The sequence below is a fragment of the Hippoglossus hippoglossus genome, chromosome 15, assembly GCF_009819705.1.
Source record: "Hippoglossus hippoglossus isolate fHipHip1 chromosome 15, fHipHip1.pri, whole genome shotgun sequence".
Classification (NCBI taxonomy): Eukaryota; Metazoa; Chordata; class Actinopteri; order Pleuronectiformes; family Pleuronectidae; genus Hippoglossus; species Hippoglossus hippoglossus.
Window position 1 is genome coordinate 19,360,502 of NC_047165.1, and position 243,387 is coordinate 19,603,888.

General features: G+C 42.0%; 9 protein-coding genes across 19 annotated transcripts; 4 read left to right on the plus strand and 5 right to left on the minus strand.

The window, feature by feature from the left end:
* Positions 1-1,142: 1,142 nt before the first annotated feature.
* On the minus strand, positions 1,143-29,614 carry LOC117775640 (phospholipase A2 inhibitor and Ly6/PLAUR domain-containing protein-like). The gene is made up of 6 exons (XM_034608973.1): positions 29,463-29,614; positions 28,978-29,079; positions 28,712-28,879; positions 28,469-28,585; positions 4,489-4,678; positions 1,143-1,278 (listed from the first exon to the last, which is right to left on the minus strand). The coding sequence occupies exons 1-6, from the start codon at positions 29,512-29,514 to the stop codon at positions 1,143-1,145; spliced, it is 765 nt and encodes a 254-aa protein (XP_034464864.1). The 5' UTR covers positions 29,515-29,614.
* Positions 29,615-46,593: 16,979 nt separating this feature from the next.
* On the plus strand, positions 46,594-55,557 carry LOC117775335 (intraflagellar transport protein 88 homolog). Of its 2 annotated transcripts, XM_034608407.1 has the most exons (21): positions 46,594-46,669; positions 46,860-47,085; positions 47,426-47,483; positions 47,884-47,971; positions 48,436-48,534; positions 49,037-49,139; positions 49,275-49,618; positions 49,803-49,870; positions 50,340-50,426; positions 50,887-50,986; positions 51,402-51,488; positions 51,683-51,869; positions 52,200-52,308; positions 52,473-52,623; positions 52,862-52,977; positions 53,344-53,396; positions 53,967-54,032; positions 54,141-54,238; positions 54,460-54,532; positions 54,852-54,950; positions 55,184-55,557. In XM_034608407.1, the coding sequence occupies exons 1-21, from the start codon at positions 46,652-46,654 to the stop codon at positions 55,300-55,302; spliced, it is 2,349 nt and encodes a 782-aa protein (XP_034464298.1). In that variant the 5' UTR covers positions 46,594-46,651; the 3' UTR covers positions 55,303-55,557. The 2 variants fall into 2 exon arrangements, with proteins under 2 accessions (XP_034464298.1, XP_034464296.1); XM_034608405.1 differs by having other exon boundaries at positions 54,852-55,241.
* Positions 55,558-76,013: 20,456 nt separating this feature from the next.
* opn3 (opsin 3) lies at positions 76,014-87,202 on the plus strand. Its single transcript, XM_034609321.1, has 4 exons — positions 76,014-76,332; positions 81,637-81,956; positions 85,619-85,870; positions 86,403-87,202. The coding sequence occupies exons 1-4, from the start codon at positions 76,014-76,016 to the stop codon at positions 86,673-86,675; spliced, it is 1,164 nt and encodes a 387-aa protein (XP_034465212.1). The 3' UTR covers positions 86,676-87,202.
* A 1,729-nt stretch (positions 87,203-88,931) lies between these two features.
* On the minus strand, positions 88,932-102,582 carry LOC117775832 (kynurenine 3-monooxygenase). The gene is made up of 15 exons (XM_034609320.1): positions 102,468-102,582; positions 102,183-102,252; positions 101,968-102,065; positions 101,319-101,408; positions 100,560-100,608; positions 98,513-98,600; positions 94,533-94,698; positions 94,357-94,428; positions 92,732-92,853; positions 92,098-92,245; positions 91,966-92,023; positions 91,406-91,488; positions 90,059-90,160; positions 89,910-89,969; positions 88,932-89,208 (listed from the first exon to the last, which is right to left on the minus strand). The coding sequence occupies exons 1-15, from the start codon at positions 102,528-102,530 to the stop codon at positions 89,065-89,067; spliced, it is 1,413 nt and encodes a 470-aa protein (XP_034465211.1). The 5' UTR covers positions 102,531-102,582; the 3' UTR covers positions 88,932-89,064.
* A 1,012-nt stretch (positions 102,583-103,594) lies between these two features.
* Positions 103,595-131,040, plus strand: ide (insulin-degrading enzyme). 2 transcript variants are annotated; one of them, XM_034609308.1, is made up of 25 exons: positions 103,595-103,742; positions 105,778-105,965; positions 106,710-106,917; positions 108,759-108,928; positions 109,793-109,915; positions 110,805-110,917; positions 111,026-111,188; positions 111,516-111,608; positions 111,716-111,807; positions 112,146-112,226; positions 112,668-112,771; positions 113,740-113,842; positions 113,965-114,087; positions 114,512-114,594; positions 115,468-115,612; positions 118,090-118,200; positions 118,433-118,553; positions 119,520-119,611; positions 120,532-120,643; positions 122,973-123,140; positions 123,625-123,897; positions 124,979-125,040; positions 127,051-127,123; positions 127,291-127,358; positions 128,871-131,040. In XM_034609308.1, exons 1-25 carry the CDS (start codon positions 103,657-103,659, stop codon positions 128,964-128,966), a joined length of 3,051 nt encoding a protein of 1,016 aa, XP_034465199.1. In that variant the 5' UTR covers positions 103,595-103,656; the 3' UTR covers positions 128,967-131,040. The 2 variants fall into 2 exon arrangements, with proteins under 2 accessions (XP_034465199.1, XP_034465201.1); XM_034609310.1 differs by having other exon boundaries at positions 103,599-103,742; positions 105,781-105,965; positions 128,871-129,923.
* Positions 131,041-131,890: 850 nt separating this feature from the next.
* march5 (membrane-associated ring finger (C3HC4) 5) lies at positions 131,891-157,315 on the minus strand. The gene is made up of 6 exons (XM_034609322.1): positions 156,811-157,315; positions 146,111-146,313; positions 136,219-136,349; positions 135,772-135,955; positions 134,601-134,767; positions 131,891-133,193 (listed from the first exon to the last, which is right to left on the minus strand). The coding sequence occupies exons 1-6, from the start codon at positions 156,852-156,854 to the stop codon at positions 133,077-133,079; spliced, it is 846 nt and encodes a 281-aa protein (XP_034465213.1). The 5' UTR covers positions 156,855-157,315; the 3' UTR covers positions 131,891-133,076.
* An 11-nt stretch (positions 157,316-157,326) lies between these two features.
* On the plus strand, positions 157,327-196,367 carry cpeb3 (cytoplasmic polyadenylation element binding protein 3). Of its 8 annotated transcripts, none has more exons than XM_034609315.1 (11): positions 157,327-157,453; positions 159,555-160,462; positions 168,568-168,721; positions 176,785-176,841; positions 180,359-180,382; positions 182,858-183,025; positions 184,108-184,197; positions 192,298-192,416; positions 193,051-193,165; positions 193,709-193,890; positions 196,090-196,367. In XM_034609315.1, the coding sequence occupies exons 1-11, from the start codon at positions 157,414-157,416 to the stop codon at positions 196,315-196,317; spliced, it is 2,085 nt and encodes a 694-aa protein (XP_034465206.1). In that variant the 5' UTR covers positions 157,327-157,413; the 3' UTR covers positions 196,318-196,367. The 8 variants fall into 8 exon arrangements, with proteins under 8 accessions (XP_034465206.1, XP_034465207.1, XP_034465209.1 ...); XM_034609316.1 differs by lacking the exon at positions 157,327-157,453 and adding an exon at positions 157,833-157,976; XM_034609317.1 differs by lacking the exon at positions 157,327-157,453 and adding an exon at positions 159,070-159,295.
* Positions 196,368-203,498: 7,131 nt separating this feature from the next.
* On the minus strand, positions 203,499-227,539 carry btaf1 (BTAF1 RNA polymerase II, B-TFIID transcription factor-associated). Of its 2 annotated transcripts, none has more exons than XM_034608582.1 (38): positions 227,132-227,539; positions 225,732-225,855; positions 225,385-225,499; positions 224,188-224,331; positions 223,485-223,684; positions 221,095-221,231; positions 220,717-220,846; positions 219,840-219,899; positions 219,591-219,680; positions 219,412-219,507; positions 218,591-218,767; positions 218,197-218,337; positions 217,955-218,079; positions 216,932-217,052; positions 216,679-216,783; positions 215,883-216,032; positions 215,154-215,299; positions 214,825-214,999; positions 214,494-214,688; positions 213,071-213,491; positions 212,780-212,964; positions 212,513-212,669; positions 211,421-211,530; positions 211,071-211,272; positions 210,735-210,883; positions 210,468-210,620; positions 209,830-209,951; positions 208,649-208,816; positions 208,384-208,461; positions 208,177-208,306; positions 207,919-208,060; positions 207,673-207,803; positions 207,386-207,508; positions 206,850-207,002; positions 206,455-206,666; positions 206,201-206,360; positions 205,679-205,849; positions 203,499-204,625 (listed from the first exon to the last, which is right to left on the minus strand). In XM_034608582.1, exons 1-38 carry the CDS (start codon positions 227,143-227,145, stop codon positions 204,485-204,487), a joined length of 5,553 nt encoding a protein of 1,850 aa, XP_034464473.1. In that variant the 5' UTR covers positions 227,146-227,539; the 3' UTR covers positions 203,499-204,484. The 2 variants fall into 2 exon arrangements, with proteins under 2 accessions (XP_034464473.1, XP_034464472.1); XM_034608581.1 differs by having other exon boundaries at positions 214,494-214,697.
* An 8,236-nt stretch (positions 227,540-235,775) lies between these two features.
* Positions 235,776-240,586, minus strand: ccnj (cyclin J). The gene is made up of 6 exons (XM_034609408.1): positions 240,454-240,586; positions 240,154-240,243; positions 239,005-239,215; positions 238,614-238,913; positions 237,661-237,820; positions 235,776-236,733 (listed from the first exon to the last, which is right to left on the minus strand). Exons 2-6 carry the CDS (start codon positions 240,220-240,222, stop codon positions 236,412-236,414), a joined length of 1,062 nt encoding a protein of 353 aa, XP_034465299.1. The 5' UTR covers positions 240,223-240,243; positions 240,454-240,586; the 3' UTR covers positions 235,776-236,411.
* Between the last annotated feature and the right edge of the window lie 2,801 nt (positions 240,587-243,387).

The window sequence follows — 243,387 nt, forward strand, 5'->3', positions numbered from 1 at the left end:
TAATAGTCCCTGCAAACTTCATGCCTCATTAACAATGTCAGCTCTACACACACTAACCAATGAGAACTTGTCTTAATGTGGGGAAAGAATGAGGGCAGCGGGGTGGTGCAGTCTTGTTTGCATCTTCTCCTTGTGTCCGTGTCCTGTTTCCTCAGAGTACTCCAGCTTCAACCCATGGTATAACAACATGCAATTGAAATTGAGGTAAGGTTAACTGATTACTCTAAATTGACCATGTGAGTGTGAAGAGTTACTGGTCTTGGTGTGTTGGCCCTGTGATAAGCTGGCGACCTGTCCTGGGTGTACCCCGCCTCTCACCCAGTATCAGCTGGGTTTGGCTCCAGTTCCCCCTACGACCCTTTAAGGATAAGCGGTATAGATAATGGTTTGATGGACAAAAAATTAGGTTACGCCCTGTCCCAATTCCTCTCCCTTGGCCCTACCCCTAGATATGAAGTGTCCTTCACTGGGAGTGTCCCCTTGCAAACAGAGTCACATGGCAGAGGGCTAGAAAATCTTCCCCTGGGACTAGGGACACCACTCGTTACGTCATCAGCAGTCAACCAACATTATTACAGTGACAGATGGGACAGACTGATCTACTGATCAATACATATACATTCAGAAATTTTTATTTACTCCTTTGTTTTGGGGGGGGGGGTCCTGAATACAGGAATATGGTTAAAAGGGTGTTTGAAGCGCTAGATGGCCACTAGCCCTACATCACATAAAGAAAGGGGACAACACTACCCCTTTACAGACACATGCACAATGAAGGGGTAGGGCCAAGTGGTACAGCTAAGGGGTGAATTGGGACAGGGCATTAGTTGTGGTGGTTAAGGTAAGGGTAAGGGCCAAGGGCATGTATTATGTTATTAAATGTCTGTCATGGAGTTAGTGAAACAAGTTTAGTGTGAGTATATCTACTTGTTAAGTATATCGCTGATTTTTACAAAATGTCCTTTAGCAACTCTTCTAGTTTACCTAGCAACCCAATCTCAAGTCTGACACATTGGAAAAAAATTAAGTTGAAGGGGTTTAACCTACAGTCATAAAATGAACACAACCAATGGACACTAGCAGTCCCTCATCAGAAATATATACAGGCGTCCAGACAACAGGGGTCAGCAACTATGAATGTTTCAGATGAGCTGCAGCAGAGACAACAGCAGATACGAGCTGTGGCTTGTCAGCTCAAACTTGTCCAGTGGGCTGCAGGTGGAGGAGCAGTCTATATTGATCTGCAGGCCTGCAAGCTGGGCATCAGCTGCCAACGCCCTGCAGTGCAAACACAGGTTGGCACCATGAGCATTATCTTGCACTGTTTGCTGCCTGAATCCTGAATTCATCTAAACAGACCAAACTGTCTCATGCGTCATCATGTCACATGTTGCATTCCTTCATGTTTTAGTGTAGTTCAAAAAAACACAAAGCTGTGCTACAGGGTGGTGGATTGATTGCTAAAGATAACTACCCCTTAACTCACAATGTTTTCAAGATTGTGGTCTGTGCAGAATGGGCAAAGGGGAAGGCACAATAAACAATTCTTCTCACACAGGTACAGTGTGTGTGTGTGTGTGTGTGTGTGTGTGTGTGTGTGTGTGTGTGTGTGTGTGTGTGTGTGTGTGTGTGTGTGTGTCAGTGCTTGTTACAAGTGTGAAGCAGGCAGCAACAGCAATCTGTCTCAGCAGTGCCTCACTCTACCACCTCCACTAGAGTGTGATGAAGGAGGAGGATCATGGGAAGAGAAAGGAGGGAAAGGGAGGAAAGCCAAGGTGGCAAAAGGGACGGAAGACTGAACTTCAAACTTCAAAAGGCTGAAAAAAGGAATGTAATGAATGCAGATGAAAAAAAATCACAAATTATTATTAGGCTTAGCTGACTCTTTTCTGCCGTGTCAACAGAGAGTTCCCAATGGCTGTCACCCTCAGCTCCAGTGTTGGCCTTAACATGAGCCTGATGGGCTGAGTGACAGGACTATATATTCTGTATGCTGCATGTTTCTGTGAATGACTAACTGTTAAGGCTGGTTTATAGCTGATCATTCACGTGGGATTTTTTTGGAATTAGGCGCCTAATGCGTGTGGCGTGTGCTCATTTCAACATGGATGCCCTATAGTAAAGTAGGGTTAGTGAATGAGTGGGTGATTTCAGACAGAACAGAACTACTCAAACTCAAACAAATAACCATGACACCGTGACTTTGACTGACCATATCTCCCCTGATTTAGGTCAAACAGATATGGCTCTCATATTATTTTAAAGCTCTTTATTTACTTTAAGTGTTTGCTATCCCCAGTAATATTCCCAGTTAAAGGTGAATTGTGCTCTGAATTTAGTGAGATTCTTTCTTCCTGGTGGCATCTGAAGTCAAATGTCAAATCATAGGCTCCACCAAAAGACAGAATATGCAAGATCCATAAAGAATAAGCCAGGATATCTTTTATTATACATATTAGTCCATTCACAGTGTTTTTCAGATTCTTCCTCGAAGAAAATGTTGACATATCGTGTGGATGTGCACATACCTTTAGTCATGTTATAAGCGAATCATCATAATAATACTTAGAGCCATCTTTATTTGTACAGCACTTTTCTTAACAAAGTTACAAAGTGCTTCACAAAAGGGTGAAACATTGATATGATGACTCTCTCTCTCTTCCCCCCTTTTTTTATTGGTCAACTCCTGCCCCACTGAGTCTTTTTAAGTTACTGCATCAGCTGCATGTGTTTCATTCCCCTGCCAAACATACATTTTAGTGATCTGTGAAAGGCTCTTAAAGGAGCCTGTGTAAAATATTCACATTATTCAACATTGAGTAACTGTCAGTTACACATGCATCTCAAGCCAAAACAACACATGTTAATTAATAAAACTGTGTATTACAGATACATGTTTTATCTATTAAATTTTAAAAAGGAGAATCTCATTATTTAGCTGAACACTCACTGGGATGCACCAAACAATGTCATTATCAACTTAGCAACTGGGTCACACACAGAAAACACACCTTTACTTTTTTCAGTGACTGTTGAAAAATGAAAGAATATTACACATCAAAACAAATAGAACTTGAATTTGTTAGGAGGTATTTAAAAAGGAGATGAAAACAAAACTGGTGATAAAGTTCACACCTCTAAGAATCTGCTCTTCCTGTTTTAGCGTTTCTGCATCTATATGACTGACCCAGAATAATAACAACATATAAATAAACCAACTGCCAACAGTTAATGAAAAGACTCGGAAAGTTTCCACACTAGTGGATGTTTTGGGTCCAGCAGTGGAAGAGGACGAGGGGCTAAGATAATTTATAGTTTTATCAGCGCTAATGTTGTCAATACCAAATGTTATAAGGTTTATACATTTTAAATTATTGTTTAAGTTTATCTTAGTCAAGGACAGGAAGAGGATTTTGACACATCCTGCTGCTGTGTCATAAACATTCAAATTAACATTCTCAATAACATGTATGCAAATACTGTATTTATGTCCAAATGTAGACTAGAAATGGTTTCTCTTCTAAAGCAGCTGGGAAAACTTAACCTTTGTTATTTGATGAAGCTGGTCTCGATATGATTTTATCAGAAAGAAGATTGACAGCAGAAATAACGTTAGTGTTTAGTAGTTTTAATGAATGATTACAACATATAACGCAGTAAATATTTTCTTCTTTTGTGTAATAACACACATTATCATCATTTCCATCTTTTGTGGCCTCAATCAAATGTGAAAGACCAATTTGTGTCAAATACAAAACAGTAACCACAACAAGTATTTTCCTACATTTTCACCATGAGTAAAGTCTGAAGAAAAGCAATAGATAAATAAATTAATTAATTAAGAGAATTTAAAGAAACATTGGTATTTTATTTGATTAGAATCTCGCACCTGTACTGAGTCACATTGGCATCAATATACGAGTTTAAAATAATATTAAATACTGGAAAAAATGAAGAAACATCAAATAAAGCTAGTTAATGTGACAAAATTTTTTCCTGAAGTATGACTTTCATATTTGCCAGAATTTAGTATTATAATATTTTGAAACAAGGTATTATAGTTGTACAGTTTTCAAAAAAAGTTAAATAAGATCAAATCTATAACAGTATTCAGTCCACTTCAAATATGAACACAGATTTGTGAAGAAATCCCCAGTGAGCATGTTCCCGTGAAACTATTCCACTTAAATTAAATTGAATAAAAGTTAAGTTACAGTTTTGTGTGCGTGTGTCTATATCATTGGAGCTGACTTAGCTCACTTTAACTTCACCCAGACCCTATCCCCTTTTGACTAAATAGGTATTTTATAATCTGTCCAATCAAAGATGGCAGCAAGTAACCCAAGACCAGACTTCTAAAGGTTCTCTCAGAGTCCTTCCAGTGGATTCTAAGATTCATCCATTTTTGTTCTGAAATCTAAAATAGGATGAAAATGAGGAGTCCAATCAGCAGATGCAGCATTCCCATTCTGACACAACAGGCATCACTGGCAGGGGTTGTTGTAGACGTAGCTGCCTGTGTCGAGGTTGTTGTAGATGTGGTGGCAGTAGTAGTTGTGGTTGTGGCAGCAGCAGTTGGGGCAGTGGTTGCTGTAGTTGGGGCATTGGCTGTAGTTGGGGCAGTGGCTGTTGTAGTTTGGGTAGTGGTTGTTGTTGTCGGTGCAGTAGTCGTAGTAGTCTGGGCAGTGGTTGCTGTAGTTGGGGCAGTGGTTGTTGTTGTTGTGGTTGTTGGTGTTGGGGTTGTGGTTGTTGGAGTTGTGGCTGTTGTCATTGGGGTAGTGGTTGTTGTCGTTGGGGCCGTGGTTGTTGTAGTTGGAGTAGTGGTAGTTGTCGTTTGGGTTGTGGTTGTTGCAGTGGGGGTAGTTGTTGTTGTCATTAGGGTAGTGGTTGTTGTTGTTGATGTCATGGTTGTTGTAGATGGGTTAGTAGTTGGGCTAGTGGTTGTTGTTGTTGGGGTTGTGGTTGTTGTCGTTGGGGTCGTGGTTGTTGTAGTTGGGGTAGTGGTTGTTGTCGTTGGGGTCATGGTTGTTGTAGTTGGGATAGTGGTTGTTGTAGTTAGGGTAGTGGTTGTAGTAGTTGGGGTAGTGGTTGTTGTAGTTGGGGTAGTGGTTGTTGTAGTTGGGGTAGTGGTTGTAGTAGTTGGGGTAGTGGTTGTTGTAGTTGGGGTAGTGGTAGTTGTAGTTGTAGTTGGGGTAGTGGTTGTTGTAGTTGGGGTAGTGGTTGTTGTCGTTGGGGTCGTGGTCGTTGTCATTGGGGTAGTGGTTGTTGTAGTTGGGGGAGTGGTTGTAGTTGTTGTTGTTGTTGGGGTAGTGGTTGTAGTAGTTGGGGTCGTGGTTGTTGTCGTTGGGGTAGTGGTTGTTGTAGTTGGGGTAGTGGTTGTTGTAGTTGGGGTAGTGGTAGTTGTAGTTGGGGTAGTGGTTGTTGTCGTTGGGGTCATGGTTGTTGTAGTTGGGATAGTGGTTGTTGTAGTTAGGGTAGTGGTTGTAGTAGTTGGGGTAGTGGTTGTTGTAGTTGGGGTCATGGTTGTTGTAGTTGGGATAGTGGTTGTTGTAGTTGGGGTAGTGGTTGTAGTAGTTGGGGTAGTGGTTGTTGTAGATGGGGTAGTGGTAGTTGTAGTTGTAGTTGGGGTAGTGGTTGTTGTAGTTGGGGTAGTGGTTGTTGTCGTTGGGGTCGTGGTCGTTGTCATTGGGGTAGTGGTTGTTGTAGTTGGGGGAGTGGTTGTAGTTGTTGTTGTTGTTGGGGTAGTGGTTGTAGTAGTTGGGGTCGTGGTTGTTGTCGTTGGGGTAGTGGTTGTTGTAGTTGGGGTAGTGGTAGTTGTAGTTGGGGTAGTGGTTGTTGTCGTTGGGGTCGTGGTTGTTGTCGTTGGAGTAGTGGTTGTTGTAGTTGGGGGAGTGGTTGTAGTTGTTGTTGTTGTTGGGGTAGTGGTTGTAGTAGTTGGGGTCGTGGTTGTTGTCGTTGGGGTAGTGGTTGTTGTAGTTGGCGTAGTGGTTGTTGTGGTTGGGGTAGTGGTTGTTGTAGTTGGGGTAGTGGTTGTTGTCGTTGGGGTAGTGGTCGTTGTCATTGGGGTAGTGGTTATTGTAGTTGGGTTATTGGTTGTTGTAGTTGGCGTAGTGGTTGTTGTGGTTGGGGTAGTGGTTGTTGTAGTTGGGGTAGTGGTTGTTGTAGTTGGGGTAGTGGTTGTTGTAGTTGGGGTAGTGGTTGTTGTAGTAGGGGTAGTGGTTGTTGTAGTTGGGGTAGTGGTTATTGTAGTTGGGGTAGTGGTTGTTGTCGTTGGGGTAGTTGTAGTTGGGGTAGTGGTTGTTGTAGTTGGTGTAGTGGTTGTTGTAGTTGTTGTAGTGGTTGTTGTAGTTGGGGGAGTGGTTGTAGTTGTTGTTGTTGTTGGTGTAGTGGTTGTAGTAGTTGGGGTAGTGGTTGTTGTCGTTGGCGTAGTGGTTGCTGTTGTTGGGGTCGTGGTTGTTGTCGTTGAGATACTGTTTATTGTAGTTGGGGTAGTGGTTGTTGTAGTAGGGGTAGTGGTTGTTGTAGTTGGGGTAGTGGTTGTTGTAGTTGGGGTAGTGGTTGTTGTAGTTGGGGTAGTGGTTGTTGTAGTTGGGGTAGTGGTTGTTGTCGTTGGGGTAGTTGTAGTTGGGGTAGTGGTTGTTGTAGTTGGTGTAGTGGTTGTTGTAGTTGTTGTAGTGGTTGTTGTAGTTGGGGGAGTGGTTGTAGTTGTTGTTGTTGTTGGTGTAGTGGTTGTAGTAGTTGGGGTAGTGGTTGTTGTCGTTGGCGTAGTGGTTGTTGTTGTTGGGGTCGTGGTTGTTGTCGTTGAGATACTGTTTATTGTAGTTGGGGTAGTGGTTGTTGTAGTTGGGGTCGTGGTTGTTGTCGTTGGGGTAGTGGTTGCTGTTGTTGGGGTCGTGGTTGTTGTCGTTGGGGTAGTGGTTGCTGTTGTTGGGGTAGTGGTTGTTGTAGTTGGGGGAGTGGTTGTAGTTGTTGTTGTTGTTGGGGTAGTGGTTGTAGTAGTTGGGGTCGTGGTTGTTGTCGTTGGGGTAGTGGTTGTTGTAGTTGGGATAGTGGTTGTTGTAGTTGGGGTAGTGGTAGTTTTAGTGGGGGTAGTGGTTGTTGTAGTTGGGGTCATGGTTGTTGTCGTTGGGGTAGTGGTTGCTGTTGTTGGAGTCGTGGTTGTTGTCGTTGAGATACTGTTTATTGTAGTTGGGGTAGTGGTTGTTGTAGTTGGGGTCGTGGTTGTTGTCGTTGGGGTCGTGGTTATTGTCATTGGGTTAGTGGTTGTTTTAGTTGGGGTAGTGGTTGTTGTAGTTGGGGTCGTGGTTGTTGTCGTTGGGGTCGTGGTTATTGTCATTGGGTTAGTGGTTGTTTTAGTTGGGGTAGTGGTTGTTGTAGTTGGCGTAGTGGTTGTTGTGGTTGGGGTATTGGTAGTTGTAGTTGGGGTAGTGGTTGTTGTAGTTGGGGTAGTGGTTGTTGTAGTTGGGGTAGTGGTTGTTGTAGTTGGGGTAGTGGTTGTTGTAGTTGGGGTAGTGGTTGTTGTCGTTGGGGTCGTGATTGTTGTAGTTGGGGTAGTGGTTGTTGTAGTTGGGGTCGTGGTTGTTGTCGTTGGGGTAGTGGTTGCTGTTGTTGGGGTCGTGGTTGTTGTCGTTGGGGTAGTGGTAGTTGTAGTTGGGGTAGTGGTTGTTGTCGTTGGCGTAGTGGTTATTGTCATTGGGTTAGTGGTTGTTTTAGTTGGGGTAGTGGTTGTTGTAGTTGGCGTAGTGGTTGTTGTGGTTGGGGTATTGGTAGTTGTAGTTGGGGTAGTGGTTGTTGTAGTTGGGGTAGTGGTTGTTGTAGTTGGGGTAGTGGTTGTTGTAGTTGGGGTAGTGGTTGTTGTCGTTGGGGTAGTTGTAGTTGGGGTAGTGGTTGTTGTAGTTGGTGTAGTGGTTGTTGTAGTTGTTGTAGTGGTTGTTGTAGTTGGGGGAGTGGTTGTAGTTGTTGTTGGTGTAGTGGTTGTAGTAGTTGGGGTAGTGGTTGTTGTCGTTGGGGTAGTGGTTGCTGTTGTTGGGGTCGTGGTTGTTGTCGTTGAGATACTGTTTATTGTAGTTGGGCTAGTGGTTGTTGTCGTTGGGGTCGTGGTTGTTGTCGTTGGGGTAGTGGTTGCTGTTGTTGGGGTAGTGGTTGTTGTAGTTGGGGGAGTGGTTGTAGTTGTTGTTGTTGTTGGGGTAGTGGTTGTAGTAGTTGGGGTCGTGGTTGTTGTCGTTGGGGTAGTGGTTGTTGTAGTTGGGATAGTGGTTGTTGTAGTTGGGGTAGTGGTAGTTGTAGAGGGGGTAGTGGTTGTTGTAGTGGGGTCGTGGGTTGTGTGTCGTGAGATACTGTGTTATTGTATTGGGGTAGTGGGTTGTTGTAGTTTTGGTCATGGTTGTTGTCGTTGGGGTAGTGGTTGCTGGTGTTTGGGGTCGTGGTTGTTGTCGTTGAGATACTGTTTATTGTAGTTGGGGTAGTGGTTGTTGTAGTTGGGGTCGTGGTTGTTGTTGTTGGGGTCGTGGTTATTGTCATTGGGTTAGTGGTTGTTGTAGTTGGCGTAGTGGTTGTTGTGGTTGGGGTATTGGTAGTTGTAGTTGGGGTAGTGGGTGTTGTAGTTGGGGTAGTGGTGGTTGTAGTTGGGGTAGTGGTTGTTGTAGTTGGGGTAGTGGTTGTTGTAGTTGGGGTAGTGGTTGCTGTAGTTGGGGTCGTGGTTGTTGTCTTTGGGGTAATGGTTGCTGTTGTTGGGGGTAGTGGGTTGTTGTAGTCTGGGGGAGTGGTTGTAGTTGTTGTTGTTGTTGGGGTAGTGGTTGTAGTAGTTTGGGGTCGTGGTTGTTGTCGTTGGGGTAGTGGTTGTTGTAGTTGGGATAGTGGTTGTTGTAGTTGGGGTAGTGGTAGTTTTAGTGGGGGTAGTGGTTGTTGTAGTTGGGGTCATGGTTGTTGTCGTTGGGGTAGTGGTTGCTGTTGTTGGAGTCGTGGTTGTTGTCGTTGAGATACTGTTTATTGTAGTTGGGGTAGTGGTTGTTGTAGTTGGGGTCGTGGTTGTTGTCGTTGGGGTCGTGGTTATTGTCATTGGGTTAGTGGTTGTTTTAGTTGGGGTAGTGGTTGTTGTAGTTGGCGTAGTGGTTGTTGAGGTTGGGGTATTGGTAGTTGTAGTTGGGGTAGTGGTTGTTGTAGTTGGGGTAGTGGTTGTTGTAGTTGGGGTAGTGGTTGTTGTAGTTGGGGTAGTGGTTGTTGTAGTTGGGGTAGTGGTTGTTGTCGTTGGGGTCGTGATTGTTGTAGTTGGGGTAGTGGTTGTTGTAGTTGGGGTCGTGGTTGTTGTAGTTGTTGTAGTGGTTGTTGTAGTTGGGGGAGTGGTTGTAGTTGTTGTTGTTGTTGGTGTAGTGGTTGTAGTAGTTGGGGTAGTGGTTGTTGTCGTTGGGGTAGTGGTTGCTGTTGTTGGGGTCGTGGTTGTTGTCGTTGGGGTAGTGGTTGCTGTTGTTGGGGTCGTGGTTTTTGCCGTTGGGGTAGTGGTTGCTGTTGTTGGGGTAGTGGTTGTTGTAGTTGGGGGAGTGGTTGTAGTTGTTGTTGTTGTTGGGGTAGTGGTTGTAGTAGTTGGGGTCGTGGTTGTTGTCGTTGGGGTAGTGGTTGTTGTAGTTGGGATAGTGGTTGTTGTAGTTGGGGTAGTGGTAGTTTTAGTGGGGGTAGTGGTTGTTGTAGTTGGGGTCGTGGTTGTTGTCGTTGAGATACTGTTTATTGTAGTTGGGGTAGTGGTTGTTGTAGTTGTGGTCATGGTTGTTGTCGTTGGGGTAGTGGTTGCTGTTGTTGGGGTCGTGGTTGTTGTCGTTGAGATACTGTTTATTGTAGTTGGGGTAGTGGTTGTTGTAGTTGGGGTCGTGGTTGTTGTTGTTGGGGTCGTGGTTATTGTCATTGGGTTAGTGGTTGTTTTAGTTGGGGTAGTGGTTGTTGTAGTTGGCGTAGTGGTTGTTGTGGTTGGGGTATTGGTAGTTGTAGTTGGGGTAGTGGTTGTTGTAGTTGGGGTAGTGGTTGTTGTAGTTGGGGTAGTGGTTGTTGTAGTTGGGGTAGTGGTTGTTGTAGTTGGGGTAGTGGTTGTTGTCGTTGGCGTAGTGGTTGCTGTTGTTGGGGTCGTGGTTGTTGTCGTTGACATACTGTTTATTGTAGTTGGGGTAGTGGTTGTTGTAGTTGGCGTAGTGGTTGTTGTAGTTGGGGTAGTGGTTGTTGTCGTTGGTGTAGTGGTTGTTGTAGTTGGGGTCGTGGTTGTTGTCGTTGGGGTAGTGGTAGTTGTAGTTGGGGTAGTGGTTGTTGTCGTTGGCGTAGTGGTTGTTGTCATTGGGGTAGTGGTTGTTTTAGTTGGGGTAGTGGTTGTTGTAGTTGGCGTAGTGGTTGTTGTGGTTGGGGTATTGGTAGTTGTAGTTGGGGTAGTGGTTGTTGTCGTTGGGGTAGTGGTTGTTGTAGTTGGGGTAGTGGTTGTTGTCGTTAGGGTCGTGGTTGTTGTAGTTGGGGTAGTGGTTGTTGTAGTTGGCGTAGTGGTTGTTGTTGTTGAGATAGTGTTTATTGTAGTTGGGGTAGTGGTTGTTGTAGTTGGGGTCATGGTTGTTGTCGTTGGGGTAGTGGTTGCTGTTGTTGGGGTCGTGGTTGTTTTAGTTGGGGTAGTGGTTGTTGTAGTTGGCGTAGTGGTTGTTGTGGTTGGGGTATTGGTAGTTGTAGTTGGGGTAGTGGTTGTTGTAGTTGGGGTAGTGGTTGTTGTAGTTGGGGTAGTGGTTGTTGTAGTTGGGGTAGTGGTTGTTGTAGTTGGGGTAGTGGTTGTTGTCGTTGGCGTAGTGGTTGCTGTTGTTGGGGTCGTGGTTGTTGTCGTTGACATACTGTTTATTGTAGTTGGGGTAGTGGTTGTTGTAGTTGGCGTAGTGGTTGTTGTAGTTGGGGTAGTGGTTGTTGTCGTTGGTGTAGTGGTTGTTGTAGTTGGGGTCGTGGTTGTTGTCGTTGGAGTAGTGGTAGTTGTAGTTGGGGTAGTGGTTGTTGTCGTTGGCGTAGTGGTTGTTGTCATTGGGGTAGTGGTTGTTTTAGTTGGGGTAGTGGTTGTTGTAGTTGGCGTAGTGGTTGTTGTGGTTGGGGTATTGGTAGTTGTAGTTGGGGTAGTGGTTGTTGTCGTTGGGGTAGTGGTTGTTGTAGTTGGGGTAGTGGTTGTTGTCGTTAGGGTCGTGGTTGTTGTAGTTGGGGTAGTGGTTGTTGTAGTTTGCGTAGTGGTTGTTGTTGTTGAGATAGTGTTTATTGTAGTTGGGGTAGTGGTTGTTGTAGTTGGGGTGGTGGTTGTTGTCGTTGGGGTAGTGGTTGCTGTTGTTGGGGTCGTGGTTGTTGTCGTTGAGATACTGTTTATTGTAGTTGGGGTCGTGGTTGTTGTCGTTGGGGTCGTGGTTGTTGTAGTTGGGGTAGTGGTTGTTGTAGTTGGGGTAGTGGTTGTTGTCATTGGAGTAGTGGTTGTTGTAGTTGGGGTAGTGGTTGTTGTAGTTGGCGTAGTGGTTGTTGTAGTTGGGGTAGTGGTTGTTGTCGTTGGTGTAGTGGTTGTTGTAGTTGGGGTCGTGGTTGTTGTCGTTGGGGTAGTGGTAGTTGTAGTTGGGGTAGTGGTTGTTGTCATTGGGGTAGTGGTTGTTTTAGTTGGGGTAGTGGTTGTTGTAGTTGGGGTCGTGGTTGTTGTCGTTGGGGTCGTGGTTGTTGTAGTTGGGGTAGTGGTTGTTGTAGTTGGGGTAGTGGTTGTTGTCATTGGAGTAGTGGTTGTTGTAGTTGGGGTAGTGGTTGTTGTAGTTGGGGTAGTGGTTGTTGTCGTTGGGGTAGTGGTTGTTGTAGTTGGGGTCGTGGTTGTTGTCGTTGAGATAGTGTTTATTGTAGTTGGGGTAGTGGTTGTTGTAGTTGGGGTAGTGGTTGTTGTCGTGGTTGTTGTAGTTGGGGGAGTGGTTGTAGTTGTTGTTGGGGTAGTGGTTGTAGTAGTTGGGGTATTGGTTGTTGTCGTTGGGGTAGTGGTAGTTGTCATTGGGGTAGTGGTTGTTTTAGTTGGGGTAGTGGTTGTTGTAGTTGGGGTATTGGTAGTTGTAGTTGGGGTAGTGGTTGTTGTCGTTGGGGTAGTGGTTGTTGTAGTTGGGGTAGTGGTTGTTGTCGTTAGGGACGTGGTTGTTGTAGTTGGGGTAGTGGTTGTTGTAGTTGGAGTAGTGGTTGTTGTAGTTGGGGTAGTGGTTGTTGTAGTTGGGGTAGTGGTTGTTGTCGTTGGGGTAGTGGTTGTTGTAGTTGGGGTCGTGGTTGTTGTCGTTGAGATAGTGTTTATTGTAGTTGGGGTAGTGGTTGTTGTAGTTGGGGTAGTGGTTGTTGTCGTGGTTGTTGTAGTTGGGGGAGTGGTTGTAGTTGTTGTTGGGGTAGTGGTTGTAGTAGTTGGGGTAGTGGTTGTTGTCGTTGGCGTAGTGGTTGTTGTCATTGAGGTAGTGGTTGTTTTAGTTGGGGTAGTGGTTGTTGTAGTTGGGGTATTGGTAGTTGTAGTTGGGGTAGTGGTTGTTGTCGTTGGGGTAGTGGTTGTTGTAGTTGGGGTAGTGGTTGTTGTCGTTAGGGACGTGGTTGTTGTAGTTGGGGTAGTGGTTGTTGTAGTTGGCGTAGTGGTTGTTGTTGTTGAGATAGTGTTTATTGTAGTTGGGGTAGTGGTTGTTGTAGTTGGGGTCGTGGTTGTTGTCGTTGGGGTAGTGGTTGCTGTTGTTGGGGTCGTGGTTGTTGTCGTTGAGATACTGTTTATTGTAGTTGGGGTAGTGGTTGTTGTAGTTGGGGTCGTGGTTGTTGTCGTTGGGGTCGTGGTTGTTGTAGTTGGGGTAGTGGTTGTTGTAGTTGGGGTAGTGGTTGTTGTCATTGGAGTAGTGGTTGTTGTAGTTGGGGTAGTGGTTGTTGTAGTTGGCGTAGTGGTTGTTGTAGTTGGGGTAGTGGTTGTTGTCGTTGGTGTAGTGGTTGTTGTAGTTGGGGTCGTGGTTGTTGTCGTTGGGGTAGTGGTAGTTGTCGTTGGGGTAGTGGTAGTTGTAGTTGGGGTAGTGGTTGTTGTCGTTGGCGTAGTGGTTGTTGTCATTGGGGTAGTGGTTGTTTTAGTTGGGGTAGTGGTTGTTGTAGTTGGGGTCGTGGTTGTTGTCGTTGGGGTAGTGGTTGCTGTTGTTGGGGTCGTGGTTGTTGTCGTTGAGATACTGTTTATTGTAGTTGGGGTAGTGGTTGTTGTAGTTGGGGTCGTGGTTGTTGTCGTTGGGGTCGTGGTTGTTGTAGTTGGGGTAGTGGTTGTTGTAGTTGGGGTAGTGGTTGTTGTAGTTGGGGTAGTGGTTGTTGTAGTTGGGGTAGTGGTTGTTGTCGTTGGGGTAGTGGTTGTTGTAGTTGGGGTAGTGGTTGTTGTCGTTGGGGTAGTGGTTGTTGTAGTTGGGGTATTGGTAGTTGTAGTTGGGGTAGTGGTTGTTGTAGTTGGCGTAGTGGTTGTTGTTGTTGAGATAGTGTTTATTGTAGTTGGGGTAGTGGTTGTTGTAGTTGGGGTCGTGGTTGTTGTCGTTGGGGTAGTGGTTGCTGTTGTTGGGGTCGTGGTTGTTGTCGTTGAGATACTGTTTATTGTAGTTGGGGTAGTGGTTGTTGTAGTTGGGGTCGTGGTTGTTGTCGTTGGGGTCGTGGTTGTTGTAGTTGGGGTAGTGGTTGTTGTAGTTGGGGTAGTGGTTGTTGTCATTGGAGTAGTGGTTGTTGTAGTTGGGGTAGTGGTTGTTGTAGTTGGCGTAGTGGTTGTTGTAGTTGGGGTAGTGGTTGTTGTCGTTGGTGTAGTGGTTGTTGTAGTTGGGGTCGTGGTTGTTGTCGTTGGGGTAGTGGTAGTTGTCGTTGGGGTAGTGGTAGTTGTAGTTGGGGTAGTGGTTGTTGTCGTTGGCGTAGTGGTTGTTGTCATTGGGGTAGTGGTTGTTTTAGTTGGGGTAGTGGTTGTTGTAGTTGGGGTCGTGGTTGTTGTCGTTGGGGTAGTGGTTGCTGTTGTTGGGGTCGTGGTTGTTGTCGTTGAGATACTGTTTATTGTAGTTGGGGTAGTGGTTGTTGTAGTTGGGGTCGTGGTTGTTGTCGTTGGGGTCGTGGTTGTTGTAGTTGGGGTAGTGGTTGTTGTAGTTGGGGTAGTGGTTGTTGTAGTTGGGGTAGTGGTTGTTGTAGTTGGGGTAGTGGTTGTTGTCGTTGGGGTAGTGGTTGTTGTAGTTGGGGTAGTGGTTGTTGTCGTTGGGGTAGTGGTTGTTGTAGTTGGGGTATTGGTAGTTGTAGTTGGGGTAGTGGTTGTTGTCGTTGGGGTAGTGGTTGTTGTAGTTGGGGTAGTGGTTGTTGTCGTTAGGGACGTGGTTGTTGTAGTTGGGGTAGTGGTTGTTGTAGTTGGCGTAGTGGTTGTTGTTGTTGAGATAGTGTTTATTGTAGTTGGGGTAGTGGTTGTTGTAGTTGGGGTCGTGGTTGTTGTCGTTGGGGTAGTGGTTGCTGTTGTTGGGGTCGTGGTTGTTGTCGTTGAGATACTGTTTATTGTAGTTGGGGTAGTGGTTGTTGTAGTTGGGGTCGTGGTTGTTGTCGTTGGGGTCGTGGTTGTTGTAGTTGGGGTAGTGGTTGTTGTAGTTGGGGTAGTGGTTGTTGTCATTGGAGTAGTGGTTGTTGTAGTTGGGGTAGTGGTTGTTGTAGTTGGCGTAGTGGTTGTTGTAGTTGGGGTAGTGGTTGTTGTCGTTGGTGTAGTGGTTGTTGTAGTTGGGGTCGTGGTTGTTGTCGTTGGGGTAGTGGTAGTTGTAGTTGGGGTAGTGGTTGTTGTCGTTGGCGTAGTGGTTGTTGTCATTGGGGTAGTGGTTGTTTTAGTTGGGGTAGTGGTTGTTGTAGTTGGGGTCGTGGTTGTTGTCGTTGGGGTAGTGGTTGCTGTTGTTGGGGTCGTGGTTGTTGTCGTTGAGATACTGTTTATTGTAGTTGGGGTAGTGGTTGTTGTAGTTGGGGTCGTGGTTGTTGTCGTTGGGGTCGTGGTTGTTGTAGTTGGGGTAGTGGTTGTTGTAGTTGGGGTAGTGGTTGTTGTAGTTGGGGTAGTGGTTGTTGTAGTTGGGGTAGTGGTTGTTGTCGTTGGGGTAGTGGTTGTTGTAGTTGGGGTAGTGGTTGTTGTCGTTGGGTTAGTGGTTGTTGTAGTTGGGGTAGTGGTTGTTGTCGTTGGGGTAGTGGTTGTTGTAGTTGGGGTCGTGGTTGTTGTCGTTGAGATAGTGTTTATTGTAGTTGGGGTAGTGGTTGTTGTAGTTGGGGTAGTGGTTGTTGTCGTGGTTGTTGTAGTTGGGGGAGTGGTTGTAGTTGTTGTTGGGGTAGTGGTTGTAGTAGTTGGGGTAGTGGTTGTTGTCGTTGGCGTAGTGGTTGCTGTTGTTGGGGTTGTGGTTGTTGTCGTTGAGATACTGTTTATTGTAGTTAGGGTAGTGGTTGTTGTAGTTGGGGTCGTGGTTGTTGTCGTTGGGGTAGTGGTTGTTGTCGTTGAGATACTGTTTATTGTAGTTGGGGTAGTGGTTGTTGTAGTTGGGGGAGTGTTTGTAGTTGTTGTTGTTGTTGGGGTAGTGATTGTTGTAGTTGGGGTAGTGGTTGTAGTAGTTGGGGTAGTGGTTGTTGTCGTTGGCGTAGTGGTTGCTGTTGTTGGGGTCGTGGTTGTTGTCGTTGAGATACTGTTTATTGTAGTTGGGGTAGTGGTTGTTGTAGTAGGGGTAGTGGTTGTTGTAGTTGGGGTAGTGGTTGTTGTAGTTGGGGTAGTGGTTGTTGTAGTTGGGGTAGTGGTTGTTGTAGTTGGGGTAGTGGTTGTTGTCATTGGGGTAGTTGTAGTTGGGGTAGTGGTTGTTGTAGTTGGTGTAGTGGTTGTTGTAGTTGTTGTAGTGGTTGTTGTAGTTGGGGGAGTGGTAGTTGTAGTTGGGGTAGTGGTTGTTGTCGTTGGCGTAGTGGTTGTTGTCATTGGGGTAGTGGTTGTTTTAGTTGGGGTAGTGGTTGTTGTAGTTGGCGTAGTGGTTGTTGTGGTTGGGGTATTGGTAGTTGTAGTTGGGGTAGTGGTTGTTGTCGTTGGGGTAGTGGTTGTTGTAGTTGGGGTAGTGGTTGTTGTCGTTAGGGTCGTGGTTGCTGTTGTTGGGGTCGTGGTTGTTGTCGTTGAGATACTGTTTATTGTAGTTGGGGTCGTGGTTGTTGTCGTTGGGGTCGTGGTTGTTGAAGTTGGGGTAGTGGTTGTTGTAGTTGGGGTAGTGGTTGTTGTCATTGGAGTAGTGGTTGTTGTAGTTGGGGTAGTGGTTGTTGTAGTTGGCGTAGTGGTTGTTGTAGTTGGGGTAGTGGTTGTTGTCGTTGGTGTAGTGGTTGTTGTAGTTGGGGTCGTGGTTGTTGTCGTTGGGGTAGTGGTAGTTGTAGTTGGGGTAGTGGTTGTTGTCGTTGGCGTAGTGGTTGTTGTCATTGGGGTAGTGGTTGTTTTAGTTGGGGTAGTGGTTGTTGTAGTTGGGGTCGTGGTTGTTGTCGTTGGGGTCGTGGTTGTTGTAGTTGGGGTAGTGGTTGTTGTAGTTGGGGTAGTGGTTGTTGTCATTGGAGTAGTGGTTGTTGTAGTTGGGGTAGTGGTTGTTGTAGTTGGGGTAGTGGTTGTTGTCGTTGGGGTAGTGGTTGTTGTAGTTGGGGTCGTGGTTGTTGTCGTTGAGATAGTGTTTATTGTAGTTGGGGTAGTGGTTGTTGTAGTTGGGGTAGTGGTTGTTGTCGTGGTTGTTGTAGTTGGGGGAGTGGTTGTAGTTGTTGTTGGGGTAGTGGTTGTAGTAGTTGGGGTAGTGGTTGTTGTCGTTGGGGTAGTGGTAGTTGTAGTTGGGGTAGTGGTTTTTGTCGTTGGCGTAGTGGTTGTTGTCATTGGGGTAGTGGTTGTTTTAGTTGGGGTAGTGGTTGTTGTAGTTGGGGTATTGGTAGTTGTAGTTGGGGTAGTGGTTGTTGTCGTTGGGGTAGTGGTTGTTGTAGTTGGGGTAGTGGTTGTTGTCGTTAGGGTCGTGGTTGTTGTAGTTGGGGTAGTGGTTGTTGTAGTTGGCGTAGTGGTTGTTGTTGTTGAGATAGTGTTTATTGTAGTTGGGGTAGTGGTTGTTGTAGTTGGGGTCGTGGTTGTTGTCGTTGGGGTAGTGGTTGCTGTTGTTGGGGTCGTGGTTGTTGTCGTTGAGATACTGTTTATTGTAGTTGGGGTAGTGGTTGTTGTAGTTGGGGTCGTGGTTGTTGTCGTTGGGGTCGTGGTTGTTGTAGTTGGGGTAGTGGTTGTTGTAGTTGGGGTAGTGGTTGTTGTCATTGGAGTAGTGGTTGTTGTAGTTGGGGTAGTGGTTGTTGTAGTTGGCGTAGTGGTTGTTGTAGTTGGGGTAGTGGTTGTTGTCGTTGGTGTAGTGGTTGTTGTAGTTGGGGTCGTGGTTGTTGTCGTTGGGGTAGTGGTAGTTGTAGTTGGGGTAGTGGTTGTTGTCGTTGGCGTAGTGGTTGTTGTCATTGGGGTAGTGGTTGTTTTAGTTGGGGTAGTGGTTGTTGTAGTTGGGGTCGTGGTTGTTGTCGTTGGGGTAGTGGTTGCTGTTGTTGGGGTCGTGGTTGTTGTCGTTGAGATACTGTTTATTGTAGTTGGGGTAGTGGTTGTTGTAGTTGGGGTCGTGGTTGTTGTCGTTGGGGTCGTGGTTGTTGTAGTTGGGGTAGTGGTTGTTGTAGTTGGGGTAGTGGTTGTTGTAGTTGGGGTAGTGGTTGTTGTAGTTGGGGTAGTGGTTGTTGTCGTTGGGGTAGTGGTTGTTGTAGTTGGGGTAGTGGTTGTTGTCGTTGGGGTAGTGGTTGTTGTAGTTGGGGTAGTGGTTGTTGTCGTTGGGGTAGTGGTTGTTGTAGTTGGGGTCGTGGTTGTTGTCGTTGAGATAGTGTTTATTGTAGTTGGGGTAGTGGTTGTTGTAGTTGGGGTAGTGGTTGTTGTCGTGGTTGTTGTAGTTGGGGGAGTGGTTGTAGTTGTTGTTGGGGTAGTGGTTGTAGTAGTTGGGGTAGTGGTTGTTGTCGTTGGCGTAGTGGTTGCTGTTGTTGGGGTTGTGGTTGTTGTCGTTGAGATACTGTTTATTGTAGTTAGGGTAGTGGTTGTTGTAGTTGGGGTCGTGGTTGTTGTCGTTGGGGTAGTGGTTGTTGTCGTTGAGATACTGTTTATTGTAGTTGGGGTAGTGGTTGTTGTAGTTGGGGGAGTGTTTGTAGTTGTTGTTGTTGTTGGGGTAGTGATTGTTGTAGTTGGGGTAGTGGTTGTAGTAGTTGGGGTAGTGGTTGTTGTCGTTGGCGTAGTGGTTGCTGTTGTTGGGGTCGTGGTTGTTGTCGTTGAGATACTGTTTATTGTAGTTGGGGTAGTGGTTGTTGTAGTAGGGGTAGTGGTTGTTGTAGTTGGGGTAGTGGTTGTTGTAGTTGGGGTAGTGGTTGTTGTAGTTGGGGTAGTGGTTGTTGTAGTTGGGGTAGTGGTTGTTGTCGTTGGGGTAGTTGTAGTTGGGGTAGTGGTTGTTGTAGTTGGTGTAGTGGTTGTTGTAGTTGTTGTAGTGGTTGTTGTAGTTGGGGGAGTGGTTGTAGTTGTTGTTGGTGTAGTGGTTGTAGTAGTTGGGGTAGTGGTTGTTGTCGTTGGGGTAGTGGTTGCTGTTGTTGGGGTCGTGGTTGTTGTCGTTGAGATACTGTTTATTGTAGTTGGGCTAGTGGTTGTTGTCGTTGGGGTCGTGGTTGTTGTCGTTGGGGTAGTGGTTGCTGTTGTTGGGGTAGTGGTTGTTGTAGTTGGGGGAGTGGTTGTAGTTGTTGTTGGGGTAGTGGTTGTAGTAGTTGGGGTAGTGGTTGTTGTCGTTGGCGTAGTGGTTGCTGTTGTTGGGGTTGTGGTTGTTGTCGTTGAGATACTGTTTATTGTAGTTAGGGTCGTGGTTGTTGTAGTTGGGGTCGTGGTTGTTGTCGTTGGGGTAGTGGTTGTTGTCGTTGAGATACTGTTTATTGTAGTTGGGGTAGTGGTTGTTGTAGTTGGGGGAGTGTTTGTAGTTGTTGTTGTTGTTGGGGTAGTGATTGTTGTAGTTGGGGTAGTGGTTGTAGTAGTTGGGGTAGTGGTTGTTGTCGTTGGCGTAGTGGTTGCTGTTGTTGGGGTCGTGGTTGTTGTCGTTGAGATACTGTTTATTGTAGTTGGGGTAGTGGTTGTTGTAGTAGGGGTAGTGGTTGTTGTAGTTGGGGTAGTGGTTGTTGTAGTTGGGGTAGTGGTTGTTGTAGTTGGGGTAGTGGTTGTTGTCGTTGGGGTAGTTGTAGTTGGGGTAGTGGTTGTTGTAGTTGGTGTAGTGGTTGTTGTAGTTGTTGTAGTGGTTGTTGTAGTTGGGGGAGTGGTTGTAGTTGTTGTTGTTGTTGGTGTAGTGGTTGTAGTAGTTGGGGTAGTGGTTGTTGTCGTTGGCGTAGTGGTTGCTGTTGTTGGGGTCGTGGTTGTTGTCGTTGAGATACTGTTTATTGTAGTTGGGGTAGTGGTTGTTGTAGTTGGGGTCGTGGTTGTTGTCGTTGGGGTAGTGGTTGCTGTTGTTGGGGTCGTGGTTGTTGTCGTTGGGGTAGTGGTTGCTGTTGTTGGGGTAGTGGTTGTTGTAGTTGGGGGAGTGGTTGTAGTTGTTGTTGTTGTTGGGGTAGTGGTTGTAGTAGTTGGGGTCGTGGTTGTTGTCGTTGGGGTAGTGGTTGTTGTAGTTGGGATAGTGGTTGTTGTAGTTGGGGTAGTGGTAGTTTTAGTGGGGGTAGTGGTTGTTGTAGTTGGGGTCATGGTTGTTGTCGTTGGGGTAGTGGTTGCTGTTGTTGGAGTCGTGGTTGTTGTCGTTGAGATACTGTTTATTGTAGTTGGGGTAGTGGTTGTTGTAGTTGGGGTCGTGGTTGTTGTCGTTGGGGTCGTGGTTATTGTCATTGGGTTAGTGGTTGTTTTAGTTGGAGTAGTGGTTGTTGTAGTTGGCGTAGTGGTTGTTGTGGTTGGGGTATTGGTAGTTGTAGTTGGGGTAGTGGTTGTTGTAGTTGGGGTAGTGGTTGTTGTAGTTGGGGTAGTGGTTGTTGTCGTTGGGGTAGTGGTTGTTGTAGTTGGGGTAGTGGTTGTTGTCGTTGGGGTCGTGATTGTTGTAGTTGGGGTAGTGGTTGTTGTAGTTGGGGTCGTGGTTGTTGTCGTTGGGGTAGTGGTTGCTGTTGTTGGGGTCGTGGTTGTTGTCGTTGGGGTAGTGGTAGTTGTAGTTGGGGTAGTGGTTGTTGTCGTTGGCGTAGTGGTTATTGTCATTGGGTTAGTGGTTGTTTTAGTTGGGGTAGTGGTTGTTGTAGTTGGCGTAGTGGTTGTTGTGGTTGGGGTATTGGTAGTTGTAGTTGGGGTAGTGGTTGTTGTAGTTGGGGTAGTGGTTGTTGTAGTTGGGGTAGTGGTTGTTGTAGTTGGGGTAGTGGTTGTTGTCGTTGGGGTAGTTGTAGTTGGGGTAGTGGTTGTTGTAGTTGGTGTAGTGGTTGTTGTAGTTGTTGTAGTGGTTGTTGTCGTTGGGGTCGTGGTTGTTGTCGTTGGGGTAGTGGTTGCTGTTGTTGGGGTAGTGGTTGTTGTAGTTGGGGGAGTGGTTGTAGTTGTTGTTGTTGTTGGGGTAGTGGTTGTAGTAGTTGGGGTCGTGGTTGTTGTCGTTGGGGTAGTGGTTGTTGTAGTTGGGATAGTGGTTGTTGTAGTTGGGGTAGTGGTAGTTTTAGTGGGGGTAGTGGTTGTTGTAGTTGGGGTCGTGGTTGTTGTCGTTGAGATACTGTTTATTGTAGTTGGGGTAGTGGTTGTTGTAGTTTTGGTCATGGTTGTTGTCGTTGGGGTAGTGGTTGCTGTTGTTGGGGTCGTGGTTGTTGTCGTTGAGATACTGTTTATTGTAGTTGGGGTAGTGGTTGTTGTAGTTGGGGTCGTGGTTGTTGTTGTTGGGGTCGTGGTTATTGTCATTGGGTTAGTGGTTGTTTTAGTTGGGGTAGTGGTTGTTGTAGTTGGCGTAGTGGTTGTTGTGGTTGGGGTATTGGTAGTTGTAGTTGGGGTAGTGGTTGTTGTAGTTGGGGTAGTGGTTGTTGTAGTTGGGGTAGTGGTTGTTGTAGTTGGGGTAGTGGTTGTTGTAGTTGGGGTAGTGGTTGCTGTTGTTGGGGTCGTGGTTGTTGTCGTTGGGGTAGTGGTTGCTGTTGTTGGGGTAGTGGTTGTTGTAGTTGGGGGAGTGGTTGTAGTTGTTGTTGTTGTTGGGGTAGTGGTTGTAGTAGTTGGGGTCGTGGTTGTTGTCGTTGGGGTAGTGGTTGTTGTAGTTGGGATAGTGGTTGTTGTAGTTGGGGTAGTGGTAGTTTTAGTGGGGGTAGTGGTTGTTGTAGTTGGGGTCATGGTTGTTGTCGTTGGGGTAGTGGTTGCTGTTGTTGGAGTCGTGGTTGTTGTCGTTGAGATACTGTTTATTGTAGTTGGGGTAGTGGTTGTTGTAGTTGGGGTCGTGGTTGTTGTCGTTGGGGTCGTGGTTATTGTCATTGGGTTAGTGGTTGTTTTAGTTGGGGTAGTGGTTGTTGTAGTTGGCGTAGTGGTTGTTGTGGTTGGGGTATTGGTAGTTGTAGTTGGGGTAGTGGTTGTTGTAGTTGGGGTAGTGGTTGTTGTAGTTGGGGTAGTGGTTGTTGTAGTTGGGGTAGTGGTTGTTGTAGTTGGGGTAGTGGTGGTTGTCGTTGGGGTCGTGATTGTTGTAGTTGGGGTAGTGGTTGTTGTAGTTGGGGTCGTGGTTGTTGTCGTTGGGGTAGTGGTAGTTGTAGTTGGGGTAGTGGTTGTTGTTGTTGGCGTAGTGGTTATTGTCATTGGGTTAGTGGTTGTTTTAGTTGGGGTAGTGGTTGTTGTAGTTGGCGTAGTGGTTGTTGTGGTTGGGGTATTGGTAGTTGTAGTTGGGGTAGTGGTTGTTGTAGTTGGGGTAGTGGTTGTTGTAGTTGGGGTAGTGGTTGTTGTAGTTGGGGTAGTGGTTGTTGTCGTTCGGGTAGTTGTAGTTGGGGTAGTGGTTGTTGTAGTTGGTGTAGTGGTTGTTGTAGTTGTTGTAGTGGTTGTTGTAGTTGGGGGAGTGGTTGTAGTTGTTGTTGTTGTTGGTGTAGTGGTTGTAGTAGTTGGGGTAGTGGTTGTTGTCGTTGGGGTAGTGGTTGCTGTTGTTGGGGTCGTGGTTGTTGTCGTTGAGATACTGTTTATTGTAGTTGGGGTAGTGGTTGTTGTCGTTGGGGTTGTGGTTGTTGTCGTTGGGGTAGTGGTTGCTGTTGTTGGGGTAGTGGTTGTTTTAGTTGGGGTAGTGGTTGTTGTAGTTGGGGTCGTGGTTGTTGTCGTTGGGGTAGTGGTTGCTGTTGTTGGGGTCGTGGTTGTTGTCGTTGAGATACTGTTTATTGTAGTTGGGGTAGTGGTTGTTGTAGTTGGGGTCGTGGTTGTTGTCGTTGGGGTCGTGGTTGTTGTAGTTGGGGTAGTGGTTGTTGTAGTTGGGGTAGTGGTTGTTGTAGTTGGGGTAGTGGTTGTTGTAGTTGGGGTAGTGGTTGTTGTCGTTGGGGTAGTGGTTGTTGTAGTTGGGGTAGTGGTTGTTGTCGTTGGGGTAGTGGTTGTTGTAGTTGGGGTAGTGGTTGTTGTCGTTGGGGTAGTGGTTGTTGTAGTTGGGGTCGTGGTTGTTGTCGTTGAGATAGTGTTTATTGTAGTTGGGGTAGTGGTTGTTGTAGTTGGGGTAGTGGTTGTTGTCGTGGTTGTTGTAGTTGGGGGAGTGGTTGTAGTTGTTGTTGGGGTAGTGGTTGTAGTAGTTGGGGTAGTGGTTGTTGTCGTTGGCGTAGTGGTTGCTGTTGTTGGGGTTGTGGTTGTTGTCGTTGAGATACTGTTTATTGTAGTTAGGGTAGTGGTTGTTGTAGTTGGGGTCGTGGTTGTTGTCGTTGGGGTAGTGGTTGTTGTCGTTGAGATACTGTTTATTGTAGTTGGGGTAGTGGTTGTTGTAGTTGGGGGAGTGTTTGTAGTTGTTGTTGTTGTTGGGGTAGTGATTGTTGTAGTTGGGGTAGTGGTTGTTGTAGTTGGCGTAGTGGTTGCTGTTGTTGGGGTCGTGGTTGTTGTCGTTGAGATACATTTTATTGTAGTTGGGGTAGTGGTTGTTGTAGTTGGGGTCGTGGTTGTTGTCGTTGGGGTAGTGGTTGTTGTAGTTGGGGTAGTGGTTGTTGTAGTTGGGGTAGTGGTAGTTGTAGTGGGGGTAGTGGTTGTTGTAGTTGGGGTAGTGGTTGTTGTCGTTGGGGTAGTGGTTGTTGTAGTTGGGGTAGTGGTTGTTGTAGTTGGGGTAGTGGTTGTTGTCGTTGGGGTAGTGGTTGTTGTCGTTAGGGTAGTGGTTGCTGTTGTTGGGGTCGTTGTTGTTGTAATTGGGGTCGTGGTTGTTGTAGTTGGGGTAGTTGTTGTTGGGGTAGTGCTTGTTGTAGTTGGGGTAGTGGTTGTTGTCGTTGGCGTAGTGGTTGCTGTTGTTGGGGTTGTGGTTGTTGTCGTTGAGATACTGTTTATTGTTGTTAGGGTAGTGGTTATTGTAGTTGGGGTCGTGGTTGTTGTCGTTGGGGTAGTGGTTGTTGTCGTTGAGATACTGTTTATTGTAGTTGGGGTAGTGGTTGTTGTAGTTGGGGGAGTGTTTGTAGTTGTTGTTGTTGTTGGGGTAGGGATTGTTGTAGTTGGGGTAGTGGTTGTTGTAGTTGGCGTAGTGGTTGCTGTTGTTGGGGTCGTGGTTGTTGTCGTTGAGATACTGTTTATTGTAGTTGGGGTAGTGGTTGCTGTTGTTGGGGTCGTGGTTGTTGTCGTTGAGATACTGTTTATTGTAGTTGGGGTAGTGGTTGTTGTAGTTGGGGTCGTGGTTGTTGTCGTTGGGGTAGTGGTTGTTGTAGTTGGGGTAGTGGTTGTTGTAGTTGGGGTAGTGGTAGTTGTAGTGGGGGTAGTGGTTGTTGTAGTTGGGGTAGTGGTTGTTGTCGTTGGAGTAGTGGTTGTTGTAGTTGGGGTAGTGGTTGTTGTAGTTGGGGTAGTGGTTGTTGTAGTTGGGGTAGTGGTTGTTGTAGTTGGGGTAGTGGTAGTTGTAGTGGGGGTAGTGGTTGTTGTAGTTGGGGTAGTGGTTGTTGTAGTTGGGGTAGTGGTTGTTGTAGTTGGGGTAGTGGTTGTTGTAGTTGGGGTAGTGGTTGTTGTCGTTGGGGTAGTGGTTGTTGTCGTTAGGGTAGTGGTTGCTGTTGTTGGGGTCGTTGTTGTTGTAATTGGGGTCGTGGTTGTTGTAGTTGGGGTAGTTGTTGTTGGGGTAGTGCTTGTTGTAGTTGGGGTAGTGGTTGTTGTCGTGGTTGTTGTAGTTGGGGGAGTGGTTGTAGTTGTTGTTGGGGTAGTGGTTGTAGTAGTTGGGGTAGTGGTTGTTGTCGTTGGCGTAGTGGTTGCTGTTGTTGGGGTTGTGGTTGTTGTCGTTGAGATACTGTTTATTGTTGTTAGGGTAGTGGTTATTGTAGTTGGGGTCGTGGTTGTTGTCGTTGGGGTAGTGGTTGTTGTCGTTGAGATAATGTTTATTGTAGTTGGGGTAGTGGTTGTTGTAGTTGGGGGAGTGTTTGTAGTTGTTGTTGTTGTTGGGGTAGGGATTGTTGTAGTTGGGGTAGTGGTTGTTGTAGTTGGCGTAGTGGTTGCTGTTGTTGGGGTCGTGGTTGTTGTCGTTGAGATACTGTTTATTGTAGTTGGGGTAGTGGTTGTTGTAGTTGGGGTCGTGGTTGTTGTCGTTGGGGTAGTGGTTGTTGTAGTTGGGGTAGTGGTTGTTGTAGTTGGGGTAGTGGTAGTTGTAGTGGGGGTAGTGGTTGTTGTAGTTGGGGTAGTGGTTGTTGTAGTTGGCGTAGTGGTTGTTGTGGTTGGGGTAGTGGTTGCTGTTGTTGGGGTCGTGGTTGTTGTCGTTGAGATACTGTTTATTGTAGTTGGGGTAGTGGTTGTTGTAGTTGGGGTCGTGGTTGTTGTCGTTGGGGTCGTGGTTGTTGTAGTTGGGGTAGTGGTTGTTGTAGTTGGGGTTGTGGTTGTTGTCGTTGGAGTAGTGGTTGTTGTAGTTGGGGTAGTGGTTGTTGTAGTTGGGGTAGTGGTTGTTGTAGTTGGCATAGTGGTTGTTGTAGTTGGGGTAGTGGTTGTTGTCGTTGGTATAGTGGTTGTTGTAGTAGGGGTCGTGGTTGTTGTCGTTGGGGTAGTGGTAGTTGTAGTTGGGGTAGTGGTTGTTGTCGTTGGCGTAGTGGTTGTTGTCGTTAGGGTAGTGGTTGCTGTTGTTGGGGTCGTTGTTGTTGTAATTGGGGTCGTGGTTGTTGTAGTTGGGGTAGTTGTTGTTGGGGTAGTGCTTGTTGTAGTTGGGGTAGTGGTTGTTGTCGTGGTTGTTGTAGTTGGGGGAGTGGTTGTAGTTGTTGTTGTTGTTGGGGTAGTGGTTGTAGTAGTTGGGGTAGTGGTTGTTGTCGTTGGCGTAGTGGTTGCTGTTGTTGGGGTTGTGTTTTTTGTCGTTGAGGTACTGTTTATTGTAGTTAGGGTAGTGGTTGTTGTAGTTGGGGTCGTGGTTGTTGTCGTTGGGGTAGTGGTTGTTGTCGTTGAGATACTGTTTATTGTAGTTGGGGTAGTGGTTGTTGTAGTTGGGGGAGTGTTTGTAGTTGTTGTTGTAGTTGGGGTAGTGGTTGTTGTAGTTGGCGTAGTGGTTGCTGTTGTTGGGGTCGTGGTTGTTGTCGTTGAGATACTGTTTATTGTAGTTGGGGTAGTGGTTGTTGTAGTTGGGGTCGTGGTTGTTGTCGTTGGGGTCGTGGTTGTTGTAGTTGGGGTAGTGGTTGTTGTCGTTGGAGTAGTGGTTGTTGTAGTTGGGGTAGTGGTTGTTGTAGTTGGGGTAGTGGTTGTTGTAGTTGGCATAGTGGTTGTTGTAGTTGGGGTCGTGGTTGTTGTTGTTGGGGTAGTGGTTGTTGTAGTTGGGGTAGTGGTTGTTGTAGTTGGCATAGTGGTAGTTGTAGTTGGGGTAGTGGTTGTTGTAGTTGGGGTAGTGGTTGTTTTAGTTGGGGTAGTGGTTGTTGTAGTTGGCGTAGTGGTTGTTGTGGTTGGGGTATTGGTAGTTGTAGTTGGGGTAGTGGTTGTTGTAGTTGGGGTAGTGGTTGTTGTAGTTGGCGTAGTGGTTGTTGTGGTTGGGGTATTGGTAGTTGTAGTTGGGGTAGTGGTTGTTGTAGTTGGGGTAGTGGTTGTTGAAGTTGGGGTAGTGGTTGTTGTAGTTGGGGTGGTGGTTGTTGTAGTTGGGGTAGTGGTTGTTGTCGTTGGGGTAGTGGTTGTTGTAGTTGGGGTAGTGGTTGTTGTCGTTGGGGTAGTGGTTGTTGTCGTTGGGATAGTGGTTGTTGTAGTTGGGGTAGTGGTTGTTGTAGTTGGGGTCGTGGTTGTTGTCGTTGAGATAGTGTTTATTGTAGTTGGGGTAGTGGTTGTTGTAGTTGGGGTCGTGGTTGTTGTCGTTGAGATACTATTTATTGTACTTGGGGTAGTGGTTGTTGTAGTTGGGGTCGTGGTTGTTGTCGTTGGGGTAGTGGTTGTTGTAGTTGGGGTAGTGGTTGTTGTAGTTGGCGTAGTGGTTGTTGTGGTTGGGGTATTGGTAGTTGTAGTTGGGGTAGTGGTTGTTGTAGTTGGGGTAGTGGTTGTTGTATTTGGGGTAGTGGTTGTTGTCGTTGGCGTAGTGGTTGTTGTCGTTGGGGTAGTGGTTGCTGTTGTTGGGGTCGTGGTTGCTGTCGTTGAGATACTGTTTATTGTAGTTGGGGTAGTTGTTGTTGTAGTTGGGGTCGTGGTTGTTGTAGTTGGGGTAGTGGTTGTTGTCGTTGGCGTAGTGGTTGTTGTCGTTGGGGTAGTGGTTGCTGTTGTTGGGGTCGTGGTTGTTGTCGTTGAGATACTGTTTATTGTAGTTGGGGTAGTGGTTGTTGTCGTTGGCGTAGTGGTTGTTGTCGTTGGGGTAGTGGTTGCTGTTGTTGGGGTCGTGGTTGTTGTCATTGAGATACTGTTTATTGTAGTTGGGGTAGTGGTTGTTGTAGTTGGGGTCGTGGTTGTTGTCGTTGGGGTAGTGGTTGTTGTTGGGGTAGTGGTTGTTGTCGTTGGCGTAGTGGTTGTTGTAGTTGGGGTAGTGGTTGTTGTAGTTGGGGTAGTGGTTGTTGTCGTTGGCGTAGTGGTTGTTGTCGTTGGGGTAGTGGTTGTTGTCGTTGGCGTAGTGGTTGTTGTAGTTGGGGTAGTGGTTGTTGACGTTGGCGTAGTGGTTGTTGTCGTTGGGGTAGTGGTTGTTGTTGGGGTAGTGGTTGTCGTTGTTGCAGTGAGCGTGTTACACAAACTAGTGTCACAACAGGCTGGTCCACTGATATTGGTCAAAGAATTTGACATGAAAGGCAGTGTCCTCAGGCTGGTAGCAGCTGCGCACATATGTAAAGATGCACAGCCAAAGATGGGAAAAGTGCCGCTCTCATTTGTCACTAAAGATGAAACACAATCGTAGGTTTGTTAGTAGGATAATTTCCTTTTGATGACAGTAGTTTAACATTATTTGTTGCCATGGTTACAGTGGTGCAGTATTTTAACATCGCACCTTATTACTGACATGTACACGTGTACTTCAGGACCTAGTGACATCACTGATTTCACTGTTTTATGTTCTCACGTATGCAACAGAGAATATGTGTGATCAAATCCAACCACACCCTTCAACTATACTGGTTGTTTTCAGAGGTGATACAGGCCTGAAACTTTCAACCAGCACAATTTAAAGTCCACAATTTAAACATACGTTCACGTCAGTAAAAATGTTGAACTAAATCTAACTCAATTAATGAGTTTGCTCAATGTTTATTGTTGTGCAGTATTTATCTCATGTTTTCAAAGCTGTTAATATTTCTTAGTTCAATGATTATCAAAACAAAGAATTGTTCATTTTAGTCATTTTGGAATCAAAGAAACTCTCAAAATGAGCAAAAATGTTTCGACCTTGTCAAATGTTGGAGTTTTCTGCTTTTCTCTGTCTTAGTAAATAAAACATTTTTTAGTTGTGGACAAAGCAAGAGACTTTTATAATCACGTTGAGTTCCAGGAAATCGTGATGGAAAATAACAAACAGATTAACTGAGAAATAATCAATAGTTTGGTCAACGGGTCAAGATGGAACTAATTTGAACTACTTTATCTGCTGTGTGCTCTTTAAATCTAAAACATTATGATGATCTTTAGATCATGAGAAAGTAAACATTTCATAAAAAGAGATAAGGCAGTAAAAAGTAAGTTTTTAATCTTTGAATCCATGTTATGGATCATAAATACAGAGTAACACAGATGATACAGATTTAATTAAAGTGCTTTAAATGTTTATTACATGAGTAAATACATGTATATCTTAACTCTTCACTCTTGGTATATGGTATGGTATATGTTAAAAATACTAGTAAAAAGGTAGTAGAATAGGTTTGAAGTAATCTTGGTTTAAATGCAGTATATAAGAAGAAGACTTACGACTGGCTTGAAAGCAGCGATCCTCTGTTCCCTTACATTGTAATGAAAGGCTGCAATCAGAGGTGAAGGGGCTACAAATGTGACACTTTAGACTGTTATCTGCTGGAGCCGCAGGGTCTGAAACAGACAAAAAATAATTGTATTTATTAGAGGAAGAGAGAAGATGGAAGTGTTGTGGATTAAAAATAGAACATGTCAGAAGAAGGATGCAGATTAATGAGATAGTCATCTACATCTACTTACAAGGCAGAGTGACGGAGTTGCAGCTGTCTGTGCTGCAGCATGTAGCACTTGCAAGTGAACTCAAATCACCCAAGTTAACTGAAAATGTCTGAGAGCCTGTGGATGGACACAGGGAGGGGGGGGCACAGGCCTTGTAGATTTGCTGTCCAGGAGTCCCAATTACAACGGCTGCAGAGTCAAAGTGCAGTTTGTTAATGGTGATGGAAAGCACACGTCACTTTGCAGTACATGTATTTCACTGGAAAGTAACTTGTACAGAAGTTTACCTTGAATGGAAGCTGTGATACACATCGTCTCTGTTACACATGTAACTGCTGCTGTGGTTGAACAGTTAGGATTTGTGCAAGTTTCACACACAAGTGCTTCACCTGCAATGTGGAGAAAAATAGTCCGTGATATGATGATCTGATCTAAGTTGTGGTTCATAAAGGCTCAAAAATCTTCTTACTGTTCAAAAGGAGTTTCAGACATATGGGTTGTAATTTAAATATAAATAGACACTACATACATGACTCTAAATTATTTCATCTGTTTCCTACCTGTTTAGTCTGTTTCTTGTACTGCTGTACTGTAGCTTATGAATTTCTCCTCTGAGGATCAATAGAGCCTCCTTATATTTTCAAGGATATTAAATTACTTCTTTTAAGTGGAACAAACAGCTGGTGAATATTATTGTGAAAGTATTTAAAAGTAGATTTAAAAGAGGTTCTGTTATAGCTGCTGAATTGGTATGATAGAGATAATTAGTTACCTGTGCTGGAGAGCACCCAGATGAGAGTCAGAGAAAGAAGCAGCTTCATCATGATGAACAGGTAAGTTCAGCAGATTCCTTATACGACCTCTCATCAACACGGAGGCACTTTATATACTCTACAGGTGTTGAACGCCTGTATGACTGATACATGTCTGAATATCTCAGGGATTGGGCGTTTTTCCATTTATACAGCATGATCATTCCAACTGTCAGTCTCTCTTTTGTCACACAGGAAAACATGTCAACACACATCAACACACCCATTTTAACTTTGACAGGATTAACCTCTTTTGGGTTGTGCACCAAAAACAAAAAGCATAAAACACAGACCTACATTTCCCTCAGGATCATTTGAGTATCTAGACATCAATATAGACTGGTAGACGTTCATCTGTCACCAACTGATTTCCTTACGTCTCTATGTTCATTTGTATGGAAATAGTTTAACAGCAGGACAAACAATAACCTGCAAAAAGCTCAGCTTCTGCTAACTTGATCAAAACTACACAACCAAATTAAAGAACTTGAATGTAAATGTAGTGTTTTACTTAAATGATGTGCCATGTTTCAGTACATGTCCATCCTGTCTGTCCTCAGAATCAGCATCTGCCCGGACTTTGTCTGTACAGTATTTTCCTCTCCTTTTGGAAAAGTACTCTTTGAATTATTTTCTATCATATGTTGCTTTTAGACCTGCACTGAAGTCCACACATTTTCCTGAAAATGTCCAGAGGGGCTGTGAGGACACAAATGTCTGAGTCAGTTTCTCTGGACATTTTCTGGAACTTTTCTTGCCAGTTAAATGTCTGGAAAATGTCAGAGTGAGTCCATGTGAGAGTACAGCAGGAAAATGTCACAGTGAGCGAGTGGACGTGTTGGTGAGGTTTCTAACACGTGACGGACGTGAAACTGGAATAATACAAATATCTCATGGATATTTATACCACATGTCTGACCTCCTGCCGCTCCACCCAGCATCCCCCCCTCGCCTGAAAGCTGTGGAGATTTCCTTCTTGTTGACATTGTTTTTGCCTTGGTCACACTATTTCTGTGTCGGAACACATCATGGAGTGTAATTACAGGGAAAGCAATGATGCATTTCATACTTTATCACTTCTGACAAGGTGCTTATGTTTTTGTCAGCATTTTTTTTTTTTGTTTGTTTGTTTGTCTGTCACTCAGCAGAAAAACATTAAATGTGTCACGTGTTCCATAGTTTTACTGCTACAGCTTTTAGTTAAAATGTTCTAGCCAGGTGTAGCCTATTGACTCTGAAACCGGGCAGGACCTGAACACGAATATTATTCAAAACATTTCATCTGAAATGGGTGGGTGCCGTCACGCTCAGGTTGAGTATCCACAGATGCTCAGCCGAGGGTAAAAATCTGACATCAAACTATTTTTTTTACTTCTCTTATGCAACCGTCTCCTGATACAGCTTTCACTGAACATTTTTATGTTCAAAATATAACGTCGAGCTTTCAACTTATGAAGACATGGCATTCATCAATATAAGAAAACAGATGCAAACAATTCTGCCGTTTACGAACACGCCGTGAATCTGACATATCGGACCGTTTTCTTAGAAAAGATTTAAAGAACAAAGTTACAAAAAATCGTAAGAAAATATTGGTGAATGAGGCCCAATGAGATTTGAGAGTTATTGGCAATAATGGACGACGGCGAGATTCTCAAACAAGTTGCGGGTTGGAAAGTGACTGATGGAATTTTTACATCATGTCCGGCCTCCTGCTGGTTCACCCGTCATCCACCCCTAAAACACAGTATATGTCACATATGAACATTCATGAACGCTTTGAGAAAGAAAATGTTTTGAGAAGAGAATTAAAAAAAAAAAAAAAGCAGAGCTCCATTCACAGATCAAAGTGAACGCCAAGGTACGTAGGGGATTCACCCACATCTGCAAACTAGTCCGGGTGCGATTGCTAAGACAGAACCGGTATTGTCAGTGTAGAGTGATGGAGCGGGGAAAATTAGGTATTGCAATAACGCCACCTGGGGAATTCCACCTCCAGGAAATAACCAAACCCTATTGTTTGCAACTGCACAGGTTCGTAGATATCACTTGTAGAAAAGAAACAACTTTTATTCAACTCGATAAATGCATAATTCAACAAAAAGCAAAATGAAACAACAACCACCAGAACACAAATTATCATATGAAATTAAACACTTAGACAAGGGAAAAGGACCGGGCTGGGACTTACCACGGCGACAAAAACCAAAGGAAAAAGGGAAGGATTAATAAACTAACCACCCGCAAATAAACAAAACGGGTCGTGAAGAAAACGCCACCACCAGGGATTGGGTCGCCGTCTCAGGTCCGCAGCACCTGTCCAACAATAAAAATATAATTAAAACATGTCACAAGTGTTAATCAATGCTGGTGAAAATGAACAAAACATTAAAAACAAAATGTACAAAATGATTATTACGTCAACTCAGGTAACAAAAAATGGGATTAGAACAATATCAATAGAAGTCAGGCGTCCCTCTGAGGTGGTCACTCCAAGCTTCTAATCAAATGAGCATAGAGAGCCACAGTGAAAGAGGGAGAGAGACAGAGAACACTTCCATAAAAGCCAGAACAGTTCCTTAACAGCCAGAACAGCAGGGCAGTCAGAAGCCTGGTGGCCAATGACGGCCGACAAAGGACCATGAACAAATTTAGTAAATAAAATGACTAATACACAATTTCGGGAATATTGGGACCATACGTACCACCTTGTCCAGCCAAAGCACAGCCACACAGTGACCCGGAGGGTGAGAGTCTCCACGGCCGTAACTGAAACAGGCTGTAGCGCAACAGGCACAACAATCATCAGCTGGGATAACATAGTCCAGAGAGATAGGCAGACAAGGCTACCTACCTAGCAGACCCGCATCTGTGCCCAGAAGGTCCCTGGCAGAGCAATCCCACTCCAGTGGTCAGCCGCACTACAACGAGTAGGGCATGTGTCACCGATATGCACACAATGGCCATGAATGACAAGGCGATGGCAGAGCGCATTACCTTTGTATAGGGTATGTCCGAGCGGTGCGCTGGCTGCCGCGCCAAACACCAGCTCCGCCACGGCAACAAATCGACTTCGTCCATGCCAAACAAAAGACTCCGCCACAGGAAACGAGCGGAAACGGAAGGAGGGAGAGCTATGCACGGCCGCTTCCTTAAATATGGGGGCGCACGACGTCTCCTAGCAACCAGCATGCCATGAAAGCAGGCACAGCACCACGCAGTGGCAGGGAGGGAGTGCACCTCCGGCTACATCAGCATCGGGCCGCAACCTCCCCAGTAAAGAGGATAGAGCTAATCTATTATCATCATCATCATCAGACCAATAGTTGTCACATCTCATGGGAAGAATGAACACATCATTTCCAGTTACAGTACAAAGTCTCATGTCTGTAGCTCCTTTCAGCTAACAGCAACTCCAGCAAAGGAATAAAATGGCAGATAAAGGTTAATAGGTTAAACCCGAGCACCGGCCAATATGGTGCATCAGATTTTGGTCCATACCCCCAGAACATGTGCACCAAGCTTAGTGGGATTCTGTCCTCCAGGTGCACACAAACACAAACACAGTTGACATGTGTGACATTGTTTTGGCCTTGGTCACACTATTTCTGTGTCGGAACACGTCATGGAGTGTAATTACAGGGAAAGCAATGATGCATTTCATACTTTATCACTTCCAACAAGGTGCTTATGTTTTTGTCTGCATTTGTTTTTTTTGTTTGTTTGTCTGTGTGTTACCCAGCAGAAAAACATTAAATGTGTCACATGTTCCATAGTTTTACTGCTACAGATTTTTGTTAAAATGTTATAGCCAAGTGTAGCCTATTGACTCTGAAACCGAGCAGGACCTGAACCCGAATATTATTCATCTGAACTTGGCTCGGCCGATGGGTGCCGTCACGCTCAGGTCGAGTATCAGCAGATGCTCAGCTGAGGGTAAAATCTGACATCAAACTATTTTTTTTACTTCTCTTATGTAACCGTCTCCTGATACAGCTTTCACTGAACGTGGAACTGTATTCCATGTATCATTGTTTGTGGTATTTTATATTCAAAATATAACGTCTTTTTTTAGAGTTTGAGTCCGGTGCAGCGCTGTCTTTAGATTTCTGTTCCATCATTTAAATGTTCTTTTCAGTTTCTGTGTTGTTTGTGTGTGCACTGCAGTCTCATGCCCTTTTGTGGGCATTGACGTGGGCAGTTACCTATGCTAATTGGGAAAAACAGACACTGCGCTTTCAACTTATGAAGACATGGCATTCATCAATATAAGAAAACAGATGCAAACAATTCTGCCGTTTAAGAACACGTCGTGAATCTGACGTATCGGACCGTTTTCTTAGCAAAGCTTTAAAGAACAAAGTTACAAAAAATCTTAAGAAAATATTGGTGAATGAGGCCCAATGAGATTTGTCAATTATTGGCAATAATGGACGACGGCGAGATTCTCAAACAAGTTGCGGGATGGAAAGTGACCGTGTCCGGCCTCCTGCTGGTTCACCTGTCATCCACCCTTCCCCGGAATGTTATGTCAGAACAATATGACAGAACTTAAATAGGTAGAGCTTAAGTTCAGTGACAACACAGAGTCGACACTCATAACACAACCACAAGTGCTGCTGACTGGGAGTGATGTGAATTTAGGGACACTGGTATGAGTGAATGAATCATTCCCTGGTCATGAAATCATCACACATTAAGGCTGCATTGTCACAGATGTTAATCACAGTTGTGCTCATTTGAAATTTAAGGTGACTCACGTTGCAATCAAGGGAAATATGGGTAACGAAGTTTGAACTTTAAGTGGTGACTCGATGCAGTGAGCAGGTGGATCCAAATGCAGGAGCGAGGCAGATCCAATCAAAAAACAGAATTCATTGAAAAATGAATAAAATAAGGTTGCAGACACAGCAGGAAACAAACTACAACAAAGCAGGACCAGGAATATACAGCCGACGACGCAGGCAGAGAGGCAGACGACTCGACAAAAACTGAAGTGAGGGGTTGACTTGAATACAAAGAGAACCAATGACAAACTTGCAACAGGTGGCACATGACAAGCAGGTGAAACTAATCAAGGCAGGACAAAAACAGAAGTGACACATGAGGGAGGCTGTGTCGGAAATCACTCTCTAATCACTTTATAGTGAGTTCACCATTTAGTAGCAGTGTCCGAATGTTTAATGAAACTTTATATTCCCTATGCACTCATGGTTTCCCATAATGCACCATGAAAAATAGTGAGTAGTCAATAACCGAGCAATATGTACCATCATGCATTGTGCTTGCAGCAGAGAGGCGAGGGGAGAGAGGGAGGAATGAACAGCCGGACCTGTCTTATAAATGTAACTAAGAGCAGCTCATCACAGCACAAACTGTGGGAAACAAGTTTATTTCTAGAGTTAAAGATGATCATTCAATGGTTTTTACCTTAAAGTATTTATCCTAAGTGTAAAATATACATCTGAAATGTATTGTGGGGTTTTCTGATGAGCTAACTATATAGTGCTCTATATAGAAGACCCTTTATAGTAAAGTACGGTTAGTGAACAAGTGAGTGATTTCAGACAGAACAGAACTACTCAAACTCAAACAAATGACACCGTGACTTTGACTGACCATATCTCCCCTGATTTAGGTCAAACAGATATGGCTCTCATATTATTTTAAAGCTCTTTCTTTACATTAACTGTTTGCTATCCCCAGTAATATTCCCAGTTAAAGGTGAATTGTGCTCTGAATTTAGTGAGATTCTTTCTTCCTGGTGGCGTCTGAAGTCAAATGTCAAATCATAGGCTCCACCAAAAGACAGAATATGCAAGATCCATAAAGAATAAACCAGGATATCTTTTATTATACGTATTAGTCTATTCACAATGTGTTTCAGATTCTTCTTTATTCTTCCTCTAAGAAAATGTTGACATATCGTGTGGATGTGCACATACCTTTAGTCATGTTATAAGCGAATCATCATAATAATACTTAGAGCCATCTTTATTTGTACAGCACTTTTCTTAACAAAGTTACAAAGTGCTTCACAAAAGGGTGAAACATTGATATGATGACTCTCTCTCTCTTCCTTCCTTTTTTTATTGGTCAACTCCTGCCCCACTGAGTCTTTTTAAGTTACTGCATCAGCTGCATGTGTTTCATTCCCCTGCCAAACATACATTTTAGTGATCTGTGAAAGGCTCTTAAAGGAGCCTGTGTAAAATATTCACATTATTCAACATTGAGTAACTGTCAGTTACACATGCATCTCAAGCCAAAACAACACATGTTAATTAATAAAACTGTCTATTACAGATACATGCTTTATCTATTAAATTTTAAAAAGGAGAATCTCATTATTTAGCTGAACACTCACTGGGATGCACCAAACAATGTCATCATCAACTTAGCAACTGGGTCACACACAGAAAACACACCTTTACTTTTTTCAGTGACTGTTGAATATGAAAGAATATTACACATCAAAACAAATAGAACTTGAATTTGTTAGGAGGTATTTAAAAAGGAGATGGAAACTAAACTGGTGATAAAGTTCACACCTCTAAGAATCTGCTCTTCCTGTTTTAGCGTCTCTGCATCTATATGACTGACCCAGAATAATAACAACATATAAATAAACCAACTGCCAACAGTTAATGGAAAGACTCGGAAAGTTTCCACACTAGTGGATGTTTTGGGTCCAGCAGTGGAGGAGGAGGATGACGAGGGAGTTAGATAATTTATAGTTTTATCAGTGCTAATGTTGTCAATACCAGAATGTTTTATTGGTTTATCTTACACAAGTACAGGAAGAGGATTGTGACACATCCTGCTGCTGTGTCATAAACATTAAAATTAACATCCACAATAACATGTACATAAAATAAAAATATTTTTTTATCAGAAAGAAGATTGACAGCAGAAATAACATTGTTGTTTAGTAGTTTTAATGAATGATTACAACATATAATGCAGTAAATATTTTCCTATTTTGTGTAATAACACACATTTATCATCATTTCCATCTTTTGTGGCCTCAATCTAATGTGAAAGCCCAATTTGTGTCAAATACAAAACAGTAACCACAACAAGTATTTTCCTACATTTTCACCATGAGTAAAGTCTGAAGAAAAGCAATAAATTAATTAATTAATTAATTAAGAGAATTAAAAGAAACATTGGTATTTTATTTGATTAGAATCTCGCACCTGTACTGAGTCACATTGGCATTAACATATGATTGTAAAATAATATTAAATACTGGAAAAAATGAAGAAAAACTTCCACTTGAAGCTTGAAATAAAGCTGTTAGAAAATGTTAAATAGATAATGTGATGACAGTTTTTCCTGAAGTGTGACTTTCATTTATGCCAGAATTTTGTATTATAATATTTTTAAACAAGGTATTATAGTTCTACAGTTTTCAAAAAACATAAAATAAGATCAAATGTATAACAGTATTCAGTCCACTTCAAATATAAACACAGATTTGTGAAGAAATCCCCAGTGAGCATGTTCCCGTGAAACTATTTATGTTTCACTTAAATTAAGGCTAATAAATTGAATAAAAGTTTTGTACGTGTCATTGGAGCTGACTTTAACTTCACCCAGACCCTATCCCCTTTTGACTAAATAGGTATTTTATAATCTGTGTTACTACCAATCAAAGATGGCAGCAAGTAAACCAAAGACCAGACTTCTAAAGGTTCTCTCAGAGTCCTTCCAGTGGATTCAAAGGTTCAACCATTTTTGTTCTGAACTCTAAAATAGGATGAAAATGAAGAGTCCAATCAGCAGATGCAGCATTCCCATTCTGACACAACAGGCATCACTGGCAGTGGTTGTTGTAGATGTAGCTGCCTGTGTCGAGGTTGTTGTAGATGTAGCTGCCTGTGTCGAGGTTGTTGTAGATGTAGCTGCCTGTGTCGAGGTTGTTGTAGATGTAGCTGCCTGTGTCGAGGTTGTTGTAGATGTGGTGGCAGTAGTAGTTGTGGTTGAGGAAGAAGTTAGGTTAAAAACACATCTCTTCCGACTACACCTTGATTAAGAAGACGATGGTCAAATAAACATGGTCAACTCTGATGTTGAAAAGAAAAAGAAAGAAAGTTAGTTGCACTTATATATTACACTTGCATGTAGCACTTCGTAGTTGGGCTTAAATGATTCATGCTGTTCTGGGTTTGTACCCTCATGGTTGAATGCACTTATTTTAATTCACTTTGGATAAAAGCATCAACTAAATGATATGTGTTGCCCCGGGTCAATTCCCCAGAGCTAAGAGGGTATATAATAAGAACAATAATAATGTAATGCAGTAGCCACACTATAGAGCAGTGGTCACCAACCCTTTCGAGCCCAAGATCACTTTTTAAATTCCAAACGTGAGCCGAGATTTACCACCCTGATATCTTCCAAAAAAACAGTGTGAAAAACAGACAACCGACACACAGCTGATCTAGCGCGACGACAGCCAGTGAGTCCAGAGAGTTTGGGGATCGACAGTGAAGACTGAGAGATCGACCTGTAGATCGCGATCGACGGGTTGGCGACCACTGCCCTAGAGGGAAGACTGGCCGAGCAGGTTCACCTTTACAAGCGTCTCCACAACTCGTCCTGCAGAGACCACAGAAAGAGGATGGATTTTGTCTGGAAGGACACGAGAGATCGATTTGTTAAAGAGTGGAGACCCAGGGGGAAACAAAGCGGTACCGCAGATTCTGGTGGAGCAGAAAATGCACAAATTAAATGTTTATTATTGTTGCCATGTAGCCTGGTTCCCTTTATATCTTTCTTTATCTTTAGTTATCCTCAGACTTCCTTTCTTAGTATGTCCACTAGCAGTTTGGATCATATTAAAATGCCCAATGCATTCACCATCAACGGATTTGTGCATGCTCAGAGTTTATGCACCATCTGTGGAGGCCAACACGAGTATAGAAAAGTTACGCCTAAACAAACTTACTCAAATTGTTTCTCTTGCTTTGCTCTTTCTGTCAGTGCATATTCAGATGGATACAATTTGTGAGGCTTGAATGTAGCAGCAGCAGTAGCAACACTATTGTTCTCCTCAGGTTACACTAAGACAGTGTATGTTTTGCAGCCAGCCATCAGGAAAATGAATGCATTCCAATCGATAGCCTGTCTGCACAACAACCCCTCAGAGAGGAGACAGGAAAGGCAGACTCTCATCGACATTACGAAAGAAATTAACATCAGACAGCAAACAATGCTCAGTCAAATGGCAAACCATGGATTATCTTGCATAAATGAAATTATGTTCATGTTATTAATGTTAATGTTGAATCAGTGAAGCCACATGCTGACTGAGTTACATACTGACAATGAATGGAAGACTGTAATTATTATCTTTCCTTTAATTCCCTGATTCAGACATTGAGATGTGAGTTCAGAAACTTGCAACCATTGCAACTATGCTGAAGCTTACACAAAGCTTTTAGGAATAAATACTATAGTCATGTTTATATAATGGAATAGTATGGCAATATGATACAATGCTCCTAAACTCAGGGGCCTGAACTATATTCTGTGTGATTTACCTTAATGTATGAAAAAAGTGTCCTGTTGTTTCCTTGATTATTTAGTCTTTCAATGTATTTTTAAAGGCCTAAACATACTCAAAACTCACAAAACTTTGCACACACATCCAGTCAGTGACATGAAGCATCACGTTAGTTCATGCAGGACACAGAGTCATGGGCTCAGCTGTCAGCTACTGATAGGTTTATGGTTGCTCGTCAGTCACTAAACAATCACAGCCCATTCTCTCACCAAAGCGGCCTATTTAAATACGACCTCCTCCTCACTGATCCCTGCTCAGCTACACTGCCACTCATGCTCTGCAAAATGGAGCCATCCGCGCCAAGCATAACTGTATTCCCATTTGCACAATAAATGGTTAAGTCATGACGAAGTGTTTCTGAAATATTATATATTTTATGGCTCTCAAGTATGAGAAATGGCTCAATAGCGCCGCCTAACAGTTTAATAAATCAAAGCCCCCTGCTTTAACTGAACTGTAGATGTGTTAAACTTGGGAGGCACGTCTATTAGGCGTAGACTTACAGGAGACATTTTACTTTTTACTGTTCTTCCTTTCGTGTGTTAAAGTAAAACACTGCTCCTGAAAAACATTTTCAATCCAATACTTCATCATTATTTTGACATCTGCATGATCCATTCACACAACAGAACCATAAAAGTACAATTAGTATATATCGATTACATGAAATACAATTTTTAAAATCTTTTTAGTTTCAAAGTCTTCCACCAAATCTGCTTATTTTCACCCACTTCCTCCTATAACCCCCCCTCCTGTGTGGCTCCTCTGAACTGTACAGCAGATGGACTCAACATTTCAGTAGTTCCAGTTCACTGTTGATGGCATTTCCCTGTTAACCTTCCTATGGAACTGAATGTGCTACCTCATTGGTCCAGGGTGGCCGATACTGACTGTTTGGTGTAAAGCAATTATGCACTTGGCGAATTGGGGTTTTGTAGGTAAAAATCCCCAGTAGATTTTTGTACTTTCAGTTCTCTTTCAGAGATAGGCCGGGGAATGGAGTTTTCAAAGTGACCAATCAAAGGAAGGGAACATCAGCCACTATCTTCTTCTCTGAAACTTTTAAAGAAGCCAAAGCCAGTGGCAAAGGGAGTCATTCTCTCCCAATTAAAACACTGAAGTCACTGTAACACCTCATTAGCTGTTCTGGCGTGCTATATAGGCCAGAACGGGTATATATATATATATCCGTTATATATAGTCCTGTTTGTGAAGATATTTTGTGTCTAATGAGTGACTCATCCAGACTTTCAATATCCAATTTGGGGTCAAATTGGTTCAGGCACAACTGATGCCAAGATAAGATAAGATATAAATGAATTGATCCCACAACGGGGAAATTCACTTCAGCAGCAGACAAGTCTGAATGAGGAAGACAATAGAATAGAAATAAAAATGGCAATAGAATAAAAATTTTAAAAAACTGAATATGTACATAATATACACCTTAAACTGCAAAAATATTGTCTTGAAATGTACATGACTAAAGTACAGTGGTACAGGATGAATGTACAAGCATGTAAAACTGCATTTGTGCATTAGTATAAGGAGATATTGAGATAGATAGGTGATATTGTATACAAAAACAATATGAGGTTAAAATGCTATATTTACAGTATATAGTAAAAAATTATATATGTATATCCACAAACAAATAAAACATTAGATCAGGGGTCTTCAACGTTTTTCAGGCCAAGGACCCCCAAACTGATGGAGAGATAGAGAAGGGACCCCCTACTATATATATTGTATAAAATTGTGTTTTATATTAAACTGGGCCTAGTGCCATGTATAAACATAGCTACCCTGTTATTGTGCATTCAATACTAAGCTATTCAAATATTACACAGGTTCATATATTCATGTTTCATTCATGTGCAAGGTACAGGGTGGCCGTGCCACTGCCATTTATAAACATACATCTTGCATACAACACTGAGCTATTCAAATGGCCTCTTTTATGCTGTTTTATGCTGTTTTATGCTGTTGTAGCAGTGACTCCAAATGATATGTGGCATTTTGTAATTGTATCGGCTTTTGTAATGGCTCATAGATTTGACCTATAAAACAGAGACAGGTACAAGGGAATACTACCTCATCTATTATTGATTAAAGCATGAATATAGCATAGTTGTGTCTAAACTTTAAATTATACCTTTCCTGAATAGAAATATCAAGTATTTAGGCAAGGGAGGTATAAAAAAAAAAGTCTATCTTTATCATGTATAACAGAAAGAGTGTTGAAACGATCATCAATAATGAAATATTTGAATAGAACCAGGGCAGCTTAATTTTGAGCAATGTTGCCATAGAAACCAAGGAGGAAGAGGGTGAGAGTTTGGAGCTGCCATGGAGACACCCACCAATGGCTACGAAAGCAATTAAGGAAAAATACCCCCAGAGTCGGCAAGAGTGGGGGCAGAAGACGACTCACTAATGGACCACATGGCTAATGATCCTGGAGTGGAAATGACAAAGAGGAAGGCAAGCGCAATACAAGAAGCTAACACAACAGAATCTGACAAGAAGCTCCAGATGTGTCCCTGTGACTGGGGGAAAATAACATTGGCAAAGTGCTTGATCGAAAGAAAGCAGGGATATCTCATTGATCAGTACTTTCTAAGCAGTCAATCAAGTCAGTCGAGTGAAGTCCAGCGAACCCAAAGTTTGCAGGACATCAGCCCCCCTGTATCTGAGGAAGTCAACTCAAGCACAGAGGTAGTAGCAGAAGACGGTATAGAGCCCCCTCAGCCAGGATAACCAAAAAGGGAGAAGAAGCCTTTACTAACCTTAAAGCTTCAGAAAAAGCAAAATGGCCATCAATGCAAACCTAAGAGGTATCCTTGACAAGATAAAGGGCACAGTTGGGACAAAGCTTGAGAGGATTGGTAGTATCATCTACAACTACGGAGCAGAACATTTTGGAGTGACACAGAAAGGTTAACACCAACCCAGTCCAGAAGGCAGTTGGAAATAGAACGCTTGGTACAAGAGAGGAGGCAGCTTAAAAAGCAGTGGAAGAAAGCCTCAGAAGAGCAGAAGGGGGGAATTAACATACTGCAGGAGAACATCAAGAGCTGACTGACAACCTTAAGGCGAGCGAGCACCTAAGAAAAGCTTGGAAAAGAAAGAGCAAGAACTTGTTTCTTTAAAGACCCCTTCGAGTTCGTGAAATCTCTCACCACCACAAAGAATGGAGGAACCCTGAGGACTTCGAAGCAGGACTTGGAGGAGCACCTGGAAAGAACACACTCTGATCCAAATGATATGATAGCTATTCCATCTGATATCCCACCCATTAAGCAGCCAGAACACCAAATTGATGTGAGCCATCCGAAATGGAAACAAGTGGAGAACACAGTGAGGCAGGCCAGAGCGTCATCAGCTCCAGGCCCGAACGGTGTCCCGTATAGTGTATATAAGAATGCTCCTGATGTTCTACGCTTTTTGTGGAAATGAATGAGAGTTGCATGGGTAAGGCAAATTATAGCCAAAGCTTGGCGCAAAGCTGGAGGAGTACGGATACCAAAAGAGGAGGAATCCTCAAACATCAGACAATTTCGGTCAATCAGTCTCCTCAGTGTAGAAGGAATGATCTTCTTTAGTGTCATAGCCCAAAGGCTGACGAGCCATCTGGTGATAAACAAGCTGGTGGATACAGTCCAAAAAGCTGGAATATCAAGGTGTGACACAGGGTAATGTGTTCCGGATTCATACTCTCTCACCTCAGTTAGTCAGCCACACCAAACAATTAACAGTTATCAGTTTTTTCATTTAGAATCTGTTTACTTGCTTTTAACTCACATTGTTTAGAAGAATGCACACATTGTGCCCGTTTTATGCTGGTGATAACAGATTATGCTGCAAAGTACCGAGAAGTTTTTCCTTTGAAATCTATAAAGGCAAACTCAGTTGCTTTCTGTTTGGTGCAGTTTTTTTCCAGAGTAGGCTTTCCACATGAAATATTGACTGATCAGGGAACTAATTTTATGTCCACTCTGTTGAAACAGGTGTGTTAGTTACTTGGTATCAGGAGCCTGAGGACCAGTATCATCCCCAAACTGATGGACTGACGGAGCGCTGTAATCAGACCCTGAAGGAGATGCTTCGAAGTTTGTGAACACCAGCGTTACAGATTTAGATCAGTGGCTGCCATACCTCCTCTTTGCCTACAGAGAAGTACCCCAAGCCTCGACTGGTTTCTCTCCGTTTGAACTTTTGTACGAGCATGAAGTACGAGGGCCTCTCTCACTGCTGAGAGAGATTGGGGAGGGAGACAGGTGGGGGGGGTTGTATCTTTTAACATTGTGTCCAATCACACAGACTACCTCTCTCACTGTTCCAGTGAGAGTCCTGAAGGGGGGGAGTGTGTGATGGCCACGGCCACACAGGGTAATCTCTTCCAAATTCACAGTCTCTCACCTAATTAGTTTGCTACACAGAGGTTCATTTAATTTGTAGTCACAAGCTGCCACACCAAACAATTAACATCAGATTGTTTTTTTAGAATCTGTTTATTTGCTGTTAACCTAACAGGCAAAAGCCTGTACCCTAAAGCACTGACCCTAATGAACTGACCTGAACCCTAAAGAACCGACCTGAACACTAAAGAACTGATCTGAACCCTAAAGAACTGACCTGTACCCTAAAGAACTGACCTGTACCCTAAAGAACTGACCTGTACCCTAAATAACTGACCTGTACCGTAAAACACTGACCTGTACCTTAAAGAACTGACCTGAACCCTAAAGAACTGAGCTGTACCCTAAAGCACTGACCTGAACCCTAAAGCACTGACCATAAAGAACTGACCTGAACCCTGAAGCACTGACCTGTACCCTAAAGAACTGACCTGAACCCTAAAGAACTGAGCTGTACCCTAAAGCACTGACCTGAACCCTAAAGCACTGACCATAAAGAACTGACTTGTACCCTAAATAACTGAGCTGTACCCTAAAGCACTGACCTGAACCCTAAAGCACTGACCATAAAGAACTGACTTGTACCCTAAAGAACTGAGCTGTACCCTAAAGAACTGACCTAGACCCTAAAGAACTGACCTGAACCCTAAAGAGCTGAGCTGTACCCTAAAGCACTGACCTGAACCCTAAAGCACTGACCATAAAGAACTGACCTGAACCCTGAAGCACTGACCTGTACCCTAAAGAACTGACCTGAACCCTAAAGAACTGAGCTGTACCCTAAAGCACTGACCTGAACCCTAAAGCACTGACCATAAAGAACTGACCTGTACCCTAAAGAACTGACCTGAACCCTGAAGCACTGACCTGAACCCTAAAGAACTGACCTGAACCCTAAATCACTGACCCTATCTATGTCTTTGTATATGCACTAATTGGTGAATAAAGGTTAAAAAAATGATAAATATGACACTTCTATTGGTGGCAAGTCTCTCAACGTTTGCTGATTTTAACCCTCAGGGACACTTCGCTGATCCTCCCACCACTGCAGAGGTGGGAGGATTTAAATTGATTCTGAATAGCAATCAAGCCCTGTAACATTTGCTGTGGTAATTACTGTGAAAGAAGTAATCCTTCCTTCAGAAACTAAGACTCAATCTGAAACGACACAGCAGTGTGAGGTGAATATCTAAAATGAGAATTTGGAGGGATTATTGTCAATGTCATTATATCAACACACAGGAACATAAACTGAGCAAGGACACTTTAAAGTCAAAAGGGCCGTTTTGTTTTGAGGAATTAATGCATTTCCAAGGACAAAGACAAAGTCCTGGCCCTTTCATCACCCCATGATCACTGCTATCACATTCGACATCTATGTTTAACATAGCTGTGCTGCATGCATCAGTAATTTCCTGCACAAACTGCTATTCTTTGTCTGAACTGCTGGGAAATCATTAAGTAGAAAAGTAGATGTACATTCCAGCCCTGGACTCACAGCAAGATGCTAAGAGAGTGACATTTAACTCCACCAATGCTATACCACCTTATTTTAGATGTCGTTGTAGTAAGTATCTTCCACCTTGCGCACATGTTTTAATCAACATAGCTAGTATTTCTACACATCAACTCTATTGCTGTCTAGGTGCAAAACTAAAGTGATTATGTGTTGATCTCTGATAAACTTGGGTGACCTACAATATAAATCGCACCTGATTGTTGATGGAGGGTATGTTATCCACACAGCGGCTAATGACTCTAGCTTCATTTTACTTCACAGAGTTTCACTAGGGATGAATAAAAGACTCTTAAACAATAACATAGCATTTAGTGGTGAAAGTGATAATGTTTCACCTTTTTTCAGGTCCATCAAACTGGACTGATTTTAAGATTAATGTAAATAAAGCTTTCTGGTCATCCACCAGGAGTTTTTAAACCTTAAAAAAGGTGGACTGACAAAAAACCTTTAAAAAAAACATGACAGAGAACCTGTGGTAGCCTTCAGTTGTCATAAAGACTCAAAAGGTTTTTATTTTGTCAAGTTTGGACTAAAAAACATGGCAGCCTCCATAGAGAGGACCCGCTCCAGATGTAAATATAAAGTATTTTAATATAAAGGGCCTGTTTTAGGGTAAATCAAACAATAATTAACTTTTAGATGATTACACACAAGGGATAACATCACTAGGGTTATTTTATATTCAATTTCTGCCAATAGTTCCCTTGCACCTAAATCTTTGACACGACCTTTACTAGAAGTAACAGTGGAAGTACCTCTTTGTGTACATGCATTATCTCCTGTGACATCACATGTCTTTGATCTTGTCAGTGTGACATTCCTTTGATATTTGAATTTAATTCCAAGAGCACTCTTGGAATTAATTACTCAAATATTTCAGCAGCTTATGATTCGCAACACATTTTCATCTTCAACAAAGCATTTCAGCATGTATGTATTCACATGACATTTTTTGTCAGGAAATTCATTTTCTAGTCATACTTGGTATCGCCTCTTCACACGCCTTTCATGAATTGACAGGCAGATAAACTCTATCCCAAATTTAAGTAGTAGTAAAAACTTGCACTAGGGTAAAATTTAAAAATAACAAACAATACCAGCACATAAGTACGATGTTGCTAACTATATCATGCACTGCTTTACTGAAAGCTATTAAAAACATTTGGCCACGTGAACACCATGTGTATTTTTATTTGCTAATAAGCTATTCGAATGTCTCTGATCTACAAAAATTTGCATATTAATGAATGAATTACAAACCCAAATTTGATACTTTTTTACGTACCAACAATGCTTTCAAATGCCTGAATGTTTGGATGATGTCCAATAAAAAAAGGCACAAGCTTTCCCTGGCCTCTGACATGGAGAACTGCCCAGTCGTGGACACAGACACATGTGCCTTAAATGATTGCTACACAAATCCACACGTAGAGGATACTAAAAGACAAAAATAATTAATAATTAATAAATTAATTGACTAGTAAGCAGTACATTTGCAATTTTTCAAGAAGGCAATTGCCAGATCATCAAAACTATTATTGATTGCATGACTAAACATGACTAAATCCTTCTCACATACCTTATGCTTATTGTTTTATCAGGTCTCACAACCATAAGCACAATTCAGTGGCCGGACCCATGACTGGAGCTGTGAAGGTAAGAGGCATTGACTCAAGTGTGCTTTTAAGGTCTAATATGCATCAGTTTGTGAACTGATGCATATTAGACCTAAAAATAACTTGTTCAATGTGCATAAAGTTTTGATTTAGCGAACAGTTTTGCAAACTTTTTTATCATATTAATGTATTCATTTAAAACACACTAACAACCTCATGTATTGTGACAGAGTGGAGCCGACCGGCTAATCTCTGCCTCCCAGCCAATGACACCCTCTCGGCCAATGAATGCCTCCCGGCCAATGACCCCCTCTCGGCCAATGAATGCCTCCTGGCCAATGACCCCCTCTCGGCCAATGACTGCCTCCCGGCCAATTAGTGCTTACCGGCAAATGAGTACCTACCGGCCAATGACTGCCGTTAGTGGTGCAAGTTACACCTCCTCAATAAGTTGTGGTGAGTTCTACAAAGTCATAAGCAAATGTTGTTTTTTACAGTTTTTGTTTTTGACTCATTCTCTCTACATATATGTTTATTATATGATTATTATGTGATCTTGTATTAGCTTGTGATTCAGGGGCTGTTCATGTGAGTGTGTCTGCATTGTGGAAGTTATTCTACAACAGAAACGGATACAGAGAAAAATTGTCAGTGTGGTTCTCAGAGTAATTAGTGGGTTATTACTTTATTTGTTAATTTCCTCTACCCACTGATTTCCCTCTGTCCAATAGTATTTATCATCTATTAAAGACTGTGCTGTCTGACTTTGTATTCATTTTGGATCTTGCATTTTTAGATTCAACTAATGACCCTTCTGACAAGAACCCTTCTCTTGAAGCAGAGGATGAGGACATGTGAGTTGAACTTTCCAACGTTCTTTGAAGAATATCACTGTATCACCCAAACCCAGCAATTTCTCCTTTGCAGTGTGTAACTGTAATGTTTATAAGAACGGTGTAGAATTTTCAAGTTCAGTATAATTGATATTTAAAGAAAAATGTTATAGCAGTGGTAACATTTTACATTTAAGTTACAATTAATGTATATATATATATATATATATATATATATATATATATATATACAGTAATAAATATACCATATTCATGAATTGTGAATTAAAAAAGCCCAGACATTTATTTATGTATCTGCCCTGATATACTGTGCATGTCACTGTCTTTTGAAGAAGGAGAATTCGTTGTGCTTTCCAGCAACATTATCACACGTTGTATTTCTGTGTCTGCCGTCTTCCAGGTCCGAAATGCACAAGATCCTGGAGGAGGAAGTCAATGAATTGATCAAAGAGAGCTGGATAGCACAGAGCAAGGGAGACTTAAAATTGGTCAGATTCTTTACTACTTACTCTACTACTATAAATTTCAATACTGTAGGAAAGCTTTCTGCTCATCCAACAGACGTTTAAAACCTTAAAAAAGGTTGCCGGCCAAAAAGGCTCAAAGGTTCAGTGGGTAGAATTGAGTGACATCTAGTAGTGAAGTTGCATGTTGCATCAGAACACCCCTCACCTCACCCTCCTCTTCCAAACATGAAGAAGAACCTGTGGTAGCCTTCACTTCACAGGTCTTTAGTTTGTCCAGTCTGAGCTACTGTAAAAAACATGGCATTCCTTTAACCTAAATCTTACACACTGGACCTTTAAGTATATTTCCAATGCTTCAGTGCAGATGAACAGTATTTTTCAGCCAAAGGACAAAGTTAACTGACTTGGTATTGTTCAGTTTGGACACGGATGTTGGTGTCTCTTCTTATGACCTGTGCATGTGTTCGTGTGTTGTGATTCTACAGGCTCTTGAGAAAGCCATAGAGGCAGTGAGGAATGAGCGAGCATTGGTGAAACAGAGGGAAAAGTCTGGGTACAGAATCAATGTCGATCTTTCCTTCACTGTAAGTAAGGCTGCTGTACCTCATTGGCTGCTGTAGTGCCTTTAGGTGATATGATGGAGTTTTACTTCCTATAGGACTACTCTAAAATGATATGCCTAAAAGCTTAAATACTATCTTGGGTAACCCTCTTAAAATCTGGTGTTTAGTTGTCACGTAAGGAAAGGACAATACCTGCCTTTTTCCAGCACCTCTCATGTACAAATGCACCCAGGAAGGCAAATTACATTATTTACAGCTATTGTATGTGGCAGGGGGAATTCTCCTTCATTTTGTTCTTTAGACGTGATATCAAATGTAACTTTTATGATCAGTTTTCCCTGTAAATACATCAATTTTCTTCAGAAGACAGTGGCAAATCTGATTTCATTTCTCATTTTATTTAATTAATTTGTGATTATTTTCATGTTAGAGGAAGAGACAGTAAATTAAATATATGTCAGGGTTTTAGTTTTTTTAATTAATTGACTCATTACAGTAAATATAATATTTCCATCATTACCAGGTTTTGTTTAATCTTGCAAACCAGTTTGAGAACAACAAGATGTACCCAGAGGCCCTGAGCACCTATCGGGTTATGGTAAAGAACAGGAACTGCAATTATACTGGTAAGCAGACTGCTATCATAAACCTGTGAGTGCATCCACCATCAGTAGTTGAAATAACCCCAGATACTTGTATACTGCTTTTTATATCAGTCGTACTAGATTTTCCTTAAAACTTTGTCTGTGATGTTCCTCCAGGCCTACTGAGACTCAGCATGGCTAACATATATGTAAGACAAAAGAACTATCCCAAAGCCATCAAGCTCTACTGCAAGGCACTGGATCGGACCCCCAACTGTCACAAGAAGAGGAGGATGAAGATCAAGCAGAATATTGGCGTGGTCTTTGTTCACATGCACCAGTACCCAGATGCCATCTGCTGTTTTGAAGAGGTCATGAGAGAGAGCCCCAACGTCACGGTGGGCTACAACCTCGTCCTGTGCTACTATGCCATTGGTGACAAGATGATGAGGAATGGGTTTGAGATGCTACTTTTGGCCCCTCTGGGCACTGATGATGAGGCCAAGCACTTCCCGTCTGAGGTGCGTAACAGGAAGATATGTGTACTCAAAGCAAATTAAATTAGACAGCACACCAGGAATAAGAAATTAAAGTTGATTGCTGATTTTCAAGAATTACTCCTGTCTTTTGTTGGTCACTACAGACGATACACAAAATACGGTGCTAAACGTCTTAAATCAAACCTTGTACTGTCGACTTTTCCAGGGTGACACCTGTCCAAACGCGACCATCGAGTCCATGAACGACGAGCTTCACCAGACGAAGGAGGCACAGTAAGAACACAATGCCTGCAACACTTAAATTTAAAGGTTCAGTATGTAGAATTGAGGGACATCTAGTGATGAAGTAGCATGTTGCAGTTGAATACCCCTCACCTCATTATCCCCTTCCAAACATGAAAGAGAACCTGTGGTACTCTTCAGTTGTGATAAAAACTCAAAAGGTGTTTAGTTTGTCCAGTTTGGGCTACTGTAAAAAACATGGCGGCCTCTGTAGAGAGGACCTGCTCCTGATGTAAATATAAAGTATTTAAATATAAAGGCTCCATTCTAGGGTAAAGAAAACAACAATTCGTACAATTTAGATGAAACACAGTTGTGATAACATTACTAAGATTATTTTATATGAAATATCTGCCAGTAGATCCCTTTCACCTAAATCTTACACACTGAACATTTAATTTATGTTTTTATTTTACCCTTAATTTCCTCAATTCGTGTCCTTTCCTCTTTCCCTACATAGAGAAAAACAGGCAGAAAAGTACATTGTGACCGCTGCCAAGCTCATCGCTCCGGCTATGGAGACTTCTGCTGCAGCTGGACTTGACTGGTTGGTGACTATTGTGCTTTTGTTTCACATCTCACTGTTAATAGCAGATGACATACAGTGTATACAACTGAACTCAAGTGAAATCAGCAGTTTCTAAATCGAACTTCTCGATTTTGGTGCTGAAAATCAAACCTGGATATCGCTCGATGTTTCCTTTTGGTGCAATTCTACTTAACCAGGCTTCATATTGGCATCAATTCTCCATGCAGCTGTGTCCCTGTGCAAGCAAAAGTGAAAACAATAGTTACTGCTGGTCACCAGTGTAAAGTTTTGATTTGTGCACTGTTGAAGGAGCATGTAGCAAGTTTTTCAAGCAGGAACCGAAATAATTTGTTACAATTGGGCATTTTTCTCACTTTTTTCTCTCTGCTTAGGAGAGTTGGATTATTCCTGTAACATTTTTTGTATAAAAAAAACACCTAATAATCATACTGTGTTGGTTGCTTTCTTTTGTTTTTAGGTGCATGAACATGGTGAAGAATTCTCAGCATTCTGAGCTCGCCAGTGACCTGGAGTTTGCTAAAGCCATCGCCCAACTTAAACAGAAGGATTTCAAACCGGTGAGTGTATTGTTATCATTTATTATGCAAGTCTTCTCTAATACATGTTGGAAATAACCATGTCAAAATAGGTGCATATTATCAAAATTAATAATATAGTTTGTTGGATTTATGATGATTTTGGATCATCTTGTTTTCCAGAATATATATTATAATTCCACATTAGTCAAAGTTTGCTGATAGGAATAATATAAATTTAACAAATCAATTTCATAATTCGACGAGCATGTGGAAAATGTATGTTTTTTGAAATTCAAAGTTAATAAAAACTTGGGTTATAATGTTTGGAAGTATGCTGCATGCTGGGAAAACAGGCTTTAACCATAGTCAGTATAATAATATAGTAATAAACTAGACAAAAGCCAGGGTCAAATGTTTTACTAATGTTGTTTTTTTTGTATATATATCTGATCAGGCATTTGAAATCCTGAATAAATTTCATTTGAAGGACAGCAGAGTGAAGGGCAACACAGCCAACAACCTCTCTTTTCGTCACTTCCTGGTAAGACTCTTCAATGACTAAACATCACAAACATAAAGAAAGAGGCATGTTTGGAGATTATTGCCTATTGCATTAGGTCAAATCGATTTTCTACAAAATTATTCAAGTGAATTTTATTTAAGAATTGCAGCCTACACTCTCTGTGCCAAGCTAGTACCAGTAAATGATTCCCTCTGATCTTTAACTTCTTACAGGACAAGAACTATGACCAGGCGGAGGAATACGCTCATCTCGCCTTGAAGGCTGATCCCCACAACCCAGCAGCACTCATCAACAAGGGCAACGCAGTGTTCGGCAAACAGGACTATGAGAGGGCTGTGGAGTGCTACAAAGAGGCACTGACGAATCATTCCGCCTGCACAGAGGCCCTCTACAACCTTGGTAACACATCCATTTATGATATAGTAGTGGTACAAGGGGTGATTTATTGTAGTGTAAATGTGCAGTAGTTGTGGAATTTATAGCTGAAAATTGTTTATTGTGGCTGAAGACTACAGCAGTGAAACAGTGAATTTGATGGCTGCACAAAAACAATGAGTTGAACATCACTGTGAAGCTTTTCATTCCAGAGAGGAGCTTTTACATTGACACATTATCATCAGACTTTCTTTTGACTCATCATTATGATAAAAAATATTAACAGCAGCTGATTTAAAGTCGCCCTTGAGCAAATGTTAATCAACAACTTTCATCTCCCTCTTCTTGTACCAGGTCTGTGCTATAAGAAGCTGACTTGTCCGGAGGAGGCTCTGCACTGCTTCCTGGATCTCCACTCCATTCTGAGGAACGACAACCAAGTCATATATCAGCTGGTCAAACTGTATCCTACTCATAAGAAGTGTTTGTGGATGTGCTTGTGTTATGAGGTGTAGCTTCTTCAGTCAGTTATACCTCAGTGGTTGTTGCCTCATTCAGGAATTCAAACCTGCGCCTCGCCCTATCGCCATAGGTGCATCTCTTGGTCCTTGACTCTCTGCGTCTCAGATTTGAGCTTCTGGGGGATAACCACCAGGCGATAGAATGGTTGATGCACATCATCAGTTCAACTCCCACCGACCCAAGTGCACTGGCCAAGCTGGGGCAGCTGCATGATGCAACAGGAGACAAGTTGCAGGCTTACCAGTACTACTACGAGGTACAAGGTTTATGACCAAGTGTTTTTCTGAATTAACATTTCAGCTCTGGTTACATGAAACCTCGTCCACTACAGAAATCTACCGACCTGTAACCTGGACATTCCTATGGGTAGACACCTGGCACCAATGGGTGGATGCTCAGTTATGGGCCAGGAGCCTCTGTAGTCGAATAGGCGTTGAAATAACACAGACACACATGGAAGTGCTCTAATATTTTTGTATTATGTTGCTGTTTAGTCCTTTAAGCTCTACCCTTGCAGCGTGGAAGTGATTGAGTGGCTTGCGGGATATTACATACAGACTCAGTCCTGTGGGAAGGCCATCAAATCCTTTGAGAGAGCTGCAGTCCTGCAGTAAGTAACCAGTATTTACTTAACTTTTGAAGACAAGAGCATAAACCAAATATATCAATGTAAAATGTATGATAATTTCAGCATCATCACCATAATGCCAACTTATCTGAGAGTATTTTTTGGTCACAGGATTTCTTCTGTCGTCTTTAATTGTTCTTGTTTGAATTCTTGTGTAGAAATGTTCTCTCATCAACCACACTAGAGGAAGACATCTTTTTTTACTCGAGCAAAGAAGACAGATTATCTGCTGCTTTTGCCTCTCAGCTCATTTCAGAATTGGATAATAATTTAATTTCAACCAAATAAAAAAAACGTTTGCCGTGTGTGTTCGTACTCAGCGGATGTCTTTCTGTTTTGTTTTCTCAGACCGACGCTGGTGAAATGGCGGCTCTTGGTGGCAGCCTGCTACAGGAGAAATGGTGAGAATGATTTTAAAGAATGAGATCTAACTGCATAATCTCTGCCTGTTTGCTACTGAAAACCTCATCATTTAAAACCAAACTCCTACATATTATAATCTAGGTCCAGTGTGCAAGATTTAGGGGAAAGGGATCTTTGGCAGAAAGTGAATATAAAATAATCCTAGATGATCATTTAAATTGTACAAATTGTTGTTTTCTTTACCCTAGAATGGGCTCTTTATATTTAATATATATATACGGAATATATATATATATATATATATATATATATATATCGGGAGCGGGTCCTGTCTATGGAGGCCGCCATGTTTTTTATAGTAGCCCAAACTGGACAAAGTAAAAACCTTTTGAGTTCTTATGACACCTGAAGACTACCACGGGTTCTCTTTCATGTTTGGAATGGTAGAATGAGATCAGGGGTATTCAGCTGCAACATGCAACTTCTCCACTAGATGTCACTCAATTCTACACACTGAACCTTTAAGTAGTCTTCACAGATTATGATGAAGAGCCACCCTTTCTTAGCTCAACATATCAGTAATGTGTCTGTTTTTGCTTTTTTTAAAGGAGACTACCAGAAAGCTTTGGAAAAATACAAACACATCCACTGCCTGTTTCCAGAGGATATAGAATGTAAGTAATCCTGTTTGTTACAGAACTTTTAACCGAACAAAAAAAAAAACACACAATCGACTGATCAGAGTGTGGAGAAGATAGCAATATGTTAATGTCTGTGTTCAGGTCTGCGTTTCTTGGTGAATCTGTGCATGGATATGGGACTAAAGGAAGTCAACAACTACAAGGGCAAGTTGGAGAAGGCGATGAGGATCAGTGAACAGGTACAGTATAGATATGATATACAGCACATCTCATGACTGTCGCAACTTTACAGTTTACTTAAGGTAAGCAGAGTCATTGTTTTCAAGTTGTCATGTAAAGAATCGTCTGTTTTGCAGTTGTGACCCTGATAGGGTTTCACCCTGTAGCTAAATTATTCAAGCTTTTACGCTGTTTTTGTTCAGATAATACGTAATCAAATCCTCTTTGTCTCTTTCTGCAGAGGCTGAATTCAGGACGAAGGCTCAGTGTCCATGGCTGGAGAGAAAGCACAGAGGGCAGTGTTGCCAGTGCTGGTGAGTTGGTCACTATAAAGCACAAGATTCCTCCTGTTGCAGAAACATATAGTCCAAAACACCCAGCACCTGTTTCCACACTTTGAATGGTTTTTGGACCTGTAATATTTTAGAGTGCAAAGCAAAATATAACAAACATGTTAAAAACACTTTCTTTGCTTTATGTGCACTGTCACACTATGCAAGAGATAGAAAAAACTGTATTTTGAAGGTCAAAGACATCTAACAGCCCTGCACATGTCATATGTGCTACATAATATACGTGTACATAAATTAGTCGATCACCAATTGTGTGTGTGTGTGTGTGTGTTTTGCGCAGACTTCAGCAATAGCATCAAACAACATAACCGGAGATCCATGATAAGGTTGATCACTACCTCCGACGAGCCCTACGAGGCCAACGCCCCAAATGAACTGGGTGAGGAAAACTTTCTCTTCATCTTCACCACTTACCTATCTGAAATCAATGAAATGTTTAAAGCTGTGCTGCTTCCCTTTCCCTTGAGCCATTTGTGTTCTTGGGGTTCCAGGACAACGCTGGAAAATGTGTAGAAGCCAAAAATGCTCTTAATCACTAAGAATGATTGTTAACAGGTTATAGAGCCCAGTGCATTTCATAATGATTAACACTTATCTTGCTGTCATGTGTAGATGCGTTCTATGTGGATCCACTGGGGCCTCAGATGGCGAGACCAAAGACAGGAGGGCACATGCTCAAGGAGGTTGTCGGCTTCAATGATGTAGTGCTGGGAGAAAACTTCCTGCCGTAATCATAATAAAAAAAGGAATAAACTTTATTTCTATAGGTTTGAAGGTGTTTTACATGTGAATACAGAACAAAACATGGCAAAACAAAAATGGAGAAGATGACACAAAAGTAAATACAACAACTAGCAAGTGATGGTTTGAAGATCTTGGATTACAGCTTGGAGCACAGGGAGTTTGTTGCTCTCTAATATAACTTGGGGCCAGACTGTGATGGGCTTTAAAAGTTATTAAAATAATCTTTAAATCAATCCTAAATTTAACTGGCAGTCAATGGAATGAAGCAAGGATTGGAGGGATATGAGTTCTACGCTTGGTGTTGGTTAAAATGTGACGTTCAGAATTTTAGCTGAAGCCTGGGCACTGAGGATTCAAAGTGACATGATTTAATATGCTTATTGACATGAGCTTCAAAATTTAGTTGTGAATTAAATGTGATACAGAGGCAACTTGCTGTGGATACATTGCCAGTGGACCAATAAACAGTTGTAGTTTGCCTGCCAAGTGATTAGGGCCAAAGATTTCTATTTCAGTCTTTTCTGAGTTTAGCTGCAGAAAGTTAAAAGACATCCATTTTTCTATTGCCGTGACACATTTAATTCCTTAGATGACATTATTGTTTCAAAGAAAAGTAAACTTGCGCATCTCCTTCGTAGCAGTGATAGGAGGCTCCATTTGTTTTCCTATTGGAAGCATGTTACGGGAAAACTAAATTGTACCGTCGGTGCGGCTGATGATATAATATGATTACCAATAGACACTCTGTTTCTTTCTATTATAAATCTCTACCTGTCAAATATGACTGAAACCATTGAATTGCAGTGAGTTAATCTATTGAGAAGGATGTTATGATCAGCAGTGTCAAAAGCTGCACTGAGATCGAGCAGCAGTCAAATTGAGCAGTCACCAGTGTCAGAACTCATCAGTGAATCATTTGCAACCATTGACATTTGGGAGTTAAGAAATAATCTCGAAGATGAACACATGAGACACAGTATCGATGAGCTCAGGAAAAGAAATTTGCTGAAAATGGAGCTCAGGACAGGAAGGATAATAATATGTCTGTGCAGCAACCATGGAAAATGTGCAATATTAGTCCTAATGTTACTTTTTGTTTGAAGAAGGATAAAAACATTTCACCATTTGATAAGGCTGACAGGACAGGGGAGAGGGTTGATACGTTTAGGAATTTTGATTGTGTTGGTTACTTGAATTCAGGTTAGAGTAATTTATTTTTACTTATTTGTTTGTGATAGAGATTAAAAGGGTCCTATGCTTACATATGCAAATAGTAAACTTGCAATTTTAGTTTTTTTCAATTTTCGATCTGCTCTTCTGCAGCTTTTTTATAACTACATAAAACTGTTGTGTGGAGGTTTTACAAGTGACTTACCGTAGATCTGAGTAGAATTAGAGCAATGACATCCAAGGTAGATTGGTAGAGATTGTTAAACTTGTTGACTAAATCATTGGGATGAGATGTACCAGATAGAGCATGATGTATGATTTTGAAGAACTATTTTCATGGTCCTGAGACTCGGGTGTGTTCCAATAGTCACATTTTGCTTAGGAAGGTTATCTGAGTGAAATGATCTGAAAGTATTTCAGTGGCCACCGTAATAAGAGTCATTCAAATTTTCTAAATGATAAGGAAGGGAGCTTAACTTATGTCCTTTAGCATAGGAAACGCTGGACCATCCTTTGTGAAAGGGAAAGAGAAAATGTCTTCCCACAATTTAGTGATTGTCTGAGCTCCTGATTTTTGTTCTAGTTTTCCTTTCTTTGATGCTGTGTCTCTAGCTCTGGTATTAACATGCATCTTGAGTGATCTGATCACAAGTGAACAGCTCTACATTTGTCAGTACACACCTGGCCTTGGAATGCGAATTTTAATCAGATCTCCTCTCCACACGGAACGCAAATACACACGTACGTGTTGACAAATACCTCATGATGTTGTTTGTATGATAGAGGGGTTTGTGTGAGTCGTTGAGTCAGACAACGTATGTCTACACACAGGAGGACTTAATTAACATCGGACTGCAAAGCAGCTCAGCCGTTACAAGCGACTTCCGTGGGACATAATGAGAGCACCGGAGTCTTGTGTGTCCTTTGCCTTCCCTGGCAGACAACTCCAGCTCCCGCTGCTTTCCCAGAACTACAATATACTGAGGGACTCCTCCCATCCAGCGCACCACCTGTTTGACCTCTTGACCTCTGGCTGCTGATGAATGATTGTGTATGGTGTTTGATGTTGTTTTTTAATTTTAAATGCACTAAACTTGAGGAGCACTGTTGTGTCCTGTATAATGACAATAGAGCTTTCCATCTTCTATCTATCAATGCACTGCACACAGCTGTATAATGCAACAAGATCTTACTCTTTTGAACTATCCATTTATCCCTCCATTACATATACCGCTTATCCTTTGAGGGTCACCGGGGGGGAGCTGGAGTCAATCCAACTGACATTGGGAGGTAAAGTACACTGTAGCCAGTATACAGTTTGTTTCGATGATGTGCGGATGTTTTTGAAGGATTATAGAACTCCTCTGGTTCTTTAAGGGTAAAGTAATTGCCCACCACTCTGCTGAAATGTCACCGACAGCCAGCAACAGCCTTTCAATAGCTGCAATCACATGGATCAAAGAGTTCCCACCTGGAAAACTACCACAGTGGGAGTAGGTTCAGGAGAGCCAACAACAAAACACCATCTGATTTGAACGATTTTCATTAGTTGAGTTGAAAAAGGCTTTGCTTAAAGATAACAAACGTTACACACGTGTGTTTGTGTGAATGACTTCACAGTCACAATGGACCCGCCTGCAATTAAGAAACACACAAACCCTCGGCGCAAACATCAAAGAAGCATCCAAACCTCCTCCTTAAGGGTCTTAGTCCTCACAGATGTGCCGAAGACGAGACCAGATTCCTCATCAGCAAACCGATTTCTAATCAGGTTGGAAGACTTCAAAACAAGGCTCTGACTCAGCCCTGCCCCTCAAAGACAACAAGTGATGCATTAAAGATGAGTGGAGCTGATCGTTTTCTACCTGCCTCCGTCCTCCGCTTCTCGTTTCCAGACCCATTGAAAGCTCCACAGTCAGCCCTTAGACCCAGCTATTTGCTTCATTCATAAGATTCCTGGGAGGGGACGATTGAAATACCCTCCCGCGCCTTTGTTTGCCTCTGATTTACAGCGTTATGTAACCAGGACCACAAAGACAAACATGATCAAAATAAACACCACACAGCTGCAGACTGTTGCTGAATTGATCTGTGGTTAACTCGCTGCTCATTACATATCTAGAGCCATGCTGGAATGTGATGAAAGTGTGAGGACCCGCACATTGTTGATGAAGTGAGTATAAGAGATGTGTCTTATACAAGGAAAAGTGGCACAAGAAAACACAAACAAAAGTTGTTTTGACAAATATCACATTCAGGATAAAACCAACTCCAAACTGGAGAGCCACAATAAGGAACTCAGATCTCATCATCTACCTACTAATTCCACAAACATCCGTTGCTCATGTTTTCTTCTCTGCCTGGAATAAACTACAGCAGTGGTCGGCAACTGGGTGAAACCACGGGTCAAAATCGACACTGGATCATTTAGATAATTTGATTATTATAATTTCACCATATAGGACTGACACAGCCATGGCAACCAAATTCACAACATCACCTCCATTTTAATAAGTAGTCTATGAAGTAAAACCAAAAGTTACTGTCATGCTTTTTATGAAGGGGAATAAAAGAGGTTTGAGAAAGGTTGTGAAATTGGGTCTGAAGATGTGTTGCTTGCTTAACAAACTTCTCAAATAGCCAACATGCAATGGATGAAAAAATAACACCGGTTTAGGCAATCATAAACACTAAAAGATATAAAATATATAAGCCACACATGAACACTAATGAAGCAAATTCATTTCCATTTGATTAAAAAAATTACTTTAAAATCTTCAGCGCAGGTAAACCAGGTAGGATGAACACAAAGTTTTCTAACTTCACTCTGCACCATAGACTCTGCACACAACGTTAAGCACACAAACAATAAAAAGTGACAGTATATTGTAGAACTGTTTGAGGAGGACTCACTAATGACGAGGAATTATTCTGAAGTAGCTCCGGAGCACTAACATGTGGCGGCAGCTGATCGTGAATAATGATTACAACTATATTGCTTAGATATAAAATATGCCAACTCACATATACTTCTGTTATTGGCAATACTGTTATCATTACAATCGTCATTACTTCTCCATTATCTCTTTCACACATTTTCTTTTGCATGAATACAAAAACAATAATACACCACTCCGTTTATGTTATTATGATATAATAATGTTATATAATATAGCTATTTGGTTGACGTGCTCAGCTACATCTTTTGTACTTCGTGGGAGAGAAGGTTTCTACATTTTTTGGTTAAGGGCAGACAATGTAGCACATTGGCTGTCTTTTTTAAAGCAAGTGATGAAGTACTTTTGTTTGAAAAGTAATTGTTGAAACACAATCTCCACTGACCTCAGTCCACCTTAAACCTGGACAGGACAGAGCTGCAGGTCTGCTGTCACCGTGAGGAGATTAGCTTAGACAGCGATGGGGACACAGTGAGGATCAAGTGGCCTCTGAACTGTCACCATCCTCTCAACATGTTATTGGGTTTCACCCCCACCTGTCTATACGTTTTCAGGCTGTGCAGGGGTCTGCTGAACGGGGAAGGAAGTCTGAAGCACGAGTTCTTTTCATCATCTGTCATCAGGGGCCAGGCGGTCATATCAAATGGCCGACTGGTGCCCATCCTATCTGTTAGTGGGGACTTTAATGTATTGGGTCAACAGCAACAGAGACCTCCCCATTCTGTCGTTCATTTTTGCTGTAGGGCTACATTTGCTCATTTTGCATAATTTTCCCCCTGCAACAAACTTCTGAAAACCATTGGTCAAAACTTGTTGTCTTTCAAACAGTAAGTTTGAAAGTTGCTCCCTAAAATTAAAAGATTCCAATCATCAGATGGTGGTGATGGTGATTATTTATGCTTATGTTTAATTTATTTAATACATCTCAGTCCACAGAAGTAGCTGCAGAGTGAGTGCTCCTCACTTTCACACAGCACTCCATAGTAAAATCAGTCAGGTATATCAAGTAGTCGGCTTTGTGAGGCATTACATTACATTACATTACATTTCAGCTGCCAAGAAGAAGAAAGGCCTTCTACGGTCGGGCTCTGATATAATGTTTTCTTCTGCCTTCTGCTTAGAGGTGGTGAATTTACAGCGTACAGCAACAACAACATATTCTCTTCCTTTTGTGTGACATCTAATATTTGTTTGCTACTACTGCAGTGTACATTTTATACCTGCTTGTTTGGAATGTTCTGTTCTCTTGTCCTGTGTTGATGCTCCAGAGCTCCATTAGTGAGTCCTCCTAAAACAGTTCTACAATATACTGTCACTTTTTATTGTTTGTGTGCTGGACTTTGTGTGCAGAGCTTTTGATAAACTGTCTATGGTGCAGATGGGAAGTTAGAAACTTTGTGTTCATCCTACCTGTTTTATCTGCAATCAAGATTTTATAGTCAACGTTTTCATTAAATGAAACTGAATTTGCTTTATTACAGTTGCATACATTTGTGTGGTTTATATATAAGTTTGAATGACTTACTTACTGGTGTTATTTTTCATAGATGGTCTATCAAGCAATGGATATAGGACCCAAGTTCAAAACCTTTCAAAATAAAAGCACTGGAATTCAGCTGGATATAAAGCATTGCCGCAAACAAACGTCCCTACTGACTGCTACAGAGCGCTGGTCGCCTGTTAAACAATTTATTTTTATATTCAATGTATCACATGTCTAACTCGCACCAAATTCAACACTGCACTTTGCTGGTCCACTAGAAATACAAATCACAAGTGTGAAACCAGTTGCAAGGTTCGGGAGAGAAGCGTTCCACATTCAGACCGACAGACAAACAGAAATGTTAGGTACATATAATTGTAAGTGAACATCCTTGCCACCCCAAATGCCCAATCAAACCATGCTAAAAAATTTGGCAGTTCAATAAATCATTGCTTGATTTATTGAACTGAACTTGATGATTGGTACATAAAAAATGTACCAATCATCAAATATTTATGTTGAACAGCCACATCTAATTCAACTCACAAAGTCTTAGTCAGGTACATTCCTGATAATTGAATGGCATCAATCAGCAAACAGTCCACAGTCTCAGTATAACCTCAGGTACGTCATATCAAATCTTATACATTCTAATATTGAATATAGAACATTAACGTCAAACATCAATAGAAGAAGTGATATATTCTATGAAAAGCAACTTATGTGACTTTTAAAACAGCAGAGCATGATTTCCACTTTCACTATGATTTCCAATTGTCGGCTTGATTTCCCCCTGGATTCCAAGTTAAAAAGAAAATACAGGATTATTATACTGTCTGACATTGAAGTACACTAATCCTGGATTTTGTTGTCCCAGGACTCTGCTCTCTCTCATCTTGTCTGCTGTGACCTTTTGTCTTCAATGCATTCTCAATGCAGTGCTCTCCTTCTGGAAACTGCTGTCAAATAAGCACTGAAATACCATTTGATGTCTGCTAGCAGAAGCTGAATTTTATGCATTCTGCAATTTGAGTAAAACATGTTAATAGTCAATAGAAGTTGAATAAAAGATAACAGATCTGTGTATTGGACTACAGAATGTTGTGCACTTGAACAACTTCTGAAGATATCATGACTTGGATGACTGAGTCTCTTCAGAGAGGGTATGGGAATTTAAAACAGAACAGCACGAGGAAAACTAAGGATGTTAAACTGAGAGTGGGTAGCACAGACACTGCATGAAAAGGAGGCAGGGATAACTGAACTAAAGTGTGACACATCAGGGCAGGCGTAGACAATCATGAAGGAGGGAATCCAGACAATGACAGGAAGTAAATAAGAGAGGAAAGAAGCTTCAACATAAAATGAGTATATAATAAACTCAAAGTGCAAACAAAGATATAAATCCGAACACCAAACACAATGCCAAAGAACACAATGAGTCCAGCAAAAATAAATTACAGTCCACAAAAACTTCCAAAGTGTCAAAGGCTCATGACAAGGGCAGAATCATGACAATAACAAGTCATTTGCTTTTTCAGTAATTCATAATGTCATTACTTTTTTGAAATAACACAAAAGAACTACTTCAAATAAATTGCTGCCAACAAAATGAGCAGCCTACCACTCCAGCCATAATGTAATTAATTGACTGTGGTGCTCAGCTTCATGACACCACTTCCCCAGATGCCATCATTTCAGACTATGATTGATATAGGGTTTAATTAAATGAAAATCTTCAGCAGAAATCTTATATAACAGGGATCCAGTGAATAACATCAATTTGGCAGCTACAGCACGTGGTAATTAAGAGAGACTATATGCCCACTCACTTGTCTATAAGTAGTGTAGGGTTCTCAAGTAAATGGGAAAGTGGTCCCAGACCTTTGGACCTCACTGTACAGAAACAGGCAACAGATCAGACAATGACCTTTTAATGAGTTCGCACTTAACTAAGAAAAGGAATTTTCTTTTCTCTCTAACATAAGAACATTTGTACGTACTACACATGACCTTCATCTTTGTCTGTGAGAGCAGCGAGTCGTTTGAGTTGACAAAAAATAGAACAAAGTACCTGACCCCTGAGGAAGATTAAAACCAAGGTGGCATTTGGGAGAATGTGTCAATCAAGGGGAAAGCTTGTGTGTTTGTCCTTGGACAGAAGTGTAGTCTCCTCAGCCTAATGTGTCTTGTCACACAACCAGCATCAGCAGAGGCCAAAGCTGGAGCACAAAGAACAGGACAGGCAGCAGAAAATGTCAGAGCAAAACCTCTAAAATCGTTTCAATGATAGACTCAAGGGTCATTTAGTGACAACTGCCAACCTACGGTGACGTACAACACAGATACACACAGACAATCCATCTATCGAGCTAGCCTGACTAATGGTTAAGCTATACCTACTAAGCTGGTAGGAAGGTAGCCTGACTGTTTAAAAACATTTAAAACAATAATTCAGCTTTACTTAATTTTACTTGATGAGATATTTGTTTCATGGGAATATAATTGAACCTGTAAGAGCAAAAGAGCTTTTTTATTGTTTTATCATCCTCCATATACAACTACAACTTGTTTATTAAAGTAGTGACGGCTACACCAACAGGGGCGGTTAAAGGGATAGTTCACCGAAAAATGAAAATTCACTCATTGTCTACTCACCACTATGCCAATGGAAGTGAAGTGTTTGAGTCCACAAAACACTTTTGGAGTTTTGGGGGTTAACAATCCAAGTGACCAAGTCTTAATAAAGAAAAAAAAAAAAACATACAGTACAATGCCTCCATATTGCTCCTGTGGTGTCATCCAAGTGTCCAGAAGCCCGACATTCAAATTCGATTCATAACAAGGTACTTTACACCATGTTTTTAGCCTAATGTCCGCTGTGATCCTCCCCCGGAGCTGCATACATGGTAGCATTTCGCTAGTTCCGATCGCTGCATAGCTGCAGTTACTGCTGAGTATCGCTGATGTTGTGACATGCCCCTTTGGCTAGAGCATAGAGGCGCAAGCATGTGCGGTGTGTGCGTGTGTGATATCCCATACTTCATGTGTTGTACCAAGTGAATCGATTGAAAGGGAAAAAACTATTTCAAGGGGAATATTATGGTCTTCAACCTGAGAGCAGTTTTTATCAGTCCACACTTCAAACTTTTTTGTTGTTGTTTTAACCACACAACAATATCCATAGCTTTCTAAAACATACTTTTTATAATGTTTCCTCCTAAATGTAAAGTGTCTGCAGCAATGTTTACGAAGTTTGAGCAGGGTAAAACTCATAGTTGAAAGTTATTCAGATGGACTGACAGTTATTCACTTAGATATTTATTAAGCACATCAATTGTGAAATAGCAATAAATTGGTTTTAATTGGCCACAATTTCTCAGGGGATGAGCCTCTTCTGGTTTGAATTTGCTCATTATAATAATGTGCATACATGTGCCTATGTGTGTTGGGGGACATCAGCGTAATTAATGTGATGAAGAGGACCACCAGTTGTTTATGAATCAGTATTTCTCACTGTGACAGCAGAGGACATTGAAGATGACGCAGACGTTTGCTTGCAGTGCATGTTTCAGAGGGAGCTGGGGGACATCATCGGCAGAGCAGTTATTTATAAAATGGTGGCCAGTGCAAATAAGTTAGTTTGAGATCAATACAAACACTGTTATTCTTATGGCAGAGTTAGAAAGCAGCACTAGACTGGCATGCAATGACCCAGCGAGGTGAGGAGAGAGACTGATCATGTTAGTCAGAAAATGGACAGGAAGGGTCACACTGGGTGACAGCCTGATGCATGCTTTCATATCTTTAAACCACTAAAAGCACACATAAAACTACATCTATGACACTTTTGCATTTCAGCCAGCACTGGTACATCGGTCATCGGAGGAGGTGTGTGTTGCACGCTGTACTGACTTCAAACTTTTAGCACTAACTCCAGAGATGTCAGGCACATCAGAGAGAGAGGGGAGAAAACACATTTCCGTGGAGGGAGGAAAGTTGGTTCTCAAAAGAGAGTTCATCTGAAGAGAGAGACATGCACAAAAGCGAGAGATGTAGGTCAAGAGTCTGAAAAATGCGTGTGTGGGAGAAAGATTTCACCAGAAAGATCAATTCATCTCAAGGCCACTGAAAACACAATTCAAATATGTAGAAAATTGATTGGTGAAAGTTGTGTGCGTGTACACAGATTCTGTATCAGTTCCATTAACATTTATAAGCAAACCTCGAGCAGTGTAGGAATTTGAGTGTATAGATCGGAACAAAGAACAATCTGTCCTGGTTTAGCTTTTAACACAATTCAACAACAAGATGCATAAATCTGTGTGTATGTGTGTTGTATATACATACATATATACATATGCACTTGTCTGTGTGTAGTGTACAAGCCTGTTAACAGTATGACTAGAGCAGCTATAAAATTTGGTAAATCTAACAATCCAATCAATATTGTTCATGTTGTTAAGCCATTGTTTCACATGCGGTGAAGACTGGTGATGAAATCATACCATGCATATAGACGGTATATAAAGGTGGCAGCTTACCAAATCCTCTTGATCGCCCCCTGGTGGCTGGCTGTTAGAGAATGGGACATGGGCTAAACTAAAAAGGAAAGTAAGTAAAGTACATTTTCGCAAAGATGGTTTCTGTCATTTTAGGTGGTTCTTATCACACTGTTAATTTTCCCCATTAAGTCTGGTTTCACTTAGTTATTTGATGCTATAAAAAACGAGATGAAAGGATTGACAGCTGACACTGACTCATGAATGGCCGAGCGTGTGTATCGGCGAGACCTTGATTGCACGGCTCCACTCCACGGTCACTACTGCGCAGACTCTGGCTCCAAATCACGACAACAGCACAAGATGGAAGCTCCTGTATCCAGGGTAATTTTGACTTCATTTGACAACAGAAGGAAATGAAGATGGGAAAACAACACATTTAATTCCCTCACCCTTAGCTACTGGCTAATGTTGTCTGCATGTGTTCTGGCCAAGTAGTGTAGTGTTCATTTAATAAAACCAAAACAATAGCTAAAAGAGGCTAAATAGTCCAAAAAGCTGGAGGCATATTTGTGCATAATGATGAAATAATTGGGTGGGTTCCTTGTTGTAGTACTTATCATATACTCATTATGGCTTGTGTTAATATACATTTTTAGATTATTGCATATCTGCATCCTTCTTCCAGCTCCTCACAGGCTGGGAAACACTGGATGTGAAACCAGACACCAGCCCGACAATTCAACCTTCATGACATCATGGATCCATGACTCCTCTGCGGAGAGAAGCCACCAGAGGTGGAAAATAAAAGCATCCAAGAATACCTCCACTGCTCCTCTGTGGCTCCCAGAGCAAAATACCCTGAGCATCAGTGATAACCTTTTTATGTCTCTCACTATGGTATGTTATACTCATAGCTGCTAAATACATACACGCACACATCAATTTTATCCCATTACTGCGAGAGCAAGATATGGTGTAGTGTAATGAATTATTCATAAATCAGTAAAGACAACATGAAGGTTAGTGTGTTTATCTGGTGTCTGTTCCTTTGAATCTCTTTAAAAGATTATTTCTTGAATTCAGCTGACATCACAGCTTGCCATAATAAAGTAGCTTTTTGTGGAGGCAGAATTGGGCCGGCAATCTGTGACTCGCATGTGAGCAGAGTTTAATTCTGCCTGCCCTTGTGCCTGCTCATGGAGTTTGTCTCGTGACACATTAAAAACAAAGTGATTAAACTAGATCGGAGAGAAATTCCTGGCAATGTCTTATACCGCAGTCTAACAGTGTAGATATGCAAATTATTTGCACAAGCCAATGTTTATCTGTTCTTCAGAAGTGTGGAAACAAAGACACCTCCTGCAACATCTTTATCTAATCTTATATATCGTACAATCTTGGATGTTTCTTTTACATGTGAAAGGCAAAGACACTGCATAACAGAAACATTCACATTTTTAATTAGAAGAGCTCATCTGGCAAATTCTCAAAGACACTCTGCGGTGTCAGGGAAGAGGAATGATGAAAACGACTGATCATTGAAGGCCAAGTGTGAAAATAACAATAACAGATGCTAGAAATGTTCTTTAAAATGTGTAAAATAACTATTTAGCTTGATTAAATTCAACATCTATAATCCAGCTGCAATCTAAAAAGATACACAAGCATTTTAGCTGTGACAACAAATAGATTAAAATTCCAGGTTAACAGATGTTAAAAGCTAAAAGCATTTTTCTTTTTTTTTTTAATCATGCACAGCTGCAATACAGCAACATCACCCCCTGTCCTCAACTTCCAAATTCACATTCTCCTCTCTGTTAATCCCTCTGAGAAGGTTGGGATGATATGACACAGCCACTTGAGAGAAGCAGATTTTCAGCACGTGCATTATTTCCACTAAATATTTCTCAACTGCTACAGTGATGAATGTGTTCAGGGTCTGTCAAGGACTTGTGCAGTAGCTCATCAGGATCATATAGCAAGTCTTGCCGGGGTTATTATCAGGACAATTTGATGAGTAATGCCAGAGACATGTTGGTGAATGAAATCAATGCAAAGAAAACTGAACTAGTTTTGTGTAAGTAAACTTAAATAAAAGGTATGATTTGGGGAAATTCATGCATGTCCTCTTCTCCTGCTCCTCCCTTACTAAGAGTTAGATTATTATCTAAGAGTTACATCATTTGTGATTAAATTTTGATTGGGGAAGAGCTGGCTTTCTCTATGACCAGAGAAAATCCACAGAATTGCTCCTTAACTCTTGGCAAGAAAGAGAATAAGCGTCAGATGTTGATTTATTTATTTAAACCCCCCCCCCCCTCTCCTCTGCTTGTCTGTGTATCAAAAGCTGCACTGATCTCTTTTGACGGAATGAATATGATTCACTCTCTTGTTCTGGCTTTCTTCTTGTACTTGTACATTTGAGATCATGAGTGTGGTTTTAATTTCCAACATAAATAAACCATGACTAATACTGCCTTTCCAGCAAATTGAGAAAATCAAAAAGGCCACATGTTAACAGCTTAATGTTTGTCTGCATGCATAACCCCGGTTCTGATTGAATGGGCTAATAAAGCCTGGATATCACCTCTTTTCTGAAGCTGTTCACAAGAGACAGGAAGCTGCAAAGATATAATGTCATTGAATTATGCGTGGACATGTGAGTGGTGCTGGCGGAGCGGGTACAGAGCTCGGTCATGTCTGAAGTGCTGATGGTTCTGACAGTGAAAAGCCACTTAAAAATCCATCATGGAGCAAGTTCACAGCAGAGTGAGTGTATTTCTATAGTAATTGCTTCTCGGGGGGGCACAGCAGTGGATGCCTGTGTATACCCAAGCAGCTTTGCTAAAGCGTGAAGGCTCATATGCTCTGAGATTACCCTTAATAACTCGTAAAATAAATAAATAAAAAGAGAGGCCGACAAACAGTTGGGAGGAGAGAGAAAGATGGACAGATTATTTGATTGGAAGATTGACCTTGTTGCAGAAACTCTGAACAGAGATTTAAAAAAGATAGGTGGAAATCCAAAAGAAAGCATCTGTCTTTTAGTATTTATCGAGATTATCCAGACCTGGATTCGAAGGGTCTCTTGATAGTTAAGCCTGTTACATTTTTTACATCTACAGCACATAATGAAATAGATTTTCTTAAGGTCATTCAAATGCCATTATGCTATCTATTAAATGGATTTCAATATTTATGTTGGAAGCGTTGCTGGTCTGAACAATTGCTCCATGCGTCACTTGTGATTCAACTGTTTCCCATTATTATTAAGGCTCGAGCAACAAATGGTGATCTTTTGTTTTTGTCTTTCGACACATTTTGAAATATACTAGATAACTCTTGAACAAAACTTTACAGATACTTCAGGTCATGCAAGAACTTATGTATTTTATGGGTCTCATGCTTGGGCATAGCACAATTGCTAAATACAATTGCACCCCCTAAAAGTTTAAAAAATATAACTCTTACTCGTGCTTTAACTTTGCCCTAGATGTATGAAATTTGGGGTGCACGTATATTAGACTCTGAATAAAGTTGCAGTATTTTACTTATTCACTGCATCCTGCAGTACTTCATGTGTATGTAACTGTATTAGTCAGAACTACTCTGATATTGTTCATATCTTTGTCTCTCTCTGCCTTTTCATTTGTAACTCCAGTTGAAATGTCACCCAGCATATTGAGCTACTTTCATATCTTCACTGAATTACAGACATTTTTATGAAATTTTCTGGAGAGGCACAGGATGTGAGAACACAAATGTATCTTGCTCCTGACATTTTCCACAACATTTTTCTGCCAACCCCCCCACCTACATGCAGGCTGCACCAAAGTTGAACTCTAAGTGCAGCTCTTTCTCTATCATACGCGCACATCCGTCAGTGTCCCAAGGAGACTTTGACACATGGAAGGGGGAAGACTGGGATTGAACGAGCCGCTCTATTTCCTGAGCCACAGCCTGCGATACATTTGTGCATGTGTGACCCGGGCGCTAAAACTCGCAAAGTCACAGGGAGCGAGTGGCTATGTGGATGATGTTTCTAACACAGGATGGAGTCAAAAGGGGAAAAAAAGATGAGAAATATCCCAGGATGAAAAAAGAGGTGTCATACATTTAGAGGGCTCAGACGAAGATGTCAACTCGAAAAGATTCAAGAGCTTGTATCGATGTGATGTAAACAAAAACACCAGATTTGTATATTATCTCCTGCCTCCTGCATGCTCTTTTCAGGCATCATCCCTCGCCTGAATGTTCCGGACATTCTCCTGTCGGTGTGAACACATCTGACCAGAACAGTCTTCTGCTGCGTTCTTTATATATGAGGAGCAAACTCCAGAAAAGTTCATGTCTGAAAACAGCTTTTGTTCTCCATTTACAAAGCCTTACTATTTTATAAAGTAGAAATATGTCCACCCCCTTCATGTCCAAAGGAACAATCTGCTCCTTCATGCACAAGGTACGAGGGCCCTTCACTGCTTCTTGCAGCTTTAATTGCACTTAAAAAATAATGTGATATCTTCATTTTTTTTATATTTAAAGCAAATTAACCAAAGACCTCAGTGCCCTTTTTTTATTCCTTTGGGCAAAGGAAAACATGTTATTTTTGTGTCAGACTAAAGCATAAATCCTGGTAACTAAAACAAGTTGAGTGTTAAGCTTAATTGAAACCTTTAGTGAAATACCCTCAAACCATGAAGGTGATTCATTGGATGAACTGCAGCACGTAACAAAACAATCTTCGAGTCAGTTTGTCATTCGAGTCTTCAACGTACACTCTCACCTCTTGTGTTGTTCAGGAGGTAGCTGCTATTCTGTATCAACCTGAGGGCACGGAGAAATGAGGTCAGACACAAAGCTTCACAGCAGGAATTCAACGTTTCAACGTGGTGACATTTCTCTGTGGACGAATCGACCAAAGGACAGCACCTCAAAATGTCACAGTGGGTAGAAACCGGAGGTTCTCAAACTTTCTCTGGCATCATGACCCCCGACTCCACTGACGCACACACCTTCAAAAGCCACAAAATATTACAGACAACCTTGTACTTCTATCTTAGTGAGGACACCAATTGCCATCCTGCATTCCCTAACCTTTACCATAACAACATGTCTAACCCCAACTCTTACCCTAACCCTGACCTAAACCTAATTGTAACACTAAAAGTAAGCAAGTAACCTTCAAACAGCCCAATGTAATGTCCTCACTCCACAAGATATCTGTACAAGTACAAACAAACACGACAAGATTTATCAATCGCAGGGGAAGTTACAAATGAAGAAATATTGAAAAAAAGGTCACTACAATAGCATCATCAAATTCTTGTTTGTTGTGCTGTGTTGTGTTGGTTGTTGTCATTTGGTCTGATAATTTGGAATTGACTGGACCAATGCTCCCCATGTTTAAGCTCCGTGCACTCATGACCCCAGGATCATAGACGTGGACTTTTTGCTTTTGGTGCCTCCCCCTCTGTTGTTCTCACACTCTCCTTTTATCCTTTCCAATTAAAAGAAAAAGAAAAGGTTTCCCACTGTAATAAAAACAGCTGTATCTTCTGAGGAGACTGAGGTTTTTGGGGTACAGGGGGCCTTTTGATTGATCCTTTGTTGAATATGTTTAATGATTTATTTAAAAAGGGAGTTCTATGTCATAGAGGGAGGCTAATATCTCCTTAATCTTAAAGAAGATTAAACAACCTGGGAATTGTGCGTCCTAGAGGCCAATTTCTTTATTAATTGTGGATCTTAAGCTCCTCTCAAAATTCTTGCTACAAGACTAGAAGGTTTACTTCTATTTCTTAGACATGAGGACCAAACTGGTTTTTATTAAAGGCCGCAAAAATATGCGCAGGTTATTAAACACAGTTCGTTTTTTTCACCAACAATCAATAGATGATCTGGTCATTTCAGTAGATGCAGAAAAGGCATTCTACCAAGACGAATGGCAGTATTTGTTCCACACATTGTATCAATTTGGTTAAGGTGAACAGTTGACTAGATGGGTTAAGCTGCTATATAATAATCCACTTGCCGCAGTGCTTACTAATGGCTTGCGTTCTCCCAACAGGTACAAGGCACAGATGAGCCCTCACCCCCCTACTTTTTGCACTGGCTATAGAGCCTCTAGCTGAGGTAATTAGGACAAACCCAGACATACATGGCCCAACCACAGCACACAAACAACACAAGATATCCCTTTATGTGGATGACGTCTTAATCTTGTTAACCAGGCCCGAGGTATGCACACCCACTCTTATTGAGACCATAAGCAAGTCTAATGCCTTTTCAGGTTACAATGTAAAATCCAGCAAATCTGAAGTAATGCCTTTCGACAGTTTAATAAAAAAAAAACTCAAACTCCATCTCTCTTTCCTTTTAAATGGTCTCCTACAGGTTTTGTTTATTTAGGAATATGTATAGCTCCTGATTTTGATCGAATGTATAAAATGAATTTCCCTCCCCTACTTCAACGCATTAAATTGGATTTGGAGAGGCGGAATACCCTTCTTATTCCCTGGCTGGGCTTTGTTGCTCTATTAAAAAAAAAGGTCTCCCACCTTCAGAGGGTGGTCTTGACCTTTTGGACATTCAAAAATATCAGCTTAGTGCCCACCTACGCCTTATAGCTGACTGGGTGCATAAAGAGCCTACATCTTTATGGCTTGATATTGAGAGCTCCATGTCCAAAGTTCCTTTAACGCACCTATTATTTCTTCAATAGCTTAAATTTAAAAATGTTGTTGTAACAAACCCAATAAACACTATTAAAGTGTGGCGGGCTATAAAAAGAATAGAGGGTCCATCTCAGATCACCTCTGTCTTCACCCAAATATGTTATTAAATAACAGATATTGGTTTCCGGGTCATGAGTGCTAAAGGCATCTCTAATCTGTATGATTTACTTGAGTAACTTTAATGACTTTAAGTCTATTAATCAAAAAATGTCATATCCCAAACCAAGATTTGTCTGTTATTAACAGATAAGAGATCTTGTTTGGAGGGACACAAAACTACTATCTAATCAAAGTCAATCAGGCACAGAGAGACAGCTTTTCCTATTGCAGGAGGACAACTCTGTGCTCATAGGTTTGGTAATGCAGGCACCTTGTGATTAAGGCAAACTTCGGAAAAGGAGCTTAATATAAATATTTCAGATGATCAAAGAGATGATGCGTGGGAGAGCGCAAGGACCTTAAGTGTCTGTAATAGAATAAAAGCAATCCAATTTAAAAGGGCCCATATTCCTCCCTCGCAGCCCCACAAATTTGATGCTGACTCCTCCCCCCTATAAGTGGAAAATAGAGTGGAAAATAGAGACAACAAATTGTCTGTGGTCCTGTGGGAAAATCCAGAGGTTCTGGTATGTTATAGGGCAAGAAATTAATACTATTCTAGCCATTAATCTTAAAAGTGTTACTTGGGACAGTTTGGGGCTTCCTGTCTGATAAGTATGGAGGTAATCTCTATAAAATGTTATCATTTAGTGCAAGAAAACGTACACTACCGTTCAAAAGTTTGGGGTCACTTAGAAATGTCCTTATTTTTCAAAGAAAAGCACTGTTTTTTTCAATGAAGATAACATTAAATTAATCAGAAATACACTCTATACATTGTTAATGTGGTAAATGACTATTCTAGGTGGAAACGTCTGGTTTTTAATGAAATGTCTACATAGGTGTATAGAGGCCCATTTCCAGCAACTATCACTCCAGTGTTCTAATGGTACATTGTGTTTGCTAATCGCCTTAGAAGACTAATGGATGATTAGACAACCCTTGAAAACCCTTGTGCAATTATGTTAGCACAGCTGAAAACTGTTTTGCTGGTGAGAGAAGCTATAAAACTGGCCTTCCTTTGAGCTAGTTGAGTATCTGGAGCATCACATTTGTGGGTTCGATTATACTCTCAAAATGGCCAGAAAAAGAGAACTTTCATGTCAAACTCGCCAGTCTATTCTTGTTCTTAGAAATGAAGGCTATTCCATGCGAGAAATTGCGAAGAAACTGAAAGATTGCAGACCTTGGAAGACAGAGGAAGATTGGAAAAAAGTGTTATGGACAGACAAATCAAAGTTTGAGGTGTTTGGATCACACAGAAGAACATTTGTGAGACGCAGAACAGGTGAAAAGATGCTGGAAGAGTGCCTGACGCCATCTGTCAAGCATGGTGGAGGTAATGTGATGGTCTGGGGCTGCTTTGGTGCTGGTAAAGTGGGAGATTTGTACAAGGTAAAAGGGATTTTAAATAAGGAAGGCTATCACTCCATTTTGCAACGCCATGCCATACCCTGTGGACAGCGCTTGATTGGAGCCAATTTCCTCCTACAACAGGACAATGACCCAAAGCACACCTCCAAATTATGCAAGAACTATTTAGGGAAGAAGCAGGCAGCTGGTATGCTGTCTGTAATGGAGTGGCCAGCGCAGTCACCAGATCTCAACCCCATTGAGCTGTTGTGGGAGCAGCTTGACCGTATGGTACGCAAGAAGTGCCCATCAAGCCAATCCAACTTGTGGGAGGTGCTTCAGGAAGCGTGGGGTGAAATTTCTACAGATTACCTCAACAAATGAACAGCTAGAATGCCAAAGGTCTGCAATGCTGTAATTGCTGCAAATGGAGCATTCTTTGACGAAAGCAAAGTTTGAAGAATAAAATTAATATTTCAAATAAAAATCATTATTTCTAACCTTGTCAATGTCTTGACTATATTTTCTATTCATTTTGCAACTCATGTGATAAATAAAAGTGTGAGTTTTCATGGAAAACACGAAATTGTCTGGGTGACCCCAACAGACAAAGCTACAACTCTATCACAATGTCACAAGGTCCTACTTGAATATGTCTTGTTAGATTACCTAACATGTCTACTACATTCTAAAGACTATGTTTTTCACCTTCATGTCCTATATTGGATCGGATTTTCTCCATTCCATTATTTAGTAGTATGAATTATTATTGTCACTTTTTATTCTATTAATGATATTTTTTTTCTTATTAATTCAATATTTTTGTATTGTGTTTTTCTTTTAAGTTTGGTTGTCATACATTATGTAACGCCTGAGTCTCTTTCTTGTCTAAATGTTTGTGTCAGTGGGCCGAGCTTTTTCTGTTCTGTTCTGTTTTGTCTTGTTTGTCTGGAGGGGAGTCCAGCCCTGATACTGCTGTGTTGTTTGTTTTAAAGAAAATCAATAAATAGTTAAAAATCAATAAATAGGCCAGCTCGGCCCTGGGATACCCCCTTGACCATGTAGAGGTGCATGGGAAAGAGGAAAATGGTGGCGAAGCTGTCATCTCTGATGGAAAACCATCACAGCACTGAGCAGCTCCTTCAGCGACAGACTGCATCTGAAGTAGAGGTATCAGAGGTCGTTCCCTCTTGCAGCAGTAAGATTCTACAACCAGTTCTGCTCCCAGTAGACCATCACCATATCTCATTCAAGTTTTCAACTGGTTTAACTGGGCAATAAACCTTTTCTATCCACTCAATTTAAATACACTGTTTTACCATTTATATTTTGTTTACATTGTGCACATTACTTTTTTATAGTTCCCTATATTGTATTGTGTTACAGATTGATTACCTTTACTGAGTGTTTATTTCACTTTTCCCTTTTTGCTGCTGTAATGTGGTAAATTTAGTGGCACCAACACTGGGCTATTTTATCTTATAGATCACAAGTGTTCTCTTTCTCAAACATAGCCAGGAGCACAATGAGAGTCATCTGTAGAGTTCCAGTTGGTTGCTCTTGTCTAAATAAACTATGACACCTGGTAAAACACACACCCATCTGTGACAGGACACTGGTGTTTTGTCAGTCGTGCCTGTATAGAACTTGATTCTTGTTTGTGTATTTATAAAAGTAAAATCATTGATGCATTTGAGCATTATCATTTTATTAGAGTTTAACCTGCCACCTCAACATTCACAGGTCTTATAGCTTATTTGTACTGAACACTAAGAAGAAGAAGAAGAAGAAGAAGAAGAACATACCAGAGTAACACATTATAAAAACATTAAACATTATATGCAAACATTTTTAAAGTGTGAAATAACCTTAAAATATGTGCAGTCTATGTTCAGAGATGTAAACAAGATAAAACATGACGGTGTTGATGATTGAATTGAATTCTGTATCAATTCGCTCACTGTTAGTCACAGTAAAATTAGTCGTCGACATTAGTTTCAAAATAAAATACAAAATAATCAACCAGAAAAAGAATGCAATACAGCATAATTTTGAATTTTCTATAGCAGAGGGAACTTTGCAGAAGTTATTCCATATGCTTCCTCTATGCATACTACTTTTAAAATCTAAATACAAACGCACTAAAAAACCTGTGTTTGTCATCAAAGATGTGGGAGGAAAAGAAAAGAGTTTACTTTGAAAGCGCACCCGGAAGTGTGTCGTTGATTCCCTGTGTGTGTGGACAGCGGTACATTGACCCATTTTCTACCAACTGCGCGTGGAATGGATGAGCGGCGCGTGGAGCGCGTGGAGCCCGCACTCCTCTCGGTGTGCGGGACACGCGCCGACACACTGCGCGCACCGCGATGCTGGGACCAGAGTTGGTGAGTTCACGCAATGAATCCCGCCAACGAGACCAGAGCCGAGAGAAGTGCGGAGCGCCTCCTGTTCGCCGTGGGCACCTACAAACTTCTGGCTGTCACCATCGGGACCATCGGGCTGCTCGGCTTCTGTAACAACGCGGTCGTCATCGTGCTCTTCTGCAAATTCAAGCGGCTCCGCACGCCCACCAACCTGCTGCTGGTCAACATCAGCCTGAGCGACTTTCTGGTGTCCGTCATCGGGATCAACTTCACGTTTGTTTCGTGCGTCAAAGGCGGATGGGTCTGGAGCCATGCGACGTGCGTGTGGGACGGTTTCAGCAACAGCCTGTTCGGTGAGAGAGAGAGAGAATCAGAATCTGTTTAGAAGCTGTTTACTCACACCAGCCTGCTGTGTCACATTAATCATCAACTTTTTTTTTTTTTTTGTATTCATCCAAAAGTAATTCATTAAAGTGTTTGCCCTCTCTGACCTGCCGTGGTTCTGTCTCCTGGTGTTACTGAGCCGATGAACACATGCAGCCTAATGTGGTTCTGTAAACAGCAGAGAGGCGCTCATCCTCTACTTGACTTTTCCACTACGCAGGAGAGAATGGTGCCCCGAGTGGAAATGGATTTTTCTGTGATAAGTGTTTAAATTCACATGTCAGTCCGATTTGATTTGCGTGTAGCCCACATTCACAAATCACTATTTGCCTCGCGGGGCTTAACAAGGTGCGACATCCTCTGCCCTTGTGGCGACACATTTTCTGTTTGCTCGTATTGTGAGCACTTCCTTGCAGAATATAAAGAGATGTCGAATTAAAACAGTTTGCACACCCTCTATAGTTTGCCTCATGGTGAGCTGCAGTGAAATGGGACCTTTTAAAGAGCTTTCCATCCTGTTGTTTATGTTCCTATCAGCCACTACAGAATGCTTTTTTTATAAATAATTAAGAGGAGCGTTTTCCGTATGTCCATTGCATCCACAGCTTCCTCTTGACTGGAACATTGTCCTTTTATTATCAGCCTAACTGTGCCTGGCAGTGACGTGTGATGAGCACTGACTGGGGGTTGCTGGGCAGGTCCCACCCTGCAGGAATTGCAGCTAAGGAGGATGGATTTGTGGGATAATTAGCTCATTAGTGCCAACCTGCAAGTCTTCAGCTGCTTTATCAGCAAAATAATCACAGAGCTGAAGTGGAGGGCTCACTCCTGATTGATCCTTATCTGCCACCTCTCCGTCCTTTAATTGACATTGTGTTTCTTTTGCCCTCGATCTAAGGAACACGTGTACCTGCCTCGGTCATGCGGCGCCACAGTCTCCAGGCGGCAGTGATTTTGTTGATGTGGTTTGCATTGCAAATAGGTCATGCAAATGAGACTGACGAATCAATCCATGCAAAGCTGTTTCAGCGCGTTTATAGTTAATATGTCGATTCAGAAGCGAATATCCTGTCATCAGTTATACGAATCGTCCACAGTAAACGAAGGGCACGGTCACACGCGAGCGAATATCGCTGGCCAAAGTTCACCAAAGTTCAACTCCACGTGAAGCCACGCTGCAATTTGCCTCGCCACAGGAAGCACATGTTTGATTCGCTCGCACAGATTGGAAGTGAACTGCTGCACTCGTGCTGGTGTGACCTTGCCCTCAGAGGGGGATTTAACACCTTCCAGAGTGCGGATTTTGTGTCTCTGTGTGTACATTGAAATCAGATCATTTGGGAAACAATGACCCGGCAGCTTAACTCCGTGCATGCACGCTGTCGTTTGTGTGTATCTGCACTTTGGGCCATGTGCCAGAAAGCCCTTGCTCTTGGATAAGGTGAGGGAACAGATGTGAAATATCTATAATTAAAGATATGAGTGAAAAAATGATGAGATACGGTTGTTTTGGTTTTGAAGTTACGACCACCAAAGGCAAATAAGCTGATTGAGCATGCTCACAGTGATGTTCTCTGATATTTGATGGATTGTTGAACTTATTGCCACCGACTGGCCCCACATGCTTGTTGTTTTGTAGTCCTTTCTGTGTTCTCGTCTTGGTAGACATATTTTGCAAAAACAAGGTTGTGTGGAGAGAGATTTTTTTTAATGGGAAGCGGAAAATATCTGTTAAAAGAAAATGTCCTCAATATTTTAGACATGGCTATAGAGGGACTTGCTTTCTCATTTGGGTGACATTGCACAGAAAGGATGTGGCGTCCGGCTGCTTTGGCCCACACTCAGATGGGTAACAGACAGCTGATGCAGATGACGGACATTTTCAGCTACAGTGACACATCCTGTCCTTCCCTTGTCATTTACAGTGCAGTTTTGCAACGAACAAAAAATGTAACGTATTCTACATCACACACATGATTTGGTAGAAGCATCACAGGTTGCTGGTAAAACGAGGATAATATATGTCTTCCTGCTGACTCAGGTTTGTAATATAAAAGTGTACAAAAAATAAATCGCACAGCTGTAACCCTGACACAACATCATTTCTGTGCCTTATCATACCCACTGGAGGCTGGTCAGTGTGACCTACACACACACACACAGGCTACTGGGCTGGAGCGATAAGCCCTGGCAGCTCCATCCTTCCTACTGAAACCCTATCTGGGCAGCTGTGGCTCAAGCTGAGTGCTTCATGTGAATCATCCCCCTGTTTTGTGTGTAGGGGTGGGCGATATAGCCTCAAAATGGTATCACGATATTTCAAGGATTTTTTTACGAAAACGATATCTCTGACGATATGGACACAAAATACAGAACGTTTTATCGGTGATTGCAGCTTGTAGGCAGCAGCATTCATCAGTGCAAACAAAATGAAGGGCATTTTCCATCAGCTGGACCATCTTTTGTCTTTCTGTGACCATTATGTGCTGAGGTAGTCCTATTTCCACTTGAGCATCCCTGAGTGCCCGTTGTCCTCTTCCAGCGGTTAGCAAGGCAGCCACAATCTTCTCTCTCTCTCTCTCTCTCACTCGCACTCGCACTCTCGCACTCTCACTCTCACTCTCAAACACACTAGGGTGACCAGATTATATTTTTAGTAGATCAGATTGTCATAAAGCTATAGGTGCTTACAAACCCATTTTATGATAGCACAGATTCAGGTTTAAAACAGGTTGAATCAACAATGAATTATATATGATCATCTAATCCGGGCAATAGACAAATGAAAGCACATCAATAACACTTATTATTGCCCATAGCAATATCCCATGAAAATAATTGTTTTGGGACTGCCTGCTATTATGAATAGGCATGGGAGTGGGGGTTATAATAGAGAGGATTAGGATTTTTGGATTTGTTCTTACTTGATTTTTTTAATGGTAAATGAAGCTTACAAATAGCAATGTGCAGACGACGGCCAAAGAATGACAGTCTGGTCGTTATTGAGAGCAATGGCTTTGACAACATTGGCCACGTTGTCTGTTGTTAAGAAACTTCCTTAAACCACTCGCAATATTTTCACCCGTGTGATCCTTGGAAAAGAGACTTGTCTCAAGGCAGGACTTGTGCAGCTTCCAGTCGTTGTCGATGTAGTGCACGGTCAGGCTTGATATATGGTATTGTGGTTCGGCTCGACCACAGATCCATGGTTGAGGCAAAAAACTCCACCGACGATAGTGTAGTTGCTTGTTTGTCGCGTCATGCTTCATACATTGCAGGCAAGGATATGTAAACGCATCAGTACTTTACATCCACTGTTTGCTCTTCCTGTCATATCAAGAAGCAACTAGCGAGAGCAACTAGCGAGAGCAACTAGCGGGTGCTCCTCGGTTGAGTCATTTGTTTACTTTTGGGCCGCACATTATCAGCTGCTCGTGTCTCCTCCTCGCGTGCCTTAAAGGTTCAGTGTGTAAGATTTAGTGACATTTAGTGGTGAAGTTACATGTTGCAGCTAAAAAACCTCACTTCACCCTCCCCTTCCAAACATGAAAGAGAACCTGTGGCAGCCTTCAGTTGTCATAAAAACGCAAAAGATGTTTAGTTTGTTCAGTCTGGGCTACTGTAAAAACATGGCGGCCTCCGTAGAGAGGACCCGATGTTATTTAGAGTATTTCAATATAAAGGGCACATTCTAGGGTAAAGAAAACAACAATTTGTACAATTTAGATGAAACACACTGGGGAAAACATATAGCAATATTTTGGATTCTATTTCTGCCAGTAGATCCCTTTCACCTAAATCTTACACACTGTACCTTTTAACAGCCTGGTTGTTCTCGACGGTGTGTTTTCGCTTCAAGTGGTGACACAAGTTTGTTGTGTCTCCACCTTTAGCCGTAACCGTTTTCTTTCATATTTTGCACTTTGTCGAAGGTCTGGCCTCTTGTAGCCAAACCACTTCCACACTATTGAAGAAGCAGTTTCTTTTAAGGTACTAAATCATCATCGGAGGCTGATACACTGCTCTCGCTCTCAGACATGTTTGGGCTTCTGATGTTGTTGTGCGCTCTAAGGAACGTAAATGCGCCATACGTCATTGCGTCGCTATACCATTAATATCGCGATATGACACATTTTTATCACGTAAAAATGCTACACAGCCCTAGTTGTTTTTTTTTTTTCTTCAAAGTTGTATGTCCATTTACCGACACTGTTGTCGTGTTCTCATGTAAATAAAGGGATTAATAACCTGCAGAGTTGAAAGGGTACTGGAGTATGTAATTGTGTGTGTGTGTGTGTGTGTGTGTGTGTGTGTGTGTGTGTGTGTGTGTGTGTGTGTGTGTGTGTGTGTGTGTGTGTGTGTGTGTGTGTGTGTGTGTGTGTGTGTGTGTGAGAGAGATGTTTATTGACAATAAAGATGCAGAATCAATTTTAGACGCTGCACCATGACTCTGGCTTGCTGATATGCTCTTCAGCTTACATGCTATGTGAAATGCTGAGAACAAAATGATGCACAGGATGAACAAGAGCTGCAATATTGGAATATATGTACTTGTACATATATACTTTTTGCAGCATTTGAAGCAAACCATGTAACTTTGAGTAGAAAACCCAGGCTGTACAATGTAGACTCAGGTCCTTGAGGTGTGTGTGTGTGTGTGTGTGTGTGTGTGTGTGTGTGTGTGTGTGTGTGTGTGTGTGTGTGTGTGTGTGTGTGTGTGTGTGTGTGTGTGTGTGTGTGTGTGTGTGTGTGTGTGTGTGTGTGTGTGTGTGTGTGTGTGTGTGTGTGTGTGTGAGATGTTTATTGACAATAAAGATGCAGAATCAATTTTAGACGCTGCACCATGACTCTGGCTTGCTGATATGCTCTTCAGCTTACATGCTATGTGAAATGCTGAGAACAAAATGATGCACAGGATGAACAAGAGCTGCAATATTGGAATATATGTACTTGTACATATATACTTTTTGCAGCATTTGAAGCAAACCATGTAACTTTGAGTAGAAAACCCAGGCTGTACAATGTAGACTCAGGTCCTTGAGGAGTGTGTGTGTGTGTGTGTGTGGGGGGGGAGTTAAGAGTCTCTTTTGAGTTTTCAAGCTTTCAACACAAAAATGCTTGAAAATGATGTTCAGTACCAATATGTTTAGAATGCTGTTAAATGGATCCGGATGAGATTCATTCAGTCTTAAGAGATGCTGAGTAGCCACTGACCCAGATCCTGCAGCGATCGCTCTGCATTACTCAGCGTGGATGTCTCTCTCCCTCCACAGGAATTGTTTCCATCATGACTCTGGCGGCCCTGGCCTATGAGCGCTACATCCGGGTGGTCCACGCGCAGGTGGTGGACTTCCCCTGGGCGTGGCGGGCCATCGCCCACATCTGGCTGTACTCCCTGGCCTGGACGGGGGCTCCTCTTCTGGGGTGGAACCGCTACACTCTGGAGATCCACCAGCTGGGCTGTTCTCTGGACTGGGCATCAAAGGACCCGAATGACGCCTCCTTCATCCTCTTGTTCCTCCTGGCCTGTTTCTTTGTGCCTGTGGGCATCATGATCTACTGCTACGGCAACATCCTCTATACAGTGCAAATGGTAAGACACGCAGATGTTCTCTTGACTGTTTGGTTCTCAATCTATAGATTAAAATCCGGTAAGAAAAATTAAACATGAGTTTGCTAGTCTGCTACCTTTTATAGCTGCTTTTTGTTATCGATGAAAATTTTTAAAAAGCTATAGTAGCAGCCCTAATAATAACGTAGCTAGTGATCATTTAAATTATTGATTAAAAAGCTCAAAGTGACATCATCAAATGTCTTCTTTTGCCCAACCAACAGTCAGAAAACCCAAAGATCTTCAGTTTACTTGTAATGTAAAATCAGCAAATTTTCAAGCATCAGGATCAAAAATGTATCAATTACACAATAGATGCTGATTCAATTTATCAACTAGTCATTGCAGCTTTTTTCCCCCACTATTATATGTCAGTGTGACATGTATCAATGCATCAATGTTTTTACTCTTCAACAACTTCAAGATCTTATGTAATTGACATTTCTACAGTTCTCATCTCTTAATCTTCAAATAACTGTTCAACTGATTCAAAGCGACTGCAGTTTGAGTGACACTTTGAAACCTTTAATATTGAACGTATCGCCGGCCCAATTCTCATCATGTTCAACACTATGGTAGGGTACCGAAATTAGGAGTCCGTCAGGCATCACTTCCTACACAGGCGATACTAATCGGACCGAATCACAGATCTGCCTCATTTTGGTGCATTATGAACTGCAATAGTCGCCCTGCTAACAGGCAACATAAATCACTGCACGATACTGGTTAATATTACACTTAACTTTGGTGGCAGCATGTAATGTTGACCTTCTGTTAGCTAGTAGCTACCTCAAACTTGAGTTGACACGACAACAAAATGCCTGAAGCTGCACAGTCAAAATGCTGATTCTGACACGTGGACCTGCAGCAGATGCTTAAAAACAAGTCCATGTAAAGGGAGGAACATGACAAAACTTAATGAAGGATACATTTGAAATCACAGGGATGTTTATTGTGTGACTGCTTGTGACAAGCACATCAGATATCAGACAGAAAGAAATGTCATTTCCATTTCACAGCTTCCACCTCAACAGACTTGCAGGTCAAGTTATCATAAAACTTTGAGGAACATTTCAACTCTTTTCAGCACTTTTCACTTCAACTCCATTCAGGTTGCAAACAAACTGCCGACCTCTTCTAAAACTAATTCAGCAAATTAACTATTTCAAATGTTACAGCCTTGATTTCTCGGAGCACAGGCACACACATTCTCTTCATTAAATGTCTCCTTTTCTAAATACAGATGTGAAATTCAGTTTTAAATGTGTGCTACAAATTAAGATCTACGTGCTGTTATTACTTGTACTTGTACAGACTATTTTTTCATTTTTTAATGAAAAGAAACTGTTTGACCTTCTGCAGCCACGTGCTGCCTTTCACTCCTCTTTCATTATAGACTATTATTGTATATGTGTCTGTGGCTATAGTGCTTGTTCTGTGTGGTGCAAATCATTGGAAAGCTCATTGTTCCCTGTCCCTTTACTGAGCCACAGAGGGGTCAGTCATAGGATAAAGGGCAGGTGATCCTGCTGTGAGGTAACATTTGTGTTGCAAATATACCATAGAAGTGTCTGTGATAGAAATGAGTGAATCTGTTTGTACGATCAAGCAGATGGTCACTGAAGTGATAGAACAGGAAAGTATGTAAGCAGACATGTAAATGAGGAACACACTAATCGAATGAAGTCTCTGTCTGCATCACAACTTGCTGCAGCTGCTATCTTTACGTCCTCAAGTGTTCACAACCTTGTATGAGCTGCTACTTCCTCACAGCCCCGAGCCCGAGCGCCACAATACACTCAGCCCCCGAGCCCGAGCGCCACAATACACTCAGCCCCTCCGCAAATGCCCAGCACACATCAGAGGCCTGGTAGGACTCATCGCATGTCACAGCATTTTGGGAATTGCAATGAAAAACCTTCAAAGAGACGTACGCTGAACCCTACAGAGTATTTTTGGCTTGATACCCAAAAAAAGAAGACGTCAGAAAAAGGGAAACAATATTAACATGGAAATGGATCATCAGAAATGTAGAACATGAATAAAAAACAGAACTTGTGAATTCATGAATACATTTGAAAGCTTGCAGGGATTCAGTCAGCTGCTGTCGACTGTCCTGAGGGAGTCTGTAATGTAGCCATATGCTTTATCATCATCTCTTCATCTGAAGGGTATAATCCACAGTGTCAGTCACCCACTCAGACTATCGCAATGTTATTTCCATGAGCTGTCAGCTATTGCTGAGCTTTTGGGAATAAAGCTGCACGATGCTGCACTTATAAACATTTGTTTGGTTTTAAATAGACATATTCGCACTGGTAGGTGTCTCTGTGTTTTGCTAAAGCTGCTTTCATTAATGATTCAACCGAATATTATGTAACTTTTGAAATAAAAGCTTTCTCCTTCTTACAAATATAATTCATGAGCAATAAAAGGCACTCATTCATTACATTCAGGTTTTGCTGAAAGAGTCTTACCATAGATAAACAAAGCTTCTCCACTTCTTCCCACTATTAAAATATGAAGCCAAAATATCCTGGATATGAATTCTGTCATCTTGACCAATTGGAGCCAGAGTCTGCGCAGTAGCGATCAAGTGTATATACATGCTCAACCAATCTTGAGTCTCAGTTGTCAATCTCAGTTGTCAATCATGATGTTTCAGCCTGTTTTTATATTATCAAGTAACATTACGACCAAACTTACCTGAAAAATGATTTACAAAGTTACAAACTTATTTTAAATGACAAACCATCTTTAAAAAATTGACATGTACTTCGATCTTTTTTGTTTGGTCCACATCCCACCCACTGACATGAAGGAGGTAGGATTTATGACCCATACTGCAGCAAGCCACCAGGTGGCGATTGAGAAACTTTGGGTTCATTTATTTGGGAGCAGTCATGTCGTCCATCTTTTAATACAGTTCAGGTTCTGCATCCTTTGGAGGACGTGGTCTACCCGGCCCACACACCACAAAGGCCAAGCTGAAATAAGATGGTCTGGTCTAAAGAGGCTTTCCATGATCACCGTCACCAGCAAGTCCCACCCTTATTGCTGTTGCTTAGCAACAGAGCTCTAGCTGGACACATCAAGACATTTTTAATGCCCCATGTTTTTTTTTAAATGTGACTGGGAATTGTTCAGTCTAGTCGAAGCCTGATACTCAAGCATCGGACGTCTTGTCCATTGCCAGCGCCATTACCTTTCTTATCCTGGGATAGGTTGAGACAGTAAGTATCCACCCTTTGTTTCTCTGGGATAGAGGGATGAATTTGTTGGTCGAAGCAGGGTTTCAAATGAGACAGCCTAGTCACACCACTGTGACCCAATTGGTCTTCAAATGCAGCCTCCAAGGGATGCAGCCCCTGACTTGAGACGCAGCTTATTGTTCGGGTATGACCAGTATCTTGGTGGCTAATGTTGGCTAACTATTAATACATAGGCCTAATGGCATCAGATAAAGGTATTTATTCGTATTTTCATCCCTGTGATCTTCACAATACATGTCCATTTTCCTACAAATCCAGAATGCCCAGTTTAACTACAGACTTTGATCCAAACCAGCAACAATGTGGTAATCTGTAATTGTTTGGCCAAAGTCTCCCTCATGGTGGCATCTCACTTTCACCTGTTTCTCGTAGCTGCGCTCCATCCAGGACCTCCAGACGGTTCAGATCATCAAGATCCTGCGGTACGAGAAGAAGGTCGCCGTCATGTTTCTCCTGATGATCTCCTGCTTCCTGGTGTGTTGGACACCCTACGCTGCTGTGTCCATGATGGAGGCCTTTGGCAGGAAGAGCATGGTCTCTCCCACACTGGCCATCATCCCCTCGTTCTTTGCTAAGTCCAGCACTGCCTACAATCCCCTCATCTATGTGTTCATGAGCAGAAAGGTTTGTAGTCATAAAGTTTTCTAATAGTTTGTGTTTGCAGGAAGGAACATTCAATTCTATGAAAAATCTGTACCTCTCCAGCACTTATATCTTGCTCTATGTGGCGGTGAAGTCAGTGGTCCATGTTTTGCTGCAATCTGGAAAACATATGTTTCATTGGCGAGTTGTGACTGTCTGCTTCCTGTCGGTTAAGTACATTTTTTTCCCACCTCCTGTGGCCACTGCTGAATTTGGAATTGAATATGGACAAATAGAACAAATCAAGAGCATCTCAAAAAGGGTTGATGGTTTGTTCTCTTGTGCTGCTTCAGTTTGACATTCGAGTAAAGAAAAACTTCTACACACAATAAATTAATTCTGCATACTTAAATATACAGAATGCATTTATTGTGTGTAGAAGTGAAATTGCTGGCATCCTGATATGTTGCATGTTTGATGGGAAAATGATTGAGGAAAGGGTGATATTTCATCCCCTTGTTAAATACCATGCTTTTATCTTTCCGCTCTGCTCCTCTTCCTCCTCCTCTCACAGTTCCGCCGCTGTTTGCTGCAGTTGCTCTGCTCGCGCTTCTCTTGGCTGCAGCGCAGCCTCAAAGAGCGCCCCCTGGCTCCGGTCGAGCGTCCCATCCGGCCAATCGTTGTGTCCCGCGCTTGCAGGAGCAGAGACCGACCCAAAAAGAGGGTGACCTTCAACTCCTCCTCCATCGTCTTCATCATCACCAGCAATGACTTTCAGCACCTTGACGTGCCCTCCAAGTCTGGAGGATCCTCCCAAGAGAACATCATTCAAGTGAGACCACTGTGATCCACAAGGACCGGACTTTTGACCCCACCACTCAGTATGCCTTAGGATGTCTCATGCAATTCCAAGCCAAAATAACCCTGTCTGACCTCCTTTCTATATCTATACACAGTTACAGACTTGTTACCAGTTAACTGTAAATATCCAACTGTCAGGCCGAAAACTCAACCAATTTCCCGACAGTCTAAGCAGGTAGTATGAAAGTGTCCAACATCATCAAACATCATCAGCTGTGGTGACATTAGTACATAATGTTGTAGTCAACAATGATGTTTCCCTTTAGAAAAAGAACCACAGCTCTTTGTTAAATATACCATGCAGTGTAGATGACAACTGTGGGACTGTGTTGAGCTGCCAGCTGAGTTATGGACCTGTGCTTGGATCAACACGTGATAGTAGATTGTTTTAGTTGGTACCCAACTGCAAGTGTGTAAAATGGGAAATAAGCCTTAGCCCCTTAGCCATATACCATATTACAAAAACTGACTTTACTATGTATGGATTCAATAAAGAGATCATATTTTAGGCTATCGAGCTTGTGTGCCTTATGTTATTAAAGCGTCCTGTGTGATGAGTCGCTGTGAGATGACATTTGGTAGACGATATGTATGAATATATTTGTTTGAGGACTAAAGCAGAGTAATCAGATAAGAGGATGTGAGCCTTGGACCTTGTACGCTCTAGTGAGACGCTCCTTTCATAACCTCCTGGGCTGTCGGCTATGAATAGACTTGATGAATAGATTTCCATTTCTGATAATGCAGTGAGGATGGGTGTGAATTTGTTTTGAATGTACGGTTTCTTTTATAGTATAGTTTGGCATTATGGGAAACATGCTTATTCACCTTGTCGCTAAGAGTGAGATGTGAAGATTGATTTGATTCTCATCTGCATTTTAAATATGAAGCTAATGAAGAGAAACATTTAGCGCAGTTAAGCATAAAGACTGGAAATGGGCCTTGCTAAAGGTTAATAATAATAATAATAAAATAATAGCATTGCATGAAATTGTAATTAACCTCTGCAAAAACCTGAGGGTAATAACAAGTTTTACAATAATGTGTCTGCACCATGCCAACAAATATGACACCGTGAAATCTCGCTGTCAAGCCACAATTTTTGGTTTTTACATCAATAAAAAATTATATAATGAAGTAAAATGTTAATTGATTAGCCGAAGAGTTGACCCATGATAAACTATTTCAGACATTATTTGAATGAAAACAATGAAATTAGAGTGAAAATAATGCGACCGCGTGAGAGGGGTTACTCATAGTGATGAATGCAGAAATAATTTTGACAAGAATATGCAGCTCCCCTCCAACTTCATTTTTGTGGGGTTTTATAGGGCGTTTTCAGCTCAGGTTTCCTCAAGAGTTTGTTAGTTAACAGGACACACTTGCAAGTACGTGCTCAAGTGCAGCTGAAACTAGAGGTTTGACTCTCTCTGTGGACAATGAACTCCACAGCACATGTCAAATAGCCCAGCACACAACTATACAATGTGGCAAAGGAGCAAAACACCAAGTGACCCTTTATGTTAGGAGAAGTGTAAATAAAACAGACAAATTAGAATATGGTGGGCCGCAACAATCTAGATAATAAATGGGAAACACTGCTTTGACATTGCAAGATAGGGCATTAGCCTCAGCGGAGGTAATGTATGTTCTCGCAGAACACCGTCCTCGCATTTGTCTGTGTAGCTGACAAATGCTACAAACCCAAAGTTAGATTAGAGCTAATATTCATATATTTTCCTCAAGACCTAAAACAGAGCTAAAACTGTGAATATTGGATTTGTCATGTGGTGAAAAACACACTTTGACTGAATGCTAATGTAGCTTTGTAACTTTTACATTTGTAAATAAGTAACTGCTAAAAGGTGTGATATTTGCCCAAAAGGCTGTAATTTTACGTTGTTTAGTTAAGATGTTTTGAAAAATAGAACAAGAGGATGAAAGAAAACTTAAAAAAAACAAGACTGTTTATGTGCTGGAACATTTATTTGCAATTCTTTTAAAAGCATTAATATAAACTCATAAATGTAGCATATATCCTGCCTGTGACCCTGAGTTTAACACTTAACTGTTTTCACATTAAAGGTTGTGCCAATAATGAAAATAATCAAATGTAAAGACTGAAAAGATCAACGGTTGGACTCCCTTCATTCAAACCATTATAAGTTAAATGCTGTTAATCTCTTGTAAAATAATATAATCAATCATTATGACAATTTACCACAATCATGATTACAGGAAATTAATTTGCCCAGCCGAGCCTTCATTTTGAAAAAGAAGACTCAATCACACTCTAATTAAAATGTAAGACCCCCTCGGTTTCTCCTTGTGTTAATCAGTCCAGTCTTAACACTTGTCTGTCAGATCAGAGTATGTCAGGTCCTGAGGGCCACAACCTTGTTCCACAGTTTCTCAGCGGGGATGATGAGCTTGTTGATATCGGGAGGATTTTTAATGAGCAGGTAGGAGCCTCCCAAAACAGCCCCTGTAGCACTGAACAGCAGGCCCCGGTTTATCACCTGTGAAATCAATTTAAAAGAAATCTTTTCAGTGTTATGCACACAAACACATTTCTTTCCTCAAACCTTTGGCCTTGTGAATGAATCCCATTGCAGATGCATGAAAGCACATCATGACTGAAATCATTTACACTGTGTCCTTGGTAACACTGGTATTCAAGTCCCACTCATAGAAAGGAAATTATATGTTGCTATAAATTCATATGAAGGTTCTGTAAGAAAAAGGCATCATTGTTCTATCTCTACATTCTAGTTAATTACTTCCGAGGTAACCTATAGAACCTTTTACCATTTTGAGAGAAGGAAATGATATAAAGCTATAGTTGGGTATTTAAACTTATACGAGAACATTTGGAAAATTGAAAGCTTAATGCTAATGTCAGTATGCTCACATTCTTACATGTTCATATTCACAGGTCACATCCGACATTCCAGCAAAGTGCCAACTACCGAGTGGCTCATACAGCCAAGTGGGAGAAATCAGACATTTTTTCTTGGTGGAGCAGAACTGTTTTTGTGGCAGAATAAATCGAGTGGATTTTCCCCAGTCAGAGCTTCATCCACCTTTCATGCTCGCTGCTGATAATACGGCGACTTCAAAAGAGTCCCAAATTACAGTACTAAGCTCTTCAAAGATATGAAACATCCCCACAAAAAATTAAGTGTATGCATGAGGGAAGATGACACAATAGTGCCCTTACTTTGTCCTGCCAATGCCAGCGCTCCACAGCTTTGTGGTATCTTGTCCTAGTGAAGGTGACCTGCAGACAGTGAAGGACAGAGAATGGTTTAGATCTTGTGGTAGACAAAGCGACGTGTCTGGGAATATTTAGTTTATTAGGATTCTCACCATTGTGTAAAGTGGAATGATTGTCTTTGGCATGAGGAAGTGGAGGAAGTCATCAACATGTTTTCTGAACAGGAACCATGTGGAGTTCACATGTGCTCGCATCTACAAAACAAAACAGTGCATGTGTTAGTGAAGTTGAACCAGCTGTGATACAATGCCATAAAATACATCTTACTGCTGTATCAGAGAGGCCACATGGTTTCCTCTGCTCTCTTGGGTCTAGATGCAATAACGGAGGATTAAGTTAACACAAAGGGCTGCGGCCAGGTTTAAGATCTGTGAGAATAACAACAGTGCTGAGACCAATTACTGTGCACACATTTTAATGTGCAGATGGTTGGTTAGCTGTCCAGCTGTCAGGTGTAAATATCCACTGATAATTGGAGTCAGTACGAGATGACCCCTCTTGTGACAATTAATGGCTTTTCTCCACACCTCATATGCAAATGGTACTTCAATTATAAGTGGAGAATACCTTTGAAAATCATTAAATTTGAAAAAATATATAATTTGGGTGTTATCAATTGAAGTGTTTTTTTAAAGTTTTTCAGTTTAAATGCCAAGAAAGTTCAAAATTACACTTAAATATCAAAAACAATTTTTAAGTGTGATTATATTTGATCTTTCAGGCACTTTAGTTTCCCAGGTCCACAATCACCCAATAATTAACAATCAAGCAGAATTGGTTAGCAACATGGCAGCACAAAGTGGCCACTTTAGCTCCTTTTTGGTCTCAACCCACTGCTAAGAAAAACATCTGGCTCTTTAGCTACTTAATGCTAAACTACATTCAGCAACTACACTTTGTGTGTCCACTATTTGTTGAGCAGAAGGGGTACAGTGGGTCTTAATTTGTTAAAAACATCTTCCTGCTGCGGCTTCCTGCTGCGGCTTCCTGCTGCGGCTGAACCAAACCAGTAAAGTCAGGGTATGGAAAACAAATAGCAGCAGGAAAGAGAACATTGCTCAATGCCAAGATTCACACAGAGATGTAGAGTAATCGTTAATAATAATGATAGTAATGATTAGAATAATAGTAATTGTAGCGGCAGGTGTTGAGCAAGAACATGGGGGCAAAGGGAGGCTTGCAATCAAACTCCAGACTCTACAGCTCTGCAGGTAGAAAACCCGCAGAGAGCAAAAGGAGGTGAGAAGGAGAGAACAGGGGATAAGAAAGAACTGGAATGAGAAAGAGAGAAAGGGAGAGCAAGGCACACAGCCTGGGCGCTCATATGCTTGAGGGAGCAAACAAACCCAGTTTGTTTGGTTTTAAGTTTGGATTTTGAGGCCTCAACAGAGTCAGACAGATGGAGGTTAAATGAATCATATTAAATAAATATGCATTACCTCAATGTAGTTGTACATGGCCAGGTCTGCAATTGCATGGTCGTCTGGAACTCGCACTCTAGTATACTCAGGCAGTACAGCACCTGCGCAGATACACAAAGGAAAACATCAAGAATTACCCCCCAATCCTCAGAGTCTCTGTTTATCTTTTTCATTTGAAATTCCCCATCCCCAAAGTCAGAGTTCAATTTGATTCTGCATTTACAGGTTCTCTGTAGAAAGACAAAGCCATGAAGGGAACTGTCACGGATGTTGTTTGACATTTACATTAGTCATTAGCGCTAAATGAGCTTCATGCCCCCTGTGCCAGACAGTAGCTAGCAGCTTTGAGATTAATCTACTTTCTGTTTTAGAGGACTTCTTGCCACCACCGTTGCCTATGACTATGATTTTAACCACTGATTCGGACAGTGATGGAAATGAGGTTTTGATGTAAACACAGTACAATATAATTTTTTTTGCATATATTTGGTATTTAACAAAAGATAACAACGGGAATAAAACTGGGAAAATGTACAGTATTTTAATTTCACAGGGCCTTTGAATTAAAAAATACTTACTGAAATCCTCATTGAACTGATCCATTACTTCGTCAAACACAATGCAGTCCTCAAAGCCCTATGAGGCAGGAATGAAATGAATAAGTCTTCATTTGATTCTTTTCTTCTCTTCAGTTGAGTTGAGTTACTTACAGCGTTCATCCCCTGCCCATAGAAAGGCACCACTGCGTGGGCTGCATCGCCCATAAGGACACATTTGTCTCCAATGTGATACGGCGAACACTTTACAGACACCATGGCCAGCGCAGGCAAACGGAAATAATCCCTCTTGAGAGCATCACTGCGAAGCACAAGTAGAAACAAAACAATTACAAACTTACTTTGAGCACTTTACTTTGACAGTTGCATTTTGAACTGAACTGACTTTTTGTTTACTACAAAAGCGTTTGTCACATCTGAATAAGCTGTAACAACCATGCTTTGTCTGCTCTGATTAATTTAAACAGCCAAACGGAAGAAGGAACGCAAGCATTCAATTGTTAACGCCTGAGCACTTCAAATAAAGTCTACCCAAAGAGTGAGTGAGTGAATGAAGGAGAGCCTGCAGCGTTTCTGCAGCTCGTGCCTCTGCTATCTGACCGCCACCATCAACATACAGTTCACCTCTAATTAAAAACTTCACTGCACAAAGCCATGTTGCTGCAAGTCTGCAATTTCACACTTCACGGATTGTGGCGCTGGATGTGACTGGAGTAGCTGGGGAATGAAAATGTTGCTGAAATAGCTTGGCAGGTTGGATGAAGAGATAAAGGCAGGGGGCACTTACAGTCCTATTAGTGGTATGGTGTCAGAGAAGTACTTCTGGAAAAACTCAATGACTTCATCTCCTGTGGTGATCTTCTCAAAGTCATCAAAGGGCATGAAGAGGGTACAGGTGAATGTCTTGTCCTAAGTTGGAAAAAAAAAGATCATAATAAATAATGTGTTGTGCAGCGATATTGGCTCTCCAAGCTTTTGTGGCATACTTAAATAGAGTCGTTTTTATTTACACAAAGACATAACACCTATAAAGCCCTAATACATTAGACTACACTATATGTTTCACTGCCTCACGAGACATTAACAACGTGTACAACTTTTATAGAATAATGGTGTCATAAAAAGTTATAGGGTAATGTAGATAAATTTGCTAAATTTGAGAATTGTCTTTATGGTCATTTGTGGTCATTGTCCCCCCCCAAAAAAGACTTGAGTTGTGAGCCTAGATGAAGATGGATGATGTGTCTTAAAATGAAAGAAGCCATCTTTCAATTTTTTACATTTATTTCAGGTGTTTGGGGTATGTCCCATTCATTGACATGGAGGAGGCCGGATTTATGACCCATACTGCAGCCAGCCACTAGGAGGCAACCAAGATAATATGGCTCCACATTTGGGGAACTGTCATGTGGTGCATTTTTTTTTATACAGCCTTTGAGCTGTACCAGGCATAATGACGTTTTGAGTAAAAGTCCTGCATTCAATGTTGTACTTAAGCAAAAGTACATAAGTATTAGCATCTAATTTAAATTGCAAAAAAGTTACAGCTAGAGTGAGTGTGTTTTCCGTTGTGAGTAATTTATAGAGATTAATTCTTCCAAGGTCAAGAATGAACACTCACGAATAAAGAAGCATCCCTGCGTACACACTGCTTCCCATTAATATGCAGTATATTCCATTATTTCGGCATTTGAATGCAGAATGAAATTGCTTTCAAGGATCTGCAAAATCCAATCCCCACCCAGTGCATGTGATGGATGAAAGTTCACTGAGTTTGTAGGTGTGTCATTATCAGCCCATCTGAGCAGGTGCCATCCATCAAAATCCAGAAGTCCTCCCCAAGGACCTTTTAGCACTTCCTCTGTTACCATGGTGTCCACAGCAGCAAGGTGCTTCTGTCTGTCAGTACTGGGAACTAGGGCATTGAGTGACAGTGTGAATGCTCCTCAAACTCAGCTGCCTTAACCTGGTCTCAGAGAAGAGTGTGAACGCTGCTGTGCTGAGTCGGCCAGGCATGACAAATCATTGAGGGATTAAGAGGGACATGAGAGACAGAGAGAAGTCAGATGGGGGGGACACGACTGCTGTGTTAAATCTAGGTTAAACCTCCGGAGCTGAAACATTTCACAGACCACGATTTGTGATGATTAAGCCTCTACTGGCTATGAAGTGCCTTTAAATGAGGCTAATTAACTGTATGAGGACATCCCAGAGGTCGATCCTGCTCTGTGTTTTTGAACTGATTGTAATGCTTGCGTGTGTCCGAACAAGATAGTGGTTGACAAAGTACGTGACGTAGTAACCTCACGAAACAAACATGCGTCTTTGCTCCATTTCCTTGAATAGTTAGGGAAAACAGTACAGCTACAAAAATAAAACAGGAGAGAGAGGAAAAACAAAATTTACACTCACCAAGTTGGGCAGAGCTATCATCATGAATGTGTTCCGTGGCCAGATGTGCAGATAATTGGGCTTCATGGCAAACTAGGGGAGGAAAGTGGGTCTAAGAAACATTTGTGTGCTACAAGCAGCATCTCCCTCACCTCCAGTAAACAACACAAAGAGACGCTGTACAGAGGAGCACTGACCTCTCCATCGATGGGAGGCATTGTGAGCTCCATGTAGCCATGGGGGATGTACGTCTGGCTGTAGTTGCAGCGGCTGCGACGCAGGAACTGCTTGCGGATGGCAGAGAAAGCTCCATCGCAGCCCACAATCAGGTCTGCCTTGATCTGGTCCTTGGATCCATCTGATCTGGAGACCATACCAGCAACATGAACATTTCACTTTAATTTACTCTGCACTTTCAACATGTATTTGAATATGGTAAACGATCTGTTTTTATATAGAGCTTTTTTCGTCTTGATGACCACTCAAAGGGCTTCACAGTACAGTTTTGCCAATCACCCATTCACACACATATTCAGACACATTCATACAGTGCATTTTCACAGCCGTCACAACCCAACAAATTTGGAGTTTAGTATCTTGCCCAGGGACACTTTGGTACACAGAATGGGGGAAGACGGAGATTGAACCACCAACCCTCTGGTTAGTGGAAGACCCTTTCTGGCCCCTGAGCCATAGCTGCCACAAATGTAAGTGAAATACCTCAAGACTTTTAAGTTAATTTAAAAGCTAATTATATTCATGCTCAGCCTGGGGATCCAGGATATTAAAAAAATCCCACACATAATAAATTATTTGAAGAGAAAAGGCAATATTTCAGTCACAGATCTTTATTATATTTCTTAGCACCAACGTCCCTGCACCTGCAACCCAGGCTGACACTGAGGTGTGTACATCATCTTCCTCATTAATGCATTTAAATATATTAAGTGCTGCTCTGGGTTTGATTCAGACACAGAAGTAATGCAGAGTGAACGCTTTGTGTTTGAGCATCTCTTTCTCACACTTGGCTACTTGAGAAAAACAGAAAACTTCTCTTCCTCAGCTGGGGTTCACTTATAGCTGCTGCTTACTTTTCTTCTACAGTGGGAAATTAGGCCACTGACGTTTTGGATTCTCATGTCTTACTGTTTTTACTCTTATTTCGAAACAATTTTATTACCCACACATATGTTTAATATCTTTTTCACATGAAGATTAAAAAAAGTTAAATCTAAAAAGAAATTGGTAAAATGTTAATGGTCACTTTAACACTACAGCTGCATCATTGAATGATATTGGAATTTTTCATTCATAGTCATTTCACTCTGAGCCATGTTGGCGATAATGATTGTACCTCTAAATCTCTATGGCAACAATAAAAGCACTATATTGCTTGGTGCATTTGCTGACTGTGTTGAAGAGCTCATTCAGGCTGGAGACATTAGTATTCCCAACATCTCCACATGCAGTCTGATGTGCCACATGAACATAGTTTCTGTCATGGTGCCTGGAGTTACATGGGAATTAAATATTGGCACTGATATCTTACACTGTTCCTGGCTCAGTACACATTAATGACCCGAGTGGAAATGCTGGTGCATCTGTTCAACTCAATATTAAGTACATCTGAATATTTTCTTGGAACCCGATCATTGTATCTAATGATCCTTGCAGACTTCATAAGGCTGTTTGGTGTTGGCAGATTGCTTAAAACTCAATTCCAATTATTTAGATGTCCACAAGCAACGTTGCGGAGTGTAATTCTTTGAATTACTCCAGACCCCAAACATTAGTCTAAGTTATCATTTATTTATGAAGTTGTGCAAAAGTCCTGGTCTCCAAGGTGGAGCAGGTTATTACATTAAGCATTGTACACCACTTAAGTCTGAACTGGGTCCCTGAACATTTGACTTTTTGTAATTACAAAAAGGATTTGTCATGCTGTCGGCTCTGTGAGGCTCATCTTGAGGGGGGGCCTCAATGTGTTTACTAATTCGAAATTCTTCACACAAAACTAAAAATGGCAATCTGCCACCAGAAGAAAACTGTGCAGATTGCCTTGGTCTTTGCCGTTTATCCATTAAGGACAGTGGATGTTTAGGTTTTGTGGCAATCCATCAAAGTCATGAGATATTTCAGCCTGGACCATAAACTGTATGTAAAGATGGATGGAATGATGAAAAAGTGAAGCCAAAGCGTCTTGATTGCCCCCTGGTGGCTAGCTGCAGTATAGGTCATAGACACTGCCACCTCCATATCCAACAAATTGCCCCTCGGGAATAATAAAGATTTGTGGTCTTGACTTGTTAGTGGATGGGACATGGACCAAACTAAAAAGGTCAAAGATCATTTCAAGTAATTTGTTCTCATTGAGGGTTTCATTTTCTGCTAAGTTTGGTTTCAATTAGTTATTTGATGCTGTAAAAATTGAGTGAATCATCATGATTGACAGCTTAGATTGACTCAGCACAGACATTGGCACCAAATCGCATCATTGGCGCTAGATGGTGGCATTCGTGTCAGGGATATTACGGCTTCATTTCTGGATAGTGTAAGGAAGTTTCCAACTTTTTATGCAGTCTATTCCTCGTCTGGACTAAAGTGGTGGCTCTACCAACCAACATAGTGTTGAGGAATTTTTGACCATCCTCACACATTACTGTATATGCCAGTATATATTATGTATATTGTATGTTATATTATATCTGTACAGGAGAATAGTGCCTGTCTAATTCCACAGATTATCCCTTCTCTCTCTAAGCAGTACCCAAGGTCAGGTTACAGATAAAGGACCAACCAACAGTACATTGTAGTGTCTACGCTCAGGGACATTCATATCTAACTACATGTCAAGCCCAAATTTAAGATTGACATACATGTACATCTTATTATCTTATAGCCTCTGCATAACCTACGTTCCAATTCATAGTGTGTAGACTCCACAGTGAATGATAATTTAAGCAAAAAACAATTCATAGTGATCACAATGGTGGTAAATGTTATTTTGACTATTTGAGTAGATTGTGAATTCAGTGTTTTACAGTGCAATGACTAGCTTCATACATCGTATGAAAATTAAAACATGCATAGCGACCAACACATTTGTAGATGGATAAAGTATATCTGACAATTTCTTCTTTCCTAAATACAATGCTTTCTTTCTGCGCACATGCCTGAATCATTTGAAAATGATTTCACACTGTGTCTGCCCACCACTGTACAACAGTTCTGAACCTAAATATAGCATGTGTCACAAAATTAATCTGATATTTCAAATTGTGATATTCTCAGCCTTCATTAAAATGTTATTAGATTTAAATCAATAAGGTACAATTATAGCCCAGATGAGGGAGAAAGGAGGTCTATTTCGTGCTGATGGCTATCTCAGAACATTTCCTGGTTACTATGGAAAGAAGCTGATGATCGCGGCAGCATCTCCGTGAACATTTAATTACACAAGCTAGGGAGAACAAATATGAGCCGTCACATTTCAACTACAGGGGAGGGGGAAGGATGTGCCCGCGATGTGTAAGGTTCTCGCTGGGGTGACATTTGGATTCGAGGCACACTCGCACCAACCCTGATTAAATTAAAGTGCATTAAAGTGTTCACTGCATCGAAAACAGCACAGTGACTCATTCCGAACCACATTTTTACCCACGCAGGTACAGCTTGGACCACCGGGCATGAGAAATAAATAAATAAATCGAAGTGACATCATGCAGGTCAAATGGATTTTTACGCCTTTTGGATAAGGCTGGATTCAATTAAAACATGGCAATAAAATGAAATGGAGTTTGTGCTCCTGCATATTGTGCTAATAATTCACTACACTGATTCACTAATTCCCAAGACTAAAAAGACCTGGACGTGTTTCAGTTATTGGGTTGTATATTGTGCGGCACATTCTTCTCAAGGACGATCGCACAAGGCTTCAAAGGCTACTTTTTTTTTTTTATCAGCAACCGGGCCTCTTGCAGTTAACATATACAAGGACATGTGTGTTTACATGGAGGAACACCTGATCAATAAAGTCAAAACAAAGAATCCAAATGAGTGGATCATTCGCTTGGATTACCCTCCTCATATATTATGTACACGTGTGTGTGTGTGTCTGTGAGTGTGTGCGGGGCTGCGAGTGCAAGGGTGCACACATTTAAGATCGGTAACTATTTACCTGACAAAGGTCATTAGCCCTGTTTCAGCGCTCCAGTCCTGCAGTTTGTGATCGAAGTTCAGCTTTGTGTTTGGATACGTCTCGGCCTCTGTGGGAGTAAAATGTTACAAAAGGAGCTTATATCACAAATGATATAACACAAGAAGTTTAATATGACAGGACAAATATATAGGAGACTTTCCCATTTCTAATAAAATGTCATTGTGACACAGGCTGTCAGCAAACAACTAAATCAGCCCCCCCACCGAAGGGGAATGAACACATGCTGATGAGCACAACTCAGAGTGCCTGGTTTTGGGAAACTGATGTTCAGCCTGTCACACATAATCTCTTTATCTCAGTGTTCAATCCACAAGGCTGGATTGTCCTTGATAAGAGCGACAGCTTTACAATCAGCCTCTCTGTCAGCACACTCAGACAATCTAATTAAAGACAGACCCATGCTGTCACACATTGTCTCCAAGCATATACAGAGGCACTTCATTAAATATTAGGCAAAATCTCTTTTAGTATCAGCAGATGTCAACTAAATTGGCTTAGATGTGAAACAATGGGACGATGAAGAATACGCTGGGTTCAACATGGGGTTGACTGTCAGCCATCGGCGTTGGGCCAACCTTAATCCCTTTACCCTGAAAAGACGACTGCATCCTAGTGGCCTGGCATGAGGCTAACGCACAGGGACGATCAGTTATAGAGGATTAGACTCAGCTCACTACAAGAGATAGTTTTGGAGAAGTGTGGGGGGGCTATGTGTTTTAACTTAGAGCTTAGTGCAGAGCTCATGAATTAAGAATGAATTGAGAATTCAGACACAGCACTTGATTGAGGCTCTCAGGGATCATGTGTTCATTTACTGTATGATATGCTGTTTGTAAAGAGGGAACACTTTTAAGTGATGTAACTTATGAAAGTTACTCCTCTTCAAACAAAAAGTTGGATTTATAAGCAATAAATTGCAATTTTGCCAACTTCAGTGCACAAAGACAGTTAACTGCTACAGTCTTAGTTGGTCTGGTTGAGCCAAGAGCTAATGTCAGCTTCTTTTAGCCACTGTTAGCTAATGGGAGCTACTACATCACTCACTCACTTTGGACACTTATGTATCCTTACTGAGATGTGAACCTTCGCAGAACTGAAACTGAAAACAGTACCTGCTGTGGACACTTTTTTTTGTATCCCGTTGTGTTTTGAGGAAATTGATAATTTCGGTCACATCCTATGATTCTTCTCCTCTTGTGCTTCACACTATGTTCAAACATTTAACATTATCCCACAACTTGTGGCCGCAGCAGCAGAATACAGTGATACTCACATAGTGTTACTTTAATAATCCCTAAAATAGTAAATCCATTAAATCATTGGGCAAATTTTGACAGGACTTTAAGTTGGGTTTCTTGTATCTCTGGTAGTTTGCATGCTGTTTGGAAATTGTTATGCCAGATATTCTATGAATGAAACATATGAAAATCGGAAGTAAACCTTTTTTTGCCCCAGTCAGGGTAAAATTGTAGGCTGAATAAGAGGAATCTTCTCAATAACTTACAACTGGGTTTTTCATACGATATAATATATAATTTATTGATATTATTAATTGTATTTTCAGTCCTGTTGAAAGGCAGTGACATTACAAGATGTGCATTGAATCTCTCTCATTCAGTCCGTACACATTTCACCTTGTGCTGCTGCGGCCGTTGTGTAAACCTGATGGCATTCAACTCATTCTTGGAGTGTGCTGACAGTGTTATGGAAATGTTACTCAGTGCGACCTGGTAACATCGTAACATTTACAGCCTGTTTATTGTGGCTCAGGTGCTTATTCACACATGTGACCGACATGTTAAATGGCCATCAGGTTAACATACAGGGGTGCGTGCCTGGGAGGGACCATGAGTCAGTTTAGTGTTTGTTCTTTTTAAAAAATAGATAATTTAAACTGCTTTTCCAGTTTGGCTTCAATTTGGTTATTTCATCACACATTCTGTGATATTGCATAATAACCCATGGCAATGTTGACCGAATTCTAAATCGCTATTAATATTCGTACCTGTTAGCAGCTGTTTGTTCAAGTTGGCCCGGTCTACTGACAGGATGTACTGAAAGGAGAACAATCAATTAAAGTGCAGCTCTGTGAGTCCTTCATCTTCACACTGTTAATTTAAAATGAGAACAGGAAGCCTCTTGGATTCATGCTCTCTGCTTACTGTCTCCCCAAGTACTCAGTTTGTCTTGTATATTTTTATTCTATTTAATCATGTAAATCCGTGTTTGACTAATCTCTACGAAACTGGGGCAGTGTAATGCAAAACAAGTATTTGCAGATAAACTAATCATACAGATAACAGAAACACATTTATTAATGTGACAAACCTTAATTTAGTCGGACTTCTACTGTAATGTCACCGTGACGAAGTTGGAACTTGCACTGATCATCATTCTGTGAATTCCTGAGTCATTTTACATCTCTGTGTGTTCATGCATACTGTGTCTGTCTGTTACTGTGTGCTTACAAACATGCCCTTGTTGTTTCATATGAAGTCAAGTATATAGTCAATATTTCATTTACAGAGTGACTCAGTCGACGTGATGCAATTATTAGAGTATGTTTCCTTACAACCACACAGTACATTATGCAGTAGAATATCTCTTACATTATTAAACAGTGGAGATGCTGACAATGTACCAGTCTTACTGTTATACCACATTCTTACTGCTGACTACCTGGGTATTATAGTGTTTAATACAAAACAGAGACTTTTAAAAATTTGATCAAATGTTTTCTTACGTTACACCAATAGCAGCTTACCTGGCCTTTCTTGCCATAAGGGATCGGGGACTGTTTCCCACTCGGTGAGTGGATCATTCTTGCATGCATGGGAATTCCTTGTGAGATAATCTGAGGAAAAACAAATAACCACAGAAGATCAAAATTGACATTTATTACCCTTTAGAATTAATAAGTCTGTATAAGTTCATAATTTGCATTGACTCTTTTTTTTAAGGATTTGGATAAATCATAAGTGGAAAGAAATGATATTGTGTCAAGGACAGTCCAGATAGTACTCAGTATCTATCTCTGAGAGTATATAAACTCCTAAACCTTTAAAACCTTGTTTTCTCAGGCTGAAAAGTCACTTAAGTGTAAGAAAGAGGGTCTGATGCAGAGTTCTCAGGCGTGCATAACATGCTCAGTGCAGCAAATGTGGCCCAACAAAAAGAGACTGCTGACCTTAAATTCCAGAGGGAAAAGAAGAATTGTGAACTGCAAGATGAAAAACCGGGTGAACAGATTTCCACCCGTCTGCCCTGATTCAGTACATCAATGTTGGGTGTGAGAGGACTTACATGTAACAGGAATATTGGATGACCTACATTATTATATGATACCAACCTGAGAGAACCTCTTACCTCATATGCACTTTACTTTACCGTACTTAACTATCCAATGAGCTCACCTTCTCCTCCATCCCAACATGTTTCAGTGCTTGTCGGCCTCTGTGAGACAAAGCCAGGTTGATGCTTCTCCCCTTCACAACTTTGGCTTGGCGGATATCTGACCAAAAGCACACAAGACGTCTTAGAAGAATGTTTTAGTTATGAAGCTGTGTGGATGCATTATGAGACAGGGTTGATGTGTGAGTTACTTAGAGAGGAAACTGAAGAGCTTTACCTTCCCTGGTTTCAAAGACTTCCACTTCAAAGCCTCTTTTGGCAAAGAAGCAGGCGTTCAGTGCTCCAACCTGAAGGGGTGAAGAGGAATGTGGACAATCCTGTGAATTTGACACTGCCACACATAAATAATGATCTGCTAACTATTTAATAAGTCTCACTTTCCCCTCCCATTTAAGAGGAACTGTCCCTTTCATAAGAGGACACTAGCCTTAGTAAATGTCAAACTAAAGAAATCAAAAGTCAAGATCTGCAGCTTGATAATTCACTTTAATCTTTGTCTTACCAAACCACCTCCCACCACTGCTACAACTTTCTTCTTGGCTGGTCCCTCGGCTGATTTCTCCATTGTACCTGTGGTCTCTCTGGTGGTCTGACCGACTCTCTTCTCAACTCAGAGTGATTTACACAACTTGTGTGTGTGTGGTCTGTTTAAAGAGGAGGAGCAGGAGGAGACAGGCACTCTCGAAATCAGTTCCCCTTTAAAAGTAAACAGGAGACTGATAACAGCGTCTCAAAACACACTCTGGGGTCAGAAAAAGCCTGAAGGAGTCATACTACCAACTTAATCAATGAGCAGATCTCAGAGTTGTGGTCTCAGAGAACAACATTTCTGTTGGACGTTAAAACTGCATGAAGAAAAACACGCTGTTAACAGACAAAGGCTTTTGTCGCCATCTAGTGGTTGTAAGATGACACTGCACACTCACAACGGATGCAGCGGGCATAGTAACAAAAAAAAGATAGTTTTAATTCATATAATTTATACCAGTTCATATAATTTACATCTTTGTTTATCTGGTTGCCTTTAAAACAAAGAAGAAACAGATCCTTCTCTTCTTATTTTTAAACAAATGTCAGAATCGATCCATTAAAGTAAAAAGCTGAAAACAGATGGTTTACAATGAATTCACAAACAACACAAGAGTACAAAATCCTGGTACTACATTCCTTATTTGTCTTAAAAGTGGAAAAAATTAAAAGTGAAACTAAAATCACGACATTAAGAGCACAATAAAAATAACTAAATAAGCGTTTGACAATTAAAACAAAATAAATAATATTAGTTTTAAAACGTGTTCGTCCGACTCATTACTTCATATCTCTACAGATGATTGATCATTTAGTTATTTATTCCACTGTTGGATTGGATCCAGGCTCTGACCGGACCTGACGCACTGAATGTAAAACTATAATCCACGCGCAGCCTAAACAATCGATATCAGAATCAATGACACGACGCGATTTTCCGAAAAAGCTTTCGCGATCTGCGAAATGTCAGTCAATTAAAATGTCCGTATGTGTATAGTTAAAATAATTCGTAGACTTTGTCGTGATTGTACGTATCAGTGGCTTAATTTATCGGAGAATCAATGGACCCATAGTTGGATCACGTTCCGCTCCGCGTTCGATTGGCTGGGTCTATTCTAAAATGGCGCTTGAGAGCGCAGGTTTGTTTTCCATGGGTGTAAAGTATGTTTAAGTGCATTAACAGGACAGCCCAGTGTTCGAGATACCTCCAGTCAGCAGGCACCGGTTTCTGTCTCAATCAAGGTTTTAGGTGAGTGTTGTCAGACAAAGGCCGAAACTCTTTGATTAAAAACAACAGAATTATTTTCCACGACACGCAGATGGTTAGCTAGCATCCGAGCTCACGTTAGGAACTTGGGCTGTTAAAGCCGGTTTGTTGACCGGCTAGCATCACTGGTTAGCTTTGTTAGCTAAAATGCTTTAGCGTGCGGAATACCTATATAACTGGACGAGTAATAGTTTACTTTACAACAGAGTGTGTTTGTATGTTAGCATCAAGCTAAACAAGCCAATCCCGCTGCCACCGTGACGCACGTTATCTTCCCTTTTATCTTTTTTGAGAAATGAAGCTAACGCTAGTGGGATTAATGTCGCCTGGCTAGCGAGCTACCACCGCTAATCTCCACTGTGCTCGATGAGAAGCACCAATATGCGTCCTTCTAATTCACTTTATAACAGGGAATTGAGGATTGTACGCATTTTTGGCGAAAATGTTCTACAAACCTTGTCAGACTATACTATGTTCTACATGTGAGTCGTGCCTCTAAGTAAATATACAAACTGTATAAAAAGGTTATTTAGCTGTATTTCTGAAACCGTTACTCACAAGTGCGTCGTATTTTCAGCTGTAAATAAATGACAATTGTATTCCTTTACAAAATGGGCTAATCAAACATTAAACAGCATAATCTCTCACAGTGATGTTACCGGCTGCATGTCGCCGTAAACCTCACTTCTGACCTGAAGGTAGTGTCTCCCCAACACTCAGTTGGCTTTTTATTAGGTACACCTAGTTAAAACTAATGCACTTTAATTCTGCTGTTCTATAATACGGTAAATCCTGCCTTCACGCAATGAGGGAGTCGTTTGTGGTGTTGTTAAACCGTATTTGCATAATTCACAAAGCTGTTAGTGATATTCAGTCCACACACTGATTTTTTTTTTTGGGGCACTAATAGATTTAATTAAACACTCTATTGCACAATTCATCCTCAGTGTAGTCTTTCATAATAAAGTCCTATGGTCTCCTGTAAAAGTAATTTTATGGGATGGCCTAACATGAGTATGAGTCCAAGTCCAACTTAATCTTTTATGGCAAGAAGTTCAAAGCTTAAATTATTTTTTTTATTAAATTTTTCTTTTTTTAAATAAAACCTCTAGGATTTATCTTTAATATGTAAAATCAGGTGTCTGATCTTTAAAAGATATCGCCAGCACATAAAGCTTGACGAGTGGCACCAGGTTTGTTTCGAGCAGTCTGCTGAGAGCCACTTAAACAATGGGATCAGGGAAGCAGCTGTCAGAAAACCTCAATATGAAATTGGTTATTTTTCAAAAAGCTGGAGAGGGATATAAAATGTTTCGAACAATTCAGGGCACGCAACTGCGAAGACCATGATGTGAGGCAAGATTGTGTAGTCTGATGAGACCAAAGAAGTTATTTGGTTGTAAACTGCACAGGTACATGTGGTGAGAGAGATATCATTTCCAAAGTCAAACCCAGTGGAGGCTCACACAGGTTTTGGGGGGGGTGTTTGTCTTCATTTGGCACTTGAGCTGTGCATAAAGTGTTAGGAAGAATGAATGCAGGCCAGTATCAACAGATATTCAAAGTAAAGCCCCCTGTCGTCAATCAGAAAATGGCAGAGCATCAGTCAACAAGGAAATGGTCCAGAGCACAAAGCAAAGTCAACTCAGGAACGGTTTAAAAAGAATGAAGTGAATGTTTTTTCCATGCCCTTCCCTGTCTCCTGATTTGAAGACGGACATTCTTCATGAAGTTAGGATTTTTAGTAGCAGTGCTGTGTCCAACAGCATTCATTTTAGCTGGGTGATCCTAGTAAACTGCTGAATGACTGATATACAAGATACACAGTATTTTTCTTGAAGGTTTCAGAAATATACTCAGATGTCACTTGTAATTATTTGGACCCAAAGCAGGGTGCATCTGCAGTTTCCCTCAGCTCTAATATCTGCTTTGGCCATCATGTTAGGTTTGATCACAGTAAGGACATAAAACAGGAACATGGCTATCTGCATTAATCTTTTGACTGTTTCCTCCACAGCAGGCTGGTGTCATCCTTGCCACTCAGAATGACCGACCCGGCTGTGCAGAGGGTGGTTAGAGACATAATTCGCTCTCCAGAGGACAAGCGGGTTTACAGGGCCCTGGAGTTTACCAATGGCCTGAAGGCCATGCTCATCAGTGACCCAACCACAGATAAATCCTCAGCTGCTTTGGATGTCCACATAGGTGAGGTATTGTCTTGCCAGCCAGTGGCTTTCGTCCCCATGGGGACCTGTATTACACCGTTTTAGGGCATAGAAGTGGAATACAATGTGACTATTTTGCCCCATAGGCTATTGTGATCATCCACTTTATATACAAATTCCTTCAAAGAAATTTACTTAACAGATAATCACATGTACAGAGTAACACCAATGCTGCTCATATTCTTTTCTGTGCTTTGACCTCTGCTGCCCATTGTTCCTGTTGCTCTGAATGACCATGTAAACAAATTATCACCTACCTGGTGTCTCATTTAGAGTTAAAACAACTAACTTGCGAAAGCTATGTTATGATTTAACATGTAACTCTCCTCAGATTCAGCCATAGTAGGTTGAAAGGAGCGAGTGATGATTCAATTCTTAACACTTAAAGCTAAAATGTGTTTGTGGACAGAAGTTTCATAGTTGAAGAGGTACTGATAATGAGGCCAGAGTATGCCAGGTATTTTGACTAGTACATCTTTCAGAGTAGTAACTTGCATACACTTAATTATTTAAGTCTCATGTTTAAGAATACAAAGATTGCTGAAATGACACTTATAACCACTATTGTTGTACACCCTGAATCTTTTTCTGCTCTTTGCTTTCTTCCCCACTCTGGCTGACCAACTCGTCAATCTCTGACACGTATCTGTTAACATTAATGAGCAAATAGATGTAGCGTGATTGATTTAAATTTTTTTTGTGACCATTTCTCTTGAATTCACAGGTTCATTATCGGACCCAGGGAATATCTCGGGCCTGGCACACTTCTGTGAGCACATGCTGTTCCTGGGAACAGAGAAGTATCCCAAGGAGAATGAATACAGCCAGTTCCTCAGCGAGCATGCAGGCAGCTCCAATGCCTTTACTAGTGGAGAGCATACCAACTATTACTTTGATGTGTCCCATGAGCACCTGCAAGGCGCACTAGATAGGTACGTTCCTGTTATTTTAATGGGATTGATTTTTCGTGGTCCTTCCTTTTTAAATGTAAGCCTTAATTAGCAAACCTGAAAGTAACTTCTAGACAGCTGATCAGTCTCACTCCACTTGCATAGAGGAGGCCTTTGTTCAATTAAAGTACATGACATCAGTTTGTTCAAGTCCGGCTTGGGGAACCTGTCAAGGGCCATTTCAATTTTTATAATATCGTCCGAGGTCTATACTAAATAATTGAACTTACATCACACTAACCTCTCTGATGAGATGACTGGAACTGCTCTTTTACGAGGGGTTTGATTTCAGATGATAGTGGTGATGAGACCAGAGAGAGTTTTACTTTGTCTGGTTTTATCAACTCTGTCCACTCTACTCAAAGTCTTACAAAACTATTTTTTTCCTCTGCCAAGACAGTTATGTTTTCAGCCCTGTGTGTGTTTGCTCTTGGTTTGTATGTTTTTAAGCAAGATTACACAAAAACTACTGAAAGGATTTCCACAAAACTGAGTTTGGGTTAGGCAACAAAACTATTTGGTTAGCTTGCCTTTCTGCCAGAAGAGTTTGACCTGTGCTACATGTGCGTTCAGTTCACCCTGACCAAGAGTTTTTTACGTGTCTGGGTTCCCCTTTTTTGTATTTATAAATTTCGTTATGGGCCGGTTTAAACTCTTTCAGGGAGCACACATGGCTCTGATGCAGGATGTCCCACACACCCGTTCTAAGTGGTTGTATCAGTATACGATTCTTCCCATGGGAGCCCTGGTGTTAATTCAAGAGCGCTGCCAGGTCATTGTCTGTCTGTCTTTGGTTACCAGACCCAGTTTCATTATGCTAAATTTTGTAACCATCAGCACTAGTTCCTACCCCCCGCCAACTAGAAAACTCAGGCACAGGGTGAGACTGATGTCCCCGGCCTTGCTGGGGGGGCTCTGCTCACGTGTCAGCTGTGGTAAGAGGACAGTCAGGTGGTGTCAGAATTGAACCTATAGGGATAAGCTTACCTACTTATAAATGAATGATAGTCTAGCAAGCACCTGTGTCTGTAGCACAGACTAATTGTTCCTCTGTGCCAGTGAATTGTGAAGGCCATCTGGATGCTAGTGTGGTGGGAAAGAACAGTACAGAGTGTGCTGAAATATTGATGATTGTCCCTCTTTGAAAATAGAAGAGCAATATGTCTGAAAGAATAATTTGTGTCATCTACTGGTTGAATTATTTTAACCATACCTACTATTATAATCACAGTGACTCTAGACATTTAATACTTTAAAATAAAAAGGCCTCTGGATTTTTAGACCCGTTATGTTAGTCTTAAGAGTTTTTGAGGATGCAACCCCAACCCGATACTAATATCAAACACCTAAAGTATAGTTCACGTTTCAGAACAACATTCATGATGTGATTGTTATGTGAGGACTCTTAACAGATTTAAGCATCCAGCTGTGACGGGTACATTTTAGTTCAATCGAACAAGGATTTTAGTCCGGACTTTGAACAATATGCCATCTGTTGCTTTCTGTGGTGTGGCTTTAAAAACATTCAAATTGTCTGTGTTCGTATCACTTATAATTTACATGGCAGTTGCTCACACTTAATGTTCATGCAAATGTTTTTACATCTTTTTCTGTTTCTTAAAATTGTACTGTGCGCACGCACACACACACACATGTATACACAGATGACCTTCATTTATCCCTGAATAGCATTAGGCTACAAATTGCACATCTTTTATTGTTGAAAGTTACAAAGCCCTGGCTCTTTCATTGCAAATGTAAATGGTGATTCTACATACTGTAATGTGTTATGTTGAATTAGTTGTCATTTTTAATCTGTGTAGGTTTGCCCAGTTCTTCCTGTGTCCACTGTTTGATGAGAGCTGTAAGGACAGAGAGGTGAATGCTGTGGACTCGGAGCACGAGAAGAACCTAATGAATGATGCCTGGAGGCTGTTTCAGCTGGAGAAGGCCACTGGCAACCCTAACCACCCCTTCAGTAAATTTGGAACAGGTAGAAACTCCATTACCACCATTGCTCGTTACATTAATCACTATTGCGGTATAGTAAGTCATCATGTCTGCCTGTGTCAGTCTCTCTCTGTGGCAACACACCGAACACAATTGAGAACGATAAGTATTTAAACACTAATAAAATACTAAAGCGGTGTAATATATATATATATATATATGGAAGTCCTATTAATACCTGAGATTAATCTGCATTTCCCACCAAATTCATTAATTATGGCGGTAATGGGTGTGCACGTGCACACGCATGAAGGTCACTCTCACATGTAACAGATTCTGAGTGACAGGCTAAACGGTTAAAGATTATGTCTCACGTGACAAAGAACTGCATCACACTTTATTTGAATATGCAAAAAAACAAGGACATGATTTTCTAAAGCTATATGGGCAATACATTTATTGATCAGTAAAATGTTCAGTTGACATTGAACTGTTGCAGGAAAGCTTCTCGTATCATGAAGGGAGCTAACTATATATAACTGAATAGCCGGATTAGAGTAGCATTGGCGCGGAGCAGCTCCATGCTCAAAATAGCCACCTGATGGCAGTCTTGAATTATATCGTCTTTATTCCAGTTGAAAATAGAGGAGGAACAGACAGGCGCTCCTAACTGACCAACATAATCTTCTCCAGATTGATTCCTATTCATGGTCTCAAAAAGTTTCAACCAATGGCACTTGGCTTTCCTCAGAGGTACAAAATTTGTAATTGAACTATGAAGAATAATGCAGTTGCAAAGTTTCAAAGATAGATTATTACATTTGTTCTTTGTCATGAAGTAGTGGCATTTAAAAATCAAAACAAAACATATACTAACACTTTGATATATCCCTTATTTCTCCTACAGGTAACAAGTTGACCCTTGAGACCAGACCATCTAAAGAAGGGATCGACATCCGTCAGGAGCTCCTGCAGTTTCACTCCACGTATTACTCCTCTAACCTCATGGGATTGTGTGTGTTAGGGAGAGGTAAGAGTTCATGACTCATAAGTAACATTTAAATTTAGCAAAAACATCACTTGGCTTTAACGGCACTCAAGACAGCAAAGGGAAACAAACAATACATGTCAAATATGACTTGGTGCGTTGGGCAAGAACCATAGAATTTTACATTTTTTTTAATTAAAAGTTTAAAACTCTTGAAGCCATTTTGGTTGTTTATTCTTGGTATCATTACCAAAAACAAATGAGACAATCGTTATGACAAAGAAGCTTCTACTTAATTCTGGTTGTATAATTTCTTAAAGGTTTGTCCATATGCTCTATACCCTACAGCTTATCGTACTGCATCTTTACCGCCTGTTTAGCTTTGCTGAACATTTTGGGATGATATATTAATTTCCTCATCTCTCTCTCCTCCCTCTAGCCTTTCACGCTTTGTACTCGTAGTAATCCCTTATCATCGTGAAAACCTCTGCTTCCTTTGTGGTAGAAGTACAACACCCTCTTCCTGTTAAGACATTTACAAACACTACTGATGTAACATAGCCTAAAAGAAAGGTTAACAGCTGAAATGTTTCACAAATAAGGGTTTCAATAGCTTTCTAATTACACCATTAAATATGATCAGCCTATGTAAGGATGCATCAATCAATATCATCAATTTTATTTTCTTATCAGCTTCTGTGCATCATTTATTGTTAAAAATAAATTGCAGTGAAACTGATGTGAGCTTCCTGGAAATGATTAATAATGATGAAACGGCTTTAGTAGATTTTTATTTAAGTAGACTAGTGCATTCAAAGTCAAATCTTCTGTTAAACTGGATCATCTTTGCACTCATAACCTACTTATTGTATTTTAACTTAATCTAAGATAAATGTAAAATTAAGTTTTTGTCCTTCTTGGTTACCTACAGAATCATTAGATGATTTGACCTCCATGGTGGTGAAGCTGTTTGGAGAAGTGGAAAACAAGAACGTGCCTGTGCCAGAATTCCCCGAGCATCCCTTCCAGGAAGAACACCTCAGAGTGAGTTGCTTAACTTATCCCCCCAGGATTTATTCAACTTTATACCACAGAAGTTATGATGTAATTTCCCAAGCAACTTGATTTAATGTTCTTTGTGTTCTGTCATAGCAATTCTACAATGTGGTGCCTATCAAAGACATCCGGAACCTTTATGTGACCTTCCCCATCCCGGACCTACAGAAGTACTACAAGTCTAACCCTGGACATTATCTAGGACATCTGATTGGCCATGAAGGACCTGGAAGTTTGTTGTCTGAGCTCAAATCTAAAGGTAAGATGTTAGGTAAAGCCGCCAGATAGTGACAGACATGTTTGGAGCATTTAGGGATTGTGATAGGTAGAAAGTTATCTATTTAAAATGAAGAATAGAAAATGGAATTAAAAACAAAAATGAGAAAATGACGTAATAAGATAAAGTCATTACCCACCAAAGCAGACTTTTCTAATTCAGAATCCAGAAAATTTTTAGATATTGAAAATATACTATCAAGCTTATGAAGAGATTTTAATTTTCACCATATAATGAAAAGAATCTACTCATGAATTAATGAAAATAATTATCATGCAAATTGTGATCAATTTGATTTATGATTTTTAGGCTGGGTGAACACGCTTGTCGGAGGGCAAAAAGAAGGAGCCAGAGGATTCATGTTCTTTATCATCAATGTGGACTTGACTGAAGAGGGCCTTTGTAAGTAACACACCTGACTCTACATGTTTGTAAATGTTTTCTTGCACATGGTTGTGATTAATGCCGCTATGCGTTGGTAAAGAACATTAATCTGTGTGTTGATGCAGTGCACGTTGAGGACATCATCTTCCACATGTTCCAATACGTCCAGAAGCTGCGTACGGAGGGGCCTCAGGAGTGGGTGTTTGATGAGTGCAAGGTAATGAATGTTCTCTACCCAGCGACAACATTTCAGGTGGAGGGGCACGGCAAACTTGACCCACTTAGTTCTGGTTAGTGGAGACACTAATAAAGCAGCAGAGACGCTGACAGCTGAGATTGATGGATTCAAACCTGTCAGTTACATTCATCATCTTCTCTGCCGTGTCACTCTATGCCATATCAAATGAAGCTGCATCGAATACATTTTCTATACTGCAGTGTAAAATCTTTCTGTGCAGTTCTTTCCGTTGAGAATCTGCTTAGACATTTATGTCGTGTATAACCGTGTCGTGACTTTGCCTGTTTCAGCCTCCATATCTGTCTCTTTCTCTGTAGGATTTAAACAAAGTGGCCTTCAGGTTCAAGGACAAGGAGCGACCCCGAGGTTACACTTCCAAAGTGGCTGGTTTACTACATGTAGGTCCCCTCTCCATCTGTAAACCCTGTTTCCATGGCAACACAATGCAGCTCATTGCGTCTGTACCTGCTGTCGTCATTAGGCTGCGTGCTCCTCATGTTGACTACATTGAGAGAATGACGATTTTGCAGAGTCACAGTCAGAATTAGTCTAAGCTTTTATTTAAATTTTTTATTTCACAGTTTCTGCAGATTGTCTCATCAAGGCTCATTTCCTATTTTTACCAACGAATTTTCTTTCACCGTCAGTTGCAAAATTTAATGAAACCTATAACTAAAATGATAGATTGATTCTCACCTCCAGTGGCAGTTGAATCATTAGAATATTTTAGACTTAAAGAAAGTAAGAATTGATTTCTCTGTCGTTGCCTCAAATTTGTTACTATTTATCTCCTCACCTCTAGCTATACAGTGCTATCAACTGTCGGCTCTGTGTTTCAGTACTACCCCCTTGAAGAGGTTCTAGCAGCAGAGTACCTTTTGGAGGATTTCAGACCAGATCTGATCCAGATGGTGCTGGATAAGCTGAGACCAGAACATGTCAGGTCAGTTTGAGAACATCAGTCTCTGGTCATGTTCAGAACCACTGAGGGACTCTCTGTCAATATATAAGAATACAATGTATTTTTGTTTCTTTCTTTCTTTCTTTCTTTCTTTGTTTCTTTCTTTCTTTCTTTTTATATATATATATTACTGTGCAGCTTCTAGCTCTCAATGATGTCTCCAGCACAAGATGGCTGATATATTTTGGCTTCATTTTTTGTAGTGGGAGCAAGTACAGACACGTCATCCATCTTTGTGTACAGTCATTGCACAGATCACAACCCACACAGAGGAAGAGTGACGTCCTTTTCTGTAGCTGTTGGCTGCGATATCAAGCTTTTAAAATGTATTTATAGATGTAGCCTTTAACTGTATATCATTTTATGGGATGTCATGCAAAGTGCAGATGTGTGACGAGTCTATTCTTTAATGCTCACCATGGAGGAGATTGCATGCACTCAGTGACTGACACTGATAGTTTGCATGCCAGTCTCTTCCTTTGCTGAAGTGGCTGTTTAACCTTGGGGATTCACCAGCGCTGCTTAAAATTCATTAGATTCCCTTCAGTGCCAGTTTCTCTCAGGCAGCTGGAAGTGAAGTTATAGCAAGTTTGATTGCATCATCACGCTTGCATTGAGTCATCAGTTTGTTTAATAAGTAGTTATCTACTGTTGCTATTTTGTTATTGTATAAATGTTTTAGGTACCAGTGAAGCACAAACTCCAAATTCAGCACACTGAGGGCTCCAGTCGTAAATATAGGAATTCTAAACGTGGCTCGTCAGTTTGAGGCAAACGTGTGTTAGTGGATCTTCACTTCCTCAAACATGATTCAAAAAGAACACTAATAGCAAACCACTTTCATCTCATACTCTGGAGTTGTGGCATACAAACAGTATCTAATAGGCTCGGTAAGAGATGTATTTGTGTCATGAAATGTGACATGGTTTCCTTTCTTTTTTATTTTCCAGGGTTGCAGTGGTGTCAAAGTCTTTTGAAGGTCAAACAGACAAGACAGAAGAATGGTATGGCACACAGTACAAACAGGAGGCCATCACTGAAGAGACCATCAAGGTGATCAATGAAGTCATTGTGGAGAAAATACCTGGAGTCTGTTCTTCTGATTTGGTGTGGGTGTATGACTGCTGTGTAAGTCCTGGGAGACGCTGCTTGCTCAATGTTTCCCTGTCTTTCAGAAATGGGAAAATGCGGACCTCAACGGCAAGTTCAAATTACCCATGAAAAATGAGTTCATCCCAACCAACTTCGAGATCTACCCTCTTGAGAAAGACTCTCCATCAGTACCCACTTTAATCAAGGCAAGAATTTTCAAAGCTGCTCTCATCAAAGTATTGTCACTTTCATTACCTTAAGACAAAGTCTCTGCTGCACTGATATAGTTACAAATCTCTTACACTTTCATATGGTAATAATATTTTTGCCTTGTGATCAAGTAAAACTGTTGTTTTCAATAGTTTTACTTGAAGAACAGCACACATATTCCATTTTGTGAAAGAAAGACAAGATAAGAGCTGCTGTCTTTTTCTATTATTACTCACATACCATATTTGTAATCTGTTAATATCAAAGTAACATGATGTCCACAGTCTGATTGTGATGTTTAGCTGAAGTGAGCTTTTGCTGGCATCTCCATGGACCCCCGTGCAAATGACTATCTTTTTACAGAGTGAATGTTAAATGAATCTAAAAATGATAACTGCCTGCGTGTGGTCTTTCTTTCAGGACACTGCCATGAGCAAGGTGTGGTTCAAACAGGATGACAAATTCTTCCTACCCAAGGCTTGTCTGAACTTTGAGTTCTTCAGGTGAGTGATAACTATGAACCTGTGTAACTCACCTGGCACCAAGTTCTATGTCCATGCAAATCACGTTTAGTTTGGTAATACTAAACATTTTCCAACCTTTTTAAGTAATGAGCCCCAAAAAACCTCACTGTTCACAAAACTATCAACACGTGTGTAGGTGCTTGGGTTAAAAAGTCTCACAAATAGAAACAAAATTTGATTGCTTTAAAGGAGCTGAAGGAAGTGTTGGTTTTATGTTATCAGCAGTTGAACTTTATAACTCCAGTAGCATATTAAATAAGACCACATCTGCAAAGATCCAGCCTCTTAGATCAAGACAGGAACAGGAAAGTAGGAGTAAAGCAAATATTCAGACAATCTCAAAGTTACTCAGTTACACTTAGTTAATGCAGGTATAAATGCTAATATCACTACAGGATTTCCCTCTAGAAGATGAATAGTTTTGCACCAACTGTTCAATTTTCATATAATTAACTTGGAGCTCCCTAACACAATCTTACTTTGGAGGTTTCCTCCACTGTTCATATGTCTGTATTTCGGCAAACGATTACAACTGAAATTCTGCCAAACCCTTCTGGGTGGGACTCTAGCTACACAGTATTAGTCCATTAGACTGTAATTAGTGGGTTTATACCTGTCTGTTTACCCCATATCTGTAATTAGTTGCCAAAACAAATCTTCAAAGCATTGTGCAAACTGTACTAACATACTGTAGCATTACACCCTAAAGAACTGCAGCTAATTGTTTGTTCATTTGAAAACTCATGTACTGTACTTGTGTTATCTTCAGCTCTTACCATGAGAGAATGAAGAGACTAGTATCTCTATGCTCTGTTTCTGTGCTTTGTTTAACCACTGCCGTTTCCTCTACAGCCCGTTTGCATATGTGGACCCATTGCATTGTAACATGGCATATTTATACCTGGAGCTCCTCAAGGACTCCCTCAACGAGTATGCATATGCAGCCGAGCTAGCTGGTTTGAACTATGACCTCCAAAATACCGTCTATGGGATGTATGTAAGTATTCAGAAAGGCCTTCCCAGTGCCCACACACCGCATCCCAGACCTAACGTCCCCTACTCTCATCACCTCAGACTGAGCTGCTGTGGCTCAGCCAGGCCACAGGTCATTTGAAGCCATTTACCTGGTCAGATTGGAAGGTTTCTCTTCACAATCAGATGAATGGAAATACAGTTTCAGAAAACCACTTATTCGTATTATCAAAGTCATTGTCAATTTGAGACATGTGGTAACTCCCACCTATGTAGCTTAAGAAAAATGCAAATAATTTACAAAGCCTTCTGACCTAGACCTGGTTGGTCTCAATGAAGGCTCTGTTCAGTCTCCATCTTGTTTTTCATTCCTCATTATTCCCATCTCACCCATCTTCCATGAAACCCTCGACAACTGAGGAGGTGTTTATTCTCTCACATTTTCGGGTTATTAGAGGTAATTGCATACTTGCAGTTGCCACCAGGCAGTATTTAAATATGGTGATTTATTTTGTAATTGGGTGTGCGAGTCATCTCTAGAGGAGTTTGTGCCTGTCAGGACAGACAGCTGGTCACAAGGCTGCATATACATACTCTTATTATCATTCTTCTTATACTTGTTTTTTTTTTTTTCCTCTGGTTGGCAACCCCTCATTCCCAACATTTTATCTGTTCTTTTTTCCCTCCCATTAGTCGCTACCTATACACAGATCCCCTGCACTGCAACATGACCTACTTGTTACTCAGGTTACTGAAGGATGATTTAAAAGAGTATACATATGCAGCCCGCCTGGCCGGGCTGGTGTATGGCGTAGCCTCAGGGATGAATGCCATCCTCGTAAGTAAGCTGTTTGAATTTTGGAGGGAAGTGGGGCACCAGTGAATGGTTCGTTCTGCGGCTGCTACAAAGTGGAACTGGCTTGGTGGTCTGCGCTCTATTTGAACATGTGAAGTGCTGTGTGTCGTTTGTGCAACCTGAGAGATTTACTGGAATCTGTGCTTGCTGCTGTGTTCTCTCCAACTTATTATTTTACTGTAGGATAGATAATGCAGCCCTCTGGAAATGTCATAGGCTCTTACATTTGCATTCACCCAAAGGGATTTAATATATTTTTTATTACCTTGACAACTCAAATTAATTGTCAGAAGACTTTCATTTCTAACATGAGCCTTTATGAAATTAATTTATTTGAGATTATTTGAAGTACTGGCTTTTTATTTTATAGCCTTAAAAATAATAAACATTTTATACAGACTGTCAGTATACACTGAACTCTAGTGGGTTCAGCTGATATTACGGATTCACTTCCGAAATTCGTTCAGGGTAATGTGTTCAGGTCACAAAGGATAAAGTCAAATGATGCAGATGCAGATATTTTCAGTAACATTTCTGCTGATGCAAGTGCAGAAAAGACGATGGAAGTGAATCTGTATCCAGGAGGTTCGGTGGACATAGTTAGCAGCGATGCTTACGTAGGTTTATGAGTACAGCTTTGTGCCTGTGTGTCAGGGATTTAGTGTTGCATAGCAAAGTAGCAACCTACTCACGAATGACTGATTTGCGGTGGTGGTGCTTTTGTTTTTTCTAACTTCTAACTAACACTCTTTTGTTATATGACCCAGTAACCTGCATTTTTTTTTTTAGCTACTTCTCCCAGTAAATTCTCTGATTGTGTTGTGCCCTTCCGCACTGTTCTTCAACACACTGTAGCTGTGTGATTGTGTGTGGCTGATTTGAGTCAGCAGTATCGGTGTAGCTGGCTGACCTCTCTTCAAGGTTAATGAGGTTAGGAGAGATTACTTTTAACAGGTGTCACCTCGGGGACTTAGCGAGGAATGGGGTGAGTCTGAGAGGGAGCATTGCCATGTAGCTGCAGGTTTTTGCTGAATCATGGAAGGGCCATAAGGTTTGAATTACATTGCAAAGTGGAGGCTTTAAATAACCTTCACTGTTCTCAATTTTTAAGATATACATTTGCATAGGAAAACAACATCATCATCTACTACTTAGGCATGTTCTGTCTTCCTGAGAGATGACAGTGAAATATGTTACCAGAGATGATGAAGTGATCCTTCCTAATATAAATCAATCTTCTTATACAGATATTTAATCATTCTGTGACATTTTATGGTTGTTAATGCACAAACACGCCATAATATACAATAAGTATGTTAAAGACTTTCACACATTGAATTGAAGTGGAATGTCTGTATTTATTAACCGTACTGGTGCTTTATTGGGGCTTTACCTTCACCTTCTTTAAATATGAACTGTAGTGAAGTTGACTCATTGAAAGCTGGGGAGAGATGGGATTTTCTCGACAATCATTTGTTCTGCCAGAAATCAGAGCACTTACCCACACATTATAAATGGATCCCTCAAAACTTAAAATAAACAAATAAAGCTCCAGTTTGCTCTGTCACACACTGATCACTTTATCTAGCATCATCTTATCTCTGTTTGATAACGTACCGTGTGTCCTCTGTCAATGTCTGCTGCAGCTGTCTGTTAAAGGTTACAGTGACAAACAGCACATCCTACTGAAGAAGATCATTGAGAAAATGGCCACCTTCGAGATAGACGAGAGGCGCTTTGACATCATCAAAGAAGCGGTAAGGTCTGACTGCAACGCCATCATCATCGAAGTTTTTGATGACTCATGGTTGAGGGAAAAATCTCTTTCAACAGTTCACTGAACATCTTTTGAATTTGTATTTTTCCTTCCAACACAAGAGCAGTGATGTAGCATTAGAAGTACTTTTGACTCTTTCAGTCCCTGATGTTAAACTGTCTTGACCGTCTCTCTCTCTCTCTCTCTCTCTCTCTCTCTCTCTCTCCCTGCAGTACATGAGGTCTTTGAATAACTTCAGAGCCGAGCAGCCTCACCAGCACGCCATGTACTACCTCCGCCTACTAATGACTGAGGTTGCTTGGACCAAAGATGAGCTCAGAGAGGCTCTGGATGGTGAGACACTGTTCTTAATCTCTCTCTTTCTCTCTTTACTTTCATCTTTAAATCCCAGTCCTTATTCCTTCTATCTCATTTTTCACTTTGTGCTCATTAGCACCTTTTCTACTATGGGCCAAACTGAAATTTGCATAGTTAATCCCTTTAGTGAGGATTGAACTGAACAAATGAAGATTGGCCTATATAGCTGGTTAGTAGAATGAGTTTATTAGTGAATAGGTAGTAAGAAGGAGTGAGGATAAAGTTTGAGGTGTTAGGTGTACAGTCTTTCACTCCTCCTCCTCCTCCTCCTCCTCCTCCTTCTTTGAATCCTCATTTGAATGCTGAGGCTGATTTCCAGCAGATGCCTCCCTGGCTGCAGTCCTTCCTCTTTGCAGTGCCAGTGTGAAACCTGAAGGGAGGATTATGTTTTTACAACAGAGCTTACACACCCTATCCCTGGATTCACACAAGACTCTATTAACCTGCAGGGTCAAGGCCTGAAGCCTCAGCAACACGGCCTCCAATTACCACAGCTTGTTCTCTTGTCAGTGTCCGCACACACACACGTCCTCTGTCTGGGATCTTTGAAACAGTTTCTCTTGCTTTTGTGTGTTGGTGCTGCTATGGACAAACAATAAATTCTATAAATCGAGTGTCTGTGTGTGTGTATCCGTGTTGTAGCTCATCCTTGTGAATGTAGGTCAGACATTACTTGACTTCAGATTGGCCAGCCCACATTGAGACGGACTGGATTTTCGTGCATTTGTGTAACTAAATGCTTTGGGTGTGTGTTGTTCCAGGTTTGCATGACAATCTATCACGTGACCCTGTTTATGTCTGTGACAGAGATGCTGTACAGTGAAATTGCCAAACAGCATTTATTCACCTTTTTATTTACTGATTCAGTGTTTATAGCAGCTTGTGAAATCGCTCTTTGATTAATTGCTGTTTGTGTGTGTGTGTGTGTGATCTGTTTTCCAGATGTAACGCTCCCACGCCTCAAGGCCTTCATACCTCAGCTCTTGTCACGGCTACATATTGAAACCCTTCTCCATGGCAACATCACCAAGGAGGTTTGTCTGGAGTTACCTTTTTAGCGGCAGCTGAGGGAACTTGAATTTTGTCACACTTTTTCTGTCTGTTTTTCTATCTAAAGCTCGGTAGAAGTTCGTTGAAGCAGCATGACAATGTATTTTTATTATTTTTTTAAAAGTCCAGTCAGAGCTCAGACCTGAAGTCATTTAAGATGCTGTGGAAAGAGTTCAGAGCCGTTTACATCACATATCTTCAAAATATGACTCGGCTGAAGTAGTTCTGTAGGATAATTGGCTTCAAACACCTGATAAACAGCTCTGAGCCACAGGTGCTTTCGATTTTGCTCAGGAAAAGCCCCATAACTTGCTATGCTAAAAAGTTGAATACTTTTCAGTGTCCACACTGAGGTCTGGGATTAACCCAACTAAGCAGTGCCTTGTTTTTAGAAATGTACAATGCTGTGGTCTCGTTCAAACAGATTTGTTTCATGCTCTGAGCACAGCAAATATAATTACATTCACTGCCTTTGTGTTATGGTACCTGTAGAAGCCTCAGTAGACGATGGATCACAATTCCTGCTAATGAAACAAACCATCTGCTTAGAAAGTTAATGAAGGGGGAACATATCCAGTGAATATCAATCTAACCTCACTGAACATTAGGTGTTGGTAGAGCACAGTGTAATGCCCACATGTACCATCAATTTGCTTTACAAGGGGGAAAGGTTCAATGTCAAGCAAACTTAATTCTGGTCATGTAGAGCTCAGAGATTATTGCAACCTGTCGGTGAATGCTGGAAGCAATTAAGGATAATGTACATAGTAAATCTAACTAAAATAGGAGCCAGCTTAAGGGAAACCGTGCACAGTAATTCAATTGTAAAACTTTTTTTGTACGATTTATCTTGAAAATACTGTTTGAGTTTTTGTGGGCTGAAGTGTATTTTCTATCTCCCCAGTCTGCTCTTGGCATGATGCAAATGTTGGAGGACAAGCTCATTGAGCACGCTCACACGAAGCCCCTCCTCCCGAGCCAACTGATTCGCTACAGAGAGTTGCAGGTTCCAGACGGTAGGTACTCCTCCACGCTCCACACGCCACTCTTATTCATCAGCAGCCAGTCATGCCTGTCTCCATGGCGACTACGCAGAAGGGTTCTTACCCAGTGCCCCTGCCCTCGTCATCTGTGACGCCTTCTTGTGTTTGTTAAGACTTGATTAAATTCAATACCCCTCTTTCCCCCCAGAGGAACGTAACTGAGTAGAAATGAACGTCATTGGGCAAAGTACGTACACAGCCTCCTCTCCGCAGTACAGAGATGACCGCAGACATGCAAAGCCAAGCACCTGTGCGGCCTGTCTGATTACATTAGGAAACTTGAGTGATGTGGAGAGGAAAACCAGAGCTGTGCAGGGCCACCCGGAGACATCCTGTGTTTCACCGAGGGATTTTCCAGGTTTGGCTCCAGGCTGCCAGTCAGACACAGAGCAGGGGTACAAGAGAAGGACGTAAAGGATGTAAACACAAAATTGGCTTAAGAAATGACTGACTGGCTGGTTGTCCAAAAAACACATTACTCTCAGAGCTGAAAGCTTTGGAGCAGAAAGTTCAAATAAACCTGTAGGCGTTTATACAGGGATCTCTGTGAGAGCACAACGTGATCTTAAATTAATCATTTGACTTTTTAATACAAGGACTAACGGCCAATCTGGCTGAGTGTGCAGCATCTGATGGCTGCATCGCTGATTTACCTTAGCAAAGACTCAACAACCTGGCATATCTTTTTAAATGGTCAGACAATGAATGATTGGGTACTTGACACAGTTCGTGCTACAGTGTGCCTCTTATTGTTGCAGTAGGGTTTCATGGTTGTTGTTGATGCCACACTGACAGTGTGACACTTTGCTTTTGTGCTTTGATTAATCAAAGTTGTCATCTATTCCTTATTATGTTTTCTAAGTGAACTTAAGTACGAAGTTGGTAGAAGAATGCGAGGGGAGTTTTTAAAGTCTGTGCACACACGACGCTTCCTGAGTGCAGAGCCGCAGTGCTCAGTCAGCATGTGCATAAAGCTACCTGCATTACCCAGCCTTAACTTCTCTTTCATTCAAAGTGAGCTTGATCACACTGGACTCAAACAAACTGAAGCAGAGCGTAAAATAAGCTGGTTTTCCCCATGGATGAATGGAGGGCTCCTCAGCAAGCATATTTCAAGTACAGATAAAAGGCTGGAGGAGGCCAATTTGGAGCCACTCAGCAAAAAAAGCACAATGTTGGTATTCAGCAGAACATCTCCGCCTTTCTGGAGAGTGTCACCACTGTCCTCCGTCTGAACCTTTACTGTTTTACACTCAATCAGTGCCTCAAGCAAAGGGCCCAGGCATGGCTGGCTGTGTATCTACAACAGAAACAGCTCATCACTTGTGCAAGGTATTTTACTCAGACTTAATGATTTAGTTATTTTCGACTCTCGATTTGGCAAAGGGGAATGGATTGTATCGATGTGTGTATCTGAGCTGGTGAAATACATTTGCATTCTTATCTCAGATGATGGATCACTGTGGATTTTGGTTTCTACTTGAGCTCACCGACTGCATTACATGTTAAGTGTAGTTGTCAACATATTGCACCAGGGTGCAGTCATGTTTGAAAGAGTTCTTTGAACATTTACAGGCTTTATAATCTAAATTAAATCTACACACACAAAGCAGAAATAAATTAAAGTGCTTATGTTATCTTATTCTGTCTTCCATTACCTCCTCCATTATCTGGTTTATGTTAAACTGAGCGGCACAAGAGAGGGGAGGGTTTTTTAAATTATGAATGCATTTAGATTTAAATGACTTGAAACTTTTCTTAACTACCTCAGTGACTGTGTCAAATGCACATAGACATAAAAAATGCATGGATACTCTTTCAGTTGTGTTACTTTCTTTAGTCTTGAGACAATTATTAAAAAGTGAGCTGTGTTTTTCATAAGATGAGAATATCAGGATAACAGTTGATGCTCCCATGAACAAATTTTACCTCCCAGGAAAGGGGGCACTGGCCTTTCTTCTGACAGAGACACCGCACATGTACCGGCACTGAAAGGTCACCTGACAGGTCATGTTACTGAGTCAGATTAGATGGTGCCTGTGCCCGAAACGTTACCTTCAGCATCAACTGGTGTGCGGACATTCTTGTCTTTTGATTTTCGTAACTTCTGTCCAGCACCCAGTGTTCATCAAGTTTCGATGTGCTGTTTTTTTTTTTTCTATACTTTGTGAATGTTTGGTGCCCACCTCAGGAGCCCTGCTTTTTTTTTTCTGCTTCAGTAATTCGTTTCTAAGTGAATGTGTTTGCATTTTATGATTGATGATACTGAAAGAGACGACACCCTTTCTTCTGTTCCTCTCAGGTGGCTGGTACGTTTATCAGCAGAGGAACGAGGTGCACAACAATTGTGGCATTGAGATTTACTACCAGACAGACATGCAGTCGACCCACGACAACATGCAGCTGGAGCTGTTCTGTCAGATCATCTCCGAGCCCTGCTTCAACACACTGAGAACCAAAGAACAGCTGGGTGAGCCAGAAATATCATGTCCAACATTTCGTTTATAGCATTTTCCAACCTGCATTTCAAGTCGCGCAGATACAAGAAAAACTGCTTGGACTAAGTGAATTTGGGCATTTTTCTTAGAAGATGATTTTAATCTGCATTTAGAAATCAGATACAGCTCTACATAGAACAGGGACTGTGTAAGTGAAGTTTCTAAAGTGCTGATGATTGGATGAGTGGATTGTGGCTCAGAACCACATTTCCTTGGCAGCTGTTCTATAATAATAGTCGCAGACCTAATGTGATTATCAAGATAAATAGAAATAAGTGAGGTCCACACTTCTTCCTGTAAAATGCTTTAATCTAAACACGTATAAGGTTCATGTCTGTTAGTGGTTGTGAAATCCATAGTTTGGAACAAAACGACCTTTTGAGCAGTTTTCTTTGCACAAACCAAATCGTCTTCCTGCTGAGCTTTTACATATCTTCTTTGTCTCCACCCCCACAGGATACATCGTGTTCAGTGGGCCCCGGCGGGCGAACGGCGTTCAAGGGCTGCGCTTTATCATCCAGTCGGAGAAAGCGCCCCATTACCTAGAGAGCCGCGTGGAGGCTTTCCTCTGCACCATGGAGAAGGCTGTGGAGGAGATGAACGATGAAGCCTTCCAGAAACACATCCAGGCCCTGGCCATCCGCCGCCTGGACAAGCCCAAGAAACTGTCCGCTGAGTGCGCCAAGTACTGGGGCGAGATCATCTCTCAGCAGTATAATTTTGACAGAGGTGAGGTCCTCGTCATGTCTCTGCTCACTGTAGCTGTGTATGGTTCAGGCCAAACGCACCATTTTTCAAAAACCCTCTCCGGATCTACCAGCTGTTCTGAAGCGCTTGTGTTGCATACAAAGCCAGACGTACTGTAAGTTCTGTGGTTCTCAGTATTTCGGTCAGTCCCAGAGGTGAGCCCGATGTTGCTTAGAGCTGTGCAAATTTGCATCGATTTAAAGCCCGTAATAATCTGCTGCCGTAGCACACCTCTCTGTTGCAGCGCTCTCCTGAGTGCAGTAATGGATTGTAATGGGCCTGAATCACGAGTAATCTGCCTAAAGCCCTGAGTGATGGCAACACTGAAAGGCTGCCAAGGGAGTGGTGGTGATTACTGATACTAGGAGCGGCGGCGGCGGAGGAGGGGCGGCTGGCGCTCAACGCCAAGGGCACAGAAAAACATACAGCACACATCACTCAGGGGCAACAGACGTTTATTAGATTTTTTTATTTAGAGACGGAGTCTTCTCTGTGAATTTCCTTCCTTGTGCAGCTCAGAACTCGGAGACAATATAACAAATAAAGTCAAACAATAAACTAAATATATAATGAAAAATTAACTTGACAACCTCCTGATATCAGAGCTTTTCATAAGCAACTGAATCTGAACAGCAATTTGAAGTGAGTGTTTTAGTCACATTATTTTGCAGCAATAACAGCTTTGACCTAAAATAGAACTGCTTTTACTTTTAAGAACTTGAATGTTGAATGTTAAAATAGCAGTTTGACTAGGATTTATTTGTCTATATATCCATTTTATTAATGTTATTTGTCCACTTATTTCCTACCTTATCTGTTATTAATTTACTTAAACCTTGTCACCATGTGCTGTTATGCAACGAAGGGTGGGATGGGATTATAGAAGGGCCTTGGTTGATTGAATCTTATGACACAACAACAACAAACAGTACTCATTTAAAATGAACACATTATGTGTTAAAATAGACCTCATGTGGAGTCCAGGCTGTTTCCTCTGGTTGAGCAGTGACGTGTCTAGAACTGATTTATGTTGACACTTTATGTTTCCCTTGTCGTGTTGCAGATAACATTGAAGTGGCGTATCTGAAGACTTTGACAAAAGAAAACATCATGGAGTTCTACAGAGTAAGTAGTTCAACCCTCTGTCACATGATGGATCTTCCTTTGAAGACACGTCCCTGTCCTCTACTTGTCTTCACACTCAGTCCCCTCCTGAACTTGTGTACTGGGTATTGTACTCAGACTTAATGATTTTCAAATTTTCGACTCACTCAATGTTGCAAACAGGAATGGGTTCTATCGATGTGTGTATCTGTTGCATGAATGTTGCTCTTATGCGCAACAGATTCCGAGTGACAGGTACACAGATTAACGAGTGAAAGACAAGTTCTCATGTGAGTCTTGACTGTCCAGTGAACACGTGGAGAATTGTGCTGCAGGTAGAGCTTCATGCTGCTTTACACTGGAATAAAACATCAAGTTAGAATTTGGTTCATTTGGAAACTGTGACCTCGGTGGCGGTATGTACAGACCACTGTTCTAATTTTAGAATCATTTTTACCAAAAAAAAAATCGTATATACCAACACCAGCATGTCAGGGGCAGCTCAGACTCTTCAGAGACTTGATGATTAAGGTGTTAGCTGAGAATCAGTCTATTTTAAACCTGTTAAATATCATTAATCCTTATTCTCACTTGTTGTGACGAGTTGACAGTAAAAACCTGAAACAACACACAAATCTGAGTTTGAGAGTTTTAGCTTATTTAAAATGGAAATACCAACATTAATTTGAAGGGAATGCAGATAAATGGCTCCCTGGGTGCAGTTGTTCCCCAGAGCGCCACCATTTTATTTGAGCCTTAAATTATGATGCTCGTTTGACCTAAATCGTGGGACCTTGTGGGCGTGGTTAACACTGTACCGACTGCAGAGGTGCTATTAGGAGGCAGCTACATGAATTACAACAATAACCCAACGTTTAATGACGTGATCATGAAATGTTTCACAGGTCTATCAATCCTTCCACACACTGATGAGACGCTTTATTTAACCCTCTGATCAGTTTCTTTATAACAGAGAAACAGAGATCGAAGTATCAGTTGTTACAAAGTGTTTCTGTAGCTTCTTTTCAGATGAAACTGATATTGGACCCATTTGTCCAGTCATGCTTTACCTCCCTGCTGCACATGATCAGCGTTGTATTGATCAGCTGTACTGTCTGAATGCTATCTCTCATATCACTGTTACACAGCACTGACTGCATGATGGGTACATTTCTGATAACAGCAGTATTGGTCTAGTGTGTGTGTGTCCCCAGGCACACATCGTTTTACTGGACTCAGTCTGCCCCCCCAGCTTTCATCTCCCTCCCTGGTTCTATTCATAGCCGTGGAGGTGACACTGACACGGGGCGCTCACAGCGTATCAGCCCCCATAATGACAGCCTGCCTGTTTCAAGGAGGATAAAGGGCCAAAGACGTGCGGCCGCTGAAAGAATTGGCATTATCTCAGCCCCGCAGAAACCATTCCAGGCCCCATGCAGAATAAACCTAATGCATTTCTAATGTCATATCGGCTGCAATCACTTTTTCCCTCAGTTTTTTGGTCAGCAGAGCCGACGCTGTGTGACTGCAGATGAGCCAAATCGTCACTCTAATATAATCCTACATCCAGAGACAGTGATGAGGCCCGACTGCGGAGCTGAATCTCCACGGGACTGTCACAACTCATCCCAGACTGGGGGAGAAAAACACGGCCATGTTGGCCACACTTTACCAGAGTTTTGAACACACGGGTTCAGGCAGCGACTAACACCGCTTTTACACCAAAATTAGTGGGTATACGCCAGTTTATTAAACACAGGTCAACATGTTAAAAAGGAAATCGACTCCTATCCCATTGCCAGCAGAGGAGTAAGCCTATTTTTTTTCCTTTCTGGTGCGTCATGTTCAACGTCACAAACACTTTCACCTCCTGGTCTTGCCAGTAGAAAAGGGGCTTTAGTCTTTAACGAATGACTTCAACTCAGATGTGTGGTTCTAGTAATGATGCAGTCGTCATAAAAGCGAAGCCGTTCCAATGTTTTCCCGTCTCCTGCCACTCATCAACTCACCCGTCTGTCTGTGTCTCTGCAGGAACGACTGACTGTCGAAGCCCCGAAGAGACACAAGGTGTCTGTGCACGTCCTGTCCAGAGAGATGGACTCCTGTGAGTGTCTGTAGACGTGTTGGTCACATTGGCTTCAGGCAGCGTCAGGTTTACCTTTACGTCACCCTTACTGTGTGTGTGTGTGTGTGTGTGTGTGTGTGTGTGTGTGTGTGTGTGTGTGTGTGTGTGTGTGTGTGTGTGTGTGTGTGTGTGTGTGTGTTCACCAGGTCCCGTTGTGGGAGAGTTCCCGGCTCAGAATGATGTCAACCTTGCTCCTGCTCCTTCTCTGCCACAGGTAACAGTCATGTTCTGTGTTTGTGCTCCGTCAAGCCTTCCTAACTAATGTGACACGACATCAGTGAACTGCACACAGCGCGTCCAGGTTTATTAAACACTAACTGCTTTGTACAAGAGGAAAGAAACTAGATCCTTTAAAGAGCTAGTCCTGCTGCGTGTGGACAGAAGTTTGTGTAGAGATATAATGTGATAATGCCAGTCATCGTACAAAGACCCTGTGTTTTTAGCAATAGTCTATTTGTCAAATCACCTGAAAAGACCTAAACTAACGATGTATGGATTCCATTAACACTTATAACCTGTGTATCTAACCCTGATTTATCCTGTGTATCGTATTCCTCTGTCCATTTGTCAGTTCCTTCATGAAGTCTCACTGTGATACTGAGTGACATGTTTCATCATTACCATGAACTCACTATTTATTTAGACTCAGTCCCACATCCACACCCTGAACAGCATTAGATCACACGATATGTTTAAATGTGCAGGTAAATGTTTCTGAACTGCACCACGTCCTCCTGTTTGAGTAAAGTTAGTTAAAATCCAAGTTTTTTTTAAAATATTAAAATCTATATTTACTGTACGACCTGAAGGTTTATGTCGTCAAGAGCAACCGGCTGCTCTCAGGGATGTTTTCACACTGTAAAGTATGAACCAAGCTTCATGTCTTAGTTGTTAAATGTGATCCAGATAGTTTTGGTTTCACATTGTAGTTTCAGGTGCGAACAAAAGACTTTGGTACGACATATGTTTGTCCTGTGGTCATCACCTTCCGGAGCTGTGTCTACCTACACTTGACACTGATTGGTTCGTAGAGCGACATGCTCTGACTTCGGCGTATTGTCAGTTGGGCGTGTAACAGTCTGGAAACAGGAAAATGAATGAACCATTTCATGTGGTTAATTTCATTGCCACTATAGTATAACTATGGTGTCACTACTAGCATCACCAACTAAAGGTATAATACTCGAGACTAGCACAATATATAATCAGAGGTGAAGACCCCAGGCAATCCTGCACGCTGCTTCTTTTTCTTCACTATCCACAAAGTGTTTTCACTCTGCAAGCGAACAGAGCCGTTGTTTAATTTGTTGCAGCTTCTGACCACCTGTGCTGGTCGGACTATATTCTGCTTCGTTGATCCGAGGCACGTTTCACACCCGTCACTTTGGCTGGGACGAAACTGAAAAGTCTAAAGGTCTGAACCAAAGTAGGCAGCTGTGAACGCGTCTTATTCTTTAAACTGGTCCCGTGTCTCTGGTCAGTTCTGCAGAAGAGAAACTGCGTCTAAACTCAGAAAACTTCCACTTTTAGAAGAAGTGATTGATGCTGAGTGGAAAAAGAAACCAAACAACAATGTCTGCAGCTGCTGTAACAGACTGAAGCAAACTCACTGGTCCTCCCAAGTTAGAAAGTACTCATCGTAGTTGCCATAGAAACAATGTGCATACAGCTCTTAGAGTGAAGTGTGGAGGCGTGTCAGTCTGACCTGCTGTTTGTTTGTTCACAGCCCACGTTGGTTGAGAACATGACGGAGTTCAAGAGGAGCCTCCCTCTGTTCCCGCTCGTCAAACCTCACATCAACTTCATGGCTGCTAAGCTGTGAGCGAGGCCTGCAGGTGGACACGCAGACGGGGCGGCGGCGGGGAGGGAGCCTGCTCTGTTCATCACACCCCCGCTCCTTCCCATCAGGAAGACTTTAATCTGACTGAGCCTGCATGAGTGTGTGTGTGTGTGTGTGTGTGTGTGTGTGTGTGTGTGTTTGGCTGGGTGCATGTGAGTGCGTGTGTGTGTGTGTGTGTTTGGCTGGGTGCATGTGAGTGCGTGTGTGTGGCAGGCCGGAACCACTACAAGAAAAACAAACGCTTGTATTTGAATCACAAATAGCCGTGGTCGTCGACGTAGCTGCGATTAGAATTCACGCCAGACTCACCACACGTTCAAGCCTCTGAAAGGAGCCACAACACTCACGCGCATCACGACACTGTGTAGGTTGTCGTAGAGGAAATAGAAACAAGCTAAAAAAAAAGACGAGGGGCCAGATCCCTTTTTTTAAAGAATGTGTACTGCAGAAGCTTCACACTAGGAGGTGTTTTTATTTGAATAATAATTTGAGACGTGCTGCTTTGAGAATGGATAGCGGTGGTATTGTGATTATGTGCAGGTGGACGACAGTAGCTCCATGAAGGTCTTTTCTCTTTTTATGTTTGCCATGTAACCCTCGGAGGCTCCAGGTCACTCCTGGAAAAACGTTATCTCAAAAGACGCACTCGGTTGAATGGAACATTTTGTTCAACCCGAAGAATGTTTGCCTTATAATTCTGCTTTTAATTCTTATATTTGACATTTCTTTGTTTGGAAACTGGTAAAATGTTGGGAACCTTTGAGGAGCTGTTTTTAATTTCACAGAGAATCATACCTGTAAAAAAATAGTTTTTATTTTGTATTGCATTTTCCAGTAGTGTGTTATCCAGACATCTCAGGGTACCTCCATGCTGTTTGTTTTTCTTTCTCATTGAATTTTATTAGTGAAGAATTAAAATATAAAACACTTTTATCAGTCTGTCATCTACGTTCGTGCTTTTGTTCACTTCACTAAAGCTGCTCTCAGACGTGCACTGAACCCTGCGGACGTTCTCCGTAAGAACCGATGTGAGAACGCAGCAGGAGATCCTCCACAGGATTCACGAGCGAGAGGGGTGTTGATGACATTTGTAACAAGCGTCAGACACAAAACTGAAGGAAAACAAATATCTCAGGATGAAAAGTGGAGCCACAGATGAAGGGCGGAGACCCGGTGTCTGTGCTGTAAAAGAAAAACACGTGAGATCCGCAGCAGAATGATTATCTGCCTGCTTGACCACCCCTCACCTCAACACCCTGGAGATGTCTTGTTGACATTCTCCTCAGCTTATGTCTGAAAACAGCTTAAATGTGATCAAATCCTGATTAGTTATTGTTTTGTAAAGTTAAAAGCTGCTGCAGAAATGAAGTGCACTATTATTACTTTTTTCATTTTCTCCTCCATTCTGTTTTGCTCTGGGGGAAATGATTCTCACACTGTCTGCAGGTGAGACTTTGTGCAGCTTGTGCCTTTCCGGGGGGGGGGGCATCACTCACTGTCTGTGGCTGCACTGAGCTGCTCCTGGTCTGATCCAGAGCAGAGTCCTGGACCATCTGTCATCCCACACCCACCCACCCAATATTGCTGGACTGTGTCCTGGCTCTTAACATAGATTAATACAAAATAAAAAAAGGAAAGCAGCAGCTCGCCTTCTTCTCTGAAAAGAAACGTGTTGATGTCTACAGGGAGTAGGAGAAAAGCTCTGGTGTGAATATATGCACTTCTCTCTCTCTCAAAGCAATAAACCTTGATGATGTTGGACAGTGTGAGGCAGAGTGAGACGTGGCCGCAGCTCGATGGAGACGACTGTCCGCTCTGAGCGGTCGGCGTTGTGTGCACAGCGATGTCAGTGGCGTGTTCTCAGGTGCTAACCAGCTCTGCCGTGTAGAAGACACAAGCTGCCGACTAACGGCCCCCAAAAGAAAAAAGTTCCCTCCCTGGTGAACCTGCTCTCAGGTCTGGTTCATGGCTCACACAGTCAGAGATTTATGAGGGTGGAACGTTTTACCTTCATGTTTATGCTGTTAAGCTTCTTCAGTATTTTACTACATCACATCAAAACATTTCCTTTTCCTTTACTAATGAGATTCCCCCTCATCACAAACTGCTACTCTGTTAAAAGGCACTATTTTCTTGTCCGAAGACAACCAGCAGCAGCAGGTGGAGCATCCCTCTCAGGCTGCAGCTTGGTAGAGTGGTTTCCATGCAGTGTTCAGACTGGCACCATTAACATATCAGGCTTGGACGGGCCACGCACTGTTTACCTTGTGAAGTACCTAGTGACTGGTTTACATTTAGTTCATCTCAAGGTTTCTCTTTACAATTTCTCTGGCGACACTGGACTGTGATTGGCTGATTGGGTTCATGGGCCGATGACGACGCGAGTGTTGACGTTTTGAGTTTTGTTTCCTTGTCTCGTGTGTTTCTAATTAATAAACAATTAAACGCAAGCAGTTTTGTTTCTGTTACACAAACACGACTCAGCATTTGGAAAAATACATTTATTCACAGAACTGAAACCATTGAACTCTAGTCAGAAGCAACAAACACAGTTCACACTTATTTTGGCAGAGTGGAGACTGAACGGTGAATGTACAGGGGTGGTGGGGGGAGAACATCTGTAAAACAGGCACAGTTCACATGTGCAGGTTAAATTATTCCGCGTAGGACGCCACAGACCACAGGTTGTCACGTGTCCTCAGTGGCAGAAAGCAGCACAATAAATCAAAGTGATCACATTACACTCCCGATGATCTACACAAACATGTCTCAGCTCACTGGAGATCAAATGACTGAACTCCACTTGTACTTGAGTCCAGATCTTGTTCACCAGTACATCTCTGCTGTTGGTGTGATCCAGTTTGAATGGTGTCTCCGTTTACACTGGTACCAGAGATGACATTTCCATAGGTGATTTTTCATCTCCATGGTTGAAGCAGAAATTAAAAAACCAAAAATATCTGCATGGCTTCACGCCACTAGAGGAAATATGGCTCGTCATTTGTGTGAACTGACCCTTTAAAGACCGTCCAAAGTGTCAGCTGCTTCCATGACTCATTTCAAAACTGCCACTCGTGTCTGAGCTGAGCTGCAGCTCACGCTGACGCAGCCCGATGGTCACATGACGGAGGAACAATAAAGAAAAGAAAAGGATTTTGTGAAATAAAACCCAGAGGGGGGGGGGGGAAACTGTTCAAGTTCCCGAGTTCTTTCAGCGAAGTGTCACATCTCAAACGTGCTGCGAAAAAGATCGTCCATGGACGTCCACGCAGCCGGAGGAGGTGGTGTCATGGCAACAGGCTGCGCACCTGCACCACTGTGGTGATGACCGAGATTTAAACAACCACAGAAGAGCTTCTTTTTTTGGAAAGTGGAGATAAAGCAACAGACGTGAACACTTCCGGGGTACGAGGAGGAAGCAAATAAATAAAAGGCTGTGCTCTAACTTCTGCTCGGTGGTCAGTGGGTTTTCGTACCGTCAGATGAAACCTCGACACGCCCCCCCCCCGGCTGCATTAACGCACTGCATCATGTTTGCACATTTGTTTCCTCTTTAATACATTCCAAACACTCAACATATTCCTCTGTCGTTATAAATCCTCCAACATTGGCAAAGGGGACTTTTCAAATCTGCAAAATAAACATTATAAAACAGTCATTTATTAATGTTATAAAACTTTATAATTACACATGCCCCACATATCTGATGTCCTTTAAAATACACTTATGTTTACAATAGGTGTTAGTTTATGTGACACATCCACCCGGCACCGGTTCTTAGAGAGGAGATGTGTGTGTGTGCGTCAGTCTGATCCGTCTTCACCTCACGAATACGTCGGAAGGTTCAAACTGAAGCGGCGATACTTGGGATCCTTGTGTCGAATGTTGGCGGCTCCAGAAAGGGTGAGAGGGTTCGAGGAGCAGGTAAGTGCGGGCGACACTGATCCTGAGTCTGACGGGTTCATTTCCTCCTCCGCCCCCTGACCCCTAAAGGCAGAGGTGTGTGTACTGTACTGTAGGTGTGTGTGTGTACTGTAGGTGTGTGTGTGTATGTGTGGTTCATCCGGTCTTCCTCCCTCTGTTGCCTCCTCCTCAGGCCTCCTCCTGCTCGGGGAAGTTGAGGATCTTGCGGTGAGCTTGCCTCAGGTACTGCTGCTGTTTGAAGTACACCTTAAACGCTCCCTTGATGGCCACGAAGGCGATTCCTCCCTGTAGAGTAAAGATCATTTTTTAAAAAAGCGTTCAAAGATGCGTTCTGCTTAAAACATTAAAGCCTCCTCAGATCCTTTACTTCGGCCTCGTCGACACTTCTGCAGATATTTTCCTCTCTCCGTCTACTCAACCTTCGTTTTACTAAAAATTCAGTCTACATCAATGATCCGTCAGATGCCAGAGAAGAACTTCGTGAGCATGCTCAGTGAGCTCGTAACTTCCAAACCAAAACAATACTCATCACTTTTTACTTCTGTTTCTGCTCATAGTTATTTGACATGTTTCATCGCCTTATCCAAGATCTCTCTGAAACACGGCCCAAAGTGCTGATACACACGAAGTAAGCTGTGATGTCATCGCTTCCCAAACACTGTGTTACACGTACACACAGACAGTGGAAGTAGTTTGTAAGAAACTGTTTTAACTCATAGGACCCTTCTAACATTAAATATATATATTTATATATATGACAGAAAAGAAAGTCCATGTTATTTCACTCATTCTACAGCAGATTGTTTCCACTCAGGGTCACATTAGCATGTTATTTTAATAAATAACATGCTAATGTGACCCTGAGTGGATAATTTTTTCTGATGAATTGCTATTTTGTACAGGTAAGTAAAGCTGTTAAGATAAATGTGGAGTAAGTGATCTGACAGTACATTATGTGGGGTGAATATGTAAAGTAAGAGAACATTTAAACATGCCAGAAACTGAACTGATCTACAAGGAGGTTACAACGTTCTGACTTTGTTCAATGTGTGGTTTAAGGTTTTTTCTATTTTTGAGTTGAATAAATGTTCATTTGAAATTGTTTTTAATAGTATGTCTTTTCAAAATGGCAAATAAATAAACAGGTTGAAAATTGTACCTGTGCAGTACCTCAGTAAATCTTAAGTGTCAAACATGTGATTAACATCTCTGCTGTCATTTAAAAAAATGTAAAAACTCAAACCACTTCGGTTGAGAAGTTTTTATTACTTGACTATACAGATCAGTTTATGACTTGATTCTAAAAAGAGTCTTGCAGCTGAAGCCAACAAGTCGACTCGTCGTGTTTCCTGCACATGTGACACTTTATCATGACGGAGCATCGGGCCAGCAGCAGCATGTGCGTCAGTGTATGAGGACACAGTGTTCAGTGGTGTCAGTGCAGCCTGGATCACATGAGCCACTCGGGTTACCGCTCTGTCCTCACCACCAGGTGAGTGTCGAGGTGGGGCCGAATGTGTGGCACAGTTAACACGAGGTAAAGTGGAATCCTTCATTCACAAACACTGTGACTGCTGTTACTTTAAGCAGACTTGACTGGATTTAAGGTGAATCTGAACTAATCATGCCTCGCTCCACCACTGTGCGACAGGCTGGCTGTAATAATATCAGTGTAATGTGTTGTGTACCCACCAGGATGGTCCTCTGTAGGTTGGAGTTGACACTGCTGAACATGAGCTTCCCCACGATGGTGGCGATGGTGGGGAAGACCAGGGCGCCGCACAGGATCCGTGTGGCCGACACGTGGTCGGCCAGGGGGCTGGCCTCTGCCGGGATCCGAGGAACTGGACAGCCAATCCCTGTGGAAACACAGAATCGACAGCAGCAGTGAGGCAGTTGAAAAAAACAAACTAATTATTGTTGTCATGTGTGTTTACAATAATTATGAAGCCTCTTTATCCATCACATGGCTTTCTATATGACTGACTCTTGTACAAATCATAACAACATCCACAAAGCTTCAGTGCATGAAGTTTATTAAATCCATTCATGATATTGTGATAAAGACGACCAGGGCTGTACAGTGCGACACCTGTACGTCACACGTGTCTGTGCGATGAACAAATTTACTGCTGTAGCACCTGTGTAATACAGTTGTTCGCCTGTTTGAAACCCAGCCACTTGTACTCTGATGTGAGGGTTTGTGTACTTGCTTGTGTGCGAGTTGAACTGATGATGCATTGCTGTTCTACTTGGTAGTTGTCGTCTGTCATGCAGGTAAACGCATGTGCCTGTCTGCGTTGAGTTCACACAAACACCAAATCCCACAATCCAAACCGAACAATCCCTTGTGTTCTCAGTGGGTTGAGCAGCTCGCTCAGACAGAGGCATAACAACTTGGTAATTCACTTTAATGAAGGACGATAGAGCGGTATTTTCACATCGTGAATCAAACCCCCAACAAACAAGCCCGCAAGATGATACACGCATACACGTCTCTCTATAATTAACCCATTGACATAATACATTCTCTAGCCCCTGACTATAACCATCCAAACTAAATGCCTAACCCCAACCCAAACCTAATTCCAACCCTAAACCTAAAACCAAGTCTTAACCCTCAAATGGTGACGATGGTAGAGGATGGTATTGAACCAACACACAAACACCTACACCTCAAATCTCGCTGCTTGAATTGATTTCACACTGAGAACATCTGAATTCTAAATAGCCAACATTCAAAGCAAAGAGCTCAAGCATAAACAACACAAACAGACTGAGATGGTATGTATAACATTTTTTTAACATAGGGTTAAAAAGAAGAGACAAGTTTCCTGGATCCAACTTGAGTGTGTGTCCTGACCTGGGAAGATGCTGTTGAGGATCTGCAGTTTGTTGGAGTACTTCCTCCACAGACGCAGCACGTAGTCCTCCCAGCGGATCATCTTGCCGAGGATCAGCATGACGGGGATGGTGGGCAGGCCGATGAGCAGGAACAAAGGGTCGGCCCGCTCCATAACATCCAGGCCCTCCTTATGTCCGACCACCTGGACGGCAGAGAGAACAGTGTGAACGGAAAACTACAGGGAACGAGTGAAAGTGCTAGACTTTTCTTTGAATAACAGGAAGAAAGGAGGAACACAAAAAGGCCACAATGACTTTACAATGTATCTAAACACATGCCCATTATTTGCAGAAATACTTTTGAGAATACTATGATTCCATTTGCATCCTACAGGTACAGTCAAATCACAACAGTGAAAAAATCAATAATGAACCAAAACCTCTGAGGAGGGATCACTGGTCTGACCTGCATGACGGTGACAGCTCCATATGTGACGGCAGTCCAGTAGATGGAGCCCACCATGATGCCGGCTGCCGCAAAGGGTCCGGCCTTAGAGATGAGCCGGTCGGCCAGGTCCAGCACGTAGACCACTGGACCTAAAGGAAGAGAAATCACTGAGGTAAGAACACGTACAACTTGTATTTCAGAGTTCTTCTCATCAGTGTGTGGGAGAATTTAACTTTGACAGTTACATGGCTAACCTGGGGCTCCTTCCTGAACAAATACAGAGCTGCAACTAACTAGTATTACCTCCTCTGTGTGTGTCTGTTAACGCAGGATTACACAAACACTACTGGACATGAAACTTGGTGGAAGGATGCGGTATGGGTCAGGGAAGAACCCATTACATTTTGGTGTGGAGCCTGATCAGGGGGCAGATCCAGAAACATTGTGAGATGTGTTTTATCACAGATTTCTCAGAGAAAAATTCATGGATCTTGATGAAATCATTAGGCTTGTTGAGGTGACTGATATTTATGAGTGTGTGCAATTTGGTGCAAATACAAATAAAAATCCAGATCTAGTGAATTTCAATGTGGTTTCATAATGGGCTGTGGGGCCTTGGTGGAGGCATGTGCTCTACTGAGTGACATTTTAATTGAGATTATTTATTGAAATCTGCATTTGATTATTTTCCCGATCAATCTTAAAAAAGTCAGAAAACGGTGAGGTTCTGTCCGACCAATAGCCCAAAACCCAAAGATTATCAATTTTACTATCTTAGACGACAAACACTTGAGACATAAAGACTTCATTTAATCTGCATTGATAAAAAAGCAGTTTAGCTAACCTAAACCACTCTTTATTTCAGATTAAAAGTCAATTTATTGTCAAGGTGACGGATGTCGTGACTCGTTTACAATCAGCTTTGCAGTTTTGTTGCAGTATCATAAAGATAGCTTTACTTATTGCCCTTTTACAATAGCACGTTCATTGGCCTCGATTAGCCATCATCTGTACTCTCCAGTCACGTCTTCTCGGGTCCTCTCGGCTATTCCACATAACGGGACCTGACCCAGACCCGATTGACTGTAAAAACATGGATCTGAACCCGTAACTGTAAGGGATGAGCAGTCGTCTTTCTGATATTGATTAATTACATTTTTTCACTCCGTTTAAAAAAATATTATCTGGGGGAACAGCGGTGCTCAAAAAACATTTGAATTTAAGTGACACAGGATCATAATGTCACTTACAAATGTTTAAATATCTTTAACTGAGTGAACGTCTCACCATACTTATGCAACCCTCATGAATAAATACAGATTTATAAATGGGAGCAAATATTTCCTGAAAGACTTGAGGCCCGTGTGCGTGATGATATTGCAGCCAGGTGTGAGGCGCTGTGGGAAACACACAGACTGGACAATCAGCTAATGAGTGTTTGTACAGCAGGGGTCATGAGACTCCTGCTGCTAAATCAACCACTTGAACAGGAAATGCATCCAAACTCAACACATATCGCTCATCCATCGACAAACAGAGAGAGAACAGCCTTGTTTCTTCATGTGACCTGCTCTTTATGGAAAAGTGATGCAGGAAATAAAGCAGCACTGTGGAGTTTCCTTTTCTGTCGACAGGTTGAATTACCTTGTTTTAAAATAATAAAGGAACTGAAGACAAGGAAGCAAATCCAGTTGTATTCCAGTAAGACAAAAAAAACAAAAAACAGTTTCTTCCTGAAGGCTTTACCAACATTTGAAGCATGTCAGGTATGGTGCACACCTTATGTTGTATTGACAGACAGGGAGGAGTCTCTCAGGCGAGTTCCATCCAGATTAAAAATAGCTGGGGCTGATTCTCCACATGCATGTAATAGGGATTAATCTGCAATTCAAACTCGCCTTGAGCAAAAAAAGATGGCTGGAGAAAATTCTCTGCTGCATACTCGTCTCTGCCATTCCAGGCTGACTCGAGGGAAATCATGCAATATTTACAGCAAGACAACCTGATTTCCTCACTCAGACAAACCCATCTACATCCTAGTAATAACCCGCCCAGGAGTCAGTGGGAGGAGAGCGGGGTGGGGATTCTACCAGAGGGAGCCGGCACAGGATGAGTTGGGCTGGAGCTCAGCTGCAGGATGGAACAGTCTGTGTCTAAAGGGCCTGAAAACCTAATTTCAGCTCCACCTTCTTGTCCTACATATTTACACAAACTGCTCTGCCAATGTAGAGTCTTGGGTATTTCACATGGGAGATTTCTGTAACTGACTGATCACGAAGCCCCTTAGTTACCGTTTATATACCTGTCAAGCTTTCCATTACTTTCCATTCTCTCATGGCACATGTGCTGTTTACAGTGATAACACTGGCAGCTGTGCTAAAATACATGTAGTTTTATGAACATTAAGTCCTACATTTCAGTGCAAACAAACTGAAACCCGAATTATTTTGTGAATTAAAATGACGACTGTCAGTAGCAGATGTTATTAGCTGAAGCTAGCAAGCTATCTAAGCTAACATGAGTTCAGTGAGATGGGTAAAAAGCAGTCTCTGGCTGATTTTGATATTAGATTATGTTATGTATCATAAGGAAACATGTTAAAATCCTGTTTTGGCTACTTTAAGTTAAATTTGTTGTTCATGTTCAAACAGTATGTCTGACTTTTCACAATACAAGAGGCTAAAGGCTTTGAAAACGTAGGACTAATCAATGAGTAAATGTAACTTTACTTTGTATAACTAGTTCGGCTGGAGTTGTGTAAACTCTAACACAGAGCTGCTAATGTAATGTTAAACAGTGGATGAGCTGCTTATTAACAGGACTTTTATTCGGAACATGTAATCCTATAAACTAATTTGGTTACTTAATGAGATACTTATTGGCCTTTTGGGTAACGAAGGTACAACAGTATGTTTGTTAGCCTTATTTATAAGTAGTTAATACATACAGACAAATCTGAACAGATTTGAAGCCAGGTTTTCAGGTGCTTTGCAATAACATTTGAGAACCAAAACAAACATTCAACAGGATTCAGTGTCAAGATATTTATAAATACATGACTAAGTGGACACTTTAAAGTCATCCACTGGAGTGCTTTTATTTTGAAACGGTAGGCTACAGGAAGTGTTGTAAACATTTATGTTTGTGACATATTCGACAGATAAGAATTGAAAGTGTCCTGAAAGATCATTTTCTCTGGATATTCAGCTCTGAACCACGCAAGGAACGTGAAAAAAAAAACAGCGTGACCTCGAATCTCTAGAAGAACAGCATGACTTTTGCGGCTGAACTGCAGCAAGTGTGCCAGCTCTTATCTGTTAACATAGGCGCGGAAATGAAAAGCAGGTCTTTCTGCAGCCGTCCTGCAGCTGGTGTGCCCCGGGTGTAATAAAGCTGTGAAGTGGCATTAAAACAATGCTGAGTCACTGGTCATTGCAAAAGCAGGACTTGGTTCAAGAACACTTTCTCCTAAGGGCATGTCAGCAGTGGACTGGTATATAATTATCCTATTCATTGAAGCTACAAGGCCGGAGATCAACCTCGTCGTACAGAAAATGATCACATAGAGTTGAGAATGTTTAAAGCGTCCTGACAGGAGGGATAATGACGGAGGTGCCGAGCCATCTCCAAGTCACTGTGTCCAGTAAATGATTGCCTTAACAACTCAGCAGGTACAAGTTCATAAGCCTGCGTAGGAAACCGAAGCGGTGAGAACAGACTAACATCTACGGCTGTAACATTAGCCTACACATCAAGTGTAAAAAGAGCAGCAGATTTCCAAAATAATTCTGAGGCTCTGTGGGATTGGGGTTTGTACAGTTTGAACATAAGACAGACTTTATTAGGCTGTTTGTACAGCCGGGCCACCGTCAGGCTGTTACCCATAAGTACCTGCCACAAGTTGTATACAATCCAGCCACTGTTAGCTGCACAGCTATTTCTACAGCTGAGTACATTCGGTCAATAAAAGCTACAAGTTTAGGGCTCAGCTCTGTGCAGTATTTTAAGCAGCTCATGCTAAAGGGCGCTCTCTTTTAGACGGCTGCGCCCCAGCCCACTTGTGGAGGAAGGTACCCAAAGCAAGCAAGAAGCATTTGGCACTTTTAAAGCTACTTAACTCACAACGGAAATATCACACTTTTAGTTCTAAAGCTGTCATAAACACAGTGGCTCTCTTTTGACTACTGCCAACCTTCTGATGTCTTCTAGAGCTCAGTTCCACTGCACCTACATTTACCGACCACATTGATCCTGCAATGCTCGAGCGCATTAATATAGCATATTTTGATGACAATGTTGGAATCTCTACCACTGGCTCCCGGCCTAAGCATTACGACATCGCAGCTGGAGAGAACTGGGTCGCCCTTAATGGCCACTGGCAAGTCAAGAGAGCTGAGCAATTCATTTCAGCTACTGGCAGCAGATTCTATAATTAAGATAATTAAACAGGAGGGAGGGGGGAAAGCAAAGGAGAAAGGGGAAAAGTGCAACCGCAGTTCTTCAGTAGTAGGCACGCAGGCTGGCACGCTGTTCCAGTTGGCTTGTTTACTCTTTCTAGATAGAGGGTCCGTAAAGACAGAGCAGCAAGGACACACCGTCCTCAGAGTTACATTGGCAGCCAAATTAGCATGAGAGGCTGGCTTTGGCTCTGCAGCAGGTGTTGGTGGGAATACAGCCAGAACAGAATATACCCTACTCTTTGTGAGCTGCGATATTGCAAGTTTTTGCCCAAAGTCATCAGTCAGTGAAAACAATCAAAACCTAGGTTAATGGAAAGAGTGATCTGTGGCTCCAAATCTACCCCCTATCTAATCTGGTGGCGGGCAGGGGTCCCAGCCTGGGAGCAAAACGTGAGAAATGCCTGTCAGGCCTGTAGAAATGAGCTGGCCACAGCAGCTACCCTGAGAAAATAACTACAGTGGCAGCTTCCCAACACGGCTCTCTGTCTTTACCTGTCCACAGCTTCACCACCATCACCCCAAATTGAAAGCTATCATCAAAGTGTTGTCGCTAAACTGTGAAATTGCTGTTATTCTGAGGGCTGACTAAAGCTGCTGCAAAATACCACAGCATGTGAAGCCAAGACAGAAAAATTACAGTATATATATACGAAAGGGAAATACATGTTTTTGCTTTGAAATAAAGATGGAACAACATCAAACTGACTGAGGAGCAGGCAAATCATAAATATAATATAAAAGGTATCGCTGGTGTCTGTATGGCCATAATAAAAGGAGGCACGGCTGGAATAAAAAAAAGGAACACTGCAGCAATGATGCAGCAAAACAGACAATGCTGTACTCCTGCTCACTTTGAAGCCCACTAATGCCAAGTGTATCCTGCAGCGAGAGACGAAACTCCTCAGATGGTACAAACATAATCTCAGCTAAAACGTAGAGAAACTTACTCTTCTGTATCTTTAAAAAAAGGATCAAATTATTTAACAAGTATAAAACAGGATACTAATAGTCATACACTGTAAGTGCCATTTGTTTAACCACTGTATACCAATGTGGTTAAATGAGTTTCATAATCATCCGAAAGTGGCTAAATCTATCTATATGGGAGTCCAAGTAACAAACCCAAAAACTTAGCAAATACATTTTGACCTCTAATATCTTGCAGCACCATAAAATACTAAATTAGCCATTCAGCCTGCAACGTTTGCACGGCGTGCGCCGCAGGAAAGGATCACATCTTGGGGTACATCCTGTTTATAATCCAGAGGCGTAACTGTTACCGAGCAGAGTTCTAATGAAGTGTGAATGTGATGTTAAAGTCACTGGAGGAAACACTGGAGGACAGCTGTGATTTCCTACATTCATCAGCAGAGCGGCGGCGTCACTCCACTCATCTCCTCTCGGCCTTTGATGAGCTCCGTCGGCTCTTCCCGTGACCCACTTTCACTCCCACTCCACCTCTCTCCCAGACATATTCAGCATCCCCGCACAGCTCCCTCACCATCTCTGTCTGGCACTTGCTAATGGGATTAGGGAGAAAAGGGAGAAAAGACACTTTTCCCCTGTGGTGGAGGAGCCTCTCAGGTAAACTCAACTGGCTCTGTGCATATAACGAACCACCGCTTCACTACCTGCCCAAACACATTAACTGACATTCAGCTGTTTGGAGGAAAATTTACTTTTCTGTCAGAACATTGTGGTTAAAATTACTTGACTAAAAGTGTTGTTTTTTACTAAAAAATAGAATGATTTATTTTACCTGCCACAGCTAAAGTAGTGGGTTGGAAATTTTAATTCACACCATAGCTCAGTACTTCCATTTCTACACAATCTACGCTCCTTCCATCCATTGAGAGAAAGTGGAAACCAGTGGCAAAAAAGGTTAACACTGGCAATTGTCTCTGTAATCCATCTCTCCTCCAGAGCTGCTCTACCATCAAAATTTCAGCCTGAATAAACAAATTTAAATTTAGGACTTTTTAAGTCCACAATGAATAAAGACCTATGTCAAGTGGGACAGATATGAAGGAATATCGCAGCCTCAGAATTACATACACTTCCACATAATTGAAGATAAGGTGAAGTAGCCTCGCAGAGAACAACCTTGGAAATGCAACATTATCTCGCAAATTACAGGCAGAGACAGTGGGTATACAGTCTTTAGCACAGGCAATCCAAGCGATAAAATCTAACCAGGGTGCTTGTAGACTGAGTTATCAGTTCAACATTTGAAGTGCAGTGTTAATACAGCGTGCTAATATCTGTATCATTGGCAAAGAACTACATCACGCAGACATTAAACTTTTTTTAAATATTTATCTTAAAAAACGAATTATAAAGTTTAACAGAATGAAGGTTCACATAAAAAAGACCTACCTAAACGTATTTAAGATTTAGTGTGTAATATTTTAACAGACTTTTTAAGGCTTAAAATTCAGATTGTTAAATTATAAAATACTTTTTAAAGCCATGCTGAACAATTTAATTTACATGCTGTAAATAACACACTGACTCCCAGATTGCTCCGAGCTCTACCAGACACGCTACTCTCACTTTAAACTTTTCTCTTCAACAGATGTACAGTTAGATGTGCAGCGTCCTCCCACACATCCTCACACTCTGTCACGTAAACATGACTAAATAAAAAGGTAACACAAGCCTCTGTTTGCTTATATAAAAGTCTAAATAAATGATGAGTGATCGTGGCTGAAGCCCACTGCATTATTCTCAAAGCACCTCATCACTCAGAGGTTCAATCACAGTAAAGAGGAAGTTCCTTTTCAAAATAAACCACTGGACAATCCATCAAAATACTCTAGTGCAATTGGCCAGACCACTTGAGCAGTCGCACATATGAACACAAACTTTGGCGTGGGCATCAGGAGCTGATGTGCCACAGGAACTTCTTTTAACTGTCTGTTGTGAAAAATTTGAGCTGGCCAAGAATAACTAACCTCAAAGGTATCGTGATGATGTGTCACATAGAGAAAACACTGAGGCTCAATCATGACTTAAAAAACTGCTGCGTTAAACAGAGACTCCATTCATAATGTGTCTCGAAGCAAAAGCTTGTGTATGAGAAGAACATTAGTTAAGACAAACATGTTTGTACATCCCCTGTCAGATGAGTCAGATGAGTTCTCTTTGATAGTGTATTGTGACGACACAGTACACAGGAAGCTCATTCCAGTCACTCAAGCATGATGTTTCTGACTTAGAGGAACCATTAACAAAACGCGCGAGTGTTTTTTTTCCAGAGTTTTTGTGTTGGTAGACATGCCAGATACCCAAATTAATGTGTAGAAGCACTAACAAAGTGGAATTTTCATGATATGTCCCCTTTAAGTAATGCAAATATATTTCTAATTTGTGAGCCAATAAATGTGATTTTAATAACGTGTCAATAATGACTTGGCACATTTGAAGGGGGCCTGGGCAGTTCTACTGGATATTGTGTTTTTCTGCATCTAATGGTTGATACAGCACTAATTAACATCCCTACTGGGACCTGAGAGCCAATCAACATGACCTTAAAACACAAAAAGAAAAGAGCCAGACAGACACATTTACAAATACTCAGCAACTGGCCAAGTGCCAGGGATCAGCCCTCAGAGAGAGATACAGACATACACAGGGCTATTTACTGAGGAGGAGGAAGTGCCTAAAGAAGCTGAGCTACCTTCTGCTTATGGCACCAGCGTGAGTGACAGTGCAGCCTTGGTCACTATAAATAAACATGAGCATGTTTACCAGCCAGGCCTGGACTCCTGCACACTAACATTGTCTTAAGGCCAGCTACTGTCTCAAATTGCAACTTCTTTTTATTTGAGGTTGAAACACCAGTGGCCCAGTGGCTGATGGGTAACTATTCACCTTAAATATGTAAAAGTCTTCATATTTCACAGTAAAATTGCACCAACAGGATTAAACCAACATTATTCTTTCTGTTTTTATATTAGAGCCCAACTGATATATCGGATGGCAGAAAATATTAGCCGATATGAACCTTTCACAGATATATCTTATCTTTTTGTTCAACGATATACTCTTACATGAAAACTTTTATTTTACAAAAAAACAATGAAGACAATTTACGTTTAAAAACAAATATTTTCTTAATTCAGGTTCTAACTACTACTTAGGAATCATTGCTATTATTCAAAAATATATTTATCAGCCTATATGTGTATCAGGAATTTTTCCCTAATATCAGTATCGACCCCCAAAAATGTCAATGCGAAATCCATGTCACAAAGTTTGAGGACAAGATGCGGTCTTAGAGAGATATGAAGGGATTTGAGGCACAGAAACTGAAAAGTGAGCAGTATCTGGCCACATAAGCGTGGCAGTGTGTGGTGTATTTTCATTAGATGAGTCATAGCTGGTGTTTGGGAACAACTGATGCCCTCGTCACTCTGACGCGTTCGGATAATTGAGGCAGCCGCTTCTCTAAACTGCTGCTAATCAATCAGCCAGGAGCTGGGCTGTGTAACAAGTGGGTACCCTTCTGTTCCTCGACAGGCTGGAAGGAAATATTTACCCAGATCACCACAGAACCTATGCTGACTCCACAGTAAACAAACATGCACTCAGGCAAGACAAACTGAATATCTCTCAGAGCTCCGGGTACAGTTACAGGCAGCAGCTATTAAGAGGGCCCACAAGAGGAGCTTCAGCTGTTTACTTACATGAAAATTTGCTCAAAACTGCTGCTTCGATGTTGACAGCTGGCGGAAAATGAGGAGTCATTACATTTTGACAGTGCAGTAAATTAAAATACAAAGATTACAAAATGTTGGGGGTCGGGTCAAGTCAGTGGGGGTTGATTACATGTACTCTTTAATGTAGCTTTAATGTAGAACAACTATAGACGCAAGTGGCTAGTGATCCCAGTCCCAAAGCACGCACGCAGGATGATCTCATGTGGTCTAGCATGATTAACTAACACAGAAACGATACAAATTCACTCACTTTGAGCCATGCTTGCTCCTTATAGCTCATTCTATGAATATTTCTCGAATGTTTGCTATTATGAGTAGACATTCTTCAAAAATATAAATACGTATAAGCACCTGCCAGTGTGACTGTCACTGGAGGATATGAGCGGAGTCCATGTTGTAAATATAACGAAAAGAACAGAAATGTAAATGTGAAATAATGGCTGATCAAAAAAAGGGGGCTTCTTTTTTTTTTTTTTTAACTAAATGACGAATCATGACAAGGAGATGGATTACTTGCGACGAAACTGGAGGTGAATTTTACCCTCCAAATTTAAACTGATAGTTTTTTAATCTACACTGATCTACTACACTGCCTCTCTAAAATGTAATTGATAGAAATCTGTCATACCCACAGAGAACTTTAATCCCTCTTCAAGGTCATCCTGTTATTTCTAAGTCGACTACTTATCTCCCCATCCCCAGTTTTATCCCTTGTGAGATGCAACCCACCCAGTTTGGGAAAGACGATGAGGTATTCTGCGTTGCACTGTGGGCAGGTCACGCGTGCCGTGCTGTTGCCACGCTGCTTTTCGTCCACCCAGCGCTGCAGGCAGGCCTGGTGAACCCACTTGGTGGAGCCGCGGCAGTGACAGGGACGCACCCACTCTGCTGTGCGGTCGTCTTCATCTGTGGCGAAGCACACCCAGCAGCTCCTAAAAACAAACACACATGAAGACGGTAAAACACATACTGCGAACACACACGGATTATTACGGATAAGGTTGTAGGTTCATAATTGAACCTGACATCACTTTCACAATTATTTCCCTAATGTGTGAACCAACACAAATAGAGTATAGCTATGATACACCTGATAACAACATGTACTATGGCTATATACACACTAATACATTTTCATTTTGAGAAGGCGTTTTAAAAACAAATGCCCTCCATCCAAACAAGCATTATAGCTCGTGATGTGTGGTAGATAGAAATCAAGAAGAAAGTAATCTTTTAATGTCCCCTTTGAGTGGAAATCGCACAGTCATCAGCACATAGTCACTTCAAACATGAATCAAAGGTCTGGTATTAGATCAGATTTATTCAGACTTCTAACTGAGAAAAGTAATAAAAAGTCATAACTTTTTGAGAACAACAAGAGAGGCCGTGATCAAAGTCTCTCAAACGACCTGAAGGCTAATTGGCCTAGATTGTGTGTGCGCGCGCACGCACACACCCCCCCGGCTGAGTTACTCCCTTTTCACATTGCTTTTAAAACTCAAGCTATAAGACCTTTATTACACCTGTTAAATATTTTGTTTACTTATGTACTTACATTAACCGAAATAGTTCCAACAATGTTCAAACCCTGAGAAATACCCATTGTATTCAAAGTAACATGACGTTTCATTTTGGTCGCCTTATGATTGCGTCATTTCTAAATTCATTATGCGATCCCTGTGAGTGTGAACACAACATTACAACAGAGGTTGGATGTTAAGGGACAGCAGAGGGGGAAATTAACGGAGGAGACACACAGTAGGACTGGACGATATGGCCTTAAAACAAATATCGCAATATTTTTAGGCTATATCGCAATACACAATATACTGTATATCTCGATATTTTGAAATCTCCTCTAAATCACTGCACAAATGTTAAATTCATAAAAGTCCACAGGAAGTCGCTAAGCTTGCGGACGTTAGCATGGTCCCTGAATGCACCTCGTCGGAAGATATCAGCGGACATTTAGGCCTAAAACAGTGTAAATGACCTCGTTTCGAGACGAATAGAAATGTTGGGGTTTGCCTTCTGATCATTGAACAGCTGTGAATCACAGAGAACACTACATTTTCACTGTTTGTTTCTACTGTTCTTCAAAAAAGTCACTGAGCTGTGAGTGAACAGTGAGTGAGGGCGGAGCCCCAGGGCCTGTGTGTGTGTAAGTGTCCACCCACACCCACCCAAAAATACGCATGCACGCAGGAGAGTTTTGTGGATGGGCGGGGGAGTGAGCTGTCTGCTGTGAGAGGGGCATAAGAAGAGAGCGAGAGAAGCGAAACTCAAAGAGAATTTCATGCTGACGGCTTAAAACAATTACATGACAATTTATAAATCGATGTTCGCGACATAGTCATTTTATACATCGCACGTGGTATAAGCTGTGAAACATCAAGTATGGTCGATATATCACCCACCCCTAACACACAGTCTTCCTTTTTTGGTGGCACTCAGACAAATGCTTTGTTCTGGCCTCATGTCAAAGCATATCAACAGTCTCCTCTCCTCCCACATTATATCTGCCAACACTATACAGTATTTGCTCTACCACTTACAAAAAGGTATTAGGCAGGAGGAGTTCACTTCCTCCAATTTATGTGTCCTCCCTTAGAAGACAAGTCATTCACGTATTTAGCCTGTTTGCTGCCATCTTCCAATTAACTGGACTCCTTCTGCTAACAATATACCAGACAACCCTCCTCTGTGAGTTTGGAAGGTAATTAGATATGCAAGTTCCCTGACCTTCAACAGAAACATCTCCAACTGTGACATTATATTGCTTTTCCATAATTAATCAGTCGAGTGCGACTGGCTGGAAGGTTCACCCTGTGTCTCACTGCATGTGGCCAATTCAAGAATGTAGACAGTTACATTCTTGTTTTAGCTGCTATATTTCAATCAAAATAGGCGGAGGTGAGATATGAATAATCGATTTTAACGCCAGACCATGACTACAGCAGCAAAGCTCCCAAGCCTTTACTAGAGAGTTCTGTTAGTTCTAATAAAAAACTGGGAGCAAATACAATTTTATGAGAAATTAGAAAAATCATAAAGATTTTCCTTTAAACCACGTTCACAGATCTTCTGGTTCAGAAGCTGACTGCTTAATTCGACCCAGACTATACGAATGGGACATTTACAATCTCATTGTATATATATGAACAACTGGCATTTCACTGGATTAAGGAAACAATGATAAGTGAACCCACACCTCCCCAAAGCCCAAGGCAAAAATTCAATAAGGAAAGAGACTGTAATAGAGACATTTGTTTTTTCTCTCAGGCTTTGATTATGTACATAGTGGGTATTCATAAGAATAAGAATTGTTTTACTAAAATCAGTTTTTTAAAAGCCTGGTAGACTATTCACAGAGTCCAGGTTACAGGAAACATCACCTTCACCATTAATACACACTGCACAAAGAGATTTGTTCTATGATGAAATCTACAGTGTTAATCATTTCAACACACGTATAACTTACCCTAACCCTAACCCTATGCCTGGAATGGCGGAAACCGGCAGTGTTTTTAGTACCATATTAGAGATGTTAAAAATAACTAACTGTTGTATGAAGTATAGTTCTAAATAGCTAAATATATTTAATTCATTCCCAAAATTATCCACAGCCTCTCAATTGTGATCATTCAGCCAGTTTAGTGATTAATCAATCATCTGTTTCATTCTTGATTTGCCCTGAAATCTAACAGAAAGACATCAGCGTGTCTGCATGTCTAATATATTGCCCACAGGTCTCTAAAGAGACGGTTTAAATTTAGTTCTACTGCTCTTTACCAATTACTTTGAATCATGGCCATAGCATTTGTCAGTGAGGGGAAACATGCCACCAAAATGCCTCTTATGAGGAAAAAAATTGAAATCACCTGAACACTTTTTAGAGAGAAGCTGATGAGTTTTATAGTCACTTCTATGTACAAAGTCTATGAGCCCACCTTTAGCAGCTCTTCAACAGTGGCTTCAATATTTATTCAGCAACTGACTCTCCATAGTACACCGTGTACATTTCAACCCTACTGCTCCCACAGCTGAATAATAGATCTCAAATCTGTGGCCTTCTGTCATCATAGTGCTGAGGTCTAGGTTGTTACTGCGGCCACAGGGGAGTAGAGGGGGGTCCTCTGTGAAAGACCGTGGATGGCTAACTTGGATAATTTGCTCAGGTTGCTGCCTACTTGCCATGGAAGATTTTCCAATACTCTGCTGATACTGAATAAAACATGGCGACGCAGGAGGGGAGCATTCGGGTCGAGGCGCTCAAGTAACATTGCCGGCTGAAAGGCCAGGGCCGGCACACATGGCAAATCTGAGTTTGACGGAAACACTGAGCCTCTATTCACACTTCTGTCTTCTGTCCTCACAAAACTCGCTCTGTAACTGCTCACCTCTTTGCATCTGACAGGTATATGAGCCTGCAATTTACTCCAAGCTGTTTGACACTACATCTAACACTTTTTGCACTGCAAAGCTGGCAAAGGCTGATAAGATAAAAAATATACATCTTGTGGCCATTTCCAATGATGCCCGATGGGGCTTAACATCCCAAAAGACAGCACAAAGATGACAACTGAGGCAGCTATGCAAAGTCTGGATGAGTAGTTGGGTTGAACACTGTCAGATGTCTCAAGAGGAGTGCGACAGCGGAGAACAAAACCCAATGCTCCCTTAGATTCACTGGCTCCTATTCCTGTAACCCAGCCCCACAGCATGACAGTATCCAATACAACAGCACCGAAATGCTATCCACTGTGAGAAACCTTAATCTCTAGCTTGATGTCGCCTCAACCCTGTTTAGCAGAACACTTGGGCAGATAAGCCTACTCTGCACATGTACAAAATGGTCTCCTGCATATAGAGAATGCCTGCAATTTGACACAGATGTGGATTGTAAATCTATACATTTAAAACAATAGACACAATGATGACACAAACTTATCAGGCACTGTGAACATTTCTGTTTGTGATTCAAGTGCTCACAACAAATGTTTGCATTAACTCTATTCCAATTGCCAGTAAAGGAGTTTGCCTTTCTGTTTTTTTCCCCAGTGCATCATGTTCAACGTCACAAAAGCACTGACAACTGAAGTGTCCCTCACTGCACTGTCCGCCTAATTAGCACATTGACCCAGGTGTCAAATTTCTATCGCTGTCTGAGCCAAAGCCGATAAAAACACAAGTCTACTGCAGAATCATTTGACTCTGGGGTGAATCCCGAATGAATCCATTGCAGACAAAAGCCAAATGTTAGCAGGTGTTTTTTGATCAGGGGAAAAAGAGCTCAATACGGGCTGACATCCTTTCAATGTCTAGGGTAAAGGACACTAGTTTTCCGGTTCCTCCATGACAATCATGCAACTGGTTTCTGGTTACAACTCTACAAACCACTCATCAATGATGAATAATTAGTATGACTGATTACCATTATCAAGGGCAAACTCTGTGTAAAAAGATATACAGTAGCTGGCAGTACCAGCACCGCAGTAGACACACTGGTGCGGGGACACACACACACACACTGACGAAAGCCACACAGTTCAGCGAGGTAGCCGACACGGAACACTGGGTAGTGTGTCCTGGGCATAACAAGGTCTGGAAAGGCTCCATCAAAATGTCCTCCAAGAACAGATGATGGCAACTTGCCTGAGTTTCACTGAAGCAAGGTGACGTGCTGTCTCAACCACTTATTTACATGTTCAACAGGCAAAATTAAGTGTGGCTTTGCAGTTTCCACAATGAGGTTTAATACATCTAATGCGAACCAACTGCTTTGAAACTTCAAGGGCATGCAAACAGCAGTGTGCATTATCCTTTTTGTTTTCACAGATATTCTGAAAAACCTTCAAGCTTCCAGGATGAAAAGAATGTGCAGCAGTAAAGGGCTGTAGATCTTTCCTGCAAAGCTGGGCCAACATCACTTGGACCACTTCAGCTGTGAATGAGATTTTGGCAATCAAAGAAAGTGCAGAACTGTATCATAAAGTCACACAGACACAGGAGGGGGGGGTCTGATGGTGGTCTGTGAAGGAATACAGGATGACTGACACTGTACAAAGAGGAGTGGGACCGCAGAGCTACTTTCTCATCATCTCACAGGTCAGGCTCACGTTCTTTAAGAGGTGCATAAGCCACCCACAAAGGTGGCATTTACTCAGCAGAGGTCATGTGACTGTGGGAAAACTGGAGGGTCCTCAGCACAAAGGTAGGTCACAGGGGCACCAGATTCAGAACAGGAATTCCAGCTTCTAAAATGACCAGATTTTAATCAACACAGTCTTGTGTGTACATTGTATTACAGTATATTATATCATAGTATATTGTAGTTTGTGACATTTAAAAAATGACAGCCCATTTAAGGTATTGTAATAAACTAAACATTCAGGTTTTAAGTTGTTTGTTGCTCACTGACAGGTAAGTAATGTATTTTCACTCAGTTGACTAACACAGGAGCCTCCCATTTCTATTAGAGCATTAGGCAACTTTATCACAAATTTGAGTACTTCTGAAATCTACAGTACAGGAGTGCAGGAAAAGGAGACTGCTCCACGAGCGGCTGGCATCCATAGTTAGGAAGACTATGACAAGTGGTGGATGGAAATTGATTAATCCCAAACTTTTATCACTTGATTCTTAGGCCCTCATTTCAGATTCATATGTAGGGTGTGTCTGAAATATGGTGATTTTGTAGTGTTGCCTGTATATGTCCATAGTATAAGGATCGGTGTAGGGTCAAAGAGCCATGAAAGGGTTTGAGATACAACCCTGTTTGAAACCAACAGTATAACAGGATGTCATTCAGTTTAGTGTTTGTGGTTTAAATGACTCAAGCCTGCTAGCTACCACACCTATGAGGTTTCCAATAACAGCTGGTGCTCTAGACTTATCTCTTTACTCTAAACTAATGGGGTGGTATTTAAAAAAAATCTACCAGTTACATAAATCTAATTTCACTCAGCTACAAACAAGAAATAAGTAGAGTATTGTGTAACATAACAGTAATGAAATCCCTTAAAAGGGATAGTTCATCCAAAAATTCACTCATTATCTACTCAGCACTATGCCGATGGGTGAAGTGTTTGAGTCCACAAAACACTTCTGGAGTCTCGGGGGTAAACTTTATTGGATCAGAATCCAATACAATTGAAGTCAATGGTGAGTCTTTCTTCAGACGTAATAAAAAAAATAAAAAAAACATAACATGCCTCCATACTGCTCCTGTAACATGCCTCCATACTGCTCCTGTAACATGCCTCATCCAAGTGTCCTGAAGCCCCAAAGTTCAATTTAAACTCGAAACGAGGTCATTAACATCGTGTTTTAAGCTTAAAATTCTGCTGATATCTTCCGACGAGGTGCATTCAGGGACTGTCAGAAATGCTAACGTCGGCTAGCTTAGCCACTTCTGTTGGACTTTTAAGCTTAAAAATGGTGGAAATTACCTTGTTTTGAGTTGAATATGAATGTCGTTGGCTTCTGTACACTTGGATGACACCACACGAGCAGTATGGAGGCATGTTGGGTTTTTGTTTTACTACGTCTGAAGATAGGTCACTAATCAGTTACACTGCTTACCCCTGGAAACTCCATAAGTGTTTTGTGGACTCAAACACTTCACCCACCCCACCCCATCGGCATAGGGGTGAGTAGATAATGAGTGAATTTTCATTTCTGGGTGAACTATCCCTTTAAGAAATGAAAAAGACTACATGTAAAAATGCAGGCTTATCTCGTTATTAGAACATATTATGATAATTATTCAGCCAACTTTAAAGCCCCTACAAGGAATTTTTAACTGGAACGGCCTTATTTTAATATTGCTGCCTCTTAATGACCTAAAACAACAAATGACACAAGTGGGAAGAAAATTGTCTTCTTCAATGAACTATTCTCAATGTCTGTCGCAGAGGCAGATTACCCGCGAAGTCAGAGCAACGATTTACGGAAGTCAGGCTGGAAAGGCCTATGTTTAGATGGAGGGAGAAGAAAAAAAAGCAGGGGAAGCGAGCCAGGCTACGCGCTAGGCTAAACGCAAACTCGTACAGACCAGCACTCCCGAGTCTGTTGCTGGCCAACTCCAGGTCTCTTACAAACAGGATGAAAGAGATCAGAAAGAGAATTACTGCTCATTGTGTGATTGTCATCACAGAGACCTGGCTGAACAACAACATTGAAGTAGCTGTCTGCTCGGTTTACAGAGCGGACTGAACGAGGAGCGAAGGAGGGTGGGATGTTCCATTTGCCCACAATAAGAGGAGGGAGAGTATGCATTTGTCGTACCTGTATAAATGTAAGCGATACTCAATGGTTATGTGAAATCAGTTCTAATATTGATAGATGATTGCCTTGACTGACATATTGTCAGTACTGTACTGTCAGTACATTAGCTGAGTACTTAACTGTCATATTTTATAAATTTAATTTTTTATATGAATATGTTGAGTATTTTGATCGTTGAACCCCCGTGTCGCGCTTTGGTACATGCGCCGAGGAATTGCTCTCTCAATTTGCATGTGGACCAGAGGCAGTGTTTTCTTGGTGTGTGTCCTGAGCTCGCTACATGTGTCTTTTTTCACCCCTTCCAAAACAAATGCACATGCTGTCTGGAGTGAGGTTTTTAAGACAGGCAAGAGTGGAAACACTACAGCTGTTGTCCACAGAGGCGCCAAAATCAACGACAAGTAAAAGTTCCTTGTTAAGTGGCTTCACAAGGGAATTAAATATCTTTGCATCAAACACTCAGGATACAGGAGAAATGGCACTGCTAAATTTGAACCTTTTACTACAAAAGAAATCTAAGTCAATTTTGAAAAGTGGTGACAGATTTTACTTTCATTATCGGAACAATTTTGCATAATAAAATTGACAGTAGCTGACTCCTCAATTTAACTATATTACTATGATGCTGCCATTAAAGCTACAGACTTTTGTCCATCAGTATTAGTTTTAATGCATTCACACATGTACAGCACATATTTACAAATTCATACAAGCAACAGGGTTCGTGATCTGGACATCAAAAGCAGACCAGAAAAGAATAAAAGGAGGATGTTGTGTGAGAGCCAATAAAAAAGGTCAGTCTGGATTGAAATGTGTATCCTACATCTATCTGTGAAACACTGCATTGCAGGGGCAGCTGGCTGCTTGTGGCAAGCCAGATAAGAGCCCGTGGAGCCTTATGTTTGTCAGTGATAGTGGCTGGGTACACAACCATGGGCAAGGGGACATGACATACATCTTCCTGCTATCAGCTCCTCAAACACTGTCCGGGTTATTGCCTCTGCCACACAACCACAGCACGCAGCTCAAGCACATTTCCCAAGCCTCACATGCCCTTCCTTTCTTTCTGCTCCCCTACAATGTGCTTAGGAAATGATTTCAAAGTGCAAACTTCAATATTGACAGAAAGTGCTGTGTCAAATTCCTACAAATACCTGTTAGTACAGGCTGCACAAGCTATCAAATGCCGGTGACTATTCTGAGGGAAACGGTACACCAAAATGCTTGGATCTAACGCTGCAGCATCTGCTCATGACCACTTAAACAGAAGATGGAAAATTCTGGTCACACATGTGCCATGACAAGCAGCAAGCGTGGCGTTACCCCTCTGTTTTATTGCTGCATAGAGAATAAAAGTGGGTAGAAATTAGCATGGTAACTCGTGAAAACATTTTCTATGTCCGAGTTCAAAACAAGATATCTAGCAAACCTTTCAAGTACATCGGATCAGTGTGACGTTCAATTCTATTACATGAAGTCACATACTTATCACTGAGGTGAGCTAACCTTTGAGTTCAAGTGTGCATCACTATTTCTTCATTGAGCAGTCTGAACGAAGATTTGCATCACAAGCTGAAAAAATGACACTGGAAACGTTCACAGCATGAACTGATGCTCCTGCTACAACAACACAGGACGCCAAGCATAGGCAGAATAAGCATGTGCTGAATGTGAATTCAACTCAATACCTAGAGAGGCTTGTTGCTGGCTATCACAAATAAAAACACAGCAACCGCCCAAACATGAATTTGAAGCTGCAGTCTGTGGATTTTATCCCAAGTCAGACCGTCAAAGTGACAAGCTACAGCTATACGCAAGGTTCAGGACTTTGTACAGCTCCAGGGGACCTGCAGAGTTGCTGACTGTGTGCACTGACATCCCTGTCAAAGTGTACTGAGGGTAGGATTGTATGTCTTTATAGCTCAAAATAATTCTCCACACTTCAAAATCAATTTCCCCTCAATGACACCATGAAACTGTTAATCCTGTGGTTCCACGTTGTGCCAAGCAAAGCTTCAGTCGGCCCAGAGTGTTGTGAGACTTTTGATGTCAGAAGACTTGTTTGAGCTTTTTCTGTTTGCTGTAAAGCTTACCAATGCAACACTTTCCAGTGGCTTCAAAGGGAACACGTGTGTACAGGCCTTGATTAGCTGTGACATTTTAGCAGTGAGAAGAAAATCGAAATATGGTTGATTAAGTGTCAACCCCAAAATTGGGTTGGTCATTTGTCATACACTTCCCCAATGCCAACCTTGCCTTGGACACAGTTTAATTTCTTCTTCTGTTTATTTGTCTTGCATTTTCTTCCTTCCTGATGCATGTGACTTGTACATCTTCTTCAAGTCAATTCCCATGATGCTTTTTGTGATGAGGAAGTTTTCAACAGCAATTTAAACCCACAATGCACAATTAGCAGTCTGTTGCTGGTTTTTATTCCTCATTTACAAGTTAGCTAGTGACGGATGCTGATATCTGCTAGTACTCCATCTCTCATAAAACTCTTCCTAACAGTGTCAGCATGCTCACTCATGCTTGACTCTCAGTATAAGCTGAATATGACTTTCTCCTTTAGGTCAACCTGGGTTCTACATAATTCAGACAACTTAACATGTAACTGAAGGGTTAAGATTTGGCTTTCTATGAATGAGTGTGTTTCAATAGTCCATACCCAGGGGAAAGAAAGTAAACTTGTCAGGGAAACAGTATTCAGTGTCTTTTTAAAAAAGACAAAGACAGGTTACTCTTTCAGAGCCACAATGATTGTTAGCAATGAACGTGACAATTTAAGAAATCTAACTGAGCACAGTCATTTCCTCGTCTAAAGATCAATAGTTAACATGAGAGAGGTTGTGGTAGAAGTGCAGCTGGGATGGATACGTTCATAGTGATAGTGAACATTAACGTTACTTAGTGCGGTGTTTATTGTAGGTCAGCGGTTGTAGAGGACGTCCTGTGTCGACAGTGCAGACACACTGACAGAGTTTGAAGTCAGCGTTTGGAATAAAATGCTGAAGTCAATACGTTTCTTGACATTTTGAGGCGAAATGTTTCACTTTCCCTCCCCCTCTGCCAACAGTTGTAAATTGACTGAAAAAGCTACGTAGCATCCATTAGCATGTTTGCCTTCAATTTGAACTCACCTGTCCAAATTCTGCTGCATGACCACTGCGCCCTGTTCCGTCATTGTAGTGGAGAGGCGAGGAAACACTCAAATGTCGTCGTCTCGGTGGAGGAGATTCACTACGCTACAAGTAAAACATACAAAAATGTCACCCCAGTTACTTTTGCTGCAGCAGAGGTTGGCGTTCAACCCCTTGCTAGCTAGCTAGCCGAGGAACTAGCTAGCTACATAGGCCTTTGTGTTGACACGACGCGTCAGCTGCAAACGAGAAGCTTATTTAGCCTAAAACTACAGCTTCGCGGTCATGGCGGGCTAAAGTTAAAGCCTGTGTGTGCTGCCGGTGCACTCCTTCGCGTAAAAAACCCTCTTCCAGTCCGCTACGGCCTTGGTTGTCACTGCTACCATCGCATTGGCGTTGACCGTTCGCCTGGTCGTCTCTGAGGTAACTGTGCGTCAGTGCGTCATCACAACAACGACGGCGCGGCGCTCCCCTGGCATGGGAAATGTAGTCCAGCGGTGCCTCCCTCCCTCTGATGGCCACAAACACCAACTTAATGTCCTGCTTCCACTCCTAACAGATGGAGGAGAGGGGGGACCAGGGTTTATTGGACATACAGACATCATGAAGATGCACATATGGCTACAGAACACTTTTAATGATGGTAAGACGTTTTAATCAGGTTAAACTGCTATATGCTCCAAACACACACCCTGATTGGCTTTGCTTGAGTGTTAAAGCTGTTTTTGTATAACCTATAATACAACTTGCTTGTCTGCAAATACATATATGTAAGGTATACACTCTATATGTGCAGAAGAGAGTGAGAGAGAGGAGGTGTTACTTTCAACCAACACTATTTGTATTGCTGCTATATTCCGTTACGTCCCCTTTGGCTCGTCTATATATAACCTACAGGCCTGCACATATAGATATATATATATATACCACGATATATATTCTTGACTCAGTCAAGCTGTGCGTTTGTTGTCCAGCCGCTGCAGCGCGAGAAACTACAACTCCCGACAGCCTCCTCGGCATCATCCATGCGCCGCAGTCAATCAGCTGTTGAGGCAACTGCTGACTACCTCGGCACAAGGGTGGCTCGTTTGTCACATCCAAACCCGGGCGAGGCAAACACTGAAATAACTTTATTCACAGAGTCTCAGAAAGGGTGAACGATAAAGGTAATTCAAACTCCACGTCAGGCAGAGGGGCGACAATGCAGTGTGTGTGTTTGTGTGTGTGTGCATGCTGTTTGTCGTGGTTTGTGTGCCGGGGGACACATATGGATTAAAGGGGGGTGTTTCTAGCCAAAAGACAGCTCCATGAAATGTGACCGGGCGCCTCGATCAGAGCGACAAGCGGCCGTGCGAAGGGCCGGGGTCTGCGGTGAGGTGAGCCGCTGCCTGGAGCCGCTTTGATGACCTTGGAAGCGCAGCTCTGGGAGGAGAAAACGCGGATTAACTGGTTGGGTGTGTGTGTGTGTGTGTGTCTGTGCAATGCAGTCTATTGCGATTACCCTGAAAGTACAACTCGTGCCCCTGCCATCACGCTGATGAAACGATCCTGCATGTCATCTGGCACTGTTATTCCCACAGTCTGCAGACAGGCCTCGGTTGTAAAGGCAGTTTAGCTCCCCTGCAGCCAGGTTCTGACTAAACAGTCCGGGGAGCCTTACCTATGTTATTATAGCTTTTAATTTCACATAATTATAACCTTGGATGTCTGATCTGACTCTGTGCCACAGCCTATGATTGTGCCTCGTATGCGCTCCTTACAACCTCACTGTTGTGTGTCTGTATTTACGTTTTAGATGGTCCCGATCTCTGCTATGTCATGTTGATGATTTGGCAACTTTTGTCTCTTTGATCGCATTATGTGTGCCTGGTAATTTTGCTTTTGCAGGACTCTCTGATAGGCAAAGTGAAGGATGATTTTGCATGGACGCTTCTCTAACTTTGAATAGAGGACACTGAGTGATGTTCCCTTTTAGTTGTGATATAACGTTGCCCTTTAAATGCAAGTTGCATCAATGTGAGTGCCAACCCTTGGTTGTGTCAATGCGGATCTCAGGCTGTGCCCCTCTGTGCGCTATAATTAGATCTCTTGCTTTATTATTCCTGTATGGTCTGTTCGGTAAATCAACTGTATAAACTACCGTCTTGTCACTGTGCCGACTGACATGTTTATTCTAAGTATAATGAGGGATATTTGCGGTATAATAAAGTGGACCTGGTGCGTCATTCTCCGCTGCGTAAAAACGGCCAAGTGCGCATTTTTGAAAGTCATTTTTATTTTTCAAACACAAACTGCGTATACTTGTGTGAGAGTGCGTGGGTCAAGGTAGACCTGGGTTTTAACCTTGCTGAAGGACAGCTGTATTTACTGACGTATGTAAATGAGAGTAGGGGAGGTCCTTGGGCGAAGAACACACTGAATCAGTTTCACATTGCAGCTCCGGAGTTCCTGCGTGGAAGGAAAAAGCGAGACGTGGCGAAATCTGGTGAATATCTGCAGCCTGCGTGTGTAATTTGTGAATCATTCAGCTGTAGTCTCGGGAAGTGTGTCCTTCTTTTCCCACCCTCCTCTTGTCGGCTAAATGGGTGATCACGCATTCGCCTTGCAGCTGCCTGGTCCCTCTAACATCATATCCCTGTCGGAGTTGTCCCAGTTCATCAGATGCTACAGCAGCAGCCCCGCGCACGATCTGCTCAATAACAACCACAGTAATAACTCCTCGTCTCTGTTTCCCCCCGTTTCAGCTCAGCAAACCATGCAGGATGATTTACTGATGGACAAAAACAAAGCCCAGCCTCACCATCAGCAAGATCCGACGCAAGTAGACCCTCCTCCCTCCACCCCGACCCCGTCATCGGAGCCCACTTCTTCTTCATCGGAGTCGGAGAGCCCGTCGACCGGGTGCAACCAAGCGGCTTCAGCGCTGAGCGTCAGCAGCAGGGACAAAGTGCCGATGGAGTCGCCGATCCTGCCCGGGTTGAGCTTCCACCAGCAGCCGCAGGAGACCGGCGGGCCCCTCTCCTCCCCGTCCTCCTCGTTCGGGAGCACTTGGTCCACGGGAACCACAAACGCCGTGGACGATAGCTTTTTCCAGGGAATACCGTCGGTGAACGGCACGATGCTTTTCCAGAACTTCCCCCACCATGTCAACCCGGTGTTCGGGGGTAATTTCTCCCCGCAGATCGGCCTGGCTCCGCAGTCCCAACAGCATCAGCAGCAAGCCCCGCAGCAGCAGCAGCAGCAGCCCCAGCAGCCCCAGCAGAGGAGGTCTCCTGTCAGCCCCAGCCAAGGCCCGTTCCCCCAGAGAAACGCTTATCAGACGGTCATGAATAACAGCAAGGGGTCGTCCTCTCCTGCCTCGTCGTCCGCTTGGAATAATCACCAAAACGCCGCCTGGAGCACGGCCTCCAACCCCTGGAGCGGGCTGCAGGCGGGCAGGGACCCGCGCAGAGCGGTGGGCGTCGGGGTAGGGGTCGGCGTCGGAGTCGGGGTGCCATCACCTATGAACCCCATCTCCCCCATGAAAAAGCCCTACTCCAGCAACGTTATAGCACCCCCCAAATTCCCAAGACCCGGTCCCCTCACCCCCAAGCCCTGGATGGAGGACAGCGCCTTCAGGACTGACAACAGCAACAACATACTGCCTTTCCAGGTAAATCCATGCCCAGTAAGAGCAGGCCAGGGCCTTGCTCTGTTCCCTCAGCCTGTGTTTAAACTGCTGACCACTGTGACATGTTGTCCGTCTTTCACTGGTGGTCTTCTTATATAGGACGATGTTGTCGTATATAAATGTATTCTGTATAAATTAAGATCAACCATCAGCGTTTGAGCTAAATCTAACACCTAAGGTCACCCTGAGCTCGTCAGTACATGGATTCCTTATGGATCCATGAGATTTGTATTATATTTCTGTTATATTCAATTGGCATTTTATCCTTGTTGACACAGTGTCGGTCTTTTTATTTTCACAGCTGGGTTTTTCCACATACATTCTGCCATATAGGACGCAGTCAGCTTCAAAGCTGATCGAGGTGATTCAGCATTTTAAAAAAAAACCCTATTTAAATATTCCAGACACACAAGGCTGGGACTTGTGTGGCTGAGATGAATCGACAAATGACCCTTGGGCTTTGCCGGTAGCTGTCAACATCTTCATATGACGTGTATGGTGACAGAGTGTGCTGTGGAGGTCAATCCGGCTGCATGGGATGACACAGCGAGTCTTTGCTCGTATAAACCGGTGATCGTGGCTGTATTTCCCGCATCCAAACACGCGCACACTTCAGTCAGTGGTATAAAAGTGTCGCCGTGCACGGATTATCGCACGAAATAGTTAAGTTTCCTCCGCCTGTTCACTCTCCGTGGGATTTAAAGGGAACATGACGCATTCAGGTGCTCCTCGTAACTCTTAATGTCAAGACTGTCGAGACCGGTGTCATATGCACACTTCGTCACCAGGTCGCCTACATGATCACGAATCGTTTCTTGTTCTCACTTACACAAGTTAGTATGAACAACACAGTTAATAAGGCAGAGAGAGAGAGAGAGCTGCAGAAAGAGAGTGCTGCACCTCTAAAAGGAGAAACCATGTATTAGTCATCGGGCTTCTAAGTCTGCAGGCTGTAGACTACATGGTAATTAAGACTGAGTATTGAAGGTCACATTTAGGCTCATTATCAAATCAGACATGTAAAAATTGTCTTATAATAACAACACTAGTAATCATTACAGTAATAACAATGAATCATGATTATATGCATGTTAATTATGCGTTATAACGCGGTGCTCGTGCTCTCTCCGGTGTATCTCGTAGATAATTCTTTTTTTTTTTTATGTCGCTTTTTAACGTCCTAGTTTTGCATTTGCGATATCCGACAGACTGCGAAAGCAACATCCGCTGTCACATTTGATTGGCTTGGTACGCGGAAGTGGGCGGTGCAACAATCCGTGAAGGAGCGCAAGTGCATCCCGGTAGGTGAAGGGAAGGTGTAACACACATTTCAGAGACAACATAAATAAATATATATATATATTATACTTTTACAGTGATTTTCTACAAAAATATAAACATTATACAAGTGCTGACATAGATAGATGTTTGTGTTCCTGCTGTTAGGAAGCATTTACACATTTACTCTGGGTCAAAACCTGCGAATAGGTCATGAATTTACTTATCTCATACTCATGTTCTGAAGAAAAACGAACAAAACAGTGTAACACGCTGTACAGCAAAAATATTTATCTTTGTAGGTCCATAGTACAGCATGTGTCAACATTTGAGCATCCTAACTATGAGGAAAGGGCCTTGATTGAATACAGACACTTTCAGTAGGTCAAATAAAATGTGTAGTCTGATATTAACTGGGTACTTACATGTATGAATGTGCTTAAGTTCAACATAACAGATCTGTCGTCACCAGCATTATAATGTTTCCCCGACTGACAGTACGCTGACATGAACAGTCCCATTATGACTGTATGCTTTTTCACATGACTAGTTGTGTGTTTCCCCCTATACCCAACTATGCGGCCTGATAAATAAGCTAGCCGACTGCAACCCCTGAAGTCACTGCTTTCTTAAAAAGGAGCACTTGTTCACGCGATCAAAGGCGAGGACTCGGGAGACAGAGCACAAGCCAAAAAGTTAACCTGTTACTGCAGAGAGGACTGCATGTGCAGAGGAAGCACGGCCTGGCACAGAGTGAAATTCCAAGCGGCATGAAATGTATAGCCTTTTGTGGAGATAATGATTGTGTGTGTGTGTTGGGGGGGGGGCCTTTATTACTCAGTTTCCTCTGTCGAGAGCCTCGGTGTATCCGTGTTTTCTTGACTTGGCCAGCTTACAGCCCCAGTTATCACCAGGAGAAAAGGTCAAGGGGCCACATGTGTGTTGAGAGTGGTCTGTTTACTGACATAGAACTCTGGGAAATAGCAGATTTTATCATGCAGGAATATGGGGACAACTGGGGGTAAAGATTAGGGCTGCAGCTGAGGATTATTCCCACAATTGTATTCATCTGCACACTACCTAGTCAACTAACCTTTGGGCTGTGAAACATCAGAAAAATCTCAAAAACGTGGCGTCCTCAGATCTATAACTTTGTCTGAATAATTCCAAATGTAGTTTACAAGCTGCAAAATGTTGGCATTTTTTTTCACTATTGTTTTTACTTAAATTGACTATCAAATTTGTTTTTTCTGTAAGTGGACTAATCAATTAATTGCTTCAGCTCCAGGCGAAATGTTTGAAGTGTTGAACCCATCTCAAATTAACCCCATTAACCTCATTAATTAAATAATGTAGCTAGGGTGGTTTTCTTAGACTTGTAGACCCCCTCCAGAGCCACAGAGGACATTATACAATGACTAGCAGAGCCTAACCTTTATGTGGAAATTGAAGTGGTGCTCTAAGATCAGCCATTATGCCTTTTAGAAATACATAGTACTTGTAATACTTGCCTACATTTGGATTCATTTTCAGCTAATGAGCAATAATTAAACAGAGTGTGTGTTTTTTTTTTTTTTTTAAAAGAGCTCATGGGTGTAAAACCGGCTCCAGCTCACACATAGCTGCCTAACAGTTCCACCCATAATTGGTGAAGGGTTATCACCAGGATGCAAGGTCATGGTGCCACATGTCAACCGGCCTGTTTACTGAAGTGAAACTCAGAGGCAAATTGCTGATCAGAGCAGCAGGCAGGGTGCACACACACGCACACACAAACAGGTCCTGCGGTGTCATGTGGACAGCTGGTGACAGGTGTAGTTGTTGTCATTCTGTAGATCTTCCTCAGTATTCCTCTGATGCCGCAGAAGAAATGCAGGCTGAAATGTAATGTGCCGCGTGCTCCGATATGTGCTCGTACTCGCCTGCTGCTGGCTGCCGCTTAAAGGCCAAGGAATGTGCGGAATGCAACTTAACATGTCAGTGTGAGGCTTAAGACGCAAAGTCACATGAGCTGCTCAGGAGATACCCTGATTTGAAACGATGGCAGTGGCGATTATGTCGTGGTCGTCTCTTTCCACAGTCACTTCGTATCAGATGAAGAAGTGAGGGGTGAGTCTGGGCAGACTGACAGGTTGAGTCTCCCAGTCAAATGATGGTCATGCAAAGCAGCAGGAGTTTCGACAGGTTTGAGGGTGTTACCAGTCGGGTTTGCATTAGGAATTTTTTGTGGTTTAGCTTGTTTGTTGTGTAGGTTTTTGCCTTATTTCCCACCTACACTGCCTCTCTGGTTGCCAAGGTATTTGTCTCATCTGTAGCTTTCTCACAACCCAGATTTAATTTAAAAGGGCTCTCTAATTTATGTTTGGATTTTTGTCAAACATTACGATATTTGTTCCTTTTTCAATTGCAAATTGCAATTTTTTTGGATTTTGTACTTTCAGTAAGACGAATAAAGTAATGGGTAAGGTTTACATTTCCTTGGAAGAACATTTATATTAACTATAGTTCACTAGTTCACATTTTCTAGACTATACAGCAAATCAATTTATAAAAGATCGAAATAGTCTTAGCAATAATGAAAATTATAATTTGATGCGTCCCTACTCGGAACAGATTCTTGAATTCTTCAGGTGCATAACTAAAGTGAATAATACCTAAATCCCAAGGTTGTATATCCTGGGCGGCATTTCGCAGATTCAAACAGGATTTGTGGGAACAAAATTTATTAAGAGTCAGTGTAATATGTAGCTTAAATATCATCCTGGATATGACCTGTATCCCTCAGGGTTTGTCATTGGTTTCTCCAACACCCTTTTCCCACTGGTTGATTGATTGTGTGGCCGTGAAGGTGCATATTTATGTCCAACATAAAAGTAATTCACTACTGCTCGTAATTTTTATGGTTTGAAAAGAGAAACAAAAACAACCACTGACAACAACTTCTTGTGAAACTGGCCGACTCTACCAAGCAGACTTTATTCATTAAAACCAGGTTCTCAGCCATATCTTAAGTGCTCTGTCTGCTTTTTTTTATATCAGGGTCTCCCTCATAAACCTGCTCTTATATCTTGTTAATGGGTCATGTGGAAAGATGAGCTCCAGTGTAGTCGGGACAGGTCAACTTGAACCCGAATTCCACATGTTGGAATCTGTGATGTGTTAAACAGTGAAATCTGTTTTGGGAATTTGTTTTATCTCTTTAGGTCATTTCACTACAGCGGTCTCCCCGACCCCCAGCCGTCACTGTGATCATCCACATGTGTCGGAGGGGAAGGGAGGGGGAGGAAACTGAAAGCTCAGCGTTTTAAGTGTTCACCGTTTGTACCAAGTGGGCAGATTTTTATCTACGTGGTGCTGTCGGCTCCAGAGTTGGGGGGAATAACACTTTTGAATGCTCAGCCGAATGGGCAACAATAGCTGTGGCGTGCAAACAGTGTGGCCCCGGCTCGGCCAGCGGACACAGGACACAGCTGCCAAGGCTGCAGCCTCCAGCTCCAGCTCCGGCTCGGCGTGCTCCCCACCCTTTTACCTTTGGCACACATGTCATTCTTATAAATTCATTCACGCCCAGTGGGTGACTTTACACGTCATCAGCAGTGAGCGCTCTCACCTTGAGGTGTGTGATGCAGCATTATTGACTGTCCAGTCCTGCACTGGAGAGGGTCGATCTGCTCCATGGGATGCAGATATGAGTTTGGAGCGGTTTCGTAAATCACGAGGGGGGAAAATACTGATGACAGTGTTACTGCTGCAGCACAAGCAGAAGTTTAATGTCCCGTAACGGCCACAGTACGCAACTTCACATTAACTCTGAGTACACTTTCAAAACAACTGCATCAGGTGGAACTGAGCTCCTGTCAGAGGCACAAACTGGGTGTAGGCGTCACTGAAGTGTTTTCATAGCTTCTTTAACATAGCACTTTTCTAGTCTTGATGACCACTCAAAGTTGTATTAAATGCTTTCAAGTTTAGCAGTTTTACCCATTCATCCATTGGGAGACTGGGATCCAACCGCCAACCTTCTAGTTAGTGGATGACCCGTTCTATCTCCTGAGCCACAGCCACCCTTTACATAATCTTCATTATTCTTTAATGAAGTAGCTCGATATTAATAAAAATGTATTCAAATTTAGATAAAACGTTTGTTCGTGTATGGCTGAACTTTCTTTAGGCATATTTATATTTACTACTGTTTATATTACATTTTCATATTTGCTTACACTTCATCATAAGGTTTTGGAAAAAGTATACATAATTGTATAATATCTTTGCTGCCAATAACTCGGATATTAACCTGTGAAATACACGGCAGATTTGAAAAGGATTTATTCTACTGATAAAAATTCTTTCTGTTGCTGAATTGCTGCAACTAATTTTTCGTTGTTTCCCTCATCTGCATCCACTGCTGCGATTTCACATGTTCACTAATATTCACAAAACTTAACCACAGTGACTTGGACTTTCCACACTGCTAATGTGACACAAAGGGAAACCTTCCACACAACCACAAAACAAATACACATACGCCATACACACACACACACAGTAATATAACCATTTATCGGCACAACAAATACTGTTACTAGGAGAGGTAGCACCCAGCAGCAAAGTAGACCTCCCTCTCTACGCCTCATAATGCAAAGTTTTTTTTCAAAGTCTTCGTTATCTTTTCTGACCATGGCGGTAGAAATATAACGTCCAGAACTCAGTTACACAAAGTGAACCTTTCCGAACATTCCAAGCGATTGTTACAGGTCAAGCTAAGTGGTGACCTGTGAGTCTTTTCAAGCTACACATCCTGAACACTGCCAATATAACTGCATATCTCACATTAACTACTCAGGCTGGGCGTCTAATTAAGCAGATGGTGTACTCCACTGTATCACTGACTGTTGGGAATACGACCAAACCTCGTGAAAACATTGCACCTCTGCAAGGTCGTAATTATGGGATTACAAATCTGTTTGTGAAAAACAAATAGAAATTGTGCTGGAAATATTTTGAAAAATTAATACTAGAATTTTAAGCATATAGGCCCAAAACAGTAACACTCTTAAGTAGTCTCATTTGTTTGTGTACATTTGTGCAAGCAAAGCAGACATCTGTGCTTTATTATTTCTCGAGTCATCACAGATTATTTAGCTGAAGTTTAAGACCCATAACTTAAGAATTAATGGAAAGTTAGTGTGTTGCTCACTCAAACAATTGGGGGTTGCCATTGTTGAGTCATGTGCCATCTTCACGGAGATACAATTAAACTTGTGCAACTTTGTCTTGTGCATTTATTTTGTCAAACTATATTTAAATTGTCATCAGTCTGAAAAGCTGTTTATGTAATGTCAATAATAGGGAAGGGATTTTTCTTTTTCCCTTGAGACATTTCATTCTTCTACATTTGCGACCACAGTTTTCTGGGCCCAAAGTGCAGCAAGCTCAATGTGTGTAAATTAACACACACGTGACGAGGTGACCTTGATGATTCCGAGATGGTTTTAAGCTGTTCATCACAGAAGCTCCACAACTGCAAAACAAATGTAGAGGAAACACTGTAATTATTCTACATTTACGTGTGCATCTCAAATTCTCTTGGCCCCAGTATTGTCGAGTTACCAGCATAAAACACAAAGATATACATTTTGCTATCATAGAAAACTACATAACAGTAAATAATCCTCTTTGAGGAGCTAAAACTCCCCCTGTTACCTCCGCTCACTGATATTCTATAGACTTGACAGTAAAAAATCCTCTGTAAGTTATATAAATCATGACAGATGAGATTCCTGAGGGCTGAATCCAGTCTGTTCTTTAACTGTAGCGTTTTGACATGTAAAGGTTTAAGGGGCCTGGGAAAGAATTCAGGTCTGACACATGACAGAGCTGTTTTTACTAGTGTTCTGCCCTTGAGCAAGGTAACCAACAAACCAGAATTTCAACAGACTAAGCTAAATGTTCAAGCTCATGTAATCTTTTTTTAACATTTTAACAATAATAGTTTGTCATGCACACTAATATCAGTCAATGTTCTTGTTCTATTCTACATAATGTACTGTATATTTATTATAAATATACATTGGTGATGCTGTGTGCATTACTGTGTGTTCACATGCTCCTGGGAAGGTCCCATTTCCCGAGCTGTGAAGTCATTGTTCTGACTTCGGTGTGTTCATGTGCTTAGAAGTCGGAATGTGAAAAGAATGTGTTTTATTCGAGCGTTTAAACACCCATTATTTACATACACACAAAAGAGCAAAAAAAAAAAAAAAGGATCAGGTGTGACAGGCATATAAATCGTTTAAAACAATTTGCCACTGACAAAAGTGTCAAATTTCACAAATTCATATGAAAAATGTTGTTTATTGCTTTTTAAAGTGTAATGGTCAGCAACTCGTGTACCAAAAGTTTTGCCAACTGTCTGAGTTGTCCCGACTTCAGATGCCATTCATGTGAATTCTCCCATTCTGAGATTTATTCCAACACATGAATGCATAATAATGACTGATGGGTGTAGCACAATGTAGCATGTCACAGCCACAAAAGTACAAAAAAAGTATTCATATAGGTCAGAATCACAAATTTGCCTCAAGGGGCTTTACAATCTCTACAGCATACCACACCCTCAGCATAGCACCCCTCTTCCCCCGGACAATAGAAAATAAATAATGGAACAAACCTCAGGAAGAGCAACTGAGGAGGGGTCCCTGTCCAAGTGCGACAGGCAATAGATGCTGTGTGTACAGAATCCTGATTGTCCATACGATGTCCTTCCCTGACTCTAACCCTAACCCTCTTCCTGTTTTTCTGTGTTGCAGGACCGGAATCGGCCCTTTGATGCTTTTAGCTTGCACTCTTTGGAGAATTCCTTAATGGATATGATAAGAACTGACCATGACAAAGGTAAACCACACCCTGCCGGTGGCCCACCAATGACTATCGCTGATATTATATGGAGGAATCATTTTGCAGGTTAGGAATATTCATACGTCCATGCTTACAGTATTTTTTGTTTTTGTTTGTTTTTTTTTTGCTTCATGGGCATATATATCATCATTTGGGTTTGTTTGGTTTTTTTCTCTATTTGCCAATCTACCAATCAATCCCATATGGATCAACCTCTGAAATGAGTAATTAACATTATGAGCCTTACCTGCAAAATCTTGCTGTTTGTGTGTGTGTTTGTGTGTGTGTGTGAGAGTGTGTGCGCAGCATGCACTCGTGGTCTTCTTTTGCCTTTTCTTTTTCTTCGCCTGTTGACTTTCTGCCGGTTTGAAACACTGAATCAAGTGATCAGTGTCACATGACCTGTGCTTTTGTTGACTGACCGTATTGTGAGCAGAATCATGCGCCGATCAATGTATTTGTGGTTCATATTGTTATTTTTCCGAAGTGACAGGTTTACCATGGCGCAGAGTTCGTACATCGTAGTGTAGTGGAGTTTTACTTTGTGTGTCATTGTGTGGCTTAGGCGTGCCACGACTGAGTTAAAGCCTGAAGATCAGAGCAGTAACAACAATCTCTTACCAACCTTTTAAGGTCATCCAATGTATGTCAGGCCTTCTAAGCCAATATTTTTTTAGCGGAGGTCACGTGTCCATTGTAAAAACTCCTGTCTCCCAGATTGGGCCCTGTCAGGTCGGGTGTAGGTTTTTCATGCTCCCCCATCCATCTTAACAATGGAAAGATTTGTGGGAGGGGTATATAATGAGCAGAGCATATCGCTTTCTCGTGCCTAGAGTCTGTTTTCCCAATCTTGTCCTGAGAGAGCATTGTTACAGTAAAATGGCCCAACTTTACTGGAAAGGTGTTGTAATGTCCTGCAGGCTTTCCCTTTGATTGTTTATCAAAGCAAAGCAGAGACAGAGGAGATACATGGAAAGGAGCAGGAGAGTGATACATAAACATGGGCGTGCATTCCTGCATCTCTCTCTCTGCTTGTTTACCTCTCTCGTCGTCATGCAGACATTGTGGGGCTGCAGTGTAAGCTACTGTACCAACCACAGAGCAGCTCCACCCTACATGCATACCTACTGACTGTCTGAGAGGAGCCCTGTGCTTCAGCCAGGTCCAGCGCCTGCTGAAGAATCAACAGCAAGAAGCTGAATGTGCTTTTTCTTTTTAATTGAGCATAATTTTTTTGTTGCACCTGGGGTTTGCTGTCTGAACTAATCTCTATAAAGAAATTCTGCATGTAAATATTCAGAATCAGTACGCAAAGGACAAGATTCCTTTCGGTGTCTGTTTCTAGTTTAACCAATCATGTTTGAGAAGGCTTTGGTTGCCTGCAGGCAAACAGTCCGCGCGTAGACAGCTAAAGAAGCGGAACACATTGAACAAAATGCATTGGCTATCAGCTTTTGATTGTTTTTGCATCAATATGCAGATTTCTGTTAATAGAGATTAGCCAAAATGTTGTCTAGACCTAAAACACCTACCTATCACTGTTTGTTGCTGTGTTTTGTGTGTAGAAGCGTTTGATTTGTGTGATAAAAGAAACTAGTCTGTAAATGGAGGACAGAGTCTTGGCCTGGATATCCATTGTCTACACCGGAAGCCCCAAAATATCAGCTGTTGCCCCTGATTGACTATAGCCAATGGGCTCCGTGACTGTGTCTGACCCAGCCCCGACAATATAAAAAAATGTCCCAGACCTTCATGGTTTAGTTAGGTTCAGGTTTCGGTCATTTGTTTAGAAATTTCTCTCCCCAACTATTTTCGGTATCCATGTCTGTCATTAGTACTAATGTGTTAATGTAATAGAGTGTAGCGAATGTGTTGACAAGCAAAATGTTGCAGAAATGTAACTTTGGCATCAGCAGTTTAGTCAGGTCAAATTATAAAGGCACAGCCGACTGAATTCAAATTTATTTAGACCTGATTCAATACTCCTGTGTTCATGTTTTTCCTGTCAGAAGATGGGAGGAGGTGTTTCAGCTCCACCAATGTAAGTTCCAGTTGACTAGCTGTTGCAGTCAAAGAATGCTTACATTAACATTAACCTGATTAAGACAATAGTCTGATTGCGACACTGTCACATAAACAGCATTTCCAGAATAACCTGAATAACGTAACACATTCGGGAATAAGCAATAATTGAATTAAGTACATGTATGGAAGTTACCAACTGCTATACTTCATAATCAGACTAGGCTCTGTCATATATACACTAGAATATGAATTGGATACTATATTAGCAACTTATAAGAACATAATCAAAATAATGTCGTATTCAGAGTAAATTGGAATATTGCTGTCCATGTAAATGTTGTCAGTTTCACTGAAGCTTGTAGCTTTAATCTTGAATAAAACTTACCACAAGAATTACCAAACAAATCAGTTATGTGGCTGGCTGCAGATTTAGAGACTTGGAGCAGGGTTAGGCGTTGGCTGTAGTCCCTGTCCCCCTAATGCTGCGGCAGGGCTTGGTTTACTTATTTTCCCCATCCGAGTTGTGTCTGAAGCCAACTACCCTTTCTGTAAGTTTGGTGTCTGACTTTGAAGAGACTACATCTGACAAACACAAGTCAAAAGTGTTCAACCCAGTAGACCCAGTTTTGCATCCCCATTTGAATGTGTCCCACCCACATCCATCCCATCACAGACATTTCTGGCATACTTCTCATTGTGACCAGAATAGTTGTTTTTCCTGGTGTGTGTGTGTGTGTGTGTGTGTGTGTGTGTGTGTGTGTGTGTGTGTGTGTGTGTGTGTGTGTGTGTGTGTGTGTGTGTGTGTGTGTGTGTGTGTGTGTGTGTGTGTGTGTGTGTGTGTGTGTGTGTGTGTGTGTGTACTCGTTTTGTTACCTCTTTAAGACTTTTTCCAGCATATACAGTTACCTTGTCAGGACCAGTAGGACTCACGAGGCCCAAAGCTTGGTCATAATGGGATAAAACGACATTTCTGAGGTCCTGATTAAGGTTAGAGGTCAGAGGGGAGTTGTGGTTAGTTTAAGGTTATTAATAAGGTTTTGGTTAGGATGTCCATGTGCATGAGAATTGGAGCGTCTTCTCAAGAGTGTGTGAGGTGACCCCACCCACACACTTTTTTTTCAGTGCCTTTGTCTGGACAACAGGCGACTTCAATGTGTGTGTGTGTGTGTCTGTTTGTGTGTTTTCTCTGAAAGAGAAATACTGCTTTTGAGATCCTCTCAAACTTTTTAAGAGCTCTTTACTCCTTGGCGAGGGGAGACGGGGCCGCAGGGATGTCTAAACAATCTCCGTTTCTGCACACACTGGTCTGTGTAAGGTGTCTGAACTGGGTCAGCTGAGCTCACGTGTGGAGAGAGCGAGGCACCCCCACACTAACACACACATAAGAGATTCTCCCCTCGGCCTGGAAAAACCCCACCAGTTCGACAACAGCCACCATCACTGCTGCTGCAAAGAGTATTGTCACACACGCACAAATTGTTTCTGACATATAAATCAACTGTGACATTCCATGCTAAACACTCTCACCTCACACACTTGTTTCAGGCTGTCACTCATTGTTGACCATGACAAAGATGACACAACAGATATGAAGCCACACACACACACACACACACACACACACACACACACACACACACACACACACACACACACACACACACACACACACACACACATACACACAGAGAGAGAGAGAGATGCTCATAAGTGTCCCTGTGACTCCTGCATGTGAATCCCACTCCGCCCACCGTGTCTCTCTGAAAACACACATGCACATCAGCTGGTCTGACTCACATGACCTTACTCATGCGTCAGTTACAATTTGCATTGTGTCTTTGTGTGTGAGCATTTACAGAACTGAACTTCAGAATGTTTAATGTGACTTAAGTCCTAAAGAAGAGCTGCCACGTGATTCTCTGTTTGGCCAAGAGAAACCGAGAGAAAGGGCTAGTTTGGCTCCGTCTGAAAGTCATAGAAAGTCTCCTGGCTTTTGCTTTATATGTAGCGTGCAGACAGGAGACTGCTTTCAATCTTTTAATGTAACTCTCAACAAGAAAGTGAATGAGTATATTTACCTAAAATGTCATATTGTTCTCTGTTTAAGATTATACGTTTTAACAAAATGAGGACATGTATATTATATCTGAACTTTATCTGAATCAATATTAAATCATCTTACAAAAGCTCTGCCTGAAGAGCCTGCAAAAAGAGCCTAAAAATTGCTCTAAATATTTAAACAATTTCTTAAAATCACGAGCCGACTGAATGATGAACAAACTTTTTCAGTACAGTGCCTCCACCTGTCATTTGTTTTTGAACAATGCTAACCATTTACGCTTTACACAAGCAGTTAACATTGATTTTGTTGTGTTTGGTTGTCTCCTATTATGTGTTGGTTAATAGTCAGTATGAAGTATAATATTGTTGTAAATGATAGTAGGGGCCAGCTTTAACTGCGTGGTCAGTAGTGGAGGGGGAGGGCAAACACTGGCACTGTTTGACTTTGTGTGTTTGTTGACAGGAGCAGTGGTCAGTGGATAAGAGTTGACCCACAAGGGTTTTTATCAGGAGGAAAACAAGAGTTGCATGCGCAGAACAGGTCAGATGAGTAACACAGTGATTAGTCAAGGTGCTGCGATGAATCGAAGGCTTGGGTGTATAACTTTTCCTGAGAGTTTTGCACATATGCAGCCCGGACTTTGCTCTCTCTGCCTCTACCTTAGGTAAAGTTGTGGTTTAAAGGTCGTCGGGAAGGCTTTTAGATAAAGTTTTAGCTAAAAACTTGAAAAGTACACCAACACCACGTCATCCTCAAACGATCTCATTGGTTTAGAAGAAGAAGTGTATGTGAACTTTTGTCTTTAGGTTCAGAGAGGGGTCATGCAGCTTACCTCGAGGTTAAAGGTCAGTATTTGGTTAGGCTGACGTTTGGCTGGCAAGTTGGACTTAACCCCTTCACTTTTCAAACCATGTAGCAAACAACACTTGAGATTATCTCCACCGCAGAGGGATGCCCCCTGTACTTTAAACAGCTGGTAATGACTGCATAGAGATAAGATGATGTGTTTGTAGGTTGTGTTAAAGGTTAAATAGCACCTTCTTTACAATAAACTACACTTTCAGTGTGTCGGAGTGTTGTGTTTTGTTATGGTGGAAAATCCATGACTCCTGCAAGCATGACTGTGCTAATCCAGTCCAGGCAACAAAACAAGTCCAGGCTTGTTTGTCTATTAAAAACTTGTTTTGTGCGGATCTCACAAACCATGAAAGTGTTACTATCACTGCCAAGTTGTGCATCAGGCTTTACTGGATTGGAAAATCCTCCATTATTGTATGAAAAGTTACTTAATAGTTTTATAATTACTGCTTTTATGAAACGTTAAATGGCAGTTGGAGGTTGTGGGGTTTTGCTTCCAGATATATTAACTTAACTGTTATGTGCTATGCCTTGATTGCTAAAGGAACCTTTGCCCTGTCGTAATCATCTCGCCAAGGGTTGTTGGGTTCAGCACCAGCTGGTATGAAGTGTAGGAAGTGGGGCATTCTTGCAGAGAGACACACTAAACACTGGGTATTCTCACAGAAGCATGAGAATACCCAGTCTCAATCTTTCCATCTGTTGAACGTGTGCAGAACACGTGCACATCGCTGGGTATTGTCATGACTCTTACCCCTCTCTGCTAATGTTGTCTTGGTAATTAAAGGTTTCTTTGGCAGTAGTCAGCAAAAGCGCAGCTTTTGGGCACCCTGCTGCAGCCGAGGTGTTTTTTTCCATCACCGCTGACATTTCCACACTTTGCTGTTGCTACACCCACTCCCCTCTCATAACTCTTGCTGCAGCTTTCTATTAGAGGTGTTATTGGGGGCTTAAATATGTGCTATAATGTGGACCAGAGGGAGCAAAACAGGACCAAAGCAGTTGAGAAGATCTCCAGGTGGGATCCAGTCAGAGGTGATCAGCCACGTGGAATCTAGTGAAAATGTTACCACATTGGAACTTGAGGCTCAGCATTTGTGTTGCCTTCAGTAGTTTTGACAGTCACTCCATGAAGAGCAAAGGTCAAAAACCTATATTTCCTCAGATTCCTCAAAACCTTTGCACCCTAGACAGGACCGCATGATGTGTCCACCATGATGACCATGATAAATCTGATATGGTTTATATGGTCGTTGATCAGTGCCAGTGACTCGGTTACTTCATCTGATGATGCGCTTCTCGGTTTCCTACTCTTTCCCCCTCTGCTGATAATAGACTGTTCAGTTACGTTTTCAAAAACATGATGCTATGAAGCAGTTTATCCTCAAGCCAAAAAATCATTTAGAATGCAGTATTGTTATGAATATTTTTAGCCTATCTCTTAACTGTTGTGGAAAGCAGTTGATGAAAGACATACATGTCTTGTCACTGTTCTGTTTGCAGTTTTTATTCCCAAATGCAGGGAAGGTGCTGTTGGATCCGTGCCTAAGAAATGGTATGGCTTGTTTCCCGAGTGGCTGCGCTTCTGTGCAACCATTATGGGGAGGTTGAGAATAGCTCATGCTCTCGATGAGGAAATGTCACCAGAACAGCAGTGGCAGCAGCAGCAACTCAGGGGCACCTCAGGCCCTGCCACTCAACTCCTAGGGGAAGCAGATGGCACATGCCCAGAGCTATTTTAAGGGCTCGGGAGGGCAACTGTCCCCCTCTGTCACCCAAAATGACTAATGTCGAGGAAAAGGAAATCACAGACCAGTGTTTGTTGCAACTTTTACCCTATGATCAGCGGTCATAGCTTTGATTGTGTATGTGTTTAATGGATTGTACTAGTACCCAGTGTGCAACCTTTTCTTTCTGACTACAAATGTGGTCGGTCGAGGTCAAAGTGCACAATCGGCTTTGGAGATGGAAGGGATTCTCTTTTAATGACACTTCAGTCAGTGAGACATTTGGTCTTAATCCCCTTAATTGTGTTGGCAGACTCTACCCCACATGTTTACCAATACATGACTGCTAATAAATTGTAAAAAGAATGAGACACGGGCCAACATATGCATAAGTCACACAACCCAGGTGTTCATATAAATGTGTGTACAAATGTCTGAGCTAATCACACTCCCATTTGCCCCCGAGCCCTACTGTTGTCTTGATTCTGATTGGCCGAGAGGAGTGTGGAAATCCACATCTGTGGAGCTGCAGTGCGGCCACCCCCTTGTGTCCCTGCTATCTGTCTTCTGTGGCCAAATTTTGAAACATTTGCCATGTCCTCATGATTTGCGCCATAGCAGCTTGCAACATAAAGCCTGTTGGTCTCTCAAAGTCCATGTAGCATATGGGGAAACCTATACAAGCAGTATAGCAAGAGATCCTTTACAGTCGTCTCCCCTAGCCTTTACACCCTAGTGTTAACACTAAAGTGATGCTCTGTGCAAGCGGTGCTCATTTACACTAACTGTCCAGCTTAAATGGAAGCTATAGGCCTATAGGCTGCCTGTCTCTGTGTGTTGAGTAAATAGCTACTAAAAGTGGATTTTGACAGTGACCTAATTTGAAGTGGTTAGGAGATAAAGGGTGTGCCTCTGCGGCTGCCGCTGCTAACGATGTTGACACTAAGACTACAAAATTGTGTCGTAAACCAGGTAGGATATTTATGCCTCAGCGTAGGTGTATTTTTCTTGTTGTTGTCTGTACAAGAACGATGGAGACAGAGATAACCATGACTTTTATTTAAATGTCCCACACCAGTCCTCTCCACGCGAAAGCACCCGCATATGGGTTCTTGAATCATACGCTTAATGTAGCAGAATGCACGCTGTGTTAAATTCCTACCCTTATTATTGCCTTTGTTTGTGTGTAAATGTCTGTGTATGAGCGCATATGAAACAATAAAGGAATGTGTGTTTCCACCTCGCCGTGCACATCTATTATCTGTGGTTATGTTCCCTGCCACTGTATCATGTTTTTTATTTATTCATGGCATTAAACATTTCATCATGATGGGCATTTGCTCCCTGCCGACAGTAGAATGGAAGGTTAAATGATGATCTGTCAACAGGCTGGCTTTTATCAGTGCTGTCCATGTTTTCCCTCTTTTGTAAAAATCTTGTTTTTTTTTCTTTGACAGGACGTATGGGCCTCAACTTTCATCATCCTGGAGCAGACCACATAATGCCATTGAACAGTAAGTCACATTTCACTGCAGAGACCCATCATGTTCCTAGAATTCATTGGAATTGTTTCCGTTCTGCTGATAAATGCATTGTGGCTGCGTTTTGTCCTCTGTGTTTTGAAAGAACTAAAGACTGGGAAGCATTTTGTGGCATGTTCCCATGAAAGGATATGGCCCCCCCAACTACACAACCCGATCAATATACAGTACACGGAGCACACCTGCCTACCCTTGGCTAAGGGCTGGATTCCCTGACACCATAAACCTAGGACAGTCCTCGAAGCGCTGGCAGTTGACCTGTGAATAGCTCTTCCAAAAATACCTCAACATGTAAGATTATATTCCTCCCAGTGTCCCACCAGATGGCAGATGACCAGCATTGACAGGAGACGAGTCTTTATCAGGTCTTTGTCCCGTATGCTGCTACATAGATGCCACAAGGTTTTCCAGACTTGGCTCTGCCCTGCCTGAGTGGTCAGGGATATAAGTGCTTCAGGGCTTGATTTACTCTAGTTGAGAGAGTCATGTTTGCCCTGTCCAAAACTCAGCAGATATCAAAGCTGGTTTGAATGACTGGTGTTCAAATCACTTCAGCAAACCCCTAGCTTCCTCTCTAGATATGTTCAGTTGGCATACAGGGATACAGACTGGCGAAGGCAGAGGAAGCAATTTCCTAATGTCACATCTCAACAACGCTGGTGCTTCTCATTCTGTTCTTTTCATCACTCGTATCCTCGGAGAACGTGTCTCGGATTGATGTTAAACTGTTGTGTCATGGGATTACGCTCAGGCAAGCACAGATCTGCCCAGATCTCCCAAGTCTGTCAGAACTGGCTCACACTGTTGTAGCCTCTGATGTGTGTAGACAGGGAAGCTTCGGTTTCAACTTTTAAAAGTATTTTATTCTGCTTTTCTCCCTCATTTCAACCCATTAGCTCAGAGGCTTCATGCTGTGAGAACCTGTAAGGCCTCTTCTGTCTACGGATAGCACTTGATGTGAAGAAGAGAGGGTTGAGTGTAATCAGCATAGGTCGTCTATCCAGATTTCTTAGTGATGTTCACTTGACAGCTTAGTAGAAGCGTCTGAGGCTTTGAAGCCGCTCAGAGCAGGAGACATGAAACTCCTCACGCCCAGAGGAATCACCCAGTTTTCTTGAAAACATTTTCTCTCTCGCAGACATTACACAGTTTGAAGTTGGCACTTATTCTTAACCCTCACTTTTCTCCTTCCCGCTCTCCCTCATGGTCGGTGTTTCGTCTCGTCGAGGGATCTGAAAATTTCCCAGCGAAACGGTTCCTTCATTTTGCCCTGGTTGCTAGGTGACTTTGTTTCTGCCAAGACCAGACGGTGAGAGTGCAAAGCTGCAGAGACTGCCCAGGCTTTTTTGGGGGGGATTGGAGAGCCAGATCTTTTTAATGAAAACATAGCAAGGGAGAAGAGGCTCTGAGACAATGTATTCCCTGAGAGGAGCCAGAGGGCCAAGTCACACAATGGGGGCGCTCGCAACGCAAAGGCCCATATTGCTTTTTGAGGCCACGAGTCTGCTTTGTGACTTATGAGTTTAGAGCTGCAGGAGGATCTGTTCTGTGTACTGTGTAACCCCTCCTGCTGTTTGTTGGAATTTGCTCCGTCTTAAGCCACATTTTGCCTCCTCTGCGGTTTGCATTCACTGCACAGCGAGATTCCAATTGAGCTTGTTTGTGAAAACACTTCAGAGATTAAGGAAACACTGAAACACATTTCTGAAACAATGTGTTTTTTCTCCACATAAAAGTTGAGCTTTATTGAGTGGAATAGTTTATTCTTGAACTTTGAAGAGCTAGTGTTGCAAAAAAATTTAACCAAAGTTGACTTCCTACTGGAAAATCCAGACAAACTGGAAATAATGGATCTCTTTTTTACAAATGTCATCTTAGTATCGACCTTTAGCTTCGTCCTGAGCTTAAAATTCAATCTCCTGGTTTTTCTCAGGCAATTTCATTTACATAATAGTTGAAAGGTGGTTTTATATGATCATTTTTGTCACGTGATTCTAGCTTAAGTAGTACTCAGTAGTTCTATTGGTGGAATAAAGCTAAAAGTTGACATTGAATGTAGCAAATTTTTGAGGAAAAAGACTAAACTCAATGTTAAGCTTTTTACTTGCGATTTCCAGAGCTTTTGAATGTATCTCGGTGGTGTTTCTCAATGGATGTAATTTGGTCAGTTGTAATGGAAACAGCTCAATTGTTATTACATGACCCAAGATTGTTTAATGTTGTTACAGGTGATGGGATATTGGAGAAAGACAGAGAGGCTGTTGAAAATTTTGACCTTGACGAACCCAAAAAACTGTAACTCAAACAATCTCAGCTAAAGGTCGACTTACTTACTTTCCGTTTTAATCAGATGAAGGCGTTTCCTCAGTTGTCATGGAGATTTTTAAGTTATCATATTACATCGTTAGGGATTTATATTTAAACTTTTCTGGGGCACACCCCGTGTTGATCGAAATTGCTCAGTTTCCAAGGACCTTGAGTCACGTGACAACATCTAGTCATGTATGGGAGAGGAGACGAGACCTTTGTAAAAAGCCAGTAAGTTGCCGCTGAGGACACAGGGTTAATTTTTCTCTCCAAATGAACCCCATGCACCCTGCAGTCTAAAACGTCTGAGAAAAGTGCACAGCCGACAGAATTCAAATTCCCAGTTGTTATCTTACAGTTTTTTAGATTTCGTATTAGTCAGTGCAGTGACATGAGCATTAAAAAGAAGGAAGAGATAAGACGGGAACATGTGTGAAGCTGATTAGATATAAGTGATGATCACAGTGTACTTTTGCCTTGCGGTAGATTTGGATCAGTGCAGCCCACAGACATTATAGCCGGTTCTCCACCCCACCCCCCCTCCACCCTGCATGTTATCCTCCCCGCTCAGAGCCCCGAGGCTGCCAGCAACCTCCATACTCTCCCTTTAACCTGTGGGAAGTTTCCACTTGCAGCTGGCCTGCCAAATCTGACCCTGGAGCAACTTTTTAAATATTTCACCAAGGCCATGATAATGACTAACCTGCTCTACCTCCAGTCCTGCCTGCACTCAGCTTTATGGCCTCATTTGTGAATATTCACAGAAGATTAGCACGAACGCGAGCCATCGATGGTTCATTAAGCTGAGATGACGATCTCCGGCTATGGGGCGTTGGATTATGCTGCTAAATATCTCAGCCATCTCCGTGGCTAAACCCACCCGCCCCTGCCACATCTGCTTTCGTCCGTTGCTAAGGCAGGTGCAGCAGGTTTACTGCAGGGAGGTGCAATAATCACCCTCCTCCTGTTGCCGAAGCTTAGGTGTAGCCATATGTGGTCTCACTGTTGCCTTAGAGATGTTCCTGGTTTTGGTTTATTTCCTCAAAACCCATGTCTCTGTATCTCTTTCCTGCCCCAACCCTCTCTCCCCCCCCCCCCCCCCCCCCCCTCTCTCTCTCTCTCTCTCTCTCTCTCTCCCTCCTTGTGTCTCTCTCCCTCCCTCCCCCACTATGCTGACAAGCAGCCCGGAGCTATGGCCGTAGAAGAGGTAACGTTGTGGCATTTTCTCTGGGGTTCTGCTTGCCATGCTGACAGTGTCTCTCTCCCTCCCTCTCTCTGAAGGGGGGGCCGTAGTGTGGTGTCACTCTCTGCTTTTCATCTGTGCTGTGATTGAATGAAATCATATTAATTTTGACACACTGTTTTCCATGATGTGCATTCAATCAAGATGGGGCAAGGGTCCACCAAATTTGAATCTTGTTTTGCTTGATGGTGAGAGGGAAAAAAAATCATAATGCTAAATTTCTTTTTTTCTCCGTTCTGAGTCAGTGTTCTACCTCTGATGCTAACACGACCAGTGGTGCAAATGTGGGAGGTTGTAATTCCTAAAAACACAAAGACATCTGATCTGATCGCAGTATCTGGTGCCAAATCAATACAATCCCTTTTCTTTCATTGTCAACTGCACGATTCGGAGTCTGCTGCCAAATCCAACGCTGAATCTTTGGAAATGTTGTAGCATGTTTGGTTGGAGACTTTCCAAATTTAACTTTGGGGATTTTCATGAAGGAGGACGCTGACTCAGAAGTGAATCATCATCTGGATACTGCAGGCGCTTCCAACATGGCTCATTTTTGATTTGATGTGCTGCTTTAATAATTCATTTTTTCTTCAGCGAGCGGGAAGGGCTGCCGTGTGACATTTGTACGTTTACTGTAATATCAGGCTGGGGTTATTATGTTTAGACTGTAATATGGTGGAGATGGCAAAGTGCAGGAAATATTGTCTGAATCAAAGTCCTATCAATAAAGAGTGTCCATGAGGCGCTGACAGGAACACGCAGGATTTCTTTACTATGTGAAATTTAAATTTCGTCAAAGATCAAACCCGCTTAAGTGAGGGACTTAAATGTGGTTGTAGTGAATAGAACATACATATTCTATCTGAACAAGCAACACCACAATGAAAAAACACACTAAAACCAGAGTAGCACATACCTTTGCCCGAGGCCCTTCAGTCCTCACTAAATGACACACACTTATAGATTTCAATTCCCTTAATACGCCTGATTTTTCATCCAAATCCATGAAATATTCTCTGGGAAAATGGTAAAAATGTCTCACAAATCTCACAATGTTAAAGAAAGTGACCCCATTGTTCAGATCCACACCAAAATTGAATAGGTTCTTTCATAGCCCATGTCTTACCCTTCTACCAAGTTTCATCGAAATGCACTTGCACTCAAATAGCCCCTGCTTGTTCTTAGATTTGCTCTGCTGGTGCTCAAACTCTGTGCTTGCACTCAGATAGTTTGTTGCATGAAAATACTTCCTCCGCTCCAGCTTTAGCTCTTCTTGCGCTCACGCTGCTTCTGTGAGCGTGTGAAACCTCTGCTCTTGGATTTTTTTGTGCAACAAGTCTGCCAATATTCCCCATTTGTATTAGTTGGGTACATTTGACAGATGTGTTGCACCAAAACATCCAAGAGCAGAGGTTTCACACGCTCACAGAAGCAGCGTGAGTGCAAATCCTAGCACAAGCAGGAACTATTTGAGTGCAAGCTAGGCGAGTGCAGGGTTTTGAGTGAGAGCGTCACAAAAACCTAAGATGAAATCAACAAGCCCTGCTCTCAAACTGAAAGACATTGAATAAAGATCTGAAAAAAACAACTATATTGGTGGAGGTGATAATGCTAAGACATCTGTCCAGCAGTGGAAGCCCCCCTGTGGGAAGCGTAGATGGTTTAGACTTCCACAGGCTTGATGTGTCCGACTGGGGGAGAACACCATAACCATTTTCATTACTGGCCGATCAACTGTCTCTCCATTCTCATTATGTGCTGCAGTTCAGCATGGTTCCCTCAGGTCAGGATTACTGTTAATGTAATGATGATTAGGAGCGGGAGCAAGTTCCCAAGACGGCATTTTGATGTCATGATTATAATTTGATATATGCAGCGGTCAAATGCATGTGCACACCCGCACGTTACACACAAATGTGATTGTGGAACATCTGATTCTAAAAACATGGGCTGTCCATTGTTTTAAGAAGGGTTTCCACAAGAACCTCTTTCTAATTCAGTGTTCATGGATGTCACTTTTTCTTGAATTGTTATAGAATATAATAATTTTGCTTGTGGATTTCCTGTCTTTTTAAAATTAGAAATATTTAGTTAACATTGTGGCCTTTATACCAAATCACAGAAGAATTGTATTGATAATCCATCACATTATTGTGACATATTAATAATATAATCCGATCATAGTAGTTGTAGCTTTTAACAATATCCTTATATAATGAGAGTTAGAATGGATGTTTTGAGTGTTGAGTAAAACAAAGAACGACGGTGACCTCATAATCCAACCTGATTCTGTTTCTATGATTGTTTCCAGATGTGATTAATTCACTCTTACCTCTCACACTCCTCCCTCTTCACCTTTCACTCTTACACCTCTCTGTCCTCCCCTGTCCTCCCTCCTTGTCTTCCCTGCCTCCTTCTCTTTCTCTTGTCTGCCCCTACCAGGTCGTTCTTGCCTTTTCCCCTTTGAAGATGGTTTCCTCGACGATGGCCACGGTGACCCCTCCTTGACCCCGGGCCTGAACTCGCCGACCCGCTGTCAGAACGGAGAGCGGATGGAGCGCTACTCCAGGAAGGTCTTTGTTGGAGGACTTCCACCCGACATAGATGAAGGTAAACAAAAGTGATTTACATGTCGAGGAAGGATTTCACTCCTCCACACCGCCCTGCCACAAAGTCAAACTGATACACGCTGTACTCTACGTACACAGCTGGAAGCCTCTCAGTACAGTCTTTGGCTGTTTGCCATTAACAGTTACACACACATATATATATATATATATATATATATATATATATATATATATATATATATATATATATATATATATATATATATATATATATATAAGGCTGGCTTTAGGGCACCTTGACACTCCTTGTTAAGGCTAACAAATGTATTTAGCCCCAATGAACATTTGGGTTCCCAGGCCTGGGTTTGATGTACAGTTTGGAAGTTTTACAGCAACGTTTCCAAACCAAAGAACACTTTGATAAAAGAGTGGTTGGACAAATAGGAAACATGCTTATTAGCTTTCTTGCAGAGAGTTACCAGAGCATAGTATTGTACAAAGACAGGGAAATTCCCCGTAGGAAAGAAAAAGTTAGGCACATCACCCCCTGTGAAGCCACATGTCATTTCTGTGGTTTTATGGTTTTGAATGAATTAAACAGGACGTAATGTTACAGTCAAACAGTAGTTAACAGAAAACACGAATGCAAAAGCCACAGTAGAAGGCGATAGACACATTTTTACTATACAGACGTGAGGGGTATCGATCTTTACATCAAAGTCTCAGCAAGAAACTAAATAAGAACAGGTGCGTTATAAACCTGTTATTTTTTCCTGGAGCGTGTCAGAATGTTAATATGGGATGTTTACGGTCATATGTGCCTACAGCGTTGAACAAGCTCATGTAACACGGAGTGGATGCACAGTGTGTGCCCTGAGCTGGCTGAAAAATTCATGAGTTTCCACGGCACGAGTCAGACCAGTGCAGCATGGATGTGTTTGGCCTGTGCTCCTGTTTAACGCAGTGGCTACTACTGCAGTAGGAACATGGTGAAAAATAGAAAGTGTGGCTCTAGAGTCCCTCACTTGCATATTGCATGGACAGCCATGGATGGTATCTCATCATGTCATGAACATAACACTCAAGCCCCCTTTCTTCTGTTTTCTTCCTTTTTTTTTACAGATGAAATCACCAACAGTTTCCGTCGCTACGGGCACCTGGTGGTCGACTGGCCCCACAAAGCTGAAAGCAAATCCTACTTCCCACCTAAAGGTAGGAAAGTTTCTCAGGGCATAATCTGTGTTTTCACGTGAGATCAAAGTCTACACCAATAAACATCACCTCGGGTGTGTCGCCGTCTCTGAGTTTTGCAAAGAATCATGTTTCCCAGAATCCGCGTCTCCTGCTGGGGAAGCATGAAGGTGTCTGTTTATGTGAGCAGCCCCCTGCAGACATCTCGCAGAAATGCGCATATCATGTATAATGAGTCTATATCTCGCCACCATGAGCTCTGACCCCATACGTGTTTGTTTGAATGAGTAAGTAAGGAGTGTGAAAGTTCTTCGTTTTTCTGCGTGGCCTCTCTGGTGTCATTTGTGGGCAGCTGATCAGAGTAGCACCACTCTTTTCCAACATCCCTCCCTCCGGCCCAGGAGCTGCCGTGCGTCAAATTAGGGAAGCTATTAAAGACATCCTGGAAATAACTGACATTCCATAGACGAATGGTAATACGCCGCATCTGGAGACCTGCAAAATTCTCTGCCAGCTTCTCCTCCACTCTCATTTTTCAACATCCCCCTTTTTATTTTTTTTTAGCTCGGGAGGATTATTTTGAATAGGCTTGGCTCTGCTAATATCCAAGCCGGGAGAAAAAATGCAGCATCCTTTTAGGGGAATGAATGAGCTTACGGCAGCTGGAGGACGCCGCCATGTAAGGGGAGGAGACGTGGGAATAAAGATTTGTGTAGAATTCATCTCTCGCTCTAATTTAAAACCCCCCTCTCCAAAAAGTCAAAGGGAAACCGACAAAATATCCTGTTCATATCAAAATCCATAATCAGCAAGGAATGTTGGGCAGATTCTTAGCACCTAAAGCTTCAGGGCTGAGAGCCAGTTGATGCCTACATGTGTGTGGGAACATTTTCTACTGATGCACGGACTGCGTAACGGCTGATTTACAAAAGTGGGATTCGCATCAAGAGGTCATTGGCCCCTCCTGGTGTTAAACGTTCTTCCAAGCTTGACCGAATGGAAGAGAGCTGTCACTTTCCTTCCTGCTTCACATTTAACTGCAGGCTGTGTGTGTGTGTGTGTGTGTGTGTGTGTGTGTGTGTGTGTGTGTGTGTGTGTGTGTGTGTGTGTGTGTGTGTGTGTGTGTGTGTGTGTGTGTGTGTGTGTGTGTGTGTGTGTGTGTGTGTGTGTGTGTGTGTGTGTCTGGACAGCTATGAATGTGCTTTGGTTCGGGGATGACTCATACCATGGCTCAGTCTAACTTCAGGGAGCGGGTAAGACTCATTTGGTGCATGGAAAGGACATGCATCTTAGTGAGGGAGCAGGAACGAGCTGTGTTCTTTGTCAGTGATTGACCAATGACTCAGTCGGCAGATTAAACAGGCCGATATCAGACATTTTGAGATATTCAGCATCTGATAATCAAGATATTTGTGTACATTTTTCAACCTAAAATAGGAGTTCAGATCTACTTAAGCAAACAATATTTGTGTAAAATACATTTATGTAAAATAAACGTTATTCTAAATTCAGCAATTGTGTGTCTTTCTTTTCTTAAATTATTGTATTTTAGCAAGTGCAGATAATAAAATAATAACAACAACATAATATCAACATTGTATATCAACCTCTTATTGGCCTATAAGAAATGAACATTGTTTGACAGCTGCCCTTATTTCTTATCTATTTCTTATCTCATCAAAAATTGTTTTTGTTGTAATTTTTCTGTTTCAGAATTATAATTTGATGCAAGAGATTAAAAATGTTGTCCTGAAGTCAAAGTGTTGGGAGTTTTTGCATTAATACAAGGGACTGTCTGGAAGGTATGGGAAAGGGTTTTGTGTTTTATCCCGCACCACAGTCATTTTTGTACAGTCCCTAATGCAACCCAGAATACCTTTTGCCGTCACTGTCTCCTAACACTGCTGACACATTCCACTGGGCTGTTGTAAATTTCAAGTTAGCACTTCAACCTCTTTACCAGTCAAAGCGAGCAGCTGTTTGCAGCAACCACTGCACACTGTGTTAGCAACAAGCTTGTGAACACCAAGCATTTAGTGTTAAGCATTTAGCAGCGAAGAAGCCAGATATTTTTGTTAGGAGTTGGTGGAGAACAAAACAGAGCTTCAAGGGGACGGAATATTGTCCTTTCATTTATCCTGTGTCCAGAAACACTGCTCCTAATGAATGCATCTCCTGGAGGTGTAGATGATATTTGTCACCTTTGTAAGGTGATAATGTTGTGTTTCGGATCATGGTGCAATACCTACAAGTGGCCAAATTCAGCTTTAGATTATATGAGAATTGTTCTAAACAATAAAGTATGGCTTCTGAAAGGGAAAGTGGATTTATTATGCTCTGGTCACCACATTGCTGTCACCCTCTCTCCTGTTACCCACTTACTCTGACTGTTGTGGACAACAAGAATAATAATAAGAAATGTTAGGGAGCTATTTCTGTCTGTGACTGAGTAAGGAGGAGGGGGAGGCCGTGCTGGGAGCTGGAGCCTGAGTGCTGGGAGCTATAAACTGCTACAACTGCTAATGCTCACGTCACACTGCAATAACAGTGTGTCACACTTGTTTGGAAAGGTCACAGCTGAGGTTTGCTATCGACTGATATTGATCTTCTTTTTTAAATAATATAATGGGACAAAGTGTACTGTTAAAACATTCAAAGGTCCATGTTTTCCCTCTTTTCCGTTGAATATGAATGTGGCAGCAGAGACGTGCTACAGTGGAAACAGTTACGAAACTGTGTCCGAAACTGACCCACTCATTCACTGCCCCTTACGTCACTGTATAGGGTGTAGAAATGTAGAAATGAACTTGTTTGCTGCGGGTTTGTGCTGTGATTTGCTGCTCTGCTCTTATTACATATTTTACGGCACAGATTTGTCTCATGCCGGTCATTAAAATCCAAACTACGCCATTTGAAATATTAGGAACCTTCTCTAAAACCGACTGTTTTTAAAAAGCTGGTGAATTTAAACCTGTCTCTCTTCATCCTCACAATTTTTTTTATATGACAAAGAAGTAGATTGGCCAGAGTGAGAAGGCTGAGACGTGCTGCACTCTTTGTTTTATAATTTCCCTGAACATTCGCTCAGCACTATGGCTAATTCACAATATAGTGGACTATATAGTGATTAGTGACTGCTTTTCTCAGGCCTCATTTTATCTTTTCGCCCTCTCCTTGGGATTATATCCACCGAGTGACTTCTTCAAATTGGGATGATTAGCGATGCTTGGTTTCACCCCGCCTCTACCCCATCGCGGTCTCCTCTCCAATTGCTCCAAAGCCTCAGGGTCCGCATTTGTTTATGGGAGAGCAGATGTTTGTGTCTCCCTTCCTATCCGTCCTGCCAAGCCCTCCTCTTCTTCTTCTCCTCCACCTCTGTCTCTCCTCATGGTGGAAGCTGCTGTCAGCAGTTGGTCTGTTCACATTCTGCGGCAGAGTTACAGCCCCGCTGCACATTTCTTTTTCCCTCTCTCATGGGATATATATCGTCTACATGGGGGTTTGGCTTCATCCGCGCTTTCACGGAAAACTGCCTCCAGACTTTGGGAGCAGAGCTACTGTAGGTGTGTGCGTTTTAGTGCTTTCACACATTCGCGGCAACTCTGAACTTTTCGAGACTTTAACTGTAGGAGGTGTGAACGCAAATGTCTGAAGCCGTTTGAGCGGACAGAAAATGGATTTTACCCTGGCAGCCATGTCTGGTAGCAGAACATGACTCTGTCCAAAACTTGGTTAACAACATCTACTAAGCTCATAAATTAATGTGTTATATTTCTTTTAATTTGCACAAAAACTTGACCTTTTGTTCGATAGATTATTGCCTGGCCTAGTATTTTGTGGAGATAAATCAAACCTGATTTCAGACCTTTCATACGTCAAATGCAAATCAATGTGCTTTACAGGTGATTGTAAAATGAATTAGAAATAAGTTAAACATTCGGCTTTAGAGACTAATGCATAACAAAGCTATGTTAATTGTAATGCATGACAAATATTTAAAAATATTAACATGAGAGAAATGAGTAGATGGATACCACCCATGTGTGTGAATTTAATACTAAGCTAAAGCCATGAGCCAGGTTACGTTAGTTTGGCACTAACCTTCAGCCAAGAAATAGTCCAGCTCATAAAGAAACCTCCTGGTAAAACCACAACATTTAGTTTTCCCCATTTCGGTTTGTTCAAATAAAATTTACAAGTGAGTTTACGAGTGTTAATCAGTGAGTCTTAGAGGTGCCATTGGCAGATTTTCTTACTTTTGGACAGAACAAGACTTACACCCCCACCCTTCCCTCCAGTCTTTGTAAATGTACAGACATGAGAATTGTCCTTAACCTTTCCATTAATACCTGTCTCCTATTTACCTTAAAACCTACAGCCTGATACTATTTTTAGGTCGCACGTTTGTGGTTGCGTGGAAGCACTTAGTGAGTTAATGTCTGTTTTTACAGTAATTGTCATCAGGTTGCTGTTGAGGTAACCGTTTCTCTCCCCATGAGTCAAACTGCTGGCCTCCGTCGCAGGAAAGACTTCTGTCATCGGTTTGTCTGGGCAACCTACGACGGCACTCTGCCTATCGTTGGTCTGTAAACATGGCCGTGCACGCTGGAAAATCATGCAGATGTATGTATTCTCTCCCTCCCAGGACAGTGCTGGAAGCTCAGCTGCAAAGCCCCATAAATCTCAGACACGAGCCACTGCAGGTCCGCGTTCTCCTCCCATGGCATAAGCCTCTGCAGTGCGCAAGGCAGATGGAAAAAGAGACAGATCCCCAGCAGCATTCAGACTAAATATCAGAGCGTTAATGTGGCACAGTGCCCATGAAATCTGGCACAGCCGGCTGTAATGGAGGGCTCCTGGCAAAGCTGTATTTTCATGAAAAGCTTTGCCATGTTGTAGATTGTTGATCATGAGCACACACTGTCTTGATCTCAACGTATTTACTGTAGAAATTTAGAATGACATTTGAGAGTAAAGTCCTTATCTTGTTGATACATATATATATTTTATTTTTATTTTTATATTATATAAAGCACAGACCAGTTACACATGATTTCCATAGCGCAATTTCTACGTTACATACCTCCTCCAGCATGCTGTGCCACCCCTCACCTGAACGCTCCACAGATGTCTTTGAGTTCTGTGACTGAGCAGGGAATCTCCTGCTGAATTCTTCATGTAAGGCAAACTCTGGAGAAAGCCCACACCCAATTGTCTCAGGAGTTCATGTCTGAAAATGGCTTATTGTATAAGTCTGACCTGTATAGGCTGATTAATAGTCGGACACCCCTACAGAGGTCTGCAGCATTGTAAAGTTCTTATTTTTTTCCATTAATAAAGCAGATCTTTAAAAAAATATATTTTTATGAAGTTTGCATGTTCTGCCCATGTCTGTGTGGGTTTTCTCCAGCTTCCTCTCACAGTCCAAAGACATGAAGCGTAGGTTAAGAGACTGTAAATTGTCCGTAGGTGTTAATGTGTGTGTCAATGGTTGTTTCTCTGTGTATGTTGTCCCTGTGATACGCTGGCGGTCTGTCTTAGAGTGTACCCCGTCTTCTGGGATTGGCTCCAGCCTCCCCTGCGACCCTTGGGATAAGTTTTGTAGCCAACATGTGGATGGATGGCGTTCTGAATGATGTAATGGAAGCCATCAAAACACTGTTACGCGCCCGTCAGTGTGAAATTGAGTGTGGTAGTGGTTGTTAGTCTCACTCTCCAGACCTGTTGCATCAGTTTTGTAATTTAAGCTTTATAACGTAGTTACAGTAGCAGATTTGCCTTTATACCCTCCCCTCACTCCTCCTGCTCCCTCACCCCCTCACATGTCTCTCTGTTTGTATGCTCTCCTTTGCTTCCTTTTCTCACTCCCCCTCCCACTCTTCCCATGTGTGTCTCTCTCTTCTCCCCCTCCTTCTTTTCTCCCTCTGCCTCCCTCCTGCCCTTGGTCATGGAACTCGTTGTTCCCTCTTTCAGACTGTACGAGCTGCTGGCTAGCTCTGCCTTTTCACGTTGTTTGTTTTTGTGTGTGTGTGTGTGTGTGTGTCTGTGTGTGTGTGTGTGTGTGTGTGTGTGTGTGTGTGTGTGTGTGTCAGTTTTTTTTCCTCTTAGGGGGATGTCAGTACTAAACCACATGATTTGTCCCAGTGACAAACCCTCTTTATGTAACCCAGCAACACAGAGTCTGGGGTCTTGTGTCGGGTGATGACGAGGCACGTGGACAAACACGACGAAGGCTCTGTTGGCTTTGTGTCGACCAATTACAAAAGTATAGAGATTAGTTGGTCACTTAAAGCAGCTGATTGCAATTAGTTTTTCCCATGGTGGTATATAGTTTGTCGTTACAGAAAACATTAAAGATTATTAGCCTGTCATTTCACTCTATTGGGCTCATTATAGGAACCGCTAAAAACTTTGAACTAAACAGAGCCTCTGTGGTCACTTTGCTTAACACTAGATTAATATAGTCACCTGACACTGTGGATGCTAATGTGTTGATCCAAAACCAGTAGGCTCATGTTTATTTACAGATGGGTATGACCCCCTCTTGTCCAGACAGATTGGACCAATCACAACCATTTATCTGAGATGGGGCGGGTTTGATTGATAGAGGAGAGTCACTAGAATGATCCTCAGTCACTCCGCCAACTTACATTCAATCAAGCTGCACCAACTTCCACACACTCACTAAATATGCCCGATTTTCTTATTTTAACTAAACGCGGTCGACCTGGGATCAGATCTCTCAGGGCGGATGTTAATACCAGGTCTGGACATTCACACCTGTACTCAACTGTCCACTGTCCAAGCCGTCCATGAATGGCAGGTTTGAGCAGAGCCATTGTGATGGGGGTTACGTCACATGCACCAAAACACACGTCACACGCTCTTGCACGGACAAAAGCCGTCTGTCGGGGCAGCAGCTTCGTGAGGACACACGCACCTGCCTTTTTTTCGCCTCTTGATGCTCGCTGCCTTTTCTTTCTCATCCTGCTTTTATTCCCCACCTCCGCACTCTATCCTTCTCTCCCTCTACAGCAGCATACACGTGCACCCTTCCTCCCAACATGACAGTTGAACAAATCCCTGTTGCCAATTTCACTCATGCCTTTTGTTGAAATAAGTGTGTGTGGATCTGAGGTTGTGTGTGTGCACAAGGGTGATACTGAGAGACGGCTTCTCAAGAGACACTGGAACACATGACTTTTGTAGTGTTCCCAAGAGACGCTGCAAATGGAGAGTTCAGAAGTCGGAGACTGTGTGTGTGTGCGTGTGTGAGATCATGTGCACTTGTGCATATCTACCGATCCCACTTGCTCTGCTCACACAGCAGCTCATATTCCCCTGACTCATGGGTGCCACAGGTGGTGCTGGGCTCCTGCGAACATAGTAAGAGTAATACACTAATAATTTACAACCCATTCACAGGCGACTGTGTTCACTGATCTTTATTGCTTTTTGACAGTATTGCACTTATCTCTCGGCCGTCTAAAAGTCGATTTGGGCTCTCTGCTGGTTTTTTCCTCTTTTCTCGGCGTGCAGTGCTCATTTTGATCAGCCTATAAATCACATCCCTCTTGCTCTCCGACCCTCTCGACTTTGAGTGATGGATGTAACTATTGAATTGGTTCCCTGTCTGTCCAAAAACTCCTTAATAGCTCTGACCTTGGATGAGGCCTCCGCTCTGGATGATTAATAATTCAATAGTGCAGAGTGACTTTTTTTTTTTGCCTTATACAAAAACATCACCGAACTCTCTCCATGTGACCCACCTTTCTGGGAAGATTTGCAGTGTGTCGGGCTGATCAATTTTGCATGGTTCCTTTAGGAGTGGGGGGGCACTCTTAGCCATTTAATCTGCGGCAGTGTGAGCAGGAAGGGGCCACGGGTGCAGAGCAGCTTATGGAGGCAGGCGTAGGACAGAAGAACAGGCCACAAGGACAAAGTCTGAATTACAAGGAAAAAAGGATGAGGCTTAGTCATCGTACTGTGACTTGCACAATGTGGGAACTGGAAATATAGATTAACTCTAAACTGTCATAGTCACAAGGTTGTGACTGTATAGTTTCTGTTGATGAACATCTGCTTTTTTTCTTCTAATCCGTGTCTGCTCTTCTTTTGCAGGCTATGCCTTCCTGCTGTTCCAGGAAGAGACCTCTGTTCAGGCCCTAATTGACGCCTGCATCGAGGAGGATGGCAAACTGTACCTGTGCGTGTCCAGTCCCACCATCAAAGACAAACCGGTGAGTGGCAGAGCACGACATGTAAGTTGCTTTATGTTTGGACATCTGTCCGCAAAATGTATTTCTTTTTTAGGAGCTAAACTGCTAAAATCTAATCATGAAGGCATATTTGGTGATAAAAGTACAAGACAAGTTTGCGCTTTCTTTCTATTACATTTTTTTAGGATGACTTTATATATATTCTCTAGTCTTATGAATCATTTAAAGCGATTTACCGTCCGTTCACGCACACTTTCATACAGTGCTTCTGTACGCAGCATTTTTCTATTCACACCATTCATACACTGTCAGCATAGCCGTCAGGGGCAATTTGGGGTTCAGCATCTTGTCCAAGGACACTTGGGCCACACGTTCTTCTAAATTACTGCATTTATTTCCTGGAGCGTGTCAAGGGACTTTCGGGGCCCCGGGCAAAAGACACCTGGGGGGCCCGACATCGAATCAAACCCCCCACCCCCCAAGAAACCCATGATACCAAACCTCATCGTTCCAATCTTCAAACCAATCATTTATTATCAAAATTATAGACAAAGTGCAGACTGTGTAGTTAAGTAGCTAAGTTTAAGTGTTTAGCTTTTGGCAGAAAACTAACGACATGGGCCCCTTATTTTCCTCTTATATCTTTTATATGCAGGTCCAGATCCGTCCCTGGAACCTGAGCGACAGTGACTTTGTCATGGATGGCTCCCAGCCTCTGGACCCCCGCAAGACCATCTTTGTCGGTGGAGTGCCGCGGCCCCTGCGTGCAGGTAACTGACTAATATGAATGGAATATCTTTTTCTTTTCTTTCTTTTCTTTATGAGATACCCCAAAAGCCTCTAAATTGGATTCATAACATTGACTGGCATGGAGCACAGAGGCTGGAGGCTATAAAGAAAAGTTCTCTCTGAGAGAAAGCAATCCTCTACTTGGGTTTCCAGGACGTGAGCCAAATGTTCGTCATGTTAAGAATTCATGGTGTAATGGAAGGCTCAGTCTTTCTGTTCGAGGGATAAACATCGCTGGCTTGTCTGCAATGTGACCCCCAACTAATTATACCAGCAGACTGAGACTGCTGCTCTTATGAATAGTGCAACAGGGTAGATTTTTACGTCAGTTAATAACCGTGTCAATCACAAAAGTAAAACCTTTTCTGCGTTTTTTTTTTAAGTCACTGAAGGCTTTTCTACTTGAGAACAAAAGCAAGAGCAAAACGCTCTTTAACTCACAAAAACTCCTGAGAGTGGTGAGGACTGGTTGCAGCACTCATCTTCTCTCCCCCTCTCATCTTCTCCTCCCTCGCTCTCCTCAGTGGAGCTAGCTATGATCATGGACCGGCTGTACGGCGGCGTCTGCTACGCCGGCATCGACACCGACCCGGAGCTGAAATACCCGAAGGGAGCCGGCCGTGTCGCCTTCTCCAATCAGCAGAGCTACATCGCTGCCATCAGCGCTCGCTTCGTTCAGCTGCAGCACAATGACATCGACAAAAGGGTGAGCGGGTTCACGCGCCTCATTCACAACATCCTCCCTCTGACAGAAAGCAGGGTCCCCACCACAGCTGAGGTTTCCACAGTCATTCCTATGGCATGCATCAGAGCTGAACTCTGCCCGGGCCCTCTCCCATGTATCACAGCTTTCATTATAGCAGCGTTTTGAGCCAACTGCTCGGTGCAGCCTGCAATAACAGAAGGCTGGGCCTGGCTGTGTAATCACCAGGGCTTTTGGCTGCGGGAGTCCCGACAGATGTTTCAAGTTGCAGACACATAGGGTCGGTTTAATTATAGTAGTTCCCTATACATGTATAGCCAGGGCTGTGCTGCAGCCTGGTTATTTTAGGCTCGCCGGCCAATTGCAGTGGGACAGATCGTGACCAAGAGAGACTGGTTGTCGGCCAGGAAGTCGAGCCTCTGAAGGGCGGGGCCGTCCACCACACCCCGGCTATCACCAGCTATCTTCAGCAGGGGGTTCTTTCTGGGAGTGTCTTTATTTTGACTGGAGCTGTGTGGAATATAAATAACACTTGAAGGGTGTGAAAAAAGACGTTCCTTTAAAGATGAGTCACAACAAAAACACGGAAACAGCCTTGAGAACCAGGTAACATGGCAAACAATAATCAGGTCACCTTATTGGGGTCAGCAACAAACAATATCGTCAAAGTGTCTCCTCTTTCCTGCTCCTTCCCCTTTACGTCCTCGACACAAAAACCCTTATATTAATCCACATTCACATGTACACAACAATAAAATAATCTGAACCAAACACCATGACCCCCCTTCATTTCCCCCCCCCCCATCTTTTTGTTTTTTTGTTGCCCCTTCATTTTTTACTTAATTGTTTTGTGCTGTGTCTTTGTGTTGGTCACCAAACTGCATTGCACTCTGAATAATTCATTAAAAAACTCTACATATATTTTGACAGAATTAGCACTTGGAACCGAGGAGTCAAATTGGGGCACAAGGGGACGACGTCCTTGAGAATCACTCTTTGACTTCCGAGTTGTGCTGTGGAACAAAGACGCCTTTTTCTTCTAATTCTCTCTTTCTGGCCTTTAGCATTAACAAGTTCATTAACTGCAAATGTCTCTTGATGATGGCACATGGAAGCTCATCACCTCTGCTCTGCGTCTCGTCCCCTGAATTGATATTGGTATTGATATAGTTTGTGCTCCTTCCTGTCCTCCTCCTCCTCCTCCTCCACCTCCTCCTCCACCTCCTCTGCACTTTGCACTGTAGCTGACTCCCACTGTCGGAGGATTCGATAACCTTTCATTTTGTGGCCGCTCTATAACAAGGTTAGCATCCAGCCCTGCCCACTCGTGGGCATGGAGACTGAGCTCTCATTTCTTGTCTCCTGGCTCAGTGGTCAAACTCATTTTACTGGAGGACGGGAGGGTACCTGAGGTTGTCACTACAGAGAAGGATTTACCTTGGAGAAACTTTCAGGAATTACTGTGAGACCATTGTGTGGAAATATCGTCGTTCTTTATGTCTGCGGCGTCTCGACATGCACACCTGCATAAACCTGTTTGTTTTGGGTTTTTACCTAATGGGACTGAGTAAAACAGGCTATTTAAGTTGAGGACATTAACTGAGGACATTGTAAGAACTTGGAGTTTGGGGAATGATACAGTTTGTATTTGTGTTGTTTGTGTTGGTGTGTGTTGGTCGGCTCCTGGCTTTTGTTTGCATTTTGCCGTCCAGGTGGGACGAGTGATTATTTAATTTTCTTCAGTACAAGCTAACTGTCTGTTTTGTTAAAATATTGATATTTGTTCATATTGAAGTGGGACAAATAGCGAGGTTTCTGGTCTAATTTTGTATTTTTCGATTATTATAAGCAGGTCAGCTGACGGCGTCCCTTCACAGCAGAGTGTAGGGTTTTTCCTATATGGTTTTTAAGTGGGCTGAGGTGAATTGTTACGATCTTTCCCAGAGACCCGGCAGAATTTTGCTGTTGAGGCTTTCAGGTGTCTCAAGTGTCAATCAAGCGAACCCCCTCTGAGACCCCCCCCCCGTATTTCACACCCAGATGATATTATATTATTGTATTTCGTTCGAGAAGAAAATTGATTTAGGAAGATTTTTAAGAAGAGGATTGTTTTAAGTGAGAATATAAGATGAAAATACAGTTTGTGTTGATCCGTGTTTGTGGAAGATGAGAAACTAAACTCCTCTCGCTCTCCCCCCCCAGGTGGAGGTGAAGCCTTACGTCCTGGATGACCAGATGTGCGACGAGTGCCAGGGGGCGCGCTGCGGGGGGAAGTTCGCCCCCTTCTTCTGTGCCAACGTCACCTGCCTGCAGTACTACTGTGAGTACTGCTGGGCCAGCATCCACTCGCGAGCCGGCCGAGAGTTTCACAAGCCACTGGTGAAGGAAGGGGGGGACCGCCCTCGACACGTGTCCTTCCGCTGGAGCTGAGGGGGGGTTCATGAGTCAACCCTGCCCCAGTGAACCCACACCTGACCCCCCCCTAAAAAAAAAAAAAAAAGGCCTCCTGCTATCCCACAGCCTGGGACAGTACTGCAACACCCCCTCCAACAATACACAGCCCCATCTACTCCACCCTGCTCCCCACAAACACCTCATGAAAAAAAGGATACCACCAAACACACGGGACTGTCTTCATGCCTCGCGGCTCTGAACTCATCGCCTGGTGTTCCCCTCTGATGAAACTTTGTGGGGGAAAAGAAAAGCGAAAGTCTATCAGCGTAGAATTTGCACTTTGGCACAAGATTTCACTAAACACACACACAACACACACACACACACACACACACACACACACACACACACACACACACACACACACACACACACACACACACACACACACACAGGATGGTATGTTCGACTCCTGGCTACTTTCAGTTCCCCGCTCTGTTGACTGGGTGGTGTGGTACGTCCTCTTGGACCTGCCCCCCCCCCCCCCCTTACTGAGACAGAGGTGGGACCTTACAAATATTTAAAAAAGTATATATTTTTTGTTTCATATCGATCTATACATATAAATATGAATATATAGATAATTCAAATTTTATGTAACAGGAGCATGCACTTAGTTATATGGCCCCTAGTAAAAATCATAATTACCAAAGGCAAGTGAAATTAATGCACAGAGAAAAGTAGGTGGCATAAGATGTAGCAAGATTTAACATCTATCCAGTAGTGTGGGCCCGTATCACCCAGAGTAAAATAACACGGCTATATTCGCTCTCAATTCTGACTCTGAAAATATTAATACCTCATAACGCGCAATCAGATTTTTGTTTTCAATATCTAGGTCTTTATTTTTATAATAACATTATTTTTTAGTGTTATGTAAATGTAATGCTGCAATAGCTTTGCTGCTAAATCCATGGTATAAACAGATACCATAAGTACTTTATTCAGGCGAGGGTTTAAAATAATAAACAACAGATCCAGAGAAGCACCGACGAGCCATCCCAGGGGGGGGGGGGGTGCCCCTGGACGACAGTGGCTACCTTTATGGCGGGGTCGGGGTGGGTCGCCCCTAACTGCATGTTTATTTCAATCAGGTTGCTGCATGCAATACACTTTTCAGTATCATGTCTACTATTCAATTCTGCCCATGTTTGCACAATACACTGTAGGCATACATTCGACTCGCACGAAACTGGACAGAAACTGGTCAAAGGAATCATGGGAGCTCTGCGTCGACGGTCGGGCTGACGGGCCTCACCGCGGTGCAGCCAGAGCTGATAGTTCCTGCACAAACAGGCGGTGCACACATCCAGACAGCGAGGAGGGGAAAATACTTTTAATAATCACAAATCAAATTAAATGTAGGATAACCATTTAAAACTGTCTATGATAGGTGAAGTACTTTTTTGCAGTGATTGTTGATATAATTGTGCAATTTTTTATACCGTATGTAGTTAGGTCTGAGTATGCCTAGAACTGTGATTCGCTTTAACTGTCGTTAATGTCCGACATAGAAGTCCTGTGAAACTTCATAACTAGTGTATGCACACGTGCAGTATATATGTTCTCTTGTACACACACACACACACACACACACACACACACACACACACACACACACACACACACACACACCAGGATACACAGAAGCCTCTCACACATGAACACACATACAAACACAAGGACGGCTATACGCACACAAACAGGCCTACAAACACCGAGTCTGATCTGAAGAGAAGACACAACAATGTGAGCTTAAACTGAGAACTGAGGTTTTTTTGGGTTTATTTGTTTGTTGGTTTGTTCCACCGTTGACAAAAAAAAAAGGAAATAATGCACGTTTACGTCCCACAATGCAACCAAAGAGCTTACACGTTCGACTTTTTACAGACAACCTGACAACACACGGGGCGAACAGCCGCCTGCTCGCCGGCGGTGCAGTCGATTTTAGACGAGGGGCGGACGGGGAAAGGTGGGTGGGAGGTGGGGGTGAGGTTAGAAAACGAATCGTGGAAGCTACTGGAGACTTGAGGTGCTCTGCACATGCTCTCACTACATGAGGGGCGGGGTGGGGGTGGGCAGGGGTGTCATTGCCAGAATGTGCAGATGTGCGAGCTGGGAGTGGTCGGGCGGGGCGGGGTGGGGGGGGGGGTTTACCATATTTATCCAGATTTTTTTGTTTGTTTCCTGCAAAGCTTGAAGTAATGGACCTGCTTAAAAAATGGTGGACATATATAAAAATATATATATTTTTTGTTTTTATCAAAAAAGGTTATGGTGCGCAGTTTAAACAGGATGGGGTGGGTGGGAGGGTGGGGAAGGGGCAGTTATGAATCATGATATGGAAACTTAAGTATTGGCTGCTGGAGACCAGGCGGCTCTGGTTTGGGGGGTCTGGGGTTTGGGGAGTGGGTTGAAGGGGGGGGGTCAAGTTACACTGGTATTAGCAGTTTTGTGGACAATCTGAACAGGGGTCCTACATCACTGCCAGTTAACCCATGTCACCCCCTCCTGTCCCCTTAACCCGTTATTCTAATAATTTTGTTATGTTTCTCGTGAGTTGTGATGGTCCCATGCTGGCGCCCCGCTGTCCCCTCTCCCTTTTCTCGTTTTAGTCGCAAACTGTTATTTTGGGGGGGGGGGGGTTTAGGATAGATGTTTGTTGTCCAAGAAAAAAAGAAGAATTGAAACTGAAGCAGAAGATCCTTTTTTTACTGAGAAGATGTAAAAAAAACACGAGGCTAACCATGAGTAATAATAAGTATCCCTATGGAAGTGAATATTCTGGGTGCTTTTTGTGACGTTTCTTTCCCCCGCCCAGACAGGTTTTCTATGTTCGTCCCTTCTCTACGATAGATATTTGTTATGCACTACTCTTTGTATCGGAACAGTTTTCGACAGTCAGCGGTTCTTTTTGTTAAAAGACAAAAAAAAAAAAGAGAAGATACACGGCGTGCTTTCTGACTGACAAGATCTTTTGCAATACCTCAATTTTGAAATATATTAGGAGAGAAACTGATATTTTCTAAGTAAGTTTATTCAGATGAGAAAAATATATATTAATTTAATTATTCGAGAGAAATGATTTAACCGATGGTTGATTTTTTATTTTTATCATTTAATCTTATTTGCTTTTATTTTAAGAATTTATTTTTTTGAAAAAGACAACAACTGAAGGAGCTAGAGCTTTATTAACTAATATAATGACGTAGTTAGTGAGAGTCTACTTTATCACGGCGGTGAGTTTCCCAATCGGTCAAATTGGACTAAAACATCCGAGACGAGCTCTTTGGAGAAAAATCGATCAGGTGCTCAGAGAGAAAACTGAACATATTTCCCACGTTTTTTGTATATTTATAATCAATCATTTACTATGCTGACCAGAGTTGTGAAAGAGATCTTCTGTTCATTATTTTTTTAAGAGAAGTTTTTTATGTTTCCTATAAGTATGTGCTCCCTTTTTGTTTTTGTACAAAAAAAAGAAAAAAAAGCGACGTGACCCTGATTTGTTAGCGTGACATGACAAAAAGAGACTTGTGTGAGACTCCCTGAAGAGCTGGAGGTTAAAGAGAAGAGAATGTTATTTTTAACACAAAACAGACACAAGTCTTTTCACCTGTAACTTGACCGAAAGCCCCCAAGGTGCATCAATTGACCGGTGGCCTTCTTCTATTCACGCAAGACTTGAATTAGTCCCATTTTTTTAAGGCTCAGAACCTTGACTCTTTGTTGTAATGTGCAATACTGTTTGTACTGTTTGTAGAAAAGAAGAAAACAAGAAAAAAGAGGCATAAAATCTTTATTGCAGAATTATTTTCATTGCAAGCATTGTGATTCACTAAAATCATTTTCTACTGTGTATTTACCTACTCTACCTGCTAGTACCTTCCAGTAGTAATGTAGCCTTTGTACTGAGAAATTTTCATTATTTTTAGAAAGTTTTGCTAAAAAAGAAAAGAATTTAAACATATTTTACATATTTTAATTTTTATTTCATTTCTATTTTATTTTTATTTTTCTTTACAGACTTATTTCTCAACCATTAATAGTTATTTCTGGGGGAGACTTTCATATCTGGTCAATGTCATTAATATTATTTTGTATTTTTACTTGGAATAAATTAATTTTATGAAGCTAATTCTTTAAAAAGTTTATTATTATTTTTTTCATTTGTTCACATTTTTCATTTTTTTGGAAGCTGAAAAAAAAACAAGAACTTTGTAATGATGTTACTAAAGTGTCTCGATTCTTGAAATGCTAAGCTTTATGTGTTAACTCGCTGATGTTGCTTACATTAGTGTGAAAATGATCTACAGAGAAAAAAAAAATATAAAACTAGTCACAAACAACAGGTTGGTGGTTGGTGATGTTCAAGTGATCCGCAATGTAAACAAATGAATGGGCAATAAAATAAAAGTGGCAGAATGGAGCGTACATTATGTTGTGATGTAATTGTGGAGGATGGACAACACCACTGACCATTTACATTGCTTCTGCTAATCCAATACTACTACTACTACTACAACTACTGCTACTACTGCTACTATAACCCACTAACTGTGCAATAACTCACTTTGTGCAGTGGAGAGCGACACCTCCTCAGCTGTGAGATATTCGACAGCAGACAGCCACGTCACACCACCCCCCCCCCCCCCCCCCCTCCAGTTCATTCAGTCCCTGCAGAGTGCACCGGTGTGATTGTATCTAGGTATGAATGTAAATATGGAAATGCACTGTATCATATATAGTTTCTTCAACTTAAAAAAAAAAAGGCCTTTTCAAGATCCTACATTTCCTCTCCTCGTTTTCGGCCTTAAATGTACAGTTTTGGGAAATATGTTTATTCACGTACAGTTTCTGCACTTCCTCGTATGTTTGTATTAAAAAACGCAGGATGCTAATACATGAGATGCTACAGTGAGCACTGTGCTTCTTACCTGTCAGACAGGAATCAGATTGGTGTCCATCCTCTGTCGCTTTCTGGCCGAGTCAGAAGAGCCCATCAATACAAGCCATGCTAAGCTAAGCTGATTAGCTTAGCATAAAGCGGGAATAGCTAGAAAGTAACAAATCTGCCTTATATTTCAAACTAAAACCAAAGTGTAAACATGTCACGTTGGACGATAATGGTCTGGACCATTGCTAGACTTTTTTTTAGAGTTTTGTCCGAGAACAAGAGCAGCATAATATATTATTTTAGGCTTGAATTTATTCGTGGGGATAAGATATTTATCAGTGAGTTGACATGCTGGAGAAGTTTTGTAAACTTCTAACGTGAAAAAGCGAGGCTAGCTGTTTCTTTTTCATTTTTATGCCAAGCAGGATAGCGTAGCATAAAGACTGGAAGAACAAGTAAAACTTATCAGGTTGTTGTATATCATTTTACACTCTTTTTGCACGGGCAGATGAGATATTCAACTTTTATCAGTAAGCTTATGAGGTGCTGGTCTCCAAGCCAGGTTAGCTGTTTCCAGTCTTTATGCTAAACTGATTAGCTTAGCATAAAGACAGGAAACAGAGGGGGACACAATTTGCCCATACCTGCACCTTCACAACTCAACATGCTTGTTTGTATATTTCATGCAAAAACCACACTGTAAAAAATGGAGGACAATGTTTACGATAATTTTTTGGCAGAGGGCCGTGACTTCCTATAGTTTTGTCAGAAGTAATATATATATATATATATCTCGTCGTACACTTCAGTGTTTTGTAAAACTTTTATCAGTGAGTTATGACGTGCTGCTCTGCAAGTTTTGTAAACTGTTAACCAAGCCAGGCTAGCTGTTTCCAGTCTTTATGCTAAGCTATGCTAAGTGGCTAAGCTAACTGGCTTCAGGCCTTAATGAAGACATGAAAGTGGTGTTGATATTCTCATGCAACTCTCAGTAAATAAACATATTTCCCAAAATAACAAATTTTCTTAAATTCATGGGGATTCTGTCGCGTTTTCTTCATCCTGACGACTCCACTGCTCATGTGAGGGAGTTATTAGTGGCTGACCTTTATCTCACAGTTTAAACAGCTGACGTTAGCCGACACCAACCACCGCTCACATCTGACTACTAGTCCCACTTCTTCTTCTGCTCTCCTCAGTATTATTCACAATCGGTGTTTATCCATCTCCTGGCCTTTTATTTAACTTTTCTCTCATTTATACCTGAAATATAAAACTTAAGTGTATGTGCAACTGAAAAAGATCATGATTTGGATGATGGCAACCATTTTCTATATTCCTCTATAGATAAACGTATGTATTTCATGTAAGTAGACTTGGATAGTATACTGTATATTCACTTATGCTTCATGGGCGTTCTCTGGGTAGGTAAACACTAGGTCGTATCATGTGATCGCAAACTAGATGAAAAAAAAAAGACTTGTAATTGTGATTTTCTTTTATTTCAAATCAAACATCCCACCACTTGTAATTGTGATTTTCTTTCTTTTTTTAAATGAAGGCATCTGTGCTTTTATTTTTTCTGGTTTTTATTTCCTGACTCTTTAACACTGGTTCTATCTCGGCGAGGCTTTTCAGACTGTTGACTCAGACCTCTGGTTGTCTGAAGTTTTTTGGAAACATGGAGCTCGATGCTGCTAATGCTTCAGGGTTTGTAGTCCCCATCTTCATTTCTCCTTTTTCTGTACTAATGAGCAAAATCTGATTAAACGTAGTTGTATGACGCTGTGAAACCTTGTCGTCTTTTGCATGGCATCCTCTCCCATCTCTGTGCTGGACTAACTCTGCATTACACCACCAGCAATAAGTGTCCTTGTATTCATCCATCTCTTTTGTGGCCGACAAAAAAGGGGATAGAAAAGTCAAGTCTCCAAATTAAAAAGTGTATCTGACGTTGCTTCAAATTCTGACTTCAAAGCTTGAGAAAAAAAAAAGATCCAAGCCATCGAATTGGGTCAATACAATTCTATATACTGCAAAAATTGGACTAAAGCAGATTTTGTTCTGCTGGCCACGAGCAGAAAAAGTTCAGATTTGCAACAACACATTTATGTAAATGATCCTTAAATATATAAGCTTATGTCAAAGGAAAATGAGGTTCACTTGATTTTAGGTTCATTCTTATCTAAATATTATTCTTTGATGTATAACCACACCATCATCTACTGGCCAATAACGTAAAAAAAAAAAAAAAAAATGATGTAGTTCAAAGGTTTGTAGAATTTATTACAATTCCACGATCATAAACAAAAAGCAGCAATTACAGAAATATGTACAAGTCTATTATTCTTTTAAAATACTTGTGACAAGTTTCAGGTACCAGCTTCAGTCTCTGCAACGCTGCGTCAAGTCCAGAACTCTCCCACGTCATTTCTCTCTCTTTTTTTACACTAGTCAACACACGCATCATTTGTCCACTGAAGCCTCTGATGGCCACAGGTCATGAGAACGGATTCTCCTGACATAGTAAAAAATAGCGCCACCTAGAGGAAGGGAATCATCATGTCAAGCTGCGGAGCTCCAGTGGTGCTATAAAAAGCCAGAAAACCGATGACGTGTGGTTCCTCCATCGAGCTTGGTGCCATCACTCCGTTTCCTTTTGCCATAGTGTCTGTATCCAGGTGTTGACAGGAGCGTGTGGGTGCAGCAGTGCTTTTAAGACTCTGTGATAGGGGCAGCTGGGTAATGGAGTCTGAAGCTGTTAACACTGTGTACTCTGGCAATGCAACAGAAGAGGAGGGCAGTGGGTTGTGAGCGTAGCACCTGGTGCTGTAACTGTAAAGTATAAGTATAATGCACATTAAGAGCAGAGGAAAGTCACTGAACAGCGCTGAGGCTGCTGTTAACTAACACTGAAGACATTTGTCGCTAACAGTACATAGTCATCATACTTTAGATTCGGTTTGTAGTTTTGTAAAGGCTTTGAAGGAATTATGGGATGTCAGAGGAAGAAACTGCTTTAACACTGACTGACAGCATATGTGTGCACTAACATGATTTAGTTCTTATTTTGGCTGTGTTTTGTTATTGCTTTGGGACATGTACTGTAACGGTTACCATGAGTGACTCCTCATGGCTTTTTGAAGGTGTAACTGTGGGTTTGGGGCAGGTGACCGCACCAGTGGGCTTCCTCCTCAGGCTCTGACCAGGTCCTGCTTGGTCGGCACACGGAGGCTGCGTGGGTTGCTACTGCAGAGAGTGCATGAAGCTGTCCAGGTTGTACTCTGTGTCGTACTGCTGCTGGTCCCATAGCTCTCCCAGGCCGTCCAGCACCGACTTCATGGAGGTCTTCCCTGAGGTCGACGGAACCTGCTCACCCTTCTCATCCTGAAACACATTTATAAAACACAGAAGTTCAGCCAAACGTGTGTTGTAAAATCCTGCGAGCAGAGGCGTGTATGTCGGGGGTAGGTAGGAATGTGAGCTAACAGGCTTCTGTCAGCTTTCAGTCAGGACAGTCCATTATCTGGATAATCACATACTATTCTCTGACTACCATCTATATTTATATATTAATAGCCAAATAAAGCCAGTGGGAGGCCTGTGTTTTACACATTGCACGGCTAAGTTCAAATAAAGTTTAACAGGTTTTTGAGGAATACTGACAACGAAAGTGTACTCAATAATCATGTACTCAAAGTTATCTACAAATGCATTCATTTGTCTTAGATTATAAGTGATTGTATCTGAGGAATCTTAACAATTATTTCAGTACTGTATTATATTATATAGCACTTGATGATGATGTTCAAGTCAGGTCAGCCGGAGAGGGAGGACACGCAGACAGGAGACTGACAAGGTAAAAGACGACCAGACCTTTAATGTTAGTCTGTCCCGAAGCAGCGATGGTTATAATTATGCAGTGGTGGGACATTGCTAAAAAAAAAATGAACATAGCGGAAAAGATTTGTTGTCCACGTCCGCACCGCAATGCATCTAAGAATGAAGAAATGTCCCCACCTCCAGTCACTTTCCAAAGCCTTTAGCACAGCAAAGAAACTACATCACATTTTGCCCTGTGTTGAAGTTGAAGTTAAGACTTTTAAAAACCATAATGAAGACATTTAAGACCTGTCAAGTGCAACAGATAAAGAGGAATATCACAGACCCAGAATTATTTGCACTTCCCCATAATGGAAGATAAGGTGAAGTAGGAGAGTAGAGAAAAACCCTGGATATGAACTACAGGAAGAGATGGCCTCCATAGTCCTACTCACAGCCAAGCTGAGTGAACTAAGATGACCAGGGTGTTCGCAGTTATCAGTTCAATGTTGGTCTCATTTGTAAATTCATCACATACTCATGACGAGAACATACTGATCTGAGCTCCCTGACATCTGTCCAGTCTTCGTATCCGACACAAAAACACTGAGGTCTCACCTTGTCGAGAGTGAAGAGGTTGAGGAGCTGGTCGGTGCCCATGCTCTGCAAGCTGGAGTTTTCCTGGCTGATGATGGTGTTGGCGATGCTTATCTTGAATTTCTGCAGACCCATTATCTTCTCCTCCAGAGTTCCCCGGGTGATCAGCCTGTACACGTTCACGACCCGTTTCTGCAAAAACAGACAATGTACTGAGACGAGTGGGACAGTCGGCCTCTGTCAGTTTAGTTTGGTTCATTTTGCATCGCTGGTTTCAGACAAGAGCAGCGATGTCACACAATCCAACGCGGTTTAAAGATCGTGTTTAATAATGCAGCTAGGAAACCCTGATGAACAAGTCGCTTCCTGCTGTGCAGCTGGAGAAGCATCTTGGATTCAGTATCACCTTCGTGCAATTTAAAACTAAAGATTTCCATATGCTGTGGAGAAACACAGCCCGTACCTTTAATGTTCAACAATAGTGATCAATGACACTGCTGACGTGTAGCGGTGTGTAACCTGTAATAAGCTACATGTGTCTACCTGTCCTATCCTATGTGCACGGTCCATGGCCTGCAGGTCCCTCATGGGGTTCCAGTCGTGTTCTACAAACACCACAGTGTCAGCACCCGTCAGATTCAGACCAAGACCACCAACATGGGTGGTCAGCAGCAGCACGTCAATGGATGGGTCATTATTAAACCTGAGGGGAAATAAGCAAGGGAGAAGAATTGAACATAAGTGGAAGCTCACTTTCACAATAAAAGGCAACAGACTGTAGTAATCAATCCACTGACCTGGAAACGATGGAGTGGCGCAAGCCGGCCTGCACGCTGCCGTCCAGCCTAAGGTAGGTGATTGACGGCAGTTTGGGTTTCAGCAGGTCTTGCTCCACAATGTCCAGCATGCTCTTCAGCTGACAGAAAATGAGCACACGATGCTGGGCCACCACCGATTCAGTGCCTCCCTCTGTTCCTCCTCCACAACCGAGACCACAGTCCAACAACAACTGAAGAAGAGTGAAGAGTTGATCAGCAAACGATTAACAGAAACTCTCATTGGTCAGGAATGTCTCATGGGTTTGATTACACATTATTTCATGCAAACAAACACATTATTCCACCTCATCACCAGGAACTGTGTTTAGTCTTAGTTACTGGCTGATCTCAACGCAGACTTCCCTGCACATTACCTGTTTGAGAGCAGAGAGTTTGGGCGCGTGCGTAATGTCCCGCAGGCTGGAGTTCTGATCCGCCAACTGCTCACTGATGCGTTTGTACTCTGGATGCTGAGGCGTCAAGACCAAGCTGGGGTGGTTACACAGCTTCCGCAGGTACTGCAGCGCCTGAAACATGTAGAAACGCAGGTTAATATAACTGCATGGTCAGAAGGAGATGTATTTTAAGTATATTTTAACAAAAGACTTATAGTTACTATAAACAACTAATGTTTTGATTCCAAACAACTGCACTTCTCCGTAAAATGAAACTTTTACCCAAAAATCCAAATCTACTTTATGTTGGAGCTTGTCTGAGAAGAAACTGCACTTAACATAACAAAAAGGCAGCCCAATGACATTTTGGCCTCTAGTTACACTATGAAGCAGTTTTTTTAATGAGTGTGTCCCTGTTATGTTTGTCTTGTGCACAAAGAAGGAAGAGGGAAAAAAATTCAACACATTTCTAGGACCTCTAGGAAAGAGAATAATAACAGAATAGAACTGGGCACCTGGAAGACGTGGCCTGTGGCCTTCAGTTTGGGCTTTTCCTCCTCTTCTGTAGAGGCCACAGAGATGGTGTCCTCCACACTGGCCTTGGCTCGAGACTTTGCAAAGTCTTCATACAGCTGAACCTGCAGGTGGCGAGGAAACATACCAGGTTGTTACACTTCAATATAACTACAACCAATAGCAACGAAAAGCAGTAGTAACAGTGTTAATGTGTTTATAATGACAGACCAACTGTTTGCCTGTGGACCCTGGAATTGGCCATTAGATAGTTCAGGGACACAAGTACCTGTAAAGGACTCAGGTTGCAATAATAGTCCTGAATGATTTTGGGAGGAAGGTCCTGGAGGACGTCCACCTTCATCCTCCTCAGTAGGAAGGGCAGCACCTGTCGATGTAGAGCCTCCATCGCCAGCACACCTGGAGGGAGCAACCAACGTCAACCACAGTTAATACCCTCAACTTAATATGGGATATTAGGAACTGTAACAGTGGGAGGAAAAAACATGTCAGTGTTTTCGGAGAGCTGACTTACCTGCTTCCTGTTCCCGTGAGGAACTTTTGGCATCACGGCTCGCCAGGATGGGTTTACCATAACGTGCAGCGAACTGCCGTTCTGTTCCAAGGAACCCCGGCATGAGGAAGTCGAACAATGACCAGAGCTCTAAGACGTTGTTCTGAGGGTAAAAATGGCAGGACAAAATAATATTAATGATTTGACTAGTAAACATACAATAAAATAACTACAATTCCAAAGGCTAAATTTCATTTAAGATCTAAGACGGCATCTCACCTGAATGGGAGTTCCTGACAAGATGATTCGAAAATTGGCGGCCAACTGCTTGATGGCTTTGGAAAGTTTGGTTTTCCCATTCTTGATGACATGACCCTCATCAAGAATACAGTAATTAAACTTGATATTTCTGAAAATTTTGAAAAGAGTTTTAGAATGACAACCACCTCTCAGACACAAAAATATTATTACTGGAACAGCACTCACCTGAAAAAGTCGATGTCATTTCGCACAACATCATAAGAGGCGATAACAAGATTGTGTTTCTTCACTTGGTGTTGCAACCTGAAAAGGTAAATATTCATTCAGTTTCATGAATTCCATTAAGTGGATGTAAGCTTAATAAATTAGCTGTACACAAATGACAATTAGTAAACATATTTATTATATAATAATGAACCAAGTCTTTATTACATAAGATTAGCTGTGGGCACATGAATCACTGTCTTGCAGTAAACTGACTAATCCTTACCGCATTCGTTCAGTAGGAGGCCCAGTGTAGTGCAGAGGGTTGAGGTATTCTTTGCTGCAGAACTTGCCCACTTCATCCACCCAGTGGCCAGTCAGTGTGGGAGGACAAACCACCAGGGAGGGCATGGGGCTGCAGTCTGCAGCCGTAGTCTTGGCATATTCCTGAGCCCTGAATAGAACATCACACACACAGTAGGCTGAGTCAAGTTTATCTATACAACACTATGAAAATGACAAAGATGAACATGGGATCAGACCAGTACATCAGAACTGGGACGAATGGCCGTTGAATTTCAAACTCTGCTTTGTGCAATGTTTGACATCGCTGTAGCTGGCATTTTAATAAGTGAAAAGCATCTTATACAACACTTTTACAAACTGATGGTGTTTAACATAATAAGCTTAGATTGTTGTTTTTGTAAAAACTAACATCAGGCCAAAACAACTGAGGTTCAACTTCAATGCGAAATGTAATCTTTTGACTTACGATTTTGTATCTAATAAACCATTTTCAGACATGAACTGCAAAAAATACCCACACAATGGGGTCTGAACTTTCTCCAGTTTACCTTTCACAAACCAACAACGCAGCAAGAGATTCTCTGCACAGACCCGTTCACAACAGCAAAGAAATCTCTGGAGTGGTGCAGCAGGCAATAATATATATAACATAAACTCTGCTGCTGAAATCACGTGTTTTTGTTAACAGCACGGAAAGATCGGCCTCGGCCCTTAGCAACAGTTAGCAAAAGTTGAGTCTTTCCACATTAACTTCTTCGTCTTCAAAATGTATGGCTCCTCTTTGTCATCCGAGATATTTGATTTTTCATTTGTGTGTCAGGAACATAATCAACATGTATTCTTACATCCTCTCATTCAGACATTCTCCAGAGTTTTTACTAGGGGGCTGGCAGGAGAAACTCCAGGGACTGCCTGCAACAACTGACTGGGAATTGCGTCGTCACATTTCAGGAGATTATCCCGAGTTCTTTCATGTCTGAAAGCAGCTATAGAGATATGGATTGTGTCTGTGTTTTCAGTGTCTACATTTAATACAAAAGTACAACGAACTAAATGGTTTGATATATGTCATTCAATGACAGGTGATGAGTCAGTGTGCTGATGCTGTACAATTTAAAGTCACACAGTGGCAACACAAATAGAGCGGTTTGGACTGTGTACCTGAGGTAGTGATCTCCTGCCAGAATGCAAATGGACTGCAGCGTTTTTCCAAGACCCATGTCATCACACAGGATCCCGTGCAGCTTGTACTTGTTAAGGAAGGACAGCCAGTTCACGCCGTCCTGCAGGATGAGACAGAACAACACTGAAAACACCAACACACAACTGAAATAAAAATGGGTTTCACAATGACATTTTCTCCTACATCAGTTAGGGTAGAGTTGTTGAAAACCAGGCGGCGTTGTGTTGCCCAACAGCTGTAACAATGGTAGCAGCATTTTAAGTGGATTTCTGCAACGCTCCATTAAAGAGATGGATGGCTGAGCTCAGCAGAGCTGCCAACAACCACCATTTATAGACACACACCATCTCCACCTGACTGCTTTAAATCTACTCTGTCAGGAAAACCATTTCTTGCCACCACCTCTGTTTCTACATCGCCAGCCTGCAGCTCTTAAAGTGATTCCTGAATCTGGCAGAAAAATGTTCATGCTCGAGGTGTAGAGGCAGGTCGGACACAAAACACTTCATTGTTCCACAAGTTGTTAAAATGTGTAAAAACACAGGGGGTGAATCTTTCATCTGCTGCTTGAGGGGGTTTCTCAGAGATGCAGTGAACGCAGAAACGGGACACTCACCTGCTGGTACTTCCTGAGCTCAGCCTTAATGGGCACAGGGATCTTATAGTTCTCCAACTTTCTGCCATCCAACAGTTGCTCCAGGAAGTGGCGTTCTCTGGCCTTCTGGCGGATGAGGTCAGCAGACATGGCTGGAGGGTCTGGTATACCTGCCTGGTAGACAAGAGGAAAAAAAAAGTTTACCTTCAGAAGCAAAAAACACTCGATGACACAATGATATAATGATCTCTTTTGTCTGCTTAAAATCTTCGGTTTGACTGATCCTACCTCCAGTGGCAGTAGTCGGATGAGTGTGGCAAAGCACTGGGTGGCCATAAAACGAATACTATCACTGGGGTCGCTCATTCGGCCCAGAACTGGAACAACCAGCAGCACAATGTAAGGTACAATGTCCACATCCAGCTGCTCCATGACACCTGGTTCGGACATTGGTCAAGGAAAGTTTTGTATGGAAAAGACTAATCAAAGCCTGACTCCTCCTCCATCCCAACAATTCATTTTTAAACAGCATTATGTTTTATACTTTTATAGATTGCAGCATTTCATTCTAGGTATTAAATAGTGAGAGTGGAATCTGAAGATGTATCATTGTGTGAAGGATACAGGCTAAAGCCTCGATGGCTCCCTCCTGTTTGGTACAGTCGTCAATAGCAGCTAACCAGGGCAGTACACACTCGAGGAAGCTGTTCATGGTCTCCAACATTGCCAGCTTACTAAACACGCCCACACAGCGTGCGGCCATGTGACGCACAGCTGTGTACGGATGCTGCAGGCAGGTGAACAGATCTGGTAGGTGCTGCAGCAGCTGCAGTACGGCATGAAGAGAGAAAATACATTTAATAAAAAGGGTCATTTAAGGCACATCACTTTTCTCCTGCTGCTAACTGCTGTTTTAACTGCTCTTGTAAGTGATCAAGTAGATGTAAGATAGAGAAGTACAGAATGATTCATACCAAAGGTTTCAGTTCAGAAGCCATGGCCCCAGCGATGACCTCCAGAACCTGCAGAGAGTTGACCAGTTCCTGAGCTGCAGCGTCTCCCCTCTCCAGCTGGACCTGCCTATCTAGAACACACAAGAGACGCACAGTGATTCAGTGGAACATGGTCACTGAGATAACAAGACTACATACAATCACTCAGTTTATGTCAATATAGAAACAACTGTGTGAAAGATAAAGCTATTTAAGACATACAGTACCCAAATTACAAGGGTTCAAAAATAATTTGCCACTAAATGATTCTTGGGCAGCTGGGTGTTTCTTCAGTGTCAAATTCAACAGTTTCTTTGTCAATGTACAAGAGAAGACTTGACCATAAACCCAGATTATTCACCACAAGATACTGGTAAACCTCAAACAAAGAGGCCAGGTTGCAGTAAAAAAAAAAATGTAAGAAACCAGTTGAGATCTGGAACAAAGCTCTATAGATGGATGAAACTAGAAATACCAAACAGCAGTCAGCAATCTTTTTTTCAAGAATCATGAAATCACCACGACCTTAGACTAACAGATAAGCTGATAGGATTTGGGTTGTCAAAGAGAACATTTGTGCCACATTTCAACAGATTACCTCGAGACTTCCTTAAAATAACACCCTCATGAGCCAAAAAAAGGTTTGATGGAAAGAGTCCAAATCACCACCTCATGTGTCAAACATGGTGGATATTCTGTACTACAGTTCAAATTGTATGTACTGATGCAAAGACATTAAGAACCAAAGTCCAAACATTTACAACAATTGTTCATAACATTTAAACCTGTATGGGCTGTTCATTAGCCCACCAACAAGTGGATCATCTTAGTAAAATAAACTGCTTTATGATTTCAAGTCAACTACAGTTTTAATCTGAATTTTGAACCTAAAATGCTAGATTTAAGTCAATTAAAGGCCAGAGGTCTACACGCCAATTATCATGCTTGTTAGAGTATTTAGCTTTTTACAAAACACACTGAAAGTGTACTGCTGGAGGTTGCCATGTTGGCAAAAACACGTTAAGTAAAAGACATTCCTGCGGATAAAAAATCCAATTAACCCAATCAGCATACCAATGCATTGATTTTCAGTCACCACTGTCCTCAGTGGTCCCACTGTGTTGTCCCAGAGGTACGGAAGAGACTTGGTGAGGTCTGCACTAAAGTGCTTGGCAACAGTTGTTAGGGAGAACTCGGCCCCTCTTCTCTGGATGAGAAATGGCTTCCTGCTCTAAAAAGAAAAAAATGAATAGGAAAAAAAAAAAAAAGGGATTGAACACAACCTGTAGTCAATGAAAGATAAATGTGAGGAAAATGTTTGTTGGGCACTTCCTCTGTTACCTCATCATTATCAGTACTGATGGTGCTGCCAGGAGGAAGCTCTGTGGAGGGGGCCTTTGGGGCTTTAGGGGCTGGTCCTCTCTTACTAGTGATGGCAAATGCTGCTCTTTGGTGACGGTACAGAGTGATGATGCCACGGGTCTTGTTGACCATATGATGCATGCAGTCTTTCTCCAAACCACTGACTGACAGCATGAGAAATAATAGATAAAAATAGCCAGCAGCATGCGAGCACAGTCAACATGTTGGGTAAAATGACTTAAAATATCCCCAAGCATCAACAGCTCTTACCTTTGGCATTTTCCTGTGTGGGGGGTACAGGGCAGGCAGATGAGGGTGTGACTGCAGAGTCCACGCAGGCTGACGCACAGAGGTTTTTGATGATCTTGGGGTTGGGGCACGGTGAGCGTCCAGCACACTGCTGCAATAGCTTGGCTATGAAAGAAGCAGTGTAACCCTGAATCAGGGTGTTCTCCTCTCGCTTGATGGCCTCCATTAAAGGCCTGACCAGAGGATTCAGCTTGTCAGGAAGCACTTGCAGGTTAATCACTGCGCAGGCCGTGAACATGTGGACGCGCAGATGCAGCTGCTGCCATTCTGTGCTGGTCTCCATCACCGTTGCCTGAGCCTGTTGACGTTTACCGTCCAGCGCCTGCCACTGTTTGGACTGCACATTCAGACCTGCTGTTGACTCTGTAAAGATGGTGGTTACCTAGGGAACAAGCGAGAGGAGGAAGTGAGTGACTGGAAAGAGAGCAATCTGTTACAGAGTGAAATATCCATTAACCTTTGGAGCCAAGAATCAGCTGGTACCAAGTCATTAATACTAGAGCTGTCAGTGCAGGGAATTAAAACTTGGAAAACAAATACAGTGAGGCAATTGGAAAACTTGTCATTGTGATGGCAACAGAATACTATGACAGCTAAATGCAATAGATTTAGTTACAAAAGTAAAGTTACTATTGATCTTCAAGTGACAATGTTCCCTTTAATGTGTAATTTCAGTCTTCTTTGCACGCCAAGTCTTTATTTTTGTCCCGAAATTTAAATATAAATACAAGCCTCATGACATGTCAATCATGTTTACACTGAATCCAAAACTTTCGTATGTCATGGAAGTTTTCAGGTGTTTGATTCGCTGCATTTTTCACATTGCTCAAAGGCATTTCAGTGAGCTGTTTGATCTGTTCAGGATAAATTGGATCAGAGAAATTAATTTTAAGTCTGAATAATGGTAGCATATCAAACTAAACCACTGACATCCTGTAATAGACTTGAGGATAGTTGAGAAGATGAAATTCTCCTCCTTCCTGGCAGCTTCTCAGGATTGAATAGACACGATATTTTCATTTTCTTTTGTTAAGATGTGAGAAAGCCACTCCACTTAATCGCCTACTGTGAATTTTTGGAATGAATAGAATAAACAAAATGCATCAGACTGCGTGTGCAAGGTTTCCGTGCGTGATGCTTTTTATTGCACAATAGATAAATACTTATGAGCTTAGAAAAATACTTAGCGTGCAAAGACTAAGATTTCACTGTTGGATGATTCTTCAGAGGCGCTACACTTCAGTCTTCACATCCCATTAACATGCACACTAGAATGGTACTTATGGACAAGGGAATGTTTATAGGTTCACATGCCTAAATATATACTATATTTGATTTTTTTTAAATCAAATATAGTTAGTGCATGTGTATGATCTTGACTCACCAGTTCATTGGCTTGGTCAATGGTGAAAACACTACAATTGAGGCGGTCTTCAAGGTCTATGTTGGAATCAGCGAATAATGCAATGAGCTGCTTGCACTCATTCTGCATACGCGTGAAGGGGATGGCAATTTCGTCGTAGTACAACTGCTCAGACAGAATGGCGAGAAGACGAGGCTGCACCATGGTTGACACCACCTGACAATCCTTAGAGAAATTGGAAAGATGCATAGAGATATTTGGCCTTTAAATGCATGATTCTGCTCACATCTGAAAAGGTGTTTATTTTGTAATCATTCCCACAACGAACAAACTCAGTGGCCAAACTGTTCACCTTCTGCAGTGTAGACCACTCGCAGAGCACCAGAGCCACAGCTATGCGCTGCAGGGCAGACTTGGAGTTGAGATGGAAGAGCAACAGCTGGCCTAAAGACTCAGCTGGTCGGATCTCCTGAGATGCCGCATTGAGCTGAGGGTCACAGATACACCTACACAAAGCCCCCAGCAATCTGCATAACAGAGATACAAAGAGCAAGGAAACAACATCAGTGCTGTTATAATCTTTAAAAACAGTGTATCTGGTAATTTATGTTTTTCCTTGAGATGAAGTAAGTTTGTCCAAATATCTGAACGTTTTCTTTCTAATTGAACAATCAAACTTACTTGGCAGCCATGAGACGAGCTCGAATCACCACATAGTCCCTCGTCACTGGGTCATCTGTCACCGTCTCTGCGCCTGCTATATACTCCTGGACCGTCTCCTTCACCTGAATGGTCCCCTGACGTGCCTTTGAACCAGCCTTATCCAGCTGCATCAGCACAAGATTCATTATTACAGTTAAATTAAATGGAACTACAAATCTTTTTTATGTTCATCACAAATGTAGCATGGCAAAATGACAGGCAGCTTATTTCCATCACGCAATAAAAACATGCTTCTTCTGTTTTATATACAAACATGTTGAGTCTTTGGAACATGGAAAGTAAAACTGTTTCCATAACTCTGATTAATTCCACCTCAGCATTCAGCTACACTTCATTAAACAAACTAGCTATAAAGTTACTTGTTTGAATGAGACAGCTCCGCTGCATTTCTGTGTCCTCTGACTTTTCTAAGTCTCTTCAGACGAACTGTGACTGAAAGATTCTTGTCTTCACAGTGTCTGCCAGTCTGTCGCCCAGCAACCTCGCTGAGGTGCATCCATTTAGTGTGATGTCTTTAAGTCATTTGCATTGTTTTCATGACCTTGTGGGTAAAATCTGCTACACAGATTCCCTACCATCCTGGGATGTATTATACCGACATAACCACTGCACACCTGTACTCACTATAAACACAAGAATCCAGCTGAACATGGTAGAATGAGAATAGCTATTAAGAATGAGTGCAACCTTGGAGCGAGCTTTCACTTCCAGCAGCATGTTCGGGTCTATGGGAATGGGTGAGGCCTGCATCATGAGGCAGAGCCAGGCTCCCATCCATGGACAGCTGGCTGCAACCACGTACTGCTGAGGGGCCTGAGAGAGCAGCTCCATCCACACCTGCACACAGCAATACCCAGTCAACAAAATAACTTAACACAAAATGTCATTCATACACAAGAAATTGAAAGAAAAAACAATTATTCAAACTTAAAATATACACTGTCCACTTATGCTACAACACGTCTTTTCTCATGAGTGTTTTAAATATAGTTATTTTGTTTACATGCAGCATCTATTGCATTGCTGTCTCTGCTGCGAGAGGGATCCTCACTTACGACTCTCCCTGAGGTTTCTGCGTTTTCCCCGTTTAGTCCCCCCCCCCCCCAGTCAAGAGCTAAGGACAGAGGATGACACACCTTTTACAGAGTGTTAAGCCTTAAGGCCGATTCATGATTCTGCATCGAATCAACGCCGTGGGTGTGTGCATGGCTCTGCAATTACACCACTGAAACGCTAGTGGGCGTGGAGCCGAACCACTTTAAAGTGTCTATGCTAGAGTTTCTTCCAGTTTACGGTGCGCTTGTTTACAAATTCTCTGTCGTCTCGGTTTACTGCAGAACAATGGCGAGCATTTTTGGGCAGGTGCACATCAGGGTACAGAATTGAGTTCTGTGTATGGTACACATGAAATTGTAAGAAATGTCTGTTTTGCTTCTTTAGGTCATTTTATTAGTCAAGTTATAATGTGGGTGATGCAGCAAACCTTTTGGATCAGTTCAAGGATTTCCTCGTTGCTTTCCAGTATACACGACTGGAAGATGTGCCGGAGCATGTCTTGTAGGATCGGGTTGATCCAGATGGCACAGCTCTGGAGAACAAAATACATAAAACCACTTTACAAGAAAAACTAGCTACAATTAAAGCTGTGAACTAAAAAAATTAAACAGGATAAAAAAAAATTGGAGATACTTAGTCATATTTTACATGAATGTCCTTTTGCTCCGAAGCAAATTTACCTGGTCAGCTTTAGACAGCAGAGTGAAAAGAGTTTCCAGTGCTGCACGTCTTACTGATGATATAGTGTGTCTCAAAAACGGCCAAACCCGAGGAACCAGGACTGTTAACGACTGCTGCATGCTAGAGTGGACAAGACAGTGTATGAATATAAGAAATCCTAAGATTGTCATCTACAAAAAAAAATTAAATAAAAAAGGATCTGAATAAAATAATAATCACAAGGTTACATTTTGCTACTCAGACTCAAAAGTCAGTGCTAATCTAACTGTTTTGAACATGTCTGCTCAGTGGTGCATTGGAAGTGGAACACAACCATACAACCAAACAGCATGACAAAATAGATGGCCAATATGGAGTTTCTAGAGAAACAGGATGTAGGTTAAGGCCCTTTATACCATTATGTAAAAAAAATTAAAAATACAAAAAAAAAAAATACATTCCACATGTCAAACAGTAACCAAATATCTGCCTTAGCTGCAGGGTTTATATACTGAGTAGAGCTACACGATCTGTGTGAAGAAGCCGGCAACATGTATTAATGTGCTCTAGCAGCTGACATCATTTCATTGGACTTTTATAACAAAAATCCTTCTATTTAATCTATTTTATGTGTGTAGTACAATTCATACAGCAATAGACTATGTGCTACAGTAACAGATAGAAAACATTAAACAAATGCGATTTTGTTAAAATTATAGGTATGTTAAAGGAAACACATGCTTGATGATCTGAGGGATCTGGATAGGCTGTAGATAATAAGCAGGTCAGAAATGTATCTGACCATTTGTCCTATATTTCAATATTAAATCAAATTCTCTCATTTCGGAAAACATTTTTACTTTATCATCTTACGATATTTAAACATTATATTCCTTTTTAAAAGGTAACACCAGTAATACAAAATGTGGTGGGGTTAGTGAGCTGGCTGTGTCCTTCTGTTATGATACTAACCTCTCTTTATTCAAGAAAACATTTGGTATCATTTTGAGACAGCAGTAGTTATGTGGCCTTCAGAGACTGACCTGCACTGCCAGACCTGTGGATACGTGAGTAATGAGGAGAGCAACGTCATGATGCTGTTGGTGGAAGCAGTGAGGTCGTCCAGGTCTAAAAGAGCATCCCAGAGTGTGTTCACTATATTGGGGACCTGGGAGGAACAGAATTTCAAGACTAAATTAAGACACAATGGGGACAGTATGAAAAATTGCTTCAACAGAGACTGAAAACACAATTGTTAAGGGAAGCTTGTTTTTGCCTCTCTGACCTTATTGGGCAGTAGTTGTACCAAGCCTTCCACCACAGGGATGAGGGCTGCAGCAGCCACAGCTCTGACATCATCATCTAGGTCCTGAAGGCCTACAGTGATGGCAGGGAGCACCCGGGGCAGTAACACAGAAATCAAGTCCTGAGGAACACAAAGGAAGAGACAGATGAAGGTCACCATATACACGGCTACGAGATCGGACAGAATGGCCTCTAGAGTGACATCTCTTCACAAGAAGCACATATGCTACCAGACCAAAAGAAGCCTTTTTGTCCATGCACACATCCTGCCCTACAGTTTGTATTCATGACCATACGACGCTCAAACAAATACGTTATAGAACCCTGCTGTGCTCATTTAACATCTCATCATTTTCACAGAAAACAGATGGTACCTGTCGGACAGCCAAGGCATACTTGATTCCCAGCAGGCCTCCATGACGGACCTCCCATTGGTCTTCTTTGAGAAGCTTTAGCAGGACATCCACTGTCATGGAAACGCCAGTTTCATTCATGTTGCGAAGGGCCACGCCAAGCGTCTGGGCACACGTCTCCCTGACAGGAGCCACCACCTGGGATAGGGAGAGAGATATAGGATGAATAAAACCCAGAGCAACAGAGTTGGATGATACAAATTTAGCTGAATAACTACTTTGACTCAGTGCTTTTTCAATACATCGTGATGACATTGGTCTTATAGGCCAGTCAGTCACCATTTAAATGAAATGAGGCTTTTATTGATGACATATTCATTACCTCTTGACATATCCTAGTATGTGCATAGGTTGTTAGAACTGGAAAATAAAACTTTGCCAGGTCTATACGCCAACTTATGTTCCGTGTTTGGCTCAACATAGGCCCAACTTTTTTTATCCGAATTAAGGCTTAGCCACCTCGCAGAAAAATGAAATTACGGCAGGAATATTGGGCACAAGGGCAAAATGTATAAAATAGTATAAAATACAGTCAAATTTTTTTTTACATAATTTACGCTACAATCCTGCACAGGTACATTTTTGCATCCCTGCACCTGCCCACAAAGATCAGCACCAGAACCGACTGGTTACATGCAATTATCTTCAAGTCAAATTCAGACGCCCCCCCCACATTGGAAGTTGATGGGGGCTGAGTTGTGTTGTTGGCGAAGTGTCTAGGAGCAAATGTTTCTCTAGGATATGTAACATACATTTAAATTAGAAGGTTCTTAAATACCTACCTCATCAGATACAAAATCCCCAAACCGGTCTAGAGCGAAGACACAGAGCAGCCGGATCACCAGGTCCTCTATCCACTCCTGATGCTGCCGCAACATCTGAAACAAAACACCAGACATTTCTTGCTGCATTTAATTCTCAACAACACGTTGAAAATCCTGAGAAGAAGAACAAGAAATACCTGTTCAACAGTGCTTCCCACCAACTTCCCACCTCCTGCACCCTGGGATTTTAGGATTTCTCGAAGACCTGTACCTGCGCCATGACGAATCTGTAAACAACCACATGCAATTCAATTAGTCATTTACATAAATCTTGCATCAGTCAAATACAAAAGTGCTAGATGGTTTATATTTTATGGTCTCATGTATATTATATAACCACAAACAAATGTGTGTAAAGGATATAATGCAATTTAAACAATTTTTACCTCCCATGAAGGATTGAAGACGTCATTGCAGAGTTCCTCACAGAAGCTCTCCAGAGGCCACTAAAGTGTCAAAAGAAAACAAGACAGTTATGCCTTAAGATAATTTCCAGTTATTATATTGTCAATTATACAATTTCAGAGCTCGACTGTGAGCGTTCACACATGCAACTAAGGAAAGCAGCGTGCAAACTGAAATGTATTTAGAGCATGTGTGCAAATAACATGTTACAAAATTCAGCCCAAGCAGCAACAGAAAGACTGATAGCACCATAATGATAACAGAAGTGCTGCACCAATGTAACCAGTGATGGCTGTTGCAAAAGTGAACAAGACGACCCGCTTACAAAAGCTGCAACACCATTGACATCCCCCATGGCTACTACTTTTTTATACCATTCATAGTTTACAGAGCATTATCCTGCAGCATAAACCAGTGAATATTAGCATGTGTCAATGTGAAATATTGCTTGATTGGACCAGTGTGACGGAGGTCAGACACGAGGGATGTAAGATACACAGGTTCACAAAGCTCTAACATTAACAATCATTAGGTCAGTAAAGAAATGTATCAGCTTCAGGTTCTACGGGTCACTGTCTTTGCATAGAATAAACTGTCAGCACATAATGATATCTATCACTAATTAAACTTGTTGTTGTAACTACTTCTCAAAGATACATTTGTGAGAGAAGAACCACTAGTCGGTACCAACACAACACAGGGATACATCTTTTCTAGTGAATTGTGTCACATCACTCAGTCGGTCAGTCAAAGGCACCAAGTTTTTTTGTGTGTGCTTTTTAGGGTAAGTATACAGTAGCAGTGAAATCATTGACAACTTGGATTAAATGGGTAATTGGCTTGTTTTTGATTTCTTACCTCGTCTAAAAGGCTGGAGTTATCTGGAACATTGTCGATTAAGACTTTATGCTCCGTTGCTGGTTGATCAATAACTACATTTGTGGTTTTCCTTCTTTTCTCTTCAGGTTCACCTTCAAAACTGTCATTACTATAGGAGAAAGAGATCACAGAAGAAATCATTTTATTATTAGAACGACATCAACTTTGCATATAAAGCCCCAGATCTGGCAAGATGAAATGAGACCAAGCCTCGAACACTGATGGAGTCACATTTGACTGTAGCTCAAGAAACAAAGATCCTTCCGTTTCTATAATTTTTTAAAAACCCAGAATAACTTACTCTACCTAGGAAAAAAACTCTACATCCATCATAAAAAAATGTTTGCATTATCCTACCTCTTTTCATTTGGATCCATGTCTCTGGATCGTTGTTTAGCCACTAGTTTAGCCATCCTCTTCGCCTTATTCTTCTGACGACTGCTCATGCCTGGTCGGAACTCCGAGTCGATCAACTCAGCAGCAGTAGCGGGTGGCTAAGAAAAAGTGGGAGGACATTTCTAAGTTTGATTAAAACACCAACATTGGAACAGTAAAGAGATGACGACTCAAGAACATGTTGGACTTGACCTCACAGAACTATGTAAACAAAAATAACCAAAGAACAGGAAAGCTGTGAGTGTGTGTTGCCACAGTCGCAACGTCCAGAGTTCAACCAATATATTTACAAAGTCAATTTCAGTCTCCCCCACAAGCCCAACATAGTTCAGTTCAATCCAGTTCAGACAAGGAAAAACAGATGCAACAAAAATAATCCATTCCATAAAACAAATCAACTCAGGAAAGTAAACAGAAAGGGAAGCGTCCATGCCGCTTCAATAACAACTGCGTTCCTATATACACACACATTATGTACAGGGCACTTGTGGAACCGTTGATGGTCATGTCGGTCAGTCAGTGTGGCATACGCTGGACGGCAGCTCCAGGGAAAGTCCATAAGGAATTAACAATCCACCAGATGATTTCCTCCTGAGTTCGACTTTAGAGACGAGGTGTCTGCTCCCGAGCGGCAACAACGCGCAGACTTTACAACACGCTTTTGTAAAGGTAAAACATTCTCTCTGACTTCCACACTTATTGCTCTGAAGCTACTAGTCACTTCTGTGTGTTGGTTCATATTACACAGGGTTGTGGTCCCAGAGTTGTGGACGCATATGCACACACGCAACAGGCTGCACCCTTCTTATATACTGTCTATGGCTGCACCTGCTGTTTCGGCAGCGGGTGGGTTTGGGCATCGGGAACTGAAACTGTGGCCGTTTGGACAATATGAGAATCCTTACAGCCCTACTATTAATACTCAAATTTTAACTGTTTTAAAACTTTCTGCAGAGTGTCAATGAAGGTCTTTATTAGGGATGCACCGATACGGAAATTCTTGGCCGATACCGATATTTAAAACAACAATCTAGCCGATAGCCGATACCGATATTTGTTTATTACTTGAATAATATGAAAAACAGAAAAAGTGACAAGTGTAACTTTAGATGCCGGGGGTAAATGACGTATTCTCCAAGCAAGCCTTTAGCCCCCCCCTCTCTCTCTTTTTATCTATATGACTGCTTGTGTGGCTGTAGTGGATGGGCAGAGGGGGACATTTAATTATGTGATTGGGAAAATTGGTAAAATTAAAACTCCAGGACAACATAAGGGGAATACAAAGTATGGGATGCATATTTGATCATTTATATCATATAAAATACGTCATTTATATCGTTTAAAATCATTTTTCAGTCTGTTTCCTGGCGCGATACGCTCGCTCGCACGCCGCAACCATTGGTGAAGGGCGCTGGCGCGGCGCATCGCAGCCCATGTGAACCGCACAAAGGTTTAACAGGGGGGTGGATGGGAGGCGCCTGGCTTTCCTTGGCGCTGCGCTTCAGCGCCCGGTGTCAGTGTACCATAATCTGGATGCCAGATTGGCAGGCTGCAGAAAACATACCAATGAACATCGGCCAATGTTATCGGTGAAAGTCAAGTTTATTACCGATACGCCGATGGCAGTAAACGAGGCGAATATCGGCCGCTACCGATATACGGCCGATACATCGGTGCACCACTAGTCTTTATAATTAATTTTGTCAGACACTTTTAGAGTGTTATTATTGGCAGCCCATTTAACATACCAATGGGGCAGAAAAATGCTGTAATATTGCACTGACACTCGAATTTAAAGTGTTCAGCCCTTTACAGGCCTGGAAGAAATCCCGACATGATCCAAGACAAAATGAAAAACACACAAAAAAACCCCCACAAGGTTTGATTCAAAACAGGTTGAGAAAAAACTGATTCACCAAAGAGAGTGAGGCCAGTCAGGCCAAAGAGAAAATGAATCCATCAGCATGACCATAATGCAGCTTTCTAAGCAGATGTTCTGTTCAGACAAGCCTTTGTGCTGCAATACAAAATGTTAACAACAAAACATATTCTGCGCATTATCTGTAACTCTGAACTTCAGTTCCACAGAAACAGCCTCCGTCATTGTGAGACAAGATACGACCGGCCCGTCTCGGCTTTACTAATTCAAGTTGGCCAGGAGTTAGGATTTGACCTCAGAGTCTGACTACAGAGCATCACTGCTGACAGTGACAACAGACGCCCACTTCCTGCCTCAAAACTCCTTATCCTCCCCTAATTTAAACTTTATAGTCCCTGCAAGGCTACAGCTTGCACCAAGAACCTTGTTAAAACAAAAGGTCTCAAAGCTGAGAGGCTAAAATGAGACCTACTAGATTGTTGCGGGAGCTGGATCCAGCTGTAGCTTTGCTTCCATGGGCTCTGAGTCCACTTTGTTGACAGGTATCGTCAAGGTCCTCATCATTGAACAGCTCCTCTGTGTCCATTCCAATAGCAGCACCAATGTCTAGACCCAACTTCTTCTGAAGAAGCTTCCTCTGGCGAGCGAGTCGTTCTTTAGGGTCCATCTCTCCTAAAGATAAAGACATGACATCATAGGAAAACTTAAGAGTGTGGGAAAATGGAGGAAGAGTACATTGTAGTTCAATGAGAGTAATGTGTGTACGAACAACGGTCATTCTGGAGGTAAATGTATCTAGAAAGCAAAGTTATCCAAACAGCTGCATTGCATTGATGTTGTAGTGGTCCAGCCTCAGTTAATTATATGTTTCACTAAATATGAGTATGAAGTTATGGGGGAGTAAATCTGGTGCACAAAGTTTGTTAAGCAAACAAAAGTCATGACAGAATCCTCTTACTGAAGTCAGAACTAACAGATTGGAGAATACAGACCCAAAGCTGTGTGCCAAAAAGAATAGCCAATACCATCCTCCTCTTATCCTCCACACTGTTCCTTTACACAGGTTACAATCTCCACAAAATTATTAACAAAAATCAAGAACTTTTTCTGTGCGTGTCAAAGTGTAACAGTGTGGATGCTGCTTCCGCTGAAAACACAAGATAAACACCACAAACCTGCTTTGTCATCTTGGAGCTCAAACTCAGCCCCGGCAGATCCCAGCAGAGAGGCTCCATGTTTGAGGAGGCGGGAGATGTCGAAGTGGTAGAAACTCAACCGGTCACAAGAGGTGTCCTCTGGAGATAAGTCTTCACAAGACTCTATGGGAAACAAACAAGAGTCTCAAAGCTACACATTCATGTCTCTGACTACTTTATGAATCAGAGACTATTTGTTATGATGCAGATAAAGTTGACAGCCTCTTTTTCCTCCATCCTCCCCTTTCATCTAGATCAATCTTGTATCAATTGAACAATAAAACAACACACAACTGACATCACAACTAAACTCAAGGTACAACAGGGTTTTCCCGACTAGGCATTTTTCCAGAGTGTATAAACCAAATGAACATACAAAAATTACACTCTACTGCTATGGATGGAAGGATTTGTATTTGGACTAATATGATATTTGTTTTTTCAAAAAAAATGTAATTTTACAGAGTGTTGCATTATGGGTTGTTTATCATGCTGCTAGGTTATTGTTTTTAAGTCCGTCAATAGTGATTTAATCAGCCGTAAGAAGTTTTGTGAGTTTCATGAGTCAAGTTTAACATGTAGGTGTTTCTGAAGTCTGGTGTAATATGTTCTGCCACAACAGAGAAGAGCAATTCATTGATGAAAACCGGTTCATAGCTTCTCCTGATGTCTATACTGTAATAATGAGCCAGGTAAAAAACCTGTCAAACATCTGATGGCGAGCTCAACAAGTCTGAAAAATGGTAACGGTCAGAGAAAATAATTACATGAGAGGGAGAGAGGAAACAAGTCACTGCAGCAACTCAGTCAGCTGACTAGTGAACACTGTGACACTGAGCTGTTTATAGGCATCCAACTGGACTAAGGTTTTACTAACAGTTGAATGGCTGTGGGAGGATAACAGCTACCTTCACTACAAGTTGTGACTGGTTTTACTGATAATTTTGTATAGCTCAAAGTATGATCACATACAAAACTGTGAAGGATTCATTCAGAAAAAAAAGTGCTCACTTCATTAGTTAATGTATTTGTTTCTCCTTATTTCTTTCTGACTGTGGTGAGAAAACCTACCTGACCGATGCTATGTTTCTTATTTTTGAATAATATTATAATGGTCCAAAAACTACGTGACAATTCATATTTTCCCAATACTTTAGTATTTAAATGAAAGCGCACCTTCTTTAGGTTTGGGGGCCGGGTCCCACTCAGGAATATTCTTCACAATGGCCTCAACAGCTTGGCCTGCTGCTATTCGAGTATCCCAGTTGGGACTCCTTAGGTAGGTCAAGACCTTGTAATTGACAGAAAATACATTTAATATGTCACACATACAATCTAAGCTGAAAGTGTCTGGCCTATTAAAGAAATAGAAACAGAAAATAAAACTGTCAACACAAAACAAAACTTGCTTTGTCAAACTATTTATGGAGTTTTTTACCAAAGATATTTCACATGCCAAGGATGATATTGTCATATGGAGGCTTGTGAATGACTGTTCACAGAAGGGTGTCTAAAATACTAACCTTTGATAAGAGGGTATTGAGTTCATGTGGGTGGAGTTTGACCACTTCTCCAAGCTGCTGGGCTGCTGCTTTCCTGGTTACTGGTGTTGTTCCAGTGTCAAGCAGGATAAACAATCGATCAAGTCTAAAGACAGATGACAAAAACAATACAACAAGGTCAACGGAAACCCTACAGATCACAATGTGCACAGCACTGAACCAACACTCCGATTGCTCATTTTAAATATTTGATAGTCAATTGTTCAAGGACAACGGTCAAACTTTGAATCCACTTGGGAAAAACACAGAAGTTAAACCTTTATTTGTGTATATTATAACTCTTGCCAAATTATAAATTAATACATAAACAAAACACCGAACCGAGTTTAACCCTAACCCTATGTATCCATTTAGAATTTGGCAAGGTTGGGACTGTGCTATAATATCCACGTTTGAGAGCAATAACTGGGATTGATGCACCAAAACTTTTCTTAGTGCACTTTTCAATAATTGTGTATACCGTTTGTGCAGACCGCTGCGTCCAAGTCTGTTTGTATCATTCATATACATGTTTTTATATTGTGTGTGCATTAAAGAGATGCACTAAACTCTGTTCGACAACTACTATATTCTAAATTAACTATGATTTAAGTTAATGATGACAGAAGCTTTCATGGCAGTGCGTGCATGCATGGATAAAACCATTATGTATTATTAATAGTTTGGCTTTGCACCAAGGCAACCTGTTCAACGACCCTGGTCTGGCCCCGAGTACAGAAACAGGTCTATTAATAAAAGAGGAGTGGATTAGAGATGGACAGGTCGTGACCCCAGGTACCACTAATACTTCAGCCTAATTACAGATAAGTCCACTTTGCTGTGGAAAAGAAGACCCCCGACACCACGTGGAATCATCACAACAATCACAACACTGGGCCAGACCACGTAAGAAAGATAATACAGCCCTGGGGTGTTAGTTAAAGCATCGAAGAGAGGATGCAACTTGTCCAGTTTTAGCAGTGAATAACCTGGGACCACAGGGAGCCTATGACGGCATCTCATGTTTGCAAACTGGCTGAACGGAGCCGTCATGACAGAGCCACGTTTCCTAGCCTGTGCGTCACTACAAAGCATCGGTAGAGGACCACGAAACAATGGAAACGTATTTTAACTTTATTTTTGCATCTGCAGTTGAACCTGAGGCCAGTCCGTCCCCGGCCCAGCAAGCCCGAGCCACGAGTAGAGACTAGGTTACACCATAATGCCACAGCTTGTTAGCTTAGCAGCCATCGTTGCTCCCCCGCCGCCGCCGCCGCGCCACTCTTGGCCGTATCAAAAGAGAGCAGGTCCTAGCAGGTTAGCTAGCTGCCTGTAAATGACAGTCGGACACACAGAAGAGACAGTATGGGGGTAAAACTCACCTTGATACCGCCATGGTCAGAGCTTTTACGGCCTTTCACGCCCCGCATTCAAATGGCCAGCGGCGATATGAGGACGGTCCCCTCTTTGCCGTTTAACGTTCCCAGTGCGACAGTTTACAGTTGATGAAGTCATCAGCTAGTTAGCGGCTAACGCTAGCTAGCCGAGGCCCGGGCTCCCGCTTGTGGCCACACCAACTCTGTCCGCCGAGGAGCGACTTCACCGCCGATTCATGGCTTCAAAGTGTCCCCTCTTCGTCCCTGCGGTGTCTCCTCCCCACGAACCACTCGCATATCACTGTGCAGCTGGAGCTACCCCTCGGAGCTCTTAGCGGACAAATACTTCAGCCTGACGAGGTGTAAAGAGTTATTTAGTCGCACGTTGAGGGCGAGCCACAAGACTGTTTTTATATGAGGAGCCATCTTGCATTTATTCCTTCCTCCAGAGCAGGCGGGGGCTGATTGGCTGGAAGCGTCGGCGGAGAACCAATCAGAGAGCACACGAGAAGAGGAAGCGGATGAAGAGGAGAGAGGAAAAAAGTGAAAGACATTCGTTTACATTTGTCAGTGATGTCAGAGGAAGCGTTTCACGTGGCTCCACAATATCTGAAGACAACGATCAACAGTTAGGTTGAGCTGGAGCTCTTAAATGAGCAAGATATCATTTAACTGCTGTTATCTGAATACTGGGGCTCTATATACAAACGTTCATTGTAGTTGCTTGAGTTGATGCTGCTCTCAGTTAAACCTGCTGTTGAGTCATGGTCAGTACTTCAGATAGCTGGTGTTTTGGTTGGATTTCAGTGGAATGACTTAAAACATCACTGTCTGTTTGTAAGGGTTAGGGTTTGCCTCTCAAAATCTTCCCAAAATGGCTTTTATATGTCTTTTTTACACTTTTCTTTTACCAATTTAACTGTTTTATGTGCTATAGCACTCATTGTCTTCACTTAAAATATCATAGGCCTATTATTTGCAGTTTTTGATTGTAAATGATATTGTAGCTTGTTGTCTTGGGACCAGGCTTTAGTCCCCATGAAGTCTACTGGTCCTGACAAGGTCAGTGTTAACACTGGAAGAGGTCCTAAAGAGGTAATAAAATAATACTTAATATATATACATTGGACTGTTTCTATACAACATGAATATCCATACAAAAGGTCATGAAAAGTCTCGAAATGCCTGCAGAGAGCCTAATCTGCAGTATACATTGGTAAATGAAGACTTTTAAAAATGGATCTAAGACAACACAAATTAAATGGCACACATACCTCAAACAATCCTACACATGATTATCTATTTCTTATAGTAGAAAAGAAAAACAGTTAAACACAGTTAAAGTAAGTGAATACAAAATCCTGGATCTGTCCCTTAATCTCTCCACCAAAGTTTGGTGGAAATCTGTAACATAGTTTATGCATAATCCTGAATGGAAACAGGTGAAATTATAACTTCCTTGGCTCAGGAAAAAACGCTACTCAGATTGAAACACTCACCAGGCGTTGGAATATTCACATTTTGTTAACTGCTTTTATGCCAACTTTTACTGAGTGTTTTCATGTTCCCAGCAGTGTGATGCAATGTAATGTTTCCAACTACAGGAGCAAAAGTAAACTCTACAGGGCTTTGAAGCTCCAGCACTTTGTTTCCAGAGTAGCTATCGGGAGTTTTAGAGAGCAGGAAGAGAAGGCCTGACTTCATGAGTGACCTTTCAGAATCTGTCCTCATAATATTTCATGGTCTTTTAAATTGGGAGACTCTCATATTACAGATTTTATTTTTTTCTAAGAAGTTTTAGTATCCAGAGGGAGGAGTCCTATTTTACTGCCATAAACGTGACAATTAAATATCACAAGTGCAGTCTGACCTCTATTGTTTGAAGGTTTATTCCTTTTCTTCCTGCAGTTGTTTGTACCCCATGGGTGAGAACACTTCACAAATGCACTTTTTAGTACAGCAAAATATCAAAAATAATGTTGCTGATTGTCATGTAAATACAAATAAAACCATACAAAAATGGAAACTGTGGTATGGAGGAGGCAGCACTGCATGCATGTGATGAAACCAAAATGATGCAGTGGATAAATCACAAAGGAGAAACAGCTTAAACAAGAGGGCAGGTTTGGTGTTATGGAGTTGCATCTTGTACATCGCCGTTTGAAAGCATCACTGTCGAGAGCAGCAACATGATTTTGAATTTGAAATGATATTATCACATAATAGGGACACTGCAGAATTTTGGTTATGAAACATTCTTATGCAATGACTAAAATAAGCACAGGCCTTTGCAGTTTGTACATGACTGCTCACATTTAGATTACAGTGAATCCAGTTAAATCTTTTGGGGGCAAAACAATGTATAAAAATGTAATATAGTATTTTTTAATGATCAATATATTCTTCTATATAATAATCCAATAGATAAAGTAAAACTGGAATATTTCCATGACCCAGACGTGACTTAAACGCATTATTTCAGTTTAAGTGATTTAGTTAAGGTGGTTGTTGGGCGGGTGGTTTGTCAGGAGGTGGTTCTGTCACAGCTGCTTAGTACATGTAAAAACAGATCTATATTTTAACCAATTTTTCGTGTTGTCACAAAAATATTTTGTATGTATAAGCTTATCCATCCATCCATCCATCCATTGGGCGAGTGGCGGGGTACATCCTAAAAAGGTCACCAGTCAATCACAAAGCCAACATACAAAGAGACAAAAAAACATTCCCTCTCACACCTTTGGTTTACAGTCTCCTATTAAATCAACTACCATGCATGTCTTTAGACCGTGGGAGGAAGCCACACAGACATGGGGAGAACATGTAAACTCACACAGAATTCAGGGTTCCAACAAGGAACCTTCTTGCTGTGATGAACAGTGCTATTCACGGCACCACTGTGCTGCCATAGGCTACACATATATTCAATATAGACACGCTATTGAGCTGGACTTAATGTCACCCATGCAGCTCCCTCGATTCAACACCTTGCTTTTGCTCAGTGCAGCATTTGAGAAAATGGGTGAAACTGTCACATATCGGGTGCAGTTGAAATAGATGGCAGCCCAAGCTGTTGCATGCATGTGTTGTACTGAACACATTTTATTGTAAAGTGACAATGCTGCATGTTCTGTTTCAAACTGAACTGATCTGACATTGTTTCACCTACTGACGTCAGGAAATTGGGCTACAGAATCAAGAAACTGCCAAAAACCCACATTTGAAAATAAACAAAGCTTGAGAATTCAAATGTGTATACATGAGTTTTATCAGGAAGGTTATAAAAGCCTATGAGGACTGTGGTTTTACTCTGAAAGCTTTGCATCAGGCAGATCTTCCTCAGGAAAAGCTGCAGTGAACTGGAAAAAGACAAAAAAGAGTCAGACCTGTCTCATGAAAAATATTATGGGAGCAGATCATAAAATATACAGCTGACACCTGTCAAATCATAGCTGCAGAAGTTTCTATCACTACAGCCTCAAACGGTATGTTGCTGTGAACTGTGTGACACATCAGACCTCTTCATCTCATTTGAACACACTGCTGAGATCTCACTGACATTTTCATAATGGCTCACATTCCTACCATCTGCCCTCTGAAGGCAAATGCATCATCGAAACTGAATAACGAAAAGGTATCGAGTGTGTTGTAATGTAAAAATAGAAAATATATTTTCAAAAGTTGGACAACAATACATCACCTGAATCTATGTATCGGGCTGATTAATCCTCCTTCAGAGGGTGATGAGATTTTCACGAGACACTTTGTGTGTAATGAGCTCATGAATCTGGAGGAGGAGGAAGCACCCCCCCCCCTGTGGTATCAATCTGACTCAAGTTGTCCCCCGCCCCCTTCTTTCCTCTATGTCCTGATGTGATCCCTGTTTCTGACACTAAGCCGTCCCATGTAACACTATTACATCAAAGTCATTTCAGGGAACTCTGTGCAGTATAATAGGCCTACTACCCCGTGCTATTACAAGATGAAGCTGCTTTGATCGTATTACAGTGTTAAAGCATTAATTGTTAGTCATGTTAAACAACTAAATACCGTATCAGTGCACATGCCACAAATCCCAGTACAGCCTACCGGAAGCCGGAAGTGTCCTCAAAGTCCAGGGATGTCCGTGTGTGTGTGTTCCACTTTTAGAGAGAAAGGGGCCAGTGTTATGGTTTGGTTGATTTGAGCATCTTGATTAATGATATATAACTTTATGGTTTATATCAGGTATATGGACTTTGATCCCAACTAACTAACTATCTAACTTATAGTGTATGAATTATTCAAGTATAATATATAAATTAACTTTACCTCCATTAAGGCCCAACAGTCTCCTTATGAAACCATACTTGAATTCACAAGATGCAGATTTCTATTTGGATCTGCACCAAATTACACACCCTCATAAATATCAGTCCCCTAAACATTACTGACTTTTATTCGTTAAGATCCATGAATTATTCTTTGTGAAATGAATGAAAATGTTGATAAACGCCATGTCTCACAATGTTATAGAAAAAATCATTGATCCGCCCCCTGATCCGGATCAGAGCCAAAATTGAACTGGTTCTTGGAGAACTTATTAAGATGTATTATTATTAAAATGTCATAATCCATTCAGAATGAGGAAAACCCTTTCACTTTAAATCCAAACATAAATCCAAAGGTTTTTTTTTTTTTTTAATAAAAACACAATCTTCTAACATTAGTGGAGTTTAAAAAAGTAATAGTTCTTGTTGTGGTATGAATATAATTCAATAAAATATTGTTTGGGTTATCGTTTTTTTCAATGATCTCTCTCCAAGAGAGAGGGTGTTTCTTTAGCCTTAGCTGAATGAAAGTGTGTTGGGAGCAGTAATGTATCTAAACGTGCCTCGCAGCAGTCTTCATACCTATCTCCCCTCGTCTTGAAAACAGAGACGGAGGAACGAGAGGTTTTAGCTTTTCAAGACAGGCTGCTTTCAGCTTTCACTTCACTGTTTGAAGTTCACTGAACACGCCCCATTACTCAGTGTGAGACAGAGGTATACAACTTTTTTGTTGCTAGTTTAATCTGTTCTATTTCTCTACCTCCATCCTCTTTGCTAGCATTCTAACATACTGTCTATGCTTTAAAAAAAACAGCTGGTTTCCACTCAACTGCTGTCACACTCCCAGTCTGGGTGAAGACAACTCAAGTCAATGTACTTCAGCTTAGATCTATAGCACTTATCCTTTGAAGGTCGTGGAGGGAGCTAGAGCCAATCCCATTTGATATTGGGCAGGTCTGGACAGGCTGCCAGTGTTTTGCAAGACCAAGACACACAGACTAACAACCAGTCACTCTCATATTCACACCAAGAATCAATTCAGAGTCTCCAGTCAACCTTATACAAAACTGCATGTTTTTGACTGGGGGAGGAAACCAGAATACCTTGGAAAAACCCACACAGACATGAGGAGATGCTCATCAATGAAAGACTCCGGCCGAACAGGCATTCAAACCTTGGACCTTCTTGCTGTGAGGCGACTAACCACTGCATCACCGTGCCGGCCCTCGGCTTAGATATCACATTTACAGAAAATGTAGAGTTGAGGTAAGCCTTCAGCAGTGTGACTCGACAAAATGAAGTACTTATCTTCTGAGGTTACTTTCTTTTTAGTAAACAAATCTCTCTTTGTGTTATTATCCCTCCACGGGAGTTGAAATTAAAGACATTCTCAGCATAAACATGAACATGTAGGTATGAAGACAAACCTGAACCAGCCCTCTTCACCCTGTGTGTCGCCCTGTTGCATTTGTAGCTCTCAGATAAACCTCTGTGCTTCCTGCTCTTTTCACATAGTGTAGCTTCATATATCTGTGGGGTCCACAGGGACTCCCAGCTGCTCCAGCCTATATGTTTGTGTCAGAACATGATAAATCTTGAATACATTTATACTCCATATCTTACACTCCAAGAGCCAGGCTGCTTTCCAAGGTCTGCCTGTCAAGAGTGCACAAAATTCATGATAAATAAATGAATCACCGGTTAAATTGTGCAACTTCCACACTTTCAGTATGATACTTTGGAAACCAGAATGAGGTCATGACGTCTGTGTAGTATTCTGAAAGGAGAACACTGTACATACACTGAAAATCTTAAAGAGTTTAGAAAAGCTTCAACCTTCTCTCAGTTTGAACGTTTTGTTTTCAAGACCAATATTTCATTTTTTACTTCATGACTGGTCTTTGGACTGAATACTAATGGAGTGGCAGTTTTAGCGCTGTATTTAGATTTAGAATCATGCTCACCGGAGCCCGGCCGTGTTGTGGGCTGACCACCGGCACCAACACAAACCACACAACTTCTCTTCACCAGAGGATTGCCTCACACAGATTATTACATCAATATACATATTAGATACGATAGTTACAATTTGCTAAACTGCTCTTGTGCTTGTTCTAGTGTCTGCATGCACAGATGGAGTGGTGGGTGGTTGGGTTTTTCACATAAACAGTTTAGCAACTAAAAAGGAGCACGAGAAAGTCAGTGAACTTATTTCTCTCACAACTTGTCTTCTCAGCTCTACATGCTCATATGGTAGTGACATTTCAAGTTTCCCACGCTGCCGGATGAGTTTACTTCTGAATTAAATTCCTCCATCCTTGTTCAGTGTGGTTTGCCTGCGTCACCCTGATCACACACTTTGATTCAGGTGACTGACAAAAGCATTGACAGAGAGCCAGTATGTATTTCTAAAAGGTATGAGAATTACTCAGGAGGACTTGGTTGGTAAATAGGCGAGCATGAGTGGTGAAGCTGCCTGGATGGCTTCATAAATCTTAGTCCACCTACTGCTTTGGCTTCTGAGCTGATAATCTCCAGTGTTTGGGAGGGGGGAAATAGTGAATCATTAACAGCGTGAAGACTCTGGTCCTCGTCACCATGTCCTTCAAGAACGCTTTCTCCTACACAGGAAGTTCTGCAGCGAATATATCCCAGAATGGAAAAGCTATTTTCGTAGGTCTGCCTTTTCATGACGTGTATACTGAGGGAATCAGCAGTGCATTAGAGGTTTACTTGGAACGGTTGCTTCCATCAGGTCTGACCACATTGTTTTAGAACAGGAACTGATTTTAATTATAGATAATAGCGAATGACTTTGTATTCCTCTTTCTAAAGTTGTCCTCTTATATCCAGAAGAGTAGAAGCATGTCGTTCACCTCAGAGGAACATTGTCAACATGGTTAGCTTTCCCATCCTTTACCTTAAATCAACTTTTTATTTAAATGAGACAAAAAACCCTGTGCTACTTTTTCTTATCACTTCAGAGCATGGGTTTATTTTGGTGATTTTCAAATATCCTGAGTACAGGAGCAGCGTATCAGTATATATTTTACCTGATTGTCTGCATTGAAAAGAATTCTGGTAAAGCTTATTTTTTCAGTGCACATGCAAGAAAAGCCGAGCTGTGAAGAGTTGAGAAGCATCAGCAGAAATGCGCCACTTACTGCCATCTGCAGACTGTGGATTGCATTGTCACTGGCCATGAGCTGCTAATGATGGCATACAGTATACTGCAGGGTGTGGACGTATTACAACCGAGTGTTAACTAAAAACAGAGCAAAGAGGTTCCTCAGTCACATCTGAATTACAGTGTTGTCTCTTTCTATGACAAATGAAAAGTCAAGGAGTAGAAACAATGAAAGGAAACAATAAAAAGACATACAAATAAAAAAAACAGCGCTCTCTACCACCATGATAAAAATCATTTATAAAGTTTCCAAACTACCTCACTTCTCTTCTATCATTTAAAATGAATCTCTACATGCTCCAGTAACTACATATCCTTAGACTCACACTCACACTAATGTTGGCAGTACCGGCTTCAGGTATTATGCACTTTTGAAATGGAATGAGCTGCAATCTGTCCTACAACTGCAGACTTACCTTCCCCTTAGTGATTTTAAAACTTTGTAATATATCTTTTACGATTCTTGATTCAATATTGGTCTTATTTGTTGTATTGTTTTTATGTTTTGCCTCTATGTTGTTTTTTTATTTATCAACTCCTTGTTGCTTTTAATGATTAACTCATTAACTCCTCCGTTTATTTAATTACTGATTGTGAATGTCTCCTCTTCTCATGTCTCTCTCTTAAAAGAAGATACTGAAAATCTCAATAACACTACCTGATGGAATAAAGACAGCAAATCATAAAGATGGGACTGATTTAAGCATTTTACATCCGGTTGTGTTTTTCTCTTAAAATAGATTGTGGAAGAATCTGCCTGTCTAGTTTGATCATTTCCATTTATTATTTAAAGAGCAATTAACTTTTTAAAGTTGGATAACTTTATAAAATAGACAGAATAAGTGATTATTAAAAAGTAAAAATGTCACTTCACACCTAAATATTCATAAAAATACCTGACTACAGTTTACACAAGTTGAAAATATTCCACTTTCATGGCAGATTTATTCACTGGTTTTAATAAAAATTTGAGTAAAAACTAAAATATTTCTCTCTGAGATTGAATGGAGTACAAGTAGAAATGCTCAAGCACAGTACATTTACTTACATTTTTCAAGTAGTGTAAGGATTTTAATACAGTAATATATAAAGATGCCATTTTGAACCAGAACCTCATTTTAGGGAACATATCAAAGAAATCAACAGGACAACATTTCAGTTCAACCAACACAGTTTTGTATTTTATTTAAAACTATCTTCATAGAAGTGCACAGCACTGACCGAAATCCTCTGTGTACAGAAGAGCAACAATTTTCTCTGCAAATAAATTGAAATCTAGAGGAAAATATTCTTTACTACTTACACAAATAACACTCAAAACAAAATTCGAGGCACCGACGTAAATCCCTTTGATTAATTCCTGTTTAACTAAACAGTAATGTCCCTAAATAACACAGGCACAAGGTGAATACGTACAATACTTCTGAGGTATTTTGGCTTAATTACAAGACTTTTGGTCTGTAGCTAAATTATACAGTAACACTAGTCAGTACAGCGGTGCAAACTCTGCCTCTAGTTACCTCACAACAACATTCATTACAGATATCTCAAACTTCGTGAAACAAAAAAATCCTCAAGCAGGCTCTCCACAGAAAATTACAGCAGAGTATGCATATTGCACATTGCGTTCACCTTATGGTTCAAAGTGCTGCCACAATTTCATCAAGTCTCTTCAAATTAAAAACACGCTTTTTTTTTCCCTTCGAGGGTATTCTGTTATGTTGAGGAGAAACAGATCCCCAACACTTTTCTCTTCCTTTTCAAAAAACGACTAAATCCTAGAAATCCATCATCTGTCAAAACACGGAGCGGCACAGGTGTAGTGCATGCTGACTTGGTAAGCCCTGTTTGTGAGGTTGGACTTTGGATCCAGTGAGGCAGAGATGGCCTGGGTGCTGCTGTGCTGGGGGCCATTGGGAGCCGGCAGACTGGTGGTGGAGTGGCTGAGGTAGGAGGCAGACCTGTGGTTGGCCTGCTGGGGATACTGCAAGCTGGGCCGGTGCAGGCACTGGGCCACAGTGGCTGTCTGGCCAGAACTGTGGTACACCATCTGCTGCTGCTGCTGCTGACACTTCTGCTTGTTGGCCTCCCTGACATCACTGTCATGTGCACTGTGACACATACACAGGGACAAAGAGTTGCACTGCTGATTAGTGAGGAAATTTAGTGCTACAGGATGAGCATCACAATATGGATTGACATGCGTCTCCTCTTTAAACGTACAGAAGGAAGTTTTTAGGCTACTGACTGCTCTTAAAGTTAGGGTTGGTAATATGTTTCAATTAAATTGTATAGCGCCAAATCATAACATACATTATCTCACTTTACACAGTAAGGTAAAAACCTTAAAAATCATAGAGAAACCCCAACTGCTCCCACAATGAACAAGCACTTTTGCAAGTGTGCAGAGAAAAAAACATTCTCATTAACCAGAAGAAACCTCTGGCAGAACCAGACTCAGTGTGGGCGGACATCTGCCTCGACTGGTCGGGGTGAGCGGAGAGAAATGGGGAAGAGAGGAGAGGTGGGTGGCAAAGAGGGGAGAGTAGAGAGAGATAGAACAGGATCAGTTGTGTACCGTCATATTTGAGAGAGCGAGAGAGAGAGAGAGAGAGAATCGAGGCTGAGGGTCGACTGCTCTGTCAGATTTAAAGATTGCACTTTCTATCTTATTTGTTGAAATCCTCTCCACGTCCCCACAGACAACAATAAGTAAATTTGTCTGGAAAAAAAGTAAAAAAACTGTCTGTGGCCCTTGCAGGACGAAAAATTCAGCTTCTAGCAGTTGTCAGCTACTGCATGCTCATGTGCGTAGATTTAGCACAAGGCCAGATGAGGAGGTTGGATTTATCAATTGCATTTTTTTCAAAGTGTAGCCTGCTCTTGCGAGCTTTTCCAAGATTACCAACCCTGGCTTTAATGTCTGTGTGACAGCTTGAACAGAAAGTTGTCAGTATCTATCTGCATTACTGTCACTGAAACTAATTGTCCTTGTTGACAAGCGTGTACAGAATACAGCGTATTTTTCAGATACACACATGAGTAGTTTCTCAGCACATGGGACCAGGTTCTCCCATGTGTAGCCTGTGAGGCGCTGCAGTTGTGGCGGCCATGTAGGGGACAGGTGGAGGACGAGGCGGGAGGCGGCCACACACGCAGCCGCCAGTAGAGACGGGGCAAAACACAAAAACACATGATCTGGGGGGAGAAAGAAAACAGCAATCCATCACCAGCGCCACAAACAAAATGCAATGCTCTGCAATGGAGGAAAAAATTGCAGACACTTTGTCAGAATTGAGTAGAGGCCAGATTTGAACATCTCAATGCTCGTTTTACCACAGTAAAGATTATTAAGGAGTTAAAGTTTGATGAAAACAGCACAAGCACTTGAAACCAGTATTAAAAACAGTGACTGCTAATACAAAACTGCTTCATTAAAGCTGATTTCAGACATACACTGAGCGCCCAATTCCTCGATATTTTCTCTTGAGGAGGTGCATGTGTGAACGCCAATGTCAGGGTGAGAGCCCTGGATTTGCAGTTTAAAAAAAACCCAGGAGAAGTTGATGCGAGAGCCCAGCAGGGATCCCCCGCTGGGTTAACAACGAGCGAGTGGGGGGTGTTGATGTCTCCCAGTGAAAAAACTGTGCTAAAAACCGGAAGATACAGACAAAGGTGTCAAGAGGTTGTGGTGATAAGAGCAGATGTTAATACATCACTTCCTGCCTCTGTCTGCTGCATCCGGCTGCTCCACCTCAAACCTGAATAATGCGGAGGATTTGTTGCTGTTGTGATCGCGTCTGTTCAGGGAACCTCCCACTGTGTTGTGCATGTGTGAAATGCAAACTGTGGGTAAACTCTGTATCCAATTCAATTTTGCCCACAGGTCATGTCTGAAAACGGCTTGGGAGAATGCTACAAGCAAGTGACACAACGTCAGCTAAGTGTAAACCTAATCATATCCACTTCTAAGACCTGAAATACAACTCACCTTGCAAAGAAACCTCCAGGAAATAATCAGCATACTTGGCCATGTATAATTTAGACTTCTCCAGGCAGGTCAAGGGCCAGCCATCATGGAGGTCTCCCTCATGGATGGCAATAGACAGGCAGTATTCTATGAAATGAGCGGCCGTGGGCAGGTACAGGTTCCACTGGAAGGTTTCTAGCAGGAGCAGCTCCATGTGCAGCAAACCCTGCTTGGTCAGGATCAGGTTCATGGAGCTGATGCAGCCCAGGCTGTTCAGCGTCTCCAGCTTTGGAACCTGGTCTTCCCTTTCCTCAAACTTACCTGCAGCGAGGAAGATTTGGAGCTGGTCACCAAACACAAGAGCAATGCAGAGTCTGAGCAGTCAGACACTTGGGAGTGTGAGGTCACTTACTGGCCAACAGAAGACATGAGAGTGAGACCACGGCAAGCTGCTGCTCTGTGACATCATAGCGGTCCATGAAGAGGTCTAGCAAGTAGACAGCCAGGTGTCTGGCTGCAGGACAGAGTCTGAAGTGGTTGCTGACAACGGCTATGAGGTCCGCATAGTATCGTCTCAAATTCAGCTGAGGAGACTGGCCCTTGTACGACGGCAACTTGAGTTCCTGTTAGAGAAGATACAGTTTTGAGATCTCAGGGCCGACAAACTCTATGGTCATTGGTTTATAATCTGTTATAATACAATGTAAAGAAAAAATATACGGAATACACACAAACACACTTGGAGCTAGTCTGATGGATTTGTCAGGGCCGACATAAAATTAAATTCAAATCGTGCCAAATTACAATATATATTATCTCGAGGTGCTTTACATATTAAGGTCGAAACCTTAAAAATGACTGAGTTATAAATAATAACAGTTCTCACAATGAGCGCATTGGTTGCTCTATCACAAATGCAATAAACACAGAGACATACATTGAACGTTGTATCTTGTTGGTTTTTCTATCTTTACACAACATTGTTGTTAGACACACAAGTGGCTCAACACAAAACACATATTTGTTCCTTCAGACCCTCTTTACTGTCACCTCTGTATCAAAAAGAGTAGAGTAAAAAAATCGTTCACGTTTCGGGCTCCTTCTGATTGGAATACGTTACCTTTAAAAATCAGTTGTCTGTCATCATTTAGCATATTCTAAAATGTTTTCTCGTCTTACACCAAACAGCTTGTGTTTTCAGTAGTGATGTTACTGTTACTTGATTTCTTGTATTTGCTTCATTCCTCAATTTTAATAGAATGATTTTTCTCTCCTTTGACTGTATCTAGTATTAATGTTGCAACTTTAACGTTCGCTTGTTGGTTCTGTATTATTGTTCATTTCTGTTTCCCACTAGTGTTTGGGACCCCCCTGGAAAATAGGATGAGGTGGTTTATCCCATGACATTACATCCCTTTGAAACATTGATTTAGCAATAGATGGAGTATGAGATGCTCATAAAAACAATGAATAAAGTAACATTTAAAAAAACACTTAAAAGGTGACTTCTCCTCCATGTCTGTGTTGGTAGCCATCCCAGCAGCAGTTGTGGCCCACTCACTTTGTACCGTAGTGCCTGGTATATGTCTGTGGCCAGCTGTCCTCTCCACCATTGGTCCTCTAGCTCCATTTAACACAGTGCTTTGGAAACCTGTGAAAGCCCAAACAATCAGCTGGTGCTGAGTACTGCCGGTGATCTGCACACTGAAAAACTAATTCATGAACAGCAGCAACTAGTTGAAGTCACACGGCAACAACATGACTGTTCACGGACTGGGCATCGTGATCGATCGTCAGTCGTTCATTGTGTTGTTGTTTTCTGAAGACAGGGGGAAACGCAGATGTTAGTGTGGACACTCACCCAATGAGCACATGTAGTGATGATCACAGCCAGCTCCACTGAGGTACACTAACCGGACATGCTTGCTGACACTCACTTGTTGTAGTGAGATCCGCTCAGCACGAGTTCAGCAAACACTACTGCTGCCTTCAGGGCCCGCGGGAAACTACAGCACTTCACGCTTGTTCCTGGAGAGCCCAGGAACAAGCAAGGATAATTAACTATGAAAGACGAATAGTAGCGTTAAATAGTGGTGAAAAGAACGATAGTCAAACATATCACTTTTTCATACAAGGCTACATTAACATCTTATAATATGTTGGCATTGTCGTTTCCCGTAAGGGAGGGCACAAACATCATCTTACAACTTGACGCATTGTTGAAGTTATATAACATACATGTATAAACCGTTTGCTAGAATGTCACTTTCAACCTGACATAGACCTCAATTGATGATGAGAGTGAGATTTTTCCCATTAGCACTTGAAGGCATCATTCCATTGCTGGGACTGGTGGTGCACACAGGACGCAGCCAATTACAAGTAAGTACAGCAACTGTCAACATCCAATGGTGGCACGGACTGCTGGCAGCCAGATGCAGCCAATAGCCAATAAAAGAGAGGGGTGAAGTAATTATTAATAAAAGACCCAAATGTTCCTGAGCTACATGAGCTACAGTAATGAAGTGATTGATGTCTGGGCTTTTATTGGAACCTTTGTTCATGTTGTGCACTGAAGTGCTGGTATTTACCAGAAGCTTGTTCTGTGCACAATTCTTATGGAATCCAGTTATTTGGGCATACATGCAGATAATGCAACAACAAAAAAGATAAAGATAAAAAGATCTCAAATTCAGAACTTTAAGTAGAATAGGAGCCAAGTGTGCTGCTAGAGATCCGACAGAGGCCCAACACGTAGCCCAGGACAGACCCTGTGGAGGCAGATCATCGATGCCTTATGCCCTCAAGGGACGAAGAGGATTATGATTTAGATAATCTCACATCTGTTTATAAACTCCATAAACTGTCATTGGTTAAAATGCATCATGTTTACACCCCTTTGGACTACAAAAAATATGGACAGAAATCCCCAAATGACCATAAAATACAATTTGGGAAATCATTCTATAGCATACGTTATTTACACTATTAACACTATTTTGCACATTTTCATTTTATTTTGAGACATTTTGAGCAATTTAAGGCAACTTGTAAATGAAATCTAATGGAAATGTATTGGAAATTTATTCTGATTATTTTCAAGCAATATATTGTTGATTACGATACCCATGTACCCAGGCTATACATGAATACAAAGACACAGTGAATGACTCCTTCGGTGTTGTGTCATAAATTTGCGAATGGATGAAATATGGTTCAACCCCGGCCATTTTCTTACTTACAATAATGAATCTGATTTCACCTACATCTTTACACTGAGGTCAGTGTCACCCCTCCTAAAAACTACATTAGATCAACAATAACAGCAATTTGAGTGTATTCCCATATACATTCCTCCTGGAGAAGAAGCCATTCATGTTCAGTTTAATGTTGACCAAATGCTCAGTGTCATTTTTGTGGTACGAATTGAAAATGGGTCAGTGTGCCCCTGCAGCACAGCACTATTCAATTTGACCCAGATAGGTTAAATCAACAACAGTGTTCCATAAAATGCTTTCAAGAGACTTTCATCTGATGTAATGTCGCATGTTACCCAAACAACTCTATTTATTCATGGCCCAAATAAATATTGATTGCATATTTCATTAAAGGCCTCAGAGAATTATAAACCTTACTATTTAAAGATGTGCAATATCCAGTAGCCGAACAGCATAGTCGATTTTAGTGGGAGCTATAGAGGGAAATGTAATGTTTTGAGCCAACTGAACCAAGACAGAAAATAATTCTTGGAGGTAAAAGTAATGTGAAAGCTTTTCTGAGTTGGCACATTCATTCCTACCTTGTAGTTTATTGTGAGGAAAATCAAGTGTAAAACTATGTGTCTGAAATAAAAATCATAGAAAAAGATCAAATGGTTGCTCCATGTTTAGCCTAGATAATAAAAAAGAGCCATCCAGGGGTGGTGGCTGTGTGTGGGGGATGGCTTATAAGAGGATTGGTAATTCTATCCACTCTGTGGTAGACGCTGTTGAGGTGTTGGGTAGTCTCGTTCTTAATGGATTGGAAGTGTCTCCCGGAGGAAACAAAAGGGCGTCCTGGGTGGAGGGAGCTGGTGGTCGTCCTTTTGATGCTTTTCTTCCCTCTGGTGTCATGCAGCTCCTCACTGGAGGGCAGCAGACAGCCATTGACCTGCTCAGAAGTGTGAACAGCCCCACTGCTGAACACGCTGACAGAAACACCACAGCAGAGGGTGTAAGCTGCCTGACGGTTATTGATTTTACATTGTGTACTGATTTCCTTTGCAAAAAGAACTTTACCTCCTAAGGAGGGGGTTGATGCCATAGATCTTGACTGACTCATCTGATTTCTACATTTAAACTATTGATTCTCCTCTGTACATCAGAGGTTCCTTGGCAACTCATATTCTCATCTTCACCATATGTTCGTACAGGAAGCCATGTGAGGACCTCGCCTTAGTTTAGTTTCTGTTCCAGCTTGTTGGCAACACAAAGGTTATTCTGCCCAGTTAGGGTCATGTACATGATTTAAAAGCAAAGCTACTTGCAATATATCACACAAAATAAAAAGGTTACATACACAGGATACCTTAAGGTCATTTAAGCAGCAAAGGTGAAATAATAAGTTGGTCCAACACATAAATGTCGGTAAACACAGGATAACTTATTATTTTTAACTACATGGAGTTAAATGCTAAAATTTAAAAAATGTCTACATGTGTCTAAAACGGCAGTTAGGTAAACCTATCTTTTACAAAAAGGTCACTGCTGTGAATTAATCCCTACCTTATCATCTAGATGCAGTAAAGTGTCTCACA

What these genes read in the sequence shown, in the direction of transcription:
- LOC117775640 (XM_034608973.1), bottom strand. Translation starts at nt 29,514, where the DNA reads ATGATGAAGCTGCTTCTTTCTCTGACTCTCATCTGGGTGCTCTCCAGC. An exon ending in TATCACAGCTTCCATTCAAG is followed by an intron (nt 28,880 to 28,977) that starts GTAAACTTCTGT and finishes TTGACTCTGCAG; the next exon opens with CCGTTGTAATTGGGACTCCT. An exon ending in CAACTCCGTCACTCTGCCTT is followed by an intron (nt 28,586 to 28,711) that starts GTAAGTAGATGT and finishes TGTCTGTTTCAG; the next exon opens with ACCCTGCGGCTCCAGCAGAT.
- LOC117775335 (XM_034608405.1), top strand. An exon ending in AGAGGCCCTCTACAACCTTG is followed by an intron (nt 51,870 to 52,199) that starts GTAACACATCCA and finishes TTCTTGTACCAG; the next exon opens with GTCTGTGCTATAAGAAGCTG. An exon ending in ATATATCAGCTGGTCAAACT is followed by an intron (nt 52,309 to 52,472) that starts GTATCCTACTCA and finishes TCTGCGTCTCAG; the next exon opens with ATTTGAGCTTCTGGGGGATA.
- opn3 (XM_034609321.1), top strand. Translation starts at nt 76,014, where the DNA reads ATGAATCCCGCCAACGAGACCAGAGCCGAGAGAAGTGCGGAGCGCCTC. An exon ending in TTTCAGCAACAGCCTGTTCG is followed by an intron (nt 76,333 to 81,636) that starts GTGAGAGAGAGA and finishes CTCCCTCCACAG; the next exon opens with GAATTGTTTCCATCATGACT. An exon ending in ATGTGTTCATGAGCAGAAAG is followed by an intron (nt 85,871 to 86,402) that starts GTTTGTAGTCAT and finishes CTCCTCTCACAG; the next exon opens with TTCCGCCGCTGTTTGCTGCA.
- LOC117775832 (XM_034609320.1), bottom strand. Translation starts at nt 102,530, where the DNA reads ATGGAGAAATCAGCCGAGGGACCAGCCAAGAAGAAAGTTGTAGCAGTG. An exon ending in ATGTTGGGATGGAGGAGAAG is followed by an intron (nt 101,409 to 101,967) that starts GTGAGCTCATTG and finishes GTTTTTCCTCAG; the next exon opens with ATTATCTCACAAGGAATTCC. An exon ending in GGGCTAATGACCTTTGTCAG is followed by an intron (nt 94,699 to 98,512) that starts GTAAATAGTTAC and finishes TATGGTCTCCAG; the next exon opens with ATCAGATGGATCCAAGGACC.
- ide (XM_034609308.1), top strand. Translation starts at nt 103,657, where the DNA reads ATGTTTAAGTGCATTAACAGGACAGCCCAGTGTTCGAGATACCTCCAG. An exon ending in TCCAGGAAGAACACCTCAGA is followed by an intron (nt 110,918 to 111,025) that starts GTGAGTTGCTTA and finishes GTTCTGTCATAG; the next exon opens with CAATTCTACAATGTGGTGCC. An exon ending in CTTGACTGAAGAGGGCCTTT is followed by an intron (nt 111,609 to 111,715) that starts GTAAGTAACACA and finishes GTGTTGATGCAG; the next exon opens with TGCACGTTGAGGACATCATC.
- march5 (XM_034609322.1), bottom strand. Translation starts at nt 156,854, where the DNA reads ATGACGGAACAGGGCGCAGTGGTCATGCAGCAGAATTTGGACAG. An exon ending in CATCGTCTTTCCCAAACTGG is followed by an intron (nt 136,350 to 146,110) that starts GTGGGTTGCATC and finishes CTCTTCCTTTAG; the next exon opens with GTCCAGTGGTCTACGTGCTG. An exon ending in GAGCTGTCACCGTCATGCAG is followed by an intron (nt 135,956 to 136,218) that starts GTCAGACCAGTG and finishes TCTGCCGTCCAG; the next exon opens with GTGGTCGGACATAAGGAGGG.
- cpeb3 (XM_034609311.1), top strand. Translation starts at nt 159,392, where the DNA reads ATGGGTGATCACGCATTCGCCTTGCAGCTGCCTGGTCCCTCTAACATC. An exon ending in GAGCTATGGCCGTAGAAGAG is followed by an intron (nt 180,383 to 182,857) that starts GTAACGTTGTGG and finishes TGCCCCTACCAG; the next exon opens with GTCGTTCTTGCCTTTTCCCC. An exon ending in CCACCATCAAAGACAAACCG is followed by an intron (nt 192,417 to 193,050) that starts GTGAGTGGCAGA and finishes TTTTATATGCAG; the next exon opens with GTCCAGATCCGTCCCTGGAA.
- btaf1 (XM_034608581.1), bottom strand. An exon ending in TTGACCAAGCCAATGAACTG is followed by an intron (nt 213,492 to 214,493) that starts GTGAGTCAAGAT and finishes CTTGTTCCCTAG; the next exon opens with GTAACCACCATCTTTACAGA. An exon ending in AATGACATCGACTTTTTCAG is followed by an intron (nt 208,307 to 208,383) that starts GTGAGTGCTGTT and finishes CAAAATTTTCAG; the next exon opens with AAATATCAAGTTTAATTACT.
- ccnj (XM_034609408.1), bottom strand. Translation starts at nt 240,222, where the DNA reads ATGGAGCTAGAGGACCAATGGTGGAGAGGACAGCTGGCCACAGACATA. An exon ending in ACCAGGCACTACGGTACAAA is followed by an intron (nt 239,216 to 240,153) that starts GTGAGTGGGCCA and finishes CTTCTCTAACAG; the next exon opens with GAACTCAAGTTGCCGTCGTA. An exon ending in TGTGCTGAGAAACTACTCAT is followed by an intron (nt 236,734 to 237,660) that starts GTGTGTATCTGA and finishes TATGTGTCACAG; the next exon opens with TGCACATGACAGTGATGTCA.